Source organism: Rhinoraja longicauda, chromosome 9, assembly GCF_053455715.1.
Source record: "Rhinoraja longicauda isolate Sanriku21f chromosome 9, sRhiLon1.1, whole genome shotgun sequence".
Lineage (NCBI taxonomy): Eukaryota > Metazoa > Chordata > Chondrichthyes > Rajiformes > Arhynchobatidae > Rhinoraja > Rhinoraja longicauda.
Window position 1 is genome coordinate 29003634 of NC_135961.1, and position 215423 is coordinate 29219056.

At 41.4% G+C, this 215423-nt stretch overlaps 1 protein-coding gene across 1 annotated transcript; it reads left to right on the plus strand.

Moving 5' to 3' along the window:
- Nucleotides 1-84369: 84369 nt before the first annotated feature.
- lrpprc (leucine-rich pentatricopeptide repeat containing) lies at nt 84370-208467 on the plus strand. The gene is made up of 38 exons (XM_078405013.1): nt 84370-84500; nt 102102-102304; nt 104498-104620; nt 107915-108036; nt 108481-108539; nt 111590-111676; nt 118753-118879; nt 119717-119861; nt 122132-122289; nt 122658-122763; nt 125422-125529; nt 141000-141118; nt 142998-143091; nt 144237-144306; nt 146513-146540; nt 147077-147134; nt 147651-147757; nt 147949-148026; nt 149424-149480; nt 150668-150781; nt 158759-158889; nt 159145-159230; nt 160441-160648; nt 168859-168983; nt 170037-170143; nt 178916-178984; nt 179232-179322; nt 182829-182971; nt 188280-188421; nt 191061-191187; nt 193551-193639; nt 195269-195473; nt 197292-197428; nt 199145-199260; nt 204720-204794; nt 205724-205808; nt 205913-206055; nt 208271-208467. Exons 1-38 carry the CDS (start codon nt 84385-84387, stop codon nt 208328-208330), a joined length of 4218 nt encoding a protein of 1405 aa, XP_078261139.1. The 5' UTR covers nt 84370-84384; the 3' UTR covers nt 208331-208467.
- The last annotated feature ends 6956 nt before the right edge of the window (nt 208468-215423 follow it).

Below are 215423 nucleotides of genomic sequence, written 5' to 3' on the forward strand. Positions count from 1 at the left end.
GTGTATTACGTTGAACCGCACCTCTTAAGTATGACAGGGACAGGTACTTAATATCTTCTCAAGATTTTAGTTTACTGCCTCAACAAAATTTACTCTTATGCCAGAAAACCAGCTGGGCTAAATTGCTTTGGCAGCAACTAAAGCACCACTCTGCAGGCAAGCCCACACTGGCTCTAGTATTCAGAAAATGCTGGCCACAAGCCACAGTTATGTTCCATCTCTTTTGCTGAAACCACTGGAACAGGCAGTAAATCTTTTAATAATTGGACGATTGACTGACAATTAAGTGACGAGTACGAGAAAGTTGTTGCTTTAATTATTTTTATTATATTTGGGGAGCAATAAGTTTTATAGCAGATCCTCTCATTGAGCAGAGCTGCTTCCACAAAGCTCCTGCTACCTGGGCTCAATCCTGACCTCAGGTTCAATGGTCCTTTATTATCATGTGTACCAAAGTACAGTGAAATTTTTTTTAACATAAAGATCGGTAAGAGTATTGCCCTTTTGTGAGTACAATTTCTGGTTAATAATATAATGCATAGAAACAGCCCACTTAGTCTTTATGTAAGCGTCCGGTTTTGGTGCCATTTTACAGTCCTTACTGCAGCTGGCCTGTTGCAGCCAATGTTTCCATCTGTCTGTCACGTGATCTGTCACCCTCTCCTTGCTCAGCCACCGTCAACCCTGGTCCCCTATGGGCACCTCCTGAAGCCGACCTTGATGGTGTGGAAGTTAATACCCCCTGGAACTTCTTCCCAGCCCTTGTCCAGCATCGTCACCATCGCAACCTCTCTCCACCTCCTCTCCGGTTCTCAGTCTTTCAGGCGACCAGTGACCGGGCTCGGTGGATTCACTCTTCAAGTTCCACTGCAGGTGAGCCAGGCCTGCTGACCACGTATGGCCCCATCTCACCGGTACCTTCTGCTTAGTGCGGCTCGCAGGGACCTGGTGTTATCTGTGTGGAGTTTGCATGTTCTCCCTGTGGCCGTGAGGGTTTCATTTGGGTGTACTAGTTTCCAACGACATGTGGGTTGGTAGTTTAATTGACAGTTAAGTTTCCCCTGCTGTCTAGATCAGTGATGGGAATGTGCTATGAACAAATTAGGTTCTGTTAAGGTTCGTGTAAAAATGGGTGCTTGATGGTCATAGACATTTGTGGAGCCAAAGTATCTATGCCATTCTAAGTCTGAATTGTCCATCCATTCATATGGTTAAATGCCAGCAGTGTTCTTTAATGCAATTTAAAGAGATGGTGGAAGGGCTAACATAGACTGCAAATAGAAAGGGGATTTGTGTAGTGGGTCAGGAACAGAGTTCAGAAATGTGTCATCATTCCTCTATGGATAATTGATCCTAGAACACTGCAAAGTACAGCACAGGAACATACCCTTTGGCCCAAAATTTCTGTGCCGAACATGTGCCAAGATAAACTAATCTCATCTGCCTGCACATGATCCATATCCCTCCATTCACATAACCTAGCTGGACTAAACCATTTTCACCCAACTTCTACTTCTCGTCACTTCAACCAAATCTTCCTCATCAGACACATTTGTATTATTGAAGATAGACACAAAAAGCTGGAGTAACTTAGTGGGACAGGCAGCATAGAAACATAGAAACATAGAAACATAGAAAATAGGTGCAGGAGTAGGCCATTCGGCCCTTCGAGCCTGCACCGCCATTCAATATGATCATGGCTGATCATCCAGCTCAGAAGCCTGTACCTGCCTTCTCTCCATACCCCCTGATCCCTTTAGCAAAAAGGGCCACATCCAACTCCCTCTTAAATATAGATAATGAACTGGCCTCAACTACCTTCTGTGGCAGAGAATTCCACAGACTCACCACTCTCTGTGTGAAGAAATGTTTTCTCATCTCGGTCCTAAAAGACTTCCCCCTTATCCTTAAGCTGTGACCCCTGGTTCTGGACTCCCCCAACATCAGGAACAATCTTCCCGCATCTAGCCTCTCCAACCCCTTAAGAATTTTATATGTTTCTATAAGATCCCCCCTCAGTCTTCTAAATTCCAGCGAGTACAAGCCCAGACTATCCAGTCTTTCTTCATATGAAAGTCCCGCCATCCCAGGGATCAATCTGGTTAACCTTCTCTGTCCTCCCTCTAAGGCAAGAACGTCTTTACTCAGGTTAGGAGACCAAAACTGCACACAATACTCCAGGTGCGGTCTCACCAAGGCCCTGTACAACTGCAGCAGAACCTCCCTGCTCCTAAACTCAAATCCTCTTGCTATGAATGCCAACATACCATTCGCTTTCTTCACGGCCTGCTGCACCTGCATGCTTGCTTTCAATGACTGGTGCACCATGACACCCAGGTCACGTTGCATCTCCCCTTCTCCTAATCGGTCACCATTCAGGTAATACTCTGCTTTCCTGTTCTTGCCGCCAAAGTGGATAACCTCACATTTATCCACATTATATTGCATCTGCCATGCATTTGCCCACTCGCCTAATCTATCCAAGTCACTCTGCAGCCTCCTAGCATCCTCCTCACAGCTAACACTGCCACCCAGCTTCGTGTCATCCGCAAACTTAGAGATGTTGCATTCAATTCCCTCGTCCAAATCATTAATATACACTGTAAATAACTGGGGTCCCAGCACTGAGCCTTGCAATACCCCACTAGTCACTGCCTGCCATTCCGAAAAGGACCCGTTTATTCCTACACTTTGCTTCCTGTCCGCCAACCAATTTTCTATCCACCTCAACACTGAACCCTCAATACCGTGTGCTTTAAGTTTGTACACCAATCTCCTATGTGGGACCTTGTCGAAGGCCCTCTGGAGTGAAGGAATAGGTGACATTTCGGGTCGAGACCCTTCTTCGGACTAGTCAGGGGAAAGGGAAACGAGAGATATGGACAATAATGTAGAAAGATAAAGAACAATGAATAAAAGATATGCAAAAAAGTAACAAAGATAAAAGAAACAGGCCATTGTTAGCTGTTGAAAAGAGAAGCTGGTGCGACTTGGGTGGGGAGGGATGGAGAGAGAGGGAATGCTTGGGTTTAAAACATGGTTGTAGAGTTGGAGAGCAGGAGGAATCATTATTGAATCCAGTCCTCCCGGTGTTGACTCTTGCTGCAACTTGCATGTCACGATAATGGTGCAGCAAACTTTAAGTTTACAATGCAGGTAGTTCCCAGATAAATCCAGGAACCCAAATTTTGAGTCCGCTTTGTGGTCAGGGTTAGTATTGACAGCGTACAGATAATACAAGAGCTGCGGTGGAATGGTGGCATTATGGAAGCATCTCAGAAAGCAAAACACCAGCAGGAACTTCATTCCATGGTTAGCTCCACCTGCAATTGTTTTTGAAACTGTGCCTGAAGCTCAGCCTCTTCCTCCATCCAAAACAAATTATTGGGATAAAGAAAAATTAAAAAAGAGCCTGCAATCAAAAATCATTTGGAAATCCATCAAACACTATAGCATGCAGCTCACCGACCTTGGCCATCAAACACTATAGCATGCAGCTCACCGACCTTGGCCATCAAACACTATAGCATGCAGCTCACCATCACCTTGGCCATCAAACACTATAGCATGCAGCTCACCATGACCGTGACCATCAAACACTATAGCATGCAGCTCACCGACCTTGGCCATCAAACACTATAGCATGCAGCTCACCGACCTTGGCCATCAAACACTATAGCATGCAGCTCACCGACCTTGGCCATCAAACACTATAGCATGCAGCTCACCATGACCGTGACCATCAAACACTATAGCATGCAGCTCACCATGACCGTGACCATCAAACACTATAGCATGCAGCTCACCGACCTTGGCCATTAAAAACACTATAGCATGCAGCTCACCGACCTTGGCCATCAAACACTATATATAGCATGCAGCTCACCATGACCTTGGTCTTTTCAGCCCTTCTCTTTGGAAAACTGATTCCAATCAGTCAGCGATACTTAAAATCAATTCTCAATAAAGTTTGCTCAAGGTTGATTGATTGGCAGAGCCTCTGGTTATTCAGTTAAAAAGCACATCACGGTCCTGAATAGGCAGTTGCTGGCAAAGGAGGATTACATGTATTACCTTTCTTTCTGCAGATGCTTCAGTTGGCTGTTAAGATACCACTGAGCAAAATTATAGTGGGTCAGCAAATTACTTCAATTGATTGTAGCTTAATGAGGCCACGTAGCCCCGTTTCAAAAAATATTCCAGTGTCGATGTGCTTTTTGGAAACAGGAGTAATGCAGAGGGGACTTTAACATCTGTACCTGAACTGAATTGTTTAAACACCAAAAGAAATGTCTGAAAGAAAAAAGGTTTAATTTCCCAGCACTCTCTTCCCCACACCATGTGCCATCGGGTAGAAAAGAGAGATTATAGATGATGCATTTGGAGGTCAGCATATGTCAGGAGGCAGACCTTTGAGGTGAATGAGAATGAGGGGTTTAAATATGGCAGAAAAACACAGACATGAGTTGATGGGCTGGGTTCTTGGTAGAGCTGTTGCCTCACAGATCCAGAGACCCTGGTTCAATCCTGGCTTCGGGTGCTGTCTGTATGGAGTTTGGACGTTCTCCCTGTGACTGTGTGGGTATTTTCCATTGCTCCAGTTTCCTCCTACATTCCAAAGATATGCGTTTTTAGGTTAATTGGCTTCTGGAAATAGCCCCTAGTGTGTAGGATGCAAAAGTGGGATAACATGGAACTAGTGAGCAAGTGGTCAAAATGGCCGGTGTGGACTCAGTGGGCCGGTGGACCCTCATTTCACTTTGTGATCATAATTATTAATGATTTAATTGATGAATGAAAGGCAGAGAGAAATAATAGCAAAGGTTAACTTCAATGGGAATCTCCACAAAAGATTATGGTCAAAGAAAGCTGGAATGTTGTTTAATAGCCTAATGGTTGTTGGGAAGAAGCTGCTCCTGAACCTGAATGTTACAGTTTTCAGGCTCCAATACCTTCTTCCACATCCCAGGAGAGCGTGGCATGGTGTGAATTTCTGACGATGCTGGCTGCCTTTTTGAGGCAGCGGCTCTTGTAGATCCCTGCAATGGTGCGGACAGTACTCGTGATGTATTGAACAGTGTTCACCACTTTTCTGCCTGATGTCACCACAGGCCATTCCTTTTAAGAAGCTGAACTGTACCCTAGTGATTTCTGGAATGTCTGCAGTTCTATGTCTGGGACAGCTGGCATGGACTTTACTTTAGATTTTAGAGATACTGCTAGGAAACAGGCCTTTGGCCCACCAAATCTGCGCTGCCCAGCAATCATCCCGTACACTAGCACTATCCTACACACTAGGGACAAATTACAATTTTTACCGAAGCCAATTAACCTACAAACTGGTGCATCTTTGGAATGTGGGAGGAAACCGCAGCACATGGAGAAAATCCACGCGGTCAAGGGCAGAACGTGCAAACTCCATAGACAGCCCCCGTAGTCAGGTATGAACCAGGGTCTCTGGCGCTGTAAGGCAGCAACTCTACCCTTGCGCCACTGTGCCGCCCCTAAGGCCGTGCATCTGTAGGAAAAGCAGGTCCCGGTGAACCACATGGGCCATTCCTGTGGACCGAATGTTGTGTCCATATGTCTATGCTTGCACACAAAGACTACATGCCCTCTCTTTTAGCAGATGTACTGTGTTGCTGCTCTATATTAATGTGTATGATCTTCATTTCAACAAAGGCAGATTTTCTTGCCAATCTCACCTTTTGCACCAAACTTGCTAACATTACTTGGACTTAGAATTAGAGGTCTCACTTTTGCGCTCTGCAATTTGCATATAAACCATTGCAACCACATTGTGTACCAGCAGACGTTCTGAAGCGTTTTTGGAACCGTTTCCATTGATGTGGCTATTTTGTATGCTCGCATAAAGGTCCAATTAAGGTCAAAGATATTATCTGTTTAACAATTTAGATTGATTTTTCTCACCAGTTGAACTACATGTAAACCTGTCCATCAGCATTTGATTCCGGAATGTTCTAAAATGAGAGATTCATCAACCCAGCCATATAATTACCGATGGACTTATCTGCAGTTTCTGGTCCTCATTTAGTCCCTAACAATGCTGGATTATAAAGATTTGAAATCTCTCTATCCCCAAACTTCATCAAATGAACTTACTTTTGCTTTTCATATGACCAGATGCTCTGCTAAAGCAGGGTATGTGTCTGTTGGTGTGATTGCTTTCTTCATCTCTCTTATGCCTTCATTTGGAGACCTATTTTTGACCACATCCTCAATTTCAACAATATAATCTACCTGAAAAAAAGAACCTGCGTTTATTCTGCACGACCAGAAGGACTCGCACATTTTATCATAAGAAAGAACACTCCTGACATGGTTGGATTGAGCTCCTGGTTCAACACATGTAATCTGATTGCACTAATCTTTATTTTTCCTGAGCTTGATTCTGAATTTGAGCCTGTTGCTTCAAATCTGGACACTAAAGTTAATGTGACCAGCCATGAGTTTCAGACTCACCCTCCAACCACTCAATGCACTTGACAACTTTGTTACCTTGGATATAATTAATTTGTTTTCACCATAAGCTCATCGCCCATGTCCGTGTGGGTTCATTTTCTGCAGTGAATTGGCATGCAGTCGGCAGAGCATACACAGGAAATATAGAGAGCGCCCAGCTATATCTGATTTGTAAATTCAAGTTGTGTTTATGTTTGAAAATACTTCGTCATGGAGTGAAACAGCATTGAAACAGCCCTTTGGCCCACTGAGTCCATACTGACCACCAACCACCCAGTTACACTAAACCTACACTAATCTAATCCAACTTTATTCTCTCCATATTGCCACTAATTCCCACTCGATTCGACCACTCATTTACACATAAGGAACAATTTACAGCGGTCAATTAACCTACCAACCCGCATGTCTTTGATACGTGGGGAGAAACAGAGCACCGGGAGTAAACACACGTGGTATCAGGAAGAACGTTTAATCTCCACACAGACAGCACTGCAGGTCAGGATTGAATCCAGGTCTCTGGCACTGTGAGGCAGTGGCTCCACAAACTGTGCCACTGCACCACAGTTCTTCTTAGACTGCACATACTGCTTATTTAGATACAATAATACTCTTTTATTATCACACAATCACCTGTCGGTAACAAATGTTAAACCATTAGGTAAAACAGTTTATTTTTAAAAACTAATGCAACTGAATCATTTCACTCCATGTACTTCATAGTTTTGACTTTTAAGCTATACCTTGTGAATTCAACTATGAAGAAAAAGTTTGGATGTTAGGATTGTTTTCTTCAGTCAGAGGAGGCTGAGAGGAGAATTAACTGAGATGTATAAAATTATGAGAGACCTATAGAAGATAAATAGGAAGTCATTATTACCATGAGTAGAGATGTCACAAATCAGCAGAGGAAAGAATGGTATTTGGGTGGAAGGAGTCTGGATTTCACTGTCTGGAAGAAACTCGTTGGATTTTTTTATTTCAAAAATTAACTTTATTCAAAATAAAAAATATACGCAAAACAAAAATTGTGCACAAACTCTTTATACATTCTCAATGCCTATTCATTCAATAGTGTCAGACTTAGTAGTGTTTGCATCTGTCTTTAAATAAAATACCCTCATGTGGGCCCCGGGGGGTGATATCCTTTCCCTTGCTTGAGGGGTGGCCCCATCAGACCTTGCACCTTAATGTCCAGCAGTGGAAGGACCCTAGACTGTGGATCTCCCCCACAGAGCCTTTGCGTTGGCTGCACAAAGCTTCATTGTGTTCCTCTTGGACGTATACTTGAAAAAGCTATGACCTGAAGGACCACAGACCTGTTGCAGAAAGGTGCGATTTGGTTGGGTAAGCCTTTCTCACCTGGTATAGACAGGATGAGCTTAATGGTTTTTCTCAATATCATAAATATTCTTTGATGTTATATAAACTCTTAAAAAGGCTTGCCCTTTAAAGTTGCAGAAATCAAATAACTAAAATTCCACATTTGATTTTTTTAAAACTTCTGTTTGTAGAATTTATGCTTTTGGCATAATTGGTAAGTTTAAAATGTATCAGTATTTATGCATCAAAGAAAAGAAAAAGAATACAATTCAAAGGCCCTTTCCCAACTGGTAGACAGGATTATTTTGAACAAGGAATTTGCACGTATCTCTGTCTCCCCCTCTGTTCATTTTTATGCATGCCATTTTTATGCTTTGCCTTCAATCTCCTTATAAAGTTTCAATGAATTCCATATTCTACAACTCTTCATGACGTGGAAGAAAGTCATTTTAGCCCATCTGATTTCAGCCAGATTCAAAACCATCCCAATCCCAAGGGAGAGTTTACAATGATCAATTAACCTCCCATATCTTCGGGATAGGGAAGGATATCAAAGTGTTCTGGGAAAACAAATGTGGTCACAGGGACAATGTGCAAACTCCACACAAGCAACAACTGATGTCAGGCTTGATTACTGGGGCCATGAGGCAACAACTCTGCTAGCTAAGCCACTCTATTCACCACAATTCATTAGAAAAAATACATTCACCACACCTCAAATAACAAATCAGAACCTTGCCTTGCAGTATCCAATAGATCATTAAGGCATTAAGTGCCAGGCAGGGGCCATGTTGAGAAAGAAAGAATATAACCATCCACCCTTGAAATTTAATGGCATTAATATTGTCAAATGGCCCACCTGGAATTTGCCATTGAACATAAATTTAAACGCACCAGCCTCATAAATGCATTGCAATCGAAAGCAGATCAGAACTGAGTGGTAATGGAGTCCTCTCTTGGTTCCTCAAAGCCCTTCTGCCACCCATAAGATAGGGGCAGGAGTATGAAAGGATAGTTCCCACTTGCTTGCATGGGTGCAGCCCAAACACCCTCAAGAGGATTGACTTCATTTAGGTCAATGCAATTAGTCTCTGTACCACCTATCCCTCCCCTGCTATGGCTGTTGCCTGTACTTCAAAAAAATGTCCTGCAACAATTCTCCAAAGAAAAGATGTCAAGAAAGTTGAAGTATTCAACAGCTTTAAACTTTAAAAAAAAATTAGACTAAAAGTTAGTTGTTGGTTCTTGGTACTTGGTCCTCCAAAATATTCCAAATGAAATTTAAACTGGAGGTGGCAGAGAATGGACTTAAGCAAGAGGGGCTTCTTGGAGAACAACAGCTACCTTAAATTTAGTTGCGTTTGGTTGAGTAACTATGGTAGGGTGAAGATCAAGGGTCAACAATCATCAGCAAACTTGCAGGCAACAGCTGGGGATCCAATGCACACACCCTCCGTACCGCAAGCTTAGCCCTAGTTTACTCAATAGCCAAGTTTTGCTCAACAGCCTGGGCTAATAGCTGCCACACCAAACTCTGCAATGTGGGTCATCACAGGGACACTTAAGCCAACACCTTTGCAGTGGCTCCCTGTCCTCTCTCACATCGCCCCTCCCAGCATACGCAGAAGGGAGAGGAGGTTGAAAGATTGGTGCACCATCGAGGATAACCCTGACCTTCCCATCCATGCTGACTTGAACAATCTGCCCAAAATGCGCCTGAAGTCCCGCAAGCCCTTCTGGTCTTCAGCCAAATCCCTGGAAGACTTTGACCCCAAGACTGATTGGCGCAGAGCCTGGAAAGATGCCAACACTAACAATGGAGAGGTCATCACCGACCCCACAGTGAAATCACCAGAATTTGACCTCCATCACAAGCAATGGCTAACCCTGAACAGGATCCGCACCCTCCATGCAAGAACAGCCCATCACCTGCACAAGTGGGGGATGACAGACAGCCCTGCTTGCGACTGCGGATATCCAGACCAGACCATCCCACACATCGTGAATGACTGCTCACTGAGGCTTTTCCCTGGTGGCATCAAGGCCATCCACCCAGCAACTGATGCTGCCCTGGCCTGGATGTCTACACTTGACCTACAACTTTAGGCTGTGTACGCCATACGCAAGAAGAAGAAGGGTGAAGACTATTCCATGCTTTAATTGTGGGAGGGAAGAATGAATTGCTAGACACATCTGTCTTGGTAGCTGGTATTTCAAATTGAATCGAATGCCCTCGTCTACTCCTGATAGGTTTGGGTTTGGTGTAGATTTGAGTAATCTATGTCGAGCTGACCATTTAATATTTTGTAAAAACAGGTCAAACAGTGGGCTTTACGTCTGTCTTGGAGCGGGGTTCCACCCCAATGAATTTAGAAGTTTGGTAACACTCGCTTCTCTCTCATAGGTATTTGTAACAAATCGAGCTACCTGTCTTTGAACACATTTGATGGAAGAAGGTGTACACAAGATACATGGAAGCATTAAATTCTTGAGTTTTGAGATCATTTATACTACACAGTTTATACTATATAGCATCCTGAGATAACAACAGTGAGACCCGATTATTTAAAGGTTATTTAAGTGCAGGTATGAAGGTGATTCTTTTCATCAACATTTGCTGCAAATGACATGGCAGATCTTCAGGAAGAGCTTTGCGCACCTAATTCTTTTTCCTGTTTGCATGTGGATAAAAAATATATACAGTGCATTCAGAAAGTATTCAGACCCCTTCACCTTTTCCACATTTTGTGATGTTACAATGGATTAAATTCATTTTTTTAATCATCAATCTACACACAATACCCCATAATAAGAAAGCGAAAACAGGTGTTTTGAAATTTTTGCAAAGTAGTTAAAAAGAAATAATTGAAATATCACATTTACATAAGAATTCAGACCCTTTACTCAGTACTTTGTTGAGGCACCTTTGACAGCGATTACAGCCTCAAGTCTACTTGGGTATTACGCTACAAGCTTGGCACACCTGTATTTGGGTAATTTCACCCATTCTTCTCTGCAGACCCTCTCAAGTTCTGTCAGGTTGGATGGGGAGCGTCGATGCATAGCTATTTTTAGGTCCCTCCAGAGATGTTTGATTGGGTTCAAGTCGGGGCTCTGGCTGGATACTCAAGAACATTCACAGACTTGTCACGAAGCCACTCCTGTGTTGTCTTGGCTGTGTGCTTTGGGTCATTGTCCTGTTGGAAGGTGAACCTCCGCCCCAGTCTGAGGTCCAGAACACTCTGGAGCAGGTTTTCATCAAGGATCTCTCTGTACTTTTCTCCATTCGTCTTTCCCTCGATCCTGTCCAGTCTCCCAGTTCCTGCCACTGAAAAACATCCCCACAGCATGATGCTGCCACCACCATGCTTCACCGTGGGTATGGTATTAGCCAGGTGATGAGCGGTGCTGCTTGGCATTTAGGCCAAAGAGTTCAATCTTGGTTTCATCAGACCAGAGAATCTTGTTTCTAATTTTCTGAGAGTCCTTTAGGTGCCTTTTGGCAAACTCCAAGCGGGCTGTTATGTGCTTCCGTCTGGCCACTCTACCATAAATGTGCGGCCACTCTACCATTGGTGGAGTGCTGCAGATATAGTTGTCCTTCTGGAAGGTTCTCCCATTTTCACAGAAGAACTCTGGAGCTCTGTCAGAGTGACCATTGGGTTCTTGGTCACCTCCCTGACCAAGGCCATTCTCCCCCGATTGCTCAGTTTGGCCGGGCTGCCAGCTCTATGAAGAGTCCAACGGTGGTTCCAACGTTCTTCCATTTAAGAATGACAGAGGCCACTGTGCACTTCGGGACCTGCAATGCTGCAGAAATTGTTCTATACCCTTCCCCAGATCTGTGTCTCAACACTATCCTGTCTCGGAGGTCTACGGACAATTCCTTCGTCTTCAGGGCTTGGTTTTTGCTCTGACATGCACTGTCAACTGTGGGACCTTATATAGACAGGCGTGTGCCTTTCCAAATCATGTACAATCTATTTAATTTACCACTGATGGACTCCAATCAAGTTGTAGAAACATTTCAAGGATAATCAATGGAAACAGGATGAACACAAGCTCAATTTTGAGTGTCATAGCAAAGAGTCTGAATACTTATGTAAATGTGATATTTCAGTTATTTCTTTTTAATACTTTGCAAAAATTTCTAAACACCTGTTTTCACTTTTTTTATTATGGGGTATTGTGTGTAGATTGATGATTTAAAAAAAAAAGAATTTAATCCATTTTAAAATAAGGCTGTAACGTAGCAAAATGTGGAAGAAGTGAAGGTATCTGAATACTTTCTGAATGCACTATATATATTCCAGTTTTGTTCAAGGTTTCTTGACCATCATTCAAGATGATCAGATATACTATACACGATTACAATCAGGTCAAACTCAAAATGTTAAAATTATATTCAGTTCGCAAAACCCGACCACAATTTCAGAGGTATTGCGTCATGCAAGCACATGCACGCATGCATGCATGCCTTGTCAGCAGGAAGCTCTAACCAACTGTATTCCTCTGTTCAATGGGGTTAGAATGCGTGAAAAGTAGTAACAGGATGTGCAGATACAATTTGATTCCCCTTTTGTAGTCATATATTCTGTCATATTTTTTCAATATTATTTAACAGTTAATTCAGAGAGCAAGGATGTAAAATGTTGTTTAGATCAGACAAATCCCTCTGGAAAACAAGCTGAGAGTCCAGAAATACAGAGCTGAAGTTCACAGTGGTGCCAGTGGCTAGTGAGTGCCATTGCATCTAATGAACGAGACTCGTGTAGGCTCAAAGAAACTACTGATGGGTGTTCCCATTCCCATACTGATCTTTCTGTTCTGGGCCTCCTCCATTGCCAGATTGAGGCCATGCGCAAATTGTAGGAACAGCACTTCATATTTCACTTGGGTAGCTTACAACCCAGTAGTATTGTAGTTTAAGGGTTAAACAGACAATGTCAGCTAAAATGTGGAATGGAGTTATCAGCTAAATTAGCAGCCCTACATTCCATAGCCCCTTGAAAACAAGATTCAGACACGTTATCTCCTAGAATCGACCTTGCACCTGTCCATGTGTGGGGACTCGCATTGTCTGGGAATGCAGCCTTTCCCAGGCCATTCTATGGGAAAGCGTAGTGTTAGTGAACAAAACACGACAGCAATAGTTAGGTAGACAACCCACGCCCCCTGCCACAAGAGGTGCATAAACGTTGCAGACAAGTGAGGCATGATTGGCTCGACAACGGGGGAAGTGGCGCACTCTGCTCTGATAAGAAATGCCATAATGGATGGTGTTGGGCGCCCTTTTGGTGAGAGAACCTCAGCCTTGGACCGTGAACAAAAAAGAAACATCCTGTGGCGTGCTCTGATGAGTTTGTGAGTGCATAGGCGTTTACGTGAGTGTATGTAGGAACATCCTGCAGCGTCCTCTGCTGAGTACTTGGGGTTTGCGAATGCGTACAAGGATATTCGGGGATACGTGAGTGTATGTGCCTTATTTAGGAGTGTAATTAATTACTGAGTGAATCAAACTCTGTTATCTGAATCCGGTGATTTATCGAACACAACAGGTATGAGCATTGAATTATCTCATTTTAAGAAACTCCGTCTTTGCCCCCTTCCTCCACCCTAGTCGTTTTACCAGTTCCACAGTTCTCCACATTGTTCCTCTTGAGACCACACCTTCCCTGGCCAACAATGGACCGACCAGGAACTGCCATGCCTGAGGACATTTGTGGCTGGCCCTGATTGGTCCTGGCCTTTTTCTTACCTCCACCTCTTCATCTGCCCCTCCCCACCCCACCCCCTACTTTCAGTCTGAAGAAGGGTCCCGACCCAAAACGTCACCCGATCCTTTTCTCCAGAGATGCTGCCTGATACGCTGAGTAACTCCATCACTTTGTGTCTATCTTGGTGCAAATCAGCATCTGCAGTTCTTTGTTTCTACTCATGGAACTGGTTGATTAACAATATGCAGAGGGTTACCTACCATGCTTGTTTTTCTAATACAGCATATTCATTGTGGGAGAGTTATTTGCCCACGTTGTCCTGGCCAGCGGGCAGATTCTGGCTGAAATCTCAGGGAAAAATCCAAAATCTCTGGGGTGGTTTTGGAACATAGAAATCCACAATGGATATGGTGGTCTCAGTTCAGAAGACACAAGAAAAACACCATGGCGAAAGACTGTTGCCTTGATAAGGCTTTAGATTGGATGAATGGGGCAATTTATCAACAGAGGGTGGAGTTTTTTACAACAGAATTGATGGAAAGCCCCCCACCTGAGGGTCAAGATAGAAGTGCACCAGGAACTCTTCAGGTAGTTGTTCATGCTGACAATGTTACAAAGGCTTTCCACACCAAGGAACACCTCCAGTGACTAATGGACAGTCTCTCCCATACCTGCAAGCAACTGGACTGCCCATCACCAGCAGGAGGACAAACATAAGAGCCCTGGGCTCAGCCAGCAAGTTACGCATCTGTCTCCATAAATACCAGCAACATAGAAACACCGAAACATAGAAAATAGGTGCAGGAGGAGGCCATTCGGCTCTTCGAGCCAGCACCACCATCCATTGTGATCATGGCTGATCATCCACAATCAGTAACCTGTGCCCAACTTCTCCCCATATCCCTTGATTCCACTAGCCCCCAGAGCTCTATCTAACTCTCTTTTAAATTCATCCAGTGATTTGGCCTCCACTGCCCTCTGTGGCAGAGAATTCCACAAATTCACAACCCTCTGGGTGAAGAAGTTCCTTCTCACCTCAGTTTTAAATGGCCTCCCCTTTATTCTAAGACTGTGGTCCGTGGTTCTGGATTCCTGCAACATTGAGAACATTTTTCTTGCATCTATCTTGTCCAGTCCTTTTATAATTTTATATGTCTCTATAAGATCGCCTCTCATACTTCTAAACTCCAGTGAATACAAGCCTAGTCTTTTCGATCTTTCCTTATATGACAGCCCCGCCATCCCAGGGATCAATCTCGTGAACCTACATGTTGTAATGTATAAGACAAGGGGGATGTTGTGATATTGCTGGGACTACTTTGTGTATCCAAGAACTACTTTGTATGGCTGTGTATATAAGTGATGGGTGTGATTAGGCGGTCACTCTGGATCCAGGCGGCCTTGGAATAAACAGCCTGGAGTACAAGCTGCACCTTGATCACATTTTAAACATGTGCACTCGTGGTCCGTCCAGAGTCACAACAAAGGTACAACAGGTACCGGACCACGAAGAACAACATGGTGGCAGTGGTTTGGGTGTTTAGCCTAGAAAAGGAAAACAACAAAAACCCCAAGAAAAAAAGTTAACAAGTGCGTAAGAAAAAAAAAAAGAAGAAGGTTAACAAAAAGGAACCCAGCAAAAAGGTTAACAGGAAGATAAGATAGAGCCCTGAAGAACGCAAAAAGTTTCCCGCTCGGTAAGGGGCCAATATATGTAGGTATACTTACCTGCTCAGTAGTCAGCGGCGAGCTGCCGACGTGACGCTGCCAGCTGCTGAGGGCGGTGTGTGAAGGCCCACATCGCGCCCCAGCACCTGTGCAGGCCCGAGATTAGGAGCCTGCGACTGCTTCGCGGGGGAGAGACCGGAGGCGACCGGGAAACCCGACACCCACGGAGGTGTGCGGTGACCGGTGAAGACCGACACCCACGGAGGTGTGCGGCGACCGGGAGACCGGACACCCACGGAGGTGTGCGGTGACCGGGAAAGACCGGGAGATCCGACACCCACGGAGGTGTGCGGTGACCGGGGGGCGACCGGTAAGACCGACACCCACGGAGCTGTGCGGCGACCGGGAGACCTGACACCCACGGAGGTGTGCGGTGACCGGAAAGACCGGGAGACCCGACACCCACGGAGGTGTGCGGTGACCGGGGAAGACCGACACCCACGGAGGTGTGTGGTGACCGGGAAAGACCGGGAGATCCGACACCCACGGACGTGTGCGGTGACCGTGGAAGACCGACACCCACGGAGGTGTGCGGTGACCGGAAAGACCGGGAGATCCGACACCCACGGAGGTGTGCGGTGACCGGGGAAGACCGACACCCACGGAGGTGTGTGGTGACCGGGAAAGACCGGGAGATCCGACACCCACGGACGTGTGCGGTGACCGTGGAAGACCGACACCCACGGAGGTGTGCGGTGACCGGAAAGACCGGGAGATCCGACACCCACGGAGGTGTGCGGTGACCGGGGAAGACCGACACCCACGGAGGTGTGCGGCGACCGGTAAGACCGACACCCACGGAGGTGTGCGGCGACCGGGGGAGGCCGGGAGACCCGACACCCACGGAGGTGTGCGGTGACCGGAAAGACCGGGAGACCCGACACCCACGGAGGTGTGCGGTGACCGGGGAAGACCGACACCCACGGAGGTGTGCGGCGACCGGTAAGACCGACACCCACAGAGGTGTGCGGCGACCGGGAGAGCCCCGGAGGAGACCGACACCCACGGAGGTGTGCGGCGACCGGAGGGGGTCGGCGACCGGAGGGACCGACCACCCGCGGAGGTGCGGCGGCTGGTAAAGGCCGAGGCACTACATACTCACCCAGGCGCGTCGACCGTAGAGTCGGGACGGCCCTGGGCCCGAGTCAGCGGCAGCGCGTTCGAATTGCGCGGCAGCTGCCGAGAGCACCTGTGGGCGGGGCCGGGAGCACCTGTGGGCGGGGCCAGCGCGTAGCGGCAGCGCGTTCGAAAAGTTGAGCGGCAGCTGCCGTGGAGCACCTGTGGGTGGGGCCAGCGCGCACTGCAGAGGAGGCGCGATCGCACCGCGATTACAGCAGTGGGAGCCCAGCAATGCCAGCCCAGCAGTGGGAGCCCAGCAGTGCCAGCCCGGCAGTGGGAGTCCAGCAGTGCCAGCCCGGCAGTGGGAGCCCAGCAGTGCCAACCCAGCAGTGGGAGCCCAGCAGTGCCAGCCCAGCAGTGGGAGCCCAGCAGTGCCAACCCAGCAGTGGGAGCCCAGCAGTGCCAACCCAGCAGTGGGAGCCCAGCAGTGCCAACCCAGCAGTGGGAGCCCAGCAGTGCCAACCCAGCAGTGGGAGCCCAGCAGTGCCAACCCAGCAGTGGGAGCCCAGCAGTGCCAACCCAGCAGTGGGAGCCCAGCAGTGGGAGCCCAGCAGTGCCAGCCCAGCAGTGGGAGCCAGCAGTGGCAGGCAAATCATGGTGGTAGAGCATCTGGAGCCTACACTACGTTTGATCTACACAGCACGTCTTCTTGAGGGGAAGATATGGAACAAAATGAATATTTTGTGTTTAATGACCTGTGTAGTGATCTGTGTACTGAAAGCTTAATGTATTATATTTGATGCTTTTGTATATATGTATATATCTGTGGAGTGACCACACGGAGTGAGTGACCACACGGAGTGAGTGACCACACGGAGATGAGTGACCACCCGGCGATGAGTGACCACCCGGAGATGAGTGAAATTCCGCAGAGGAGTGACCACCATGATGGCGAAAAAAGCAATTGTGTTTAGTTGTGCTATTGGTTTTGTTTGCAAAAAGCAATGGTGTTTTGGTTTTGTTTGTTAAATATATTTTAGCCCTCGAATGGTAAAGAAAACAATTTTATATAAGACAAGGGGGATGTTGTAATGTATAAGACAAGGGGGATGTTGTGATATTGCTGGGACTACTTTGTGTATCCAAGAACTACTTTGTATGGCTGTGTATATAAGTGATGGGTGTGATTAGGTGGTCACTCTGGATCCAGGTGGCCTTGCAATAAACAGCCTGGAGTACAAGCTGCACCATGATCACATTTTAAACATGTGCACTCGTGGTCCATCCAGAGTCACAACAAAGGTACAACAGGTACCGGACCATGGTGGCAGCGGTTTGGGTGTTTAGCCTAGAAAAGGAAAACAACAAAAACCCCAAGAAAAAAAGTTAACAAGTGCGTAAGAAAAAAAAAAAAAAGAAGGTTAACAAAAAGGAACCCAGCAAAAAGGTTAACAGGAAGATAAGATAGAGCCCTGAAGAACGCAAAAAGTTTCCCGCTCGGTAAGGGGCCAATATATGTAGGTATACTTACCTGCTCAGTAGTCAGCGGCGAGCTGCCGACGTGACGCTGCCAGCTGCTGAGGGCGGTGTGTGAAGGCCCACATCGCGCCCCAGCACCTGTGCAGGCCCGAGATTAGGAGCCTGCGACTGCTTCGCGGGGGAGAGACCGGAGGCGACCGGGAGACCCGACACCCACGGAGGTGTGCGGTGACTGGTGAAGACCGACACCCACGGAGGTGTGCGGTGACCGGGGAAGACCAACACCCACGGAGGTGTGCGGCGACCGGTAAGACCGACACCCACGGAGCTGTGCGGCGACCGGGGGAGGCCGGGAGACCCGACACCCACGGAGGTGTGCGGTGACCGGAAAGACCGGGAGACCCGACACCCACGGAGGTGTGCGGTGACCGGGGAATACCGACACCCACGGAGGTGTGTGGCGACCGGTAAGACCGACACCCACAGAGGTGTGCGGCGACCGGGAGAGCCCCGGAGGAGACCAACACCCACGGAGGTGTGCGGCGACCGGAGGGGGTCGGCGACCGGAGGGACCGACCACCCGCGGAGGTGCGGCGGCTGGTAAAGGCCGAGGCACTACATACTCACCCAGGCGCGTCGACCGTAGAGTCGGGACGGCCCTGGGCCCGAGGCAGCGGCAGCGCGTTCGAATTGCGCGGCAGCTGCCGAGAGCACCTGTGGGCGGGGCCGGGAGCAGCGGCAGCGCATTCGAAAAGTTGAGCGGCAGCTGCCGTGGAGCACCTGTGGGCGGGGCCAGCGCGCACTGCAGAGGAGGCGCGATCGCACCGCGATTACAGCAGTGGGAGCCCAGCAATGCCAGCCCAGCAGTAGGAGCCCAGCAGTGGGAGCCCAGCAGTGCCAACCCAGCAGTGGGAGCCCAACAGTGCCAGCCCAGCAGTGGGAGCCCAGCAGTGCCAGCCCAGCAGTGGGAGCCCAGCAGTGCCAACCCAGCAGTGGGAGCCCAGCAGTGCCAGCCCAGCAGTGGGAGCCCAGCAGTGCCAGCCCAGCAGTGGGAGCCCAGCAGTGCCAACCCAGCAGTGGGAGCCCAGCAGTGCCAACCCAGCAGTGGGAGCCCAGCAGTGCCAACCCAGCAGTGGGAGCCCAGCAGTGCCAACCCAGCAGTGCCAGCCCAGCAGTGCCAGCCCAGCAGTGGGAGCCCAGCAGTGGGAGCCAGGCAGTGCCAGCCCAGCAGTGGGAGCCCAGCAGTGCCAACCCAGCAGTGGGAGCCCAGCAGTGCCAGCCCAGCAGTGGGAGCCCAGCAGTGCCAGCCCAGCAGTGGGAGCCCAGCAGTGCCAACCCAGCAGTGGGAGCCCAGCAGTGCCAACCCAGCAGTGGGAGCCCAGCAGTGCCAGCCCAGCAGTGGGAGGCCAGCAGTGGCAGGCAAATCATGGTGGTGGAGCATCTAGAGCCTACACTACGTTTGATCTACACAGCACGTCTTCTTGAGGGGAAGATATGGAACAAAATGAATATTTTGTGTTTAATGACCTGTGTAGTGATCTGTGTACTGAAAGCTTAATGTATTATATTTGATGCTTTTGTATATATGTATATATCTGTGGAGTGACCACACGGAGTGAGTGACCACACGGAGATGAGTGACCACCCGGAGATGAGTGACCACCCGGCGATGAGTGTCCACCCGGCGATGAGTGAAATTCCGCAGAGGAGTGACCACCATGATGGCGAAAAAAGCAATTGTGTTTAATTGTGTTTAGTTGTGCTATTGGTTTTGTTTGCAAAAAGCAATGGTGTTTTGGTTTTGTTTGTTAAATATATTTTAGCCCTCGAATGGTAAAGAAAACAATTTTATATAAGACAAGGGGGATGTTGTAATATATAAGACAAGGGGGATGTTGTGATATTGCTGGGACTACTTTGTGTATCCAAGAACTACTTTGTATGGCTGTGTATATAAGTGATGGGTGTGATTAGGCGGTCACTCTGGATGCAGGTGGCCACGGAATAAACAGCCTGGAGTTGAGCTCCAGCAATGTAACCTTTTACACAAGTGTACTTGTGGTCCTTCCAGAGTCACTAAAGGTACAACAGGTACCGGACCACGAAGTATAACACTACACTGCACTGCCTCAATTATAAGGATGTCCTTCCTCAAATTAGGAGACCAAAACTGTACACAATACTCCAGATGTGGTCTTACCAGGGCCCTATACAACTGTAGAATAACCTCTTTACTTCTATACTGAAATCCTCCCGTTATGAAGGCCAACATGCCATTAGCTTTCTTCACTGCCTGCTGTATCTGTACAAAGACACCCAGGTCTCGCTGCACTTCCCCCTTACCGAACCTGACACTATTGAGATAATAATCTGCCTCCTTGTTTTTGCCGCCAAAGTGGATAACCTCACATTTATCTACATTATACTGCATCTGCCATGCATCTGCCCACTCACTCAACATGTCCAAGTCACCCTGCAACCTCCTAACATCCTCTTCGCAGTTCACACTGCCATCCAGCTTTGTGTCATCTGCAAACTTGCTACTGTTACTTCTAATTCTTTCATCCAAATCATTAATATATATGGTAAACAGTTGCGGCCCCAACACCAAGCCTTGCGACACTCCACTCGCCACTGCCTGCCATTCTGAAAAGGACCCGTTTACTCTTTGCTTTGAAAAGGACCCGTTTATTACTTGATGCTGATGTTGGTGTGTGCAGCGTATGTTCAGGCTGAGCAAAGGCGTGTGGACATACAGGAACCTGACAAAAAGGTCTACCAGGCCTGCACATTCATCTATCTTACAGAGGGCTGATCAATGTAGTCAAGATATCAGAAAATACTTAAATAAAAATGAAAAATGCTGGAAACACTAAGCTGGACAGGCAGCATCTGCAGAAAGAGAAACTGGGTTAACATTTCAGATCTAAGCCTTTCGTCAGAACTGGGAAATAGAAAACACTTTACAATTTTCATCTTCTCATCCATGGCATTTTCTAGTGGGAGAATAGAAACCTGGAGGTGCTGCAGCATGCTATGTTCTTCAGTATATCTTTGTTCCTAAGCCAATAATATTTATGGTCAGTTGGCCACATTCATTCAATGGATGATGGCAGTGTTCCTAAGGACATTCCGTGTGGTGATCTGCTGAATTTACAATCTGCTGAATATCGGTACTTTCCCAACAAGGACAACTGTAACTGAGATACAAAGATGACAGGCAGACAATTGGGAGTTCGCCACCAAAGGTCAGGATGTTGCCTGCTCAAGGGAACATTGGATGGAGTAAGGAGAAATTATTTAGCTGGCTGAGACCCAGAGAATGAAAAGTCCAGTAAATTCTATATCTTCTCAGCGCACTGCCTTCATTTGCAGCAAATATGCAGAGATTGCCATTTTGTGATGGGGACTGAGTGATGCCAGATGACATTCAACTCAAAGGTGACCACCAAGGAGCCAACCATCATACTACAGGATGGAAGGCTGCTCTTTATGAATACATATTTGGTCATATTGCTCAATGTAACATGCCGGGAGGTAAAGACACAGATAAGTATTTATCCGGTTGGCCGAATGGCCTAATTCTGCTTCTGGGGAATGCAGGGTAGATAAATAGAGATGCCAGCAAAGAAGCTTGCCAGCTTTCTTTCATTAAGTTCAGTGAAAGGAAAATTTGATGGGCTCCTTGATGAGCATGGACCTCGATTTATCTACTTTTCCGACATTTGCTTTTCCAAGGATTTCAGGAAAATGGAATTGTTACTTACATTTGGAACTTGGTTATGGATCAAAACATAGACAATGTCATCTGTAGACTTGGCTCGTCTTGTATAAGAATATGGAGAAGATACTTGCCACCTCTAGAAGTCCTGTCTGACTAACAGACATGGCACGGGTAATCAGACATTTTATCCACACGCTGATCATAATAAGGTTGTAAGCACAGTCAATGTACACATATTAGGTTTAAATTTCACTTGATGATATTTTTCAACTTTATTAAGTGGTAACTGTGTAGAATAATTTGAGATAATTACTCTTGGCTGGAGCTAAGGTAGTTATTCTGGACAAATGTAAATATTGTAGATATTGTAGTGAAAATTATTTAAAATTTCATTTTAATTTAAATTATATTTAGAAAGGTAAATTATTTAGAAGTGACATCAAATGGTAATTGTGGTGTACTCTGCACATTTGATTCAAAATTATTCTTTGTTTTGTGACTAGTTCTTCCTGTCTGTCTGAATCCAATTCCTAAACCCACACATAGGAAATTAGATGATATAAATTATACAAGATTATTCTGTGAGGGTAAATTATATTTTTGTTGCCCAGTGGAGTGATAATTCACACAAGTGACAAAAAATGATCACACATGAGTGAACTGTTACTTGACAGTTGTCAGTGCTGCACACAACATTCTCAAATGCCTTTAGAGGCTTCACTGAGTTCATCAACAGAACAAACACTGGATCTGACTGGGGGTAGTCTGTTTGGGATATTTCTTCTCCTCATACCAATGACCATAGTATAATTCATTCATGCCTGGGGCTCTTATGAGTGGTTTTTTTTCACACTGGGGAACGAACACTAGCAATTCATCCACTTAGGAGCTGTTCCCTGTGCTGCGGGGAATTATCTCGAGTGAAAGATACAAAAAGAAAAATACATGATTACCGGAAATCCATTATAAGGTATTAGTCAGTACCTAACAACATGAAGGTTCATGAAATGTCACTTAAGTTTACCTACCCTATCAAAAGCTGATATTCTCTGATTATATTTCACACTATAATATTTGAATTAGGTTTAATTCAGAATATTTGAAAATCTTTTGATAACATTTAGAATTGCGTATAAGTCACTTGAATCTTCTTTAGTCGGAGAATGATAAATCTGTGGAATTTATTGTCACAGAAAGCTGTGGAGGCTGTTAATGGATATTTTTAAGGCGAAGATTGACAGATTCTTGATTGGTAATGGTGTCAGGGGTTATAGGGAGAAAAGGCAGGAGAATGGGTTTGAGAAGAAGATAGATCAGACATGATTGAATGGCAGAGTAGACTTGATGGACCAAATGGCCTAATTTTGCTCCTGGAACGTATGAACTTATTCTGGGGAATGCAGGGTAGATAATAGAGATGCTAACAAAGGATCTTGCCGAGTTTTTTTTCATTAATTTCAATGAAAGGAAAATTTGATGGGCTCCTTGATGAGCATGGACCTCGACTCATCTCCTTTTCCTACATTTGCAGTACCAAGGACATGCACTGGACCTGCTGATGCCCCCAAATCTCGTACACCTGCATTTTATTTTGTTCCATTTCAAGATCAAGTTAACCTTTAAAACATTAAAACATAGAACTGTACACCGGGGAATGGGACCTTCAGCCCAGAATGTTTATTCCGAACATGATGCGAGGTTAAACTGATCTAATCTGCCTGTACATTAACCATATCCCTCTATTCGCTGCACTTCCATTGTCAATATAAAAGTCTCTCAAGAACCACTATTGTATCTGTCTCCACCACCAACCCTGGCAGTGTGTTCCAGGCCTCCACTACGCTCTGCGTTAAAAATTTGCTTAAGAATTGAAACTCTGATTTCTGATCCTGATCTGACTTGCAATTATGGTCCAAGGACATAAAGGTTAAGAGCTGAAATCCAACTCTGCAAGTAATGAAACTAACACTACAACATAGAGCAGTACAGCACAGTAACAGTTCCTTCAGCCAATAATATCCATGCTGAACATAATGCCAGGTTAAATTAATCAATTCTGCCTGCACGTGATCCATATCCCTCCATTCCCTGCATATCAATCTTTCCAGAGGTAGCATGAAGTGTAGATGGGGTCAATGGTGGGAAGTCTGGTCTGTATGATGGACTGGGCTACATCTACAACTCTCTGCAATTTCTTGTGGCCTTGGACAGAGCTGTTTACAAACTAAGCTGTGAATCAACCTGTGTAACGCCAGGGCAGGGCAGCTATGCGACTTCACTAAGTAAGCTTTCTATGGTGCAAAAGTGTATCAACATTTGTTTAATGTGTGGGAAATTGGTACAGTTCAGCCAACATCTAAGGAGAAAGAAACAGATTTATTTTTTCAGGTCAATGGCCATTCATCAGCATGCCCTTCATAAGGATTTTTAATTTGATTGCTGTTTAATTCCTTGCCACTTCTTTACCAGGAATATCCATCTTGAAGAAAGTCTCCTCTCTGCCCGGCTGGATTTGCATCTGTCTCTTTTACCTAACAGATCATTGACCTGAAATGTTAATTCTGTTTCTCTCTCTGCTGATGCTGCATGAGTTGATGAGCAGCTTTAAAAAAAATACTGGCTTAATGTGTCTCTCCTGAGCTACCTGTAGTTTTCTAATCATGAGTTTTTCAATTACAATTAAATAATTTTCAATGTTGTCATTAAATATTTACAAAATAATTATTTGGGGGAATGAAAAGAACCAAAATTAATCTGTATCTTAAACAGGATTGGATACGGAATGTTATGATATGTATGTGAAATTGTTATTTTTGAAACACACTTGTCAGCTAAATTACACATTATCATTAAATGGCACAGGTGATGAAAGATAGTCATTATGAATTATGTATGAAAATATTTTACAACTGCAGAAACATGCAATAGAATAACAGTACCAAATAACCTTTGACTCAAAGTAATCTCACTAATGCATGACAAAATCTATCTATCCTTTGGACAATGCAACTCATTTGGAAAATCATTTAACAAATAAATGCTTTACTGACAGCTAAAAGAGATGACCTTCAGTGAATTTGACATGTGTTCAGTAACTATTGATTGTATCGCCATAAAACTTGCACTTAAATTCCATTTGCTTAAGTGAGTGAAAAAGTGAAGCCTATCATTTTGGACATTAGGTGTATAAAAATACACTGTGGAAAATAATTCAATAATAACTCAATTAATGGAAGCTCCCAAACTGCTCACAATTTAAAAATATGTAAAATTAATAATGCTGGAAGCAACTTTAAAACCAGGAACTGAGGCTTTTGTTTTGTGATGTAAAACAGTGGATGCTGTATAAGAGGGGCCTCTGCTGTTGAAGAGAAGCAAAGAAACACAAAGCCTACAGAACAGCCACAAAGAGGGAGAGGGAACAGTGCGGTAAGTGTAGAATAACTCACATTCTGAAGTGTCCTCAGGAAATAAAGCATGAAGTGGTTTAAATGACATCATGAATTTCAAGAGTCAAGCTCAATAAATTTCGCTAAATCGTCCAAACTTGACCAGCTTCAGTATAAACCTTTGATTGTATGATTTATTTTACCTAATACTGAATAATGTAGCCAGTGTGAATTTGCAGAAGGATTTCATAGATTTGCAGAATGGTTATAGGACAGATGGGGACATTCATCTCATTGAGTGCACTGATCCCATGTTACAGAAATCTGGTAGCCCACTCCTCCATCCGACAAGTTAATTATTTTTATTTTTATTAGCATTATTAATGGGGCAATATCCATTTTGAATGCTATGATTGAATCTGTCCTCATTACCACATCCAGCAATGTATTCCAGAACAAAACCACTAGCTCTCGGGGCCGGTAGAATCAAGGGATATGGGGAGAAGGCAGGCACAGGTTACTGATTGTGGATGATCAGCCATGATTACAATGAATGGCGGTGCTGGCTCAAAGGGCCAAATGGTCTCTTCTTGCACCCATTTTCTATATTTCTATGTCCAAAATAAGTCAATCACCTTCACTCTATGTCTCCTACTTCTTCACCTCACTGCCAGTGGGAACCATTTGTTTTTACCCTGTCTACAGTATATTCTTAATGATTTTCAATACCTTGATCTGATCTTTTTCTCTTGTGAGGAGAACAAACTCAACCTAATGTAAATCCCTCATTCGTGCAGTCTTTTTAGTAAATCTCACTCTTACGACTTTCCTATAGTGTGGCAGCTCAAAATGGACACAGGAATCCAGTTGAGAATGATCTGTGTTTAACAATAGTTCATCTTGACTTTTTTGTTCTTGTATGCTATGCCTTTATTCTTGTAGTCCAGGGACTTATACGTAATAAAGGCTGAGACAGGAATTTGGTATTGAGATAAATGATCAGCTGTGGAAATATTGAATGGCAGAGCAGATTTGAAGAGCAGAATGGCCTACTCCTGCCCCTCTTTTCTGTTCCTGTTCTTGTTAACTACTTCTCAACCATCCTGAAGAAGGGAGCCGACTGGAAATGTTGCCTGTCCATGTCATCAGACTGATACTGCCTGACCCGCTGAATTACTGCAACGCTTTGTGTTCTTTTCAACCAGCTTGTAACTTCCAATGAATTATGGGCGCACACTACAAGATTACTCTTTTCTTGCATCTGTTTTCAAATTTGTGCCCTCCAGGTTTTTTGTCTCAACTTATCTTTCTTACCAAAATATAACAATTTTTTCAGCATTAACTGGGGCGGCAGGGTGGCGCAGGGGTAGAGTTGCTGCCTTACGGTGCTTTAAGCACCAAAGATGCGGGTTCAATCCCAACTATAGGTACTGTCTGTACGGAGTTTGTGTGTTCTCCCCGTGACCGCATGATTTTCTCCGAGAACTTCGGTTTCCTCCCACACTCCAAAGACGTACAGGTTTGTAGTCAATTGGCTCGGTATAAATGCGAAATTGTCCCTAGTGTTTGTAGGGTAGTGTTAATGTGCGAGGATCGCTGGTCAGTGTGGATTTGGTTGGCCGAAGGGTCTGTTCCCGCACTGTATCTCTAAACTAAACTCAACTAAACTAAAATTAAATTTCATCTGCCAACAATTCACCTTTCATCAGGAGATCTGCATTTTCTTGAAGTCTATTAAAATTCTCACATAGTTCATTTCACATTCAACTTTTGTGCCATCTGCACATTTGGAAATTATGCAACTGAAAATACATATCCAATCATTAATCATTAAGTGCAGTGGTCCCAGCAATGACTCCAGGAAAACATCATTGTCCTCTCCCCTTCCAGTTCAAAAGGTTTTTTTAATTGCCCCCTGCTTCCTGTCACTCAGCCATTTTTCTGCAATCATTTCCAACTATAAAGAATCATGGCACTTTCCTTGGCATCCAACAAATCACATTATGATCACAAAGTACCCCATTGATATCCTCGGTTGTTAGCAATGAGCAAAAGCTCAGTGGCACCAGGCACCTAACTATGGCGGATGCAAGAGCAGAGTCCCAAACATTCTATAGCCAGTCACAACTCCCTGCTCCCTGAGACTTGACCACCATCATCAAGGTCGAGTCAGGATCATAAGTCATGGAACATTTGACTTAAAGAATGTAAATTCAAAGCTCCAATATCTTGCCATCATCCAGGTCAAACACTCCTTCCCCTACCTGAAACAAACCTTCCCTCCACTAGTGGCACATTGTTGTAGTGTAAATCATTCACAAAATCCATTGCAGCCACTCAGCACACCTCCAAACAAGTGACTGAAATCTCCCTGAAGGAAAGGGCATCAAAATGCAGAACACATTTACCTCCAAGGCGCAAAACCTTCTAATTTAGAAAGATATGACCCTCATTGCTGGTGGAATGTGGAACACCGTGTCAAATAGAACCATGGGGACTTTTACTGTAATAGCAGCAGTCTGATAAATTATCTCACTACTCCTTCTGTAGGGTAACTGTGGATGAGCAATAAATATTGGCATTGTAGTGGCATCTACGTTCAGTACATGAACAAAAAGACGAAGAAAATAATCCATTAATGTGCAGATCTTCTCTCTGTGTTCTATTTTCTAGTTATACAACTTAGCCTTACAGAGCTCTGCTTACTAACAGCTTAATAACGTAACAAGCAATATATTCCGAGTGTGTTGTTCAGAGTGTAAGTAAGGTTAGAGAGAATAATTTAAGGAACTAGCTGAATTGTTGCTTTTACAGTGTAGTTACACTTGCTTTTCACTTGCAAAGGAGAAGTTGATTTGCCATTAGGCATCCCTGCTTTTTGTAAAATATTTAAATCATAGTAGTATTACTGCTATATAAAATCATGTTTTTTGATGGAAATCATTCATTTTTTATATGATATGATGGGAGCATATCATTCCTGTCACCCATCTCAAGCCTTTCTGCACAGCTTGTACATTACTACAGTCAGTGTTGCAATTTGAACGTGGAACCACTTTGGTAAGATTTGCAATAGATTCCACAGTTATGGTTTTGCAATTGAATAAGATTTTACCACGAGATTAAAAGATTATGAGAAATATTTTGCAAATGTGAAGTGAAACAATGCATTTCTTTACTGTAATTATACATGGAGAATGTTAAGGTTTCAATCAGTTTGCTTATGCAGTTAATATGCAGTTTTTGTGGTACAAACAAAAGTTGTTTTAACATTTAAAATATGTTCAGTCCTTCAAAGATGAAGCATATGTCCAAATTGAAGGCTAATCTTCTTTACTCTTTCATGTAATACTATCAATTAATGTTTAATTTGTTCTTTAATGGTTTGCCTCCTTGCTTTTGAAACTCTGCTGACAACTGTATGCTCATTCGACAGCACAGATCCACGTTCAAAATCATTACGTTCTGCAGAGTAATGAAATGGTTGGCAAATTGTACTGGACATATCAATTATTGTTCTATTCACAAAATGCTGGAGTAACTCAGCAGATCAGGCAGCATCTCAGGAGAGAAGGAATGGGTGATGTTTCAGGTCGAGACCCTTCTTCAGACTGATGTCAGGGGGCGGGACACAGGAAGGATATAGGTGGAGGCAGGAAGGTAGAGGGAGAACTGGGAAGGGGGAGGGGAAGAGAGGGACAGAGGAACTATCTAAAGTTGGAGGACAATGTTCATACCGCTGGGCTGCAAGCTGCCCAAGCGAAATATGAGGTGCTGTTCCTCCAATTTCCGGTGGGTCTCACTATGGCACTGGAGGAGGCCCATGACAGAAAGGTCAGACTGGGAGTGGGAGGGGGAGTTGAAGTACTCAGCCACCGGGAGATCAGGTTGGTTAATGCGGACTGAGCGAACGTGTTGAACGAAACGATCGCCGAGCCGGCGTTTGGTTTCGCCGATGTAAAGAAGTTGACATCTAGAGCAGCGGATGCAATAGATGAGGTTGGAGGAGGTGCAGGTGAACCTCTGTCTATTATTGTCCATTATTGTTCTATATTGTTTACTTGACAAACTTTACAAAGCACTCAATAGATTTTAATTCAAAATAAATTCTTTAATTACCTTTCAAGTTGCTTTGAATGAGATATAAGGAACAAGAAGGTCAATAAAGGGAAGAATAAGAGGAAATAAAGTGCTGGAATAACTCAGCGGGTCAGGCGGCATCTCTGGAGAACATAGATAGGTGACATTTCGGGTAGGGACTCTTCTTCAGATGGGTCTCGATCCAAAACGTGTTCTCCAGAATCTATGTTCTCCAGTGATGCTGTCTGACCAGCTGAGTTACTCCAGCATTTTGTGTCCTTTTGTGTAAACCAGCATCTGCAGTTCCTTGTTTCTCCAAGAGGAAAAGATCCAGGTTTTTAGAGAGGAGAGATTTGCAAGCCAACTCTCCACATTCATTCTCAGTTTTACTTGAAATATAAAATACAATAAAACTCCAGCAAAAATAGTTATGTTCTAAGTACCTATAATGTTTGTTAAAAACATCTATTAATGATGTTTGTTAAAAACATCTCTTCTAAAAACATACCGGACTTCTACGACGACCCAAATACATCCACAGAGGCTCCGGTCACAAGTTTGTCTACTCCCAGACCGGTCACTCCATCCCTGCACTCTGGTCAGCTGATCGGACTTCCACTCGTCCATTACATCATCGCAACAACGCACACGAGCGTGCCCCCTGTCTACAAGCCCTGGCTAAATCACCCGTGTCCATCCACACCACACAAAGCAACATGAAGCTCACTCTGCTCAACATCCGGTCCCTCAACAATAAAAGCCTCATTCTGAATGACTTCATCCTGGAAAATAAACTGGACTTCCTCTGTCTGACAGAAACCTGGCAACAACCTCTGGACTACCTCTCACTCAACCTCACTACACCCAATGGATACTCCTACATCAATAAACCACGCTCGGAAGGCCGAGGTGGTGGGATTGCCGTAATTCACCGACAGGACTTCAAGATCAACCTCATCTCCATCTCATCTGCTCCTTCATTTGAACACCTGGCTTTCAAACTCTCTGGCCACACAAAATTAGTCATGGCAGTTGTCTACCGCCCTCCCAAACCACACCCATCATTCCTTTCTGACTTCTCTGACTTTCTGACCCAGTTCTGTTCTCTCTCCCCCTCAATCCTCCTCCTCGGTGATTTCAACATCCATATGGACTCCACTGACTCCACAATAACCGCTGACTTCACTGAAATACTCAACTGCTTTAACCTCACTCAACACGTCAATTTTCCCACCCATAACCGTGGACACATTCTGGACCTTGTCTGCTCCACTGGACTAAATCTACATCACCTCTCTGGCTCCGACCCCACCCTCTCTGATCACTTAGCCATCACCATGTCTGTCAACATTCCCACCCCAGCTCCAAAGCAAAAACGCAAAATCAACTTCCGCAAGCTGAACTCTGTTTCACCTACCTCGCTCTCATCCTCCCTCTCTGAAATAATGTCCACCTCTCCCTTCGTTGACCTCCACAGCCCCTCTGACCTCACTGACTACTACAACCGCACTCTCTCCTCCTGCCTCGACCAGCTTGCACCTATAAAAACCAAAACAGTTTCCTTCACCCACTCTGCTCCCTGGTTTACCCCTGAACTCCGCGTGATGAAAACTCATGCCCGCCAACTTGAAAGACTCCGCAACAAAACAGGTCTCACAATTCACTCCCAAGCCTACAAAGACCACATACAGCACTATAAAGATGCCCTCTCCCGTGCCCACTCCACCTACTACTCTCAAATAATTCACTCTGGCTCCGGAAACCCAAAAACACTCTTCTCTACAATAAACAAACTCCTCAGCCCCCTGGACACCATCTCCCAATCATTCACAGTTGACAAATGCACCACTTTCCTTTCATTCTTCCAAAGCAAAATAGACAACATCTACAGCACCTTAACCACCAACGCACCTGCTCCCCCTCAAACCACCTGCCCCCCCTTATCCTGTCAGCCCCTGCCTCAGTTCTCCCCAATCTCCACCACCGACCTCTCTGACCTCTTCACAGGAATAAAAACTGCCACCTGCTCTCTGGACCCCATCCCCTCCAGCTTTGTCAAGGCCTGCCTTCCTGCTCTCTCTCCACTTATCACTGCAACAATAAACTCCTCCCTGTCCACTGGCATCGTCCCGCCATCCCTCAAAATCGCTGCTGTCACCCCCATTCTGAAAAAACCTGGTCTAAACCCTGACACCCCAAACAACTTCAGACCAATCTCCAACCTACCCTTTCTGTCCAAAGTTTTGGAACGTGCTGTAGCTTCCCAACTCAAATACCACCTCTCTACCAATAACCTGTATGAAACTTTCCAATCCGGTTTCCGCTCAAACCACTGTACTGAAACTGCGCTCCTCAAAATCACAAACGACATTCTCCTCTCCTCCGACGCTGGCAACCTCAACATCCTCATCCTACTTGACCTCAGCGCCGCCTTTGACACCATAAATCACTCCATTCTCCTCACCCGACTTGAAACCTCCCTTAACATCACCGGCACAGCCCTATCCTGGTTCAAATCTTACCTCTCTGACAGACACCAGTTCATCTCCATTAACAACTGTAAATCCCCCACCGCTCCTCTCCCCCAAGGTGTCCCCCAAGGCTCAGTCCTTGGCCCCCTCCTCTTCATCCTCTACCTGTTCCCCCTTGGTCAATTAATCCGCCGTCATGGTCTCAACTTCCACTGCTTCGCCGATGATATCCAGCTCCTCATCTCCACCAAGTCAATCTCCCCCACCACACACTCTACACTGACAAACTGCATCACTGAAATAAAATCTTGGCTTCAATCAAACTTCCTCAAACTCAATTGCAACAAATCTGAAATCATCATCATTGGTCCAAAAACGCTCACCAAATCCACCCAAAACTTCATCCTCAACATTGATGGTCTCCCAGTATCCACCTCACCTCACATCCGGAATCTTGGAATCATCCTTGATCAAACCCTCTCCTTCGACAAACACATCAAACACATCACAAAGACAGCCTTCTTCCACCTCAAAAACATTGCCCGTCTCCGTCCATCCCTCTCCTCCACAGCTGCAGAAACCCTCATCCACGCCTTCATCACCTCCCGTCTGGACTACTGCAACAGCCTCCTCTATGGCGCACCCTCAAAAATCATCAATAAACTTCAATACATTCAAAACTCCGCTGCCCGTCTACTCACACACACCTCGATCCGTGACCATATCACCCCCGTCCTTTATAAACTCCACTGGCTCCCCATCCCCCAGAGAATCCAGTACAAAATCCTCCTCATAACATACAAAGCCCTCCATAACCTGGCCCCATCCTACCTGACCGACCTCCTCCACAGGCACACTCCCACCTGCACCCTCCGCTCTGCCGCTGCCAATCTCCTATCCCCCCACATCCGGACCAAACTCAGATCCTGGGGGGACAGGGCTTTCTCCATCGCTGCTCCCACCCTATGGAACTCACTACCCCAAACCGTTAGAGACTCCTCCACACTCACCACATTCAAAACATCACTGAAGTCTCACCTGTTCAGTACTGCCTTCAACCACTGAAAGTCACCTCACCTTCTGTCTCCTTTCTCTGTTCATTTATTTATTTACTTATTTATCTATTTATTCATTTCCCTATGTTCTCAAAATCTCTGTAAAGCGTCTTTGAGTATATGAAAAGCGCTATATAAATAAAATGCATTATTATTATTATTATTATTATTATTATTATTATTATTATCTCCAATGAAAAAAGGAAAGCAATTTACGCACGTGAATAATGGGAGTTCTGGAATGAATGAAGAGCTCAATGAAATTAGTAAGTGAAAAGCAAAGATGCTGCAGATACAGGAAATAAGATTTTTTTTTAAATTGCACATTGTACAGCTGGTAAAGGTGCTGCCTCACAGTGCATCAACCCTTATCAGCTGCTGTCTGTGCAGAGTGTGCACTTCTCCCTGTAACCACGTGGGTTTCCTCAGGGTGCTCTGATTTCCTCCAACAACTCAAACATGTGCGGGTTTGTAGGTTAATTGGCCTCTGAACATTGCCCCTGGTGTGTAGGGGCTGGATGAAATAGTGGGATAATATGGAATTAATGTGAATGGGTGATCAGTGAATGGACTCAGTGGGCCAAAAAACTGTGTCTCTAAACTAAAATACAGTACATGTTTGAAGCACCCTGAAGGTCAGAAGTGTCTGCGGAAAGAAAGACAGGGTTCGTGTTTCAGGCCCAAGACACTTTTTTTGGCTCAAATAAAAAGCTTTGCTGCTGAAACATTAACTCTGTTTCACTTTCTATAGGTGTTGTATAAACTGAGTGCTTCCAACATTTCCTGTTTAGTGTTAAGAAATTAGTGTTAGTTAAAAAAGTAGGGCCAATGTGCCTGGTTCCATGATTCAATGACTCTGAAAGGTGATAAATAGCATTCAAGTTTAATCTATTAAATGTCTATATTATATATTTTCCCTCCCACCTTAAACCTATTAAATCTTCTTCTTAATTACCCTACCCTGGCTAGATACTGTGCATTAAATCCATCTATTCCCCGCATGATTTTGTACACCAATATAAGGTCAGTCTTTTGCACTCCAAGGAATAAAGTCCTCGTCTGCCCAATTTCTCCCGATAGCTCAGGCAACTGAGTCCTGGCAACATCCTCGTAAATCTTCAGTCCTATAAATTTCTTAAATACTACTTTTTATTGGCATTCAGACTTAAGAAAACTTTCTTCCCCACAGCTATCAGACTCCTGAACCAACCACTTCTTTCACAACCTCTTTCCCACAGGTGCTGCCACATATGCTTAACTCAGGGCAGCACAGTGGCGCAGCCATCGAGTTGCTGCTTTACAGCCACAGAGACGTGGGTTCAATCCTGACTACGGGTGCTATCTGTATGGAGTTTGCATGTTCTCCCTGGAAGGGTTTTCTCTGGGTGCTTCGGTTTCCTCCCACATTCCAAAGACGTGCAGTTTTTTTAAAAGTTTGTAGGTTAATTGGCTTGTGTAAATTGTCCCTAAGAGGATAGAACTAGTGCATGGGTGATCATGGTCGATGTGGACTCGGTGGGCCGAAGGGCCTGTTTCTGCGCTGTATCTCTAAATTAAACTTCATTCGGTTATTCTGTGTTGTACTTTAATATTCTTTTTATACTTTAATATCCACTGACATGCTGGCGCAACGGTAGAGTTGCTACCCTACAGCACCAGAGACACTGGCTCGATCCTGTCTGTATGGAGTCTGTACGTTCTCCCCGTGACCTGCGTGGGTTTTCCCCGGGAGCTCCAGTTTCCTCCCACACTAAAGACGTAGAGGTTTGTAGGCTAATTGGCTTAGTAAATTGTAAGTTGTCCCTAGTGTGTGTAGGATAGTGTTAGTGTGACAATAGACAATAGACAATAGACAATAGGTGCAGGAGTAGGCCATTCAGCCCTTCGAGCCAGCACCGCCATTCAATGCGATCATGGCTGATCACTATCAATCAGTACCCCGTTCCTGCCTTCTCCCCATACCCCCTCACTCCGCTATCCTTAAGAGCTCTATCCAGCTCTCTCTTGAAAGCATCCAACGAACTGGCCTCCACTGCCTTCTGAGGCAGAGAATTCCACACCTTCACCACCCTCTGACTGAAAAAGTTCTTCCTCATCTCCGTTCTAAATGGCCTACCCCTTATTCTCAAACTGTGGCCCCTTGTTCTGGACTCCCCCAACATTGGGAACATGTTATCTGCCTCTAATGTGTCCAATCCCCTAATTATCTTATATGTTTCAATAAGATCCCCCCTCATCCTTCTAAATTCCAGTGTATACAAGCCCAATCGCTCCAGCCTTTCAACATACGACAGTCCCGCCATTCCGGGAATTAATCTAGTGAACCTACGCTGCACGCCCTCCATAGCAAGAATATCCTTCCTCAAATTTGGAGACCAAAACTGCACACAGTACTCCAGGTGCGGTCTCACCAGGGCCCGGTACAACTGTAGAAGGACCTCTTTGCTCCTATACTCAACTCCTCTTGTGCAGTGATCGCTGGTCGGTGTAGACTTGGTGGGCCAAAGGGCCTGTTTCCATGCTATATCTCTAAAACTAGAACAAAAACTTTTGCACTACACAGATTTTGCACTTCATTCTTGCACCATTCAACTGTTTTGTGCTATCTTGGAGATGTCCATTACGTATATCCTCAGGCTGACATTTTCCAGGTTGGAGACTCAACAATGAAAGTCTCCCACAAGGCATATAAATAAGACATACAGTTATCTCTTCTTGCACCAAAAAGCTTTCCAATATTTCCAAGGGAGTTACTTAAAGAGTGCAGCAGGATAAAAGTCAGTTGAAAGGTATAGCAAATGCTGAAGTGTTATCCTAGCACTTTGGACACATGTGGGAGAAACTGGGTAGAGTCTCAGAGGGAAGTAGAGATTCATGAAGTGTGGAGCTAAAGATACAGTTGAGTAGATTAATTACTGTAGCACCAGGGTGAATGGACAATCATAGGGACCATCCGTTGAGATTTGGAAAATGCAGATATAAGTGAATTGGAAGATAAGTTTTCCAGAGACAGACAGAGGATGAAATGGAGTTTGAATGGGAGAGGAGGATGAGTCAGGATGTGGGTGGATAACAATTCATGGATTTGCCACAGTGATTGGGAGACAGTGGGGCAAAATGAGATGGAAAGGTCAAGAGAGTGCTTGGGAATTTACTGGGGAAATTAAGGGAGGAAAGGAGGACAGTTAAATGAGAACAGAGTATTATGGTGGAGTTTGATAGCTGCTCTGAGCAGTGGCTGAGGGAAAGAAGCTACGGAACTATCTCAGATAGACTCAAAATGCTGGAGTAACTCAGTGGGTCAGGCAGCATCTCCGGAGAAAAGGAATAGGTGATGTTTCGGGTCAGAACCCTTCTTCAGGCTGACCACTCCGAAATGAAATGAGAAACCCTTAGCATATCACCCTTATCAATGCTCCCAATCACAAAAGCAAATCGCAGCAGTCGAGTCCATTCTGTGCTCATGTAACTTGTTCTTCTTACATGAAGCATAAATCAACGTTCCATGGCATGTGAAAGGGATTCTCTGTGTAATGCTTGTTCATCCTCTTGGGTAGGGCCATTATCCATAATATTAAATGGGTATCTCATTTGCACGAAGGTTGATAAGGATCAAGGGGGTTGTTTTCTGCTTTTTGAAACCATGATGTTAATTTAGTAATTTTCTTTTTCTAATAACAGCATTTAAATGCTAATTACTACCATTTTCCATTGGGTGAGTTTGATCAATGGGCTTGCCATCAGAAAGCAGGCCAATTAGAGTCATCTGCAATAATGATCCTTTGGCATTTCTCGAGTGGCTTAACAGTCACTTAACTGGTCAAGTAATGGTCCATGATATCAATTCAGTTTGAGAGGCTGTGTAACTATGGGAAATTAAGCACACCCGTTAATTTATACAGTCCATTTCTCTGATGTGCAGCTGTTTTTGGTTTTTGATAAATTATTTTTCAGCAATATGGCATGAACTAATGAACTAAATGTTCTTTTTATGTCTAAGCACCTTCTAAGTTGTGAAATGAGAACTTGTTCAACTTTTAGAATGGTGTGCACAGTCTTCTTCTGTTGTTTGTATTAAACTGATTTCATGGTTCTGATCTTCCGTGTATGTATGTACAAAGATCTAATTGGCACAACATCAGAAGATTTCCCACAATGGAAAATGACTTGCACGGATGTAAAATATATCACGACTTTTATCTCGCCTTATATTAATCTTTCAGTGGATCAAGTATTAATTAAATTGACAGGAGTAATGTCAACCTTTTAAAAGTGACAATATCATTTGATGGGATCCATGGGAATTGGTATTCATAAGTTATAGGAGCAGAATTAGGTCATTCAGCCCATTGAGTCTACTCCACCATTCAATCATAGCTGATCTATCTTTCCCTCTCAACTACATTCTTCTGCCTTCACCCCATAACCCCTGACACCCTTACTAATCAAGAATCTGTCAATGTCCGTCTTAAAAATATCCATTGACTTGGCCCCCACAGCCACCTGTGGCAATAAATGCCACCGATTCACCATCCTCTGGCTAAAGAAATTCCTTCTCATCTCCTTTCTAAAGGTATATCCTTTTATTCTGAGGCTATGGCCTCTGGTCCGAGACTCTCCCACTAGCGGAAACATCCTTTCCACATTCACTCTATTTAGGCCTTTCACTATTTTCCAACATATTTAGTGATAAATCTCACTCTGCTTTTTTGTGTGGAAAAAGACACCTGTCGCACCTGAACACATCATGTCCCTACTCCTGTTATCAGATACAAAGGCATACGTTTTTTTTGCATACTTGATAAGGTCATTGCTCCCACAGTGGCCATTTAGCACTCACAGAGATGGTAGCTTAAACACAAAACACGTACATTGAGGTCAGACTTTTAATATATTTAAGATTTCTGTTAACTCTGCTCTTGGTGGGATAGAGCCTTGGTTTGTTCCAAATTCTGACTGGAAGACATGTTTCTCTGATTTAATAGACATAAAAATCAGGAGATGTGTACCAGGATGTCTTTTGCTTTCATTGTTGGCAATGCTGTCAAAAACCAACACTTCCCATCCTTTCAGTTACTGAAAGCAACCAGCATCATCAATAAGGATCCACGAGTTGAATCCAATTCCTCAGAGAATGATTGTCAAAGAAGAACATTTGGTAAAATAGGTTATAAACGTTTATTAGTGGTGCGTCAAGATCACGATATGGCAACAGGATCATAGGTGGAATTGACGCCATGGCAACATCGACACATTACAATTATTGCATGTCCAAGAAGATTGTGTTGCAGCAAATGCCACGATCAAGATCTGCCTGAAATTGAAATGCGTGCTCATGGTGCAGTGTGATGGTGTTTGTTCTTCTGGTTAATGGGCAGGTACTAGAAAGGAAAGGTTTAGAAGGATATAGACCAGATGCGGGCAAATGGGGCATCTTGGTCAACATGGACGAGTTTGGCTGAAGGGCCTGTTTTGTGCTGTATGATTCCATGACTCTAATCAACAAGAGGCCCATGAGCTAACAGTTCTGCTCCACCATGGTTCTCCACATAAAACCCCATTTCAAAGAAGCTAAGAAGTGAATCATTATATAAACTCTGCTAGTAGGTAGACTAAAGCTTGCTCATTTAGGCCGCTTTGAAGTAAACTCCCTTTGTAGTAAACATTGGTTCTCACCTGCACAAGATGATTGTTAGGATAGTAACCTGGATGAAGATTCAGTCTTAAGAACCCAAAACATTACCGATCCATATTCTCCAGAGATGCTGGCTGATCCCCTGAGTTTCTCCAGCACTTTGTTTTTTTCTCAATATTCCAGTTTCTGCAGTTTCTAGTGTCTACTAAAGAAAGATTTCTTTGGGTGGTGCTTTTGCCACCGCCAGAGATAGTGGAGCCAATTGTACCTAATATGACTCACAAATAACTAATTTCGCACAGAATAGAAATTTAGCATTAAATCTTCTTAAATTACATTCCGCTGGCCTGACAGTCTATATGCTTTTCGCAGTGTTGAGAAGAAAAGTCAAGAGTGAGAAAGAGCTATTTGATTCCACAATGCTCAAAACTCTAGGACTCCTCTTCCATAAAAAAAAATTAAATTGACTGAAAGATACAGTATGGAAACGAGCCATTCGGCCCACTTAGTCCCGTAACCATCAATCACCTGTTCACACTATTTCTATTTTAACTCACTTTCTCATCCACTCCTTACACACTGGGTGCAATTTATAGAGGCCTATTAAATTTTAATCTGCACGCCTTTGGGATGTGGGAGGAAACTCACAGTCACAGGGAGAATTGCAAACTCCACACCGATGGCACCTGAGGTCAGGATCGAACCCTGGATCTCTGGCGCTGTGAGACAGCAGCTCTATCAGCTGCGCCACTAATGATAAAGTCTGCATCAAATTTATTCCACCTCATGCAACACATTTTTTTGTGAACACATGTGAAGAATATGGACTGGTAATTGGAAATTTACTTAATTTACAGGAAAATCACATGAGTTTTACACTAGTACTGATGAACTAAACTCAAACAGCAAAATACCACCATGAGCATCAAGAGTAAATAAAGGTGAGGTTAAGGCTTTTAATCCTGGTAATTGAGAGAAATTAAGAACTCCAGAGTTTATAGTTCTGTTAAAATATATATCTTAAAGCTGAAGGTCATGCAATGAAAGTTGACATTGAGATGTAAAGAACAAGAAAGGATTGAGACTTTATAACTGAGGCTCAGGTATAAAAAGAGCCATTTAAATTTTTTTTTATCACAGCATTGATAAAATTCTGCTAGTGACAAAAAATGTCTATGATAGATAATGTTAATGGTAGATATTAGATGCACGTCACAGATAGATTTGATCCTTTTAATGTAATGGAAATTGTTTGGGGCAATTGTTATAAAAATATACTGGGAAGAGATATATAATTCTATTTGATGTCAGAGAAATATCAAAAATAGCAGTCTTAGTGGATGAATAACCAATGGTGAATGAACACAAGTGTAGATCTACAGCTTCTTTTGTGTTGTGCTTCACAAAAGGAGAAGCAAACACTGAGTCACTAACAAAACATGCTTTAATGATGAAAGGCATCAGTCAGTTAATAACATTGGCTGACACAAGAGTATCAGAAGTCATGGCAGTCACACAACATGGCAACAAAAATGAATCGAGCAAAATGAATTAGCCCTGACAATTAGTTATCCATTTGCTCTAATCTACACATCCACACATTTCCTATTTTATCTTCGCCCTGTTACCTTCTGACTCTCCTTCAATCTCCACCACGGACCTGTACACTAAGAGCAATTTACGGTGGCCAATTATCCAACCACTGGTAATACTTCAATGTGTGAGAGAAATCCAGAGTACCCAGAGGAAGCCCATATGGTCACAGAGAGAATGTGCAAACTCCACACTGACAGCTCTGGAAATCATCATGAACCTGGGTTATTGTAGCTGGAGGCAGCAGCTGTCACATAATTTGTATAAAAAAATAAATGGAATCCCAGTACATGTACTTAACAAGGGTGAAATTTCAGGGATATAAGGGAACAATTTAAAAAAATACATGCTGAGGATGTTCAACTTTATTTCATCACAGCACATATGATAATTACCTTCCCAATCTCAAACTAAATAAATCTGACTCTGAATCAATTCACAAATGAATGAAAAAGAATGGTCATGCAGAATATAAATGAATAGGGATCAGGGCAAGAATAAGAAAATGGAGAAACAAATTATAAAGGTTCGTTAAAAAAATCATTGAATATGTGTCTAAATTCCACACCATGAAGACATTCAAGAAAGAAGTGAATACTATAGTCATATTGACAAACAATGGAGAGAATGGAAATAATACCACAATGCTTGTAATCTCAGCAAAATCCCCCATACCTGGATTCAGTAGAACAAGGCTGGAGCCAAGATTTCCAATTCCAATAGATGCTTTACAAAGAAGAAATATTTTGGCATATGCCTTGAGCTGTTCACCAACCAATAAATGATCAATTAGATGCATGAAACACTGTCATTGCTACATAGAAGACCACTGGCCAGGATTAGAATATTTAAATATTGACTTCAAAAACAGAAGAAAAAAAATTGACTTTAGACAGTAATGGACTTTTCAGTGGTGTTGCCAGTGGCAAAACAATCCACAGTGTGAAGGCCATGACCAGTGAGGTACACCTTGAAGGCTTAAGACTCTGTAAAAATGGGTAGTGCAAAGTTGACAGTCTGTTTTACCTGCCCCAATTTTATTACTCTTAACATTAATTCACGATAGATTTAAGTTTAGGTTTAGAGATACAATGTGGAAACAGGCCCTTCGGCCCACCCCATGCTGACCAACGATCACCCAGTTTAGTGTTCTCTTCTAAACACTAGAGGCAATTTTATAGAAGTCAATTAACTTACAAACATGCACATCTTTAGAATGTGGGAGGAAACCGAAGCACATGAAGGAAACCCATGCGGTCACAAGGAGGGGGTACAAACTCTATACAGACAGCACTCGTAGTCAGGATTGACCCTGGGTCTCTTGCACTGTCAGGCAGCTACTTTACTGATGTGCCACAATGCCATAGATATTGCATAAAAATGTAGCCTTCTCTATTTCTTCCTCACAATGAATGTTTACACTGAGGAGAAGTAAGAATGAAAAAGTATTTTAGGTTTCTTCTACTTTTTGTGAGGTGATGTTGCTGTAGGTTTTCAAAAACTGCCCTACAATGACATTTCCCTTGATATATGAAGTGCTAAATATTAGCTCTTTTATTTATTTTGAACAGGTTATAAATCTCCCAGGTAAAAGAATAATAAATAATAAGCAAAAGGAACCAGGTGACAAGTAGTTGCGATTAGTATATCTTAACTCAATTTAATGACTAATGGTGACAAGAAAGGCAATGAAATATTTGGAAGACTTAACATTATTTTGAAAAAAGTAATTTAAAGACTTAAGAGCTTGATTTTTTTATTTAAAAAAATCACAGTTGAGAAACAAAACTAAATTAGAAGCAAAGGTTTTTTGACAAGCGAATGTTTAACCTCCAGTCAAATATATGCATTTTAATACTGAAAACGGAGGCATATCTAGCGGGAAGGAGGAGTACAAGAGTATGCACTTTGCATAGAAGTATCCAATCTAAAATGACACCAGAATATGTATATACACATAGAGGTGAACTAGTGAATAGCCAGAGTGCCAGTGAATTGCTGGAGAACTTCTCCAAAAAAATATAGAAAAAAGGTGGATTTTTCTAAGTTATTTAAATTGTATTTGTTTTCACATATTATGTCATCTAGTTATTGCTTAGGAAATGCATACTCCATCAAAGCCAGGCTTGGTAATAATGACCAAATCCAACATTCCTCAGAGGGTGAGTTTTAGATCATTATTTCTGCTGACACGGTGCAGCTGTTGCAGAGCTTCTTCTTGGAGCAGCTTTGATTTTCTTTCTACCATAGAAGTCTTGAGCGGGAACAGGAAATCATGCCTTGTTTGAGCTGTGATCTAAGTCCAGCTGACAGGCAGGTTTCAGGCAAATCTCTGGGGCTGGAGCCTCTTGAGTGGTTTTACCACTCCAGAACTCAATTACAGCAAAGTTTTACGCTCCACAGCGAAGCTGCAGCCTTTTTTTTAAATGCAAAACCCTATCACATGGAAAAGTAAATAAGTCATGACGATGATACGGTTCACCATCTAATATTCATTGCAATACACATGTTAGGAAATTGGAAGCCAGAGTGAACCTTTGCTCTTCATTTGTACCTACTCATAGCTGCGACTGCAAAAATAAAAATAAAGTGCAGGGAAGTTTGTTTACTTTCCATGTTAATAGCCATTCAGTTCTAAAAGTAACCGTTCACCCTCGATGGAGGAAATGTTAATTAGCTAATATAAATGGCATCTAATTACTGTCTGCTGTACATTAGCATGTGCTTTGTGATATAAAGTCTTGGCTGGTGACATCTGCTTTAATAATGCAATGCACAGCTTCCTAAGGGGGACAGGGCTTGATATGAAACTGAATATGGTGCACTTGAAATTCTCTCCCCTCAGGAATACTGACTAACTGATAAGTGCCAAGAGCCAGAGTGGGGACTGATTCTGTCAAATCAGGCTCAGACAAAAGGCATAATGTGGAATCTTCTCAACTCTCTGTGAAGTAATGTGAGCAGACACTTTTGACATTAGACCATGCATCAGTGATGAAACACTGTAAAGTTCACCCTCTTACCAGAAAGATGATCTTGAATGACTGAAGGAAGACAAAAGGAATTGATGTTAATTTTAACACGTTAAGTATCATCAGAAAGTGATTTGTAAGTAAGTTTGGACCCTGGAAATTACACGGTAAGCAGTCTGGATACTTGAGTCTTTCAACACTCAGTTCCAAGAAGGTTGGGTGCTTCAAGAAAAGGGTTTTAACTTTAAGTTTATCACCTTCGCTGAGTGAATTCTGGTCCATCCAAAACCATTAGAATAGAATGATGTGTAAGTCAGCAGCACCACCTCAGAAGAAAGAGGGTGAAAAACTTGGTATGACTGGCACACCCATCATTCAGTTTGCAAAAAAAAGATTTTAAGTGAATCAAAGGATATGGGATTGGAGTAGGAAAATGGTGTTGAAATAAATGATATGACATAATCCTATTGAATGAGGAGCAGCCATAAGGGTCTAAATAGCCTACTCCTGCTTCATTTGTTTATTTAATCAGAATCATACAGCATGGAAACAGACCCTTCGGCCCAACTTGCCCATGCCAACTAGGATGCCCCATCTACACTAGTAACAGCTGCCTGCATTTGGCTGGAATGCTGGAACTATGTACTTCCACGTAATTGGTTACAAAAAAAATTTTGCTTTTATTTTTTGCTATCTTTTTTTAAGCATGAGACCACAGCATAGATTGCTCAGAAAACTAAAGTTCCTGGTCTCTTTGAGGATATTTTTAAATAATAGACAAACTGCCAATTTTGTTTAAATATTTGGAGCCAATCATCTGAGCTCAATTTCCTTGCAATGTCAATACTAGGAAGGAGATAGCAGATATCATGTTGGTGAAAAATAGAATCTTCAGTGGAAATAAATACAGCTAGTGGAGAACAATTAAGACCAATATGCTGTGCTTGTTAGAATTCTGAAATAAAATTTAAAATTCTGGAAACACTAAGTAGGTTACATCTGTGAAAAAAACAGTATTACAATTTCACAAAAAGGTTATTGGCTTGAAATATTAACTCTGCTAATCCAACACAAATACTGCCTATCCTGTTGAATGTATATTTCATTCTTTTTATATTGGCAGAGAAATAAAGTGCATAAAATTTGAATCTTAAAACAAGAAACAGAAGAGGCAACAGTTTTGTACATAAAAGACCTTTATAAATACAAACAGTGCATGTATGAAAGGCTAAGCTTGTAAGTGTATTCCCTCTGAAATAGAAATGAAATTCCTTATGTGTTCAAATATTTATTACCTCTTTTACTTATTGGTAACATTTTCTTGCAGTAATCTTCATAATACACTTTGTACCATAAAACTCAATCTCACTGTTCATGATCATCCACAGTTTTAAACATTTATTTGGTTAAAATATTAAAGTGGGCTAAGTTAAATGTACTGGAACAGCTTGTGAGCTGAGAGCCCATGGTGCCAGTATAATGAGTACTACTGGACTGATGGAAGTTGTTAATGTGTTTAACCAATGAGGGAGGAAAGTCATTTCAAACTTTATGGCTCCAATAGTTAAATATAGATTGTTAGATCATAGTCAGATCAATGTCATCACTGAGATTGGTTAACAAAACGTTGCTAAAGACTTAAAATACTCACTGAGAATTCTGCACTTAATCTTAAATTTGCTGGACAGCAGAATCTATAGATTTTTGAGAATCACGTTTTTATCATTGAAGGATTTCATTCCTGTTCATGCTCATCTTTTGTGTAATATCATGTGTGTCCAAGAGCCAGGGAGATTAATCCCAGATTTAGGTTTATTATTGTCATTTGTACTAAGGTACAGTGAAAAGCTTTGTTTTGCATGCTATCCAAACAGATTAGATACAGTATATCAGACATAAATATAATCAAGGCAAACTCAACTACAATAAAAAGAGCAAAGGGGAAAATACAGAGTGCAGAATAAAGTTCTCAGCATTGTGGCACGTCAGTTCTGCAGACAATGTCCAATATCCATATGGGGTAGAGATGAATCGGACAGTACACTAGCTTAGCGAAGGACCGTTCTGAAGCCTGATAACAGAGGGGAAGAAGCTGTTCCTGAGTCTGGTGGTGGGTGCTTTCAATTTACTGTACCTTCTGCCAGACAGCAAGAGGGAGAAGGATGACCTGGGTGGGGCAAGTCAAAGAGTGATACAGCGTGGAAACAAGGCCTTTGGCCCAACTTGCCCACACCACCCAACATGTCCCCACTATACTAGTCCCACCTACCTACATTTGATCGATATCCTCCTGAACCTATCCTATCCATATACTTGTCTAAATGTTTCTTAAATATTGCAATAGTCCCTGCCTCAACTACCTCCTCTGGCAGCTTGTTCCATACACCTACCTCCCTTTGTTGTAAAAAGTTACCCCTCAGATTTCTATTAAATCTCCCCCCCCCCCCCCCTCACCTTGCTGGTTTTCTTGGCTGGATGGGCTCCATATCTTCCTCTGCCTGCATAACTGTGCTTGAGTTTCCTTCATCAGGGGGGGCTGATGCCCTGCGAACTTTGGTGAGACTCCAGTCGCTGGACTTCATTCGACTGACTTGATTGACTTGTCAAGAAGTACTTATCAATGTGAGGTCCCTGTTTTCCCTCCCTCAAGCACCCTTTCTTTCCTTGATGTATTTTCAAGCTCTTTGAAGATGTTATTTTTATCCAGCCGCAGGAGCAGACCTGAAGCCTCTTCTCGGATGCTGATTGTGCGCATGGTTGTTGTTGAGTGCATGTATTGCTCATGGTCTTTTCCGTTCCTAGGTCTATGGCCGTATTATCCATCAATGAGTCTTCTTCCGCCCCCACTCTCGCAGACTAGAGGTATTCTTTCTTTAATTCTGTTCGTAGCCATAAGCGGCTGTCTCCAAAATACTGAATAGTATTGGATCCTGCTGACATGAGTAGCTAGCCCATGCCTGCCCCAGGTGGGGTCTATTTCCTCCTGTCAGAGCCCTATTATTTGCAGAGGAAGTCCTGCCCATGTTAGACCTCCCGAAAAACAACACCTCACATTAAATTCCATCAACCATTCCTAAGCCCACCTGCCCAACCAATCAAGATCTTGCTGCAATTTTTGCAACCATCTTCATTATCTACAATAATACCTGCTTTTGTGTCATTTGCAAACTTGCTTATCACGCATAGAAACATCTTTGATTATGTTGGCTGGTTTTCCGAGATAGCGTGAAGTATAGATTGAGTCAACGGTGGAAAATCTAGTCTGTGTGATGGACTGGGCAACATCCATAATTCTCTGCAATTTCTCGCGGTCTTGGGCAGAGCTGTTCCCAAACCAAGCTGTGATGCAACCCTACAGTATGTTTCCAATGATACATCTTAGAATGTAACTCGGGAATGTTTATTAAAAAGATATTGGATTTATAAAGCAAGTTTTATGGCCCTTTCAGGATGTCCCAAAGCACTTTACAGGCAATGTGGTACTTTGGGAGCATGGTCATTGTTATTATGTCAAAAGCTTGGAGTGGACTCCACATCCTATGATAGATCTTTGGTTTTTCATGGCCTGTACTTCTCCACAAGATTTGTAGCACAGTGGCGCAGTTGGTAGAGCAGTTGCCACACATCGCCTTGATCCATCACAGGGTCTCAACCTGAAATGTCACCTATTTCTTTTTTCCCGAGAAGTTGCTTGATCCAGTATCTCCAGCTTTTTGTGTTTATCTTTGCCTGAGACTCAGAGTACATTCCTGATCTTGGGTACTGTCTGTGTGGACTTTACACGTTTCCCCCAGTGACTGCATGGGTTTCCTACAGGTGCTCTGGTTTACTCCCACATCCCAAAGACGTGCAGGTTTATAGGTTAATTGGCCTTTGTAAAAAAAATGCCTCTCGTGTATAGGGAGTGGATGAGAAAGTGGAATAAAATAGAACTAATACAATGGTCGGCATGGACCTGGTGCGCCAAAGAACCTGTTTTCATGCCATATCTTTCAATCAATCATTCAATAAACTAAACTAAAGGAGGTAGTGGGTCATAATTGTACCATAGCATCAGACCTCAGAAAGCTCATCAGATAATCTAACACAAAATATCACGTTTTGGTGGCACAATGGTGCAGTGGTAGAGCTGCTGCCTCACAGTGCCAGAGACCCGGGTTCAATCCTGACCTCGGATGCCATCTATGCTGAGGTTGCACATTCTCCTTGTGACCAGATGTGAGGGTTTGTAGGTTAAATAGCCTCTATAAAATATTGTCCCAGCATGTAGGGAGTAGATGAGAAAGTGGGATAACAGAACTAATGTGAATGGGTGATCGATGATCGGCATGGACTCGATGGACTGAAGGAGCTGTTTCCATGCCGTATCTTTAAATTAATCAATCAATAAACTGAACCAGCAGTGATAGAGCTAGTGGATCATAATTCTACCATGACATCAGATTTCAGAAAGCACATCAGATATCAGAAAGCACATCTAATCTAATAGAAAACATCACATAGATTACTGCACATATATTCTTTCCCTCCTGAAATAGTATTGAATACACTCTTCCATTTCATTTGTGCCATGTTACAGACCTGATGATGGCCTCTGGGTATTGGCAGTAAGAAAACAAAAAATCCTGGTTATTGCACAAGGCAGACAAATATTCATCTCAGTCCAACTTTCCCCTTTCCCCAGAACATGAACAGAATGTGAGTTGAAAAAGAAGAGACAACAGAACCAATCGATTTGCTTTAAAAAAAAGAAAAATCAGATAATTGCTGGATCAATACCAATACTCTGATTTTACCCTCTGACCTTACAAACCCCTGGTGCACACATTCAGAACATTGATTTTGGAACCCTTTATTACATCCTCCCAGTCTTCTGCTGAAGGATTCTATCTCCTGCTGCTACAACTATCACTATAAATCTAAACTCTGTTTAAAAATCATTTAGATCTGTGCTCATGGCAAAACAACCACTGGGATGAACAACCATTCCTTATCTGACTGAAATAGACTGTCTTTACATTTGTTATAGCATAAGCACATTATTGACATAACACATAATCCTATTTTTTCAATTTTCTTCCCCATATGATGATGTTCTCCAAATCAATTGTACTCTTTACAAGGTGCCTTTAGAGTTTCATCAACCATATTTTAGTTTTTTGGTTTTTCTTCTTCCATTTTGTGCCCCTTTCTCATCGCATCACTCCTCTTGGTCTCTCGTTGCATGTCCATAATTTGATTTTCTTTTACAGACTCTAGCAGCCTAAAATTAAAACAAAGTGGCTTTATTTCTAAAGTAGATAATTGGTTGGAAGATGTATTGAGAGGTCCAAATGCAGTGGATAATTCTTTCTTCTCTGTACCAAAGAAAGACCCTACATTTGTATTGTGTCCCATGCTTGAAGCTCCAACCTCCTGCCTCAAGGTTACATATCTTTAATTTGGAAAATTACCCTAAAGTATTTTACAGATGTAAATATAATCATAGAATACTAACAACACAGAAGAGAATAGTATTATAGGTTTTGGCTACTGAAAATCCTAGTATGTTGGTGAGTGGTAGAATCTGGGGATAGTTAATAAGAATATAGGGAGATTTAAAAATTCCCTATATTCCCTATCTTCCTCTTTGCTCTATCTACTGTAATTAAGTTTGACTTGGTTGCATTTGTATATGGTACTAGAAGACCAAGTAGACCCATTGGGCCCAAAGCTCTCCTGCATTGATCTGTTTGGATTCATCCAAAACAAAACTGTCCCACTGAGTTACTCCAGCATTTTGTGTCTATCATCAGTGTAAACCAACATTTGCAGTTCCTTCCTACACATTTAGTTACTTGATTTCTGTCTTCCTTCTTTCTTGAATAGTGATGTTTCACATGGTTTTCCAATCCTTTTTAATCTGTCCAAAATATGGACATTACAAGCAATGCATCTACTAACAGGACTCCAGGATGTAAAACATCAGGTTCTGGGGAATTTGTCAGCCTTTAGCCCATAAAGTTGTCTGATATCATTTCTCCACAAATAGAGATTGCTTTGTTCCTCGCTCCCTATAGCCCTTAATTATTTATTATTATTATTGGTACCTTTGAGCATCTCATCTCTTTCCCACCAGGCAAGAGGTGCAGAAGTTTGAAAACGCTTACTTCCAATTTCAGGGACAATTTCTTTCCAGCTGTTCTTAAGCAACTGAACCATCCTCTCACCAGCTAGAGTCCGGTCCTGACCTCCCACTACTGCGTTGGAAACTTTGAACTATCTTTATTCAAACTTAATTGGACTATATCTTGTATAAAATAACATGCCCATTATCCTGTATCTGTACACTGTGGACGGCTTGATAGACTGTATGTATAGTCTTTTCGTTGAATGGATAGCACGAAACAAGAAATCGTTTCACTGTACCTCAGTACACGTGACACGGTAGCGCACGGTAGAGTTGCTGCTTTACAGCGAATGCAGCGCCGGAGACTCAGGTTCGATCCTGACTACGGGTGCTGCACTGTAAGGAGTTTGTACGTTCTCCCCGTGACCTGCGTGGGTTTTCTCCGAGATCTTCGGTTTCCTCCCACACTCCAAAGACGTACAGGTATGTAGGTTAATTGGCTGGGTAAATGTAAATGTAAAAATTGTCCCTAGTGGGTGTAGGATAGTGTTAATGTACGGGGATCACTGGGCGGCACGGACTTGGAGGGCCGAAAAGGCCTGTTTCCGGCTGTATATATATGATATGATATGATATGATAATAAACTAAACCGAACTAAACAATTAAACCTTCAGCACATTCAAAACTTTAAACAAATCAATGTCTCTAAAAATGTTCTCAACACTCTATGGTAGGTATGCAAATGGCAAGGCAGGATGGATTCACTTATAACCATATAACCATATAACAACTACAGCACGGAAACAGGCCCGTTCGGCCCTACCAGTCCACGCCGACCACTCTCCCTGACCTAGTCTCATCTACCTGCACTCAGACCATAACCCTCTAATCCCCTCTTATCCACATACCTATCCAATTTACTCTTAAATAATAAAATCGAGCCTGCCTCCACCACTTCCACCGGAAGCCCATTCCATACAGCCACCACCCTCTGAGTAAAGAAGTTACCCCTCATGTTACCCCTAAACTTTTGTCCCTCAATTCTGAAGCTATGTCCCCTTGTTGGAATCTTCCCCACTCTCAAAGGGAAAAGCCTACCCACGTCAACTCTGTCTGTCCCTCTCAAAATTTTAAAAACCTCTATCAAATCCCCCCTCAACCTTCTACGTTCCAAAGAATAAAGACCCAACCTGTTCAACCTCTCTCTGTAGCTTAAGTGCTGAAACCCAGGCAACATTCTAGTAAATCTCCTCTGTACCCTCTCCATTTTGTCGACATCCTTCCTATAATTTGGCGACCAGAACTGCACACCATACTCCAGATTCGGCCTCACCAATGCCCTGTACAATTTTAACATTACATCCCAACTTCTATACTCGATGCTCTGATTTATAAAGGCAAGCATACCAAACGCCTTCTTCACCACCCTATCCACATGAGATTCCACCTTCAGGGAACAATGCACAGTTATTCCCAGATCCCTCTGTTCCACTGCATTCCTCAATTCCCTACCATTTACCCTGTGCGTCCTATTTTGATTTGTCCTACCAAAATGCAGCACCTCACACTTATCAGCATTAAACTCCATCTGCCATCTTTCAGCCCACCCTTCCAAAAGGCCCAAGTCTCTCTGTAGACTTTGAAACTCTACTTCATTATTAACTACACCACCTATCTTAGTATCATCTGCATATTTACTAATCCAATTTGCCACACCATCATCCAGATCATTAATGTAAATGACAAACAACAGTGGACCCAACACAGATCCTTGGGGTACTCCACTAGACACTGGCCTCCAACCTGACATACAATTGTCAACCATTACCCTCTGGTATCTCCCATTCAGCCATTGTTGAATCCATCTTGCAACCTCACTATTAATACCCAATGATTTAACCTTCTTAATCAACCTTCCATGTGGAACCTTGTCAAATGCCTTACTGAAGTCCATATAGACAACATCCACAGCCTTGCCCTTATCAATTTCCCTGGTAACCTCTTCAAAACATTCAAGAAGATTAGTCAAACATGACCTTCCAGGCACAAATCCATGTTGACTGTTTCTAATCAGGCCTTGTTTATCCAAATAATTATATATATTGTCAAATAGTTTGTTTAAATGCTTCAGCCTATTAAAAATCTTGATCATGTTACATTGAGCATGTATCCACTTTGAACATTATAGCTTATAGCTTTCCAAGTGTGCAAACAATTAATGTTGAATCCTCTTTTAGCCAAAGTATAATTTGGAAAATGTAAATAAAAGGAACTGTAGATGCTGGTTGAGACCTAAGATAAACACAAAATGCTGGAATAACTCAGCGGGTCAAGCAGCATCTCTGCAGAAAATGGATAGGTAACGTTTCGGATCAGGACCCTTCTTTGATAGTTGATGTTTCAGTTTATTGACATTGAATGTTTTAAAATACATATATTAAAGAAAGTTATCTATTAATTATTTCCAATAGTATTATCCATACTTGATTAAAACAAATTATTGCAATTTATGGACTTCAACGTAGAAATTTTACATCAATCTCAAAGGTTTACATTGGCAACTAAGGATGAACTATATCTGCTTTCGAAGTAAATGAACAGTTTGTTTTGGAGTAACCACCTGAAATTATATTTAGGTAGACACAAGATGCTGGAGTAACTCAGCGGGTCAGGCAGCATCTTTGGAGAGAAGGAATGGGTGACGTTTCGGGTTGAGACCCTTCTTCAGACTGATTTCAGGGGATGGGGTGGGACAAAGATAGGATGTAGTTGGAGACAGGAAGACTGGTGGGAGAACTGGGAAGGGGGAGGGGGTAGAGAGGGAAAGCAGGGACTATCTGAAGTTAGAGAAGTTAATGTTAATACCGATGGGGTGTAAACTACCCAAGCAAAATATGAGGTGCTGTTCCTCCAATTTGCGCTTCCAAATCCAATCTTCCAAATCCAAGGAGTAACTATGGACACTCGCATTTCCAAATCCAAGGCATAGCTATGGGCAGGAAGAATCTATGGGCTATGGGCTATAGCTATGGGCACTCACATGGGCCCAAGCTATGCCTGCCTCTTTGTAGGGTACGTCGAACAATCCCTGTTCCAGGTGTACACCGGCCCTATCCACCGCTCTACCTCCGCTATATTGACAACTGCATTGCTGCTACCTCCTGTACCCATGCAGAACTCACTGACTTCATCAATTTCACCAATAATTTCCATCCTGCTCTTAAATTCACTTGGACCATCTCCGACATCTCCCTACCATTTCTGAATTTCACCATCTGCATCACATGAGATAGACTCGTGACCCACATCTACTACAAACCTATTGACTCCCATAGCTATCTTGACTACACTTCTTCCCACCCTGTTTCCTGTAAAAACTCTACCCCCTACTCCCAATTCCTCCATCTACGCTGCATCTGCACCCAGGATGAGGTGTTTCATAGAAACAGAAACATAGAAAATAGGTGCAGGAAGAGGCCATTTGGCCCTTCGAGCCAGCATCGCCATTCATTGTGATCATGGCTGATCATCCCCAATCAATAACCCGTGCCTGCCTTCTCTCCATATCCCTTGGTTCCACTAGACCCTAGAGCTCTATCTAACTCTCTCTTAAATCCATCCAGTGATTTAGCTTCCACTGCCTTATAACATAACATAACAACACTTTATTGTCACTCGGCACAACACCGAGAGAAATTTCAGCAGTCACACAAAACACAGCAAAAAAGAAAAGAACACAGGACACCCGACCCCAACACAAACATCCATCACAGTGACTCCAAACACCCCCTCACTGTGATGGAGGCAACAAAACTTCCCCTCTCTTCCCCCCGCACCCACGGACAGGCAGCTCGACCCCTACCGAGGCAAACGACACGCATAGCCCCCGCAAGGGGATGGAAGGCCCCCCGGCAGAGAATTCCACAAATTCACAACTCTCTGGGTGAAAAAGTTCCTTCTCACCTCAGTTTTAAATGGCCTCCCCTTTATTCTAAGACTGTGGCCTCTAGTTCTGGACTCGCCCAACATTGGGAACAATTTTCCTGCATCTAGCTTGTCCAGTCCTTTTATAATTTTATATGTTTCTATAAGATTCCCTTTCATCCTTCTAAACTCCAGTGAATACTAGTCTTTTCAATCTTTCCTCATATGACAGTCCCGCCATCCCAGGGATCAATCTCGTGAACCTATGCTGCACTGCCTCAATTACAAGGATGTCCTTCCTCAAATTAGGAGACCAAAACTGTACACAATACTCCAGATGTGGTCCTACCAGGGCCCTATACAACTGCAGAACCTCTTTACTCCTATACCGAAATCCTCTTGTTGTGAAGGCCAACATTCCATTAGCTTTCTTCACTGCCTGCTGTACCTGCACGCCACCTTTCAGTGACTGGTGTACAAGGACACCCAGGTCTCGCTGCACCTCCCCCATACCTAACCTAACACCATTGAGATAATAATCTGCCTCCTTGTTTTTGCCGCCAAATCTGCTTCCTTTTTTGCCGCCATCGGAGATGTCCTCATTCTTTAGGAAACGGGGGTTCCCCTCTTCCATTGTAAATGAGGCTCTCTCTCCTCAATATCCCGCAGCTCCGCTCTTGCTCTCCCTCCCCCTGTTCATAACAAGGACAGTCCCCCTTGTTCTCATCTTCCACCCCATCAGCCGTCGCATACAACATATTATCCTCCAACATTTCCGCCACCTCCAACGGGATCCCACTACTGGCCACTTCGTCCCATCTCCACCCCTTTCTGCTTTCCGCAGAGATGGTTCACTCAGAAACTCCCTGGTCAACTTGTCCCTTCCTATCCAAACAACCCCCTCTCACCACAGGAGATGCAACACCTGTCCCTTTACCTCCCCCCTTGACTCCATCCAAGGACCCAAACAGTCTTTCCAGGTGAGGCAGACGTTCACCTGTACCTTCTCCAAACTCATCTACTGTATCCGCTGTTCCAGGTGTCAACTTCTCTACATCGGCGAGACCAAGCGCAGGCTCGGTATTCGTTTTGCTGAACGCCTCCGCTCAGTCCATCTTAACCAATCTGATTTCACGGTGGTTCAGCACTTCAACTCCCCCTCCCATCTGACCTTTCTGTCCCGGTCCTCCTCCATTGCCAGAGTGAGGCCCAGTGCAAATTAGAGGAACAGCACCTCATATTTTGCTTGGGTAGTTTACACCCCAGCGGTATCAACATTGGCTTCTCTAACCTCAGATAGTCCCTGCTTTCCCTCTCTATCCCCTCCCCCTCCCCAGTTCTCCCACCAGTCTTCCTGTCTCCAACCACATCCTATCCTTGTCCCGGCCCATCCCTTGACATCAGTCTGAAGAAGGGTCTCGACCCAAAATGTCACCCATTCCTTCTCTCCAGAGATGCTGCCTGACCCGCTGAGTTACTCCAGCATCTTGTGTCCACCTTCGATTTAAACCAGCATCTGCAGTTTTCTTTCCAATTAAATTGTATTTAGATGTACTCTCTGGCACCAAAACCTGTTCCAATGTTGTCAGTTCCCTTTAAGAAGCAGCTAAAGTACTCTGGCTTTAGCGTGGCACAGTGGTGCAACTATTGGAGGTGCTGCCTCCCTATGCAATGACCCAGTTCAATACTGACCTCTAGTGCTATCAAAATGGCACATTCACCCTGTGACTGCATGGATTTCCTCCAGGTGCTCTGGTTTCATTCTATATCTCAAATACATGGGTTTTTAACTTAATTGGCTCTTTTTGACAGGGAAAGACATAGAATGTGGGAAATTCATAAGAATATACTGAATAGGTTATAACAAGAATTTGCAGGGTGGTGAGATTGTTCTGTGGACTTAATGGATTGAATAGCCTCCTTCTCCAGTGCATTCAGAAGGTATTCAGACTCCTTCACTTTTTCCAGATTGTTACATTACAGCCTTATTTTAAAATGGATTTAATTCATTTTTTTAATCATCAATCTACACACAATACCCCATAATAAAAAAGTGAAAACGGGTGTTTAGAAATTTTTGTAAAGTAATTAAAAAGAAATAACTGAAATATCACATTTACATCAGTATTAAGACCCTTTGCTTTGACACTCAAAATTAAGCTTATGTTCATCCTGTTTCCATTGATTATCCTTGAGATGTTTCTACAACTTGATTGGAGTCCACCAGTGGTAGATTAAATTGATTGTACATGATTTGGAAAGGCACAATCCTGTCTATATAAGGTCCCACAGTTGACAGTGCATGTCAGAGCAAAAACCAAGCCATGAAGACAAAGGAATTGTTCGTACACCTCTGAGACAGTATTGTGTCGAGACACAGAGATGGGGAAGGGTATAAAACAATTTCTGCAGCATTGCAGGTCCCGAAGAGCACAGTGGCCTCCGTCATTCTTAAATGGAAGAACTTTGGAACCACCAGGACTCTTCATAGACTGGCCGCCCGGCCAAACTGAGCAATCGGGGGAGAAGGAACTTGGTCAGGGAGGTAACCAAGAACCTGATGGTCACTCTGACAGAGCTGCAGAGTTCCTCTGTGAAGATGGGAGAACCTTTCAGAAGGATAACTATATCTGCAGTTATCAATCAGGCCTTTATGGTAGAGTGGCCAGACGGAAGCCACTCCTCAGTAAAAGGCACATGTCAACCCACTTGGAGTTTGCCAAAAGGCACCTAAAGGACTCTCACACTATGGGAAACAAGATTCTCTGGTTTGATGAAACCAAGATTGAACTCTTTGGCCTGAATGCCAAGCGTCACATCACATCACCTGGTCAATACAATACCTATGGTGAAGCATGGTGGTGGCAGCATCATGCTGTGGTGATGTTTTTCAGTGGCAGGAACTGGGAATCTAATCACGATCGAGGGAAAGATGAATGGAGCAAAGTACAGAGAGATCCTTGATGAAAACCTGCTCCAGAGTGTTCTGGACCTCAGACTGGGGTGGAGGTTCACCTTCCAACAGGACAACAACCCTAAGCACCCAGCCAAGACAACGCAGGAGTGACTTTGTGACAAGTCCGTGAATGTCCTTGAGTGGTCCAGCCAGAGCCCGGACTTGAACCCGATTGAACATCTCTGGAGGGACCTGAAAATAGCTGTACATCGACGCTGCCCATCCAACCTGACAGAGCTTGAGAGGATCTGCAGAGAAGAATGGGAGAAATTACCCAAATGCAGGTGTGCCAAGCTTGTAGTGTCATATCCAAGAAGACTTGAGGCTGTAATCGCTGCCAAAGGTGCCTCCACAAAGTACTGAGTAAAAGGTCTGAATACTTATGTAAATGTGATATTTCAGTTATTTCTTTTTAATTACTTTGCAAAAATTTTGAAACACCTGTTTTCACTTTTTTATTATGGGGTATTGTGTGTAGATTGATGATTTTTAATTTTTTTTAATCCATTTTAAAATAAAGCTGTAGCGTAACAAAATGTGGAAAAAGTGAAGGGATCTGAATACTTTCTGAATGCACTGTATGTCATGCAGAAATATGGAATCATCCATTTATAAACAGATGCCTTTCACTACAGAATCAGGTTACTCAGTACTTGTGGTAGGTTGCAAACCCATTTTTCACATTGATTGCGCCAATATGACTGAATCCCATTTATATTATACTTCAGAGTATATTAATTATTGAACCAAATATTTTTTTGTTTGCTGGATATGGGTAATGATAAATGTATGGTGTTTAAGAGGCTTTTGGATAGGCAGATGGAGTGCAGGGAATAGAGGGATATGGATTATGTGCAGGCAGATGAGATCAGTTTAACTTGGCATCATATTCAGCACAAACATTGTGGCCGAAGTGCCCGTTCTTGCACTGCACTTTTCCATGTTCTATAGAATCCAGCAGTTGCAGTCCATTGTAGACATCAGCAGAGTATCCTGTGCATTGCTTTAAAGAATACAAAAGCAGAGTGTATTGAAACGCTGCAACACAAGGGTTAATCCATGATGGGAGTGCTGTATCCAGTTATGACTGTCACACTGTAGGAAAGACCTAGAAATCCCATAAAAGTTGTAGAAAAGATCAACAAAGGTGGTTCCAGGTAGGAGGGATTTCAGCCATAAATTTAGATTGGAGACGCTTGGGTCTATTTCTCGAAGCAAAGACTGTGAAGTAATTTGCTAGAGATGTACAAGATTATAATTGGTTTATATCGAGCAAATTGAAGGAAGTTTCTCCCATTAACAGATAGGAAGGACAGGAAGAGTTGAGGAATACAGGTTTAACACTTTAAAGTTGTAAGTAGGATGCGAGGAAGTGGTTTGGGTCTGGAGTTCACTGCCTTTAAAGTTCGGGGAAGCAGAATTAATCAAGGTCTTCACAAGGAATTTGCAATATCACAAGAGAGGATTTGCAAGGTTTGGGGAATGAGACTGGTAGGATTGTTCTACATGTTGAATCTACATTCTACATTCAATGTTCTGAATGGCCTCCATGTGTGCTGCAGCAATTCAATGATGAACATCTTGATGAATGTACAGCTCATTATGATCAAACACAAATTAAATGAACTTGCGAGAGCTTGAAAATTGCCAGTACATATTTAGATCTTCAACTGACTCCATTGGTGGGTGTTGAGGCAAGAATGCATGAAACTTCAGGATCTAAGATTTAAAAGAAGGAAGTGTTTTGTAGAGGATGAAGTAGGTTATCAGAAAAATGTACAACGCACAATATAAATGGGTACGTGAAGATTCTATATGTTCTTGAAGAGAAAATGGATTATAAGAGATTAGTATGCAGGGTGCTTTTAGAAGAATTTAAAAAGCAGGCAGTAATGTCTTTTCACTTGTTCCTCTCAATGTTTTGTAGCCATTTACTCTCCATTAATTTTATGGGGTATGGCTATTTAAAAAAATGTACATCAAAAAAAGAAAGGTTTGTTTTAAGCAGTCCTTACCTGGATTAGCATCATTTCCTAACAAAACTGAATGTATCACAGGGTAATCATTTCTGGACTGAAGAAAAGCTATTGTGATGCTGTCGTACTTACTCAGCTATAGCTCTGGTGAAGCAAATGCTAATTTATCTCCTTAGAAAGCTGGCTTGTAACTTTAGGTGACATGTTTTGCTATGGTTATAATGAGCTTTACATTGTGCTGAGGAAGGAAATGGAAAGCAAATTAGGTTAGAGCGCATCTTACAATTAGAATACTTTCCTGCAAAGTCTCCTTCCATTTCCTTCAACTTCTCTGTCTTAATGTGCCCTTTCCAGCCACAGCTCCATACCTAGCCTCCTTTTTTCTCAGGTCCTTGATCGTGTTATTACTTTTCAGCTCTATACTTATCTGAAATCCTTGCTTCAAACAACCACAGATTACATTCCATCTGGCCCCAAACATGGAGGCAAACCTTTGCCAAATCACCAATTTCACCTTTTAGATTTATAGTCATACTCATACAGCATGGAAACAGGCTATTAGGCTCACCACGTCTCTGCTGAGTGCACTTATCTGTATTAAACCCATTGAGTTCCTCCAATACAGCAATGTTTTTGGTGATGGTTCAGTTTTCTGTTCCAAAGCTTCTTTTGGTTTGTTGAAATTTGCTCTGGTTGTGAAAATCTTTAATTATATTAGTCCAATTTCTTTGAAATCAACCCTGTAAATGGTATCCTCTTTCCTCAGAATTAATTCCAGCAAACCTCAAAGTCACATTATGATTATTTACAAAATATTCAAAGCACCAAACTGATCAGCTCAGGGAATTATTAATTAATTTATGTGGATGCTGTGGATGACCGATGACTTAGGCAAGGGGTATCAGAATGCAGGATCTGTCATGTTTCCCACTAGGTCTCATCACACTTTGATCCTTGAAGGATCTTCAATATCCTGACGGATGAAAAGAGGCATGACAAATTTGGCCGGTAATTTGCTTGGCAGTGGTGTGGGAGGCAAGCACACTGCATGCGTAGCAGATTTTCCTGTGATGGGCAGAGATCTAGTTGCCCGATTGAGGTCGGAGCACATTCTGCTTTCTCGCTCTTCATCAGGTCGGAGCCTTGGGCTCCCTAGCAGACTTCTGCTGTGACTATATTGTTTATCATGGACAGGAATGGTTTGAATGAATTTGGGCCAGGTACAGGCAAGTGGGAATAGCTCAGTTCTGCAACTTAATCGACATGGGCAAGTTTGGCTGTAGGGGCTGTTTCCATACTATATAGCTCATGACCAATATAACTATACATAACCAATATAACCATCAGCTGCTTCTCACAAAGAACTTGTTGATGATCCATGGTTCCATATCCCACGGATTTTTTGAAGACATTGAGGTGGAAGCTGTTCATTCTCTGCTGCTCCTTGGAGTATAGAACATACCTTCACATAAAGGAGAGTACTGAGAACACCTAGCAGAAATACACATTTACCATATATAAAAGCGGATTTGCAGATTTTCACATCAAGTTGACGTTTTAAGTGCATTGGTAAACTTGAACCATTGTAGAAATCCATCTTGCCCACATAATAAACAATAGTCATAATCATAGAATCACACAGCACGGAATGTGACCCTTCGGCCCGACATGTCCTGCCGACCAAGATGCCCCTTCTACTTAGTCGTACCTACTCGTATCACTCTAAACTCTTCCTATTCATGTCTGTCCAAATGTCTTTTAATTGTTAGGATAGGATAGGAATACTTTATTGTCACATGACTAGGCACAGTGAAATTTCTATGCTTGCGTACACAATGTATACAAATCGCGGCCACCTACAGCTGCTGACGAAGTTATAAAGCGAGATTTTTTTTCTCCCCCCCCCAGCTGTTCCCCATTGTCCTTTGTTGCCCCCCCAATTGTCCATTGTTCTCCCCCCAAGCCGGGTCCTCCATTGTCCTCCTTAGGCCAGGTCCCCCATTATTCTCCCCCCCCCCCACGGCAGTCCCCCCATGCCAAGTCCTCCATTGTTCTTCCCCTCCCCACACAGCGGTCCTCCACGCTCTCATCGACCCGCGAGGCATCACCGCCGCCATGAGGCTTCACCACCACCGAGGCCCCATCGTCGCGATGCTTCACCGCCGCCGATGGAGGCCTCACCGCTGTCGACGCCCCATTTCACTCCTCCGTGGTGCCGACCCGGGCCCCAGCCACGGGCTCCGTCGGCCGCTCCGCTGACCCGGACTCCAACCGGGCCCCGACCCTGGCTTCTACGCGGCGATTTGGGAGGCATCAAGACCAAGGTGCCTCGATAAAGGCTTCTGGCTGCGTTCCTAGTCCACAGTCAGGGACAATTTATTGTGCCTGTTTCATCTTTGTCCACTCACCTTAAACCCTATCTATTCCCCTCATGATCTTGTATATGATTCCCCCTCACCCTCCTGCACTCCTGGGACACGGTAAACAGCCCCAGTGTAACAGTTTAATCATTAGAGCTAGATTAGACCTTTAATCATTGGAGTCTGGATAACTCCAACTCTTGAGATTAGTTATCGGTACTGACTAAAACTGTACAAATAACTTAACGTATGTTCCAGTCATATGTTCCAGAATTTAAAATGGTTAATTTTTGATCAATTTGAATTTCTTCCTACATTCTGTGTTATAAAAATTAGAGCTCGGAAGTTGATGCAATGTAGTAAAGCTCACCCTGATGTTACAAACAGCTATGCTTCATTCCTGTGCTGTGCAGCACCTTTTTTCTCATTATATTCTTGTGAATTTATTCTTTTTTTCATTATACTTTGCAAACACATTTCTCACAGTCAATATGTAGTTTATCTATTCTACTTATCTTATTTTCCTTTTGTGCATATAAACATTCATGTTTTTTAAAATATAGATTATGTGTTAAAATATATTGCTTACACATCAACGTGTGGACTTTTTTTACATTCAGCGGTAAGGGCTTCAGGCTGCTCACAGCCAAGCAGGCAGCAGAGAGCTGTGAGGTTACTGACAGTTCCACTTATATCAGTCAGTTTATCAGGTCAAGTGCACACAGAGATGGTACCTTATGGTTTGGTTTTGCAAATGCAGCTGTCTTCTCATAATTTCAATTGTGGAATAACGATATTTTTAAAAAATCTTCAGAAAATGATTAATAGAGAGCACTGATGGTTTGGTCAATTAAGTAGATTACATGAAGCATTCACAGTGTCATAGAGCATGGAATGAGACTCTTCGGCTCGACTCGTCTGTGCTCAGCAAGATGTCCCATCTACGCTAGTTCCATCTGCCCATGTTTGAGCATATTAATTAAAATCTGTCCTCTCTATGTTTCTGTCCAAACGTGTCTTAAATGTTGTCATTGTACCTGCCTCCTCTTCCTCTAGCACAGGGATCTCCAGATCTCCACACGGATCTCCACCACCGGCCCGCCACAAGATTTTATCCGGCCCGCAGCAGGCTCTTAACACGTTCCGTGGTGCGGGCTATAGGGGGATTGCATGGCAGGCGAAGTCAAGACCCCTGACCCGTACTGTTGCCACACAACGCCTTCTGGAGTGCAAGCGGTAAACTTCAGGTAAGCACTTACTATGGCTGCCATTGAAGAGTTGGGATATTTGCTTAGGAAAATAACTGCAGATGCTGGTACAAATCGAAGGTATCACAAAATGCTGGAGTAACTCAGCAGGTCAGGCAGCATCTTGGAGAGAAGGAATAGGTGACGTTTCGGGTCACGACTCAAAACGTCACCCATTCCTTCTCTCCAAGATGCTGTTTGACCTGCTGAGTTACTCCAGCATTTTGTGATACCTGGGATATTTGCTTAATCTTTTTCTTCGATTTTGTTTTGTTTGGAATGACCTCTGTTGTTGCGTCCCCGATCCTGCGCTCCTCGCTCCTCCAGGCTCGGCGCCCCTGCTCCGCGCCTCGCTTCCTGCGGCTCTTCGGCCCCTCGCCGCTCCTTCTGGCCCTCCAGCCCTTCTCCCCACTCGCCATCTCCGTCAACCGGGCTCCGTTTCCACTTGACCGACGATCAACATCTCGAGGCTGGGGCTGCCGAGCAGAACCATGCTTTGGTCCTCGGCCTCGACTCCCAGCGCACGGCCTAGCTCTCGCTGCTGATTGGCCTCTCCCCTTCTCCTCTTCGGGTTCGACACTCTGCTCCTCCTCCTCTTCCACCGCCTCCTCCTCCAAGGCCATCGAGCATGGCTCCCTGGGCCCTTCGCCCTCAGGCCCCAGCGGGTCGCTGACCTTCAGTGCTCGCTGCTTCTCTCCCTGCACACCCTCCAGGCCCCTCGGCTTGGGTTCTTCCCGCTGCTCCTCTCCCAGCTCCTTCAACCCCATCCTTTCCTCCTCCTCCTCATCCTCTTCTTCTCTTCCCGGTCGGCGGCCCTCTGCTTCTCAGCTTTGCTCTCCTGCCTCCCTTCTCGGCCGCGTTTCCCCTTCTCCCGCCGCCTGGCCAGACGTCTTCCCAGCTGCTTCTTGCGTCCGCGGGCTTTGCAGCCCTTCTCCCGGTTCCTCTTCCTCCACCAGATCCTCTAGCTTCTTCCCCATTTTTTACAGCACAAAAATTGACCATTTTGGCAGCTTTTTCAAGATGAGAATGTACGTGTTGCATGTGTTACTAGCGTAATTGACATTTCTTTATTTTTTCCTACAGCCCGCAAAAATGTGCCAAATATATAATGTGGCCCTCGTGCTGAAAAATTTGGAGGCCCCTGCTTTAACAGGTCGTTCCATATATGTGCCACCTCTGTGTGAAACAGTTCTTTTTAAATCTTTCCCTTCTCACTTTAAACCTATGCCATGTAGTTCTTGATGCCCCAAACCTGCAAAAAAGTATCTGTGCATTCACCCTATCTATTCCCCTCATGATTTTATACACATCCATAAGATCACCCCTCAGTTTCTTGTGCTTAAAGGAATAAAGTCCTAGCCTTCCCAACCTCTCTTTATAGTTCCTTGAAAGGCTGGCAGCTGACCATCAGATACCAAATAAGAGGGAAAATATATAAATGATGAGACCAGAACAAATGAAAAACCAACTTGTTTTCAATCAAAATTTCTGTTCTGGTAATTATAGTATGATTGTAACTTGGGGCTTGAGTATCGTACACAAGGGCTCGATAGGTAGAAAGCTTATATCTTGGTCCTACATGAGATTTGAAATCCCTGGCCTGTTCCAGTTTTGGATTTGAGACGGTGAGACTCCTGACTGAATCGAATGGGAGTTCGAGGACAGGCCTTCTGGCAAGCCATCAGGTCACTGTCAGAGGCTGCCGAGCGAAGCAGCAACTGGCTGTGGCTGAAGAGGAAGGACTCCAACGGCTGGAAAATGACCAGCAAGAGGGATAAAAACAGAGGGGAGCGCACTTGGGACGCCAGGTGTCGCTGTTGAGTCCTCTGGAGGTGTCGTGGGCCTATCAACGAAACACCAAGGGTGTCCACCTGATGACCCCAAGAAGTCTTTACCCCTACGCCCACTCAAGATATTAAGAAGGTGCCAATTATAGTAGGGATTGTAATATCAAGTCCTATAAGCTCAACTATAAGATCATCCTCCTGCGCTCCAAGGAATAAAACCCTAGACTGCTCAACTTCTCCCTGTAGCTCAGTCCTTTGAGTCCTGGCAACATCCTGATAAATGTTCTCTGAACCCTTCCAAGCTTAACAACATCTTTCTTATAAAATGGTGACCAAAACTGAACACAATACTCTAAATGTGGCCTCACCAACATCTTATGTAACTGTAACATGACCTCCCAACTTCTATACTCCAGGGCAAAATGCTGTTGCACTTCCAAGCAAAACAGGAAGAAATAAAAACAATAACTCTGAAACTTTACCTTCCTTGAACCCATGCATATTTTAGAGGTCACACCAACCTATGTTGACTGTTTTTACCTCCAGCTCAGGTACATAGGGGGAAAAAGAAGCTAACTAGTCCCTAAGGTCAATAGGGCACCTTCGCTGATTTGTTTTTTTGCTGGGCATGAAGAGCCCTGCATAAACTGCAAAAGAAACATGGCCTTGAACAACCTACCAACCAGATGCTGAGGCCTTCCTGCATTCTCTGACTCTGATGACTGTCCCATCAACTATATTCAAAGTTGCTACTGGTTCCTTTGGTCAAAGCATACCAGACAGGGAATGGAGGAGTATGGATCATGTGCAGGCAAAGGAGATTAGTTTAACTTGGCATTATCTTCAGCACAGACATTGTCGGCCAAAGGGCCTTACTGCTCTCTGTTTTATGTCTGTTTTTATTCAGGATTATAAAGATGTGCAGTGGTTTCCACAGACCAGTGAAATGCTATCTTCTTGAATTATGGAAGCTTCACACCCCAGCAAGTGAAGAGTCATGCTCCTGACTGGCTCATGAATTGTGCTTTGTAGATGGGGAAAAGAACAGAATGTCAGGAGGTGGGTTGATCACTGCAGGATACCCAACCTCTAACCTAAAAGGGAAAAGGATAATGGATTGAATGGATATATTCTGTGCTGTAACATTTAATGCTGCAAATTGGTTTTTTAAAACTGCACTTCTATGCATGAAACAAAAACCTTTAATTTTCCTGGCAGCAAACAGAAAAGCAAGCTAATTATGCCAGCCATTTAAATCTCATTGCAGTAAATGTATATGACCCAAGGGTACTGTAATTAGTCACTACGACTGTCGGCACCTTCAAAATAAAGTGAAAATATGGCTCCTAGCTGTTATAAACTGAGTTCATAATGAATTGTTTTTCAACTGGAAACAGCTCTGCAATAAAATGAAAATGCTAGTATTCCAAATTCTATTTAATTTGTTTATGTTGCAGGGCATATTTGGAGCACCATCAGTAATCATGAAACAACTCCACATGCCACTTACCTTTACCGTTGGTAAATCTGGGGGGATAAATTGAAACTACTTCTGAAAGTCGTGTGCTTATGCTCTGTAAACTGCTCCCTAAGAGTGAGGTGGGCTATGTTATTAATTGAGTCACCTCTGCCCAAATTGCTGAATATGATGGTCAAGTTAATCTCCTCTGCCTGCACAAGATTCATATCCCTTCATTCCCTGAATTTCAAAGTGCCTAAGCTGAAAGCGCAAATGCTACTCCACCAGGTAGCATGCTCCAGGCACCCACCACTCTCTGGGTAAAAAACAGGCCCCTCTCACTTTAAATCTATGCCCTCTCGCCTTTGACATTTCCACCACAGGAAAAAGGTTCTGACAATCAATCCTATCTATGCCACTCTTAAGTTTACTTACTTCTACCAGGTCTAACCTCAACCTCAAGTTTGAGAGAAAATAGTGCAACGTTTGCCCAACCCCCTCCTTGTAGTTAAAACCCTCTAATCGAGCCATAATTCTAATCATCTGCACCTTCTTCAAAGCATCCAAAGAAAATGGAGTAATCAGAACTGCATACAATATTCCAAAAGCAACTGAACCAATTTGTATAAAGCTGAAACATGACTTCCTGACTCTTATATTCATTGCCTCGACTGATGAAAGTAAGCATTCTATATGCCCTCTTTACCATTAACTACTTGTGTTGCCACTTTCAATGAGCCATGGACTTGGTCCCCAAGATCTGTCTGTACATAGACAATAGACAATAGGTGCAGGAGTAGGCTATTCGGCCCTTCGAGCCAGCACCACCATTCAATGTGATCATGGCTGATCATTCTCAATCAGTACCCCATTCCTGCCTTCTCCCCATACCCCCTGACTCCGCTATCCTTAAGAGCTCTATCTAGCTCTCTCTTGAAAGCATTCAGAGAACTGGCCTCCACTGCCTTCTGAGGCAGAGAATCCCACAGATTTAGAACTCTCTGACTGAAATGTTTTTCCTCTGTTCTGAATGGCCTACCCTTTATTCTTAAACTGTGGCCCCTGGTTCTGGACTCCCCCAACATTGGGAACATGTTTCCTGCCTCTAACATGTCCAACCCCTTAATAATCTTATATGTTTCAATAAGATCCCCTCTCATCCGTCTAAATTCCAGTGTATATAAGCCTAGTCGCTCAAGTCTTTCAACATACGACAGTCCAGCCATTCCGGGAATTAACCTAGTAAACCTACGCTGCACGCACTCAATAGCAAGAATATCCTTCCTCAAATTTGGAGACCAAAACTGCACACAGTACTCCAGGTGTGGTATCACTAGGGCCCAGTACAACTGTCGAAGGACCTCTTTGCTCCTATACTCAACTCCTCTTGTTATGAAGGCCAACATTCCATTGGCTTTCTTCACTGCCTGCTGTACCTGCATGCTTCCTTTCAGTGACTGAAGCACTAGGACACCCAGATCTAGTTGTACGTCCCCTTTTCCTAACTTGACACCATTCAGATAATAATCTGCCTTCCTATTCTTAACACCAAAGTGGATAACCTCACACTTATCCACACTAAATTGCATCTGCCATGCATCCGCCCACTCACACAGCCTGTCCAAGTCACCCTGCAACCTCATAGCATCTTCCTCACAGTTCACACTGCCCCCCAGCTTTGTGTCATCTGCAAATTTGCTAATGTTACTTTTAATCCCTTCTTCCAAGTCATTAATGTATATTGTAAATAGCTGCGGTCCCAGCACCGAGCCTTGCAGTACCCCACTAGTCACTGCCTGCCATTCTGAAAGGGACCCATTTATCCCCACTCTTTGCTTTCTGTCTGCCAACCAATTTTTTATCCATGTCAGTAACCTATCCCCAATACCCTGTGCTCTAATTTTGCACACTAATCTCCTATGTGGGACCTTGTCGAAGGCTTTCTGAAAGTCAAGGTGCACTACATGCTCCGGCTCCTCCCCTGTCCATTTTCCTAGTTACATCCTCAAAAAAATTGCAGAGATTAGTCAAGCATGATTTCCCCTTCGTAAATCCATGCTGACTTGGAACGATCCTGTTACTACTATCCAAATGCTCTGCAATTTCATCTTTTATAATTGACTCCAGCATCTTCCCCACCACTGATGTCAGACTAACTGGTCTATAATTTCCTGTTTTCTCTCTCCCTCCTTTCTTAAAAAGTGGGATAACATTAGCTACCCTCCAATCCACAGGAACTGATCCTGAATCTATAGAACATTGGAAAATGATCACCAATGTATCCATGATTTCTAGAGCCACCTCCTTAAGTAACCTGGGATGCAGACCATCAGGCCCTGGGGATTTATCAGCCTTCAGTCCCATCAGTCTACCCAACACCATTTCCTGCCTAATGTGAATTTCCTTCAGTTCCTCCGTCACCCTAGGATCTCTGGCCGCTAGAACATCTGGGAGATTGTTTGTATCTTCCTTAGTGAAGACAGATCCAAAGTACCGGTTCAACTCGTCTGCCATTTCCCTGTTCCCTGTCATAAATTCCCCTGCTTCTGTCTTCAAGGGACCCTCATTTGCCTTAACTATTTTTTTCCTCTTCACATACCTAAAGAAGCTTTTACTATCCTCCTTTATATTATTGGCCAGCTTACCTTCGTTCCTCATCTTTTCTCCCCGTATTGCCATTTTAGTTATCTTCTGTTGCTCTTTAAAAGAGTCCCAATCCTCTGGTTTCCCCACGCTTCTTTGCTATGTTATACATATTCTCTTTTATTTTTATGCTGTCCTTGACTTCCCTGGTCAGCCACGGGTGCCTTTTACTCCCCTTAGAATCTTTCCTCCTGTTTGGGATGAATTGATCCTGCAACTTCTGCATTATTCCCAGGAATACCTGCCATTGCTGTTCCACCGTCTTCCCTGCTAGGGTGTACTTTCAGTCTAATCTGGCCTGCTCCTGCCTCATGCCTCTGTAATCCCCTTTGCTATACTGTAATACTGACACTACCGATTTTCCCTTCTCCCTCTCAATTTGTAGATTAAAACATCATATTATGATCACTGCTCCTAATGGCTCTTTTACCTTGAGTTCCCTTATCAAATCAGGTTCATTACTCAACACTAAATCCAGAATTGCCTTCTCCCTGGTAGGCTCCAGTACAAGCTGTTCTAAGAATCCATCTCGGAGGCACTCCACAAACTCCCTTTCCTGGGGTCCAGTACCAACCTGATTTTCCCAGTCTACCTGCATGATGAAATCTCCCATAACCACTGTAGCATTACATTTTCGACATGCCAATGTTAGCTCGATTCAACTTGCACCCTATGTCGAGGCTACTGTATGGGGGCCTGTAGATAACTCCCATTAGGGTATTTTTACCCTTACAATTTCTCATTTCTATCCATACTGATTCTACATCATTGATGTTAATGTTCTGCCATTTACTGTATACTTTCCACTTGCATTCAACTTCCCATAGTGCAGCACCTCACACTTGCTCGGATTAAACACCATCTGTAATTTCTCTGCTCATATCTGTAATTGATCAAAATCCCGCTGTATCCTTTGACAGCATTCCTCATTGTCCAAACTCCACCAATTTTGGTGTTCTCTGCAAACTTGCTTACCAATCCATCTACATTTTTTTCCATTTCTAACATATATATCACAAACAACAGACGTCCTAGCACAGATCATGCAGAGGTCCACTGTTCGCGGATCTCCAGCCAGAATAGCACCCTTCCACCATTACGCTGTCTTCTCTGGAAAAGCAGCTCTGAATCTAAACTACCATGTCATGACGGATCGTATGCATCTTAATCTTCTGGATTAGACAACTATGAGAGACTATCAAATGTCTTACTAAAATCCATGTAGACAACTTTCATTCCCCTCACCAATCACGTCGCCTCCTCAAAAAACACAATCGAGTTAGTAAGACGTGACCGATAAATTTCTAAATTTCACCTCACTAGAACCCTCCATCCTACAATATGGTTGAAAGCCCTATATAAGCCTGTAGTTATACGATTCGCATTGGACATTGCTCCAAGCGCAATTGAAGTTAAGTCTATTCTAATTGATTTCTGCTGTATGTTGTCCAGTATTGAGTCTTGTCATGATGTGGCCATGTGATGCACACCACCATGGTGCAGTCTGAAGCTTGAAATCTGGTCTTCCAATGACCGGCTGTGTGCAATAGTTGCACATTTAAGGAATATTTGTGCATTGTGTGTACACTCACTAATTTTCAATTTATTGATCATCAGTTCTCCTCAAGGCCTCCAGACATGAAACAGAGCTGGCTAATTGATCTTAATCACTAATGTCTGGTTGCTGCTGCCTTCACTCCCCATTTGGAGTCAGTCATTAGATAGATTGAGCAAGCCTGTGCTCATGGTGAAAAAAGGTATAATTTGAGGGATAGGTCTATCACTGCTGCTTTTAACCATTCCAGCAATGTGGGTTTTGCAGGCTGAACCAGCATTTATTGGCCCATCCCCTTTGCCCTTGAGAAGCTGCAGAAGATAGCTAAGTTCCCATGTGCCATCTCTCTGCTTTAGGGACTAATCCGCTCACATGGGTCAAGTTGGCGCAGAACAACTTGCTGCTGACCTGCTGCATGCTTTGGCTCCCGAAAGATTGCAAATTCCTTGAGGCCAGCACCCATGTCCACTGAAAGTAGCAACATGCTCAAAAATGGCATCTACCCACCCTATAATAACAGCGATCTGTTCATGATCGATTACATTTCTAGGTTACCACATCTAGATAAAAGTAGAAAAAATTAAGTAAAGGGTGTTCATGTTAAATATTATGACGTGTATCTTTTCTAAGTGCTGTGAAAGTAAAACTCACTGGTTAAGTCTAAACTTTCTTTCAAACCCCTTCCACCAGCAAAAATTCATGTACACATATGTGAAATAAAACTATGTGACCGAAAGGTGATTTATGTAACTTGGCAGCCCAACGTGTCTCCTGTGCACAGCAGCAGCAACAACCCATTAAACTGGTGGAACAGATTCAAAGTGCTCATTTTCTGGGAGGAAAAATTCTCAAGTTAACATGCATTAGGACTTAGTGCCTGTTCATGGGAGTGAAATCGCCTCAGATGCTTTGTAATAATTAAACTGTTGGTTGGATCATGATGAGCATAGCAAACACAGAATTTACCATTACTCAGAATCTCAAGGGTCTTTAATCCAATCACTCATTCATAGACAAAGTGAAAGCAAATAATGCTGCAAGCAAAACCCATAGTTGGAATATGTATTTTGATAATGACCAGGTAGAACTTTTAAACGTGTTTTTTTGCCTTGTCTCCTCCAGTCTTTTGTATGGGTGCTGCTGCTATTTTTAGAAGCAATCAACCAGTTAGTTGCTGGGAATCTACTTTGTAAGAGAAATTATAGCAAGTGCTTTTAATAACCGAAAAGTTGGAGAGAATGGCGGGGGTTTGCATGTTTGTGAGAGGAGAGGGAAATAGGTGCATTTGAGGTAAAATTTATTCTTCACAAGCACATTTCATCCTGACTCTACCTTATGTCAATATGGAACTTTTTATATTGCAGTATTCCATAGGAAGTTGCTCTCAAGTTATTGCTCTAACACGATTAACCTTACTGCATGAATTCAGAAAATGAATGCTAAGGGGCTTTTTGATCTTGGATGCCAAACAATTAGTGAGGAGGCTCTCAGCCAGGTCCGATCCTGATGTCAGTCCATGTGCAGTTCTGTGTCATGTCATGCTAAGTTGATGGCCTGATGTTCTTGAGTACATTCACTACAAACTAGGCTGTCAACCAAAGTAATTGATAGATGGTATCTTTGGTTTCTAAGGAAGAAAAATGCCATCCCATAAATCCATTTTAAATTCAAAGAGAGTTTTCAGTTGGCCTTAAGATAAATAAATTTAGACATGGAGACAGAAGCATACAGCATAGCAACAGGCTTTGTAGTTTACTGTGTAGGAAAGAAGTGTCTCAACCTGAAACGTCACCCATTCCTTCTCTCCAGCGATGCTGCCTGACCCGCTGAGTTACTCCTGCATTTTGTGCCTACCTTTGTAGTTTACTGTCCATACCAATCATCAAGTACCTATCCACACAAAGCCTATACCAATCATAATTACCATTCTCCCACACGCCCATCTACCTCTGTCAGATTGCACCACTCATCCACATTCTAGGAAGGAGCATTTACAGTGGTCAATTAAACTACCAACCTGCAGCTCTTTGGAATGTGGATGAAAACTGGAGCACCTGGGGGTAACCACCATGACCAGAAGGAAAACATGCAAACTCCACATAGACAACACCGGAGGTCATGATCAAACCCATTTCATCAGAGCTACGAGACAATATCTCTACAAGAGGTGATACGGTACTGCTTCATTTGTTTTCTATTCTATTTCTTTTTAATTGCAATTTTGTAAACAGAAAATGTTCTGTGCCAAGAAGCTAAAAATTGAGAATGTTACAGCTCATAAATACTATAATCAGAGATGTCACTCCAATGTGGTCATATTTCACCTGCAAGGGAGATAGATAATGTGACTGAAGACTATTTTAAAGCACACTAGACCAAGTGGATCCGTTGGGCCCAAACCTCTCCTGCATTGGTGCAGCACCCTCTCCTCCTCCCCTCCCCTCTCCCCTCCCCTCTCCCCTCCCCTCCCCTCTCCCCTCTCCTCCCCTCCCCTCCCCCCTCCCCTCTCCCCTACCCCCTCACCCCCCTCCCATCCCCCCCTCCCATCCCCCCCTCCCATCCCCCCACCCTCTCCCCTCCCCCATCCTTCCACCCCCCTCCCCTCCCCTCCCCCTCCCCTCCCTCCCCCTCCCCCCTCCCTCCCTAGGAGATAGATTTAAACTTTAAAATGGGAATAACTTTAAAAATATAACACCGATTTCAATTAAACTTCTTCCATTCACACCAAAGGGACGACGGTGAGTAAGGTGGGCCCAAAATTGTCACGCTATCGTGTACCGTTTTGGCTGTAGTTCAGGAACAAACAAACGAGAGTTTTAGTATATAGATAATACAGCCAATTCCTGCACATATTTATACTTTTGAACATGGGTCATGAAAATGTATGCAGAGTTGGAAAATTATATACACACTATTTCACCATCTGCGAAATGAGAACAAGAACAAGAACATTTGTAACCACATTCCCCAATCTAAGTGAGCTGGACACCTTTGTAAAGCTGTATATTGAACTGTGGGCTCCTGGTTCACACCCAAGCCAGAGGAGCTGATGGTCGATTCTTCAACAACTCTCAATTTCCAGAAGTCACATGGTCATGAGCCCACTAAAATCACAGGACCACTGCCCATCTAATACTAACTGAAAATAAACTTGTTGGGAAATGGTCTGTAAATAACTTTACTTTCACGAGTACTGTAATGATTTAGATCTTGCCCACAAAAGCACTTAATTAGTTTCTAGTGATCCATCAGCTCTAATCAAACAGTAATCTTTTTCAAAGCATTGTCAGAGCAGCTGCTAAGATTCAGTTATAGGGATAAACTGTCTACATTGTCCTGGCATCCAACCTATTTTCCAGCTAGTGGAAAGGCACAGCAGGATCATAAAAAAATGATATACTCCAATGGCTCCATTGCTTCACAATATTGGTGCACATGAATAATACCATCCTTCACTCTAATGGACATTAGAAAAAGTAATTTTCCCAATTATTTTTTTCTCTTCTTGAGTACTGAGTGCAGTAGGATCAACAGTGGTGCTTTGTGTTAATTTAAATGTGCCTAATTAAATGAGCCTATTAGTTCAATCAAACACAACAGAGACCACACAAAAAAAATTCTCAGACACAGGATCAGTTGGAAGAATGGGCTGTTATTTAACTCACAGCAAACCTTGGATACGACCTGGGTTTTTAAAAAGGCTGGTAACTGCTTATTCCGGTTTTCTCTTTTAAATATATAAAAATGGCAACTGGAATTTTGTTGCCAAACAGATTATTTCTCAGTCAATTAGAAGTTAAAGTAAATTTCAAAAGGCAGTGTGACAAGACATTTATGAGAACAAGACTGAGAGCTACTATCACTACTTGCATGTGAAGTCCATGATGAATCTTGATGGCACTGCAAAGCGGTTCCCTTTATCCACGAAGCATGTGAGATGCACTTACATGACGGAGATTGTTGTGGCAGGAGCAACTGGAGAGTATCCAGAGACTGAACACTCTGGTATTAACATCATCCCTATGGATCCTACTGAGTTGATCTTTAAAATGTCAGCAGCTCATAACTTCTAGCTAAAAAAGGTAAAGAACACAATACGTACACAGTACTTCCACATCTTTAGTCTCTGAAGACTTCAGATGTTTTGAAACTCTCAAGCCAACTCGCACATAATGCATTTTTTATGTATGGCAGAGGAATTCACAGGAGCCACCAGAGGAATCATTGCCTGAATTTGCTGCAGGCAATGCAGTCAAATAAAATAGCACTTGAAAACCATAAAGAGGTTAAACTGGTAATGATACATTCTCAAAAGGAATTTGATAAAAGATGAACAATTTTAAGAGAATATGTCTAACCTTGGTACATCAGGGACAGCAACATTTGCAATCCTGCCTTTATGAAGCACAATCTGCAGCTGCTTTAAGACAGCATATTTTAAACCTTGCACTCTATTCCATGAAAGACAAGAGAGGGCAGGTGGTGATTGTTGCAACATTTGACATGGAAGAGCTGAGTTTTGTTTGTCAGCTTTTGAAATAATGAAGAATTGCCAAATTACAAAGACCTCAAAAATCATTTTGTTTTATTCTATGAACTACTATTCTGGATATTGACTTCAATAATCCAAGACATTAGTTGTCTACCTAATGTTCTTTTTATACTCTTCCATTAAAATTCTAGTTATTCATTCCAAATTAGAGCAATAAAGATTTTAGTCCTTGATTAAGATGGTGTTTGCATTGCCAATTGCATTGCTCCTTTCTCCAACTATTTGGTATATCTGAAACCATAACATGTTTCCTTTTGAATCTAAACTAATCAGCAAGCTCCAAAACCTTGCCCTCTTCTTGCTGCTGCCATCAGGTATGAGGTTCAATGGTGCTTTATTGCCACATGTGTGAAGTGCAAACACAAAGCAAAATTCTCTTACAATCCTTCAGAGTATCACCATACCACCCCCACCCCCCCCACCCCCCCCCCCCCCCCCCCCGTGATTAGCAGTTTTACAGAAATAGATTGCTGAGCCCATATGGAAGAGGTGCCATGTTTGAGGTACCACATTTCTAAAACAGCTACTTTCCAACAACCATCAGATTCCTGAACCGACCCTAATCATACCTCAGCAACAGAAGACTACAGACCACCTATTGCACTATCATGGACTTGTTTTCTAAATGTGTATTTTGGCACACATTTCTTTTGCATATGATTTTTCTTATCACTGTCTTGTAGAATGTATGTATAATTTTGTTTTTTTGTTTCTTGTACGTATTCATCTGTCAGTGGCACTGCGACAAGCAAATTTTTCATTGCACCCTTACCTCACCTTACTTGTGCATATAACAATAAAAAAATTGAATTCCCTCACCGTATTATAAAGCACCTATTGTTTTAAAGGATACACCACTTATGATGAAAGAGCTTCTCAAGTGTCAGAGTCAAAAGCACGGAAACAGGCCCTTTGACCCAACTTGACCGTGGCGACCAAGGTGGCTCCCTGATTTGTCCCACTTGCCTGCATTGGGCCAATATCCTTCTAAACTTTTCATTTGCAAGAACCTATCTAAATGCTTTTTAAACAATGTAATTGTACCTGCCTCTACCACTTCCTTTCGCAGCTCATTCCATATACCCACCATCCTCTGTGTGAAAAACATGCCCCTCAAGTCCTCTTTAAACATGTGGCCTCTTGTCTTAGACTCCCTCCCTGGGAGTAAGTGAGGACATTAGGCCTATCAACCTGTGGACAACCTTCCTGGTAATAATAGTTGATTTGCATTCCTCTGGAAGTACTCTGTTGATTCCACCAAACCTCCTAGGCCTGGACTCCACAACCCTCTGGCAAAGAATTTACAACTATCAAGCTTAACAGTTTGGCCAGAGTGTGGGAAGGAAAAAAGGATATTTATCATTGAAAAATTCATGAACAGTGTCATCTAAAAAAAATCTACGATGCACTTATAACCTTTTAAAATAATATTTTGCTGAGCACAACGCTAAATCAATAGTGAATGGACAAGAAAAAGGTGGTATCACCAAATATCCATCACAGAACTGAAAAAGAGAGATTCTTATGTTCTTACAACTTAGGAGGTCAAAAATGTACCAATTTTCAATGTCGGTTCATGACTGGCATACACAGGAGAAAAAGTCAACCTCGAACATTAAAGAGAATCAAAGGGTAGGTTCCTCTCCTACTGCACAGCAAGTCAACTGCAAGCAATCGAATTACCCTGCTCTTCATATGACAATGACACAATAACAAAAATAATGATGAATTGTGCCACCTCTTGGAATTGTACCTGGAACCAAGGAGATGCAACATGTGGCCAGTGGCAGTAAAAGCATGATATAGATTTCTTCCAGACTATGGTCAAAGATTAGTCAGTTTCAAGTTCAGATCTGTATTACCCAGGTCACCAATGTGCCAGTTCAATATACTGGTTGATCGTTTAGAGACAGTGCTAGCTTGTAGCAACAACAATAGGAAAGTAAGGCATAGGTATTTACATGAAGCCTCAAGGAACTGCAAGGCACAAAGTGCTGGAGGAACTAAGCCGGTCAAACAGCATCTGTGGAGAGAATGGATAAAAGGCATTTTAGGACGGATCCTTTCTTCACACAGGAATGTATTTTGAATCTTTCCTCTCTCACAAACTTATGGCCTGAAATATCATCTATCCATGGATATTTATGTGATTGCCAAGCTAATGCCAAGTTAAGTTTTGTGATGATAACTCATCCATAAAATTGCAGATTTGTTAATCTAGGTCAATAGGTTGTTGGGAACTTATCTTTTCTTCTGAGTACTCTTCTTTCCGTTGTCTCTTCTTCCAGCTGCAGCTCTTTTTGATTTTTAAAAAAATCACAGAATGGCATTTTGAATATCATCCCTCAAGAAATGTCTGCAATTCCAATAACTCCTCAATAGGTCAGGATCCGCAACTAAATTAAAACTGTGAACTAAAGAAAAAAATCTTATGTAAACAATATGTTTTAATTTGAAAACAAGCAAGGGTTTGTTTAAACAGTGTTTGAAATGCCCTGGGACCTGCAGTATCTTGGAGCAGAAGCACCATGGTGTTGGTCAGGGAACAAATGCAGAAAACTGTGTTAGGATTGCAGACATCACTTGATCCTGGTTTCAGTTTGCTCACAGAGCTCTCAAAATGCCTGAGGATTTGCCAAGGAGGAGGTTCACACATGATGAATGACAGACCTCTCAACTTTAGGACTTCAAACAGTTTCTGTAAGAAATTTAAAGGCCTCATCAAAATATGAGATAACTGGATATAATTCTGCTTTTTTGAGAACCCTGGGCACTTAATGATTAATTGATTGAACGATACAGCGTGTAAACAAGCTCTTTGATCCACAGAGTTCACACTGACCATCGATCACCCATTCACACAAATTCACAAGTTATAGGAGTAGAATTAGGCTATTCGGCCCATCGAGTCTACTCCGCCATTCAATCATGGCTGATCTCTGCCTCCTAATCCCATTTACCTGCCTTCTCCCCATAACCCTTGACACCCATTTTAATTATGGATATGTCTATCGATGCCTTAAAAATATCCACTGACTTGACCTCCACAGTCCTGTGACAATGAGTTCCACCGATTAACCATCCTCTGACTAAAGAAATTCCTCCTCACCTCTTTTCTAAAAGAGCTCCCTTTAATTCTGAGGCTATGACCTCTAATCCTAGACTCTCCCAACAGTGGAAACAGCCTTTCCACATCCACTCTATCTCTGCCTTTCATTATTCTGTAAGTTTCAATGAGGTCCTCCCTCAACCTTCTAAACCCCAGCGAGTACAGGGCCCAAATGTCAATATGTTTTAAAAGTCAGATTATTCATCGGTTCCACCTACATGAATTACTTTAGCTCAGCAGTACTAATAGCAAGGCGCAGAAATCTCCTGAGGCTCCATTTGCTAATGGCTTTCTATTCATAGTCTTTCCTGACTCTGGGATTTTGACCAAGCAAAGGTTCAACAGAGTTATTTACTGGCAAAAGGAATCGGAGAAATACATTCAGGATGAAAGGTTATCCCAACTCTGATATCCCAAATGAAAGGGGGCCCTAGGAAAATGAATATATTGTGAAATTGTTATTCTTATCCCTCTTTTCCTGTGTGAAAGAAACTCCCTTTCATTGAGCAACAATTCATTTCAGCACGACTGAATTCAGGATTATAAAAAGCAGGAGCAGGAGTGAGCCATTTTGCCCCTTGAGCCAGCCTCATCATTAATTAACATCATGGCAAATTGGAATTTTTAGCCTGAGCATGGTGGCCTGTTTCATTCTTCAGCTTTGAATCAATCAATGAGGAACGTATTTTAATGACAATCACAAAAAGTGATCAACATCATCTTTATTCGGTGATTCAGTGGCTATATCTTACAGAACAAGAATAATAAGGATCATCTTAACAGGAGATGAATCGACATGGTTACGGACCTAATACTGGTTAATGAAATTAGTGTAAATAGGTACAACGGATGACATGGACAAAATGGACCAAAAGGCCTGTTACTGTGCCATACAGCACTATAATTCTAATTAAAAAAGTTATGCACACGTAAAGGTCATATTTAACAGTATTTTGAGTTAAATGGTTTTCAGCAAGATCTACATGATTAGACTGTGAATCCAGTGAGATGAGAAGACTGTCCTATCAAGAGAGACTAGAAGTATTTCTTGGAGTCTAGAGGAATGACCTTATACAACATGCATGATCCTAGAGGCCTCGACAGGGTACATATGAAGTGGAATGCGCTCACCAATTGGAGAGTCACAAGCAAGGGGACATAGTAGTACAAAAGTAATAAATTTAAGCGGCCTGTAATTTAAAATTGAGGTACTTATAAATTTCTTCTTTCAGAGGTAACGAATTTCTGGAATTCTCTATGCCAAAAGGTATTGGTGGCCAGGGTATCAGATATGTTTAAAGTGGGGATAAATGACTGAGCGCTATGGGGAACTGGCATCAAAATGAAGTTGAGACTAGCAAAAATCAGCCATTATCACATTAAATTGCAGGCATGCTTCAATGGTCTGGTGGTCTGCTGCTGTTTCCATTTTTTCATGATCTTGTGCAGCCAGCAGCTGACCATTCTACATGTCACTGGCACTCTGGCCCTCACATCTGTGACTTACGCCCATGTTAGTGCTTATTTCATTGTTACCGCAATGCAAAAAAAAAATTTAGCAAAAATTGACTGTCGCAATTTGTCATGTAATAAGAGCGTCTACAATACTGTTTAAGGGAGAAAAATTGATAAAATTCAAGAGAATAAGCCTGAGAGAATTTTGAAGAGTAAAATTTAGAGATGCAAGAAAATTACACTTGAATGAATGAAAGAATTAATGAATAAATTTATTGGCCTAGTATGTGCATATACAAGGAATGTGCCTTGGTGCTCCGCTCACAAATGACAACACAAACATACAGTTAACAATTACGAATAAAGCATAACCACATCAAAACAATAAGGATACAACATTATGGTCTAAACATGTGGGTGAAAATAAACCAGAGCAAAAAAGAGACTGCAGACTTTGGTTATTAAGTAGAACTATCACTCGTGGAAAAAAGCTGTTTTTATGTCTGGCTGTGGCTGCTTTGACAGTCTGGACTCACCTTCCAGAGGGAAGTGCTTCAAAGATTTTGTGGCCAGGGTGAGAGAGGTCAGAGATGATCTTGCCCGCTCGCTTCCTGGCCCTTGCAGTGTACAGTTCGTCAATGGGGGGAAGGTTGCAGCCAACAATCTTCTCAGATGATCGAACGATCCGTTGCAGCCTCCGGATGTCGTGCTTGGTGGCTGAGCCAATCCAGACCATGATGGAGAAGGTGAGGACGGACTCAATGATAGCAGTATAGAATTGGACCATCGTTGCCTGCGGCAGATTGTGTTTCCTCAGTTGTCGCAGGAAGTACATCCTCTGTTGGGCCTTTTTGACTGTGGAGTCGATGGTGGCCCCCCATTTAAGGTCCCCGGAGATGATGGTTCCAAGGAATTTAAATGACTCCACAGATGTGACTATGGTGTTGTTGATGGTAAGTGGGGGGAGGGGAGGGGGAGCTCTTCGAAACTCTACAATTAGTTCCACTGTCTTAAGAGCATTGAGCTCCAGGTTGTTGCGATGGCACCAGGGCGCCAGCTGGGTCACTTCCCGTCTGTAGACAGATTCCTCCCCATCCTGGATCAGTCCAATCAGGTTTGTGTCATCCGCAAACTTGAGGAGCTTGACAGAGGAGTCTGTGGAGGTGCAGTCGTTGGTGTAGAGAGAGTAAAGGAGAGGGGAGAGTACGCAGCCTTGCCGTGCTCCTATGTTGAGGGTCTGCGTGTCCGAGATGTCCTTTCCCAGCCTCTCCTGCTGCTTCCTGTCTGTCAGGAAGTTGATGATCCACTGACAGAGGGGTTCAGGCACAGTCAACTGGGAGAGTTTGGAGTGTGGTAGCTCTGGCACAATGGTGTTAAATGCAGAGCTAAAGTCCACAACCAGAATCCTGGCATAGGTCCCCTTGCGGTCTAGGTGCTGGAGGATGAGGTGCAGGCCTAGGTTGACTGCGTCATCCACCGATCTATTGGCCCATTGGCCTATTGTGTTCCATTTTAGCCACCCTGCTATAGAAAAGTTGCCTTGAAGCTGGAAAGGGTGCAGAGAATGTTATGAGGATGTCGCCAGGACCCAAAAGCCTGAACTGTAGGGAGAGGTTGGGCAGACTAAGACTTCATTCCTTGAAGCGTAGGAGGCTAAGGGATGATCTCTTTGAGGTGTATAAAATGATACGGTGAATGCATTGTCTTTTTACCCAGGGCTTTGGAATCAAGAACTAGAGTGCAGAAGTTAAAGTAAGAGGGGAAAGGTTTAATTGGAACCCAGAAGGGCAACTTTTTTTTATACAGAAGGTGATGAGTGCATGGAGCGAGGTGCCAGAGAAGGTGATTAAGGCAAGTACAATAAGAACATTTAAAAGACATTTGGACAGGTACATGGATTGGAACATTTTAGAGGGATAAGCAAAACATGGGAAAATGGGACTAGCTGACATGAGGTACTTTCTGCAATACTGAGACACTGCTGCATAATCTTGAGATGCGTCCTTTTGGATCTGAGGCTCCATTATCGGTCTCCCATGATTTAAAAGATTGCCACAGCACTATTTTGAAGAATAACAGGGGTGTTTTTATTGGTGCTCCAACTAATGCTTATCCTCAAATAGCTCTTGGAAATCAATTATCGGACAATTCTCACATTGCTGTTTGTGGGAGCTAAATCTGCACAAATTGATCACTGTGTCACTGCACAATGAAAAGTAGTCAATTTGCATGTTTTGACACTATGAACGATGCATTTTATTTTCTTTCTGCTGCCATGTTATTACCCATGCCCTCAGACAAAATAACAATTATTTCAAAAAGAACTGTTGGTTAAACCTTTCACTGTACCTATACTTTTCCGTACTTCTGCATATTCCAATCAACTCGACTGGACATGAAATTGGGTGAGACACTTCACAATCATAACTTTACAATGCCTATGATGGAAGGCTGGTTAAGTTAAAGTCATAGCACCACCCTCAGATGCTGGAAAGTAGTGCAGTTTCCTATCAAAGATGAGGGGCAGCAGTCACAACAATATGCTCCCCATCATTGGAAACAAGGTAGAATTTCAACAATTTTTCTGCAATTCCTCCTTCACAGGGATAAACATGTGCATTCTCTTATTAATGGACAATAGATTCAAATCCAGTCAAAGATTAAGTAAAAATAACAGTAATGGAATAAGTTTACAGAGCAATAGAGCAGCAGTAAGCAGTGAGAGAGGAAGCTTCTCCTATCGGAGAAGAACTCAAAAGAACTTTGAGTTCTTCAAAGTAGGCAGCAAAATGGAGACACAAGGAACCACAAATGCTGGTTTACAAAAAGACTGGAGTAACTCAGACTGGAGTAACTGTCTGGAGTACATGGATAGGTGTTATGTCAGGCTGGGACTCTTCTTCAGAAGTCTGCAGTTCCTTGTGTCTCCATAGAATAAGTTGGACAGATTTGCATTTACACACTTGAATTTCACCTGGTTTTAGAAGAGGAAACAATGTCTAAATACAGTTCTGATCTAATTTTCTTCTTGAGACTTGAGACTTGTTACCAACTAAAAGTAAATTGGGATTGTAAACGACCATGATAGTCAACAGTAGGAAAGAGACATAGTTGGAATGAAGAATGAAGTATTACCTTAACCAGAACTTCCAGACATGCCTGCAGTGATCTCAGTCGTGAAGTAAGACAGCCTGGTAATAGCTTGGATTAAATTAGAACATACTCTGAGGTTACTTATCTGGAAGTCTGAAAACAAATGATAGATAGCACATGGATATTTTTTTAGGAAGGAGATGAGGATTTTATTTAGTCAGAGGAAACTGGAATTATTTGCCACCGAAGGCTGTGGAGGCAAAGTTGATGGAAATATTTAAGGCAGAGATAGATGGATTATTGATTAGTAAGGGTGTCAGAGGTTATGGGGAGAAGGCAGGAGAATGGGGTTAGGAGAGATAGATAGATCAGCCATGATTGAATGGTGGAGTAGACTTGATGGGCCGAATGGCCTAATTCTATTCCTATCACTTATGATCTTATGACTTTGATAAATTTCATGGAGATAATAAGGAAGTGTTTATGTAACACCTCTCAATTAGTAATATATCTCAAGGATCGTAAACAAAAATAGAAAACGCTGGAAGAACTCAGCCAATGAACCATCACCTGTGGAAAGAGAAACCAGTAAAAATTTCAGGTTATGGAGCCTTCTTCATTTGCTTATTTGTTTTCCCTTTCAAGGATCCTCACAGGAGCACAAAATAATAAGAATTGACATTTGCTTTTTTAATTGCTTAATGTGGCAGAATGTTAAACGTCAGTAATTTATTTATAACAACACCTCTTATCCTAGAATGGGATGGAATCAGCATAAAATGTGGTTTCTCTAACTTTACATAAAGAGAGGTGCATTACTAACACCACTACTGTGCCAGAAACCTGGCGTGGACCTCCGCCCTCCACATTGCTGCTGGTTCAGGCTGGCAGGCGACTCGGTCTTTCATTGATTATCCTGCAACAATGAAATCTCATCACCAAATGGCTCGAGGTGGGAAAGCCAGTAAAATGCAAGAGCTGCCTTTTAGGATAGATGTTGGAATGGCTGAGATGAGCCATGGCCTCTCAGCACTGAGATGCAGGGCTTAGGAGTGCTTCTTGGCAGTACAGTGTGTGTGTGGGTTTAACTGAGGACTGATAGCACCTGCTGTATCGGTTGGAAACTGCAGTTGCACCCCCCAGCCCTCCCCTCTACCCTGTACCCTACCCCGCTCTTTGGTTGGCTGCTTTGCTGTGGATCTCCAGTCTTCTCTGTGGTAAAATGAGCCAGGTCTTGAGCCTTGTGTCTGGTAACTAACTGTCAAATATCAGGCCCCACAAGCGACTTCTGCTCATTGTGTCAGTATCTAATGGACATTGAGCCCTGCAGCGATGAACCACAGCTTCAACCAGTTTAATCATGCTTTTTTGATAAGTGCATGTCTGCAGACCATTGCACGTTATATTCCACTTCAAAGTGTCTGCCTCATGGTCAACTCTTCATGGTGCTCAGACGTGGCAGATCTGTCTAACCCCTGTCCCCCACACCTGGAACATCTGGCAGTGAAGTGCTGTCCCTACTACCACCAGGCTGAGGGAATTCACCTCCATCATCCATACCATGATCTACATCCCATCCCAGGTCTCCTCAATATCCCGCTGCGCCGTTCTTGCTCCCCTTCCCCCCCATTCGTAACAAAGACAGAGTCCCCCTTGTCCTCATCTTCCACTCCATCAGCCGTCACATACAGCATATAATCCTCCAACATACTTGCCTCCTCCAACGGGATCCCACTACTGGCCACATCTTCCCATCTCCACCCCTTTCTGCTTTCCGCAGAGACCATTCCCTCCGCAGCTTCCTGATCAACTTGTCCCTTCCCACCCAAACCACCCCCTCCTCAGGTACTTTCCCCTGCAACCGCAGGAGATGCAACACCTGTCCCTTTACCCACCCCTTCGACTCCATCCAAGGACCCCAACAGTCTTTCCAGTTGAGGCAGAGGTTCACTTATACCTCCTCCAACCTTATCTACTGTATCTGCTGTTCCAGGTGTCAACTCCTGTACATCGGCAGGACCAGGCGCAGGCTCAGCGATCGTTTTGCTGAACACCTCCGCTCAGTCCGCCTTAACCTACCTGATCTCCCGGTTGCTCAGCACTTTAACTCCCCCTCCCATTCCCAATCTGACCTTTCTGTCCTGGGCCTCCTCCATTGTCAGAATGAGGCCCAGTGCAAATTGGAGGAACAGCACCTTATATTTCACTTGCGTAGCTTACACCCCAGCAGTATGAACATTGACATCTCTAACTTCAGATAGCCTCGCTTTCCCTCTCTTTATCCCCTCCACCTTCCCAGTTCTCCCGCCAGTCTTACTGTCTCCGACTACATTCTATCTGCCCCACCCACTCCCCTGTCATCAACCTTAAGGGTCTCAACCCAAAACATAACCCATTCCTTCTCTCCAGAGATGCCGGCTGTCCCGCTGAGTTACTCCAGCATTTTGTGTCTACCTTCGATTTAAAACCAGAATCTGCAGTTCTTGTGTGTGTGTGTGTACACATATATATGTACACACTGAACTTTTTTTTCTCGTTTATTATATTGTTTACAGTGTACTATGTTTACATGTGCAGGAAGGAGCTCCAGATGCTGGTTTAAACCAAAGAGAGAATGTCCAGAAATGCTGCCTGTCCTGCTGAGTCACTCCAGCCTTTCGTGTTTACATATTCTGTTGTGCTGCTGCAAGTAAGAATTTCATGTTCTATCTGGGACATATGATAATAAAACACTCTTCCTTGTTGGAAAATAACTGCAGATGCTGGTACAAATCAAAGCTATTTATTCACAAAATGCTGGAGTACGTCAGCAGGTCAGGCGAGAATGAATTGGTGACGTTTCGGGTCGAGACCCTTCTTCAGACTGAACACTCTTCCTGACCTTGATCTTTAAAATTTATAGTCAGGCCACATTTGGGTTAGTGGCTGAGACTGGTTTCAATTGAAAAGGTTTTTATCCAAATAGGAAGTTGACCTTCTCCATGTGTTCAGGAGTGGATGGTGAACAAGTTCCCAATAGTCCAATACTAACATCCCAATGTCAGATGAGTGCAAAATTCTTGTTTCTCATGGTTACTGCTGGCTGGACAACATTTGAGGGACAACGTCCCGGGGCATGAGGTACCTGGGCTGTGTGCGCTACTCTGGGAAAACGGCCGGTCGGCCAACCCTTCAGCTTGCACTCAATCCAAGAGGGATAACCATACAACATTGGAATAATTTAACAAGTTCATATCAAGTAATATATGAATAAAATGGTTAATTTATATTAAAATCCGTACTTACCGGATAGAAGTTGGATTTGACTAGGTATGGTGTTCTTTTTGCTCAACTTTTCGAAAGAGAATATTTTCCACATTCTCCCCGGCTCGCACTTCGTTTCGCCCGGTGACCCTTCGCTCGCCACGTGATCGTGGCCCGCCCGCCCCCTCCCGTCCTTATCCCAGTAACATGGCGGCGCTCATACGGTCGGCGCGGTTTGTGAAGCGCTTGCGGCTTCGGCGCTTCCCGAGCCCTGTCCTCTCGGCGGGTTTCAGACGGGAGGTGGCCGGCCTCGCGCCGATCAGGTGAGTCGTTTGCCCGGGAGCGCGTGAGTCAAGTTGTCGGTTGCCCGGGAGCGCGTGGGTCAAGTTGTCGGTTGCCCGGGAGCGCGTGGGTCAGTTGTCGGTTGCCCGGGAGCGCGTGGGTTAAGTTGTCGGTTGCCCGGGAGCGCGTGGGTCAAGGTGTCGGTTGCCCGGGAGCGCGTGGGTCAAGGTGTCGGTTGCCCGGGAGCGCGTGGGTCAAGGTGTCGGTTGCTCGGGAGCGCGTGGGACAAGGTACCGGTTGCCCGGGAACGCGGTTCGATTGCCGCAGGTTTCTGTTTTCTGCAGGTTTCTTCTGGGCTTCTGTGACCCGCCCACGCAGCCGAGGTCTAAGTTCACGTCTCCACTTCCCATTTGGTTTCACCTTTAAAAAAAAATTACGTTTTGTAAGTGGACATCGGAGCCTCGGTCAATTGTGATCCACAATGTTGCATCTTGTCGCTCTGACTGACCTTGAGCTCCATGGGTTGAGTAATCACCCATCAGGGCGCAGCATATGCCATGCATTTTATCACTCAACAGATTGAATTCAAGTTGGATTTGGACTTTTCTCCAGGCGACCCTCGTCTTTCAACGCTGGAGTCCTATCTTCTAAAACTTTGCAGAACTGTTTTCAACCTTCAATTTGGCTCATTTGATTAATCCTTTTTCGTGATCTGGGCATCAGTCCTTTAGTAAATGGCCTTGAGAAGGTGATGCTGCTGTGCAGTCCTTCTTGAGAAGGTGCTCCGATTGTTGGGTAGGAAGTTCCTGAATGTAGACTTGGTGATGATGGAGGATCTTATCCCATGGTTCCAAATTGGGTGTATGTGTAATTTGGTCCTTCTGAGTTGTGGAGGTCTTGCTAGGTGCTGTTGGGATAGTGATGGCAATTAACATGATTTAAGTGGTCCTAATCAAGTAGACTGCTTTATCATAGTTGGTATTGAGCTTTTGCAGGGTTGTTGACACTGCACTCATCCAGTAATTGGAGAATATTCCTTCATTCTTGTGGAAGAGGTCATGGGGGCGTGTTACTAGTTGAGTCAGTTGTCAGATAAGACCCAACCGTTGAACTGTCGCTGTCGATATGGTTTGCGTTTCTGGTCAATGGATATTGGTAGAGGGACAATTGGAGTTGGTAATGCCATTGAATGACAAAGGTAGGTGGTCATACACACATTGTTGGAGCTGGTCACACCCCGGATCTGTTACACATGTTATGTTTTTTTAAATTTAGAGGTACAGTGCAGAACCAGGCCCTTTGGCCCACTGAGTCTGCACCAACCAGCGTACTCTGCACACTAACACTATCCTACACACACTAGGGACAATTTACAATTTTACCAAGACAATTAGCCTAAAACCTGTACGTCTTGGGTGTGGGTGGAAACCGGAGCACACGGAGAAAACCCACGCAGATCGAACCTGGTCACTGGCGGTGTATTAGCTCATGTCAGGATGTTATTTAGGTCCTGTTGTATGCAGGCAAGGATGGTGAGGAGTTGCAAATGGAATTGAACGTGGCAATTGTCAGCAAGCTTCCCCATTTTTTTAACTATGTAGGAATGAAGGTCATTAATGAAACAGCTGAAAATGTTTGGGCCTGGGACATTGTCTTGAGAAGCACATAGTGATATTCCAGGGCTCTCGCTCGAAAGCAGTGTATTTCAGCTCGGGGGGGGGGGGTATCAGGTGACGACAGAAAAAGGCGAGGGGCTGCCAGCTACCACTGATCAGTGGTTCCAGCACTCCGCCTACGGCTGTGCCAGTTGCGTCGACCGTGAGAGCTGTTGGTGCGTTGGCCCGCGGATGTACCAGCATCATTGCCTTTGCCAGCGCCTTCTTGGCGTTGTCAAATGCGGTCGTGGCCGCGTCGTCCCAAAAAAGCTCTTTCGACATGTTGGCCACCGCCTTGAACAGCGGTTGCATGATCCTGGCGGCTGCTGGCACGAAACGGTGGTAGAAGTTGACCATGCTGACAAACTCTTGGAGTCCCTTCACAGTACAGGGTTTGGCAAACTTGTGAATGGACTCGACCTTGGTCAGGTGTGGGACTGCTCCGTGCTGGTTGATGTGGTGGCCGAGGAAGTTGATGGAAGTGAGGCCAAACTGACACTTGGCAAGGTTGACAGCCAGGCCATGCTCGTTGAACCTCTGGGAGAGCTGCCGGAGGTGTGCGCGGTTCCTGGCGAGGGCGGCTGGCGATGAGGATGTCGTTGAGGTAGATGAACACGAAGTTCAGCCCGCGGCCCACCGTGTCCATGATCCGTTGGAAAGCTTGGGTGGCGTTCTTGAGGCCGAAAGGCACGCGCAGGAACTTAAAGAGCCCGAACGGGATGATGAGGGCTGTCTTGGGGATGTCGTCTGGGTGAACGCGTATCAGGTCGATCTTGGAAAAAGCCTTGGCACCGTCCATGTTTGCCGTGAAGTCCTGGATGTGAGGGACACGGAACCGGGCAGCTGTTGTGACCTAGGCGTGACGGCGGTAGTCCCCACAGGGTCTCCAGCCCCCAGATGCTTTGGGGACCAGATCAAGTGGGGATGCCTGTAATAGCGCCACCTTTGGTTGGAGGATTGTAAATGATTGAATAAACCACAGTACAGCCGTGGTTGTACATTAACATTAACTTGTTATTCTGTGTGCTCAAGATATCACAAATTGGCGACAAGAGTGGGATCGTCGATTCTCCAGCTTTACTTGTTTGTGTAGATAAGGAATTCTACAGAGGCGTACAGGTATGTAGGTTAATTGGCTGGGTAAAATGTGAAAATTGTCCCTAGTGGGTGTAGGATAGTGTTAATGTGCGGGGATCACTGGGCGGCACGGACTTGGAGGGCCGAAAAGGCCTGTTTCCGGCTGTATAATATATGATATGATATGATAAGGTTGTATAACTTTTGGTGTCAAGGAAAGCTGGAAATCGGGTCACAAAGTTGAATTCTGTGAGACTGTTAAAATTTAAAATAAAAAAAACCTAAAATGGCGGTGCCCAGTGGATATATCAGAAGATTGGGTGAGTTCTAGCAAAGCCGGGATACGTTTAGTGCGTACATTGAAGGTTTAGAGATGTTTTTTGCTGCAAATAACATCCCTGGAGTAGAAGCTTCTGATGCAGAATCAAGACGGTTGAATGAAACAACTTAAACTAGGAAAAGAGCAATTTTTCCCACTGAAATGGGTCCCGATGTTTATAATACAGTAAAGAATTTATTAGCTCCAGCCAAACCAAAGGACACGCCTTTAAAGGATATTCTGAAGAAGTTAATAGAACATTATGACCCTAAGCCCTTAGAAATAGCTGAAAGCTATCGTTTTGGAACGAAGTGTCAACTTCCAGAGGAGGATATTAGTAATTTTATTGTGACACCAAGAGATTATCAATTCATTGTAATTTTTGAAATTTCCAACACCGGGCGTTAAGAGACCGTTTCGTGTGTGGACTGAGAAGTGAGCGGATCCGAAGTAAGCTGATGACGATGTATGACCTGACCTTTGTAACAGCTTGTAAAACTGCTTTGTCAATGGATATGGCAGAAAGGGGTTCTAGAGAAGTCAGGACAACTTCTAGACAACCAGTGGAAGAGTTGAACAAGCTGCAGTCCAGCAAACTAAAGACGGATAAGTCGACAAAGACGTCAGAGAATCGTTATCCATGGAAGTATAAGAAAATGGACTTGACAAATGCCTACTTGCAGTTAGGTGTAGATGACGAATCTAAATCCAAGCTAACTATTAACACGCATTTGGGATTGTTTCAGTTCAATAGGCTTCCATTTGGTATATCATCAGCCTCAGGGATTTTTCAGGGGGTAATGACACAAATTCTAGAGGGAATTAAAGGTGTGGTGTGTTGTGTTACTTGGATGACATCCTCATCTCAGCCCCTGACAGGCAGACACATGATGAAAGGTTGGAAGTGGTACTCAAACAACTTGATACACACAGTGCAAGAGTGAAGGCACAGAAATGTGAGTTCTTTCAGAACTCGGTAGAGTACTTGGGTCATAAGATAGACAAGGATGGTCTACACCCCACCAAAGGTAAAGTTGATGCGATCAAGAATGCGGCCACTCCCAGAAACATATCTGAGATCCGATTCTTTTTAGGATTAGTGCATTATCGTGGGAAGTTTGTGCCAAATCTGTCCACCTGTTTACATCCCTTGAATGAGCTTATGAGAAAAGATGTACCATGGAAGTAGACACGTAAATGTGATCAAGCTTTCACGTCATGTAAAGCTCAGTTGGCAGAGAGTTCAATGCTTGTTCATTACGATGTCAATAAGCCAATGAAGTTAGCATGTGATGCTTCACCATACGGTGTTGGTGCTGTGATCTCTCATGTGTTAGAAAATGGAGAGGAAAGGCCAATAGCATTTGCGTCTAGAACACTCAATGCCAGTGAGAGAAATTATGCGCAAATAGAGCGAGAGGCTCGCATTGATTTTTGACTTGGGAGGTTTCACAAATACTTGTATGGTAGAAGGTTGTAATCGAGACAGATCACCAGCCGTTGACAGTGATCCTAAATCCAAAAGCACACCTACCAACTCTTGCAGCAGCCAGAATGCAAAGATGGGCATTGATATTATCTGCATACCAGTATGATATTCAGTATCGTAAGGCAGCAGAGCACAGCAATGCTGATGCCATGTCTAGATTACCTTTGGAATCGGAGGTTACCCCAAACGGAGAGGACTTGTTTTACTTCTCTCATGTAGATGAGTTACCTATCACATCAGGGGACATTCGGAAGGCTACTCGCACTGACAGATTTTTGTCAAGAGTGCAGGAATATATTACAAATGGATGGCCAAACAAATTGCCGAATTCAGAGGCAGAACTGAAACCATTCTTTGTACGTAGGAACAAACTCTCAGTAGACCAAGGTTGTGTCATGTGGGGAGCGAGAGTTGTAATACCTGAAAGATATGGAGTAAAATTGCTAGAAGATCTTCATGATCAGCATTTGGGAATGTTTCTAACAAAGAGTCCAGCTAGAGGCTATCTATGGTGGCCTGGTCTAGATAAGGACATAGAACAAATGGTGAAAGAGTGTAGCACATGTCAAGCATTTGGAAAGAATCCACCCACAGTACCACTACAGCCATGGAAATGGCCAGTTAGAGTGTGGCAAAGATTACACATTAACTTTGCAGAGTTAGATGGATAACAATTGTTCATTGTGATTGATAGTCACTCCAAGTGGGTTGAGGTGTTTTCGATGGAAAAAACGACATCCAGCAAAACGATAGACAGTTTGCGAGGGTTGTTTGTGTCCTATGGACTTCCAGAGGAAACTGTGTCTGATAACAGACCACAATTCTGTTCACAAGAGTTTGCACAATTCATGAAAGGGAATGCTGTAAAACACACTGGAGTAGCTCCATACCATCCCACTTCCAATGGAGCAGCAGAACGCACAGTGCAAATTGTGAAGCGTACATTAGTCAAACAACTGCTGGATCCAAATCCAAAGAAAAGACAGTTGTCTTTGTTTCACAAACTGGCTAACTTTCTGATTACATATTGAAACACACCTCACACCACTACTGGTCAAACACCAGCTGAACTGTTCTTGAAAAGAAAACCCAGAACAAGGTTTTCACTGTTGAAACCAAACTTGGCTCAAACAGTAGAAGAGAAACAGGAGAAACAAAAAGCATATCATGACGGAAGTAGAGTAAAGGAAAGGAGTGTTGAGTTGAATCAGAAGGTAAAGGTGAAAAACCATCATCACGTGTGTGAAGTGGTTACCTGGAAGAGTAGTGAGAAAGTGCAGACCACGGACATACTTGGTCAAGATGTTTGGAAGTGGAAAGGTGAGAAAAGTACACATTGACCATGTCATGCCTATGCAAGCACAGACAGGGTTGAAATCAGACCAATTAGACGAGTCAGATAATTGGGTTACCACTCAAGTACAGGTTCCAGATGAACCAGAAATGGTACAAGAAGGTACACAGATTAGTGAGAGTTTGAATCAGCCTGAAAATGGAGGTTCAAGTGGGGTTGACAGTCAAACAAAATTGACTGATGGACTGGAATCTATGAATGTAGGTCAAAAGGTAGGTCAATTCAAAATGAGTCCAAGTGGTTCTAAACAGCCAGAAATTTTTGGTCAGGGAAGATATCCAGAAAGAAGGAGAAACCCAGTGGTTAGGTTAAATTTGTAAAGTTATTTCCTGAAATGCACATAATAATATAATATGCCTTTGTTGTCATTGTACGCAAGGTACAACGAAATTAGAAGTGCGACAGCTGATAACAGTGCGACAGTGCATATCTTTCAAAGACAATTGTACAGACATACGAACCAACACAACAAATACCAGTGTCAATAAAAAAAACAATTTAAAAACCTAATAAATAATGAATGAGTTTTACACCTAAAATTCTAAAAAATGTTATATGCGACGAAAATGAGAGTAGTCAAGTTATTCACTGTTCTTATGGCCCAGAGAAAGAAACTGTTTTTGAGTCGATTTGTTCTGGCCCTTGGGCTCATGTAGCGCCTCCCAGAGGGCAGGAGAGCAAACAGTTCGTGTCCTGGGTGAGTGCTGTCCTTGATTATGTTTCTGGCCCTGTTCAGACAGCGCGAGCTGGTGATGTCCTTCAGAGAAGGTAGTGGACAGCCGATGATTTTCTCTGCTGTCTTGATGACCTGCTGGAGGGCCTTCAGGTCTGCAGCCGAGCAGCCAGCATACCACACAATGGTGCAGTATGCCAGTACGCTCTCAATGGTGGAGCGGTAGAAGGTCACCAGCAGATTCTCCTTCAGTCTGTTTTTCCGGAGTAGTCTTAAGAAGTGCAGTCTCTGCTGTGACTTTTTAACTACCGCTTTGGTATTTGCAGTCCAGGAGAGGTCCTGGGAGATGGTGGTATATGCAACATAGACAATAGGTGAACGAGGAGGCCATTCGACCCTTTGAGCCAGCACAGCCATTCAATGTGATCATGGCTGATCATTCTCAATCAGTACCCCGTTCCTGCCTTCTCCCCATACCCCCTGACTCCGCTATCCTTAAGAGCTCTATCCAGCTCTCTCTTGAATGCATTCAGAGAATTGGCCTCCACTGCCTTCTGAGGCAGAGAATTCCACAGATTCACAACTCTCTGACTGAAAAAGTTTTTCCTCATCTCAGTTCTAAATGGCCTACCCCTTATTCTTAAACTGTGGCCCCTTGTTCTGGACTCCCCCAACATTGGGAACATGTTTCCTGCCTCTAACGTGTCCAACCCCTTAATAATCTTATACGTTTCGATAAGATCTCCTCTCATCCGTCTAAATTCCAGTGTATACAAGCCTAGTCGCTCCAGTCTTTCAACATATGAAAGTCCCACCATTCCGGGAATTAACCTAGTAAACTTACGCTGCACGCCCTCAATAGCAAGAATATCCTTCCTCAAATTTGGAGACCAAAACTGCACACAGTATTCCAGGTGCGGTCTCACTAGGGCCCTGTACAAATGCAGAAGGACCTCTGCTCCTATACTCAACTCCTCTTGTTATGAAGGCCAACATTCCATTGGCTTTCTTCACTGCCTGCTGTACCTGCATGTTTCCATTCAGTGACTGATGCACTAGGACACCCAGATCTCGTTGTAAGTCCCCTGTTCCTAACTTGACACCATTCAGATAATACTCTGCCTTCCTATTCTTACCACCAGTGGATAACCTCACACTTATCCACATTAAACTGCATCTGCCATGCATCCGCCCACTCACACAACCTGTCCAAGTCACCCTGCAACCTCATAGCATCTTCCTCACAGTTCACACTACCACCCAGCTTTGTATCATCTGCAAATATGCTAATGGTACTTTTAATCCCTTCATCCAAGTCATTAATGTATATTGTAAATAGCTGCGGTCCCAGCACCGAGCCTTGCGGTATTACTCCACTAGTTACTGCCTGCCATTCTGAAAGGGACCCATTTATCCCCACTCTTTGCTTTCTGTCTGTCAACCAATTTTCTATCCATGTCAGTACCCTACCTCCAATATCATGTGCTCTAATTTTGCCCACTAATCTCCTATGTGGGACCTTGTCAAAGGCTTTCCGAAAGTCAAGGTACACCACATCCACCGGCTCTCCCCTGTCAATTTTCCTGGTTACATCCTCAAAGAATTCCAGAAGATTAGTCAAGCATGATTTCCCCTTCGTAAATCCATGCTGACTCGGAACAATCCTGTTACTACTATCCAAATGCTCCGCAATTTCCCCAATTTCCCCATCACTGATGTCAGACTACCTGGTCTATAATTTCCCGTTTTCTCTCTCCCTCCTTTCTTAAAAAGTGGGACGACATTAGCTACCCTCCAATCCACAGGAACTGATCCTGAATCTATAGAACATTGGAAAATGATCACCAATGCGTCCACAATTTCTAGCGCCACCCCCTTAAGTACTCTGGGATGCAGACCATCAGGCCCTGGGGATTTATCAGCCTTCAGTCCCATCAGTCTACCCAACACCATTTCCTGCCTAATGTGGATTTCCTTCAGTTCCTCCGTCACCCTAGGATCTTTGCCCACTAGAACATCTGGGAGATTGCTTGTATCTTCCTTAGTGAAGGCAGATCCAAAGTACCGGTTCAACTCGTCTGCCATTTCCTTGTTTCCCATAATAAATTCCCCCGCTTCTGTCTTCAAGGGACCCACATTTGCCGTGACTATTTTTTTCCTCTTTACAGACCTAAAAAAGCTTTTACTATCCTCCTTTATACTATTGGCTAGTTTACCCTCGTACCTCATCTTTTCTCCCCGTATTGCCTTCTTAGTCATCTTCTGTTGCTCTTTAAAAGAGTCCCAATCCTCTGGCTTCCCACTCTTCTTTGCTTTGTTGTACTTCTGCTCTTTTATTTTTATGCATGATGCCCTCATTTTATTCAGGTTATATAAAAGTAAACTATCAGACAAAATTGTAATAATTTCATACCGTTGGTTATATTCAAAAACACAATGTCCACCAGGATTTTTTTTAAAATTAGGGTGGAAGGAGTTGTAATAGCGCCACCTTTGGTTGGAGGATTGTAAATGATTGAATAAACCACAGTACTGCTGTGCAGTCATGTTCTGGTCAGCAGTGAGTTAACTTGTTATTCTGTGTCTGAGCTCAAGATAACACAATGCCCACGGGCTGTCTGACCGGCGACTATGCCCACTTCCTCCATCTTGCGGAACTCGTCTTTGGCCAGTTGGAACTTGTCGGGGGCCAGCCTGCGTGCGCGTGCAAGTGCCGATCCGGTGGTGGGGATATGGTGCTTCACACCATGCTTTGGGGCTGGCCGTTGTGAACTGGGGAGTTATGATGTCAGGGAAATAGACCAAGATCCTGGCGTACTCGTTGTTGGAGAAGGTCACCGAGCCGAGGTGGGGCGGTCAATTCGGCGTGGCGCAAGGCGATTGACTCGAATGTCTCAGAATTAACGAGACGTTGTCCTTTCACGCCGATCTGCAGGGTGTGCGCCCAGCAGCGTTTGTGAGACGTCAGAGATGGTAAAGGTCCACTTGAAGCGATAGGAGTTGAAGTTGAGCGGGATTGTGCGGACCTTGTATGTTCTGATGTTGCTGTTATTGGCGGTGGTCAGGGGAGGCCCCTTCTTTCCGGAACGAGTGTCGGTGCAAACGAGCAAACGCCGCCCCGAATGACGATCCCAGGTGGAGAGCAGGTGATGTTTTTGGCTGGCCGCAGTTGCCACTACCGAAGGCCGGTCGAGGCGTTTCCCGGATGCGTGTAGGGTAGTCGGCATTGGCGGGCCTCAGAGCTCCACCTTTGGTGGTAGTAGCACCACTTGTTGACGCCGTTCGTGGCCGACGTCACTGCCGCTCCTTCCGTGGAGGCTGGGACCGCCCGTTTGGCCTGCCGACCACCGCGGACACCCGACTGATGGTGGCTCTATCTTGCTGTTTGGCGTGCCACAGCACGTCCGCACAGGCTGCCAGCCATTGGTGGTCATCCATGAGGAGCAGGCGGATGTCCTCAGGCATCTGCTCGAGGAAGACCTGTTCAAAAAGGCGGCAAGTCTTGTGTCCATCCATGAGGGCGAGCATTTCGTTCATGTGCACGGAAGGTTTGCGGTCGTCTAGGCTATCCATGTGCAGGAGTTTTGCTGCCCTGTCGCGGCGGCTGAGACCGAAAGTGTCCTTGAGGAGCGTTTTGATCCCTTCGTACTTCTTGTCGGCTGGTGGCTGGCAAAGATGATCGATAAGGCGCCTGGCAGTGTCCTGGTCCAGCGCACTAACCACGGAGCAGTACTTGGTGATGTCAGCAGTTATCTGGCAGATGTGGAATTGGGCTTCGGCTTGTTCAAACCACATTTGGGGCTGTGATATCCAGAAGATGGGCAGTTTGAGTGAAAATGCATTCTACTGATCTGGGTTGTCTTGTTGAAATCCAAAAGAGGCCGTTTTGGATCGTCGGGGTCACCATTGTAGAGGTTCAAGTGTTGTATAAACACTCAATTTAATATTTAAAAGATACAGCTCAACAATTAGTACAAGAGGGCAAGGTGTGTGTTAACATGTTGACTGTGAGGTGAAGATTAGCTCCGTCATCCGCTGCACACCGCCAGCAGACCAACCAGGTCAGCGTTGATTGGTCGGCCCAGATCACGCCAGGTCCACACGAGTGCTCGAGCTCGACGAATGACGGTTCGAGACCAAAGTGGCTCGGCCCGCCACACCCAAAATGTTCCCCTTAAACCATGGGCCTGGCCCGATATCCCTTGGAAGCGCATTCATTTCAATTATTTTGGTCCGTTCTGGGGACACATGTTTCTGGTTATTGTGGATGGCCATTCGAAGTGGGTAACTGCGCGACCTACTCATATGTCATATATTTCGACAACTATTGTATCTAAATTACGATCAGTCTTTGTAACATTTGGCATTCCAGAAATGATTGTATCCGATAACGACCTGGCTTTCACAAGCTTAGAAATCAAGGAGTTTGTGGAGAAGAATGGTATTAGGTACCTGACAACAGCACCATATCACGCAGCATCAAACAAGCTTGCTGAGCGCGCAGTGCAAACGGTAAAACAAGGCCTCCTCATGAAACAAATGCAAGGTGACTTGATGAAATTAAGTCGTTTATTTTTCCATTATGAAATGAATTAATGGGCACATCCCCGCTGAATTAATGTTCAAACGGCCTTTAAGTACCAGATTCGAACTTCTACAGCCGACCATCCAGGAACGTATATGCAACAAACAAGAGCCATGAAACAGCACTGTGATACCCACACCAGGCTGCGAACATTTAGCACTGAGGACAAATTCTACACTTGACTCATGCACGAAGAAGACTGGCAACCAGCTGTCGCCCGGCATTGTAAGTTAAGTGGCTGAACTAGAACTCTCAGACGGAAGAGTTGTCAAGCAACATCTCGACCATGTAATCCAGAGAACTGATGAAACACCCAGGGGATGACACAGTGTGAGCTGTGAGGGGGGTGCTTTGAGACTGCAGGCTTGGATGGATTTGGTGAGTGGGTAGATGCATTGTAGATGCAGTATAATGTGGATAAATGTGAGGTTATCCACTTTGGTGGCAAGAACAGGAAGGCAGATTATTATCTGACGCACCTGGAGCATTGTGCGCAATTTTGTTCTCCAAATTTGAGGAAGGACATTATTGCAATTGAGGGAGCGCAGCGTAGGTTCACCAGGTTAATTCCCAGGATGCCAGGACTGACATATGATGAAAGAATGGGTTGACTGGGCTTGTATTCACTGGAATTTAGAAGGATGGGAGGAGATCTTTAGAAACATTAAATAATTCTTAAAGGATTGGACAGGCTAGATGCAGGAGAAATGTTCCTGGTGTTGGGGGAGTCCAGAACCAGGGGTCACAGTTTAAAAATAAGGGGTAGGCCATTTCGGACTGAGATGAGGAAAAACTTTTTCACTCAGGGAGTTGTGAATCTGTGGAATTCTCTGCCACAGAAGGCAGTGGAGGCCAATTCACTGGATGGTTTCAAGAGGGAGTTAGATTCAGCTCTTAGGGCTGAAGGAATCAAGGGATATGGGAAAGAAGCAGGAACGTGGTACTGGTTTTAGATGATCAGCCATGAACCTATTGAATGGCAGCGTTGGCTCGAAGGGCCGATTGGCCTACTCCTACAACTATTTTTCTTTGGAAGAGACCGAAGCACCCCTGGCAGATGAAGCCATTGTTCAAGCAGGTGAAACAACAAATACAACACCAAGTGATGAATGGCTTCCAAGTTTACAGACCTCTTCAGCAGGTGATCAAGAAGTCACCGAGTTCTCAAACAATGATGAGATCGAGTATAGGAAGGAGATAGAGAGCTTAGTAACAATGTGTCAAGACAATAACCTCTCCCACAATTTCAGCAAAACGAAGAAGCATATCATCAACTTTAGAAATCAAGGTGGAGTATACATTCCAGTCTGCATCAATGTTGCTGAAGTCGAGAGCTTTAAGTTCATAAATGTAAATATCACCAACAATTTATCCTGGTCCAATCACATTGATGGTATGGCCAAGAAAGCACACCAATGCCTCTACTTTGTTGGTTGCTAGTGACTAGCGGAGCTCCGCAGGGGTTGGTGTTGGGGTCACTACTCTTCACATTGTATATTAATGATTTGGAGGAGGGGATTGAAGGCTTTGTGGCCAAGTTTGCTGATGATATGAAAATAGGTGGAAAGGCAGGTAGTGCAAAAAAAGTAGGGACTCTGCAGAAGGACTTGGACAGGTTGGGAGACTGGGCAGAGAAGTGGCAGATGGAATATAGTGTAGCAAAGTGTGGACTCGTGCATTTTGGTAGTAGGAATAAAGACGCGGACTATTTTCTAAATGGGGAAAGAATCCAGAAATCGGTGCAAAGGCACTTGGACGAGGTAAAATGACAGTTGCATTTTCTGTGATTGCATGCGCAAGATGAGAAAGTGAACCATTTGGTGGGATGGCAATACAATGGACAATAAGTGCAGGAGTAGGCCATTCAGCCCTTCGAGCCAGCACCGCCATTCAATGCGATCATGGCTGATCACTCTCAATCAGTACCCCGTTCCTGCCTTCTCCCCATACCCCCTCACTCCGCTATCCTTAAGAGCTCTATCCAGCTCTCTCTTGAAAGCATCCAACGAACTGGCCTCCACTGCCTTCTGAGGCAGAGAATTCCACACCTTCACCACTCTGACTGAAAAGGTTCTTCCTCATCTCCGTTCCAAATGGCCTACCCCTTATTCTTAAACTGTGGCCCCTTGTTCTGGACTCCCCCAACATTGGGAACATGTTATCTGCCTCTAATGTGTCCAATCCCCTAATTATCTTGTATGTTTCAATAAGATCCCCCCTCATCCTTCTAAATTCCAGTGTATACAAGCCGAATTGCTCCAGCCTTTCAACATATGACAGTCCCGCCATTCTGGGAATCAACCTAGTGAACCTACGCGGCACGCCCTCAATAGCAAGAATATCCTTCCTCAAATTTGGAGACCAAAACTGCACACAGTACTCCAGGTGCGGTCTCACCAGGGCCCGGTACAACTGTAGAAGGACCTCTTTGCTCCTATACTCAACTCCTCTTGTTACGAAGGCCAACATTCCATTGGCTTTCTTCACTGCCTGCTGTACCTGCATGCTTCCTTTCAGTGACTGATGCACTAGGACACCCAGATCTCGTTGAACATCCCCTCTTCCTAACTTGACACCATTCAGATAATAATCTGCCTTTCTATTCTTACTTCCAAAGTGAATAACCTCACACTTATCTACATTAAACTGCATCTGCCATGTATCCGCCCACTCACACAACCTGTCCAAGTCACCCTGCAGCCTTATTGCATCTTCCTCACAATTCACACTACCCCCCAGCTTAGTATCATCTGCAAATTTGCTAATGGTACTTTTAATCCCTTCATCTAAGTCATTAATGTAGTTAATGTAAGTCATTATTAAGGGGTTGGACACGTTAGAGGCAGGAAACATGTTCCCAATGTTGGGGGAGTCCAGAACCAGGGGCCACAGTTTAAGAATAAGGTGTAGGCCATTTAGAACGGAGATGAGGAAAAACGTTTTCAGTCAGAGAGTTGTAAATGTGTGGAATTCAATTCCTCAGAAGGCAGTGGAGGCCAATTCTCTGAATGCATTCAAGAGAGAGCTAGATAGAGCTCTTAAGGGTAGCGGAGTCAGGGGATATGGGGAGAAGGCAGGAACGGGGTACTGATTGAGAATGATCAGCCATGATCACATTGAATGGTGGTGCTGGCTCGAAGGGCCAAATGGCCTACTCCTGCATCTATTGTCTATTGTCTATAACTGCAGAAGGACCCCTTTGCACCTATGCAAACCAGGGAGTCACAAACTGGTGAGGGAAATGGTGGGGAAGCAGTGTCTGGTGGTGGAATCTTATTGAAGGTGGCAGAAATTATATTAATGACCGTGCTTTTCCATAGGGAGGATGATAACAGGTTTCGAAACAGGTAAAATGTGATAATAGCTTCTGTCAAGAGTGGAAGCGATGGTTCAGCAAGAAGGAAGATATTTGAGAGGCACCTGTGTAGAAGGCTGTGTTGGAGTAAATATGTGGAGTTGGAGGAACAGGGAGAATGGGATGAAGTCCTTATCAGGGGACATGGTCGAAGAAAGACAGACAGGAAGCAGCATGTGAGGCTAGGAAAGCATATCTCGGACCCAGGCCCTCAGCATAGGAGCACCGCAAGGCTGCGTACTCTCCCCTCTCCTTTACTCTCTCTACTCCAACGAATGCACCTCCACAGACTCCTCTGTCAAGCTCCTCATGTTTGCGGATGACACAACCCTGATTGGACTGATCCAGGATGGGGAGGAATCTGCCTACAGACGGAAAGTGACACGGCTGGCGTCCTGGTGTCATCGCAACAACCTGGAGCTCAATGCTCGTAAGACAGTGGAACTAATTGTAGACTTTCGAAAAGCTCCCCCTCCCCTCCCCCCACTCACCATCAACACCACCACAGTTACATCTGTGGAGTCATTTATGTTTCTTGGAACCATCATCTCCAGGAACCTTAAATTGGGGGCCACCATCGACTCCACAGTCAAAAAGGCCCAACAGAGGATGTACTTCCTGCGGCAACTGAGGAAACACAATCTGCTACAGGCAATGATGGTCCAATTCTATACTGCTATTATTGAGTACGTCCTCACCTTCTCCATCATGGTCTAGTTTGGCTCAGCCACCAAGCACGACATCCGGAGGCTGCAACAGATCGTTCGATCAGCTGAGAAGGTTGTTGGCTGCAACCTTCCCCCCATTGACAAACTGTACACTGCAAGGGCCAGGAAGCGAGCGGGCAAGATCATCTGACCCCTCTCACCCTGGCCACAAAATCTTTGAAGTACTTCCCTCTGGAAGGCGAATCCGGACTGTCAAAGCAGCCACAGCCAGACATAAAAACAGCTTTTTTTCCCACGAGTAGTAGTTCTACTCAATGACCAAAGTCTGTAGTCTCTTTTTTGCTCTGGTTTATTTTCACCCACATGTTTAGACCATAATGTTGTATCCTTATTGTTTTAATGTGGTTATGCTTTATTCGTAATTGTTAACTGTATGTTTGTGTTGTCATTTGTGAGCGGAGCACCAAGGCACATTCCTTGTAAATGCACATACTTGGCCAATAAACTTATTCATTCATTCATTGAAGTATAATTGAGATATCTGTGGGTGACTGGAGTTGTAATGGATGCTTGTTGATAATAATTTCTGTGATGTCAGAGTGATTCAGAAATAGAAAGGAATGGTCAGAGATCGACTATGAGAAAGCGAGAGCAGGGTGGAAATTGGAAGCAAAAGTAATGAAGTTTGCGTATTCTGTACAAGTACAAGAAGCCAACCAATATAGTTATCAATACACTGTACAATGAATTGGGGGAAGGAGCCTAAATAATATTGAAATAAGAACAGTATCCCACAAAAACACGTATAGTTTGGGCCCACTTGAGTTCCCAAAGTTGCACATTTAACCTGGAGAAAGAGTGGAATTGAACTTTGATAAATGTGAGAATGTGATGTAGGATATTTGACACTGGAGGAGCATGAGCCACTGGTTCACAGGACAGAATTACCTTTGGAGCAAGCAGAAGGTAATGAAAGATCAGAAAGCGCAGTGATGAAGTGGTTGCATGGGAATTGTGGGAATGGGCTAATTGAGACGTGGTATGCAAAAGGGGAGAGTTGAGTAAAATGTGAGGTACCAATGCAGTCACCAGAAAAAACACTTTTAAGGATTAATTCATTTTGAAAAGGATTCCTGAAGATAAAAAACACTGATTCACAGTTATAATTATTTCAGCTGCTGAGTCAAGATTGTATTGACACAATGTTGGGAAACTGAACTGGTCACTTGTTGCAGTATAAGCTTTGCCAGTTTATTTTTGAAATATCAGACAGAAGCATATTGTCTCTACAGCTTTATTTTCCACTGGATAGTATTATTGTGTAGATTTTAAGCTTGAAATAAGGTAGCTTGTAGATTTGTTTTGAGACGTGGTCTTCTTCAATGCCTGTTCTTGATTTTAAGTTCTATTTACCCGTGAATTAAGTAATAGGAGACAGATTGGTAACGTTCCCAGAGAACACGCAACCATTTAGCCAGATTGTAGTTAATCTGGTCTTCGTCTCAGTTTAACCTTCCTGCCTGATCCTCGACTTCCTGAGTGAATAAAAATCTCTCTGTCTCAGTTTTTGACATACTCAGTGATTTGGGTTGTATGAACGTGTGGGATAGTGTATACCAAAGATTCAGAACACTCTAAAAGAACAACCTCCTTATCTCCATCGTAAATGGGCAACCCTTTATTCTGCAATTATGCTACCTAGTTCTAACTTCCCCGGTGAGGAGAGACATCCTCTCGCATCTACTTTGACAAGTCTTCTCAGAATCTTGCTTCAATAAGATCACCTCTCAAACTCGGTGAATGTAAGCCCAATCTATTCAATGTTTCATCAATCTAAACGGGTTCAGCTCAGCCAATCTTTTGGGATTGACTTCAATGTAGTGTAACCATTACTAGTGCTCAATTGTGGTCTCACTAACAGATTGAAGTATTGCAAAACTTTATTATGTTCCTCCCTTTACAGTAAAGGCAACTCTCCATTGATTTAACATTTTGGCATATCTGCATGCTACCTTTATGCTTCATGTTAAAGGATACCCATATTGCTCTGTGCAGCTGCAGCAAAATCTTCAGTTCCCATTTAGTTAACATCATGGCGTTGTTCACCCTACCAAAGAGATTCCATGTGGCCAAGAACATATCAGTGTCAATAGTGATTATGTAGACACAAGAAACTGCAGATGCTGGAATCTGGATCAACAAAATAATCTGCTGGAGGAACTCTACCTGTGGATGGAAAGAAATAGTTGACATTTCAAGGTGGGATCCTGCATCAGGACTGACAGTAGAGAGAGAAGATAGCTGGTATAAAGAAGAGAATGGTGAGTCAGGAGAGAGATGTGAAGATGATGAGCCTATGGAGCCGAGTAGGGTGGGGGGATGGATGCAAAGACAGAGATAAGTAGAAAGCGGGTGATTATGTATTTGTGGGCAACCGATTAAAATTGTTTTTTCTTAACCTTTCTAGGTATTTTTTCAACAATGTGCGTTTGTGTGGAGTTGCCACAGAACAGAGGACATTTGTCAAAGATGAAGGAAATACAGCGGTTCGAGCTAAGCAAGCGTTGCAATTTGACTGGGCATTGAACAAGCTTGATTCCTCCGTTCGCAGAACCGGTCGCATCACAAAAACCCTGTTGTTTAAAATTTTTCATGACATCTGTCGAACAGGTTTGTTTTATTTACAAGATGCATTTGTGGCATTTAAAATTAATTCCTTAAAATATTTGCTTTCCTTATACAATCTCCAATCGTGACAAATGAAATAAAAGTTGATTTAAAAATTCTGTTTCTTTTCCCATCCAGTGTATAGTAAAAATTACAAAGTTATCTCAATACAGGTAGTCTATTTATTCAAATATATTGCTTTATAGTTTATCTTGCCTCTGTCATTCTTCCCTGTTTAAGTCCACATGGAATTTGCATGTCTAGATCAGCTCCATATGGGCTAAGTAGAGTTTTAAAATTGTCTCTTTATTTTATCCATTCATTGATTTGTTTTTAATTTAATTTAATTCCAGCCTTTTGGTGACTCAAAATGTGTCATTTTTAAAAAAACCTGTTGGAGGGGTGAACATTGTTTAAATAATTTATATCTTTATATTTAGAAAGTTAAATAGAAGAAATGGACATCAGAAAGATTGTTGTTGGGTTGTGGGGTAGCAGTCTAATTATGCAGTTAAATTCTTGCCCTTTAACCTCAAATCTGCAGCAAAAGATGAAAAGAACCTTACTCTAAAATTCAAATTGCTGTGTGAAATTGACATTTAAACATGTCTTGGATCAATATGGACTTGTAGTGTTAAACACTTGGGTCTGTAATTTAAAAATTATACACCCATTTTCTCATTGCAGTTGTTTTATTATACAATATCCATTTAAGTATAATTAGCATGATTATTTTTCTCTGAGCCCTTACATCATCAAATTTTCTCTGAACTAGCTTTGTACCACAAAGCTAAATTATTGAGCTTATTTGTTGCTTAAATGACAAGCAAAGCATCATGACTCTTCCAGGTGATTTGATTTGTCATTTAGTTATCATTGCGATGGCAGCCTCACCTACAATCTGTCTTTTTTTGTTATTTTTTGAGTGTTTTAAAAGTTTGTGTTAATGTTCTCTGGTTTGTTTTATGTGGGGCGTGGGGGTCAGGGGAAACTTTTTTCAATCTCTTGCCTTGCCGGAGATGCGATTGTTTTCTGGTCGCTCTGCGGCCTAACATCATGGAGCTGGAGGCCTTGCTCAGGACCGACTTTGAGCCCCACCGCGGGGCCGTGGACTTACCATCAGAGCGTGCGATCCCTTGCCTGGGATCGACGCTCCAACCGCGGCCTGTGGACTTCAACATCGAGGAGCTCGCAGTCTGGGGTAGAGACTGATGTCGGGAGCTCCAAAAGACGCAGTAGATTTCGACCAGCCCCGACCCGGGTCCGATCGCTCGGCGCGGGGGAGCTGAGATTCCCCCTCCGATACAGGATCTTGATCGACCTGGGAGTAAGATCGACCCATCAACGGAAAGTCGTGGCCTCCACTGTGGGAGAACAAAGAGGGAAAGAAGATTTAACTTTTTTTTTCCCCTTCCATCACAGTGAGGAATGCGGAGGAGTCACTGTGGTGGATGTTTATGTTAAAATGTATTTTGTGTGTTTTGTTGCTTTTTATTGGTATGAGTGTTTGGCAAATGAAATTCCTCACATGTTGCAAAACATACTTGGCTAATAAAGTATGATTATGATTTGACACCGATGAAATGAGTAAGTGGTACAGGTCCATCACCAATTTTCTGGCAACTGGTGGTCCGACACCACCTTTAATCCACACGAAATTACGAGTGAGCACTTGATGTCGTCGTCCCCCCCCGGAAGTCCTCCCAAAAATGTGGAGCTTAGACCCGGTGAGGTGGCTGATCTCTATCTCATCGGGACTCCCGTGGCTGATCGGCGGGTTGCATTTTTTCCCCTGTGGCTGGGGCTCTTGAGCTTCGTTCCCATAGCCAAATTCCGAGGCCAACTTTACACGCCGGTATCACAGCCCTTCAGCAGTCTAAGCTCCTCTTGGAGGCTGTGACCTCGTGTTATCCGGCAAACCGGAAAATCTACAAAGTCTCTGGAACCAATGGTGCCAGAAAATCGGTGGTGGACCTGTATTACAGAAAATTTGCAAAGAGCATCTGTTTCTTCAGAAATATGACCATGGGTTGTTATTCCAAATAGAGCATGGATTTATTTGTCAAGTGAATGTGATGGGAATTTAATTCTTTTACCTGTAGATACTCATTTGAAATTATCATTTGTTGTTTCTTACCAAACAATATGGTATATTTTTTTAAATCTTCTATAATTTTTAATGTTTTTTTTAAACAGGCTATCCTAGTGGCAATCAAGCTTTGCTCCTATTGCGTAGCTGTGGCTCCTTGCTTCCAGAAATGCACTTGTCAGAAAGAACAGAATTGGCTCACAGAATCTGGGATAAGCTTCAAGAGTTAGGTATGGGCAGGCAAAGCCTCTTTTCTCTTCCACATTGAAGTGCTTGCTAATATAAATTTTTGCTGTCATCTTACTGTAGATAATGGTCAATTCCAGCAAAGAACTGAGAGAATTGTTAAAAATGTATAATTTGCTGTTTTTTTTCATTATAAGATTGATTTATTAATCATACAAGAGGCTGCTGGTAGTAGCAAGGTATACATTCCATTAGATTTTAGCTGTTGAAAGATTGCAAGAACTTGAGAATTAGCAGCTGGAGTCTGTCTCACATGGCCTATCATTTAGCAAGATCAGGTTCCTTATCTTAGCCTTATAATCCCTTATACCTTAATTCTGGTATTATTTAAAAAGGTGTTAGTTTGATTATTCTCTGCGCATTTATAGTGCTCTGAGGTATAGAATTCTAATGATTTCGAGCACGTTTTCCTTGGTGTGAAAAGGCAGATGGTTTTCTGTGTTTTAAGATTTTCTGGTAGTTAACTAATTAGGAGGAAGATTAATTTGTGCATTGCTAAAATCTAATAATATTTATTGTGAGGATTATCTCTGATAATACAAAAACCAAGAAAGCTTCAAATGAAATATAATCAAGAGCAGTACAATTTGAATGTGTAAACTCTTGTGCCGTTTTTGTTTAGCCGTGTTCATTGATTTTCATTTGATTATTTGACATTACACATGGAGTTTTAATGTGTTCATTAAGAATTCTGGCAAGGATTGTTGGATGTTGTCAGTAGTTGAGGAGCTGTGTTTGGTGTGTACTTTATTCATCACGGCCTACTGGATTTTGTTTTAAACGGTTCGATACTGAGCCTACGGTATTCAGAAATCATTTTCATTGTGCTATGCCCTTCATGGGACCTTTGTAATGTGTAAGCCGATGAAGGTCTTTAATCAGAGTGAAAAATCTTCACTCCCAGCAAATATAATTTAGCCTTATAATTCATTGTAAAATTGCTTATTTAAAGTTCTGTAATGATGGAAAGAATGAAGGGATTAAAAAAATTAATTCTATTTAAATCTTCAGCAATTAATTTTATGAAGGATTGACACTTGGTTACAGGCAATGGAAATTAAAATTTGTTTGGCCTAATAAAGATTTAGTGCCGTTAAACACAACTTACATGTGATTGCATCATCACTAGTTTATATTGGCATGTTTAGTTGGCTAAAGGTATGGCAACGTGATGCAATTAAATGATTTCATATGTATAGAAATAGCAGGGGTACGTGATGGGACGTTGTGCATGTTTTCTCATTTAGATCATGCCTGATCTGTCTGAAGTACCATTTATCTGCATTGACGATATATTTCTTTACTTGCTTAATATCTAAAATTCTATCAACAACTCTTTTGAATGTATTGAGCAGTTGAACCTCCAGAACACTCTTGGGTAGAGAAAAACAGATTCTCCATTCCCTGAGAAATTACTTCTCAACTTTGTCCACAATGTGGGATACTGTATTTTGAGACTGCCACCGTTGCTTCAAACCAAGCTAGCTGGATGAAAAATCAACTCTGCCTCGACCCTGCAAAGCCCCTTATGAACTTGTACACTTCAATGACATTACATTTAAACCCTTCTAAGTATAGGAACACTCTGCTTATCTCTCCTTATTAGATAATCGTGCCAGATTACCCCATCTGAATGTCAGATTTCTCAGTGAGAAAACAGTCTGGAGGTGCAGCTCGTGCAGGAGCAGGGCAACCTGGATATATCAGCTTGCAGATATACATTTAACTGCTCCTTTGTGGAGTTAACTGCACCTATATGGAGTCAGGAAGTTATTGTCCACTCTAATCCCGAATAATGATGAGCACTGTTAGTCTCTATTAATCTTCATGCAGAATCCAGGCCGTAAAAAAAAAATCAGTCTTAATGTACTTTTTTTTGTTTCTGAGTTTGGCCAGAGAAAAATCACAGTCTTCCAGATTGAATCTATTTTGCAACAGCTAAACATCGTTGTGACAAATTCTATTTTCCATTGTCACAAGTCTGTTCATTATCTCACAAATGTGAAATATTGATGCTGTGAATTTATCCTGTTTTACGGTGTATGGGCATGTAACCTAAAAGATTCCTTCCATTTCTTTTGTGTGACGATATCTAAAATGGCAGTAGCTCCAGGCAAGTTGCTATATTCATAAACACTTCTGAAAAAATATAGAAAATCTAGGTGGCAGATAGATTATATAATTCATTTCTATTGCTGTAAAGCCACAGAAATGTACTTTGTAACCGTCCATGTCGTTTCCTTGATTTGAATTGAATAAAGAGTCGAGTAATTTATTGAGTTATTTTATCTTTTATTGAGCTAGTCTGCCAATGGGATGTTTAGTCTTAAACTCTGAGAATAAATTGATTTCATATCTTGCAGTCAAATTTATTACACAATTTCTGAAGCTCTTACCCGCATTGGTATTTAAGCCATTGGCTTAAGCCAAGCTCTGTTTGTATATCATTAACATAATCATTGTCAATATTTTTAAAATTCAGATTAGAAAATCTAATACAAGATAAGAGTGCTTTTAACAACCCTTGTGCATCTGGTCAAAACTAGTTTGCCACCACATCTAAATAAGTATCCTTAGCTGTTTCTAACAATTATTTGGGAGACACTTGCACTGTTGCATTTTAACCTTCAAATTTAAAAGATCACAATAGTGAACCTGTAGAGTCCCGGAATTAAAAATAAAGAGTAAATTTAACCATCTTTATTTTCTGAATTAATGTAGAGAATTGGAATCCTCCATGAATTTATTAAATGATTTGCCATGCTATCTTTTAGACCATACATCAATTGCACTTAAAAACTTAGTACTGTTTAGAGCAAAGAGGAAATAATCAGCACAATTAATCACAATTTTCAATTTTTTTATTGTAATTCATGATTATTGAGGAGACTAATGTTAGTGCAGAAAATTAGAAAATAAAATGTATTTTATTTTAAACATGCTAGTCAGGTGCAAAAACATTGCATTCACAGCACACCTTTCTCTATTCTATCCCAGAAGAACATAAACTTTATTTTCCCAGTGAGCAATTTTGGCAAGATTTTTGATCAGTACTGAATTGATAGATGGAAGTAAGCCAATAAGAACTGAGTTGAGATAGCTCAAGAATATATAGTGGGAAAACGCTTACAGTTGGGAGATGATTTGTTTAGTTTTTGACAAAATCTGGTTTGGTTCCAAAGATGATAGTTTTACATATGAAACTCTGCAGATGTAATTATTAACAGTAATTAAGGATCTAAGTGTGTTGTTTTCTTACCATGGTCTTTCATGTCTAGGTGCTATTTATGATGTGAGCCATTACAATGCATTGTTGAAAGTCTACCTTCAAAATGAACACAAGTTTTCACCAACTGATTTTCTGGCAAAAATGGAGTCTGCAAATGTACAACCTAATAGAGTGAGTTACTATAGTTCCAAAATTCCTTGTTATCTATTTTGTAATTGCTATTTTGATTAAAAATATAATATTTATGGTTATTGAAAGTGTATAAAATATGACAATTAATATCATTTTTACAAGTCATTATATATTTTTTCTTATGTAAAGTTAATTTGAAGCTGAGAAAGTGTTTACATTTTATTCCACCACTCGACCACAACCCCAATTTTCCCCAAATGTCTTGCATACACATGACTGTAAACTGTTATTGATTTATTCACTTAATAGACATATTTTAGCTTTTGAAATAAAATCATATTTACTTTCCAACAAATACAGATTCTATTCAATGATCAAATTGCATGTAGGACACTTAACTATTTTAATCTCTATGTATGAAGGCAATAAAGCATTTGCTGTTAAATGAAGCAAGGATTTTTATTACCTCTCTTGAATATACAGGTTACCTTCCAAAGATTAATAACAGCATATTGCAATGATGGAGATATCGAAGGTGCAAGGTATGTTTTTTAAAACAATTCTGAATGTGCTGTAATTTGTGTGGTCAGTGAATGCTAAGAATGTTTTGACTTACCTACCAAGTAAAAAGTTCCTATTGTAAGGGTTCAATAGTCAGATTATAGAAAATCCCAAGGCTTTTTATGCGTACATTAAAAAACAGGAGGATAACTAGCACGAAGGTAGCACCACTCAAGGATAAAGGAGGGAATTTATGCTTGGAATCAGAAGACATGGACGAGGTACTCAACAAATATTTTGCATCTGTATTCAAGCAGAAGGATAAGGAAAATAATGAGATCACTGAGGTATATTGATATGTTAGGGTAATTTGAGATCAAGAAGGAGGTGGTGTTGGGTATCTGGGGCCTGAGGCCTGATGGAATCTTTCCCAGGTTTTTGAAAGAGGCAAGAGAGGAGATTACAGGGGCACAAAGATGCAGATCTTTGTATCATTCCTTGCTACAAGCGAGATACCAGAGGACTCGAGAGTAGCTAATATTAATCCTTTGTTCAAAAAGAGAAGAAGAGCTAATTAAAGAAATTACAGGCTGGTGAGTTTTGCGTCTGTGGTAGGGAAGCTATTGGAGTGGATTCGGGATATGATTTACTCGCATTTGGAAGAGAATGGAATAATTGGGGATTGTCAGCATGGCTTTGTTGGGGGCTGTTCATTTCTCACTAAGTTTTATGAGGTTGTCATCATGGACATGTTGGGCAGAAGGACGCGTTTCAGTGCTGCACAACTCAAACTCTTTGTAATAGTGCGAGTGTCCTTGTACTGACATTCAAATCAATGCCAGCGTGCACTATTATTTTTGTGGCAATTTTTAATGAGGAAAAAAGCATATTAATTTAGTTCCTTTGAAACACAATTTGTTTTGAAGCATAGTTATGTAGCAAAAGTAACTTAAACATAGAAATGGTGAAGGTAATAGCAAGTTTTTATACACACACACACACACACACACACACACACACACACACACACACACACACACACACACACACACACAGACACAGACACACACACACTAGACCAAGTGGACCCGTTTTGCCCAAACCTCTCCTGCAATGGTGCAGCACCCTCCACTCCCTCTCTCCCCCCCCCCCCCCACCCTCCCTCCCTCCCTAGGAGATAGATTTAAACTTTAAAATGTGAATAACTTAAAAATATAACACTGATTTCAATGAAACTTCTTCCATTAGCACCAAAGGGACGACGGTGAGTAAGGTGGGCCAAAAATTGTTGCGCTTTCGTGTACTGTTTTGGCTGTAGTTCAGGAACAAACAAACAAAAACAAACGAGAGTTTTAGTAGATAGACTAGACCAAGTGGGCCCATTCCTCGTAGGATTTCCATTGTGACCTGGGAAAATCGCGTGTTTTCTTTAAAATAAATTGCTTTAAAAATAAAAAAAATGAATCTCAATGAAATAAAGATCCTATGTAAAATAAAGTGTTGGGCCCATTCCTCATAGGGTTTCCATTGTAACTTGGCAAAATCGCATTTCTTCTTTAAAATAAATTGCTTTAAAAAAAAAAATCTCAATGAAATAAATATGCTATGTAAAATAGAGAGGCCGAGATAGATCTGAGGTCTTTCCCAAAAATGGGCGGCATTCAAGAAGTCACCCACTTAATATTCCCACCATTCAGGCTGAAAAGTAGATATATATGGTAGTTATTTGAAGAGAAAAAGGGAAGCTGTTTTGAAAACTTAGAATGAACTTGAACTATTATGGACGTGCTTTCAGATTTAACTAAAAAGGTGCACTTGAAGTATCTTTGGAAATAATGGACCATATCATTTCACTGCTAATCAGCAATTGCAGATGTTAGTAACATGACTGGTTTCAAGTCAAAACCTGGTGGGATTTGTGGAGGTAATTGTTGATTGTTGAGTCAATGTCTTTTGACTGCCTGCCACTGCAGCTAATTCCTTGATACGGAGGTGAAATTTCGTGGCCTTAAATTGCTGAGTAAACCCGACTATCTAATGATGTGAAGATAGACGCAAAAAGCTGGAGTAACTCAGCGGGACAGGCAGCATCTCTGGAGAGAAGGAATGGTGAAGTTTCGGGTCGAGACCCTTCTTCAGATCTGCGTTACTCCAGCTTTTTGTGTCTATCTTTGGTTTAAATCAGCATCCGCAGTTCCTTCTTACATATCTCATGATGTGCTTAGATCAAATATATTGGTGGAGCTTTGGGGGAGTGGCCTGTGCTTGAATGAAATCCAGGCCTTACCCTGGTCTCTAGTTCAGTTTGGGACCCCAAGGAGTGATATGGTAGTGAAATGAATTTGTTTACTGTGAGACACAATTTTTGCTCAAAATGTCAACTAACAATGCAAAGAAACTGCCAAAATCTTAAGCAAAAAACAAAATGGAGTAACACAGCAGAGTCAACATTCACAAGCCAAACAGTTTCAGTCAATCGGTTATACAAAGGCAGAGTTGGCACAGATTTTAGAAAAGACTTAAAAACTTTTTTTGCACATGTGCTTCCTACCAGATGATTGATTTAGAAACACCGATGGATATTTCTGAGCCAAGTGTATTTTTGGGGTGGGTCACCAGATAAGAGGTCAATCCACATCCTAAAAAAGGATACAATGTGGAGAAGTGTTCCCATGTCAATCACCTGTGAAACAAAGGAAGCATTATCATTATACAAGAGAGCTTCTTGCGTGAATCCCCTCCACACACAATGAATGGAGTGGGGCTGTGAAAGTAATTGGAACTTCATCAGGCTTGTCAGAGAATGTCAAATTGCACACAAAGTGGCTGCAGAGAGTGGTGAGTGGGTGTAAAAATATGTCACACCCTATTGCTTTTAACAATGAGTAAGCTTTTTATATCTGTTGAATGGTTTATTCTTATTTAAATTGAAAGTATATTTTAGGGATTAGAAAGTACCGTACTTGTGAAAGTAGCTTGTATGCCTTTAAGAGAAAATCAAACTTAATTGATAGGAAAGAATTTTGAACCATTTGCATGTAAACAAATGTGGAGATGTGATATTAATATTTATTAATTCATTCTCTTTTAGCAAGATTCTTGGTTTCATGAAGGATAAGGATCTGCCAATCACCGAGGCGGTGTTTAATTCCTTGGTGACAGGGCATGCACGAGCTGGGTAGGTAAAGTAGAGCAATTAAGACATAAGGTATATTGCTTAAAAAATATTCTTAAATCAATATTATGATGTTTTAAAATATTGGTTGTATACCTTGTCAATCTTTTCCAATTGAAGCCATGAGTTTGTTGTTACAATAATTATGAGACTAATAATCCAGAGAGTTTGATTTCAGGGCCTACCATGGCTCTTTTAAGAATTGAAATTCAATTCAATTCAATGATGCTTTAATGTCACATGTACCTAGGTACAGTGAAATTCTTTGTTTTTGCATGATTGAGGCATGACTGCTTTGCATTATTGAGGAAATCACTTAGAGCACTTGACATTGCCATGGCGATGGCAACAGTTGATAATCCAGTGTGTAGGAAGGTACTGCAGATGCTGGTTTACACCGAAGATAGATACAAAATGCTGGAGTAACTCTGGGACAGGTAGCATCTCTGGACAGAAGGAATGGGTGGCATTTTGGGTTGAAACAGAGTCGGGAGAGAGGAGACACAGATAAGGAAGGGTAAGGTGTGAAAACGAGGCATCAAAGGGGACAAAGTTCAAGGAACATCTAGAACAGATCATTGTTAGCTAGAAGAAGACAGAGATAACATTTAATCAGGGGGACAATCAGACTGGTCGGAGAACTAGGAAGGGAGAGGGATGGAGAGAGGGAACGCAAGGGTTACTTTAAGTTAGAGAAGTCAATATTCATACCGCTGGGATGTAAGCTGCCCAAGCAAAATATGAGGTACTCTTCCTCCAATTTGTGTTGGGCCTCACTCTGACTGTGGAGGAGACCCAGGACAGAAAGGTTAGTATGGGAATGGGAGGGGAGTTAAAGTGTTTAGTAAGCAGGAGATCAGGTATGTTCAGATGGATTGAGCGGAGGTGTTCAGCGAACCGATAGCCTTCGCCTTCGCCTGGTCTCGCCGATATATAGGAGTCCATGCGAATAGCGGATACAGTAGATGAGGTTGGAGAAGGTGCAAATTAACCTTTGGCTCAACCGAAAAGACTGTTGGGGTCCTTGGATGGAGTTGAGGAGGATGAATAGGGACAGGTGTTGCAACTCCTGCGGTTGCAGGGGAAAGTATCTGGGGAGGGGTGGTGTGGGTGGAAAGTGACTTCTGTAACTTCAAGTAACCCTCACTTTCCCTCTCCCTTCCTAGTTCTCTGACCAGTCTACTGTCCCCCTGATTTAATTTTATCTCTATGCTTTGTGGCACTTTCTCCGAGCTAACAATGATCTATTCTACATTTTCCTTGATCCTCATGCCCTTTGATGTCTCGTTTTCATACCTTACCCTTTCTTATCTTTGTGTCTCCCTCTCCCCGACTCTCAGTCTGAAGAAGGGTCTTGACCTGAAACATCACCCATTCCTTCTATCCAGAGTTCATAATCCATCTATGTTTTTAAAGACGTGCTCCAGAACTAAATGTGTTTCTGCTTTGTTTCTGCTTGTTCATGTTCCACCAAATTAATTTCCACATACCTCGACTCCATCAAATACCCCCTGGTCCAATCCCTCCCTACCTATGTCCAAGACACTTCACACGCTCTTTATCTCTTCAACGACTTCCGTTTTCCAGGCTCCCACTCCCTCATCTTTACCATGGATGTCCAGTCACTACACCTCCATCCCCCACCAGGAAGGCCTTAAAGCCCTCCATTTCTTCCTCGACCGTAGAACCAGTCAATTTCCGTCTGCCAATACTCCTCCGCCTTGCAGAACTGGTCCTTACCCTCAACAACTTCTTTGACTCCCCCCACTTCCTCCAAATCCAAGGCGGAGCTGTGGGCACTCGAATGGGGCCCAGCTATGCTTGCCTCTTTATAGGGTACGTCAAACAATCACTGTTCCAGGCGTACACTGGCCATATCCCCGAACTCTACCTCCGCTGCATTGATGATTGCATCGGTGCTGCCTCCTGCACCCATGCAAAACTCACTGACTTCAACTTCACGACTAATTTCCATCTTGCACTCAAATTCACTTGGACCATCTCCGATATCTTCCTACCATTCCTGGATCTCACCGTCTCCATCACAGGAGACTGACATCTACTACAAATCTGCTGACTCCCATAGCTATCCAGACTGCACTTCTTCCCACCATGCTTCCTGTAAAAACTCCATCCCCTACTCCCAATTCCTCCATCTAAGCCGCATCTGCGCCCAGGGTGAGGTTTTCCATGCTAGATCATTGGAGATGTCCTCGTTCATTCCATTATAAAATAGGCGCTCACTAAGGTCTCCTCGATATCCCGCAGCTCCGCTCTTGCTCCCCCTCCTGGCATTCGTAACAAGGACAGAGTCGCCCTTGTTACCTTCCACCCCATCAGCCATTGCATACAACATATGATCCTCCAACACTTTTGCCGCCTCTAACGGGATCCCATTACTGGCCACATCTCCACCCCATACTGCTTTCCGCAGAGACCGTTCCCTCCGCAACTCCCTGGTCAACTAGTCCCTTCCCACCGAAACCACCCCCTCCCCAGGTACTTACCCCTGCAACCGCAGGAGATGCAACACCTGTCCCTTAACCTCCCCCCTCGACTCCTTCCAAGGACCACGACAGTCTTTTTAGGTGAGGCAGAGGTTCACTTGCACCACCTCCAACCTCATCTACTGTATCCGCTGTTCCAGGTGTCAACTTCTGTACATTCGTGAGACCAAGCACAGGCTCGGCGATCGTTTCGCTGGACACCTCCACTCAGTCCGCCTTAACCTACCTGATCTCCCGGTTGCTCAGCACTTTAACTTCCCCTCCCATTCCCAATCTGACCTTTCTGTCCCATACTGCTTTCCGCAGAGACCGTTCCCTCCGCAACTCCCTGGTCAACTAGTCCCTTCCCACCGAAACCACCCCCTCCCCAGGTACTTACCCCTGCAACCGCAGGAGATGCAACACCTGTCCCTTAACCTCCCCCCTCGACTCCTTCCAAGGACCACGACAGTCTTTTTAGGTGAGGCAGAGGTTCACTTGCACCACCTCCAACCTCATCTACTGTATCCGCTGTTCCAGGTGTCAACTTCTGTACATTCGCGAGACCAAGCACAGGCTCGGCGATCGTTTCGCTGAACACCTCCGCTCAGTCCGCCTTAACCTACCTGATCTCCCGGTTGCTCAGCACTTTAACTTCCCCTCCCATTCCCAATCTGACCTTTCTGTCCTGGGCCTCCTCCATTATCAGAGTGAGGCCCAGCGCTAATTGGAGGAACAGCACCTCATATTTCACTCGGGTAGCTTACACATTGACTTCTCTAACTTCAAATAGCCCTTGCTTTCCCTCTCTCTCCATCCCCTTCCCAGTTCTCCCACCAGTCTTACTGTTTCCGACTACATTCTATCTCTGTCCCACCCACTCTCCTGACATCATTTTGAAGAAGGGTCTCGACCCGAAACGTCACCCATTCCTTCTCTCCAGAGATGCTGCAACGCCTGTCGCTATACTTTCTCTCTCACCTGTCCAAGGGCCCCGACAGTCCTTTCAGGTTAGGCAGAGGTTCACTTGCACCTCCTCCAACCTCATTGTATCCATTGTTCAAGATGTGGACTCTTATACATCGGCGAGACCAAACCGGCGAGACCGGGTGATCGTTTCGCGGAACACCTTCGCTCAGCCCGCGTGAACCAACCTGATCTCCCGGGTGCTGAACACTTTAATTCCCCTTCCCATTCCTACACAGACCTTCCCGTCCTCGGTCTCCTCCATTGTCAGAGTGAGGCTAAACGCAAATTGGAGGAACAGCATCTCATATTTCGCTTGGGCAACTTAGAGACCAGTAGTATGAATTTTGATTTCTCTCACTGCAGGTAGCCCCGGCATTCCCTCTCTCTCTATCTCTCTATCTCCCCCCCCCCCCCCCCCCACCCAAGTCGCACTCACTTCACATTTTCACCCTACAAACAGCTTACAATGGCCTGTTTCCTTTATCATCGTTACTTTTTTGCATATCTTTCATTCATTGTTCTTTATCCACATCACCGTCTATATCTCTCGTTTCCCTTATCCCCAACCAGTCTAAAAAAGGGTCTCGACCCGAAACGTCACCCATTCCTTCTCTCCAGAGATGCTGCCTGTCCCGCTGATTTACTCCAGCTTTTTGTGTCTATCTTACTGCTCTATTGTTTATGTGAATGGAGTGAATATTTAAAATCATTTTCTAAATGGCTGTTAATTGAACTGTGCTGTGCAGATAGCAGAAAAGGTTCCTGTTTCTGATCTTTAGTCAAGGTATTAATGAGGAGCTAGCATTGCTTGTGCCTGGGAAACTGCCAAAGGAACTGCAACTAGTTCCTACTGCAGAGTTAATTACTACCAATAAATACAACAATTTTTCGTTGTAAATAACATGAAACCAGACGGTGGATTTCCATTTACCGATACACTATCAGAGATCCTTGTTCCCAGATACCATTGTTAGTCAAATATCACCCAAATATTAAGCACAGACCCCTCACCTGCGAGCACAGCTTGACCTGTTTCGATAGGTTGGTCATGGCGCACATCGGGTCCAGCCTCCCAGATAGCATTGATGCACTGCAATTCAGCAGGCTCCATCTACCTGGCCCGACACTCACCCCTCTGGATAATAAGGACATTTACATCAGCTAGCATTTATTTCAAGAGGGCTGGAATACAAACACAGGGATGTAATGCCGAGGCTCTATAAGGCACTGGTCAGGCTGCATTTTGAGTATTGTGAACAATTTTGGGCACCATATCTGAGGAAGGATGTGCTGGCCCTGGAGAGGGTCCTGAGGACGTTTATAAGAATGATCCCAGGATTGAGTGGGTTAACATATGATGGGAGTTTGACGACACAGGGCCTGTACTCGCTGGAGTTTAGAAGAATGAGGGGGGACCTCTTTGAAACATACCGAATCGTGAAAGGCTTGGATAGAGTGGATGTGGAGAGAATGTTTCCACTAGTGGGAGAATCTAGGACTAGAGGTCAAAGCCTCAGAATTAAAGGATGTTCCTTTAGGAAGGAGATGAGGAGGAATTTCTTTAGTCACATGGTGGTGAATCTGTGGAATTCTGCCACAGAAGGCTTTGGAGGCCAAGTCAATGGTTATTTTTAAGGCAGCGATAGATTCTTAATCAGTACGGGTGTCAGGGGTTATGGGGAGAATGCAGTTCGGAGGGAGAGATAGATCAGCCATGATTGAATGGCGGGGTAGACTTGATGGCCAAATTCTGCTCCCGTCACTTATGACCTAATGACTCCTCTTTATTGACTACAGCTTGGCTTTCAACACCTTAATGCCAACCAAACTTGTATCCAAGCTCCTGGACATAGGACAATACCCACTCGACAACTGCATTCTTATCTTCCTGTCCAATGATTATAAACAGTGAAGATGGGTGTACCCTCATGACTGCAGTCAAACTCTGCTCTAACTTTATTTACAAGTTTGCAGAACAAAGACGAGACAGATAACTGGATGGAACAACCTCTCCCTCAATGTCAGCAAAACTTAAGCTGGTCATTGATTTCAGGGTGAGGGGTAGAGTACAGGCCCCCATTCATACCAATGCAGTGAAGATGGTTGAGAGCTTTATGTTTCTAGGTGTAAATATCACCACCAATTTGTCCTGATCTGGCCACATTGATGCTATGTCCAGGAAAGCACACCAACACCTTTACTTCAACAGAAGACTAAGGAAATTTGGTATGTCTTCAATATTTTTACCAACGTAAACAGATGCAACATAGAAAGCATCCTTTTGGAATGTATCACAGCTTGGCAACTGTTCTGCCCAAGAATGCAAAAAATTGCCAAAAGTTGTGGATGAAGCCCAGTCCATCATACAAACCAGCCTCTCTCCCCATTGACTCCACCTATACTCCATGCTGCCTCAGGAAAGCAACTAATGTAATCAAGGACCAGTTATTCTCTCTTCTCTTTCTCGTTGAACTGAAGATAAATAAAGCTTGAACGTATGTACCACCAGATTTAATTACAACTTCTTCCTTGTTGTTATCAGACTCTTAAATGCAGCTCACATTTGCCGAGGACATGTCCAACATAGCAACATGTTCATTAAATTTCTACCTTGTATTTGATTGTTAAGTTATCTAGCACTTTATAATTGCAGAACTGCAAGGCCTGGATCTGTTAACCTACATGTGAGGCTTTGTTCAGTTGTAATATTTTACTATGACTAAGATCTTTTTGTCAAAGTCATACTATATTTCAATGACTTATTGGCATAACCTAACACTTTTGTTCTCATTCATGCTTTTCTTTCTGTTTCCAGTGTCAAGTCTTCATTCTTTGTCGTAATATAGTTGGTGGCACTCTTGTTTTTGAAAGGGGAATTTTTGAAAGTTCAAACCTTATAAAAGAGTGTGAGCTGACAATTTGAGCCAATGATGCAATTCATTGATGAGGGCCTTTTTTGTTGTTGCATTAATTATGATGAGTAATTCAATTAGATGTTGAAAATCCAGTATTGTTATTTTTCTTTTGTTTGTTGTACTTTTCCACAATCGGTAAAACAATTAAAATAAAGATATCTCTGACTTTTGGCCAATAGGTAACATTGAACTACATAAAAGCATTTCAGAAACGTTTTAACTATTTGGAGCACACGGTTCATCAAATATTAGTTTAGTTTAGAAATACAGTGTGGAAACAAGCCCTTCGGCCCACCAAGTCCATGCCGACCATTGATCACCCACATGTTATCCTACTGTCACTTCCTACACACTAGGGGTAATTTACAGAGGCATATTAACCTACAAACCTGCACGGCTGTGAAGTGTGAGAGGAAACTGGAGCACCCAGAGAAAACCCACGTGGTCACAGGGAGAATGTACAAATTCCAGACAGACAGCACCCGTAGTCAGGATAGAGCCCTGGTCTCGGGTGCTGTGAGGCAACAGCTCCCCCGTTGTGCCAATGTGCTACCTGGCTGTGCCACTGTGCTGCCAGTAGATATTTTGCAATCATTTTCTGAATGAATCCAATATTGGCCATTTGTGAAATTTGTACTTTGAATCAACTGATGCACGATGTTTTCCACTTATTTGAGAATGTGCTTGAATTTACAAATTTCCATTTCAGTGACATGGAAAGTGCAGAGGGCATTCTAAATGTGATGAGAGGAGCAGGAATTGAGCCTGGCCCAGATACTTATGTTGCCTTACTGAATGCACATGCTGAAAAGGGAGATATCGGAAATCTGAAACAGGTACAAAATTGGCAGCAACTGTTGTTTTGAATCAAACTTAATTACAATAATATAGAACATGATTTATAGTATTTGAAGAAAAGGAGCAGAAAGACCAGAGTGTCAGTTCATTTCAAGAAAGTTCTTAATAAATAACCCATTGCAGCTGCAAAGTATATTCCATGTTCCCATTGATAATTTGCCTTCATTGCAGGCAATGGAATATAAAAGTCTTTTTGTTTTTAAATTATGCAAAAAGGAGTACAAGATTTAATATCAGTCTAATCAGGTTATATATTTCCCCTTGAAGACCAGGATATCCTCAAATCGATTATCAAGTTAATGTAGAGACTAAAATATACCTTCATATTTAATAATTACCAGTTGATTTATGAAATTGGTGCACTAATACTTGGTGCAAGATTCCTCTGGTAATGGTGTTAGTCTTTTCTATTAGTTATGCAATGCCAAATCTTTTGTCATCTAGTGTATTGTAAAGAACTTGGGGGTGGAAGCAAAAGGCTCAGATATACAAATGCAATGCTTCTATGTTCTTTAAGAATAGGCTATATCAAGAAGTTCCATTGAATTTATGGCACAATTTGTGTTAAGCTGCAGATAATGAATTTGTTTTTCGCCAAAATTATTTCCTTGTCTGATTTTTAGCTCCAGAGTTGCAAAACTTTGTTACCTGGTAATTGACAGGTTTAAATAAAAAAGATGATTATGAAAAATTGTAGAAAACGAGATTAAGAGGTGTTGAAGGGACAAAAATCTCTTTTAGCACTGCCTTAAGATATTTGTATGATTTGAATCTAAAGCCTATTTGTATGTGTTTAATATATCCCTTGATGATAGACACTGGAGAAAGTTGAAAAGACAGATGCCAGCCTGATGGACAGAGACTTGATGCAAATTATCTTCAGCCTGGCCAAGTCTGGCTATCCACAATACATTCAGGATATTGTGGAACGGATGAGACATGACAGGGGATATGTACCAGGCAAGTTGCATATTTGTGATGTTCAGTTGTAATACCTCAAATTTTTCATAATTTAAAATATTTAGCATGTTAAATTTAAAAATGTTAACTTTATAAATTTAAATGTCAAAACAAAATTTCTTTTTTTAGTGGAAATGCCAAATAATCTTGCATTCATTTTTACCTTGCATTTCTCTTGTAAGAATCCTGCATAGTTGCGTTAAATTCATCTTGGAAAGGGAGTGTCTAAATACAAATATTGGATTTAAATACTAATATTGGATAATGTTTTCCGCTTACGTTTTTGTAACAACACTCTTGTGTTTAAGATTTAATTGGTAACTCTTGGTTTTTGCAGTGTAAGTACTCAGAGGTATTGAATGTTGCCATTTTATCATTCCAAATGTTTATAAAGAAATGGCAAGAAAAAGTCAAAGTCAAAGTTGATCAACACCCAAAATAATTGTTTTGTTACACTATTTATACTTTATTACATAAGGGGAAAACTTTTTGGCAGCTTGGTAATAACCATTGGTGTCATGGACTTGAAGGCAACTTGAACATTTATGTAGAATTTCCAGAGGTGACTTTTAGCTTAAAGTAAGGCTTGATAAATGGATTTTGAAAAGCATACTTTATTTATGATACATAATATGAGCAAATTCTATAAAAAATGTCAGATTCCAGAATCTTTCAGTTATTCTGAAGCCAAAAAGATAAATTATACATGTAATCATTTTAGATTTACACTTTAGATTTAGTATTAAGTCACGTGGCGGCGCCTAACGGCAGCGGCTGACTAGCAGTCTGTCCGTCTTTTTTTTGTTGAGTGTCGGTATTGGGATGATTTTTATATATATTTTTTTGGTTGTGTATGTGTGGGAGGGGGTGGTGGTGTGTGGGGGGTGGGTGTGGGTGGGTGGGTGGGTGTGGGGAACTTTTCTCTTCCTCACGGCGCGGGGTGCGGCTCGGCTGCGGGGCCTAACATCCCCCGGTGCGGCTCGGCCGCTGGACTTTACATCCCGGTGCGGCTTGGCCGCTGGACTTACATCGCCCGGTGCAGCTCGGCTGCGGGGCTTAACACCGCCCGGTGCAGCTCGGCTGCGGGGCTTAACACCGCCCGGTGCAACTCGGCTGCGGGGCTTAACACCGCCCGGTGCAACTCGGCTGCGGGACTTAACACCGCCCGGTGCAACTCGGCTGCGGGACTTAACACCGCCCGGTGCGGCTCGGCTGCGGGGCTTAACACCGCCCGGTGCAGCTCGGCTGCGGGGCCTAACACCGCCCGGTGCAACTCGGCTGCGGGACTTAACACCGCCCGGTGCGGCTCGGCTGCGGGACTTTTCACCGCTGGTGCGGCTCGGCTGCGGGACTTAGCTGCGCAAGGCTTGGTCGCGGGCCTTTCATCGCCCGGTTCGGCCGCGAGACGTTTCAGCGCCCGGTGCGGGGACTCTGCGGGTCGGTCGGGGACGAGCTGTCTGTCCGTGGGCGTGGGGAAGAGAGGGGAAGTTTTGTTGCCTCCATCACAGTGAGGGGGTGTTTGGAGTCACTGTGATGGACGTTTGTGTTGGGGTTATGTGTCTTGTGTTCTTTTTTTTTTTTTCTATGACTGCTATGTAGTTTCGTTCGGTACTTCGGTACCGAACGACAAATAAAGCTCTGTTATACCTGTTATAAGAGACAATTTAGCAGACATTTCCTTTTTCTTTTTCCGCTTGAAAATTATAATCACGTAAAAGCAAGAATGCAATAAGATGATATGTATTCAAGGACAATCGTGCTGGAAAATTACAATTGTGGACAATTAGAAAACACAGTAAATGAAGAAACATTTAATATTTTGGTTTGGTGGTCCTTTGTTGGGTGAGAAGGAATAGTTTTGGGTCGAGACCCTTCTCCACGGCAGCCTTAGCCACAACCTGTGATTATATTCCCTTTATCCCACCTATAGGTTTCCTGCCTCTTCTGCAACGAAAAGTTAGTTTATTTTCTCTTTGTCCCAGTTCCCATTTAAGGGTCATCGGAATGGAAAGTTTACTGTTTCACCCTCTGCAGATTCTGCCTGAGCTGCTGAGTATTTCCATTGTTTTCTGTGTTTATCTCAAATTTTCATTATGACAAGCTTGTTGCATGGAAAAGTTCATACAACCACTGAACTGCTTTTCCTTACAGTAGAAATCATGGTTTGATGTCTCAAATTTTCCTGCCTAATTGCCGGAAACTTGATTCCCCTGTAGAGCATCTCTAGAACTTCTTCTTTAACTATTTTTCTGACTTGTTTGTTTTTACAGATGCAATGAATCTGTGCTTAGCCCTGATTACTCAAGGTTTGGAAGAAACAGCTTTCCAAGTGTTGAAAACCTTTCCCACATTTCAGTCTGAGAATCAAAATGGGGACCCATTAGATTTTGGCAACTTCTTCATCCGGCACTGTGTCAATTTAGAAAAGGTAAAAGAATAATGATGCTCCCTTTGTCTTAATATTTTGAAGCATATTATTTTGTTCTCACTGAAACACATTAACCAGGTATCTCTATTTTAAATCCCCCCACAACATGTTGCTTTACAAACTGTTAACTACTCCTAAACATTGGAAAGTTCAGTAGTTCTTTTTCATTTAAGATATGTTTTTGTACATTTGCTTTTATTTAAAAGCTTAATATGCAAATTGTTTCCAAATGCACGTATAAAACAAAATAACTTGCCTATTTATTAAATAGTTGCTGCATTCCTAGTTACAAAACCTCTTCTGTTTGATGTATGGATGATTTCCTTTGGGGAAAGTAATGATTTCTATTTCTTTCCTTCACGTTCCAGCCACTTGACAAAATGCGACAGTTCTGTGAGGGACTAAAGGAGACCAATTTGCATTCTGCTCCTTTTCAGTTTGCTCTTTATTGTGCTCTGGATGCCAAAAAAGAAGGTAATAACATATAAAGCTTCGTCTTCGTATTTTTAAGCATTTAAATTCTAACACAATCTTTTCACATAATTTTGGGTAGTTTAAAATGCTAAACATCTATTTGTTTGTTGATATGTTTGTGTCTTTGATGTGGAAGTTTAGAATATGCTTATCTGGAGAAGGTTGGGGCACTTTTCTTTCCTGCATCATTTAATAACGACCCCAAATCCCTTTTTGGGGTGGTGATACTGAAGTTTTGCCCAAAGCCATAATCACTAAATGTGGCCTTTACACCGAAGATAGACACAAAATGCTGGAGTAACTCAGCGGGACAGTAATAATCATCACATTTGTGCAAATGGTTTGGATCAAATAGCAAAATTTGAATCTACCTTGAATGACAGTTACTCATATAAGTGACAGTTGATCCCAAAGTGTTGCTTTTTCTGTTATCTCAACAAGAGTCCGGCATTGCGTTGGACGCAGCGAAGGAATAAGCATCTAGACAATAGAACCCAAATTATTAATCCTCTGAGCACATTGTCAATTGTGTAATTTTAAACTCAGATTTGGAGATTCACTGTAATGTAATCTAGGAGGTGCATATTGTAACAATTAATTTCTCATAACGCTGAATTCATGTGACATAGAGAAGGAAATGTTTAGTTTGCAGACATTTTATCTGTTGAGTGATTTCCTTTCTTTTTCTGTAATAGTGTTTACATCAGACTTTGCAAAAAAAAAAGGTAAACAGCACCGAACGAACTAAACATAGCACAAAAAGTAAGGAAATTTGTGTTTGGTAGATTATTTCTTTGTTGTAACAATGCTTCTTGGCAATAAATCTTATGCCGTTGGAAAGCCTGTTTATTTCCCTTTTAAATGGTGCCACATTTGTAAGGAACATGCATTTGTGGGATGAGCAGCAGAGCTGAGTATGTGGGTTGCGCCCATGAAAAATCTGCCAAATCTTCTCTGCCAATGCCAAACAGCTTATTCTGCCATTGACTCTTGTTCGGTGTTGTTTGGTGGATTGGATGATTGAAGTCTGAAGAAACAAGACATATTGGCAATTTAACAATTTATTCATTTAATAAACAGGAGCCTCAGTAGCGTGTGGAAGAACCATACACAGCCACAACAGCCTGGCACCTCCTCCTCATGCTGGTCACCAGCCTGGTCACACACTGTTGTGGGATGGCATCCCATTCTTCAACCAGCATTTGTCGCAAGTCAGCCAACGTGGTTGTGTTGGTCACTCTGGCACGAACAGCACGCCCAAGCTGATCCCACAAGTGTTCAATGGGGTTGAGGTCAGGACTGCTGGCAGGCCATTCCATCCTCTCCACTCCCAAATTCTGGAGGTAGTCTCTGAGAAACCCTGCTCTGTGGGGGCGAGCATTGTCATCTTGGAGGATAGAGTTCGGTCCCAGACTGTGGAGATATGGGATTGCCACTGGTTGCAGAATCTCATCTCGATATCTCTCTGCATTGAGATTGCCTCCAATGATGACAAGCCTCGTTTTTCCAGTGAGGGAGATGCCGCCCCACACCATCACACTGCCTCCACCAAAGGATGTTACTCTATCGGTGCAGCAATCAGCATAGCGTTCTCCGCGTCTTCTCCACACTTTGACCCTATGTTCCAACTGCCGTAGGCAGAATCTGGACTCATCGCTGAACATAACGTTCCTCCACATGTTCAGGTTCCAGTGCACGTGTTGCCGACACCAGCGCAAACGGGCCTGACGGTGAAGGGCAGTCATGGCAGGCCTCCTGGCAGCCCTATGAGACCGGAGATCGGCTGCGTGCAGTCGGTTCCGAATTGTCTGGGCAGAGAGCCGTCGGCCATATCGTCCTGCAAACCTTGACTGCAAATCTGTAGAAGACAGCCTACGGTTCCTAAGTGCTGACAGGGTGAGGAAACGGTCTTCTTCGAGTGTCGTCTTCTTGGGACGCCCACTTCGCGGCCTGTCTCTGACATCCCCCGTTATATGGAACTTGGCCTTCACTTTGGAGATGGTACTAGGGCTCACTCCAAATAATGCCGCAACTTGGTTTTGCGGAACACCAGCTTGAAGTTGCCCTATCGCACGGGCCCTATCCAGATCAGTCAAACGTGGCATGCCGATTCTTGGAACAGACACCTACTGACCACTGTAGCAGGGCCCATGCTCACAGATGCTGCCAATCAGGCACCTGATTGTCAGCACCTGGGGGTACCAGAAGCTCAAAACAAGAGTCAATAGCAACAGCGGAATAAGCTGTTTGGCATTGGCAGAGAAGATTTGGCAAATTTTTCATGGGCGCAACCCATATACTCAGCTCTGCTGCTCATCCCACAAATGCATGTTCCTTACAAATGTGGCACCATTCAAAAGGGAAATAAACAGGCTTTCCAACGGTATAAGATTTATTGCCAAGAAGCGATGTTACAACAAAGAAATAATCTACCAAACACAAATTTCCTTACTTTTTGTGCTATGTTTATATATTGCATAAACTAGCATTACTCATTTTCTTTCAAATAAAATTGGAACTAAGAAATAAATCACTCTTGGAATTGGGACAAATAGTCACCCATGTAGCTTGATTATTCCAATATCTTGAAGATTTGGCATCATTTTAATTTTGGTGTATGATAACATAAGATTAAATGGTTTCCTTTTACATTTGTAGCAATGTCTGTTGAGCTTATGAAGATCATGCAGAAGGAAGGTTTACCTGTCAGACCCCATTACTTTTGGCCTATATTGGCACAACATCAGAAAGAAAAGAACACCCAAGGTTTGTGTCATTTAAACTCTTCTAATTTGCTGAATATTTACAATAAGGTTAGAAAGTCTTTGCTATATGCTTCTTGAATAGGTAATTTGACTATGCAGGGCAGATAAAGTTTCAACAGGATTAAATGTAAATGGAATTGAAACTACGTGGAAAGTACAAGTAGTTCTGCTGTAACACATGGTTGCATACTATGGAATTGATGATTTAGGGAACACTTATTGTATTAAGCATGTTGAATTAGTTACAACGTGATTTTGATTGTGAATTAAAAAACATTTAAAAGTTACTTTGGAAATTGACAAGCAGCAAAAAAGCTGTTTTGCAAAAAAAATCTCCAGGGAAAAAATTGCTTCCATGTAATCTCCATGCAGTGATTAGATATCATTTTTTCTTCAGAACTTTAGTCTATCTGTTTCCGCGCAGGTGGCTATTGAAATTGGCAAGCAATCACCTCTATCGACACTTGTGTAATGACACTCCATTGAAAAATATGTTTGCAGTAACTAAAACTTAGTTGTTAAAAAGACCTTTATATTTGAAAATTGCGAGTCTTAAATTCTAGCCCCTAAGCCACTTTGTCCTATTGGCATAATTGTTTTTGTAATACAACCTTTTTGAACATGTTTCATAGGTACACAACTATTGCATTGTAGTAGAACTAACTGCACATAGTTTTGCAGCAGTTGTTCAAAATCTTACAAGCTGTGACTTAACATCGAAAATAAGATTCTAATCCCATTCCAGTTCACCAAATAACTAATTTTATGTCTCATTTTTTAAATTAACCGATTATACATGGAACATACACTATTTACACTATTTACACGTGTAAATAGTTTACGGACTGCTTTTATATATTGCTTGTTTTAGGACTAAAGAATTCTATTTTTCCTTTTTAAGGACCTATGCACCATGTTTATCAAAATGAACGTCATTTGCATCATGCTTTTCCTGTTTGCGTATGATATAAACAAACAATGCACCAACTTTGCTGCATGGGTGGTGTCTTTGTAGCATTCTGCACCAACTAAGAGCCATTCAAGGATATGCTAGTTTGGTTAATATTTATTGTAAGAAAATAACTGCAGATGCTGGTACAAATCGAAGGTATTTATTCACAAAATGCTGGAGTTACTCAGCAGGTCAGGTAGCATCTCAGGAGAGAAGGAATGGGTGATGTTTCGGGTCGAGACCCTTCTTCAGACTGATGTCGGGGTGGGACAAACGAAGGATATAGGTGGAGACAGGAAGATAGAGGGAGAACTGGGAAAGGGGAGGGGAGGGGGAGGGGAGGGGAAGGGAGGGACAGAGGAACTATCTAAAGATGGAGAAGTCAATGTTCATACCACTGGGCTGCAAGCTGCCCAAGCGAAATATGAGGTGCTGTTCCTCCAATTTCCGGTGGGCCTCACTATGGCACTGGAAGAAGCCCATGACAGAAAGGTCAGACTGGGAATGGGAGGGGTAGTTGAAGTGCTCAGCCACCAGGGGATCAGGTTGGTTAAGGCGGACTGAGCGAAGGTGTTGAGCGAAACGATCGCCGAGCCTGCATTTGGTTTCGCCAATGTAAAGAGGTTGACATCTAGAGCAGCGGATACAATTGATAAGATTGGAAGAGGTGCAGGTGAACCTCTGTCTCACCTGGAAAGACTGTTTGGGTCCTTGGATGGAGTTGAAGGGGGAGGTAAAGGGACAGGTGTTGCAGCTCCTGCGGTTGCAGGGGAAAGTGCCCGGGGATGGGGTGGTTTGGGTAGGAAGGGACGAGTGGACCAGGGAGTTACGGAGGGAATGATCTCTGGAACGCAGAAAGGGGAGGGGATGGGAAGATGTGGCCAGTGGTGGGGTCCCGTTGTAGGTGACGGAAATGTTGGAGGATGATTTGTTGGATACGCTGGCTGATGGGGTGGAAGGTGAGAACGGGGGAGATTCTGTCCTTGTTACGAATGGGGGAGGGGGAGCAAGAGCGGAGCTGCGGGATGTAGAAGAGACCCTAGTGAGAGCCTCATCTATAATGGAAGAGGGGAAGCCCCGTTTTCTGAAGAATGAGGACATCTCTGATGCCCTAGTGTGAAACACCTCATCCCGGGCGCAGATGCGGCGTAGACGGAGGAATTGGGAGTAGGGGATAGACTTTTTGCAGGAGACAGTGTGGGAAGAAGTGTAGTCTAGATAGCTGTGCGAGTCAGTGGGTTTATAGTAGATGTCAGTCACTAGTCTGTCTCCTGTGATGGAGATGGTGAGGTCCAGAAACGAGAGGGAGATGTCGGAGATAGTCCAAGTATATTTAAGGGCAGGATGGAAATTGGAGGTGAAGTGTATGAAGTCAGTGAGTTCTGCATGGGTACAAGAGGTAGCACCAATGCAGTTGTCGGATGTAGCGGAGGTAGAGTTCGGGGATGGGGCCAATGTACGTCCGGAACAGGGATTGTTCGACGTACCCGACAAAGAGGCAAGCTTAGCTAGGGCCCATGCGAGTGCCCATAGCTACGCCTCTGGTTTGGAGGAAGTGGGAGGAGTCAAAGGAGAAGTTGTTACAGGTGAGAACCAGCTCTGCTAGGCGGAGGAGAGTGTTAGTAGATGGGGATTGGCTGGTTCTACGGTCGAGGAAGAAACGGAGGGCTTCAAAACCATCCTTGTGGGGGATGGAAGTGTAGAGTGACTGGACATCCATGGTAAAGATGAGGGAGCGGGGGCCTGGAAACCGGAAGTTATCGAGGAGATGGAGAGCATGTGAGGTGCCTTGGATGTAGGTGGGGAGGGATTTGACCGGGGGGATAGGATGGAGTCGAGGTAGGTGGAAATAAGTTTGGTGGGACATGAGCAGGCAGAAACAATGGGTCTGCCGGGACAGTTCTGTTTATGGATTTTAGGTAGGAGGTAAAATCGGGCCGTGCAGGGCTGGGGAACGATAAGTTTGGAGGCATTAGAGGGTAGATCGCCAGAAATGGTGAGGTCCGTGATGGTGCTGATGATTAAGGTCTGGTGCTCGTCGGTGGGGTCATGGTCCAAGGATAAGTAGGAGGTGTCTGAGAGTTGTCGTCTGGTCTCGGTCCGGTTGAGGTCAGCCCGCCAGACTACCACAGCACCTCCCTTGTCAGCAGGTTTGATGACTAAGTCAGGGTTGTTGCAGAGTGAGTGGAGGGCTGCACGTTCAGGAGGGGAGAGGTTAGAGTTAGTTAGGGGAGTGGAAATTTTGAGGCGGTTAATGTCATGCCGGCAGTTGGAGATGAAAAGTTCTGGTGAGGATAGTTGGCCAACCGGGGGGTCCAAGAGGAGGGGGTCCGCTGGAGACGGGAGAAGGGGTCATCACTGGGGGGTGAGGACTCCTTCCGATGGAAAAAGGCTCGGAGGCGGAGGCGGCGGAAGAAGAGCTCCACATCATGGCGGACCCGGAACTCGTTGATGTGGGGGCGGAGGGGAACAAAGGTGAGGCCTATGCTGAGGACAGACCGTTCGGTGTCTGAAAGGGGGAGGTCAGGGAGGACGGTGAACACCTGGCAAGTGTGGGTGTTGGGGTCGAAGGCAGGGGGGCAGGTGGAGGGGATGTATGGTGAGGGGGTGGTGGGTTAACAGAGGAGAGGTGGGCATGAGGACCGATGTGGGGAGTAGTTAGGGTCGTTTGGCTAGAGGGGGAAGGGGGAGGGGGAAGGGGGAGACCCAGTCTGCTGTGGTTCCCTGTAGGAGGGGGTGGGCAGTAGAACCCAGCGGTGCTGTGGACCGGGTGGAGCTGCGACCTGCTGCTGATCCTGGGAGCCGGGTACAGCGACGGCTGCGACCTGCTGCTGGGCGGTGGAGTGGCGCGGGTCGACACAGTCGCTGGAGGAGGCCCGCGGGGAACTGGAGCCCGGGTAAGTGGCGGTCGGCCCGGTCAGCGGATGGCCGGGGAGGACGTCGGCAGCAGCGAAGAGGTCTGGAAGGTCGGCGGCAGCGGCGGCGAAGAGGCCTTGAACGTCGGCGGCAGCAGCCCCGGGGAGGCAGCAGCGGTGGAATATATTAATATTTATTAATCAACTCATCCTGAGGCAGAATGGTAGCAGTGTGTATTGATGATTTTGCCATCTATCTTACCTGTGTGGCGGACACGGAGCTGTCCCCTGATATTTGGTGCTTGCCACTTTTCCTGGACATTTACCGTGGCAGACGTACACCAGCCACTGTTGGGCGCGGATTTCTTTTGAAAATTGTGCATTTTTCAAGCATGTTTTTCAGTAGTTTTGTGGAGTTGTTAGCTGAGCTTAATCTCATGCAGAAGCATGTTAGCAAAGACTTTGAAATGGGATAATTATGTCCATTAGAAGCTTTTAGGGTGAACGAGTTCAGGATCTAGTCAGTTTTCAGCATTTATCTTTTGAGCCTTTGAGTAAGCTAAGATATTTATGGATAAATACTTGACATTTTTCTGCTTTAATGTCCTTGTATATCATGAAGTTATGGTAGCAACTTGGCAGAAAATGTTCTTCTCTGTTGACTTATCTTTGATGTTCCGTATAAATGAATTAATTTCATTATTCTCTATCACCCCATTGTTCACAACAGATGGGTATGGTTAAGAGTTCATATATACAGGAAAGATTTTTGGTTATATATCGTTCTCTTCATTTTGTAATGTCGTGCACTGAGCACATTGATTCTCTGCATTATGTAGAATGGAGTCACAGTGACATAGCTGGAAGGGCCACTGCAGTACAGTGCAAGAGATCTTTGTGGAACTTTTACCATGTGACTGTCTAGGTTCCCTCTGTGTTCCCCAAATATGTGCAAGGTGATAGATGGTGATGAGAATGTGGAGAGGAGAAATATGGGATTAATGTAAATGGAGGGAAGGAGGGGGTTGGTGATCAGTGTAGACCTGCTGATGTGAGGGGCTGTTTCCACACTATATCTCAACTAAGTATGGTTGAGTAAACAGGGTACATAGTCTACAAACAGTTACGATAAGGGTAACAGCGATTGTAATAACAACAGGATAGCGCAAGATTGTAGTGCCAATCAAGGAAGTGCAAGACATTGTTAAAGTACAATAACCAAATGAGGTTCGAATTATGGAGTCAAAGAGTTCTGTGCACACAAACAAGCCTATGGGGCCAACTCAACCATCGCTCCCAAGATGCCGATCTAAACTAATCCCACGCCTGCATTCGACCCATATTTCTCCCAACTTTTCCTATCTATCATGTCCAAATGTCTTTTAAATGCTGTTATTGTACTTGCCTCAGCCACTTTATCTGGCAAATTGTTCCATACACCCTCCACCCTCTAGAGGTGTGAAGTGCCCTCTCGGGTCACTTTTAAAATCATTTTCCTCTCACCTTAAACCTATGCCGTCCTCTTTATGATTTCACATCCTGGGGAAAATACTCTGTGTGCGCGTGCGCGCACGTGTGTGTGTGTGTGTACCTTATCAATGCCCTTCTTGATTTGGTACACCTCTACAAGATAATCCTTCAACCAGTAAGTCCAGAAGCCAGTTGTAGATGGACACCCCAAGGCCAGGATCCAGGAATATAGAGGTTATCTTATTTGATTGTATGGTGTTGAGGGCTAAGCTGCAGTCAATGAACAGCCTTCTGACATGGTTTTCTTATTGTCAAGGTGATCCAGTGCTGAATGTAGTGCAAGAGCGATGGCGTCCTCCATAGACTTATTATTTTTATTTTTGCAAGTTGCAAGGGGTCTAATTTGTCTGGAAAACTGGTGCAGATACCAGTTATCATATGCCACCATTATCTGGTGCAAATATAAGCCATTAAGTATGTTCACAAGTGGATCTATTTTTGGCTGCTATTGTCAGAATGGGCTGAATGATCTTGTAAAGAAGAAAGTTAAGGGCGTCAACATTGGAAAAATATCTCTTGATTAAAAAGATTGATTCAAAATAATATCTGATTGCTGAAGGTTTTGATCTGGTGAATAATGAGTTGATTTGAAGAGTGAATAAATATAATATGAGGATAAATGGAAAGATCAGAAGTTTGGAAAGTATTATTGGGATATCTAAAAACATGCAAGAACTGGTGACGGAAATGGAATCCATGGAAATTAAGTGGGATAAATATTTCCAAAAGGGAAATAGAAGATATAATATTGCAATTAATTATCTGAAAATTCAATATTGTCCACATGCACAAGAAACCAAAATTATTTCATAAGCCATAGGGTTTTTTTATGAAACTGAAATTTTCTTTGTGTTAGAAGCTACATCATTTTTTAATCTTTTTAAAATATGTCACTTTTATCTCCAAATTTTTGTTTCTTGTTAGTCAATTCTGACTTTATTTTGTCACCCAAATTTCAGGTCTATTCTGAATCTTTAAAGCACTTAGGTAAATATTATGAAGTGTATGGCATGTCTCAGCATAAACCCTTATATGTCAAGCAACGAAAACATGAAAGCTTGTTGCTTCTAGCTCTTTGTTATTTAATTTAACTGTCATTTCTTTCCATAACTGCTTTTCACTGCAGTTTGTTGAAGGCACATCTGCTCATCTGCTTGTCAAAATTATAAAGTGTGAAAAGGAGAGGCAACATTTTGCCATAAACATTTGAGCTATCTTTTGGAAAAAACAAAATCACTAACACATAATTAATGGAGACAAATTACTTAATGTCCAGAATTGTTGATTACATTTTTTAAATAAAATATTCAAACAAAATACTTTAAGAAGTTAAAAAATATGTTTGTGACAAGGCGTCGCAATGGAATCGCCTGTAACGGGTAGGAATTTGTCCAGAGAAAAAAATGTCAGTTAAATGAAACAGCTAGAAGCAATGAATGTTAAATGTTTTCTTCAGCTTGACATGTAGAATCTGTATTTAGCAATGCAAAGCACTTTGAAATCCAGCATTTAAATCGCAAACATTTGTAGCTTTCTCTGACCTGTTGCTTCGGCAGGCTAAATTGTTTCCCAGCTTGCCACTTGACTATTGCATTCTGGCAGTATTCTGACTTGTTAAGATTGCAAATTAAGTTTAATTTGTTGTGTCAGTTGCGTTTTGATATGGGCAAATTTAATGTTTACAGTTTGTGCATTAGCTTTAGTGTGATTTGAATTAAGTTAACTATTTGTCTTTACTTATGTGAAGAGAAAATATTTTCGCATTAGTTAAATACACAGGAAATGGGAAGAAACATAGAAAACAGAAAAAAGGTGCAGGAGTAGGCCATTCAGAAGCAATTTATAGTAGGATTGTCTGTCAGAACATTGGCAGGTTGATATACCTCAATGGTGGTTCTGTGGGATTTTTCTGAAATTGTAATATAATAAAAATTAAATTGGAAAACCATGATTTGTAGTTTTGGGAGATGCTTAATTTCAGTTCAACTTTGTATTGGTTTGTTATTTCACTTGTACTGAGTCACTGTGAAAAACAATCATACCATACATGAGTACAACAGTGCAAAAGAGAAAGGGACAATGCAGAATGTGATGTTACAGCTACAAAATGCAAGGAATGCAACGAGGTAGATTGGGAGATCAGGAATATATCAGGAATAGATCAGGAATATATCCTTCGCATATGAGAAGATTTTTATGAAAAGATGAGATCAGTCTGAAGAAGGGTCTCGACCTGGAACATCACTCATTCCTTCTCTCCAGAGATGCCGCCTGTCCCGCTGAGTTACTCCAGCATTTTGTGTCTTATCTATAGAATATTTTTTTAAATTGATAACAGCAGGGAAGAAGCAGTTCGTGAATCTGATGGCAGGTGTTTTTGAGTGTTTGTATTTGCTGCCTGACAGTAGAGGAGAGAAGTGAAAATGGCCACTGTATGAGTGGTCCTTGATTATGTTGGTTGCAATCCTGAAGCAGCATGAAATGCAGATGGAGTCGATGGGTGAGGAGGCTTGTTTGCCTGGGCTGGGATACATCCACAGCTCTCTGAACTTTTTTATGCAGAGCAGTTGTCATACCACGCTGTGAAGCATTCCAGTAAGATGCATTCTATGGCACATCTGTAGGAATTGGTAAGAGTAATTAGAGACATGCTGAATTTCCTCCTGAGGAAGTAGAGGTATCTGTTTGCGTTCTTGGCCGTAGTGTCAATGTGGTTAGACCAGGATAAATTGTTTTATGCCTAGAAACCTGAAACTCTTGATCATCTTGATGAAGATTTGGATGTGTACTCTGACCAATTTCCCAAAGTTTCGACATGCAGCGTGGAAACAGACCCTTCATACACTAGCACTAACCTACACACTAGGGACAATTTACAATTTTTACCAAAGCCAATTAACCTACAAACCTGTGCGTTTTTGGAGTATGGAAGGAAACCGGAGTACCTGGGGAAAGCACACGCTGTCATAGACAGCACCTGTAGTCAGGATTGAACCCGGGTCTCTGGTGCTGTAAGGCAGCAACTCTACTGCTGCACTTCTGTGCTGCCCAAGTGTTGACACCATAATACTAAGCTTTCTATCTTCTTCCTGTACATAGTTCTGTCTTGTTCGAAATCCAAGCCACCACATAGGTGTAATCTGCAAACTTACAAAAAGGAGTTGGAGTAGAATTTGGCTGTATTGTTGTGAGTGTATAGGAGCATAATAAGGGGATTCAGCCCTGCGGAGCACTGGTATTGAGAATCATCGTGGAGGATGTTTTGTTGCTTATCCTTACTGATTGCAGTTTATGGATCAGTGAGGCAAGCATTTGAAGATTAGTTTGATTGGAATTATGGTGTTGAAGGTGAAGCTATAGTTAATAAATAGAAGTCTTGGCAGGTTTCTTGTTATCCAGAGGTTCCAGGGATAAGTTTAGGACCAGGGCGATGACATCTGCCATGGACCTGTTGTGGCATTGGGTGAATTACAGTGGATTTAGGAAGTCTGGGCTGGAGTTGATGGACACTATGATCTGCTTTTTAGTTTAGTTTAGAGATACAGCGTGGAAACAGGCCCTTCGGCCCACCGAGTCCACACCGACCAGCGATCCCTACACATTTACTCTATCCTACACACATCAGGGACTATTTACACTTATACCAAACCAATTAACGTACAAACTTGTACGTCTTTGGAGTGTGGGAGGAAACCGAAGATCTCTGAGTACACCTACGCAGGGCACAGGGAGAATGTGCGAACTCCGTATAGACAACACCCGTAATTCGGATCGAACCCGGGTCTCTGCTGCTGCAAAAGCTGTAAGGCAGCAACTCTACCGCTGCGCCACCGTGCTTCCCTACACTTGAAACACAATGATGCTGGATGTCAGAACTTCATTTTCCTTTGACATCAGGATGATAGTGGTCTTAAAGCAGCTGGGAACCTCAAATTGAAGTAGAGAAGGTTAAAGATGTCTGCGAATACTCCTGCTAGCTGGTACACACAGGTTCTGAGGACACAGCCAGGGACTCAATCCGAGTCAGTCGCTTTCTGTGAATTCACTCTTGGGAAGCGTAATCTGAAGTCTACAATGGTGATTGTGGGTACAGGTACATCCAGAACTTAAACTTTATCCTTTTGCAGGTTGTCTGCCTATTTAATATGAGGAAACTTGGAAGAATAAAAGCGTGAAAAAATATTACTTTTATTCCAAGCCTAAAGCTTTGCACATTTTCAGAAACAAAATTTAAATTTGCCAGAGTGGCACATAATTTGGCCTGTAAAACACTTCATTTTGCTGTATCATCAGACTTTATTTAGAGCCAGTTGACACCAATACGTTTAAACACAACAGGACATTGTACCAGTATTGCTTGCGTGATAAATTGCCATCTTAAATTGTGTCCATGATTGCCACTAATATCTCCTTGCCCTCCTTGTAGGTTTCTAGCAGCTTCCGCATCTATAATTCCAAATTTGAAAGGATGAAATCTGTGTTTATTATATACACTTTGATTGCCCTCTATTTATCCATTGCAGAAATTATAGTGACTACACTGAATTAGCTGTACATTCGACTTCTTCATTAAAGACCAGATAACTTGTGAAGGTTACAGTTGCATGGGAGTTACATTACATGATTTGTATCCACAGACTGGGCCATTTGATCCAGAGATAAGAATTCAAATCCCATCATGCCAGCTGACATATTCTTAATGAAATAAATCTGGAATAAAATCGAAATGTCCAATTGTTGTGTACTTATTTTCTTTAGGCAGGAAATGTCTGATCTTACCCATAGAAACATACAAAATAGGAAATAGGTGCAGGAGGAAGCCATTTGGTCCTTCGAGTCAGCACCGCCACTCATTGTGATCATGGCTGATCACCGACAATCAGTAACCTTTGCCTGCCTTCTCCCCATATCCCTTGATTCCACTAGCAGACCTCCCAACCTTTCCGAATTTGGTGGAAAGTTTCCGGTTTCTTATTTCATTTCCGCCATTCCGATTTCGCCTCACATTTTTCCGCAAAACACATGCCTTGCCGCTGGCCCCTCCCCGTCGCTCGCATCGCCTCGCCGCTGTACTCGCCCCGTCCCGCCGCTGGCCCGGCCTCACCGCTGGTCTCGCCGCTGGCCTGGCCTTGCCGCTCGCCTTGCCGCTGTACTCGCCTCGCCGCTGGCCCTGCCTCGCCGCTAGCCTCGCCTCACCTCGCCGCTGGCCTGACCTGGCCGCTGTACTCGCCTCGCCATTGGCCCGGCCTCGCCGCTAGCCTCGCCTCGCTGCTGTACTCGCCTTGCCGCTGTATTCGCCTCACCTTGCCACTGTACTCGCCTCACCTCGCCGCTGTACTCGCCTCACCTCGCCGCTGTACTCGCCTCACCTCGCCGCTGGCCCGGTCTCGCCGCTAGCCTCGCCTCGCTGCGGAGCGTGAGGCCCGTTGATGTTGAGAGGGGATGGTGTGCATACTTTTATTTTGTTGAAAAGTCGCATTGCGCGCCATATTATGAATTTTGATGTAAAATTCTGAATTTTGACAAATTCAGAACTCACAAATTCACAACTCTCTGGGTGAAAAAGTTACTTCTCACCTCAGTTTTAAATGGGCTCCCCTTTATTCGTAGACTGTGTCCCCTGTTTCTGGACACCCCCAATATTGGGAACATTTTTCCTTCATCTAGCTTATCTAGTCCTTTTATGATTTTATATGTCTCTATAAGATCCCCTCTCATCCTAAACTCCAGTGAATACAACCCTGTCTTTCCAATCTTTCCTCATATGACAGTCCCTCTATCCCAGGGATTAACCTCGTGAGCCTACACTGCACTGCCTCAATAGCAAGGATGTCCTTCCTCAAATTAGGAGACCAAAACTGCACACAATACTCCAGATACGGTCTCACCCAGCCTATATGTATCTCCAGATCCATCAAGGTGATTGGCTCTTAATAGCCTTAGTGGAGAAATCAGCGGAGATGGGCAATAAATCCTCTGAAATATATATTTTTTAAATCCGATGCTAGATGTTGACTGAACAAAAAGGTGATTTGTGTGTCAGTTTGAGAGCTTAATTGGAATAAAGAGGCTGATTTTTAATCCTTGGCAGAGAAACAATTATTTTACATTATTTCTGGTTGTAGTAAGTGGAGTTTGATGATTCCAGTTGGGCTGGCTGAGAAGGTTGGAACCCATCAATTAAAATTCTATGTTATATGATCAAAGGAGGCTATGGTATAAATTACAGAAAGAAAGCACCAGAATAAGAAATGTTGAATGGTAAGATGAAACCACCTCATAATCAGCAAATTATTGTACACAGACACTGCATAGTACTCTTGGAAATGGTAGAAAATTAATGTCGGTGAAATTATAGTTCTGAAAAATTGCTGCAATCTTATTAACATTAGTTGTCAAGTTGTTCAAGAAAATGCAACGTAGTTTTAATTGATTTATCCCAAATGGTAGAGTTCGTGTTGGTGTTTGAGTTAAGAGTTTTCAATTGGAACATTACCATTGACGCCTGCTGCTATACTAACTTGTTTATGTTTGTGGCGTCACTGTAGAAATTTGGGTGCATTATTTAGCTATGTCCTTTTTTTTCCTTTGTGTTTTTTAATAACATTTTTATTGACTAGTGCCTCTTTTGAAGAAGCTGAGTTTGAGAAAAAAAGTTTTTTCTAGATTTACTCTCACTTATTTATTAGTTATCCTACACCAGTCTTGTAGCTATAGTTCTGATAATTATTACAGAAAAGATGTAATTATTTTCTTATTTTACAAAAAATTTTGTTTATCATTGAGAATTTATTTCCAAATAAATTGTGGTATCATTAATTTGAAGTTGTGGAGATTCTGAATGGCTTACAAATAAAAGATATGGCCAGCTTTCAAATTGTTCTCAATATTATTTACATGTCCTTCTTTAGAAAATAAGGTGAGAGAACAAAGAAGGGAAGTAGATTGAACTTTTTTTGCCTTCCATCACAGTGAGGAATATGAGAATCGCTGTGGTTCATGTTAAAAAATTATTTGAGTTTCTTTTGCTCTTTATTGGTATGACTGTATGGCAAATCAAATTCCTCGTATGTTGCAAAACATACTTGGCTAATAAAGTACTATTATAATTATGATTATCTGGAAATCTAAAGATGTTGGCCCAATTTTTAAAGTTATGGCTGGACTTGATGTAAACCATTTATTACAGACCAAGAAATCAATGAAAATATTTGTGGTTACCAATATTGTTTGGTGGTAACGGCAGAGCATTCCTCAGAAATGACTTGATTTTTATTTTACCAATTTCATCTGATGAAATTGCCTTTTTTAAGAAAAGTTGCTCAGCATTGCATCGACCATTAAAACAAAATCCATACAACTTGCAAGGTTTGAATCCAAGTCACAAAAGACTGAATACCTTTTCAATTTCATTTTATAAAAAACTTATGTAAAAAGTAAAATCACAGGTAAAAGTATCATTTTTATATATGTAATTAATGAATATTTGATTAAACTCTGTTTTAATTTTAATGCCAGTTAGACAAATAACTTTAATGGTGTAAAGGTGTTTCTGAAAAATAGTTTCTCTCTTTCAGCTCATCTCCGTCATCCCCTCGCACTTCTCTCCCTCCCCATTGAGAAAATATCAAATGCGTACATGTAAAGATGAATATGAAGTTGTTGCAGGGCAAAAAAGGAAAAGTGGTGTGACTCTAATTTGGAGTGACTTAGTCCCACATATACATTTGTGCTCAAAGGGAAATCACTTTGGATTATCAGCACTGTAGCGCACCGCATAAAATATTTAAGGCTACTTTACTTTCTAAAGGTGTCACTCCAGGCTAGAAGAGCTTTAAGCAAATTTTAAATTTACAAACAACTGACAGAGGTAGCTGATGAGCTGTGAACAGCATATGCTGCCTTGCTTCGAAAATGTTGCATCAGCTGACAAGTTCTTTCTTAATAACAGAATTGTTGCATTTGCTTCTGATGTGATCTAAGAGGAAGGATAGCATTATTGCAATGCTCTGAGTGAGCTGCAAAGTTCTACTGTTGAAATCATCTTTCAAGTTAAATTGAAAGCAGCATGTGAATCCAAAAGACAGTTTCTTTAATTGTTCTGTTTTATTGCTACTGACATTATTTTTCTCTTTCTGTTGTTGCAGCAAGTAATGGAAGTTAGAGGGGGAATATTGGGATTTGGTGTACATGGAGGTGGTATTCATAGCCAAGGCATTAGACTCATGATGTTTCTGTCATATAGTTTAATAATAAAGATAGTTATCGGGGAACGAACATATTTACCAGATGATGGTTTAAGTTGGTTTATTTTGGATAATAAAAGTCAATGTTCTCTTGACCTGTTACATTTCAATTATAAATTTTGAAATTTTGCCCATCGCCATTCTAAATCAAAATATATATGCAGTGATGTAATGGGTATTTACCTTTTTATGTTGCTTGCGTTGGAAATTATATGTGATGGGGTGCAATTTGTACTAAATGAACTGGACACAGTTGTTTTTCTCCCAGTTTGTTTCTGACTTGACAGAATTAACAGTGATTTGAATTTATGTACTTGCATTTCAGCATTGATCTTCTCTAGATCAGAAATTAGATTTCATTACAGGACTTTTGAATTACCTAAACAAACATCACATACTGCACTATATAGCAGCCAAATGTTTCCCAAGGTTGCAGCCTCTTCTGAAGATACAGAAACATGCAATGAAGAGACTCAGTAATTTTGGATTTACTTTTCATTTAAACACTTGACTCCTTGTCTTTTAAGTAGTATCTTCGCAGCAGTGGACTAAATTTGTGGGTTTTTTTGCCGTTTGCTATCTTGCATGCCCTGAAGGTTCAATTCTTTAACTCCTTTCAAGGTAAAGAAACCAAAATCAGAGCTAAAACCTCTCAGCTATCTTCAAAATCCCCAAAATAATGCTATGGCTTTTATGAGCATCGGCTTCAGACTTTGTGATTCTCTGACAAGGACTGGATGCAGTATTCAAAGTAGTTGCTGGTAATAGCACTTCAAAGCTTAAGTAGTTTCTTTCAATTTGATCTCTAGTGTATATAATTAATCATTTAGTATATTGTTATTATATAGTGAACTTTTCCTGTTATTTGTAAATTAAATTCCATGGCCATTGACTTAAAGTGCCCAATTAAAAGCAGAAATGCTGGAAATAGACACAAAATGTTGAAGTAACTGAGTGGGTCAGGCAGCATCTCTGGAAAAAAGGAATAGGTGACATTTCGGATTGAGTCTGAAGAAGGGTCTTGTCCTGAAATGTCGTCTGTTCCTTTTCACCAGAGATGCTGCCTGACCTGCTGAATTACTCCAGCATTTTGTATCTATCTTCGGTGTAAACCAGCATCTGCAGTTCCTTCCTTCAGAAAATGCTGGAAGCTTAGCAGATCAGCCAAACAGCAGTGTTTCTCAATCAAGATGCCTCTGAAGAAACATAACTGTTTCTCTTTCTACAGATGCTGCCTGAGTGTTTTGAGTATTTTCTGTTTTTATTTTAGATTTCCATCATCTGCAGTTTTAATTTAGGATATCAAAGCAAGCATTGTAACTACTGAATGTAAAACATGTCAAGCCATTTTGGAAAAGAGTTGTGACATTTGCTCGGTGTCCTGGTTAATGTTTATTACTCAATCAGTGTGGAAGTGCATTGCAAACATTATTTTGTTAATTTTGACTTCATTACAATTGTGCTCAAGTTTCCAAAGTCTTAAAAAAAAACTCTGAATGTGATACATGCTGTGTAATTTAATGAAATACAGTTAACATTTTTTTCTACTTGGAATACTTTGCACTTGCATTTATAAAATTTATTTGCCAGTTTTCCAAGTGTGAACTAATTTTATGGTCCTCCCGAGAGCTTCTCAGGGTCTTAGGTCCCTTCCAATTGGATGCAGCCTAGGAATCTTAATAGTTTACATTGGTATTTTTAATCCAAGCACTAACCATGATTCCTGGAGCATTTCCAAGGTGGGCAAATTTCCAAGGCTTGAAAATTGTTGTAAATACAAAAACTGAAAGAAAAAGATCCTCAGGAGGGCCAATAGAAGTGTATTTAATGGGCGACAGGCAATTGCTACAGTGCAGACCTACAAGTAATTGTGTGTATTAATTTACAGGGACAATAGAAGTACTGAAAGTTATGCAGAATCTGAACATAGAGCCTGATGTGGAGACTTTTTCAAATTATGTCCAATCAGCATTTGACAATGTGGAGCAAGCTCGTGTCCAGCTTGAGGTTTGTATCGGTGAACCTTCTCCATAAACAACTTGTATTTATGTAGAAACATATTTTTAAAAAATCCACGTTATATATTAGAGCATAGAACATTACATCAGAGGAACAGATCCTTCGGCAAACAATGTCTGTGCCGAACATGATGTCAAGACCATCTACCTGCATATATCCCATATCCCTCCATTCCCTGCATATCCATACGCCTCTCCAAACGTCTTTTAAATGCCACTAACGTATCTGCTTCAACCAAAGATACTAGACGAACAAGATAGACCACTCGACCCTAAAAACCGTTGTATGTCATGGTGCCATTTTAGTAGGCAGAAACTTGCAGAAACATTTAAAAAAACAACAAAAATCTGTGAATTGATAGATGAGATATATTCCGCATTTTAATGGTATCATCACACATACTGTTCCCCTAAAACACTGATTACCCTGCGAGAGGCAGTTGGCAGGTTTTGCCTACTAAAATGGCAGACGTTACGCTCCTTTGCGTACTACACTTCAGTATAGGCGATTTCAACGGAGTGGTCCATCTTGTTCCTCTAGTATCTTTGGCTTCAACCACCAACCATGGCAGCACATCCTGGGCACTCACCACTGTCTGTGGGAAAAAAACTTGCCCCGCACATCTTTAAGCTTTGCTCCTTTCACTTCAAAGCTATGCCCTATAGCATTTGATTTTTCCACCCTGGGGAAAAGATTCTGACTATGTACCCTATCTATGCCTTCTAAACTGTCTATACTTCTATCAGGGAATGATGTCATTCTGCCATTGATGAAATTCTGAGGGAGAGAGACCCAAAGCAACCAATCATTGCAGGAATAGAATTTGATAGAAAATGAGAAACATGAGTAGAATATTTAACGCTTTAATTAAATTAAGTTAAACCTACAGGGTAAACTTGATTTTGGTTTGTTTAATGCTTTTAATTCAGTGCTACTGTGCAACTTTATAGCCTAGACTTTCACACTGTACCACAGTTTAAAATGAATCATCTCTTTTTGTATAAACTGTATAAGCGTATCTTTGTGATCATTTATTAATTAGTGCATTGCCGTGTATGCTGCAAAACCCTTTTTCCGGTTTGTCCTGCCTTCAGCAATATCGTTACTCAGTTTTACCTGTTATAGTCTTTAACTTGGTAAATGAATAAATTGTTGAGGCTTAATTAATCACGTCTAATCTCCCAGCTTCCCTATCTGTTCATATTTAACTTCAATGCCAGTTCTCAACACTTTATCACAAAATTTGTTTTTGAATCTATGTTCAGTTTGGCTCAACAAGGTAATATTTATCACATTTAAAATACAATTCATCAAAATAGGAAGGTCCAGAAGGATGCAGTCCTAACGCAAGTGAATGGGAAGAGTGTAGATGGGTAAAATGATTGAGGTGGATGTGTTGGGTCAAAGATCCTCTCTTCTATAACTCTCACTAATAAATGCTTTGGCTAAGATTTCAAATTTTAGTTAATAAAAAGTCAGAAAAGATAAAGGATTTGTGTAATTATTTTAGAACCAGATTGGTATGTTAAATTCTGACATTGGCCTTTTGATTGTGTAATCTAGGGATAAATAACTGATCACATGAAATCTGTTTTTTCACAAAATGCTGGAGTAACTCAGCCAGCATCTCAGGAGAGAAGGAATGGGTGACATTTCGGGTCGAGACCCTTCTTCAGACTACTGTCAGGGGGGCGGGACAAAGGAAGGATATAGGTGGAGACAGGAAGATAGAGGGAGAACTGGGAAGGGGGAGGGGAAGAGGGGGACAGAGGAACTATCTAAAGTTGGAGAAGTCAATGAACTAACATTAAATCTGTTAGTATTTCTGGAAAAAAATATATCGATCTTGGTTCTTTTATCTTTGTAGAAAAATGGATGTCTGGTCAACACGGTTGGATACTATGCCTCTGAACTCAGAACAGAAGCTCTTAATGGACATTTAGACAAGGTTTATTCTATGTGTAAGTGTTGTAACATCCAGCAGATACATCTCTTATTTGTTTCTCCTAATACTATTTGGGAATGCCAGTTATTGTGTTGTACAATATTGTAAAACGAGAAGTCTTTATTTTCGGGATGGCAAAGATGTTCTTAGAACCAATCTGTTTGATAACATTTCTGTACTTCTGAAAGAGTTGCATCAGTGATGTCGGTGCAGTTTTGAGGAAACATGATATCCAATGTAAACACAAACAACAATAATCATAAGCAGTAATATAATCAGTGACTTAAACTAGAGCTGATAATTAATTTGAATTGCTATTTTAACTTGTGTAAATGTTTGAAAGAAAATGATGTGAAGCGTAACTTAACAAAATAGGATTAATTGGTGATCCAGTAACTTGATCCTGGTTTGCTATTCATCAAGATAGTAGCTATTCATATGCTGAGGAATGGACCCGATCCACACCATTATCTGTTTACCACATATGCTGCCTGACCTGCTGAGTTCCTCCAGCAGTTTGTTTTTCTTGCTCAGGATTCCAGCATCTGCAGGCTTGTATCTTCAGAGCTAATCCTCCACCTTGGCACCACTTTCCAGTGTCATTATTATTGATTCCCCTGATATGCAGAAATCTGTCAACTTGGTTTTGGATGAACACAGCACTAGCACAATTGCCCCCAGGGGTTGAGAATTCTAAAGGGTCACCACTTGAGGAAATAAATTTTCCTTATCTTTGTCTTAAATGGCCTGCCCTTTTCTGTAAAGAATGTATCCCTGGCACATGACCTTTCCACCAGGGGAAATGTCCTGCCTGTATCTCGCATGTCAAGCACTTAAAAAAAATTGTCAGCAGATCACAAGAATATGTAGTATGTAGAAAACTGAGAAGGAAACATTTTGTATAGTCTATCTAATCTACGCTGTTGACGATTCTTGAAATTTGTATTGCGCTCCGAAAATGTTAGACTGCTGCATCATTTTTTTGCTGAAAGGGTTTCAATGCAATTTCTGTTCAAAGTGTCCTTAACATGTCAGTACTTATTAAAACAAAATGGCAGTAAATATTCTTCCAAAATATCGTATGTCTGCCACAGTATAAAATTGATTTAGGTTCAACCTGGGACTTTTCTCTAGCTATCATTTGTATTTCTCTTTTAACAGTGTCCTCACCTCAAAACCCTCTGGTGGATTTAAGTAATTTCAGAGGAAGTCTTATTTTGGGCTTTAAGAGGTAAGTTCATTGTGTATATAAAAGAAAAAATAATAGTTGTGGATCCTCAATTCATTTTGTGTTAGAATCCTTTTGATTGATTAAGTTACGTTTAAGTCACTGGACTGTGCAAATGCTTGCATTAGTAATTAAATATTCTACCAATTACTGCATAGTTTGTTCTTTTAGCAGAAAAATAATTTTGTTTTTATTAAGGTCCCATCTGTTGCCAAATCAACAATGACTGTTGAAAATGTGTTTTTACATATTTACTCGGCAATTATAAGGCCATGCTCCAATGAAGCACAAATATTACTCTTACATTTTAATATTGTTTGGTCAATCATTCAAATATTGTAAATAATTGCAAATATAGCACAACCTGCAGCATGACTGCATTTTTATGGTAATGTATCAACTCATTTAGCTTCATTTTCTATCTTTAAAATATATGTCCTTTGCCAACAGTAAATTTCAGATTCCAACTACATTTTGATGATTGTTGCCAGTCTTGCAGTCTCAACACACTGCAGAACTGGCAATGAATAACCCTCATTAGATAACTGACAATAATGTTGCGCTCCAGTTTAATTGAATGACAAATGCATTGTGTGGAATCTGGTTACAGATTCCATTAATGCAAGTGAACAAGGTTTAATTACAGTTTGTAGCGAGTGTACTGGAGGCAAAAGAAGGGAGAGATTGAACTTTTTTTCGCCTTCTATCACAGTGAGAAATGTGGAGGAGTCACTGGTGGATGTTCATGTTAAAATGTATTTTGTGTGTTCTGTGCTTTTTTTTGTTATGACTGTATGGCAAATGAAGTTCCTCGTATGTTGCAAAACATACTTGGCTAATAAAGTATTATTTTGATTGTGTGATTGTGATGATGTCACCTAGAGAAGGCACAAGAGGGCCTTTGGGGACTTCCAAGATAATGTGGATGATAAGAGGGTTTCATGATGTTCTGAGTACATTTGGATAGATGGCAATTAAGTTCGACAGCTATTGGAGAGATCGGCAAAAAACAATATACTCATGCATGTCGAAACTTTAATGAGGTCCACAACGAATATAATTTCCGAAGAAAATAAACTTGGTATTAGTGCGATTAGAATTGTGGAAGACCATTGTTTGTTGATAAGCATCCACAAAGTATGTCTGTGTACTGCTGTTTCCTGATAGAAGGGCAAACAAGTGTCGAGTTTCAATGCACTTTATAATATAAAACTGCTGAAGAGACAAGTGGAAATAATAAAAAAGCCATTTTGAAACAAAAATTCTGGGATTACAACAGAAGATGGTGATCCCTCCTCATTCAGAATTTACTTCCCACATAACATCATTATTGCCCTCTTTAACTTTCATCCATTTGATATAGTCCTCATTCACTCCGATCCTAGACCAAGTCTGTCTGTCCCTTCCTTCTTTTGTTATTTGTTTGTATGTGTTAAATGTATGTTTTAGTGTTCTTTAGCTTGTTTTATCTGGGGGGAGGGGGGGTTGGAGGGAACTCTTTCCAATCTCTTACCTTGACGGAGATGCGATTTTTTTTTTTCCCCATATTGTATCTCCGTCTGCACTGCGGCCTAACTTCGAGGAGTTGGCGGCCTTTGTTGGAGACCGATTTTGGGAACTCCACCGCGGGAGCCTGCGGAATTACCATTGTGGGGCCCCCGATCCCTTTGCCAGGGATCGACCTCTGAGCTCTACAGCAGGAGCCTGTGGACTTTAGCACCATGGAGCTCGCTGTCTCTGGTCAGAGAGCTTCAACCCCGACACGGGAGCTTTGATCACCCCAACGTGGCTTCGATCGCCAGCTGCGGGAGCTTCAATCTGCGGATGGTTTGACTGCCCCGACCGCGCGAGAATAAAGAGGAAGAATATTGGACTTTATTGCCTTCCATCCCAGTGAGGAACATGGGGAATCCGCTGTGGTGAATGTTCATGTTAACTTGTATGTAGTTGTGTGCCTTGTTGCTTTTTTTAGTATGGCTATTGGTAATTCGAATTTCATTGTACCTTAATTGACAAATGACAACAAACTGACCGTGAAACATTGACCATGAAACCTTGACCTTGTAGAGCCCCACATTCTGATTCCATAGCACTCATCCATCAGCACAAACCTATAATTTAAGAAGGAAATTATTTTGATTTGCTTTGCGCACAACATCCAAAAAGGCACAAATCTAATTGATTTTTAATGTTCTACTGCCCTCTGCAGGTCAAAAGATGTTGATATTCTTGTCAAGGTAAGTGGTGACAAATAATTTAATTCACTTATGTTGCATGTTAAATTGGAATGGTATAAAATGTAGACATTATTTTAATCGTGCCAATGTGGTAGAATATTAAGAGACATCTTATTAGTGTAAATGTTCTCCTGCCTTATAATATATAAACATAGGCTATAGATTATTCGGTTCAAAGCAAAGATGTGCTGCTTTTAACCCTGTGGCAATCTCTTCGTTATTATGTAATGCTGATAAACTGAAGATTACTTTATAAGTATTTGCGTTTCTAATATTTGTGATTGTTAGTATTAGGATACCTATGTTTTATTATAGTATTGAATCCCCTGAACTTGGAATAAGTCTTATTTTGATCAAATCTATTTCCTGAAGCAAGATGCAATTGAGCAGACCTTGTTTTGTACAACACTTTACGGATAAAATGTTGATTAATACCTTCATAAAATGTGCTTTGTTATTTAAAGAATACAATTTCAAATACGGCTTGTTCTTGTGTTCCACTGTACCTACAACATGTGATTATTTTGTCGTTCCAGATAACAGAATTGTTGTACAAAGATGAACGTTTTTGCCAGAGTTCCTCAGGACCGACTGGTAGTGTTTCAATTTATTTGGTTGTAACTTGTTCAGAAATCTGTATTGTCTAATGATGGGGTTTGAAGGATTACAGGAGTAACACTGATTGCTTTTTTTTTTAAGTGAAATTTTTTTTTTCCCAAAAGACCTTTACAGGTTTTTTTTATGTGAGTATTTTATAACCTCAACTGCTTTTTTATTTGTAGCCTTGTATTAAAAAGCTGAAATTTAAATAGGAAATCAATGCGTTTACAGAAAACCAATACATGTTCATGCCAAGTATTGGCATTGCACTTATGTCAATTAAGATTTATATATTGCTCCACATTCATGTTTTTTTTTCTCTAAGCTTCTATTTATCAATTAATGGACTGAGTTGACTGCATTGCATGTCCACCAGCAGTGGGGTTTACATGTGTTATTGGTATCTATTATTATTTCAGACATTTAAACCTATCCTAGGTAAGCCAAATGCTTCGTAATAGATTAATTCGATGACATGGTAATCTATTCTATTTTAAAAATTTCTTGCAGAAGCCATTGGCTATTTTCTTTATAACTTGATTGACAGCATGAGTGACTCTGAGGTGCAGGCCAAGGAGGAGCAATTGAGACAATACTTCCATCAGTTGAACAAGAGGGTACCATTTTATTCCAACTACATAATGCATATTCTATCTGGCATGTATCTATTATATTTAAAATTACTACTTTTAAGCAAACCAGATCTTATTTAATGATCTTATTTAGCTGAAGTTGAAACAAATTACATTAAAAGTAATTCCTATTATGCAATTTCTAGACATTTCAAGTAGATTTTTTTTTCTTTTAGGATATTGTTATCCCTGCAAATCTCTACAGAGGAATTCGAAATTTGCTGGATGCTTACCATGTCCCTGAGTTAATTAAGGTGGTTTATAATAGATCCATGTTTTTCTTATTAAATAGATTTTTTTTGCAAAAGTTAGTTATTATTGATATTTATTACTGCTTTTTATTTATGGTTTCAAATGACGCTTTAAACGGATGTGTAAGATGAGGAAATGGTATATCAGTGGGGAAATGCATCAGAGCATTGAGCCATGTAGATTACGATAATCCTTCCTCAAACATTTGTTTATAATGTACCTGTTAAGAAGTCATTAGAGTTAATGTAATTTGTTTGATATCTTTGAACTAAGAAATTTAAGTTTCTTGGCTGCCATTTACTAAGATATGATTTCAGATGGCTTGTGTGGGGTATGCAAAGAATAATCAAGAATCTGATAGTTTGTGTTTTAATGACGTATGATTGCTATCAAAGCTTACCTTTAAAGAATTGAAATGGATAGTAGTTCATTTGTGTACCCAAGAAGAAGCAGTCTTTGAGGTAAAGCAAGAAATTGGTGATAGAAGGGAAAATGGAAAGGAAAGGAATAATCACTTTCTACATCTTTGTTATCTTGTAGTTCACTTTGTCATTGCCTATGCTGTCATGCAGAGTAGGTTTCTGCATTTCTTTTAGTTCTGGTGAGAAAAATGAGGTTCATATACTTGACGTGGGTCTGTCCTAAAAAGCACTCTGCTGGTATAAATAATGTAAGAGTGCCTTTTGTATACAGTACAAATCTGGCCTAGTACAGTGTCTCTTAAATTCCAATTCAACTCAACCTGACAGCCAAAAGTTATTAACCCATCTGAACCAATGCCTATGTCTCTCTGCATTTATAAAATATTGCATATGGAGGACCAGGTCTATAATTAGGGCTGACAAAGTACTATTTTTCTTCTTTGATGAGGGGTAAAAAATCTTCCAAAGATTTCCCCCCTCACAATAATGTGCTTACTTTGCATTAAATATAGTGCTTTGACCACAAACTGTGCAGAGTACATGTATGTCACTTTAACCAAGTAGTTCATCCATTGAGTGTGGTTGGTGATTTTTGAAGGTTTTTCTTGGCTCTGTACCAGTATCCATTCAGTATTGAGTTAATACAGCTGAATTGCTTCGAGATTAGCAAACATACAATTTATTTCTGTTTCTTTTTGGAAAGGAAGGGCTAAGAAAATGAAATAAAAAGAGGTGAATTACATCAATTTAGATTTGTACTACTTTGCCAGGAGGGCCAGGTGAAGTGGTGGTTGTAAGTAAATGAAACTTGCCATTTCCTCGTGTGATTCTATTGTGCTTGATTTATTTACATATTTGAAAGCAAGTTTTGAAATGTATTCATAGAACTGTTGAGCTCCTTCCTATTCTCATCACACTGGAAAATGAATGAAAGCTGCCAATTACAATTTATAAATCTCAAAATTGTTATGTTTCAGGATGTTATTATTTTGGTGGATGAACAGGATAAGCTGTCTGATGCTGATTTCCCAAAAGTAAGTTCTAACTTTAGAATGTGGTAATTGTATTTATTATCAAAATAGGAGAGTAACTGGAAGAACTCAGCAGGTCAAGCAGCATTTATGGAAGGAAATAGTCGGTCAACTTTTCAGTTTGAATGTTTATCTAGTCTCAATGAAGGGTCTCTACACAACAGATCGATTATTCGTTTCCCTCCACAGATGATGCCTAATCTGAGTTTCTCCAGCTGCTCTTTTTTTTGCTATGTATTCTGTAGTCTTTTTGTATCTCAATTACATTTATTACTTGTCTTGAGGTTGGAAATGGAACATTTTAAAAGAGGCTGTGTTGAAAATCAGTGCAATGAGATCATGTATAACTATCATAGTTAAAATATGCTACCTTGGAAAGCCATTGTGCAATTTATTCACATCCTAAACATGATGCTATATTTTTCAGTTTGTAAGAGTGCATTCAACTTAGTTTTACTCTCTGGTTTGCATGCGGTTTCAATATCCTCGTCCTCTGCCTGCCAAGTTGGTTAAAACTTAAGATGGACACAAAAAGTGGTTTAACTCTGGTCCAGGCACATTTTTGGAGAAAAGGAATAGGTGACATTTCGGATCTAGACCCTTCTTCAGACTATTTCTCTCAGTCTGAAGAAGGGTCTTGACCCGAACCATCACCGATTCCTTTTCTCCAGAGATGCTGCCTGACCCGCTGAGTTACTCCAGCATTTTGTGTCTATCTTCTGTGTAAACCGGTATCTGCAGTTCCTACACATTTGGTTAAAACTCTTGTCAGCTTAATGCCAAAGTCCTTGCAACCATTTACAAAAACATGCCAATGATTGTCCAAATGAAATTTACTCATGTTTTACATAACACAACCAGGTTTGAAGCAGAAAACTAGAATTTGAAATTTGACCTGTTTTATCTTTCAAAAAGAGTGTACATTTTAACAGGAAGGATTTGATATTTTCCACAAAAAAAATCAAATGTTTTATTTTATAAACTCGCTGATGATTGTTGTTTGAGATGTGACAAAATTATATCACAAGGACAACAAATATTCAAGTACAGATGTTGGAGGGGTACAATGGTTTCTATTTAAGGACTGTTTAAATTAATAATTCAGATAATTTAATCTGCAGTAATGATTCAAATGGCTATATTTTTCATTTGTGGAGAACCTCTGACATGCATGATTTTTGGTTTGTCAGGGGGCTGAAGCTAAAATTGTTGCCCTGGAAACAAAATTGGCAGAGCTAAAAATGGAGAACAAAGCCATTGGAGAAACATTGAAACAATTGATCCTATTACTATGCGGGACAGAGGTAATGTAAGCAATTTTTAATCTAATTCAAAATGGAGGCAATATGTACATAAAAATCTATCTTTAATGGATGGTTGTCAGATCTCAAAAGATAATTAAATTGATATTTTAAATGGAATTTTAAATATCAGTCTATCATATTTTTGTAGCTTTCATTGGTTGCAACATTTAGACAAGCATGTGCGGTTTGTTAAACACTAGCGCAATGTAATAGCACAATTTCGTAGCAATTATTACTTTAATTTTTAGATGACCTAAGCAATACGATTACATTTAAAATTTTACGGGTGCTGGGGATGATTTTATTTTTTCTTCCGATTCAAAGTCATAAGAATGTACAAAATATGAACGTTGTATTACCAGTGACAGCCTGAACGAACTTCCTCAATTCTATAATTTCTACTATTGTACAAATCAAATCATCATCTTGAAAAAGGTTCAAATTTACTTTTCATACTTGTAAAGAGGGGTGCTTTCCTTTAGATAGAGACAAAAAGCTGGAGTGACTCAGCGGGACAGACAGCATCTCTGGAGGGAAGGAATGGGTGATGTTTCGGGTCAAGACCCTTCTTCAGACTGGTTAGGGATAAGGGAAATGAGAGATATAGACGGTGATGTGGAGAGATAAAGAACAATGAATAAAAGATATGCAAATAAGTAACGATGATAAAGGAAACAGGCTATTGTAAGCTGTTTGTAGGGTGAAAATGAGAAGCTAGTGTGACTTGGGTGGGAGAGGAATAGAGAGAGAGGGAATGCTGGGGCTACCTGAAGTGAGAGAAATCAATATTCATACCCTAAGCTGCCCAAGCGAAATGTGAGATGCTGTTCCACCAATTTGCGTTTAGCCTCGCTCTGACAATGGAGGAGACTGAGATCAGAAAGGTCTGTGCAGGAATGGGAAGGAGAATTAAAGTGTCCAGCTACCGGGAGATCAGGTTGGTTCACGAAGGCTGAGCGAAGGTGTTCCGCGAAACATTCGCCCAGTCTGCGTTTGGTCTCGCCGAAGTATAAAAGTCCACATCTTGACAACAGATACGGTAGATGAGGTTGGAGGAGGTGCATGTGAACCTATGCCTAACCTGAAAGGACTGTCACTCCCTGTACAGAGTCGAGGGAGGAGGTATAGCAACAGATGTTGCATCTTCTGCGGTTGTAGGGGAAGATACCTGGGGTGGGGGTGGTTTGGTTGGGAAGGGATGAGTTAACCAGGGAGTTGCGGAGGAAACGGTCTCTGCGGAAGGCGGAAAGGAGTGGAGATGGGAAAATGTGGCTAGTGGTGGGATCCTGTTGAAGGTGGTGGAAATTTCAGAGGATTATGTGTTGTATGAAACGGCTGATGGGGTTTGAAGGTAAGGATTAGGGGGACTCCGTCTCTGTTGCGACGAGGGGGAGGGGGAGCAAAGGCGGAGCAGCGGGGTACCGAGCAAACATGAGTGAGGGCCTTATCTACGATAGGAGAGGGGAAAGAATGGGGAGATCTCAGATGTTCTAGTATGGAACACCTCATCTTGGGCACAGATGCGGCGTAAACGGAGGAATTGGGAGTAGGAGATTGAGTCTTTGCAGGAAGCAGGGTGGAAAGAAGTGTAGTCGAGATAATTGTGGGAGTCAGTGGGTTTGTAATAGACGTCAGTCAATAGTCTATTTCTTCTGATGGAGACTGAGATCAAGAAAGGGGAGGGAGGTGTCGGAGATGGTCCAAGTAAATTTGAGTACAAGATGAAAATGAGTGGTGAAGTTGATGAAGTCCATGAGTTCTGCATGGATGCAGGAGGCAGCACCGATGCAGACATCAATGTAATGGAGATATTCAGGGATAGGGCCAGTGTATGCCTGGAACAGGGATCGTTCAACGTACCCTACAAAAAGGCAGGCATAGCTGGGCCCATGCGGGTGCCCATAGCTACGCCTTGGACTTGGAGGATGTGGGAGTAGTCAAAGGAGTTGTTGAGGGTGAGGACTAGGAAGGGTAGTGTTAGTGGAGGGAAATTAGATGGTTCTGCAGTCGAGGAAGAAACTGAGGGCTTTAAGGCCTTCGCGGTGGGGGATGGAGGTGTTGGGGTTTTTTGTTCATTTTCTGTTCAATTTTTTTTCAAGCATAGGCTGTTTGATTATCTCCATGCTTAATTTGGAGTGTGGTGATTTCTCTGACACTCCCCCCCCCCCCCCCCCTCTCTTTTATTGTGTTAAAGTTTTATATCTATATATATATTTATTTTCTAGTTCTGATACAACTATTGTTCTATGCTTTCTATTTGAATCAATACATTGAGTTCCCAAGATTTGTTTCCTATCACTATGTATGAACACTATTTGGATTATTTGGATTTTGCAATTTATACTTTTATTTTCCTTACCATGCTTATTTTTTTGTCATTTTTAAAAAATCCACAGATTGGAAACAAACAAACAGGACTTTTATGTCAAGTAATACATTGACTGTACACTAATGGCTCTGACCAATCAACACTAAATTTAAGTAACTATGTAAAATCTAATTTTACATAGTTACTTTAAGATTATTTCAGGTCCTTGAAGACCTGAAATAATCTTAAACCTTTTTTGCAAATCTGGGTGAGCAGTGAAATGGGCAGAGAAATGACTTAGTGACGAGATAAATTTAGCTGCTGTCTATCTTCTGATTAATCACTGGTTTTGTTCAATATCCATCACCACTTTAAGTTAACCCGCTCTATTCATAATTATCCACAGTTAGTATTTCAAGGATTTTCAGTTGTTTGGCATATTTAATTGATCAAATACTTTTATTCAGATGCAATATGTTTGGCCCTTTTCCTGCTGGCAAAAAAAATTGAATGTTCCTTATTCACTGTTTAAAAGTTCCCTCTCAAATCCCATTTCGGAAGGCACGTTAAATTCTTGTTCTGATCGTTAAACAAGAAATCATGTCGCTTAAAATATTACTGTTCCAATTGAAAACAACTTGATTTTTTTGTCTAGCTTCTCAAATGCAAAGATGCAAGCCAGGCTTACAGCATTAATTGTAGCTAAACTGCAGGGAGACAGCACTGATCATTTTCCCAGGATTACTTCTCACCAATTTACCCCTTGACATGGGTCAAATCTTCAATGAGCATAAGAATATTCAAATTGTCCTGAAACTGAACAGCAAATCATGACTAGATAGTAATACTTCAAAAAGAAGTAGCAAAGGTTACACAGCCAATTCAACATGATTCTGTAAGTAAACGCTAACGAATACAAACAAAGAGAATATTCCATTGCATGTTACTGCAGTAGTTGCATTAGTAGAAATGAAGTTGAAGTTAAATGCAGAGTGTTGAAAATATATGGTGTTACTACATGGAAGTCATGCATAAAATTTGTTATTTCTTGCATGACATTTAATGAACAATATTGGTGAGGCATTTTATCGTTTTTATTCACAGCATTATTTATAACATTAATCCACTTCTGATTTATTTATGGTTCAAATTGAATCTATAGAGGTGTTTATGAGCAAGCTGTTGATTACTGCCTAGAAAGCTAACACCTAGGAGGATGGCATAGAAAATTGATCATCTATAAAGTCGACAGTTTGCCAGAGTAACTTCAAGCATTTTGCATTCATTTTTTTAAAAAGGCGCCATGTCGATAAAAATGCAGTAGTAATTGTACTACTGTTACAATGTTGAGACATGCAATTCATTCAAAATATTAAATGCCTGTTCCCAAAGAGCTTAAATGCTGTCGCTTTTCACATTGATCGTAAGAATTTTCACAGCAGACGCAAGCAACATTTGTTGTTACTTCGTGTGCATTAGTTGATACTCCTTTGAAATATTTTGGGAAATCCATAGAAATGGCTCCAAATCATTTTTAAACAATCTTAAAGTTGGACTAATCCTGTCTTTTTAGGGGTATATTAATTTTACAAAATAGAAAACCAGATAACTCGTATAATGATACAATATACATTCTTTGTTCTCCAAAAAAAAAGCAAAGCCATTGCATTTCAGGAGAATTATTAAAGAAAGTGAAGCTGAAGATGGTGAAATCTCAGTCAAAAAATAAACCCTTTCCAGACTTTTGTCCTTTCTTGCTTAATTATTTATAATCTTTCAAAGTATCTTCCATCCTCGCAGTTTTCATCAAGCTCTGTAATGTTGTTTATTTGTTCATTTTGCTGATCAGGTATTCTGTTACACGCTAACTACTATTTGGTAGCGTGTGAACACTGGAAAAAAACAGTGAGGGAGGGAAGTAGATTATTTAGCAGCAAATCTCTGCAGCTGTACTGGACTCTCAAAGAAACAAACATAACAATATCCGATGATATGTAAATCAATTATGCTGTCACTTTTTTATTTAATAACCTGATTCTTGATATCTTGACAGTTCCATTCAATTATATGTACAATAACGTGCTGAGGAGCTAAGCACTTTGGCTAGATTTTTGAGGAAGTAAAACAAGGACTATGAAGCATTTGTCCAATGTCATTTACATATATTTACTTCATGTTGGAAGCAGTAATACTGAAATTAATACAGAACGTTGTATTTTTTTAAAATACCTATGGAACCACATTGGTTTGTGGAGGGGGAGTATGTCTTGAAATTATTCAGATGCACATAATTTTCACATTACAGCTGCAAATAAAATAAAACCATTTGCAGAACTCTAGATGAAAAATATATAATTTAAAATAAATCTCAGCTGGAATGACCTCGGTAATTTTAATTCTTCAGCTATAACTCAGAAGTATGTAATTCCCTTCTCCCTGAAATGTACTCAGTAAAGAAGAAAGTGTAAAGCAAAATGCTTGGATTTGGGAGTTATTTTGTATACAGGTGGTCTGTCAATATAAATGGAGTGAAGTTGCTCTGATCACAAAAATGTCTCATCCCGTTTCTCTGTCAGATTTGTGCAGGGAGATTTTTTTGTAAATGACACAAGATCAAAGAAAGGTAATAGTGTGGGAGGCCAATTAGCACATCATGTCTCTGCCAGCATTAAGTAAAAACAATGTAGCTAATTCCAGTCTCTGCAGTCTTACACACTTCCTTTCAAGTATTATCACCCTTGCTTTTGAACAGTATGATTGAATCTATCTCCTCTACTCTCCCTAAATTCTCACTACTCACTGATTTAATAAAAACTTCCTATCATTCGGTTCATTCCGAAACAACATTTATTAATTGTTCACTGGTTGTCGACTTTTTTTGATTGTGAGCAGTTATCTTGAATACTCTGTTTAGTCTCTTCATGATTTTGAACACCTCCACTACAGTCCAGATCTCCACTACATCTCTGCTATTATAAGTACAATTTCAGGTCCTTCAGTCTATTCTCATAACTTCAATCTCTCATTTCTGGAACCATGCCAGAAATACTGTCTGTGGCCGCTTGATATCTTTCCTGAACTATGGAGTCCAGAACTTTACCCTAGTTGTGGCTGAACTATAAATGTGAATTATGTTGTACTCTTTGCCTCTGTTTGCCTTTTTTTGCCACGTCACTGCAAGAGATTACCAAATGGATGGAAGAAATGATTTAAGGATCCTCTGAAAACCACCGTGCAAAAGTCTAATATCCTCCAACATAAGTCCACATGAGTGCAACAAACTATCCGCCTGCTTGCTTTGTCAAGCATCTCTGCAGGTTCCATGTTGACCTCGATAGCACTTCACTCGAGGATTTACCTAAGAGAAGAGATAGAATACTCTTCTCTGTTTGTAGAACCCAGATTCCCACATGCATTTTAACCACTTTCTCTTGCTGCTTTGTCATAGCCTAAACCATAAAATCCACATGCAGAGTCGTTAGTAAATTCCATGATTTTTGGTGGCTAGTTCCCTCTACGTATGATTAATGTGTAAAATCATGAGGGGATTAGATAGGGTGAATGCACAATCTTTTACCCAGGGTAAGAGAATCAAAAATAAGAGGACACGTGTTTAAGGTGAGAGGGGCAAGATTTAGTGCAAACCTCAGGGACAACTTTTTCATTCAGATGATGGTGGGTGTATGGAATGAGCTGTGAGAAGAGGTAGTTGAGGAAGGTACTAGAACAGCATTTAAAAAACACTTGGACAAGTAAATGGATTGGAATGGTTTACAAGGATACGGACCAAGCGCAAACAAATGGGACTAGCTTAGTTGGGGCCTCTTCGTTTGCATGGACGAGTTGGACCAAAGGGCCTCTTTCCATGCTGTATGGCACTATAGCTACATATTGATTTGTGAAATAAACCTGCTGTGAATGTGTGTGATTATATAGCTAGATAAGTTCATCAATGCTTGACATCCCAAGCCTATCCAGAAATTTGTAGTTAAGGGGCTGCCTCATTGATAGGATGCTATTATCACAGAAATTGAGCCCTCCTGCGGTGCCTAGTCTATGTGATATTATCCATGTTTACCAGTAGATGATATCTGATTACTCAAAAGCAATAAATGGGAAGAACGAGGAATACAGTAAATCAAATTTTGCCTGAAGGGTCCAGACACGAAATATGACCTATACATGTTTTCCAGAGATGCTGCCTGGCCCGCTGAGTTACTTCAGCACTTTGTGTTTTTATGTGTAAACCAGCATCTGCAGTTCCTTGTTTCTAAGTCAAATTCTGTTCCTATTCCATAAGGTTTCACACTGTGGTTATTAACTAGCTGTCAGGTCCAGGATCCCTGCTTGGTTCCTCAAGCCATTTCTGACCCCAAGAATCTTGATGACAATTATAGTTTCCTCAATGCTGCTGTGGATGAAATTATCTAATTAAATCTACCCCTAGTTTTTTTTAGATAACACACAGAAATGGGTGCATCTCAGATTATTTTAGTTCTTTGGTTCAGGGCAAACTATTTTTTTGGTCTCCTTTTTTTTCTGTTGCATCCTCAGCCCATATTGTCCTATGTAACTTCTCTGATTATGATTTCTTGGAATTGTAGGTGAATCCTCGTTCACTCCAATCGTTCCTTAAACCCTCATTTCTGGTTGTGTAAGATCCATAATTTCTGACAATAGACAATAGGTGCAGGAGGAGGCCATTCGGCCCTTCGAGCCAGCACCGCCATTCAATGTGATCATGGCTGATCATTCTCAATCAGTACCCCGTTCCTGCCTTCTCCCCATACCCCCTGACTCTGCTATCCTTAAGAGCTCTATCTAGCTCTCTCTTGAATGCATTCAGAGAATTGGCCTCACAGATTCCACAGAATTCCACAGATTCACAACTCTCTGACTGAAAATGTTTTTCCTCATCTCAGTTCCAAATGGCCTACCTCTTATTCTTAAACTGTGGTCCCTTGTTCTGGACTCCCCCAACATTGGGAACATGTTTCCTGCCTCTAACGTGTCCAACCCCTTAATAATCTTATACGTTTCGATAAGATCTCCTCTCATCCTTCTAAATTCCAGTGTATACAAGCCTAGTCGCTCCAGTCTTTCAACATATGACAGTCCCGCCATTCCGGGAATTAACCTAGTAAACCTACGCTGCACGCCCTCAATAGCAAGAATATCCTTCCTCAAATTTGGAGACTAAAACTGCACACAGTACTCCAGGTGCAGTCTCACTAGGGCCTGTACAACTTGCTAAGATGACTACGAGCTCCATCTTCTGTTGGTGATCTGTATTTGTGTGTGATCATATAACTGCATAGGTGCGCCAATCCAAGAAATCAAGGCCTATCCAAATTAGTTGTTAATATTGAATGATTCATTTTTTCTACATTATACATTAACTGAAGCAGGAAAAAATGATTGTTCGGAGATGTATTTGACATTGTCCAGGCCTACTCAATTTCATTTCAATAATTATCCTAATTTGTTTTGCTTGCAACATTTTGGTTTTAAGGATGTGTGAACTCATCTTTTGTAATAATTGAATCTACTGAACAGCATCTAAACTGCTGTAACATCAGTAGAGTTTTTGCATGAGAGAAAAACTAAGCTTTGTATTGTATAGTTAAGATCTCTTTCGTAGAACTGTTTTATTTTCCTTCTCTTTTAAGAATATGCAAAAAGCCCTAGAACTGAAAGCTCAGTATGAATCGGACATGACTATTGGTGGCTATGCTGCACTAATAAATCTTTGCTGTCGACACGATAACGCAGAAGAAGCACTGAACCTGAAACGAGAAGTGTAAGTACACTAGTGCAGAAATATGTCAGATTAATTTATGCTGATATTCAGACCTTCTTGCATTAAACAAGTAGTAATATTTAAATCTTCATAAAATCTTAATCAGAAGCTGGTCTATGGTTAAATTAAAAGTGAGAGGTGCTATATATTGATATTTATATAACATGAAGTTAGGCATTACATTACAAAAACATATGGGAGTACTAAATAAAAGTACTTGCAAAATACTAATTCCCTTTCTTTCTGAAATTTAAGGGACCGTAAAGATTCCTCAGCTAGCCTTGATACAAATAAGTACTTGGCACTTGTGAGGGTCCTTGCCAAGCATGGTAAACTGGAAGGTAAGTTATCTTGCCTCTTTAAAAATAGTCACATTAAATGATACATTTACATCCTCTGGAAATGAATGAGACTTCCATTTTTATTTAAGAAAATAACTGCAGATGCTGGTACAAATCGAAGGTATTCACAAAATGCTGGAGTAACTCAGCAGGTCAGGCAGCATCTCGGGAGAGAAGGAATGGGCGACGTTTCGGGTCGAGACCCTTCTTCAGACTGTTTTTGTTTTTTGTTTGGTATATTCCATCAGTGCTTATGAAAATATCATATTATAATTTCCATTTAACAACATCCACTAGACCTGAATGCTGGAGGCCATTACAAAGTGATGTATTGGCAAGTTTGGCACTTGCATTTTGCCCAGCATTGTATTTTGTAAATTAACATAGCCATGCTGTTTAAGTTTGAGCAGCATGACGTGTGGCAAAGGTCATCTACCCCACCTGTGCTAATGGTTTTATATTTGATTTTGGCAAAGTGTATTAAAATGAATTTCATGTAGTGCAATATATAGAAAACTGTTTTAATCTGCTCTTTAAAAATGTGTTCTTGACAATTTCAAAATTATATTGGAACTTAGTGAGTAATTTACTTTGTTGGCATAATTGTTTAAAACTACAATGCATGGTTTTGTGAAGTAAGTGAATGGGCTATGTCTATTCTAAAAGGAGACCTAATTTGTTAAGATTATTGAACCTTAGTTTATAAATATAGACTTTTAGGAAGCTTTCCCGGCTAAGACTGGATAATTAGTATCGGCTCTGCAAACAGACTGTATCGGTATCAAACCATTAGTGTAGATGTAAATACAGTGTAAACACATCTTAATTATCTGGCCTCGTGACAAACCATCTGCTAGAGAAACAATAGTGTGATTTAGCAGATGTTATCATTGAAGGATAAAAGCATCCATTTAGTGAGATTATGCAGCTACAGGGCAGGCTGTGCAGGGTTATATGGTGCAGAGTGGGCACACAGATACTGCCTATAATTTGTAGTCACAGTAGCGGAGAAATGATAAAATCATGCCATTGTGGTGCATAATTGTAGTCTTGGATAGATACACAAGTAATAATTAAGTTGAAATCTGAATAATACTCCAGAATTTGCATTCTTGCTTAGTTAAAATGCCATTTTTCCCCAGAAAAAAAGGCAGTTTGTTTTCCTCTTGAATAAATTTTAACTGTGGACTTTTTATGTTTTGCATTATAGACGCAATTTTAATCTTAAAGGAAATGAAGGAGAAAGAAATTGTTCTACGAGACACAACTATCACTTCATTCTTCCATATCCTGAATGTTGCAGCCTTGAGGGGAGAAGCAGACACGGTGAAGCAGCTACACGAATCCATTGTAAATTTGGGGTTAGCCAAGCCCACTGCTAATCTCTGTTCACCGTTGATTACAGTCTCTCTTGATCAGTAAGTTGAAAATATCAAAATCAACATTACCTAGTAACAAACAAAATGTGCTGCTAAACATTGGATTGTCCTTGTCCCTTTGATTTTAGTCATATTTATTTTGAAAATATCTTATTTTGTGAGAGGAACAATTGTCATTGTCAACTAAACATCTCTCTTAGCTGGGACTTAAGAGCTGAATTGAATATTGCAATTAATAAAATCTTTTCGTGTTTTTATTTAAGATGTTTTGACAGAAACTGTATGCCTCGTTTAGCAATTGCAATGTTTTAAGAATTAGCATGAACTGTACAATGCTATGTAGATGCTGGCTTGACTCAAGGTTGAGAAAACCCTGTTTAAATGTCTTCATATTTATGGCTAAAACTTAAAGGTAATTAATCTCATGTCATTGGTGCTATTGCACTGAATCTTTAATGCTTATCTGAATCTTTAATGCTCATCTGTAGCATAACAGTACAAATCAAAGTCATCCAATCACCTTCTACACAAATTGATCCCCAATCCTCCCAATTGCCACCTTCACCTCCGGCAATGGTTTTGTTGAAAAACAATATAGAACCATTGCAAATTAGGAGCCAGGGTAGATCATTTAGATCTTCAAGTCTGCAATGTTGTTCAAAACTATCGTGGCTGATCCTTTATCTCAGAACCATACGCTTACCCGCTCCTCAGATCCCTTAATTCCTTTTGTGGCCAGAAATCTAATTGTCTCCTCCTTAAATATGTTCAGAGATTTGGCAACTACAGCCTTCTGGGTGCATAGAAGGCTATAGCTGCCTTCTATAACCCAGCTGTATGAGCTTTACCACACCATGAATGAAGAGATTTCTCCTTATCTGAGTCTGAAAAGTCCTGCTCTTTATCCTGAGGCTGGTCCCTGTTTGTGAACCCTGACCACTCCTCCTCCCCAAGCAGAGGAATTATTCGCTAACACCAAGCATTGTCAGAATTGTGTATTTTTTAATGTGAACTCCCTTCCTCCTCCTAACCTTCAATGTATACAGGTTAAGATTAATCAGTCCCTCTTCATACCATTCCAAGTCTGGTGAGCTTTTATTGCATTCCCTTTATTGCAAACACATTTTTTCTTGTGTAAAGAGAGCAAAACTGCATGTGAATCCCCAGATGTGATCTTTCCAAACTTCTGTATAATTGTATTAGGACACTTTTTGCTCCCATACTTAAAACCACATTATGAAAGTCACCAGATCATTTACCTGCTTGCCTAAGTGACTGATGGACATTCCACTACATCTACTGGTTGTCCATTATTAATCCTATCAATCACATTCTCAATTAAGGTCAGTAGCCTGGTTAAAAATTATTTCCCTTTCATAAATTCATACTAACTATGGTCAATCCTCCTATTAGTCTATTAGTTTCTAGGTATTCTGATATTACGTTAGTATAGATTCCAGTATTTCCTTTACTACTGTGCAATAGCTTCCTTTTTTGCTCTCCTCCCTTTTGAAAGAGTGGGTGACATTTGCCACACCATAGTCAACAGGAGCTATTTGCTAATCTATAGAATTTTGGACAATTTCAGAAACCCAATACAGTATTTCCATGGCCATCTTTTTTGGTACTTGGATGAGCAGTATTGTTTTGAAGACATTTCAGTTTGATTTATTCAAAATTTATAAAGGTTGTATTATACAAAACGTGCATGTTTATACACTGGAACAGTCTACTATCAATGAAATCCAGGAGAATTGCAAAAGCCAGAAATCCGAAAGAAATATTAAAAATGCAGGATACGCTGCAGGTCAGACAGCATCAACGGAAATGAGAGTCAATGTTTCAGCTGGAAGGCAAAATTCTAACTAGGATGTCACTTGACCTACTGAGTGATTCAAGCACTTTTCATCCACTGTTAACTTCATTAACTTTAAAGTTAAAGGAGGAAATTTTCAAAACAATTATTGCCATTTAAATATATTTGTGAAATGACAAACTGGGTGAAAGTGTCCTGCAAGCAGAACACAATTTCATTAAAATTTTAACTTATTACTGTTTTGAATATAAGTGAAATTTTAATGATTTGGTGTAATATATTTGAAGTGGATTTTTGCTTGATTGGTTAATCACAAAATCTTGGCATCAGTAATTTTAGAAACGTATATTTTGGATTTTCATTCCATTTCTATTTACTTATCTAAAGATTGACAGCTTATGACAATTTCAGGGGAAACTAACTTGTATGTTGCTAAGTCGAGCAGTATAGAGCAATACAAATTTACATAGACAATTGAAATGACATGATCATTGAACCGCTCTGCATTAATGACAGTATCCACTGACATTAATTCAGTTTCCTCACATGGGCCGGTTTTAATAACTCCTTCAAGATGGCTCCTCTTATGTCGTCATCAATCTTTTGACTTAGTTACACAAATATGCACTTTTTTTCGATTTTGAGGGCAGTGGATAGTAAATGTCCATGGCTACATGGATTGTGTGATACAATGATACAATATGGTACAATTATTTTGGTAGTGCTTTTTGATATGAAATAGTCAGTCACTTTTTTTGCCAGGTAATAGGAAAGAGGAAAATTACATACTGAGGGTTAACATGAAACCCAATGTGCATGTCTTTCTAAATTCCAGAAAATGAAACTACAATTCTTTATGTAATCAGCTGAACCAAACACATCTTAGTTTTGTTATATTTCTGTTTCTTTTAAAGTAATGCCTCACAGGGGTGCATTGATAAGTTTACACCCTACATAACTTAGCATTCTTATGCAAGACAACAGACAGAAATAAATATATCTGAGGCAGTATTTCAATAAACTCATTTGTGTACTTTCCAATGGAATTCATTGTAAAGCAATCAATCACAGACATCCAAGTTGTTTGTTTTATTCTGAATTATGGTCCTATCCTAGCTGGGAGTTAACATGGAATGGACTATAAAATGAATCAGTCATCTTTCCAGACATCTTGTTCAGTTCTACAACAGGCAACATGTGACAACATTTTATCAGGAGATTAAATTGCATCTGGAGTGAATAGAGCATTCATGTTGAGAGTCCCAGCTTGGAGAGGCTTGGAACAATTGTGGCACTGGGTCAAAAGCAGGTGTTGGCTAAAGTGGAGATTTGAGATGCATTGCTGGGCAGTATTGAGGAAATGCCCAGGATTACTGCTCACCTCTCTGTTCTAGGAGTGCCGGGTATAGACAAAGTGCAGAGGTGTTCCATTCTTCCGCTTAGACATTCCTGTCCTTAATTAGCTCTTCAGATTGTCAAGCCTGTCAGCTCAGCACTTCAGGAGCATGATTGAAGTGTCAATTCAGAATGTAAACAATTGAGCTTACTCTCTTCTATAAGGTATACGGAGTAAAATTATCATGCCATTCAAAGTATTGTTTTGAGAATGGGGCTTTATATTTAAGTAGTTGCTAATGAAATATTTTGATGGGGGAGGGGAGGGCACAAGTAAATGCATAGGTAAGAAAGAAAGGACACCAGCTTCTCCCAAATGAACACAACTATCAGCCACGACTAATTAAGAACGAAGTGTTATTGTAAATATCTTGAGATATTTCGTTAGTCTGACAGATATACAATGGATTAATAGCACAGCCATGGCCTTCACTATCTACTTTGCATATTTTGACCAGAGGCAGTAATTTGTAAGAACAAGTATTTCACACTGAAAATACTTGATCCTTAAAGTTTTTTTCTCATTTTTATCCGACTGAGTCCCAGCACAGAAAAGAAACTTTGTTGTTGCAAATGTATTCCTTCCCTTCCCCCTATTTCAAACTGTGTTCTAATGATAGGGAAGACTTCAGTGTAGCTTGCTTTATTTTTTAAACTCGTTTTATTTTGCAATTATGAATTTAGCATCATCGGCGATGAAGGACAAAAGTAGTTCATTTGCTTTGCGGAGACAGGACACTGATAAGGTGATTTTTCGTCAAGGATCATTGGGTTGTAATTAAGTTGCATTCATGGCTATTGCATTTTGAAGGATGATTGGTAAATGACAGGCTTCATGTGCTTAGCATGGACAGCGCTAGCAATTTTTTCTGTCCCTGTCAGAAAATCCTGTTGAGGCTGATAATGTAAATGCAGCATATTATTCCGAACAAAAGAGCAGGGAAATGAGCTATCTTGTCTAGTCATTCAGTTGTTTAACAGTGACTTCCAGTTAGACTTAATTGGTTGGAAAGCACTTGACATGTGAAGTTACAGCTATTTCGAAAGCGTGTTTGAGTAAATTTTAAAGTAAGTGACAGCTAAATTGTACCAAGGGAAATTATAAAGCCTTCAACACAGTTAATTTTTTGAGGATTAGTTGTAATTGCAACACCAGTCTCCTTGAAGATTCCTCATTATGTCTAATGAACAGAGAAACATTTAGCTCAGTAAAGAGCCAGTCCTTTAAATGTATGATTGTGCAAAGCTGATTGTACCATGTAGAATTGATTTCCCTGTACACTAACATCTGATTTAGATTTGCAGATTGGGATTTGTTACGGAAGAGTTTCTTTTTGCTTTCAGTTTCTTTCTCTTCCACCATCCCCCATTTTATTTTGCTCCCTTCCCTGAGGTTTTCAGCTTCGAAAGACAAGCTTTTCAATCAATAAAACTGTCATGAATTGCCACTTAACTGAAGCTTTTAACGTAACGTTACCACACAGCAATTAAAATCAACAGTCGACAGTGTTTCCTTACATTATATAAAAATGAACTGTCTCTTGGTCTTCCATTGTAAACTTCTTCATCACTGAATAAGTGGGGCTAAGCAGTTGAATAGCAGCTGTAAGCTTTTCACGGCAGTGCTCTATTGTTTGTCTCGTCTGTTGCTTTTATTTAGTTGCACCATCTATTCACAGATAAAAATCAACCTGTAATTTTGTCTTCATACAAAATGACAAAAATTTGAATGTCTCAGTACGATTCCACTCACTGTACTGTAAACATGGCTTGAGAAGGGTATAAGGTACATATCTATCATGAGAAGCCCCATTTACACGGAAGAAAAATACTGTTCGATTGTAATGATCCCAATTTAGTTGATGTTTGTACTTCAGACTTTTTTTTTAAAAATTGCAATTTTTAGTGGCATTTAATGATGGCATCGGAAATGCTTTTAATTTGTTATTATTCAATTCTCAACCAGCCAAGCAGGTAAGGAATTTGGAATCTGAGAGGAATAACTTGGGCTGTTCCCTAGTAGTGAAGCTATGCATGTTTTTTTTCCCCCTGGCATTATTATTGAACACATATAGCCTTTCAAATTGAGAGATTAAACCAAAAGTATCACTAGTATAATCCATTTACAAATAAATACCAATCCGGCAACATGTCAATCAAGATAAGCAAACTGGAGAAATGACAGGCTTGGGAAATTTAGCTCTGGGAAAAATAGATTTGCAATTTGGATCTGGAAAAGCTTGACTGGTAGGTGTGCACCAAAGTCATTTGATTTTTCTTTAAATGAAAATTGTGACTTGAAGCCTCTAGAGCAAGAACTTATCATAGCACAGATTGGCTACATTTCAATGTTGGTACAATATATTTGAAAACATAATTCCATCAAATTGAACAAGTATAATGATTAGTACAGGAGAATTTTTAAGTTGCTACACTTAATGGAAGTGGCAATATGATTTTGTGTTAAAGGACTATGAACCAGATAGTGATGACATTACTGAGTGTACAGGATAAACTGTTGAGTGATGGAACAATTCTAGACTTTGCCTAAACAATCAGATCTGAATTGTATGAAAATTATTTTGTATAATTATTAAATGCAGAATAAATACATTTTTTTCCTAAAATACCTAGAAGCCTGTTTTCTCTGATTATTAGTTATGAAAGTGGTTTGCGCCTTGTAAAAGCAGCACTTAATTCATTTTGACAACCACCTCCATGTTGACATCTTCAGTTTCATCTCAGCCTTGGGAACATGCTTCAGCGTTCGTTTAAACTATGTGAATTTTATTGTTTTGCTACTGATTGTCATGCTCATTCCTGCCTGAAGATTTAAAATCTGCATCCTTTCTCTCACTAAACCAATTTAATTGTGCTTGTGGAAGAATGGCATCTCTGCTCCTACCTTCATCCGTTAATTCTTTATTCCCTTCTTGAGTCATCTCGTGATCCATTCATTATAATGCCCTATTTTCGGCATCAAATCCTCAACCAAATTGTAAATAGCTGGACATTTTGAGCTTTGCATACTCATTGCGATCTCTTTCCTGGTGTTTATGCAATAATTTCTCAATTAAAACCCCTGTCCCCATGTACCAATGTTCTTACACCATTTGGCACTGTAAACTCCTCCAGATTCATTTAAAGCTGAGGTGCATAGGAATTTCTTCTTTTGGAGGATGGTAAAACCTTGGAGATATGTGGAGTCGAGAATGCCAGAGGCATTTATAGAGAAGGTGGATAAACATTTGAAAGATTCTGGAATTGGGAACTACATGGAATTGGCACAGACGAGGAATTGAGCCATGGGCACATCAGCCATGATATTAAATGACAGGACAGAGTTGAGGAGCCAGGTTCTATCTTGTGTATGCATTCCTATCTTCTCGCATCTTTTGATTCAAGTGTTTTGCCCACACTGGCAGAATCATTAACATTGGTCCTTCACAAGAAAATTTAAATAATGTAACAACTGTTAAAAGTAAAGCTCTATTTGTCATCAGCAAGATATCAGATATTTTCCTGTTCAAATTTATGATTCTACTTATTTCTGAGGATGGTGGAAAGAAAGAATTTATAAATTGTATATATAAAAAAGCAATAGTGCAGATATCTGGGCAGGAGCTGGACGCAGCTTCAAGGGTAATTTCAGGAATCGAGTAACAATCTTTCCATTTTCCTTTCTGCACCCTTTCCAGCTTAACAACATCTTTCCTATAAAAGGGTGACAAAATGTGGCCTCACCAATGCTTTGCACAACTGTAACATAACCCCCCAACTTCCATACTCAATACTTTAACTGATGAAGCCCAATGTACCAAAAGCCGTCTTGACCTCCTATCTACCTGTGATGCCACTTTCAAGGAACTATGTACCTGCACTCTTAGATCCCTCTCTTCTACAACACTTCCCAGAGCTCTACCATTCACTGTGTAGGCCCTGCCCTGGTTAGACTTCCCAAAATCCAATACCATGCACTTATCTGTATTAAACTCCATTAACCATTCCACAGCCCTGCCCAACCAAACAAGATCTTTCTGCAATTTTTCTTCATCTCTCTACAATACCACTCACTTTAGTGTCATTTTCAAACTTACTAATCATGCCTTGTACATTCTGATCCAAATAATTGATATGGATGACAAACAGCAGTACCAAACCTTGAGGCACACCACTAGTCACAGGCCTCTGGTCTGGAAAAACAACTTCCACCCTTACTCTTGCTTCCTTCCATGAAGCCAATTTTCTATCTGGCCAGCTAGCTCTCCTTGGATCCCATGCAATTTAACCTACCAGAGCAGCCTACCATGCGGAACCCTGTCAAATGCTTTGCTAAAATCCATATATACAAATTGTACAGCTATGTCTTCATCAATTATTTTTTTTGGTTACATCTTCAAAAAATCCCACAGATTTGTGCGACATGATCTCCCACGTACAAAACCATGCTGACTATCCCTAATCAGCCCTTGTCATCTCAATGCATGTATATCTTATCCCTCAGAATATGCTCTAGTAACCTTTCGACCACAGATGTTCGACTCACTGACCAATTGTTCCCATGCTTTACCTTGCAGCTCTTTTTCATTAGAGGATCACCATTTGCCACCCTCCAGTCTTCCGGCACCTCACCCGTATTTAATGATGACTCATAAATCTCAGCCAGGGCACCTGCAATTTCTTCTCTAATGACGTAATACTTTCTGATGCCAAAAAAAGCATTGGAGGGTGAGGGGAAACCTGGTAAAATTGAAAAGGTTGCATTTATGAATTGGAAAGTCTGACAAAAAGGACCAATTATTTTTGCAGAACAATTGGTATCTGAACAATCAGTCTGAAGAATGGTCCTGACCCAAATTGTCGCCTATAGATGGTCTCCTCGGATGCTGCCTGACCCGCAGGGCCATTCCAGCACACTTTCTCTTCTTTTGTATCTTGGTGGACTCATTAACACAAAATTCTATAATCGATTTTGATTATTGCCTTCTATCAAAAAATGTTTCATTATGTTACTGAGGCTTGTTCAATTCTGTTGCAGGGGGGATATACCTGCAGCACTAGATGCAATTATCGATTGTCACAAGAGATACAACCAGATGCCGAGACTCCATGACGTTTTGTGCAAGTTGGTTGAGCAGGGAGACACCGATCTGTTGCAAAAAGGTGATGATGGATGAGATTCTGTAAAAGTATACCTGTAAATTTCTTTCTATATTTCCCAAATCCTCTGCCTATCACTCAATTGATTAGAATTGTGTTGCTCAAATTATTGTGGACAATAATTATATGTGGACAAAGCTATTTGGTAAAACTAGTTTCAGAGAATCACTTTTAGATATGAAACTTATAACTAAGTACTTTTATCCCTCTGGAAGGCAATTTTCACATATTGTCACTTCTATTTTATGGAATTAAGGCATTTCTGAAAATAATTAAGCAATAAAGGAACTTTGGTTCAAATCTAAGAATTTGGGTTATAAAGGAGTGTTTCAAGTGCACACTGGAAGCCATTGTCATGGGAAAATTGGTTCAATTTAATATAGCTTGTGAATGTCAAATAATATTTTGAAATGCAGTTACTATTATGCTGGGAAAGAATTTAAGATTTTGGATGCAGCCAATTGACATTTATATTTGCATTTATACCATAACTAGTTATACCGTTTCAGTGGAGAGATTCAATCTACATTTGAGTACTTAAGATCCTTCAGAGAAGCTTCTAAGCAGGCTGGGTTTGTATTGAGAAAGCAATTTCCCAAACTCTGGAAGTTGATAATGAACAAATTGTTCATTTCAACCTAAAGCTTAAACTAAAATAGAATTGTAGTGTTTTCCATTCCTATGACACCTTGCATTTTGATTACATGGAAGGTGTCAGGAAGGTCTCATGAAATTGCATGGATGAATTCAGTCATAACTGGACCTGTTATGACAAAGAAAGTGAGGATGATGAATCAAAAGTTACTAGGTTTGATAAGACAAAGACTGTTACCCGATTCCTGAAATTACCTTTGAAGCTGCGTCCAGCTCCTGTCTGGATATCTGCATTATTGTTTTATATATATAATTTATAAATTATTTATTTCCACCGCCCTCAGAAATTAGTAGAATTGTGAATTTTAACCAAAAAATATCTGATTTCTTGCTGATATATATGAAAAATAGAGCTTTCATTTTACGAGTTGTTACATTATTTACATTTTTCTGTGCACACAGCTATGGATTTTGTAAACCAAGAGCGAGGTGAAATGACAATGCTATATGACCTCTTTTTCGCTTTTCTTCATACTGGGAAATACAAAGAGGCCAGGAAAATTATCGAGGTGGGACTTCATCCTATTATGCTTTTCACACAGCTATTTTAGTTGGAACAATGATCATCAATTAATATGCTGCACCTAAAATGAGTATTAGTCTCATTCTGACTGATGCAATTTAGTCTATAAATTGAATAATGTTAACCACATTAGTAGTGATAAGTGTAGAATTTCTTATTTGATGTCTACATGATGTTGGAGTAAGAATTATAGCCATTGTTTCTGTTAGATGTTATTCAAATTTAAATATTTTTCTTAACTCCACTTGATTAAGTTGCTCCTTTTTACCAAATATTTTGCTTGCATATTAAACCTGCAATTGTGGAAAAATTAATTTAAACCACCAGTGTATAAAGTTCTTAATCCCCTTTACTGATCAATTCTTTTGTTGTGCTTAAAAGCAATGGAATTTAATTTGCTGCAGACAGAGGGTGAATCTGGTCAGATTTACTGCAGGGCATGTCTAGCAGCAAATAATCAGCCAGTCTGATGCAGCATCATATTAAATTCAACTGTACTTTCCTGTAATTCCTTAAGCAGCTTATGATCAGCCAAAGGTGACTGATCACTCAACTAAATTTTGCATACTGTTTCTAGTCTTGATTAAAATCTTTCAAAGCAATATAAAGGGATATGTTGGAAGAAAATTGTCTGCTTGTCCAGCTTTTACATTTGCTTTTCTTGGGAGTGATGACATTAATAGGTTTTATGATTTAATAGGACATTGTGGGTGCCTAATTTCTGAAGAATTGCCATGTTTAATTTTTATCATGATGGAAATCAATGAAATGTGGAGGCATTGTCTTTTTCACAATAATAGATTGACATTCTGCTGGCGGGGTTTTTATGCACAGACAGGAACAGGATTTGTCCATTTGGACCCTCAACACTGTTATACCCTTCATCTGAATTGAATAAGTTTATTGGCCAAATATATACGCATACAAAGAATGCGCCTTGGCGCTCCGCTCGCATGTAACAACACAAACAGACAGTAAACAATTAAGAATAAAGCATAAAACATTAAAACATTAAGAATAAAACATTATAGTTTAAACATTTGAATGAAATAAAATACCAGAGCAAAAGGAGGCTACAGACTTTTGGTTATTGAGTAGAGCTACTACTCGTGGAAAAAAAACTGTTTTTATGTCTGGCTGTGGTGGCTTTGACAGTCCGGAGTCGCCTTCCAGAGGGAAGTGCTTCAAAGAGTTTATGGCCAGGGTGAGAGGGGTCAGGGATTATCTTACCCGCTCGCTTCCTGGCCCTTGCAGTGTACACTTCATCAATGGGGGGAAGGTTGCAGCCAACAACCTTCTCAGCTGATCGAACGATTCGCTGCAGCCTCCAGATGTCGAGCTTAGTGGCTGAGCCAAACCAGACCATGATGGAGTAGGTGAGGACAGACTCTATGATCGCAGTATCAAATTGGACCATCATTGCCTGTGACAGATTGTGTTTCCTCAGCTGCTGCAGGAAGTACATTCTGTGTTGGGCCTTTTTGACTGTGAAGTCGATAGTGGCCCCCCATTTAAGGTCCTTGGAGATGATGGTTCCAAGGAACTTAAATAACTCCACAGATGTGACTGGTGTTGATGGTGAGTGGGGGGTGTCTTAAGAGCATTGAGCTCCAGGTTGTTACGAAGGCACCAGGACGCCAGCTGTGTCACTTCCCCTCTGTAGGCAGATTCCTCCCCATCCTGGATCAGTCCAATCAGGGTTGTGTCATCTGCAAACTTGAGAAGCTTGACAGAGGAGTCTGTGAAGGTGCAGTTGTTGGTGCAGAGAGAGTAAAGGAGAGGGGAGAGTGCACAGCCTTGCGATGCTCCTATGCTGAGGGTCTGCGGGTCCGAGATGTGCTTTCCCAGCCTTACATGCTGCTTCCTGTCCGTCAGGAAATTGATGATCTTTTGACAGAGGGGTTCAGGCACAGTCAACTGGGAGAGTTTGGCATAATGGTGTTAAATGCAGAGCTAAAATCCACAAAAATTCTTGCATAGGTCCTCTGGCGGTCTAGATGCTGGAGGATGAAGTGCAGGCCTAGGTTGACTGCGTCATCCACCGATCTATTGACCCAGTATGCAAACTGCAGAGTGTCCAGCAGAGGGTTTGTGATATTTTTCAGCTGGGCCAGCACAAGTCTTTCAAAGGTCTTCATGACTTTAGAGGTCAGTGCGACAGGCCTGTAGTCATTAAGTCTAGTGATCCTGTTTTATCCACCTTCATACCCTATTTCTCACTATCCTTGGATTTCCGCTACCCCGTGTTAAGAAAATAGTACTTTAACTCCCGAATAGCATGGCTTTAATTTTAAGACTGTGACCTTTATTTGGGATTCCCACAGAAGAGGAAATTGTCTCTTGCAATCTATGTTGAATCTTTGGTCTTTTTTAATATCGCTATGGGAATACACACTCCACTGTAAATTTTTGATTTCCCAAATTTAAGTTACGGCTGCAGACAACAGTGGCACAACTGGTCGAGTTGTTGCCTCACAGTGACAGAGACCCGGGTTCCGTCCTGACCTGGAAAGCTGTCTGTGTGAAGCTTTCCAATCTTCCTATGACTGCGTGGGTTTACTCCAGGTTCTCCAGTTTCCTCCCATTGCCCCAAATGCCCAGAGAGTGGATGAGAAAGTGGGATAAAAATAGAACTAGTGCAAACAGCAAACAGGTGATCAATGATCGTGTGGTCAATGTGCTGGTGCTTTTTCCAGGCTGTACCTCTAAACTAAAAACTACACGTTAAACTGCATCAATGAAGTACCATGGAAACTTAGAAAATAGGTGCAGGAGTAGGGCATTCGGCCCTTCGAGCCAGCATCGCCATTCAATATGATCATGGTTGATCATCTAAAATCAGAACCCTGATTTTTCCCCATATCCCTTGATTCCTTTAGCCCTAAGAGCTAAATTTACTCTTGATGGAAGAAACTTAAGAGAATACCTTGTGGCTGCAGTTCATGTCAGTATCTTAGCTTTGGGTATTATTTGGATTATTTTTTGTATTAATGGCACTAATTTGCCAAGCAGTAACATTGCACAATGTCTTTGTCCATACCAAATCTACAGATATAATGTGTATTTGTTAGATTTTCCCGGAATGTTTTTTTTGTTGTTATGTGACCAATAATGAGATTCTTTAAAGAGGAAAATTGAAAGGGGAAAAAAGAAGGGGAGGAGGTCATGTGACAGAAGGGAGAGGGGTAGGGCTTAGTTGTGAACAGTCATGAATGGTCTGCTTTTAGGTAAATACATAAACCACCACCCCTCCTTCCCCCCCCCCCCCCCCCTTGCCCCTCCTTCTACTTTCCCACATAACTACTCCATCCCTATGCCCCACCTGGACTCTTCAACCTGTTTGTCTCATACCTTCATCATCATATCATCATATCATATATATACAGCCGGAAACAGGCCTTTTCGGCCCACCAAGTCCGTGCCGCCCAGCGATCCCCGTACATTAACACTATCCTACACCCACTAGGGACAATTTTTACATTTACCCAGCCAATTAACCTACCTGTACGTCTTTGGAGTGTGGGAGGAAACCGAAGATCTCGGAGAAAACCCACGCAGGTCACGGGGAGAACGTACAAACTCCTTACAGTGCAGCACCCGTAGTCAGGATCGAACCTGAGTCTCCGGCGCTGCATTCGCTGTAAAGCAGCAACTCTACCGCTGCGCTACCGTGCCGCCCTTCTTTGTCTTTTCATCTCTGCCCTTTGTCCAACCATCTTCATATCAAAAAAACGTCTTCATGTGTATCATCCTATTACCTTCCAGGCTTTGGCCTGCCCCTCCTCTTTTCTAGCTTTCCTTCTCTTCCTCCTCACAATCAGCCTGAAGAAGGGTCCCGACCTGAAACATCACCTATCTGTGTTCCCCAGAGATGTTGCCTGACCCTTTGAGTTATTTCAGCACTTTGTTTTTGTTCATAAAATACAAAGGTAGGTGACAAAATGGTCAACCATGCAGCAGCCAAGACAGTCATCTACCATAATCTCACCTCGGTTTGTGCTGAGTAAGTTTTTGCTGATATTACACTTCATTTTGAGTGATTAATTTTAGTCAGCCTTTACCGCCTTAAATTTCTGCACAAATTTATTCATGCAAGAACACTTTATACATCTCTTTAAATGGTTATGTGGAAGTTCCATTATAATTCAATTTCCTTGTAAGTTATACTGATATTAATTACAACTTATTTCTTTGAATTGGCACAATGTTAAATTTAAAGAAATAGGATATACCCTACAAAAACTTGTTTAAATCAAAACTTTATTCCAGTGTTTCCAATGTTGCCAATTTCTTTTCATCCATGTTCATCCACATTAACTCCTTGTTAAGAATGCTTCATCCCTTCGACCACAGTTTTCTCCAGAAATATAACCCTTGTCTAAGCTTCTCCCGTTCTGTACTGCACTTTCAGTGACCTTTTAACTCTTGAATTCCCTTAAAATATTTTTACCATTCTTTAAGTTGCTCATTAAAACCTACTGACCAAGTCTTTGGTAATTGTTTCTGAAGTCCCATGTAGCTCCATGTCAATTTTTTGTTTGATGGCTTGATAGCACACTTGAAAGGCACTACACAAGAACAGGTTACAGTGCAATGAGGAGTAATGAGCAGTGAATAATGTTGTGGTTGGTTATCCACTCTTACAGTAATGAAAGTACCGTAGTAATATCTGGTAAATGTTATGGATTTTGGTCTACTTCCATCAACTAATTATTTTATTCTTTTAACTTTATTCTTTTGGTGACAATCATATGGAATTTGATGCCCATGATGAGGATTTTAAAAACATTTTGCTACATTGTTTTATGCACGTGATTTGAGAGGAAATATCATTGTAAAGGATAAAGGCATGAAATTGTGTTATATCAAAAAGTTTTTAAATGGCTACATCCAAACAACTATATTTGATAGAAAGTTATCTATGCTTTGAGCATATTAGTCCACATTTTATTTTGCTCTGACATTATCATTGATATGCTATGCAAGGAAAAATAATTAATGCTTCTGGAAACTGGAGTAAAACATATGCTGCATTGGTACAGGATTAAATCAGATGTTTTTCTCTAACATCACTGGAAAGTACCAATACTCAGCAGTATAGTCTATTCAAATGCTACTATGCGAAACAAACCAAACATAATATGCTTGGCTAGATCCCTTATATGTTTATAATATTAAGAAGTGTTTATGCAAGGAAGAATAAGCTCGTGCAGAGATTAAAGGATCCTAAAGAACATATTAGCAAATGAAGGAGAAAGGAGAGGTTGAACATTAAGTGTGTCTTGGGCCGGGTGGAGGAACAATCAATCAAAATACTGGAAATTAATCTCGGAGATGAGGATGAATTAGAGTTTGTAATGTATCGAGAAGAAAATAAATATCAAGTGCATTCTGTCAAGGAGTCTGAATGGTCTGATCTCTGGTTTCTTTGAAAGATTTGCAAGATTGCTGCATTAATGTGTTTGTTTCCTTGAATAACTTGCATTTGCAGGATATTTATTGCAGCTAGGTCCAGTAATGAAACTGACGCTGAGTTAGCTATCAATAAAAATTAAGGAGAACAGAAATCAAGCACGAGTTCAAATCCCTCTATGGCAAATGGGGAGTAGAGATTGAGCAATCATTCTTTCTCAAATTCGTGCTTTAGGTGTGGAAAATAGCTGTATGCAAATGATGCACCATTCTGCCCAGATTGCAGGTGAGATGGTGAAGGAGGAGGCCATTCAGCCATTTGAGCCAGCACCGCCATTCATTGTGATCATGGCTGATCATCCACAATCAGTAACCTGTGCCTGCCTTCTCCCATATCCCTTGATTCCACGAGCCCCTAGAGCTCTATCTAACTCTCTTTTAAATTCATCCAGTGGATTGGTTTCCACTGCCTTCTGTGGCAGAGAATTCCACAAATTCACGACTCTGGGTGAAAAAGTTTCTTCTCACCTCAGTTTTAAATGGCTTCCCCTTTATTCTTAGACTGTGTCGCCTGGTTCTGGACTCCCCCAACATTGGGAACATTTTTCCTGCATCTAGCTTATCTAGTCCTTTTATAATTTTATACGTCTCTATAAGATCCCCTCTCATCCTTCTAAACTCCAGTGAATACAAGCCGAGTCTTTCCACTCTTTCCTCATATGACATTCCCTCCAACCCAAGGATTAACCTCGTGAACCTACGCTGCACTGCCTCAATAGCAAGGACGTCCTCCTTCAAATTAGGAGACCAAAACTGCGCACAATCAGATGTGGTCTCACCAGGGCCCTATACAACTGCAGAAGGACCTCCTTGCTCCTATACTCAAATCCTCTTGTTATGAAGGCCAACATGCCATTAGCTTTCTTCACTGCCTGCTGTACCTGCATGCTTACTTTCAGTGACTGGTGTACAAGGACACCAAGGTCTCGTTGCATTTCCCCTTTACCTAATCTGACAACATTGAGATTATAATCTGCCTCCTTGTTTTTTCCGTCAAAGTGGATAACCTCACATTTATCCACATGATACTGATACTGGACAAAAATACTGATTTGAGTTTGCAGAAGCACTTATCCATGTGCAAGTTCAGTTATTGACTTAAATACAGAGGGAGCTTGCACAATTCAAAGAGAAGTTTCCAAAAATAGATGTATAATAAAATTGCAATTGGCATTTAGTTGTTATCACATCCATCATTTGTATTTGTTTTTTCAGCATTTTGCGCCTTTGAAATGCCTAGTCTGCACAACAGCAATGGCTGTCTAATGAGGACCAATTTTTTTTTTAACAGGATTTGTGAAGCATTGATTTTTCTATTGAAGTTTTTGTTATGAACCCCTTCTAGATTTTGAAATAGAATGAATAAATAGGTAGAGATGTGTGTGATTCGAAGAGACCTGATCGATTCAGAATTTGTTGTTATTTCAGTATGTGTAAACTAATGTGGAGTGTCAGGCAACTTCCCACTGTTGATATAATTTAAACAACAAAATTGCATGAAATGGATGTTTTGTGTTGCAGGTCATTGCCACTGATACCATTCTGTAGTTCATAAGATAACTTGCTAGTAAACCACTACTTATTATTTGAGCAATAAGCTGTAAATGTAGAACATCCACTGAGGTTAGGAGATTTGGTTAAGCTGACCTAGATGTTCTTTTGAGGATTGAGACTTGGGGTAAGTGAAAAACTGTTCTCAATATCAGATGAAACTGAAGGGTATCTGCATTTATTGCTTAGCCATCCTTGAAATGACAGACGCATCAATCAAATCTAAACACGGGGGATTTAATGTTGTGGATTTATGTATTGTTGAGATCAGTGTCGTTTGGACAGACAAAAATATTGAAAGTTGTAATCAAATGTACTATTTGTTCTGTACCTAAACTCAAATTCCATTTAATTTTCAGGATTTGTTGATGTGACATTTAGCTTCATGCTATGAGTTTAATGTAAACCTACTTTAAATACTGCAGTAAAATTGATAACTTTTTCATCTCCCTCAAAGCAGGAATTCTAAATTTGTGGATAACTTTTGGATTATTACCAAATTCATTTGATTTTGGTTCTGTTGGAGTAATACATGTTTATTTAAATCCCCAAATGTAAACATTTTTGGAAGTTTGGCATTTCAATATAACAGTAAACATAACAAATTAATTTGAAAAAATACTTTAATGAAATGGAGAGGGTACAGAGGAGATTTACTAGAATGTTGCCTGGGTTTCAGCACTTAAGCTACAGAGAGAGGTTGAACAGGTTGGGTCTTTATTCTTTGGAGCGTAGAAGGTTGAGGGGGGACTTGATAGAGGTTTTTAACATTTTAAGAGGGACGGACAGAGTTGACGTGGGTAGGCTTTTCCCCTTGAGAGTGGGGAAGATTCCAACAAGGGGACATAACTTTAGAATTGAGGGACAAAGGTTTAGGGGTAACATGAGGGGTAACTTCTTTACTCAGAGGGTGGTGGCTGTATGGAATGGGCTTCCGGTGGAAGTGGTGGAGGCAGGCTCGATTTTATTATTTAAGAGTAAATTGGATAGGTATATGGATGAGAGGGGATTGGAGGGTTATGGTCTGAGAGCAGGTAGATGAGACTAGGTCAGAGAGAGTGGTCGGCGTGGACTGGTAGGGCCGAACGGGCCTATTTCCGTGCTGTAGTTGTTATATGGTTATATGAACGGTAAATAGAAATTGTAAACCCTATAGGATTTATTTGTCAAATGAAGTGAATTCATCAAATCTTATTAAACTGTATACCAATAATCTCAGGTCCATTAAAAATACAGAGCCATATAGCATGGAAACAGGACCTTCGACCCAACTTGCCTAAGCCGACCAAGGTGCCCCATTTCCACTAGCTTCACCTGCCCACATTTGGCCCATATCCTCTAAGCCCTTACTATCCATGTACCTGTCCAAATGTCTTTTAAATGTTATTATAGTTCCTGCCTCAACTACCTCCTGGCAGCACGTTCCATATACCTACCACCCTCTGTGTGGAAAAAATATCTTGAACCTGTGTTATACATGTGTGGCATAAAAATATCTGATTCGTAAAACTCCTGTGCAGCTGAATTCCAGCTCGGATTTACATCCACTTTTAAAGTAGGATTGGTTCCATATTAATTGTGACAAGAGTCATTAGTTTCCCATGGTAATATTGTGCTGAAGAATGTGATCATCTCATGCCAGTGCTAAAACAGCCATGTGAATTAATGTATTCATTTTGTAATAACATAGTAGCATCCTATTTTTGCTTCTTTTGAATTATTCCTTGTCCTGCAGACACCTGGCCTGAGAGCACGCCCAGGGAGACTTCAGTGGTTTGCCGACAAGTGCACAGCCACAAATCAGGTAGGTCAGCTGAGCGATTTCAGTCAAATAAATTTCAGATGAAAATCAATGTAACATCTGGTAAATCAGAAATTGGGGATATCCAAAGGTACATGTTATTGCATGTATACCATCCAAATAGTAAATTCGGACTGCAGCCTTTTTATTTAAGAAAAACTTTTCTAACTGCATTTGGAAAAACTTACATAATACATCTGTTAAGAAATTTAAATATCATTTTTTGAATATTTAAAATTTTTGTTTTTAGGTTGAAGCACTCGAGAACATGGTCGAAATGACGCAGAAACTATTTGAATGTGACAGGGATCAAATGTACTACTATCTTATGAATTATTTCAGTAAGTGGACTTCTAAATTGTCACTAAATCTTGAGGACCAATGGAGATAATGCTATCAGTCAAGTCTTTTTTTCACAAATCTTGAAGCTCGACATGATGTTGATTCAGATCGTGATTGACCCGATTCTTTATAGATGAGGCTGACTATAGCATTAAAGCTCTCGATCAGAATAGCCAAAAATGTGTAATTATAATGTACTCTTTGACAACTGACACTTGGATCATCCCACTATAACTCTGACACATTTATTTTATCCCTCCTTGAATGATGGAGGTTGGCCAGAAGAACAAAATTGGCAGATCTTTGTTACTGAGCTTTTACTGACCTTGTCGTCATCAATTTAGTAAATAGTGAAATCTGAATGGCTTGCTTTGTTTGAAAGGAAATTGCATCTCATAAAAAAAATGCGACTATAATCTGGAAAATATTTTTCTTTAAGGGTCATGCTTATTCCTCATTCTTCATGTGTTTATATAGATGAAATGTGAGTGTTTCACAAACGTGTACACATTGCAATTATTGTTATACAGCCCATGTTATTCTTTGTGTTTGCCATGGAGGATAGGAGATTGGTGCTGGTAAGAAGATCCCCTGTAAACAATTTAACAATATCTGAGGCTGATTTGTGTTTCTGTCCAAAGTTCAATCTAGTTTGTAATTTGATGTTGGTGTTCAGAATTGGTCAATGAGTCACCGGTGTCCACTTTGTATATTTGTATATCCACTTTGCTCCCAAGATCCAGAGTGTTACCAAAAAACTTGTCACAGATTGAACTGTATTACATTAAATTCAGATTTTTTTTTACAGATTACATTGTGTATACTTTGTGGATGGTGGGCTCTTCCACTTGATCGAGTGTCTCTGAACTGGATCATTTTGCCATTAAATTCACGCTTTCATTTGTCAGCACTATCCAATGAAGCCCCTATCCTCTCTGGAAAATACACAGAGGGATGGCTAGATAGATTCTGGAGTAGTTCCTGCAGATTGGAGCATATCAAATATGACCCTGTTATGTGAGACAGGAAGGATATAGACAATTTGTAACTACTGACCTGTTAGCCTAATCCAATTCTGGTAACATTGAAGTTAATTCTGTGTTCCATTGCTAGACTTTATTTAATATAGTTCCGGTGCCCTAACTAAGAACTTGTGAAATTATGTTAATTTCTTTTGTATCCTTAGATTCTATCTACAAAACCAAGACTGCATCTACATTATATTCCAGGTGTCTGTGTTCTAAGACAACCTCCTTTTGAGACACAATTAACTTAATTTATACTATGAGTCACTTCACATTCCTCCATTTTAGGCACCAGTACCAGTTTACTAGGCAATTCGCTCTCAGAGTTTTATTTAACATTGTTCCTTCAGTTTCCTAATTCATATCATTTAATTGTTGAAGATACTTTAGTTCCACATAGAACACATGTTAACCCATCTTTCCGATCCAAAAACTGCCTAGCCATAATCTTTGCTTTCTTTTCACAGCCCAGCTTTTTGCTCAGTTGTATTCTTATAATTTGCTCTTGCTGTTCTATGTTGCTTAACCAATGTAGTCATACTAAGATTTTGCTTTCACTTTGAGAAGCAAAATAAAGAAAATGGCAGGTGAGGAAAATGTTGAAACAAAATTCACTCCAAAATCCTCAATTTTCTATTTAAAATAAAATATTTTAACATATTGACTTAAACAACAAAATGCATAATTTACATTTCCTGGAGAATTGTGTATTTCAGGCATGTGAATTTTCCGCGGATTTCCGCGTTTTTAAAATCCATTCTCCACGCTTTTTGCATGATTTCCTCATTTTTCACTTTATCAAAATCACGGAGAAATCGGATCGAAAAAAAAGAAAGAAAAAAAAAAGAAAATAAACACTAGGGTTCTGCTAGAGGTCGCTGGGGTTCCGCGAGAAATAGCCGCTAATCATTGAAATCCGGACAAAATTACGAGAGCCCACTTGAAATCCCCCCGCCCTGGAAGTCTCCCCGAAAATGTGGCATCTAGGCTGGGCAAGGCAGCCAATCTCGACTTCATCGGGACTTCCACGGCCGATCGGTGGGTTGAATTTGCAACCTGTGGCCGGGGCTCTGGAACTCCAGCCCAGCTGGAGCCAGCACATCTATCCCCATAGCCGACTTCCTTGGCCGGCTGGATAAACCAGCAAAGCTCTGGAACCAAGAGTGCCAGAAAATCAGTGGTGGAACTGTCATGAGTAAATATTACATTTCAGTGCAAGTTTATATAACTAAATTAATAAAAATAATAAAAATGTTATAGTATACTGACATATTCACATTATTTTGTAATGTCCGTTTTTACTTTGAAATGCACTAAAAAAGGCTTGAAACTGGTAATTTTGTGTGTAAATTTTCACCCTCGCTCAAGCGTTCGGCTCTTTTCCTCTTTTACCTCATTCACATGCCTGGTATTTTCTTTTAACCTATTTTGGTAATTGTGATTTTTTTTTTAAGAGTTTAAACTTTTTTAAACATTGGGGCCTCCTAAACTAAGGCAATTTTTACCCAGACATTTCAAAGTGAGACTCCAAATGCAATCTTTGGTGCTTGGCATTGTCTTATTGCTAAACAAAAATGGTGAATTATGAAATAAACCCTACCTTCAAATGCTGAAGTACTTAGTTCTTTATAAATTCCTTTGAGAATATGCCAAAGTGCTTTACAGTTAGTGAAGTGCATTTGAAGTGTAATCACTGTTGTGATGTAGGATAATCAGCCGTCATTTTACTTGCATAAAACAGCAGTGCAATAATAACCAGGTAGGAGGCAAAAAATTATTTTAACATCTTGCAGTTTTTTTTGTTTGCGGTTAAAGGAAGTTAATCGGTTGTGCATGTAACCAGGTACGTCCTGCAGAGTTCTTGTCGGATGCCTATTTGATTGCTCCTTCTCCATCTGTGTACCATACTGAAGCACAACACAATCAGGAGATGCACAGTCACCTCAAATGGCAAAGAATGATATGTGTAGGAAGGAACTGCAAATGCTGGTTTTCACAGAAGATAGACACAAAATGCTGGATTAACTCAGTGGGATAGGTAGCATCTCTGGATAGAGGGTGATGTTTCGGGTTGAGACCCTTCTTCAGTTTTGATATCATGTTTGGAGTGGCATTCACCCAAAAACAATCCTTAACAAAACACTTTTACGCTTCAGAAGATGAGACTGACCTGATTAGGAACTGCAGAGTCATACGTGTAGGGTCTAGATTAGTGCTACTTTAATTGTATGCAACTCCAATTGTATGTACTCCAACTTTTCATCTTCTATGCACATAGCTGCTTTAAATTTTGTGGCTGTGATTAATGGGCTGCCTGCCTGCATTCCTGATTTCAGAGGTTGGGGGAAAAAAATCTTTCTTTCAAATCATTTGGAAATGCACCTTATGGAAATAAGTTTCCTTTTCTGAGTTCAACTAAACCTTATACAGCAGAGATCTGAAATTATCTTTAATTGTTATGTTCATTTTTTTTTAAACAGAGGAAAGTAATGACTGGCGAAAAGCTGACGCGACGTGGACCAAAATGCAGGAGGAAAATGTGATTCCCCGAGAGCGAACTCTGCGGGTACTTGCGGAAATCCTCAAGAGCAATGGTCAAGAAATTCCATTTGAAGTTCCTGAGGTAACCATTTTAAACTAACAATTTTACTTGCTTCCTTAAATGTTATCAATGTTTACCCAAAATGTATACTTGCTATTATCTGTTCAAGCACAATTATTTGGGACAATAACAGTAACTGCAGAAGGTCAATTGGTCAAAGTAGCCCCTGAATTAGCCCATGGCTGATCTAGTTCTTTCATTCCTTACAAAATTTCTGAATTCCAACATCAATTATTACTTGGAAATGTAATTTTCCATTCTATCATGGGTATATGTAATTTTTACAATATACCTCATATTTCCATACTTCTATCATGGGTATATGTAATTTTTACAATATACCTCATATTTCCATACCCCACCAATCAGATCACTTTTCCTTTCCTTTGTTTCCAATTTCCCTACCATTTACTAAGCCAACATAATGTTACCCTTGTTCCATAAATGCTGATGCACATGTTTGCCGACAATGTTGATAGATGACTTTAGTTTAGAGAGACAACGCTGAAACAGGCCCTTCGGCCCACCAAGTCCGCACTGACCAGCGATCCCAGCACACCAGCACTATCCTACACACACTTTACAATTTACAATGTTACCGTAGCCAATTATCCTACAAACCTGCATGTCTTTAGAATGTGGGAGGAAACCAGAGCACCTGGAGAAAACCCATACAGATCACGGGGAGAACGTGTAAACTCCGTGCAGACAGCACCCCTCATCAGGATCAAACCCGGGTCCTTGGCGCTGTAAGGCAGCAATTCAACCGCTGCGCCACCGTTCCGCCCCGTGACTGTTGGGTCGCGAGGGCTTGCAGCTAAAGATAACCTTCAAATGAAACTAAAATCCTCCTGGCTTAATGATAAGCAGTGGAATGGTTGCACACCTGCAAATACTGCTGACCTCTGCAAATTATGTGTGATGAATAGCATAATCTTAATGGATCATAAAGGGTTTGTGGCATATTCCAAGTTTTTATATTTTGGAATTTTTGGAAGTAGCATTTAGGAGTCACCTTGCATATACATGGCCATCTTATTCTTTTTGTAAAATAGAAACAAAAAATCCTGGAACACTTAGATTTGAGATAACGCCTGTGGAAAGTGAAACCGATTTAACAGAACTGGGAAAAAGAGAAAGAAGTTAGTTTTAAGCTGCAGAGAAGGTGGGAGATGTGTGGACAGGATAACGGGAATATTTCTTATTGGGTGAGGTCAGGTTTGCGGTGGGAATAAGCTATTGAAGAAGTAACCTTTGTTATCTATCAAATTTGATGGATTAATGAGAGCAGTTAGAAAGAAAAAATACACCAATGGAATGCAAAAGCTGCAAAAGATAGAGCCGTAGGGACAACTGAGCAGGTCACATTGGAAAATCTCCAACAGAGCGAACCAGTTCTGATGCAAAGGAGAGAACGAGATATGTAAAGATGTTGAATTCGATATTAACACTGGAAGGTTGTAATGCCCTCAGACAGAAGATGGTGCTGTTCCTCGAGATGACGTTGGGCCTCATTATTGCAATGCAGGAGGCCAAAGGGAGGACAGAATGGGGTTGAGCTGGAGAGTTATAGTGAGAGCAGATGGAAATTGACAGCAGATGTAATTAACTTTTTGAGATGTGAAATGCAGGAAGTGGCACCAATTCCATCATCGTGTACTAGAAAAAGAATTAAACAAAGGGTCCTGAGTAGCATCAAAATAAAGACTGTTCCTCGTAAACCATCAAAAGACAGCCGTAAATTTGATTTGTGCAATTTCCCAAAGCTTCATCTTTAATCTGGAGTGCAGTTGAAGGTGAAGTTGTTCTATGTATGAACTATTCTCAGTACACCTGTGAGGTGATTGCAATATTTGGAAGTTGTTTACGCTAAATTCAGAATAGAGGGCCTTAGAAATTATTGTTTTTTTAACCTTGTGTGGGGAAATATTTGTGATATTCTGCATTCAGCTAATGCGATGAGCATATTTACTCTTCTCTAACATTCAACTAATTTTTCTGCACTATTTGGTGTTTCGGAAGCTTTATGATATTTTGGTCACGTAAATAATATGGGTTTGGTGTCAGCAAATGATGTTTTAACTAGTTTTAGTTTAGAAATACATTATGTGTAGGAGCCATTCTGCGTTTATTCGTTATTTTTGCATATTATTATTACTTTGTATCCTGCTGTATTATTTTTGGACACCAAGAGGTTAATACTATGCTTACGTATATGGACTGGGAGGATCCATGGGAGGAGTCTGATCATGAGTATAACTTGCCCAGCACTGATGTAATGCTTCAGTGTGACACGCCAAGAACCTGCTGACATAAGGTTAGCAGGCCATACAAGTCAATCCTGCTAAGATAATAAGGTTTTAGCAAGTATAACAGGATACGAAGGAGTGTCGGTGAGAAACTAAGTTCTTGCTACAAACAAACAAGTTAACGACAGGAGATATACTAATCTGTTTTGTATTTTTACCTCAATAAACGACTAACTAACTGTAACGTCGTGAAGATCTCTTTGTTTTCGTTATTTGAGTCAAGACACATGACTGTGGGGCCAGGTTCAGCTCAAACTCCATCATCAAGTTTGCTGATGACACTGTGGTGGTGGGCCGGATCTCCAACAACGATGAGAAGGCCTACCGGGAGGAGGTGGCTGATCTGGCACTCTGGTGTCAGGACAATAGCCTCCTCTTGAATGTCACTAAAACAAAGGAGCTGATTGTGGACTTCAGAAGGGCTAAACATCCAAGGACGTACACGCCATTGGAGATAAATGGGTCTATTGTGGATAGGGTGAGCAGTTTCAAATACTTGGGAGTCCGCATCGCAGAGGATCTGACGTGGGCAACGCACATTGCCGCACTGGTGGGTAAGGCTAAGCAGCGCCTTTACCACCTTAGACAACTGAGGAAATTCAGAGTGTCTCAGAGGATCCTTCATTGCTTCTACTCTGGGGCTGTAGAGAGCATCCTGTCCGGCAACATTACAGTCTGGTTTGGGAACAGCTCTGCCCAGGACAGGATAGCCCTGCAGAGAGTAGTGCGTTCGGCAGAACGCACCATGGGAACTACACTCGTCCCCCTGCAGGACCTATACATCAGGAGGTGCAGATCCAGAGCAAGCAAGATCATGAGGGACCCCTGCCACCCCAGTAACGGACTGTTCCAGATGCTACGATCAGGCAAACGCCTCCGCTGTCACGCTGTGAAAACGGAGAGGATGAGACGGAGCTTCTTCCCACAGGCCATCAGGACTGTCAACTTTTATAACCCCAGAGACTAATTTTTTGTCGACAATAATAGTAACTTATTAACTTTATTTATATGCTGTAACTGTAATTCTTTTTGTGCACAACCCGCAGGCATTGCCACTTTCATTTCACTGCACATCGTGTATGTGTATGTGACAAATAAATTTGACTTGACTTGACTTGACTTGACCCACCTTTCCTTTGTCAAACGGTAAGCTTTGGGGCTTTACAAGGAAGCATAAAGTATGGAAAAAGCCCCTTTGGCCCACCTAGTCCACATTGACCATCGGTCACTTGTTTACACTAATTCTATGTTATCTCACTTTCTCATCCACACCTTACCTATTAGGGGCATATTACAGAAGTCAATTAACATACAAATCTGCACATCTTTGGGACGTGGGAGAAAACCAGAGCATTAGTTAAAGATCATGAGGGAAATAGATAGGGTAGAAGCACAGAGCTTTTGCGCAAGAAGACGAATCAGTAAACAGAGGTCATAGGTTTAAGTCGAGAAGAAAAAGATTTAATAGAAACCTAAGGGGCAACATTTTTCACACAGGTGGTGAGTATATGGAACGAGCTGCCAGAAGAGATATTTGAGGCAGGTACCATAACAAAATGTACCTGGACAGGTACCTGGATAGGAAAGGTTTAGAGGGATATGGGCCAAACGTGGGCGGGTGGGAGTAGTGTAGATGGGACATCTTGGTTGGCATGTGTAAGTTGGGCTGAAGGGCCCAACTTACCCATTTTACTTTCAAAGTAAAAAATATAGTTTTGGTTCCTGCTTGCTTTTACTTCTAAACTACATGAGCATAAAATCTGTAGCTAGCTATGTTTCATTATCTATTGTTAAATGTTTGTGGTTTGTCTGACACTCCACTTTTGCATTTGTTTTAATTTTTGTTTTATTCCATGTCATTCTGTTACTATTTAGTCAGGCTTCACCATTTTTGATTAAAATTACATTTTCTATTTACGTACTTGGTCATTCTTGGTTATTAAATAATGCACATTTTCTACACTTTCACAACATGTTTCTCCGTAAGACAGATCCATAAAGTAATCTGTTGCCTGTTTATTGTTTTTCCAATCTTTTTAAGTAAAAGAACAATGTGGTTATGTCAGTACTAAATTATACTTGCTGGCAATAATCAGGAAGGATCTGCAAGGTTTTAAAATTGATTAGAAATGATCTGAAACGTATAAGATTATTATGGGGTTGGACACATTAGAGGCAGGAAACATGTTCCCAATGTTGGGGGAGTCCAGAACAAGGGGCCACAGTTTAAGAATAAGGGGTAGGCCATTTAGAACTGAGATGAGGAAAAACATTTTCAGTCAGAGAGTTGTGAATCTGTGGAATTCTCTGCCTCAGAAGGCAGTGGAGGCCAATTCTCTGAATGCATTCAAGAGAGAGCTAGATAGTGCTCTTAAGGATAGCGGAGTCAGGGGGTATGGGGAGAAGGCAGGAACGGGGTACTGATTGAGAATGATCAGCCATGATCACATTGAATGGCGGTGCTGGCTCGAAGGGCCGAATGGCCTCCTCCTACACCTATTGTCTATTGAATTGAAGGATGGCTTAATCTTACAAGTTTAGGAGCAATTGAGTTATTTGTTTACTGATTATGACAACTATTAGCCTCCACTCTGCAGAAATGGTGCAGGATAAAGGAAATTGTTAATGTGATCTTGATTTCTGGAAGCTGTTGCACCAATCATTTGAAGTTCACTCTTGATTTAGCTTATACCGTGAAACTGTAGGATATGGGCTCCTCTATACTTGGTTTGAGCCATCTTACTGTGAATTCTTGGAGTCCAGGCATTTCCCAAGGAGGATGTGGAAGTTGGGGTGATTGTCATTCTCATCTGCTTTTTACTAACCCCAGCTTGTTTCTAAGCAGTATTGTTGAAGTCCATCATGCTACCTGCAGATTAAAAACATGTCTGTGTGTGCTATGAAATTTAACACTACAAAGAAAGGGTGTCTATTGAATAGAATAAAATGAAAGCCAGCTGAGTTAATCTTGGTTAAGTGTCTGTGTCCGTTTTAACAAATCTAACATAATTGTTACATAGACATGGTATGAGGATACGACAACATCCACTTCATCTTCAGTTGCTCAAAGTTCACAAACAAGAACTCCTGATTTGCCTGTTGACTCTGCCAGTGACTATCAACGCAGACTGCTCAAACTTTCCAAGAAAAATAATATTCAAGGTACTGTTTGCATTATTTTTATATATCTAAATTGTTATTCAATTGAATGTACATTGAAGCAGTGCTCAAAAAATAAGGTTTCAACTGATGATATGAAAATAGGTGAAATGAAAATTGTCTCACAGGCATTGTGCTTCTGCAACAGGATGTAGATAAATTGAGATTGGGTAAAAACCTGGCAAATTAAGATTATTATGGTGAAGTGTCAGGTCATAGATTTCTTCGGTGTGGGGAATCAAAAGCAAATTATTATCCAGCTGTAAATGAGTCAAGTTCTGAGAGAGGTATCTAGATGTTCTAGTACACGCATGCTTGACAGAAAGTTAATAAGCAGGTCCAACAAGTAATTAGGAAGGCAGATGACTAATTGGCCTTGCTTGCAATGGGATTGAAGCTTAAGAAAGGGGAGATGTTTGGAGACCACATCTGGAGTATTGTGCATAGCGTTGGTCTCTTTATATTTAAAAAATGATATAATATTGTTGCACACAGTCTAAGGGCGATTCACCAAGCTAATTCCTGGAGCAACGGATTCCCTGTCAAGGGACACCAGGCAGTTTGGGATTGTATTCTTGGAGTTTGCCTGACCCGCTGAGTTATACCAGAACTTTGTGTCGTTTTTTATTGCAAACCAGCATCTGCAGTTCCTTGTGTCTGCAAGGTCCTGTTAGGCCTTGACAGGTAGATGTTGGGATATTTTCACTCGTGGGAGAGTCACGATCAAGGGGAAATAGCTATAAAATAAAGATTCAGTTATTTAAATCTGAGGTGCATGGAAATTTCATCTCTCGAGGGCTAATGAAAGTCTCAAATTGTTTTCCCCAGTGGCAGTGGCTGGATCATTAGATATATTTAATGTGGAGCTAAGTAAATATTTGAAGGATTGAGGGTTATGGGAACTGACGCAGAAAAGGAGTTGAGCCCAGCATTGAGCCTTCAGTGAGCCCAGTCACTGACCACCGTCAGAGCAAAGAAGAAAATTGTGAAGGCAACAAAATGTAGCCTGTCTTGTACACATTTCTGGCAGTTTGATCATTTACAGTTATTTTTGTCAATTAACAGTTTTGGGCAATTTTAATTGCCTTTTCTTGATATATCTGTGCATTCATCAATGTCATACTAGACTCAGTGAGAGCATTCACATGCGAAGGTTGTGTGGTGGAAGATCTACTCCAAGACATGACCAGATAATTTTGGCTGATTTTCCAGAGCCACACCAAGCAGCACTGGACTGCCATTGTGCTAACTTTCAAAAAATCCATTTGCGTCCCCCTCGGGTGGATGTAAAACATCTCATGACATTTTTCAGAGAAAAGCAGATGAGCTTTCTGAATTATGATGAACATTCGATCTGTCCCTCAACAAAAACATCAAATCATGTGTTTATTGTCTCCTTGCTGTTCGTGACACCTTGCTGTGCACAATTAGGTTTAATTAGTTTCCCAGGTTCTCTGAATTACAAAACATGTCTTAAAAGCGTTTAGTTGTCAATGAAATACTTTAAGACATCTTGAGTTCCTAAGGTTCTCATGGCTTAGGAACCATGAGCCATGTTCTCATGGGGCAAATTATCTCTTCTAACCTCTGCCTGTGCAAATAAGTAACTTATGCTTTGGTAGCTATGAAAGTATAGTATCTTATCATTCGAATTATTGGATCATTCAGCTATCTCCTTTGATGATACTTTTCACCCCTGAACCAAATATGCAAATATTGGAACCTGAATAGCTTCTGAGAGTGTGGTAGGAAGATGAGAAAGACTGTAGTGTGGTAACACCAAAAAGAACAGTGTGCTCTTTGCAGCAAATTTCTCCAATGTCATGACCAACAATTCTTGTTACCTTAATGGGCACACCAGTCATAGAGTTATATAGTATGGAAACAGGCCTCAGGCAAAACTTGCCCACACCATGCCTGATCTATACCAGTTCCACCTGCCTGTGTTTGGCCCATATCTCTTTAAACCTACCCTATCCATGCCCCTGTCCAAATGTTTTTTTTAAGCGTTGTGATAATACCAGCCTCAACTAGATCTTCAGGCAACTCGTTCCATATATCCACCACCCTTTGCATTAACAAAATTTTATGCCTCAGGTTCCTAAGAAGTCTTTTGCCCCCCTCACCTTAAACCTATGTCCTCTGGTTTTGATTCCCCTACTCTGGATAAAAGACTGCATTTACCCTTTCTATTCCAATCAATGTCTACATTAAGATTGTTGCTCGAAGTTAAATATTGTTCAAAAGTTAAGTTTAGCATCATGGAAACAATTAGGGGAAGTAAAAATTCTCATGCAAAATTGCATGCCTTCAAGCAGCCAGTACTTAATGCTTTTTATGCAATGTCACAGGAGTAAATTGTTTTCAGCATCAGTGTGTTACCTCGTACATTCATTGACATTACGATGATGCAATCTAATTAAAAATACTAAAAAGTAATAGATCTTTCTGATCTTTATGGTAATTATAAACTAGAAACAGTCCATCTGCATTTAAAATGACTAATGCTGAAGAAGCCCAAGAGCTTTCTGTTACATTGTTGAAAATATATTTTCATTTCTTTTGAAGGCTTGTAAACATTAGCAGAAAGCTATATATATGTTTAATTTCAATTGTAATAGAAGTTCTTTTTATTTTGTTAGAAGCCCTTGAAGTATTCCAGGAAGCTGAAAAGAAGGGTCTACTACTGGGCTTAGCTGTTTATTCAAGTTTCATAAATGCTCTTCTAAGTCATGGATTATTGGAGGAAGCCATGGATGTCAAAAGCAAGTAAGTTTTAAATTGACTTAGGCCAAGGTCGGGCAAAGAAGGCAGGGTGAAAAAATTGTTGGTGTGTCTTCTGACGATTAGTGATCTAATGGCTCAACTATTTTAATTGTGGCAAAAGATTTAAGATGGTGAAATATAAATCCTTTATTGTCAGCATTATACTGTCTAATGTACGAATTGTTGATTTAAGACTGACAGATGGAAAAGGAGAAATCACGACTGAGCAATGCGTGCTTAGGCAGGGATTAAGAGGATTGGTCCCCAGAGTAAGAAAATCCAGAGACTGATGCTGTATTCTTTGAACCCTGGGGGCTGAAAGTGACTAAGGGATAGTTTAACCTTGTACTGTGTAAAAGATTTTCTTGGGATTATTCACTGTAATTCTCACATGACCCTGATTCCCAACAGATCTTTGAAATTCTTGAGGTCAGGTAATGTGCTTGTGGCGAAGAGTGCTGGCTGCTCAGTTCAGTGCGATGAGATAATTGTTCAAGTTTAGCACATTGGTTCTCTGAAAATGATGTAATCCTCTTCCACTGAGAGGTTGCAGAATGTGGATTATGTAGGTTTTTCTAACATGGATTGCAGCTTTCTGTGTTTTAAAGATAACGTCTTTTTGTCGTTGAAAGTTTTTCATTTCTCCAGGCTTGTCAGGCAGTATTTGAAAGCCCATGGCATGGTGTTTAATGGAGGTAAGCTTTGGCCAGAAAGAGTTTTTAAATCAGAAACTGCATTTCCAGAAAATGATCTCTTCAGATTATCATTCGGCAGACTAAACTGAGGATCATTGAGAGAAGTGGGGAGGAGGAAAGAGCTGGAAATGCATAATTCCCGGTGTAAATTTGCAAGGACAGTCCAATGTTAGATTGCACTGAAAGGGACTTGGAGTCAGAGAGAAGGGTAATGTTTTGCATTCATAACATAGGTACACCCCACTGTAGAGACTCTGTCACTGTTATATTGCTGGATTTCTGGATATAAGAGGAACCACGGGGATAAGGCAGGAAAAAGGTGTTAAAATCAGCCATGATCAAGTTTAACACCAATACAGGCCAAAGCCTCCTCTATTTCTTGTGCTTTTACACTGGAAATGCAATAATTGCCTTTTCATTTCCAAGCTTTCAACCTCTATTCCCTGCCTGTTCATGTATTAGTGTGAATACTGCTTAAATGTTGTTTAAATACTAGCTACCATTTCCCAGGCACTTACCACCTTCTGTGTTTAAAAAAAAAGTGTTTTGCCTTATAAATCTTCTTTTAAACATTCCCCCGCTCACTGTAAAGTTGTCCTCTGGTAGTTAACATTTCCATCCTGGGTATTTGGTTTTCAAAGTGTGCCAACTGCTATGTGAGAAAGCAGAGAAGTTGTACAGCAAACAGAAAAATAATTGATCAGTTGATTTGATTCTGGTATCTTGGTTCCAGAAGGAATGTGGGTTAGGACGAAACACATTGTTGAAATCTTCGGCTGTTCTTGATTCCGATCTTGATTAATCATCTTATATGCAAAATGGCCCATTTGATCTGTGGAACTGATTTGGTACCACATTAATTTTTAATCCTGAACCTGCAGCCTTCTACCTAAAGTACTACCTATGGCCAAGCTTCCTATGTTTTCATTCAAAAGGACTGAATTTTTCAGTTGTGAGAAATGAAGCGGTCGTAAGTTTTGATGATTGGAAGATTTAAAATGTTAGATAGAGTGCGTTAAAGTATAAATTTCACATCCAGAGAACTGATATAACATCTTAAATATTTCTTAAATATTTGGTGCCACTTGATGCAGCATGTGGTGTTGTATGATTTTTAAAGCATTATTTGTGGTCCTGTGACTTGTAGCCTCTGTAATGAACTGCTTATTGACAATGTCTCTTCGTTGTAAACTGCTGTTGTTACTTATTGCTGTTGGTGGATATTGTAAGTGGTTCCGATTTCACAGCAAGGTGTGATTCTTTGCCAGCAGACATCAATTTTATACCTGTCAGTCCATCTTCCCACTCTACAGCCCCAATAAAGAAGAATTACCTGCATTTGAAACTCTGATCCGTGACTTTTTCAATGTCTAATATCTCCGTTTGAGAGATAATATTCTGGCAGCTAGTCCACTTGCCTAAGCATTACTCTCTCTTTGCAGCGTAGGATACCACTTATGGCAGCTGTCAGAACCAAGAAAAAGGAAAGAAAAAGAAAAATTAGTTTTTCAGTATTTGACGTTCTAACATAAAAGCTGTCTTCAGGTCGACATTTGTGGCAAAATTTTTAACATTGGAATGGTAGTTTTTGTAATTTCACCTCCGTCTCAACCATTTATTATCATATCAGAAGCATGTCAGTAATTCCTTTCTAAATGTCTGCTTCTTTAGAGTTGAGACCCGCATCAAGGGCTTTACACTGAACGACGCTGCCAACAGCCTACTCATCATAACGCAAGTTAGGCGGGATAATCTGAAAGGTATGTCACACATTATGACCTTTACATCATGTTAATGCCTCTGCAGATTTTCATGTAACGCCTTTCGTATGCTGTGATAAAGGAGTCCATTTAGCAAATTACCTGCTTATCAAGAGTCTTTTGTAATAGCTGAGAGACATAAATTACTATATATGCATCTATAATACAACTGAAGCTGAATATGAATGTACTTGTCATTTGGCCACTTAGTCCAGTTTCCATTCCATTTAACAGAGGATGGTTTTGTCTTAGCTAAACCAGTGGGCTGTGGCTACAGACTTACGGAGGTGGGTGGTGGGGGAGAAATTAAACTACAAGCTTTCAAGAATTTTATAACTGGATGAATGAACAAATTTACCTTTAAATAGTTACAAAATCAAAGAAAACCTTGCACCTAAGTAATATTAATAAAAAATTGTTGAAAATAAGGTATTACATAACTTTTATTTGATGGGTAAGAAATATTTGTGTATACAGTATATTAATATTTTCATTGCACTATTAGTTCATGAATGTATCTTTGTATGATAAATTAAATGTACATTCTTAGACATGCTTCCAGAAAGGCTGATATTAACAATTAATAGTGCATATATTTGCAAACAAAATGGAAGTTGAAATTTTGGTTTCATTAATCCTCTGTTCCTTTAAATTGTACTCTGGTTTAAGCAACAAAAAGGAAACATGCGGAAACAAGAATTCACATTGCTATCACATTGCCAGTTGTACCATGCCTTTTTTCTGATATTAATCTTGTTTGATACTGTGTATTCTTTATAAAGAATCCATTAATAAACTTTTGTGCTTTGATATAATTACGGCAAATAGTAAACATAAAGGTTTAATTGCTCTCAAATGCAGCTAATTATAATTCAATTGCCCAGCATGTGTATTGGTAAAATGGTATGTTGAATGATACTTAAACATTTACAGTACACAAGCAGATATTTGTTTGAAGTAGTTCAAAGTAATGCTTAATGCTTAACGGTTTCTTTTTTAATCATATTGTTCATGTTAATTATTATGCAAAAATTAGGTTTCAATGAATTTTTACTACATCAGTTCATGAATTTACTAAATATTATTTGCCACAGAATTAGGAACATTTTTATTGTTGCTGTTCTGCAACTAAGGCTTTAAAGATTTAATGAGCATATTTATTCATATCATACATTATATGGAAATGTAAAGCACTTGGGGAAGCTATATGAAGACATTTGGTTGCCCTTTTTCTTTGTAAATCAGTTTATGAAAGTAAATGTTTCTCAAAGAAAATTAATATAAAATAACGCTTCTCAAATGACCCTTATTTACGTGCTACTGACAAGTGCCTGGATTAAAACTGAATGCATAATTAATTAAATTTAAAACTACAATATTTTGCATATTATTCATCAAATCTGCAAAGCTGTTCTCATGAAATGGGAATCCAAAGGGCTAAAAATGGGTGTGGGGAAATGCAGGAAACTACCTGTGAATTGCATTAGTTAAGGAACTTTTTTTTTACAAATGTTAACTACAAGTAGAGCATAATTGCAGAGATTGGTCAGATTATTTTGGAAATAATAAATTACCTCTGATATAGTTTTATGAATCCTTTTCAGTTTTGATTTAAATATTTCCTTGCAGATGGCGTGGCAGCTCTGAAGGAGATGTTGCAAACCAATCAAGTGCCCAGCCAGCTTGCTATTGCACGACTAATTCAGGCTTTGGGTTTGAAGGGAGATGTGGAGCAAATTCAATCTGTAGAGAAGTTGATGGGAAACATGCCACATTCGATCAATTTATCTAAGATGCTATTTGTCAACAACTTAGTCCTGGCTCACATAAAGAGGTAAGTAAACCTCTGTCAAAAATTTTATTGAGATGTATTGTGACACTAATTAATTAGATATTAATTATAATTATTTCAGAACTTATGCTTAACTTTCTGTTGGTTCCAATTAATTTATTAAATATGAGATTTGTTCTGGTCATTTGAGTTTGCTGCTTTTGTGATAAATAATAATCATGAATAATGGAAACATTTCACAATTTACACAATCATGAAACCTAATAATGCTTAATTTTAATCCACAAAAATACTTAGATATTCATATAATTGCTCATTAGTATGAATTACCTTGCATTACTCAACAGCTTGTGCTTTATTTTGGTATTGTTGTTCCTTCTGACTTTCTTGTCTCATCCCTATCTTCACCAGTTTATGAAAAGCAATAAAATGATTATACTCTGTACATTCAGAGCTGCAATGATTATCTGTACGAACGCCGATCATGGTTAAATAAGGATTTGTATATTTTAAATGTAAAATATGAAGTACTTCAAAAAAGAGATAGGATTGAAAATGCAAATAATTATCCAAAATAATTTATTCTTTTGAGCTTCTATTGTGTATTATCACAATTAAGTCTTATCCACATTATGAAAAATGCTTGATAACCAGTAAATAACTGATCTTAAAAAAATTGGCGATGATTTTAATTCATGAAGTCTTGAATCATGCCAAACAATTCAAACCATTTATTTCCTTTTGCTGAGAAGGATACTAAACCTTTGCGATATGGTTATCCTGGACAGCTGCAAATAGACTTGATAGCTAGTAATAGTTGAAGTATGAGTGGAATATAAATTGTGTTCTATGGCTGCCCGCCACTTACTTATTAATCAGTGAATGATACAAAATAATAGTTGGAAGTGGATGCATATATTTTTAAATACTAACTGTGCCACTGCAGATACTCCAGATGTGTTTGAGCATTGTGCATGATATTACACAGTCAGTCAGTCTCTGATGCAAAACAGTTTATCAAATGGAAAGATCTTCCTTCTATGACCTAGAATGCACTACGTTGCTACTGGGGGTTTGTTAAAAATTGGCATGGTGCAAGGATTTTGATTGACTTTTAAATTTGGAAGAAAGGTCAACATGAAATTAGCTTTTTTTCCCCTATATTTCTGTGATTCCTGATTTTAGGACTAATACGTATAGTGTACAGCTTCCTGCCAAACCCAGATTCACAGTCCATTTTTAAAATTATTTGCCTCCCCTTGGAGGGTGTTGCAAACTTTCCAGTTTCACCTTTATTAAAAATGAGGCTACTGTGTAGCTGTTTGTTTACAGCATTTCAAAACACGTCTTTCAAAAAAAAATGTAACTCCTGCATCCATCTGGCAAAGTAAGTGGAGTCTGTAGAAGCAAAGGTGATTCTGTATCTAAGTACTTCATTGAATGATCAAGGTGATTTGACTTTTCAGTTTGCATTATTTGGATAAAAATTCCTTTGGTGCAATATTTGCATGTTTAGGAATTCAGTGCACTTTGTAAGCTGACTATACAAGTAGTCACAGGGCATTCCATGTCATTTAATAGAATTCCCCTTGGAGCATAACATGGTGATTTAGACTTTTCAAGGTCATAGTTCGTTACAGTAATGCATCTGATTAGTGTTGATTGTATCCATTCATCTGTGAATTCTTTTTCTGGTTTCATAATTTCTGCTTCACTGCAGTAACAGCTGCACAAAAATAACTCATTTTGTAATATTTATGGAGGGTAAAAGATAAAAACAATTATTTTTACCTCTATGTTTAATATCCAGGTGCTTTTATAATTCAGCAATGATATAATAAAAACTTGTATTTTTTTCAGTGGTAACATTGATGCAGCTGTGCAATATGTTGAGCCCCTGTATATTCCAGGAGAAAATTCTCAGCAACAGCTAACAAGCATGTCCTACGTATTTCGTAAGGTTATGGAGGAAAATTGTGACGAAGTGGTCGAAAAATGTAAGTTTATTTAACTGTACTTGCTGCTTGTTACGTGTTGGCTAAAGCAGGTATGTACAGAGATGAGAAAATGTAAAAGCGAACAGGGCAGGTTTTTCGCCAGATGTTCAGATTTCCTTTGGTCCTTAGTATATCCTTTTTTGTTCTGTGAGTCCTCAGTCAAAGTTAGCTCGAAGTTCACAATCTGGCTCTATATATTTTCAGTCATCTTATCTGCCTGAGAGAGAGAAGTATATAACACAGGAATATTTCAACCTGAGGTGCATGCCAACTGGCAGTTCTCAAGCCAGAGTGTTTGGTGAGTTTGAGTGTGGAAGGTAGTAGAGTATTGGCAAAGTGCAATCATGATGTAATTTAGATGTCTGAAGTCCGAAGAAGGGTCTCGATCCGAAACGTCACCTATTCCTCTCCAGAGATGCCGCCTGTCCTGCTGAGTTACTCCAGCATTTTGTGTCTACTTGTAATTTAGATGTGATCTTTTTAGTCAAGTCTCTGCTATCCAGCTTTTGGCCTTCGATTTGCACTGCGTTTTTGCAGTCATTGATCTGCTCGACCAAACCCTTGTCTTTACATTTGACACTGATTAAAATAATTGTTTTTTTTCACCATGACTACTCCCTTCGGATAGCCCTCAAGTCTGCTTCCTTAAGTCCAAGGGTTGTAAAATTTTGAAAGATAGTGAAATAGATCTGTTTTACCCTTTCACCAGATTAGATCAAGCTGGAAATTATCCCCTGCAGTATGCTACTAATGTCCTGGGCTGCAGAATTGTCTCCCTGAACCTCCCTTCCTCCCACCCCACTTCATTGCACCGATAAGACTTTATTTAATACAGTACTTATCTCTCTGGTTTTGGAACATCCAAAACTAAAATCTGTTTTTTTAATTTGATAACATTCCAGTAAATTACATTGAATTATTACAGTGTACTATAGTGAAGTACATTGAGTTATTATCTTATACATAGCCCCAATCAAAACTATCTTTCATGTTTTCGACATATTAGTTACTGTGGTTTAAGCTTGGAAGGTGTGTTGTAAAACTAAAAGACCTAAAAGCAAAAAACGACTTTATTTTGCGAGAAAAATGGTTTCTCTTGAGAAACGGTCATCAAGTGGAAAGGTTTAGAGGGATATGGGCCTAACGCAAACAGGTGGGACTAGCCTAGATGCGGCAACTTGGTCAGTATGGGCAAGTTGGGCTGAGGTCCAGTTTCCGTGCTGGATTTTTCTGAGTACCATTTTCGCCATTGTGTATTTATAAAGAATATCGCAAGGCAGTTGATTGGCTGTAAGATGCCAAACTACCTGATGAGAATAACATGCAGCACAGATGAGGAATGGCCATTTTATAAACAACATCAGGAAGAGCTTTGACTTTTCCAGTTAGTGTATGCAAAAAAAATTAGGAAGAAATAAATATCAAATTTTAAAGTTTACTCCCTCCATTCATTGTTTTATACACTTCAAAGTTCTTGAATGTAGCAAAAATTTAGCAAGCCGCAATGTAAACAGTGCACAGATTCAAGCCAATCTTTCACTTGTCTGTTATTTTCCCTCGTCCCACCCAGTAAGTTTGGGGTTGCTGATAAACAAATTAACAGCAACAACAAAATATACAATGGATAATGAATACTAATGCAGTAAAATAATTTTTTGTGACATTTTTTAAATCTATTGGGAAAAATAGTGCAGTATTTTGTCTTTTGTCTTCTAGTGAGTGCCATGGCTGAACGATTAGCGAACCATTTTGCAGTGTACACACCTGTAGTAGATCTCTTTCTACAGTACATAAATTGTGACAGAACTGATGATGCCAAATTTCTTTTACAGGTATGCATTAAAAATTATGTATTGGTCATCTATATATTTAAAACAGTTTAAAGGCATTTTGTCATCCTGTGGGGTTTTTTAATTCATATTTAAGCACTTGACACCTATAGCAATGATTTTGAGTTGTTTTGCAGCCTTGAGAAATGGCCAGTATGCACATTTAACTTGATCCCAATGTAAGCAATCACATTTACTCAGGGTTGAACACAGTTCCTTATTGATTAATGAGGCAGTTTTTTTCCTTAGAAAATCAAGAGAAATAAAAATGGATAGTTATTTCCAGTTCCATTTTATTTTATGGAGACAGAAAAGATCTGCAGATGCTGGAATCATGAACAAAAAGCAGACAGCTGGAGGAACTCAGCAGGTCAGGTTGAAGAAGGGTCCCAACGTGAAATGTAAACTCCATTTCCCTCCACAGATACTGCCTGACCTGCTGAGTTTTGCTTTTTTCATTTTGTGTACTGGGGAAATTTCATTTGCAGATATCCCTTTACATTAAAAAACATTCTTAAGTAAGCATAAACAGCATCAATGCCAGGTGGTTAGAATTCCACCATCTACCATCTTCCTCAAAAATATGATAAATATTTATCACGTTATGAATATAGCTTTAATACCATTGAAGAAGATCTGACTATTGTGGGCAAACCAGCTGACTGAAGAACATAAGAAATTAGTTTTGGCCACATGTTGTTTCAATTCTGAAATAGCTGATCTTCAAACTCAACCCCATCTTCCTACTTGATTCTTATATCGATTTAGTCGCAAAACCCCCAAAACTAACTTATTTGTCAGCCTAAACCATAGCTCCCTCTCCATCAATAGGCCATGGTGTGTTGGGTGCCCTCTACAAAATGCATCTCAACAACTCAGTAAGACCTTTTTAAAAGCATTGCACAAACCCTTACCACCCAGATTGACGGAGTTGAACATCAAGCATATGAAAACTTAGAACATATAACAGTACCGCACAGGAACAGGCCCTTTGGCTCACAACGTCTGTGTCGAACATGATACCAAGATCCATTTTTATATGCCTGCACATAATCCACCTCCCTCCATTTCCTGCCTATCCAAAAGTCTCTTAAATGTCACTTTCGAATCTGCCTCAACCATCCAGGCACTCACTGTTAAAAAAAAAAAAATTGCCCCATACATCTCCTTCAAACCTTGCCCCCTCTCCTTAAATCTGTGTGCTCTAGTATTTGATTTTTCCATCCTGGGAAAGAGGTTCTGTCTCGCTACCTCTATCAATGCCTCATAGTTTCATAACTTCATCAGCACCTCCAAGCTGCCATTCAAATTGCACACCATCTAGACTCGCTCATTTGTCAACCAACCATTATTTTTGCTGGATCAATGAAGTACGTATACCTTACCTAACCGCTCTGCTGATATCTTTACCACTTAGATTCTATCAGCTCAAATACGTGACTCACCACCATCTGCTGTACGGTAATTACCAATGAGCATTAAGAATTGACCTTGTCAGCAATATCCACATGCAGAGAATTTATATATTTTTTATTAATAAAGATTGGCAGGTGTATTCTGCCATTGGTACCATTCTAGTTGTCCTAGAAAAGTTTCTTGTATTCTCTAAGTACTAACCAGTGGAATAAAAATAACTTCCATAATTAAACAGGAGATCTATTTCTCCACCTGAGATGGAGGTTTTTTTAATGCTTACATTTTTTAATACATTAAATTTTATACATTAATTTCAATGGGCTTCTGCTATGCTTGGAATAGGAATTATTGAATATTGTAATCAATATTTTACAGTAAAAGATGCAAAATTGAATAACATTTTCTACTGCTTACCCTTGGAAGTGCTGCCTGTGTTTGGAGCAAGTGCAGTCATCCAGTATTCCTGTCACAGACTTGATGGGCTGGATGGCCATCACCTGTGCTGTTGCATTTATTCTGCAAGGATTTAATGCTGCGTTACTTTGCTTTTTTTTTGTCAGTCATGTTCTGTCTGCAATTTTCCAAGAACTCTCAAATGCATAAATTCATAGGTTGCTGTTACTACATGTTCTGAGTTTGCTTTAATTGACAGGGTGGTAATCTTCAGAGAATGAGACAACAGCATTGAGGTTTTCTGATGGTTTATGATGTAAAACAGAGCAAATGTTGAGCAGTCTAAGGGGAATAAAAGCTGCCATTGACAGTGTACACACATGCACTGACAACGAGTCTATTCCCAGCAGGTGGCAGCCAAACAATCAGTGATCTTGCAGATTGCTGGGTTCATGGGTACTCATGCTGTCAGCCTGTGCACACTTTACTCTCCTGACAGTAAACAAAGCAGCTTTTACTGGAGTGCAATGTGATTAATAAATACAAAAATTTAAAGCAAACCAAACATTATCTGGCATAGCCCACAATTAATTAACAAATATAGTTGGACATTTAGAATATTTTACTTGATTATCCCTTCTATAAATTCCAAAAGCAAACATAGTGGCAGGGCATAAATTTTGTTTTTTTTGTTAAAGGTGGAGAAATGTCACATGTACAGTGCAACAACTTTCCCTGCATAGAGTTTTGCACAACTGTTATTTTTCTAGCTCAACCTTCCCATTTGCCCAAGTACATGACGACAATTGGAGATTTTACCTCTACGAGGCAACAGCATCTAAATAAACTTTTCTTTAGGGTTTTATGATAACCAATTCAAAAAACTGCAGGTGTTGGAATCTTGAGCAAAAAGTTCTGGAGGAACTCAGCCGGCCAGGTGGCATCAATTGGTGAGAATGGACAGATGACATTTCAGGTCATGGCCTTCCTCAGACTCCTCTTCTTGAAGGGAAAGAGAAGGACTTGCGTGAAAAATCTGACCGTGAATCTGGAAGTCAGGAATGGGCTGCTATTCCAAGAATTGGAAACACTTGACGTGCAATTACGTCAACAATGTTATTTTGCTGAAGTGCAGAGCTCAATTTTGTGAAATATATATATTTTAATTTAGTACTTGTTCATTCCCAGGCCTGGTTATTTTTTGTTTAGGTAGAGCATTTAGACATTTATACCCCTCACATAAGCAATTGCATTTTAATAATATTTGATCTGTTTAGTGGCAAATTACATTTACAAAACATGTGCCATTTACAATTCATCATCTCCACTTAAAAGCCTCCCTTGACGTTCAGCAGCATTACTGTTGGCAGAACACCATTTGTTAGTATCCTAGGAGCATTCACTGCTTCTACTTGCCAGTAGGCATAGATAGTACCAGAGAGTACTTGTACAGTACTAGTTAAGAGATGCATTGCAACACCCAACAAGTCTTCACCAGCAGCATACCTCAAATCCACCATCTCTACTTCAAAAAAGGATATGGGTAACAGGTACATGGAGTGTCATCATCTCCCCTTCCAAGAGATAGTATTCTGATTTGGAAAAATATTAATATTCCTTCATCTGCAAAATGCAGGAACTCCTGACTGGTCTGTAGGAGCATCTTCATCATTGGATAGCAACAGTCCAAGATGGCAACTCAACATCTGCTCAAGACAAAACAAAATCTCAACTAAATGCTTATAAACACCAAATATGTTGACCACTCAGTGAAGGAGCAGCATCTGAGGTGCTATGAAGTCCACCATTGTTAGACTTTATACCAAACACACTGGACTGCTTTAATGGGAATGACTAGGAGATCTGGGAACTAAATAACGACAAGCACAAGGCATTCTTGGTCTGGAAACTCCATGCTTTAAAAGTAACAGAAGGCTGAGATTCAATTAAAAAAACTTAAGAACACTTCAGAGGTAGAAAGTTTGCTGATTACCATGGCATAATGGCTTTTCCATATCATCAAGGGCATCTATTACCCAAAGAGCCAAAGGCTTACCGCAGGAGGTGCCAACAGGACAGTAAATCAGTTCCCACAACACCATTATACCAACCAAGCTTATCACCAAACTCGCGGGACTTGGAATCAACACCCTTCTCTGCAACTGGATCTTCGACTTCCTAACCAACCAGATCCCAATCAGTAAGGATAGGGGCCAAATCATCCTCCACGATAATCCTCAACACTAGTGCACCACAAAGATGCGTTCTCATCCCCCTTCTTTACTCCTTGTAAACACACGACTGTGCAGCCACGTACAAATCTAATTCAATTTTCAAATTCACAGGCGATACCACCATTGTCGACCGGATATCAAATAATGATGAGACAAAGTACAGGAAGGAGATAGAGAACCTCGGGTACTAGTGTAGAGACAAACCATTTCTCTCAATGCCAGCAAGACAAAGGAGATAGTGAAGCGAAGGGGCACACATATCCCAGTTTGCATTGACTTCGCCGAAGTAGAGATGATTGAAAACTTCAAATTCCTAGGAGTCAATATCACCAACACCTTCTCCTGGACCACCCATACATATTGAAACAACGACTATGACAGCACACCAACGCTTCTACTTTCTTAGAAGGCTTAGGAAGTTCAGCATCTGCCCAACAATGCTCAACAACCTCTACAGATGCACCATAGAAAGCATTTTATCAGGATGCATCACAGCTTGGTTTGGGAACAGCTCCATCCAAGACCGCAAGAAATTGCAACAAATTGTGGACGCGGCCCAAACCATCACACAAACCAACCTCCCTTCCATTGACTCCATTTATACCTCACACTGCCTTGGCAAGGTAAGCAGCATAATCAAGGACAAGTCACACCCTTGCCACTCCCTCTTCTCCCTTCTATCGGGCAAAAGGTATAGAAGTGTGAAAACGCACACCTCCAGATTAAGGGACAGTTTCTTCCCAACTGTTATCAGGCAACTGAATCATCCTACCACAACTAGAGACCAGTCCTGAACAACTATCAACCTCATTGGTGACTCTCTTTGTTTGGACTTTACTGGCATTACCTTTCACTGAATGTTATTCCTTTATCATGAATATACACACTGTAAATGGGTTGATTGTAATCATGTTTTGTCTTTCCGTTGACTGGTTAGCACGCAACAAAAGCTTTTTACCGACACGTGACAATAAACTAAACTAAACTAAACACTGTCACTGTGACTGTCCTTGACACAAATGTCCCACAGTCCAGAATCGGGTCTAGTCTCATCTGCACCCTAGAAAAACAAGAAGTAAAAAATGACCGTTTGCCAATTGGAAGAGCAGCTCCCTGGATCGGGTGGCATTCTGAATGAACATCAAAAGCTTAGCAAAGAGGAACGTCAGTCACAAATTCACATCGCCACTTGCCGTATATATGTGTGGGAAGAGAAGGGCATATTGGGAAATCTTGGTCACTATAATTGTGACCATTATTAAGGAGATACAGGTGGCAATCGCGGAAGTAATTTAAATATTAAGTATATAGTTATTCACATATTGAACGATACTGAACAGTCAAACTTATTTGTTTCAAGAGTTACAAAAATAGTGGCATTTCAATAGATAATGTTTTTGGGGGTTTGATGTTTTTCAGAGATGCCCTGCAATTGCAGAGCAGAAAAGGAGTTTGGTTTCATTCATTACAAGGTCTGCACAGAAAGCTGGACAGGTATGCGCATTGAAGATTCAAAACACTGTAATTTATTTTGCATTCATTGTAAAGAGTAAGCATTTGTTTTCTTTTTTTTTAAATCCTACCCACTTTGAGCCTTGTGATGTTTTAGCATTAGTAATATCAAGTGAGAACCCTTGCTATCTGTTGGAACCTGAACATGCTGTTCATGTAATTTTATCTTTCATTTCATCCCCGCTCATTGGTAGCAGCGGCCACCTCTCCTCCATCCCAGGTATGCATACCTCATGCAGAATCGGTAATCTAAATGTCATCCAAGTCGAGGGACAGATAGGGGCAAACCCACCCTTGCTTCCCAGGACATTATTTTTTAAGTAATTTGAAGCATGATTTGTGTAATAAAGACTCATTGAAAATCTTCAGATTAATAATTGGTTGCTTATAATAACTACACTATCAGAGAAGACAATGTAACAAATCATGACATCAGCTTCCTTGCAGTTCTAGAGACCCGGATGTGATCTTCCATTTCCCTCCAACAACCCAAAGACACTGGCAGATTAATTGGCTACTGTTAAATTTCCTCGGTGCAGGTGGGTGGCAGGGGAATTGAGGTGGAGTTGAGAGAGTGTGAAAGAGAGTAAGTTGCAGGGAGATGTGGAATTTGGGATATTATGGGTATTCTGAGAGCCAGCATGGACTTGAGGGGCTGAAGGCCCTTCTGTTCTGTCAGGAAATATGACACAAGGCTATGGGCCGAAGGAACAAGTTTACTTTTTGCATAGATGTGAGCTACATCCAATTTATTTCATTACGTCCGATGCACCTGCACAGACTGTCCCAATGGCTAAATATTAAAAAACACCTGTATTTATACAGTACCTCTTGAAATTTATGGGTGTCTTGAGATGCTTCACATTGAACATTGTACAATCAGCTTAAATTGTGTGTGTTTACATCCTCAGGCTCACAAAATTCTTGGGCTGCTTGATTTGATCCAGGACTTTCCAGATAAAGAAATTGCATATGCATACCTAATGAAGTGTTATGGTAAGCGTTATAACATGAAGCTTATCATAAAATAAATCAGTTTTTCGAACCAATAATTATCTGTGTTCGTAAGGCAATTCACATGCTGGTTTTTGTCTCTTCAGGATTAGACAATAATGTGGTCTCTGCAAAGGCTTTGTATGAAAAGGTTAAAGAAGAGAAAATTATACCAGATGAATTATTCCTGAAGCGGCTTGCTGGCCTATTGAAAAATTCGGGGGAACCTCTCTCCTTCACTGAGCCACCTGTGAGTATTGACTTCTCCAATCATTCATTGTTTCAGCCATTGATCTATTACCTGGGGTAAATCTAAGATTATATGACCATTGCATTAATGCAAAGCACACTACAAGGCAACTTGTGCTGGAAACTGTTTTTGATTCAGGACATCCATGACGCTCAGGATTTCTTACTTTGTAAGTAGGTTGTACCAATACCACATTCAGTTCTTCGTTGTTTCATCCTTAGTATTAGAACAGGTGAAGAATGCAAAGTGAGTACAGTGGCAATATAAAACAACTCGAATTTGCCACAAATGAGTAGATTACAGGTTCTATCATGTGGCCCAAGGCTGATTTTTCTCTGCAGTTGGCAACTCGATAGCAAAGGAGCTCAAAGCTGAGCTTCTGCCACGTTCCTTACCCCAGCCCATCCTACCCTCATCTATTTGCTCAGAAAAGAAGCAACAAAGATGTCTTGGAGAAATGTAGTTCTGCATCCCATGTTCTTTGCTGTTTTTTAAAATGATTTAATCCACAAGCCCCAGTATTTTGGTGCAGATAAATGAAGCAGATAAATCAAATTTGTCATTACCTAATTGAATTACTATGCGAGTTCAAGTTTGTGAGTGACGACACTACTATGACAGTCCCCACATTAGAAGATAGAATTGTGAGATTTCCCTTGATTCAGCACCAGTTAGCCTAGAAGTGTCATTTTGATGTCACCTCGCCAGGCAGACCTTCCTGTACTCTGAAGGACCTTATTGACAAGAGAGTCCCTTCATTAGACTGGGGCAGAATTCCAGAAGAGAAGGCTTAAAATTCTGAAACATTTAAAATTTCTCATTAAAGAAGTGACTAAAGAAGTAACCCTTCTTCAGACTCGACCCGAAACGTCACCCATTCCTTCTCTCCAGAGATGCTGCCTGTCATCATCATATCTATACAGCCAGAAACAGGCCTTTTCGGCCCTCCAAGTCCGTGCCGTCCAGCGATCCCCGTACATTTAACACTATCCTACACCCACTAGGGACAATTTTTACATTTACCCAGCCAATTAACCTACATACCTGTACGTCTTTGGAGTGTGGGAGGAAACCGAAGATCTCGGAGAAAACCCACGCAGGTCACGGGGAGAACGTACAAACTCCTTACAGTGCAGCACCCGTAGTCAGGATTGAACCTGAGTCTCCGGCGCTGCATTCGCTGTAAAGCAGCAACTCTACCGCTGCGCTACCATGCCGTCCCAATGAGTTACTCCAGCACTTTGTGCCTACCTTCGATTTAAACCAGCATCTGCAGTTCTTTCCTACACATTAAAAGCAAGTGTTTGTTTCCGTAGTTTTGACCCATTTTTGCCTCCACTCTTGTCATTTATTTTTAGAAGGAGGATGCAATACGGTGTTCATTCTGGTTACACTGAATTACAAATAAGACTTAAATTCCAATCACTGTGGAAAAGGTCAACACATTTACATGTAAGAACTCAGATGAGACATGTCGGAGTTTAGTCATACTTTGCCTTTCAGAACATAATGTTATTCAGTGAATTGTCTGTTGAACTGAAAGTTATCTCCTCAGCCCATGCATTAAATTGTGTCAGCTATGGCTTAGCTAATGCGATTCTCACCTCTCAGTAGGTGTGAGTTCAAGCCCCACTTTAGAGACTTGAGCTCAAAAATCTATGCCGGCACTCCTGTGCACAGGGAATGCTGACTATTACTAACATTGTTTCTCAGATGAGATTTAAAACACTAATGTTTTAAATTTTCTCTGTCCCATCAGGGGACACAGCCAATTTTATGGTACGCTCTCAAAGAGCAGAGACCTATCCTTGTCTCTATGCACATTCCTGGTGTAATGATGACAATATTTCAGGAGTACATCATTTTAGACAGGAAAGATGTGGAGGGGATAGACAATGTGTAGGAAAGAACTGCAGATGCTGCTTTAAATGGAAGGTAGATACAAAAATGCTAGAGTAACTCAGCGGGACAGGCAGCATCTCTGGAGAGAAGGAATGGTGACGTTTCGGGTCGAAACCCTCCTTCAGTTTTCTGAAGAAGGGTTTTGACCGAAATGTCACCCATTCCTTCTCTCCAGAGATGCTGCTTGTCCCGCTGAGTTACTCCAAGATGTGGAGGGGTTCAGGCCTAGTGCAGGTAATGGGATTAGTGTCATGTTAATCCATAGCAGAAGAACATGATTTATTTATATAAATATTTCTGCTTTTCAAAACAGGAGAGCTTCAAATTTTATGCAGAAAAGCTGAAGCGAGGAAAGGCTTCTGATGAAGACTAAGATGAAGATTGAAATGATCAGACACTTTTATACTGTTGAAGAGCAAAAATTATTGTGTATTTCTGAAATGTGACTAAATATATGTTTGACTGTATAGGGTATTTAATGTGACAAATAAAAAAATTGGAGGTGCAAAACTTTTTCTCTTACGCAATCTATTTCTCTTTCTCAGTTGGTGTTTATAATTGCTGCCATTTTATTCATTAGGTTATAATTTCTGCTTCAGCAATTTATGAAAACATTGAAATTACTGTAATTCCCATGTTGGCTATGGTTCAGTGGCAGAATGTGTGAGGTATTTCATTGGGTCTAACATCGGCGCAGTACTGAGGGTGTGCTGCTTTGTCTCAGGAGCAGGGGTCGGCAACTATCCTTGTATGGATAAAAGAGCTGTTCTGGATCTATTTCACAAAATGCTGGAGTAACTCAGCAGGTCAGGCAGCATCTCAGGAGAGAAGGAATGGGTGACGTTTCGGGTTGAGACCCTTCTTCAGACTGATGTCAGGGGGGTGGGACAAAGGAAGGATATAGGTGGAGACAGGAAGATAGAGGGAGAACTGGGAAGTGGGAGGGGAAGAGAGGGACAGAGGAAATATCTAAAGTTGGAGAAGTCAATGTTCATACCGCTGGGCTGCAAGTTGCCCAAGCGAAATATGAGGTGCTGTTCCTCCAATTTCCAGTGGGCCTCACTATGGCACTGGAGGAGGCCCATGACAGAAACGTCAGACTGGGAGTGGGAGGGGGAGTTGTATTGCTCAGGTTGGTTAAGGCGGACTGAGCGAAGGTGTTGAGAGAAATGATCGCCGAGCCTGCGTTTGGTTTCGCCGATGGAAAGAAGTTGACATTTAGAGCAGCGGATACAATAGATGAGGTTGGAGGAGGTGCAGGTGAACCTCTGTCTCACCTGGAAAGACTGTTTGGGTCCTTGGATGAAGTCGAGGGGGGAGGTAAAGGGACAGGTGTTGCATCTCTTAAGGTTGCAGGGGAAAGTGCCCGGGGATGGGGTGGTTTGGGTAGGAAGGGACGAGAGGACCAGGGAGTTATGGAGGGAACGGTCTCTGCGGAACGCAGAAAGGGGAGGGGATGGGAAGATGCGGCCAGTAGTAGGGTCCTGTTGTAGGTGACGGAAAAGCCAGAGGAGGTAGTTGAGGCAGGGACTATGGCAACGTTTAAGAAACAGACAGGTACATGGATAGGACAGGTTTGGAGGGATACAGGCCAAACACAGGCAGATGGAACTAGTGTAGATGGAACATGTTGGCCAGTGTGGGCAAGTTGGGCTAAAGGGCCTGTTCCATGCTGTGTGACTGACTTTGTTTTATTTTACTTGAGATAGACATAAAGACATCAGGTTTAAAATGGTGGAGGAATGGGAAGAGATCTGATAGAGACAGGAAGACACTTTGCAATTTTATTTTTAATTTTACAATTAATTGCCATGATTCCCTGTTAGGAATGCATTTGGCATCTAAATTGCTTGGTGTCATTGAAGATCAAATTAACTGCTGTCATCAGTAATGTGTAGTTGCATCTCCCTTGATTATCATTTCTTGTGTGCACAAACCAATCTTACTGAATGCAGCAAATAGGACTGGCTCATTGTTTAAAGGGTTAATAATACACTTTAGAGTGCAATATGCCTACAGGATTAGCAAGAAAGGGTCAAATCATTGGTGCAAACCATTGTTTCTCAATTTTGAGCTCTGGAAATAAGTAGATTTCTTTGAGGAGGGGATAGTTCTGCCACTAGGATTGTATTTTTTTTAAACGCACTAGCTGTGATAGTTTGCATTTTAGAGAGACCAAGTAAAATTCGGTGATAACATTCAGCTGAATTAAGTGGGTACATTTCTAACTCATAAATCTCTCGAGCCTTAAAAATGAATGTATTCAGAAGTTTTTCTTTTTCCAGTTCCTCTGTGTTGCAGTGAAACTTTATTCTTCACTGCTGAACATGCTAACTTCTCCAGGAATACATCCAGCATCCTAGTAATTGAGACCTTCTTACTAATGAAACATACCATGCTGGACTGTAGTATTTAAGCTCAATTAATCAAGTACATGATCGGGAAGTGTTTAAAGCTTGAATTAAACAGTAAAAATACATCTGATTCACTCATGTCCTTTAGGGAATGAAATTGCGTTCTCATTTCAACTCTTAAACACCCAGGTCTGAGACTCCTGGGCCCCAGCAAATTGGTTAATATTTTCCTAATTAATGAAATACGATACAATAGAACTTTATTTATCCCAGGACACAGTTCTGCAGCCTGACATATTGTGGTCGCTAAGTCAGGTAGTTGGTGAATGGAGCATCCACCCGCATCTTCGTCAGTTTGCTCCCTAGCAGTGCAGGCCGGATGGTGTTAAAAGCACTATAGAAGTAAAAAACATGACTCTCGTAATGCTTCCCGGCTTATCCAGGTGAGCATAGCAACGATGGAGCAGGTGGATGTTGGCGTCCTCAATCCCCATCTTTGTTTGGTAAGTGAACTGCAGGGGGTCCATGTAGGATTTGGACCTATGGGCTCGGGCTTGGAAATTGCATCGCATAGCTGTACAATGTACAAAAACACTAGGTTATAAATCAGGACCAAGCATCCTATGTTGTTGGAACCCTCATATAATCTAAGCACTGAGGCCACCTTTTGTAAGTGTATGACTGACCTTTGAATTCAACATTTCCCTACCTGGTGCTCATAATCCTGGAGCCTTCTGGAGTCGAAAAATAAAGTAAAACAAAAATAAAGGCCTTGTTTGATTATTACCGATGCAATTTCAAGCACTATCACAGTATTTAAGTGTTGATGAGTATTTCTTTTCAAGCAAAACTATATTCTGCAGATAGACACAAAAAGCTGGAGTAACTCAGCGGGACAGGCAGCATCCCTGGAGAGAAGGAATGGGTGACATTTTGGGTCAAGGCCCTTCTTCAGAAACATTCTTTCACCCATTCCTTCTCTCCAGAGATGCTGCCTGTCCCCCTGAGTTACTCCAGCTTTTTGTGTCTATCTTCGGTTTAAACCAGCATCTGCAGTTCCTTCTTAGACTCTATATTCTGCATTGTCGTTTAGGGGTCCAACAGTTTAGGAACAATGTTATTGATTTTCCCTAATGACTTGATAACCCCAAACACTTTTTAAAGCAGATACTCTTTAATATTTTTTGGAAATTATTTAAAAATTAACTCATTTTCATTGAATAACAATACAAAAGACAGCATAGTTCCACATCATTTACATAATTGTATCCCTCCTCCTACAAGTATTATCCAGATGCTAAACAGAGTGGTGCATATTCCAAAGCTGATTAGCTATTCTTTCTGTGTTTTTAAAATGTAATTTCTCTACAATACCTTTTCTACTTGATTGTTTAATCTTCTATTTCATTTTTAACGTATGAATTAAATTTAGAAGCTGACATTTTTCATTTGGACATGTAGCAATTAAATTATGAAACTTCAAACTGTTAAAGAGCACCTCTTTCATAATCAGAATTATAACTAAAAACAAATGTATTGTGCTGGAGGGATAGGGAAGAGAATAGCCCTTAACGTTTTTTTTAATTGAACAAAATATCTCTTGACTTTCAGCAAATAGAATCAAATTTCTGAAGAAACTAGAGCAGCAAAAGTTATGTTTACAATTTGATTTTGCAACCTTTGTTGTTGCATTGTGAAAAGCAGTATGGAATTGGTTAGCCAATAAAACAGCACATAAAGCTGGTTCCTTACCAGATGAGACCCAAAATATTTGAGCTGGGCTCTGTGTAGGAAACTCACTTGAATAATGGGTCGTATTTTCCAACTATATATTTGAGATCTATGTCCGGAACATTATGTTCTCAGATTAGAACATTGTTGAGAAATTTACCAGAGTTTGTAAGGGAGTATAATTAATAATTATGCTTTTACACTCATAGAAGTGCAGATCACTTATTTTGATAAAAATTATCACCTTCAAAGTAAATACTGCCTGCTATGTCACTTCTGACGTTTATCACGTGCTGACAATTAGTTTAGTTTAGAGATACAGTGCGGAAACATGCTCTTCGTTCCACTGAGTCAGCGCCGACCAGCGATTCTCCCCACTCTTACACTATCCTACACACTAGGGACTATTTACAATTATACCAAGCCAATTAACCTGCAAATCTATACATCTTTAGAGTGTGGGAGGAAACCGGAACATCCAGAGAACCCACATATGTCATGGGGAGGATGTACAAACTGTACAGACAGCACCCGTAGTCGGGTTCGAACCAGGGTCTCTGGTGCTGTAAGGTATCAACTCTGACGCTGAGTCACCGTGCTGCCCCTTTTCTAGGAATCTGCATATTCCTATGACCTGTTGATATAAAATTTCATAGTAGCATATAAAAAGTGAAGAAAGGAAAGTGAACAATAATACACGCTACAAGCAATGGTCAGATGGGTTAACTTCAGTATTAAGCACATCAACGCCTTATCTTGGTAGGCTTAGGAAGCTTGGCATGTCCCCAATGACTTACCAATAAACTAAAATAAACTTAAACTCAACTTCTGCAGATGTGGTGTAGAAAGCATTTTATTGGGATACATCACAACATGATTTGCAAACCATCCTCCCTTCCATTGGCTCCATCTACACTTCACGCTGCCTCAGCAAAGGCACCAGCATCATCAAGGACGAGTCTCACCCCGGACACTTCCTCTTCTCCCCTCTTTCATCAGGCAAGCGGTACGGAAGTGTGAAAATGCATACCTCCAGATTCAGGTACAGTTTCTTCCCAACTGTTATCAGGCAACAAAACCATCCTGTCACCAACTAGAGAGCGGTCCTGACCAACCATCTACCTCATTGGAGCCCCTTGGATTTTACTGGACTTTCCTTCCGCTAAACATTATTCCCTTTATTCTGTATCTGTACACTGAACTGCTTGATTGTAATTATGTATAGTCTTTCCACTGACTGAATAACGTGCAACAAAAAAACTTTCATTTAAATTTGGTACATGTAACAATAAATTAAACTAAACTAATTTGTGGCATTTTACACATGAGATTGGGTTAAATTGTTGCACTGATGATTGGTGGAGCATGCAACCTCAGGGTGAACTGGGAGACTTGGGGCCCTTTAGATTTACACAATCTTGAAGATCTTAATTTTACTAAATTGCCTTTCATCCACCTGCTTCTGCATCTCATTGCTTCCTAAATGATTCTGGGGCTTTCTGTGCCTTAAAATTCAGTCAGGGTCTTAAAATCTTTAACTCTAAAGTCAACAAGACATTGGGTGGTATCCCTGGATGAACAGGGAGGGCACAGCCATGCAATGGTAGAGCTGCTGCCTTACAGCACTTGAGACCCGGGTTTGATTTCGGGTGCTGTCTGTACGGATTTTGTACGTTCTCCCTGTGACTGCTTGGGTTTCCTCCAGGTGCTACAGTCTCCTCTCACCCTCCAAAGGCGTACAGGTTTGTAGGTTAATTGGCTTAGGTAAATTATAAATTGTCCCTAGTGTGTAGGATAGCGCTAGTGTACGAGGTGATCGCTGTCGGCATGGACACGTTGTGCTGAAGGGCCTGCTTCCATGTTATATCTCTAAAGTAAAGTAAAGAACAGTATCAAAGGTCATGTTCATACTATTTCACCAAGCATTTCCCATTTTTCCCCAGAGAAAACCCATAGAAATTCCTGGCACAGATGTTCATAATTTTCTACCAGACAAACTTGTATCAATCCTTAAGTCATTTTCTAGTTTGAATCAGTATGCCAGTATTTTGAGTTCACAGTTTGAATTAAACACAATTTTTTTATTTTTTTATTATTCCATTTACTATTTGTTGGTTCTCAGATACTTCCTTTCTTGGCTGAAAAGTCACGGTTCTCTAGTTGATTCAGGCTTCTGCATTAGTGGCAGACAGAGCGTCACACTTCACAAACTTTTATTTCAAAATAGACTTTATTCAAGTAAATAAATATATACAATACATGCACCATGCAAAAAAAAATCCTTGCCACTCATGTGGTCCACTGGCGAGAAATCTCTTCCCTTATTTTGAGGGGCGTCTCCACCACAACCTGCCCTCCATATCCAGCAGTGGAAGGACCCTAGACTATCGCCCTCCCCCACAGCAGAAGGATTTTAGACTGTCGCCCTCCCCCACAGAGCCTTGGCGTTGGCTGCACCAAGCTTCAGTACTTCCCTCAGCACATACTCCTGCAGTTTGCGGTCTGCAGCGGGCCAGTTGGCAACATTCCCTGATGGACATCTCGCTCTGCTGGGAGGTCAACAAAGCTCTGGCAGACCTTCCAGCAGAACTCGCAGTCTCTGAATGCGTCCCTGAGAACAATCCGTAAGTCACAGAGTCCCACCCTACCAGGCACCTCGTGCTCCATCTGTGGAAGTGTGCAGGTCCCACAAGGTCCTCTCCAACCACTTCAATCATCCTCAGTCCAGGGAGATCACTGAGAAGAAGTTATCTATTTCATTACTGCTCCCATGGATTTGTCCTCAATTGTTTCTGAGTAAAGTTAATTTGCTGATCTACAATAAATCTTTATACTCTCAGCTTAACAGTTTCAACACCAGTATATCCCCCTTCTTCCTTCCTGCATGCTGCGCCTTCTCCAGTTCATTTGTGATTTCAAAGCTGCAGTCTAACATATCAGTTATAAAGTTTTGGCGTGAAGCCCTAGTTTTCAGTCCAATCTGTAACATGTGAACAGATCTCTAGAGTAACATTAACGCCTATAATGAATGGCCGATGAAACACAGATTTCCCACTCTTATCTTGCACAAGTCCAGATCAAATGCAGATGAATGGTTGATCTTGGGAATTTAATACAAGGCTGATATCAGATTGGGTTTTGTATGCCTCATTCTTTTATTTAGGTATAGTGAAATTTTGGGCACAAAAGGAAATTCTTCATGACTGTATACCATCCTGACATGGAAATAGATCACCCTTCCTCCATCATGGCTGAGCCAAAATCCTGCAACTCCCTCCCTCACAACTTTGTTTGGTATACCGACACCTCAAAGTCTGCACCAGTACACCAAGAAGGTACACCACCATCTACTCAAGGGAATTAAATTCTGGCTCAGCCTGA

What these genes read in the sequence shown, in the direction of transcription:
- lrpprc (XM_078405013.1), top strand. Translation starts at nt 84,385, where the DNA reads ATGGCGGCGCTCATACGGTCGGCGCGGTTTGTGAAGCGCTTGCGGCTT. An exon ending in AGGCCAGGAAAATTATCGAG is followed by an intron (nt 170,144 to 178,915) that starts GTGGGACTTCAT and finishes CTTGTCCTGCAG; the next exon opens with ACACCTGGCCTGAGAGCACG. An exon ending in TTCCATTTGAAGTTCCTGAG is followed by an intron (nt 182,972 to 188,279) that starts GTAACCATTTTA and finishes ATTGTTACATAG; the next exon opens with ACATGGTATGAGGATACGAC.